This window comes from Leptodactylus fuscus, chromosome 4 (genome assembly GCF_031893055.1).
Source record: "Leptodactylus fuscus isolate aLepFus1 chromosome 4, aLepFus1.hap2, whole genome shotgun sequence".
NCBI lineage: Eukaryota > Metazoa > Chordata > Amphibia > Anura > Leptodactylidae > Leptodactylus > Leptodactylus fuscus.
In genome coordinates, this window is record NC_134268.1 from 93,430,259 (window position 1) to 93,718,616 (window position 288,358).

General features: G+C 42.4%; 1 protein-coding gene across 5 annotated transcripts; it reads left to right on the forward strand.

The window, feature by feature from the left end:
* The first annotated feature begins 16,855 nt into the window (after positions 1-16,855).
* On the forward strand, positions 16,856-153,875 carry HIVEP1 (HIVEP zinc finger 1). 5 transcript variants are annotated; one of them, XM_075270814.1, is made up of 9 exons: positions 16,856-17,272; positions 50,462-50,607; positions 109,197-109,250; positions 122,576-128,283; positions 128,408-128,529; positions 129,762-129,937; positions 134,509-134,610; positions 147,092-147,555; positions 152,132-153,875. In XM_075270814.1, the coding sequence occupies exons 2-9, from the start codon at positions 50,568-50,570 to the stop codon at positions 153,263-153,265; spliced, it is 7,800 nt and encodes a 2,599-aa protein (XP_075126915.1). In that variant the 5' UTR covers positions 16,856-17,272; positions 50,462-50,567; the 3' UTR covers positions 153,266-153,875. The 5 variants fall into 5 exon arrangements, with proteins under 5 accessions (XP_075126915.1, XP_075126916.1, XP_075126917.1 ...); XM_075270815.1 differs by lacking the exon at positions 16,856-17,272 and adding an exon at positions 47,801-48,027; XM_075270816.1 differs by lacking the exon at positions 16,856-17,272 and adding an exon at positions 49,753-49,865.
* Positions 153,876-288,358: the final 134,483 nt, after the last annotated feature.

Sequence of the window (288,358 nt, forward strand, 5' to 3'; positions counted from 1 at the left end):
ACAGCATGGAGTAAAATGCTGCAGGAGATGATGCCCGACTATATAGGGGTAGCAGCCAGCATGAGCAGTACAGTAAATGGAAGATAATAAAGGGATATAATTATTCATTAAAAGAAAGCTTAGTCATTCACATCAGCTGTAAGTGTGTAAAAATCCTCATGGATCCATGTCTGATTTATTTTCAGAAAACTCTTTCCACATTCCTGGTGGACAGTTTGGTCTATATAGGTGTTACAATCCTAACTTCAACTTCAGCACTGAACAACTTCTCAGCCACTATGCTTGAGGCTGGACAAAACAAAAGACCCATGCTAGACTGGGTCAACTCCTGTCGCTGAACTAATCTCTTGGCACAGCATTCCATAGGCTCAATCAACACTTTAGTGACAACTTTCTGGTTCATCATGTTGCAGATACTGGACTGGCTGCTGCTGGTACTGCTGATTTGCTTCCTGCTACATGTAAACGTGGCACTGACAGAGGTGGTGGAGCACTGGAGGAGAAGGACTGGGAGTGAGAAGAAGTCTCCTGGGCATACATGTGGCTGTAAATGGCAGTGATCTCCCTAAAGCTGTGACAGTCTACATTAATAATGTGCTAATTTTGCCTACCATTGGGAGACAGGGGAAAATTTCACTGTTTTGGTTTTATAGTGAGGATGTAAAAGCAGGGAGATTATCCCTTTGCTTCATGCTAACTATACACTTCTCACTTTGAAATGTAAAGATTGACAGTTTTCAGTAGTTGATACCTTTTTTAACGGCTAACAAAAATTATGACAGATTGCAAGCTTTCAATACTACTCAAGTCTCTTCCTCAGGCATGGTATAACATAATTTCTGAAGCATGCACATGTATACAGGAATAGAGTGTGTGATGCACAATTGATGAAAAGCAGTACATACAAATAAATAGATAAGTTCAAAAAAATATCAGTTCACAGGAAGGCTCTCTGAGTTTTATGATTCCTTTGATTAGTGACGTGGTGTCTACTTGTTGTAAAAGGACATAAAACCTTATTCTTCAATTTCTCTGTGGATAACAGAACTGAATGATGGACCTGAAAAATCTGAACACTTTCCTGAAACAAACGCACAATTTTATAATAATATGACTTTTTATTTACAACATATTCTGAAGCACTTTACAAATTGTAGGGTTCAAATACAGACAAAATAAGACATTGCAGACTAATAAATCAATTCACACAATGGTACTGAGGGTCCTGATCACAAGAGTTTACAATCTATTTATAAAACCCCTTACTGGTGGATGAACTTAAAGTCATCTACTATATAATGTTCCCCTCTTTTTTTTTTTTTTATTTCCGTCCTTTGCCTTCTCCCCTTCTTATCGGTTCTACTCGTCTTGACTTATTTTTGTTTCCCCTGATAGTAGAAACAATTGTAACATAAACAAATTTGTTGTATAAACAAGAGTTTTCTGGGAGATTATTTATTTCTCTACTTGTTTCAAAACCGTGTCATTTGCAATGTTTTTCCATTTTTCATGTGTACTTTACAGTTGAACTTGATTTATTTGTTCTAATGTTCAGAGAGCTGTGGGGCCAATGTGCCCGCCTTACAGTTTCTCTTTTTTTTGTTCTGTTAAATAAAATTAAAAAAAAAATGTAATTAGGGCCTGAAAAATGTGTTAATTAAGCAAATAAACCTAACCCACCATTCATTGGTCTTCTGTTCTACAACTAACATCCTGACCAGGGAAAAATTAATTTATATTCTTAATTAAAGGGAGTCTCTCATTGGCTATAGTGATTTTTTATCTAAGCATATATTTGCATAGTCTTTAGAAAGGCTATTTCAGACATACCTTTTATTCATTAATCCTCCCAGCCATTTTTGAATTAACCTGCTTTTATTGATATGCTAATTAGCCACCACGGAGCACCTGGAATTCTCTGTGATGTTCTCTGAGCACTGCTTGTGTGATATGTGTAAAGAAGGGGGAGGTGAGAGCCAGAGAAGGCTGATGACTCATCAACGTGGTGGCTAATTAGCATATCGATAAAAGCAGGCTAATTCAAAAACAGCTGGGAGGATTAATGAATAAAAGGTATGCCTGAAATATAGCCTTTCTAAAGGCTATGCAAATATATGCTTAGTTACAAATCACTATAGCCAATGATAGACTGCCAAATTTCCAAGTAATTTTTTGCAGGAGTTGAACTACCCAAACAAATAGGTATCTAGGTATCTAGCCAATTTCTAGCTGTTTAAGGCAAATGCAGCTGAAGTTATGTCAAAGTGAAATTGGCATGTATGTATGGTTATGGCAAAACTGGTGGTAAGCATTGGGTACAAACTGATACTGTAGTTTAACCATACAGTCAGTGGCATAACTAGGAATGGCTCTAGAAGGAGAAACAGTTGGCGATGATAACAATGACCATGTGCTAGGTGTAGATGTGGCGTGTCTAAGAAATATCATAGGGAGAAGGAGTAGAGCAGACTTGCTCACTTTCACTGCCAGTGCCACTGCCAATTCCATTTTGCCAAATAAGCCAATGATGCCTTTTCATGTGAAAACTGAGCAATGTTTTCACATTTGCTTCTGCAAAGCCATGGCTATTTTTCTGATTGGCAATATGTAAGATTACCATGGATTTGTTATTTAGTAATGTATATAAAAATTCTCACACAGGAGATGACCACGTGTAGTTGCTGCTGCCAATGTCAGCAGCGATGGGATCATATCTGCCACTGCCACCAACAGTACCACCATCCCGAACCCCCAAGCTTCCCCTAGATCTGCCCATGTAGGCTTTTTGGGTGTTGGGGTTGCGCAAAGGCTGGAATGGTTACTCTCACCACTGCTACCACCCTCTTCTTGTGATGTCACTGTTAGGAGTAGAGCCAGAACCTGTGGCAGTGGCTATGCTGTGGTTGCCAGTCTCCAATAAGATGTGCTTGGTGTGCTTGCGTCCCGATGAAGAGTTAGTTGCTTGTTACTGTCCGAGTCTATTTCTTCTCACTTCCGCTCCTGTTCAGTGCTGGCTATTCAGTTTTCTGGGTGTTAGCTCTCTTGACCTGTGTTCCGTTTGTCTCCTGCTTGACTTCTTGGTTCCATTTCCTGACTTTGCTCTTGTCTTCTGATTTTGTACCTCTGCTCTCTCCTGCTACATTCACTACTTGCCTTTAGACTCCTGCCCACTGATTTCAATTGTGTACCGCATTGCTCTCCTGCTACCGACCCAGCTTATTGATGATTCTCCTGCATTACCCCTGTGTACTGCACTGACCTCTCATTGCCGACTGGATTGGGTTACTCTATTTGTTCACTGCTGTCACCACCCGTTCACTGCCATCAGTTGCCCTTGCATCTTCAGACCTTCATCTTACCCCATGAAGTTTTTTGGTGAGTGGTTTTGGTTTCTGGGTCTGCTGTCATCATCAGGAACTCTGGTGAACACTTCTAGGGGTAAGGAGTGGCGCGGCTTGGAGTGTGCCAGACGCTCAGCGCTGTTTTGCCATTTGATCAGTGGTGTCTGGGGGGTGGGATTCACTACATATCCCAATGATGCATTTGATTCGTAACAGTCACCTTGTCACCCTGACCCAGTTGCTAGGTACTAACTGCAAAACAATCATCTTCGGCAATGGCATCATCATCTCCACTTTTTTTGACTCATAATGGCCATGGGATTCTTGCATACGCTCACCTCCCTCACCCCCACCAAGCACAACTTCCAGTACCACGTTCCCTACCACTATTACCTTTACCACCAACAGTCATATCTTTCTCTTCCACCTCTCTCTTCTCTACTTCTAAAAAATGCTGACTGTCCTCACCCAGCTCATCAAAAAAAGAGAAAGACTTGAACTAGGAAAATTATTTTGCCAAGCAGGTACCACATCACCACAAAGGATCTGTTTCAGTGAAGATGAAGAAGACATAGTTGACAGTCCAGAAAGGCCCTATAGTACAGCATGTGTTACAAAATTATAGGAGGAAGAGGAAAACATAGAAACCTGACTCAAGATCACATCACTCTTGGATGTAATGTCCTCCTTTGACTGAGATAAGCTTACAATATCACCAAATTACATTTCTTCCTTCCAGCAAGTGCATTGTGTTTGTGATATCAGCACTCCAAGCTGTTCACCTACCACTCGTGATTGGCTAAGAAGCTGTCAGGTGATGCCAGAAGCCAGCCTACATTACAGAGAGCATGTGATCCTCTTGCTGTCACTATGTTGCAGCAGCCATTTTAGTTTGCCTGAAGTAAATCTAAAACGTTTTGGCTTCATTAAAAGCTGAAACTTTTTTCTTGTGAATCTGTTTGCTCATCTCTATTCATAATAACTTTGAAGCTCTATTGCTAATGTGAAGGTGCGAACCTAGAGTGTGCCAAACAGCAACCCAAAACTCTGTTGAAAAGGACCTTGACCACATTCATCCAGACCAAACCCTACATGGAGAAATGTGCTGTTTGTGTCTTACAGGAAACAGGTAGTTTGTAGACCAGTTGGAAAGAGAAAGTCCTTTCCAAAAGGATTGGTATCCATAAGAGACTTGGTTAAGCTCGGGGTGAGCTGGTTCCAAGGAGAGACCCCAGTAAAGTTAGAAATTAGTTAGGGTTCAAGAAGTAACGTATTGTCTTTTCTGTGGGCTAAGTTTTTTCTTTAATATTACTACAATCATATAAAAAAGCTAAATAAACTGATTTACTTTTATCTACCATTATTATATCTTATATGCTATTTATTTGCTGCTGAGCACCACAAACACTTCTGTAAAGTTCAGAAAGTTGCTACCCTTGAGGCTAACTACCTCCAAGTATACATACATTGCTTCAGCGTAAGGCAAAAAACTAAAAAGGCAAAAACACACGTACCTTTAAAATTTGTGCAATTTAAAACATCACATGAACTCTCCAATACATTTTTAACTAAGCAGCAAAAACCCACCAAAGACTAAGGCCGTAGTGGGCCGCAGCAAAAAAGTGCTGCAGAAAAAAACGCAGCACTGTGGGTATTTTTCTTCAATGTGTGATTGGGATTCACTAGAATCCCAATCACTTTGTAGCAATTGCATAACGCAGCGATTTTGGGCACAGTGATTACACAGTGTTTACGCCACGTGGCCCCCAGCCAAAAAAAAAAAAATGTTTTGTGAACTTTTTCCTGATCAGAACCAAAGAGGAGGCAACCCCTTAGATTCTACAAAAACTTTATGCCTAGGCTATTTATAAACTGAGGCATGCTAGTTCACTGGAGAGTAATACTTCCATTTCACTTCCTCTGTTAAAGTCTGATCCCCTATGAACGGACACGGTTACATAATATTGCAGCTTGGAAATGCATAGAATTCAGATACATGGAATAACTGGGATTTTCCAAGTCCAAGTAAACCAGCTGCCTAGAGTTTTATTACTGTCACTTGAAAACCTACTTTCCGTTACCCCAGAATAGAACACAGAGTGGATTTGAGTATAAGTAATGCAGAAGAGCTGCACAAACACGCCTTGCCGAATGCAATGTTTTATAGAATAAGTAAAGGCATTGTAATTTTACAGTTAGCACACACTACTTCTACGTTCCAATCCATCTTGTTTCTTATGCTCTTTGGTATCTAGAATAGCATAATCTTATTATCTTTCTTTTCTTTCAAAAAGAAAAATAAATGCTAGACCCAGCAGAATCCATTATCCATTACACAACAGATCTATCGTAAATGTGAAGGCCCTAGCAATAATGAAAAGTAATGATTATAGTGTGAAAAAGCCTTAAATGATATTCCCATGTACATAACTATTTTTAAATTTGTAGATAATTAAAAGTTAAACATTTTTACAAATATAAGTAATTAAACATTTTGCAGTTTTAAAGATTTTCTCTAAATATTTTATGGTCACAGTCTGTTGTCTTGATCGGTTGTCAATGGATATGCCCATGAATGCAGGAACTTTCTAAGGTCAGGAAATCCACCATGATTTCTTTATTGTGGCCAGGATATCTTCTCATACATGTAGTGTTGCTGCCTGATACCCCAGCTACAATAAGAAAATCATAGCTGGGTTCCTGACAAATCCCAGACCATAGAAAGTTTCTACATTTGTGCTCATATTCATTGGCAACCGAAAAAGACAACAGACTGTCACCACTAAGATGGTTAGAGGAAATCTTTAAAACTCTGCAGAATTTTTAACTACTGTAAGCCGATGGCTGGTCAGGTAATAGAGGGAGTGTACATCTCACCCAGACTACTAAGGTGGGTGAGATGAGAAAACTCCAGAAAGAACATTTCTCGGCAGATAACTATTGTCTGCTGAGGGTTATTTCAAAGTTCCAGTTATTGGGCTGGATTTTTAGGAATGACAGGTAGGATTGGTAGTGGGACCTGTCATTCCACCCCCCTCCAGTCCACACTTTGGGGATGTTCCGGCAGCGACTCAGCTGCAGAGAGTCTCCTCATCAAGGAGGCTTAAGAAGTTGCTCCAGTAGCAACACTTTGGCAGAGCTTGGCTGGAGAGCCAACAGAGAGGTCATATTTTTGGAGCTGTGTCCTGAGTGATTCTACTGGCTTTTGGATTTCTGTTATTCTAGGTGAGGTAACCTATTCTATGTTTAGTTAGAGCCTAGCCGGGCAGGTATTTATTTTTGTATTGTTTCCTTTTGTTGCTGCACTACCTTTTTGAATGAAAATAAACTCAACCTAGTTTTGGACTAAAGAAACTGGACTTGTGTGTCTATGCCACCCCACCTAGCAACCCCAGACCGTGACACTACTTATAATTGCAAAAATGATTATCTTTTAATTATCTACAAATATAGGTATGATTATGTTCATGGGAATACCCTTTTAAGTCTGCCTTAGGTGCAACTGACCCACAATGCTGCACGTTAGAAATAAAAATGACACAAAACACTTTACTACCATTTATATAAACTTCCCTGGAATATGAAAACAGACTACATTATATGCATAATAGAAATATAAAGCACATCAGTAGCAGCACATTACACTCTCTGGCAGTGGCGTAACTAACGGGGTAGCTTTGCCACAGGGCCCGGGACATTAGGGGCCCGGCGACAGCCGATACTGCTGCAGGTTTTTTGTTTTTTTTCTTAATAGGCCTTTACCGGCTGGAGTTACTATTTACTTACCGATTCTGGCAGGGCCCGGGATCGGTAAATGAAGCCACGTGCCCCACAAACACTATTATTATACTCGGGGGTCTTTTCAGACCCCCGAGTATAATGATCGGAGGCCCGGGAGAGGTAAGAGAATATAAAAAATACTTACCTCTCTGGGCTCCAGACAGGCTTAGGGCCTAGTTGTGTGAAGTGCCTGACGTCACACACCGGGACCTTCGTCCCGGGTCATGTGATGTCTCACGTCATTGAAGATGGCCGACAGCACCGAGGACTGCAGCGTAGTTGGGGATAGGTTAGTGACAGTGTTTTTTATGTTTGTATCCCCCCCTGGGTCTCTGATTATTATACTCTGGGCCTGAAAGACCCTAGTGCGTTGAAGGACCTGTGATGACGTCGGGACCATGTGATCGGACTCTGGTGTGGGCGGAGCTATTCAGTACAGTGCCGAGTTACACAGGAAGAGAAGGCTGCAGTGAGTGGAGACTGGAAGGTAAGATGGAGGGAGGAGACAGCAAGTGTAAGCAAGGGGGGAAGGGGATGCAAGCAGTGTGTGAGTATGATAGGAGGGGATGCAGGCTGTGTGTGAGCATGATAGGAGGTTCAGGCTGTGTGTCAGCAAGATGGGGGACATCAATCTTAGGGCAGAGATGGGGGACATGATTCTGGGGGCAGAGATGGGGGGACATGATTCTGGGGGCAGAGATGGGGGGGACATGAATCTGAGGGCAGAGATGGGGGACATGATTCTGGGGGAAGAGATGGGGGGGACATGAATCTGAGGGCAAAGATGGGGGACATGAATCTGGTGGCAGAGATGGAGGGACATGAATCTGGGGGCAGATGAAGGGTGTATATGTAACTGGGGGAAAGATGGAGGGGGGACATATAGTTTACGGGTGACTGTAGGAGGATTATACAGTGTGGGGGCACATGAAAAATGAATGGGCGGAGTCAACATAAAAGTGGGTGGAGCTAAATTTGCTGCGGTGCGGCCCGCCGACTGGCTGGGAACTTGCTCTGTGGCCCACATGCTGAGTTGAGTTTGAGACCCCTGCCCTAGAGTATAATAATTGTTCATGGATGTACACAGAGGGGCATAATACTATATGCAGCGGCCACTATGGGGCATAATACTGTGCGCAGGGGCCACTAAGGGCATAATACTGTGTTCTGGGGCCAATATAGGGCATAATACTGTGTGCATGGACCAATGTGGGATATAATATTGTGTGTGCATGGGCCATAATACTGTGTGCAGGGGCCACTATGGGGCATAATAGAGAGCGCAGGAATGCGGGGGGGGGGGGGGGGTCGGTCAATCAATCGAGGTCTCCAGCGTCCGTGTCGGTCGAGGGAGGGGGCCTATGTCAAAAGGTCACCACGGGGCCCCGCCCATTCCTAGTTACACCACTGATTTCTGGTTTTTATTTCATACAAAACTTTTGTCAATAACTAAGGACACTTAGCTCAATACATAGATGTCTCTCCGATAATTATACTAGAAAGACAAAAACATTTCAGATTCCCCAGAATTAAAGCTTTCTCTGACTCTACCATTACTCACCAGGTCTACTAAAAATAGCTAAAATAATGGCAGTGCTCTTTACACTGCTAACGTCTTAGGTCTCAGTTGGAGTCAGACTGCTGGGCGCACTTAGTCATCCTTGAATTTAGTTTACACTGTGGCAACCAAAGAAGCATCATGTTTTTCAGCAGTATTAGCAGTTGATATACCTGCAGAAAAAAAATAAAACAAAGAAATAATATATTGCATAATATTGATTTTTATTTTCTTGATACACTAAAGGGGTTGAAAAGTTATAAAATAGCGAAAAAACATTGATTTCTAATGTTAATCTGCTTTCCATTCATCTTAATAGTGGCACAATTTGGTGTATTTCTGCCCTCATGTACTAGGACAGATGACATTTTTACTAATTATATCAATTCTAATTAACTGTATTCATCCACTTTAACCCCTTCCAGCCGATGGCATTTTTTGATTTTCGTTTTTGACTCCCCTCCTTCTAAACCCCATAACTTTTTTATTTCTCCGCTCCCAGAGTCATATGAGGTCTTAATTTTTGCGGGACAAATTTTTCTTTGTGATGCCACCATTAATTATTCTATATAATGTACTGGGAAGCAGGAAAAAAAATTCAGAATGGGGTGGATTTGAAGAAAAAATGCATTTCTGCGACTTTCTTACGGGCTTTGGTTTTACGGCATTCACTGTGCAGCCAAAATGACATGTCCCCTATAGTCTGTGTTTCGGTACGGTTCCAGGGATACCAAATTTATATGGTTTTATTTACATTTTGACCCCTAAAAAAAATTCCAAAACGGTGTTAAATTTTTTTTTTTCTAAAAGTCGCCATATTCCGACGGCCGTAACTTTTTTATACATAGGTGTACGGGGATGCATAGGGCGTCTTTTTTTGCGGGGCCGGGTGTACTTTTTAGTTCTACCATTTTCGGGAAATGTTATTGCTTTGATCACTTTTTATTAAAATTTTTATCAGAATCAAAACAGTGAAAAAACGGCGGTTTGGCACTTTTGACTATTTTTCCTGCTACGGCGTTTACCGAACAGGAAAAATATTTTTATAGCTTTGTAGAGCGGGCGATTTCGGACGCGGGGATACCTAACATGTATATGTTTCACAGTTTTTAACTACTTTTATATTTGTTCTAGGGAAAGGGGGGTGATTTGAACTTTTAATACTTTTTATATTTTTTTATATTTTTTTTTACTTTTTTTTAATTTTTTTTTTTTTGCATTTATTAGACCCCCTAGAGGTGTTGAACCCCAGGGGGTCTGATCATTAATGCAATGCATTACAATGCTAATGCATTGCAAAAAATCATCATCTCTTTTGCAGGCTGCATACACCAGCCTGCAAAAGAGAGAATTTGCAGACCGGCTGGGAGCCTTTAACAAGGCTCCCGGCTGTCATGGCAACGTGACGTCGGCCCTGGAGCATGCTCCAGGAGCCGGCGATCCCTGCCAAAATGGCGGCGCCCATGCGCCGCCGGGAAAATGGCGCCTCCGGCGCCTTTGACAGCAGCGCCGGAGGGGTTAATGCCTCCGATCGGTCCGGGGACCGATCGGAGGCATTAGAGCCGGTTGTCTACTGCTTAAAGCAGTAGACACCCGGCGGCTATGACGGCCGCCCGGCTCCCGGGCGGTCGCCATAATTACAGACCCGACACGCGCCGTACTATTACGGCGCATGTCGGGAAGGGGTTAAGCAGAGACTAAACCATTTTTATAGAGGATAATTCTACCACCAGTGGCACAACGATCATGGTTGCAAGGGGTGCAACCGCAACTGAGCACGGAGGAGTACGGGGCCCATGGTTAGCTGTAGAGATGAGCGAGAAGTGAAATATTCGAATATTCGTTTTGAGTAGAGCCTCAATATTCGACTACTCAATCGAATATCGAATCCCATTATAGTCTAAGGGAAAAAATGCTCATTTCAGGGTAAACCACTACTCGACTAAAGGAGAGTCACCAAGTCCACGAGTAGCAGGAGGAGAATGTTTAGGAGGAGCGCTGTGCAGTTAAAGCGCACAGACCCCATTATAGTCTATGAGGTGTGTGCGCTTTAACTGCACAGTGCTTGCAGTTGCGCTGATATTCCGTTCAGGGGGTCCTCCTGTGGACTCCTTTCGGACGGGAGGCAAGCGCTAATGTGAACCAGCCCTTACTCCTGCAGAACCAGCGTTAATTGGCCGAATGCTATACACTGTATGGCATTCGGCAAATCAACGCTGGTTCTGCAGCAGGCTCGTCCTTGCTAGTCGGGAGAGCTGGCAGCTTGCATTTATGCGGGAGCTGACTTTTTCTCATAGGAATGCATTGACCAGCATTGATTGGCCAGTTTATAGCCTTCGGCCTATAAACGCTGGGTCTGCCGGAGGCTCGTCTGTGAGGAGGCGGAGTCTAAGATGGGACCACAACAGCTGAAGAAGTTAGAATATGGTGATATCAAGCAGGGACAGCAATGCTAAATAAATAATGATGGCTAGGTATTCTCCATCAAGACTGGGCGCTGCTATCAGTTGGCGAAATACAGTGGATTCCAATAAGTAAAATGGCAGCAACTGCCCCACCAATAACTTGGCCAGGTGCGAGTTATAGTTGCAGACCAGCTGGATCAGTGGCTGTATATGGCTGTTTACTGGACACACATTCCTTTATGGATGAGGATTCACAATGTTTTTCAAGATGAGGAAGAGTTGAAGCAGATGGAGATGATAATGACCATGTGCTAGTTGTGGATGTGGCCTGCCTACAAAAACAATCATTGGGAGAAGGAAAAATGCAGTCTTGCTCATTTGGTGGTACTGTCAATTCCATGATACCATTTCGTGTGAATATGGAGAGACTTAGTACCTACACGTGTCTTCACAACTATAGTTAATTATTTTCTTGCAGACATGCACTTTGCCATCAATTTGTCATTTGGTATTGTACAAAAAAATTCTGATATGGGAGATGACCACATGTAGTTGCTGCCACCAAAACCAGCAGCATTGGAAACATCTCTACTAGTGACACCACCACCCAAGCTTGCATTAAATCTACCCCAGGCAGGTCTTTTGAATGTTAGGGCTGAACAATGGGTGGAATTTTTACTACTGCAGCTGCCACCACTATTTTCCTCTGATGTCACCTTTATCAGTAATGTCATCTTCCCACAATTCCACACTGATGTCGTCCTAGTGCCTCTACCAGCGTGACTACCAGTAGCACACCCCCTGCCACTACTACCTCCATCAACATTCTACATCTACCTACTCTACATTCAAAAAACCAGACAGATTATTTAACTAATTTGGATATCTCTCTCTCAGTAGATGCCCTATGACTACTAGAGAATGGGATCTATGACAATGAAGAAGACATGGTTGACTGTAAAGTAAAACAACATGGTAAATTACGTGTTAAAACAGAGGAGGGGGAGGAAGAACAGAAAAAACCCTGACTCAACATTTGCGGTTCACTGCTTTCAAAAACATCTTTATTCTCAGAAAGTACAACAACACTGCAGCTACTGGCAAGCTGTCAAGACCAGAAGTGTTGCTGTTGCCATCCACAGTCTTATTGTTAGTACTTGCACAATTGTGTCCTCCTTCCCTGTAAATTCCTGTAATACAATGCTTACTTTCAACAGTTGCCTGCTGACAAGCTGGCTATATGCCCACAAAAGGGCAGATTATGCTTTTTATGCCAGTTTTCATAAATCTCTACCAATGTTACTCCTGTTTTCCAACAGCATACATTTACTGCAGATAATCACGAAACTCAGGCCAATTACCACTGAGTCCTATGATTAGCAGCAACAGTCGTATGTTGTTATTAACCCCTTAACTTATGTCCTGGCTGCCTGGGCCTTAATGGGGTTTTCTGAGCAAAAAAACTTTTTTCAAAAAATGTCTGTTAGTGCTACCGTTTTCCCCAAAATAAGTCATCCCCCCAAAAGTAAAACATAGCAAAGGTTTTGTTAAATTGCGTAATATAAGGCACCCCCTGAAAGTAAGACATCCCCCAATAATAATCTTTCTGCGTAAAAATTGTATGAAGAAAAACATTACAGCTGGCTGATCACTGTGCGCGATGTTCCGTGTGCACAGGTATGCTGGCTGCTGGCTCAAAAAACGCAACAAAATCAGCTGTGTTTCTGCAATGTGGGGCCTCAGCCTTCGGGAGAAATTGTGTAACAAACTGTGGTGTGTTTTGTCCTTCATTATCCCCTTGTAAAAATTTAAAATATGTTAGTAAATTGACGGTTTATTGGAAAAAAAAGTAATTTTTCATTTTTATGTCTCAATGCTAATAGAATCTGTGAAATAGCTGTGACTAGAGATGAGCGAACACTGTTCGGATCAGCCGATCCGAACAGCACGCTCCCATAGAAATGAATGGAAGCACCTGTGACGCTGACTTTGCCGGAGGCCGGCCGGCGTCACAGGTGCTTCCATTCATTTCTATGGGAGCGTGCTGTTCGGATCGGCTGATCCAAACAGTGTTCGCTCATCTCTAGCTGTGACATCTAATTGCTCACCATACCAATTGATAAATTCTATGAGGGACATAGTTTCCAAAATGAGGTCACTTTTTTGGGGTTTCGATTGTATTGGTACTTCAGGGGCAATCTATTCTCCTGTCGAACATATAAAATGCTCACTGTTGTCCAGTTGTCTTATGTGAACTATATAATGCAATATGTTGATGAGGTGTACCCAGTATCTGTAGAAATACAGACCACGTCTTGTTTCTGTAAATAAGAAAATGTTAAAGGGAGTCTGTTACCAGAATCCATAGTTATGATTACCTAAATCAAATGATGTTTTCCCCTTGTGAATCTGTACCCCTGTTGCTGAGATATTGCTTCTGTCAATATGCAAATGAGTCATTTGGAGCAATGAGGATATGGTCGTTGCTCCAAAGAGTTCATTCGTATATTTACAAAAATGGCAATATGTCCACAACAGCGGCACTGATTCACAAGGAGAAAACACAAAGGGGGAAATTTATTATCCCATCTTCATCAGTTTTCTGGTGTAGATGGGTGATAATGTGATGCACATTTGGCACATTCACTCACCACTCTTTAATAATGTAGGGTGAGAGTGGGGGGAACTAGAGATGCTTCAGCTCAACATATTTAAGGAATCAAATAAAGCCAGGAAAAGCCTGAACAAGGAAACAAAGGGTATTGAGTATTGCAGTGGATGTATTTGCAGACAATTTTTTGGAGCTGGATTACCCCTTTTAATAATATTTTTCATGAAGAGGCACATTTCATTCCTCTTTATCTTTATGCGTGGTTCTGGATGTCCAGAGATTCTTTAGTCCTGAAAGGTTTTGGTAAAGGTTTAATCATTTTAGAAGATCACAATCCCCTTATATGACATAAAATGGCGCCTGGGTAGATGTAAGGTGGAGTTTTCTATGCCTGTGTGAACATACCCAAAGGGCTCATTCAGTCATCAGAAAATGAAGAGACATTTGGGCTGGGCGTCCGCAGCAAAAAAGCACTGTGTGTAAAACCGCGGTGGAAAAGCATCGCGGTTCTTCCCGCAGCACTTTAGATAGAAAGTTCACAAAGTTTCCTCTGTGGACTTTCTGTTTCAATTATACCTATGGGGAAATCGCTGGCGTTTCCGTAGGTATAATTGACATACTGCGATTTCCAAAACCGCGCCGGTTTTGGAAGTCATGGCATGTCTGCAATACACTTTTTAACGCAAAGTGGGCCTGTGATTCGCTAGAATTCCATCCACTTTGTTCTGACTGTAAAATGCTGTGATTTTCCAGCAGTGTTTACTCCACGTGGGGCCTCGGCCTTGGATAGCCTTCTGCCTCGGATAGCCTTCTGCCTCAGATTCCTCTTCATTTTCTGGCTCCAGGGCTTTCATTCATTGATCATCTGCGGTTGAATGGAATTGATCAGCAGGCTGCCTTGAGCTGCCAATTCTGCGACTGATTAGCTGCTAAATGCAGAGCAAGATTAAGCAGGATGCTTATTTTTTCAGCACCCTGCTCCAATCTCTGCCTCCCATTGAAAACAATGGGGTGCAAAACCAGGGTAGAATCTGCTGCTGATTTTATGGAGAAGTCCATGTCAAAATGAGAGCCAAATTCCAACATGTGAACAGGTCCTAACGGTGTTCACACTACCATTGGACATCTGTTATGATAGGATCCTTTAAAAAAATTTAATCTGCCGCCTATCATACCGGACACTAACTGGTGTTTACGTTAACATCAGTTAGTGTCCGATAATGTCTGCATTTATATTCTCTGTTTTTTTGTTTATTTTTTGGCTCAGCTATCTGAGCATTTGCAGAGGAAAACGGACAGAAATAATCGACAGTATAACTGACAACTGTCTGTAACCATCCATAATACATCCATTATCCATAAACATTAATGTTAAAAAAAATAACGGACTCTTTACCATCTCTTTTGTCTGGTATTTTCCATGAACCCAAAAGTCTTGCACCCTGCATTATTATGTCTGCCAAAATAACCGACCTTTGGTGAAAACGAAAACTAATGGACAACAGATCAAATTACACTGAAACCAATGTTATTTTTAACAGATTTTTTACGGATTGGTTAGTGTCCGTTGTTAACATTTCCTGATGGATGCTAACAAAGGACACTAAGGGTACGTTCACAAGTAGGAAGAGCGCCGCACCTCCCATGAGGCGACCTGAAGCGACCGCTTCAGGCAGCGCTATGCCAGGGCCCAGGGGGGTGTGTGTTATTTTTGCTTACCTAAGCCAGTCCAGGGCAAGATGTCCTGGACTGGCTTAGCGTCACCGTCTCAGCAGCCCGGCAAGCGAGCGGTGGATTGGGGAGGCCCTGTGGACGCAGCGCTGCTCCAGCGGCCTCCCCTCACGCAGAGAGCAGGTCCTCTCCCTGCCTGCTAATGCCGCTCCGCCACGCCCCCTTTCGCACCGCCACGGGGGAGGAGGGCGGCTTTCTGTCATCCTCCTCGGGCGGCAAAAAAGGTAGGTTCACCCCTGAGTAGGAATCTGCCGAAGATTCCTCTCCGAATCTGCCTTCCATTGTTTTCAAAGGCAGGCAGAAATCGCAGTAGGATGTGGAAAAAAAATAGCGTCCTGTTTGATCTTACTGCAGATTCTGGGGCTGAGTATTGTAGACTCGAGATTCCCTGCCGATTAGGTCCATTCATCCAGGCCTATTTAGCAGGGGAAAGTTGTGACAGAATGCCAATGCCCTGCAGTGAAATGTTGCACTGTAGTTCACAAGCCTTTGTCACTATCAGGGTATATTCACACCTGCATTGGGCGTCCATCCACTGCAGATCCCTCAGAAATTGCCAAACGTAAAACTGCTGCAATTGGCAATTTCACTTAAAAAAAACCCCCAGACATCTGATAGACCCTTTTACTCTACGTTCACACCTGCATTGGGGTTTCTGTTCTTCAGGACTGCTTGGAAACCCAAAAAAAGGAAACCTAATCCACTTAAAAAAGAGGTTACCTGTGCAAACCATAGACTATAATGGGGTCTGCTTGTAGGACTTTTCTCTCTGAATTTTTAAATGGAATGGGGAACAGAATCTTCAAACGGTTACCCAATGCAGGTGTGACTATAGCCTTATACACATTGTGGTCTCTTGAGAGCTCTTTGTGTCCATCATTTCACTTCTATTTATTCTTCTGGAACGAAAAAACAACTGGGATATTGTAAATGTGAACATAATGTCAGTTTTTCTTTTTGAACATTGACGTAAGGCCTGGTTCACATTTGCGCTCAGTATTCCGTTCAGGGAGTCCGCATGGGGCCCTCCCCGAATGGAATACCAAACGTATTGCCAAGCAGTGAGCTTATGAAAGCACACGAACGCCATAGACTGTAATAGGGTCCATGTGTTTTCCGCACGGAACATGCTGAGAGAAAAGTACTTCATGAATTACTTTTGTCTCCAACACACGGACCCCATTATAGTCTATGGGGTTCATTGCTCACTGCTTGTCAATGCGTTTAGTATTCCGTTCAGGGGATCCCCAAATAAACTTCCCGAACGGAATACCGAATGCAGATGTGAACCAGGCCTATCAATAACATTTACATGAATCAGACCAAGCTTCGCCATGTACACTAGACCATCCATTCATCTGAGATCAGCAGCTGTGGTCACCATTGGCATACAAAGTATATAGCAGTAGTAAATAAGGTAAGTGAGAGCCATGTATGTGTCATCTTCCACAGTCGGCCATGTTTGGGCAGTGCTGTGGACATGTGTGACCTCACTGACTAGATGTGACATTTGGTGTGAGCAGTGAGGGGATTCCTCAGCCGGCCATACACATTGTCACAGTGAGGCCTGCCCCTGGCTCCACCCCATGCTATCCCTCCTCAGTGGAGACGAGTAGGGATCCCTCCTCTCACAATAAATGACAAAGCATAGAAAACTAATGGAGAGCCTAGTGCATGAGTGCTAGCCGGGCCCGGCAGCCGCACGTCGCCTGGATCTGCCTTATCCCGCTCTGATTTCCTGTCCCTCACCCCGGACATACTCAAGTTTCTAGAAAAGGGGAGGGAGCCGGGAGCTCCTTCAAGATCCCCGTATGAGGCTCTGTACGGGAAACCCGTGCAAGTTGTGGTGAGTACGTCGTCATTCTTGCTTTATGTCTAGGGCTCGCGGAGTCCTGAGGGCTCGGTGTAACCCCTTCATTGCCGAAGGAGAAACATGTGCTCCGTACACAGCGTGGACGCTGCGGGGGCCATGTGTTAGAGAGTGTAGGGGCTACCATGTGTGAAAGTTCTATGGCTGCTGAGCGGTGTGAGGGCACAACATGGCATAGGGAGGCACATTACATGGCTGCAGAGGAACCTCCGGGATCTCCGGCTGCCCTAATGAGGCTGTGTAGGGCGGCTGAGAGGGCGGGCACAGGCTGAGCCAACTGAGGGATTTCCAACATACGTCAGCTCAGGGACTTTCTGCAGTGACGGAAGAAGGAAGCACATTGTTCATCGCTGGTGCACAAGTCTACAGGCAGTGCTTGGCTGCAGGCATGTCCTTGGTGGAGTCCATTACCTCACAAAGATATAGAGTATGCTGCAGAAAATGGCCCTGATCCAAAACACACAGCAGCACTGAAGGAACACTACACAAAACACACTACGGTTGAGGCCCCACATTGCGGAAACAGCTTTTTTTATTGCAGATTTTGCAGTTGTATTTTTTGAGCTAAAGTCAGGAGTGGCTTGGAAAAGATTGGAAAATATATAGGAAGCTCTTAGGTATTTCCCTTTGGTGAATTCCACTACTGACTTTGGCTTAAAAACAAAACAAAAACCGCAGCAAAATCTGCAATAAAAACCACTTTGTTGCTGCAGTGTGGGGCCTTATTCACACTTCTGCATTTCACATACTTATCCATTCACTTCAGTGTACTCATTCAGACGTGTTTCTTTTTTAAAAGACCATAAGTCACAGTCAAATTACACCAAGGAAAGCCTGGGGGTCCATGCTTTACAGTTAGAGTTACAATGAAAACCTATAGCAGAATCAAACTGGTGCAGATTTCCATTCTTGCAGCCTCTTCATAAATCTCTGGGTTCCTGTGCCAGTTGGGCCGTTTCTTAAGAGTCACGTGTGACACACCAGTCTTAATAAATTTGCCCCATTGTGCTACCAGTTATGATTCTCTTTGCCTATAACAGTATTTCTCATATAAATGTAGACAAAGAAAAACAAAATTAATGGAGTAAGTCCAAAAAAAAACTAACTGCAAATATAAATGATATTTGCTATTCATATGCATTAGGGTCTGTTCAGACAGTGGAAGATGAAGAGGAATTGGAGCAGACTTCTGCCTCAGTTTCCGCTTTAATGGGAAAAATAGCAGAATCAGAATCTGTGACTTTACCTATCGAATCCGCAGTTGAATAATAGTAGTTTGTCAATTGCTAGAGACAAACAGTTGATAATTTTCGATCGCGTATGTCTCCTTAGCCAGCCAGTTGAACATATTAACTTGGGCAGACAATCCTTGACCTTTACGTCAGCAGTGATGTGCCATTTGTGTACAGGCTGCAGTGGTGATGTGACCAGAAATGGAACGTCACAAGAAGATGTCATGTGACACCCCGTCAGGTATCTGGCACAATAGTACTTACACAATACCTGTCACCTCTGACGTGTTCCTTTTAAGAAATACTTGTATTCTTCATGAGATAACAGTTACAGAGTATCCTCTGTTCTAAGGCTAAGTTCACATCAGTGGCGCTTAGTCTGTTCTAGTCTGACCAGAAAAACGGGCAAAAAAGGCCCGTCCTATTGTCTATATGGGGTCTGCCAAGAGTCTAGTTTTTTTTTTTGTAACTGAAATCACCTAATGCCGAAGTTGGGCCTGCAGTCGTGGCGATTTATGATGACTGTGCCAGATGGGCAGCCGCTGCAAATGTGAACTTCGTTAGGGTTGTGTTTTTGCCCTGACTGAGCAGTGTCAGACTGTGTAATGTGAATGGTAACACCTACTTGTCAATTCAGTCAAAAATTTCTAGAAGAAATAATGGAGGGACAGCACAAAATCGAGTCATGAGAACCGATGCTCCAGAATTATTTCTTGGGGAATCCAAGTACTTAGGCTACATTCACATCTGTGTTTGAGTCTCTGTATATGAGACTCGGCAGCTGATTCTGCGTAAGGGTATGTTCACACGAAGGAAAAGGTTGTGCAAACCTTTTCCGCTGTGTGAACCTTCTGCGAGGCTCTCCGCGACTGAATGCCGATGCAACATTGGCATTCAATCGCGGCATCCCGCTCCTGTGTAGTCCCAAATGAATGGGCCTACATTTGAGTGTGTCTCATGTCGCGGCTGAGTCATCTCGCTTCTTTTTTCTGCTACTAGCTAGCAGTAAAAAGAAGCGAGTGGCTCCCATTGAAGTCAATGGGAGCCGTTTTTGGCAGCGGATTCCGCGTAAAAATCCGCTGCCAAAAAACTGTGTGAACAAACCCTAAGAGCTAGTTCACACGGGGCCAAAGGGGCGGATTTTGACATCGGAACCCACGTCATAATCCGCCCCTTTAAAATGGTGGTCTATGGTGACCATTAGCTTTCTGTTTTCCGCTATCGGCAACTGCCGATAGCAGAAAAAGAGAAGCGAGCTGCCATTTCTTCAGGCAGATGCTGTGGCTCGCTGAGCCACGGCTTCCGCCTGGCAGCCGCACCCTTCCGGTGTTGGCTCATTCATTTGAGCTAACTCCGGGGTGGGGGAAGCCGCAACCGCGACATCGTGGCAGGCGGGTTTTGACCATATTTTGACTTGGCTCCCCGAGTCAAAACATGGTCAAAATCTGCCCCCCGTGTGAATGAGCCTTTAAGAGTGCTTTTCTGTTTGCCTGTTTCTGTATAAAAGTGGTGGAAATATTCTAGCCTATGGGGAGTGCAGGTTTCTGCAGGTAACTGCTTTGTAAGTAGTCAGGGTCTTTGTCTTTTGGGTCCTCTAGTGTTCACCTTGCTGTCAGGAGTGCTGATGGGTCCTCTCCAGCCAGTCATTTTAGCAGTAAGTAAGTGTTGTTATATCCTGCCTCAACCTTCAGCCCAGTTTTGTGCTATAAAGTTTATAGTTGCCGGTAAAAATCTGATGTTTCTGTAATTTGTGTGACACAAATCTGATTTTACATGTCTTTTAGTTTTGCAGTTTCCATTTTTACTGTTGAATGTTTGGGGTTTAGCTTTCAATAAGGTAGAATCCTAGCCTGCATTCTGGTAACCCTCCCTCAGCGGGCTCGGGCTCTAGATACAGAGCGTCAGGATAGGGGAGGGAGTGCTAGGAGTGCACAGAGGGGAGGGGAAGCCCAATGACGTCATAGCTAAGCTTAAGTAATAGACAGTGGGCAGGGCTAGACGGATCCCCCTGACCACCCCTCCACCACAGAATCACATGACTCAAGGCCTGCCAAAAGCTTTCCCAGTGTCAGACTGTAAATGCAGTCCTAGCACAAACACAATGCTGGTGTCCTAGTGTTACAGTGCAGCAAGGTCATACTCAATCCCTTACATGCTGGATTTTTTCCTTTTGTGTCCTTTGTAACCGACTGATACAATTGGGCGCAAATTACACCAATGCAGACTCTAGCAAAACTGACTTTATAAACTCCTCTTATGATAAAACTCCCCCTTGTTTTTTATTATTATATAGATTGTGAACACACCCCAAGAAACTGTCCACTATTCCCTGCGACCAGGATGGCGTTCTTACCTTTCTGATAGAATGATCCGTCATCATTTATCCCGGTGTAAGATGTAATTGTCCATTTTCCGCTATGGCAGGTCACACAGTCTGCACCGTGTTAACACTAATATGAATCTTCCTGTTTTTCACATGGTACAGGCAGCAAATGGTATGGCATGGAAAGGATAGCGCTTCATGAGACTGTAATGATACTATAGCTACCTATGAAAGACACACCAATAATAATGTACCCCTATCTGATGACAGCACCACCAGCACATGCATAAGAACTCTCTCTGAATGACACTGTACAGTTACAAATTACAGTGTATGTGGAAACCTTCCTCTCCATTGTGTTTGTGCAGCCGCTTTAAGGCACACACTGCCTTGACTTGTCAATCCTCTGAAAATGTAGCTAAATATATTCTGAAAATTGGAGGTGCTTTTTCACACATATAGATATTGTTATGCTCTGTGACTATTCTACATGTAAATCTAGCTTGCTCAGTGTTTCAGCTGACACAGTGTACAGGCTGTAAAAACACACTATAGAAATCATGTACTGAATTGGGGAACGAATGGCCCGAACCCAGATGTGACCCGGGCCATAGAAATGAATGTGTGAAAAACACAGCTAGCACACTGACCATACACGCTGGGCCTAATGGGATTAATGGCACAGTCCTAAATTTATCTAAATAGACCACTTCTGTGTTATGATAGCTTTTTTGCTATTTTAGTGCTGGTTCCTGATTTTTCAGACCTGGGAAAGTTTGTCAAGTACTAGGTTATGACTAGTTGAGGCTGAGGCCCCACGTTGCTAAAACGCTGCGTTTTACAGTGCTTACAAAGTAGATAGGATTCTGGCTAATCTCATCCACAGATTGTAGAAAAAAATCTATTGTGGAAAATCTACACTTTCAAAAATGCCAGCGTTTTCCGTATACTCGAGTATAAGCCGACCCAAATATAAGCCGAGGCCCCTAATTTTACCACAAAAATACTGGGAAAACTTATTGACTCGGGTATAAGCCTGGGGGGGGGGGGGGGGGGGAATGCAGCAGCTACTGGAAAATTTCAAAAATTAAAATGGCCAGAGTTTTTGGGTGCAGTAGTTGCTGGGAAAGGGGAGGGGTGTTTTAGTTGTCTATCTGCCCTTCTCTGAGCTTGAGGACTGGGTTTTTCCCCCACTTGGAATTCAGCCTGGCTGAATATAGGGTATCTGCAATGCTACTATTAACCCCTTCCTGACGGAAAGGAGGAATTTAGAGCATTTATTTATTATATTTTTTCTAACGCTTTTAAGACCCCCCCCCCCAAAAAAAAAAATAAAAAAATAAAAAAAATTTTTTCTTTTGCTTGACTCGAGTATAAGCCGAGGGGGGCTTTCTCAGCCGAAAAACTGTGCAGAAATTTGGTCATAAAGAAAAATCTTTCTTGAAATGTCCTGTTTGACAAAGTACACGTGTAAAAAATACACGTGTAAAAATAAGTCTCCCGTTGACTTCAATGACATTTTTTTACACGTGTGAAAAAAAAAAAACACGTCAAAATACACATGTAAAATGTTATTGAAGTCAATGGGAGTCTTATTTTTACACGTGTATTTTGCCAAAATACACGTGCGTTTACTCCGTGTGAACGGACTCTAAGGGTCCATTCACACGGAGGAAAATGGTGTGGAATTTCAGTGCTGAAAGAAAAAGCCTCCCATTGACTTCAATGGGTTCTTTTTTTCTGCTGGAACTCTATTGGGAGGCTTTTTTTGGAGGTTGATTTTGAGGCGGATTCCTGACCAAAAAACTCTGTGTGAACTCGGCCTTAGTCAGTATGGGACCTCTCATAGATGAGGAATGCTACAAAGAGCTGTTCTCACTTATAAAGTCTTGGACTGTATGCTACATGTGTAATCATTGCTTTTACTGAGCCTACTGCAATGCTTTATTCACTACAGGTAGAAGTAAAGGCTTGCTGCCTGCTTTCCTTGGGCATAACAGCTGATAGTGAATGGTCAAAGCTACGTCAAATAACCTAGTTACAAGGTGCACTGCATCGGCATCCCGTCACAGCTAGCCACGCGGAGAGTTTACACAGTGGAAAAGGTTACCGCCAGTGTGAACATATCCTAACACTCTAAGGACATACGGTATGTCCATGCAGGGTTAAGAGTGGACCACTTGGATATTAATTCAAGAGGAACTGGATAAATCAAGTTTTCATTTTGTTTACACTCCTGTATACTTTTTAGGAACGATTCAGTGCGGTTTATAATCCTGTGAACTTTCTGCTTTTTCTGGGCTCTTGTCTTATTGACAGCTCTCTCTGTATGGACACTTATACAGAAAATGTTGTTGGTCACTGACAGTCGCCCATTGGAAAACTAAGGGTCCATTCACACAGAGGAAAATGGTGCTGAATTTGGTGTGTAATTTCAGGGCTGAGAAAAGCCTCCCATTGACTTTCAGAGTTTCAGTTCTGCTAGCAGAAAAAGGAACCCATTGAAGTCAATGGGAGGCTTTTTTTTCAGCGCTGAAATTCAGCACCAAATTCAGCACCATTTTCCTCCATGTGAATGGACCCTTTGACTAGCATGAACAGAAATCTCTCTGCGTAGACTATAAATTCTGCTGAATCTTTCCCACAAAACTATATATCGATGCAGTGTGAAAATGCTGCTATAACAGGCTGCTGGCAGGTCAGGCACCTAGTTTGATCTGACAAGTTCCCTGTAAATAGCTGCAATAATATCTAGAATACTGACTTTTAAATGTATACTTTTTCCCACAGATACCAGTTCGTCTCTAATGGTAGCATAGATAGCCGTAGCTTTTCTGATATTTATATACCCATACATATGGTTTATTATCTTTTGTTCTATGTGCTTTTCAAACATTAGAAACCAAAAGGACGAGATTTAAGTTTTAGTTGAGAAGTTTTTCTTTTAAGGCCATTGGTTAGTCATGGAAATTCAGCAGTGGGTTTGTCTGAAAGCTGGAAGTGCTGCAGAAAGGTTGGTGAAGGTAAAAGTTGAAAGCTGGGGGAAAATCACACAGGTACAATTTTTTTTAATTTTTTTCTGCAATTTTCTTTTTTATAGCATGGGGATGACTGGTACTGTAGATGACAGTGGACAATTTGCCATTGAGGGGGCATTCACACTAGCTCCGCTGTCCGCCCTTCATTTCAATGGGTTTTTAAAGCAAACTGCCGATGTCCGTATGCAGCCTCTCCGCCGTCGATATATAGTTTTGTGTGAAAGCCGTTCCCAAGCAGTTTAGCCTTGCCTTTCGACTGACTCACAAAAGGTGAACAGCAGCGGTAGTGTGAATGCCCCTTGAGTCTGTGGTGGCAAACCATATTCTTTTACACATCCCATAGAAAGGGACAGATGTAGATGCTGCAGGACATAAAATTCTAGTGAATAGGAGTTTTTCAATAATACTCTACACAGATTTTAGGGCGTTATGACCCCAGTTTAAGGCTTGGGCCCCATGTTGCAGAAAATCTGCTTTTTTATCTTAAACCAAAGTCAGAAGTGGCTTCAAAAGGAATGGGGACTAAAGGAAGCACTTTATTTCTCCCCTCTGCTGAATCCATTCCTGGCTTTGAGTTAAAAAAAAAAAAAAAAAAAAAAAATTGCAGTAAAATCTAAAACAAAAACAGCTTTTCTGTCACATGGAGCCTCAACCTAAAGAAGTCCAGAAAACCCCCTTTTCCCATTCCTGCACCTCACCCGTTTGCCACAGTCCATGCTTCTTTCATGCATACTGTTCCCATATCACTGCAATTCAACATCTCCCCAGCACCTGATCAGACACAATTTTGGCTTTTATATTTCTCTTTCTCTTTGGGTTGAGTCTATAATCGAATGGTTAAAGGTATGGCATGGATTCAGTAGATGGCGCTGCCTCTGCTCTGGGAGTGTTAGGTTCTGCTCTCACGGAGTAACGTGCCACTCATTTAGACACGTAAACACGTGTCAGACCGCGGTGCTTCAAAACAGATCCCATTGATTTCAATGGGTGCCGGCTTACGCACGCTACACATTGAAATCAGTGGGTTACAAAGCCTCCCATTGATTTCAATGTGTAGCGCGCGTAAGCTGGCACCCATTGAAATCAATGGGATCTGTTTTGAAGTGCCGCGCTCTGACACGTGTTTGCATGTCTAAATGAGCGGCGTGTTACTCCGTGAGAACGGAGCCTAAAGGGGCATTAACGCGGAGTAAAGTGTCGCTGGTTCTACCACGATAACTCGCAGCAGAATCAGCGCTGATATAGACTCCCATTGATTTCAATGGGTTTTGTCTTCCGCGTGGAACACATTGAAATCAATGGGAGTCTTTTTTATCAGCGCTGATTCTGCCGTGAGTTATCGTGGCAGAATCAGCACCACATTACTCCTTTTGAATGTCACCTTAGGGTCCATTCACACAGAGTTTTTTGGCGAGGAAAAAATCTGCTTTAGGAACTAGGAAATGTTTTTTTTCCTCCAGCATATTTTTACCTCCAGTGTATGGACCTTGAAAAAAACGCTAGCGGTTTTTCCACATGGTTTTTGCCAATTCCACGTAGATTTTCCACCTTCCATTGACTGCGTTGGTTTTTGCAAGCAGAATCCGCCAGAATCTACTAGTGGAACAAAAAGGAATCTTTTTGTTCCACTAGTAGAAAAAATCCGCTAGTGGAAAAAAAAAAAGCTAGCCGAACCCACAGAACTCTATGGGGAGGCTTTTTTTCCATGTAGATGATGATTCAGCACCAAATTCCTCAGTGTGAATGGACCCTTAGTTGTGTGGTCTGGTGGACTTTACTTTGTCAGTCAGTGCATCACTGCTAACACCCCCTCCAGCTTGGTTTTTTCAGTTGCAGCATGGTCCAATTAGAGACTAACTATGTCTCTCCTAAATGCAACCCTAACCCCATACCACTTGGTCAGATAGGGACACAACTTGTGGTACCTCATACTAGTAGTCACAGGACCCTACTGGATGCACAACAGAGCAGACAGCACCTTCTGTTACCCACTCTATTCTAGCTCTATTTCTTTCTCTTTGCTTGGCTATCAATTCCATGATACATCAGCACAGTAGTACATAGACCGCTAAAGGTTGTACTATATCTTTGTGCTGGAGACATTGTATTTACCACTCTCATATATCTTCCTAAATAACCTAATAGACTATAAGTATATAGTCAGGCAGACTGAGCTGTGAGCTTCTTCATTATAGCTGTGTGACAGGAACTATCTGCTCTTCAGTAGTTAGTGACAGACTTTTCTGTCTCCCCCTCTGGAGAGTCTGTGTGGAATTGTCCATTATACAAGAGGTCATTAATGGGGTTATCCATCGAAGTTAGAATGGGATGACCTTTCAGCCTGACCAAATGTGGGCATGACTGGTGGTGGTCAGCTCTCCAATTCACTTCAGTGGGAGTGCTGGAAATGTGCTATATATGGGTTATCTCTGGCTGAGCGCAGTTTGCCACCTATCACACCCACATTCACCCTGGCTGCAGTCACTTGGAGAAAGGACCTCCCATTCTCACTTCATGGGAAAACCACTTTAAGGGAGCCTTCACATGGAGTAAACGCTCGCTCATTTTGGCAAAATACACGTATAAAAATAAGACTCCCATTGACATCAATTACATTTTACACATGTATTTTTTACATGTTTATTTTGCCAAAATGAGCGCATGTTTACTCCGTGTGAAGGCCTCTAAGGCTAAGGCCCCATGTAGAAGACTGCAGCAAAAAAGCACTACAGGAAAAATTGTGGAGGCAACGCATCACGTTTTTTCCCACAGCGCTTTTCATAGAAAACCACTGTGTATTTTCACCTTCCATTATACCTATAGGGAAACCGCTGGCGTTTCCATAGGTACAGTCCTAAAACCAATTTTGTGCTTCAGTAATTCAGTAAAAAGTAGTTAGGAGTATTCAAATCAATGAAATGATAAGGGTACTAAAATTTTTGGTTTAAATGCAAATTTCACATTTTCTGTTAGTACAATAAATCTCATTTCAATCCTTAAATATTACTGTGTCCATCAGTTATTAGATATATCAAACTGAAGTGGCTGCTGCAAACACCAAAATATTTAGAACTAAAAATGATTAAGATTAATAGGGGTGCCCAAACTTTTTCATAGGACTGTATAATTGACCTCCCATCCACTTTGCAGGTACTGTAAAACTCAGCATTTTCGCAACAGGCAGCTTCAACCTAAAGAAGGCATACATATTCAATAGCTGTCAGCTGAATGCTTGTATAGACAGCTAACCCCCACTCCACCCCAATGCACAGACACAGCTGGCCAGGAAATAAGCCGCTGCCAGAAATCTTTGGTAGTATTTTATTTCCTATGGTAATAAGAGATTGGACATGTTGAAATCTTTCTTTTTTCTGATAATTGTTGGGGGAGAGATAGGACATACCCTCAATCATTTGATCTTGCTAAAATCAGTATATTCATCAAATGTGTTTGGGTAGCAGAACATTTAGAGCTTGACACTGCCTCGAATAGCTTGTCCTTTTCCCTGTAGTGCATCCTGAATCCATCTAATCCTCTGTATGACCAGACTAGGCAACCTTATTTTATGGTCTAACTTTCCTGTTCGTGCCCATTGTACTTTAGGTGCTTTTGGCAATTGACAGGAGTCAACAAGGGAACGCCAAAAAATCTTGACACTGAGGGCCCAAATGGAACAAGCTGCAATGTATTACAATTTGACACCTTGCAAACATAGCCAGCTTTGAATTTTACAGCAGTTTGTGATACAGTGGCTCTTCTACAGGATTGGAAGAGGATTGTTCTGTATACGCATTAGTGAGTCCAGGGTGACCGTGACCCTGTAGCAGTTCATCAGGTGACTATGAACACCCAGCAAAACCTATGGCTTTTGAGATGCCCTAATCATATTATTCACAATTTAAGTCTTTGCCAAAGTTACTCTGATTCTTGCACACTCCAAATCTTGAAGAAATGTCAGAGGAGAGACGGGAAGGGGATGGACCAGGGGTGTGGATAGAGTGTATTCTGTTGAACCATAGAGAATACAGGTAATTGTCTTCATAGGACGGGGGCTCTTGAGGCATTCACCGTAGAGCTGTTGTAAGTGGATAGGGAAAGGTCTCTGAAGTTTAGTAGGAACAGATCAGGAGACTTCCGCAAAGTCTAGCTGTGTGCCCAGTTTATCACCACATCTCCAAGATAATGGAGACATTGATGACAAGATTGTGTCTGAGAGATATCCTGTACTAACATAATACGATTCTTCAAACCGTGCATAGTGTTTTGTCAACATGACATTTTTGAGCTGCAATACAGTTTATACGCACAGTAAGAAAAATAAAAAAAACACTTAAATTATTTGTATATTTTTACCGATTAGCAGCACTCCATCATACTGTGTAAATATGCAAAAAAACTCAACCATCCTTCAATAATAACCATGTCGATGCTTTTAGAAACTGGAGTTGGGAGATTGTACTTGATGGCCCACTGTGTGACAGGGCTCTATGTCCACCAACTTTTGTTAGGAAATACGCTTAGACATCTTTAAGGTCACTGTAAGGAGGCAGAACCAGTTATACCTGCAGTAAGGGACTGCACAAACCATGAAAACTGCCCTAGATCGTTTGAAAATGGCATTTACAGTGGGGCAAAAAAGTATTTAGTCAGTCACCAATAGTGCAAGTTCCACCACTTAAAAAGATGAGGCGTCTGTAATTTACATCATAGGTAGACCTCAACTATGAGAGACAAAATGAGAAAACAAATCCAGAAAATCACATTGTCTGATTTTGTAAGAATTTATTTGCAAATTATGGTGGAAAATAAGTATTTGGTTAGTAACAAAATTTCATCTCAATACTTTGTTATATATCCTTTGTTGGTAATGACAGAGGTCAAACATTTTCTGTAAGTCTTCACAAGGTTGGCACACACTGTTGTTGGTATGTTGGCCCATTCCTCTATGCAGATCTCCTCTAGAGCAGTGATGTTTTGGGGCTGTCGCTTGGCAACACGGACTTTCAACTCCCTCCAAAGGTTTTCTATAGGGTTGAGATCTGGAGACTGGCTAGGCCACTCCAGGACCTTGAAATGCTTCTTACAAAGCCACTCCTTCATTGCCCTGGCGGTGTGCTTTGGATCATTGTCATGTTGAAAGACCCAGCCACGTTTCATCTTCAATGCCCTTGCTGATGGAAGGAGGTTTGCACTCAAAATCTCACGATACATGGCCCCATTCATTCTTTCATGTACCCGGATCAGTCGTCCTGGCCCCTTTGCAGAGAAACAGCCCCAAAGCATGATGTTTCCACCCCCATGTTTTACAGTAGGTATGGTGTTTGATGGATGCAACTCAGTATTCTTTTTCCTCCAAACACAAAAAGTTGTGTTTCTACCAAACAGTTCCAGTTTGGTTTCATCAGACCATAGGACATTCTCCCAATACTCTTCTGGATCATCCAAATGCTCTCTAGCAAACTTCAGACGGGCCCGGACATGTACTGGCTTAAGCAGTGGGACACGTCTGGCACTGCAGGATCTGAGTCCCTGGCGGCGTAGTGTGTTACTGATGGTAGGCTTTGTAACATTGGTCCCAGCTCTCTGCAGTTCATTCACTAGGTCCCCCTGCGTGGTTCTGGAATTTTTGCTCACCGTTCTTGTGATCATTTTGACCCCACGGGGTGAGATTTTGCGTGGAGCCCCAGATCAAGGGAAATTATCAGTGGTCTTGTATGTCTTCCATTTTCTAATTATTGCTCCCACAGGTGATTTCTTCAATCCAAGCTGGTTGCCTATTGCAGATTCATTCTTCCCAGCCTGGTGCAGGGCTACAATTTTGTTTCTGGTGTCCTTTGACAGCTCTTTGGTCTTCACCATAGTGGAGTTTGGAGTCTGTTTGAGGGTGTGCACAGGTGTCTTTTTATACTGATAACAAGTTTAAACAGGTGCCATTACTACAGGTAATGAGTGGGGGAAAGAGGAGACTCTTAAAGAAGAAGTTACAGGTCTGTGAGAGCCAGAAATCTTGATTGTTTGTAGGTGACCAAATACTTATTTTCCACCATAATTTGCAAATAAATTCTTACAAAATCAGACAATGTGATTTTCTGGATTTGTTTTCTCATATTGTCTCTCATAGTTGAGGTCTACCTATGATGTAAATTACAGATGCCTCTCATCTTTTTAAGTGGTGGAACTTGTACTATTGGTGACTGACTAAATACTTTTTTGCCCCACTGTACGCTAGAAGCTAAACCCAGATTATGCTGGCGAGTTGTGGGAAAAAAAAAAGTGCAACGTTTTTATGCTGGTTTTTTTCGAAATACCTTTGTTGCTTTTTTTTCTGTGCTTTTTCTTCTTATTAAATCTATAAGGAAAACGCTCGCTTTTCTGCAGCTATAAGTGACATGCTGTGTTTCTCAAAAAGTTTTTTTTCCCCCAGAAATGTGTAGATAAGGTTAACTAGAATCTCATTATTTTGCTGGTACTGTAAAACCTAGTGTTTCAATATCCTGCAGGCAAAAATGCTGTGCTCACACAATATGGGGTCTTTGTCAAAGGCTAGGTTCACATCTGTGCTTAGGGATTTCGTTCCCCATTCCGCTTTAAAAATTAGTTTTTAAAGGAGCTCTATCATTGGGAAAAGTCTTTTTTAGATAAGAACATCCTTACATAGCCTTTAGAAAGGCTATTTCACACCTACCTTTTGTATGTAAGTTGCCTGAGTAGATTATGAATAAGTCCATTTTTATCCATATGTTAATGAGCTTCGACCATGCAGCGGAAGTGTCTCTGTGCTCTGTCTGCTCTGTGTGTATGTATAGCAGAGGCTGCTGTGCTGATGACTCGTCTCTGCTGTGCATACACTTAGAGCAGACAGTGCACACAGACACTTCTGGGTGCCCGGTGGAGGCTAATTAGCATATGAATAAAAACTGACTTATTCAAAATCTACTGAGGTAATTTACATACTAAAGGTAGGTGTGAAATAGCCTTCCTAAAGGCTATGCAAGGATGTGCTTAGCTAAAAATGACTTTTCCCAATGATGGAGCCCCTTTTAAAGAGGACATTTCATCAGATCGGGCAAAGGCAGTTCCACATACTGCTGGAAAGCCGACTGTGCTGAATTCTATCGGCTTTCCCGATCTGTGCCCTGAGTAAAGCGCTATCGGTCCCGGTACCGTAGCGCTTTACAGTCAGAAGGGCGTTTCTGACACTCTGTCAGGAACGTCCTTCTCCACAGCAGCGCCTATCGCGCTTTACAGTGTCAGCGGGGACGAAATTGTAGCATGTCAATTATACCTTCGGAAATGCTGGCGATTTCCCTATAGGTATAAATGGAAGCAGAAAGTCGAGAGAGGAAACCGCGATAGAATTCATGTGAAAAGCACTGTGGGAAAAACTGCGTTGCCACTGTGTTTTTTCCCGCAGCACTTTTTCGCTGCGGCCCAATACGTGGGGCCTTTAGGCCGGGGCCCCACTTGCCGGAAATTTTACAGTACTTGTGGCAGTTTTACAGTACTTGCAAAGTGGATGGGATTCGTGTGAATCCCTTGCCCACTGGAAAAATCGCAGCGCGGACACGCTGCGATTTCCAAAACCGTTGCTATTTTGAAAATCGCAGCATGTCAGTTATATCTATGGAAACGCCAGCAGCTTTCCTATAGATATAAATGAAACAGAAAGTCAACGGAGGAAAACTCTGTGAACTTTCTTTTGAAATCGCTGTGGGAAGAACCGCAATGCGTTCACGTCGTGGTTCTTCCAGCAGCACCTTAGCGCTGCCTTTCCGTCCAGTGGGGCCTTAGCCTATGGCGGGTCTTTACACGACCGTAATTTAAGTCTGCAAATGCTCCGCAATTGCGGGTTTTCAATTGTGGACCATTTGCAGACACATTATATTCAGCGTGGCCTCTTACACCACCGGATATTTTATCCATGATGTGCCGGGCTGTGACCGAAGTCTGCACTGAATACCGCAGGTCCGCAAAGGCCATGAATTCACGGCACTGCACAGACTTGCCCTTAGAACTCTATGGGCACGGGCGTCTGTGATGTCTATGTGTAGTCGTGTTGTTGATCAGTAACTAGTAGAGATGAGCGAACACTAAAATGTTCGAGGTTCGAAATTCGATTCGAACAGCCGCTCAATGTTCGTGTGTTCGAACGGGTTTCGAACCCCATTATAGTCTATGGGGAACAGATACTCGTTAAGGGGGAAACCCAAATCCGTGTCTGGAGGGTCACCAAGTCCACTATGACACCCCAGGAAATGATGCCAACACCTCTGGAATGACACTGGGACAGCAGGGGAAGCATGTCTGGGGGCATCTAACACACCAAAGACCCTCTATTACCCCAACATCACAGCCTAACAACTACACACTTTACACACTCAATACCACCTCTCTGACAGTAGGAAAACACCTTGAAACATGTGTATTTGGCACTTGCAGTGAGGAGAGCTTGTCACCAGCAGTGAATTTGGCCCTTGTAGTAAGTTGAGGTTGGCACCAACATTTGTTTTGAAAATCAGGGTGGATTGAGCCTCTAACCAGCAGAGTTTGGGCAAATTCATGGTGGAGGGAGCCTCTAAACACCCCAGTTTGGGCAAATTCATGGTGGAGGGAGCCTCTAAAAACCCCAGTTTGGACCAATTCATGGTGGAGGGAGCCTCTAACCAGCCCAGTTTGGGCAAATTCATGGTGGAGGGAGCCTCTAAAAAACCCAGTTTGGACCAATTCATGGTGGAGGGAGCCTCTAACCAGCCCAGTTTGGGCAAATTCATGGTGGAGGGAGCCTCTAACCAGCCCAGTTTGGACCAATTAATGGTGGAGGGAGCCTCTAACCAGCCCAGTTTGGACCAATTAATGGTGGAGGGAGCCTCTAACCAGCCCAGTTTGGACCAATTAATGGTGGAGGGAGCCTCTAACCACCCCAGTTTGGACCAATTCATGGTGGAGGGAGCCTCTAAACAGCCAAGTTTGGACCAATTCATGGTGGAGGGAGCCTCTAAAAACCCCAGTTTGGACCAATTCATGGTGGAGGGAGCCTCTAACCAGCCCAGTTTGGGCAAATTCATGGTGGAGGGAGCCTCTAACCAGCCCAGTTTGGACCAATTAATGGTGGAGGGAGCCTCTAAACAGCCAAGTTTTGGGAAATTCATGGTGGAGGGAGCCTCTAACCAGCCCAGTTTGGACCAATTCATGGTGGAGGGAGCCTCTAAACAGCCCAGTTTGGGCAAATTCATGGTGGAGGGAGCCTCTAAAAAACCCAGTTTGGACCAATTCATGGTGGAGGGAGCCTCTAACCAGCCCAGTTTGGACCAATTAATGGTGGAGGGAGCCTCTAAACAGCCAAGTTTTGGGAAATTCATGGTGGAGGGAGCCTCTAACCAGCCCAGTTTGGACCAATTCATGGTGGAGGGAGCCTCTAAACAGCCCAGTTTGGGCAAATTCATGGTGGAGGGAGCCTCTAAAAAACCCAGTTTGGACCAATTCATGGTGGAGGGAGCCTCTAACCAGCCCAGTTTGGACCAATTAATGGTGGAGGGAGCCTCTAAACAGCCAAGTTTTGGGAAATTCATGGTGGAGGGAGCCTCTAACCAGCCCAGTTTGGACCAATTCATGGTGGAGGGAGCCTCTAAACAGCCCAGTTTGGGCAAATTCATGGTGGAGGGAGCCTCTAAAAAACCCAGTTTGGACCAATTCATGGTGGAGGGAGCCTCTAACCAGCCCAGTTTGGACCAATTAATGGTGGAGGGAGCCTCTAAACAGCCAAGTTTGGACCAATTCATGGTGGAGGGAGCCTCTAAAAACCCCAGTTTGGACCAATTCATGGTGGAGGGAGCCTCTAACCAGCCCAGTTTGGGCAAATTCATGGTGGAGGGAGCCTCTAACCAGCCCAGTTTGGACCAATTAATGGTGGAGGGAGCCTCTAACCAGCCCAGTTTGGACCAATTAATGGTGGAGGGAGCCTCTAACCAGCCCAGTTTGGACCAATTAATGGTGGAGGGAGCCTCTAAACAGCCAAGTTTTGGGAAATTCATGGTGGAGGGAGCCTCTAACCAGCCCAGTTTGGACCAATTCATGGTGGAGGGAGCCTCTAAACAGCCCAGTTTGGGCAAATTCATGGTGGAGGGAGCCTCTAACCAGCCCAGTTTGGACCAATTAATGGTGGAGGGAGCCTCTAAACAGCCAAGTTTTGGGAAATTCATGGTGGAGGGAGCCTCTAACCAGCCCAGTTTGGACCAATTAATGGTGGAGGGAGCCGCTAAACAGCCCAGTTTGGGCAAATTCATGGTGGAGGGAGCCTCTAAAAAACCCAGTTTGGACCAATTCATGGTGGAGGGAGCCTCTAAACAGCCCAGTTTGGGCAAATTCATGGTGGAGGGAGCCTCTAACCAGCAGAGTTGTGGGAAAGCAGGGTGGAGGGAGCCTCTAACCAGCAGAGTTGGTGGAAATCAGGGTGGAGGGAGCCTCTAACCAGCAGAGTTGGGGGAAATCATGTTGGAGGGAGCCTAGTATTAGCAGAATTGTGCAACGCTTATGGTGGATGAGTATGAGGATGCGGAGGAATTGGAGAGGTTGAGTACAGACATGGAGTTTCATGTTGGGGTGCTTTACACAGGTGGGCACAAAAATGAAGGCTCTATCCAGTGGTGGTTCATTTTTATCAAAGTGAGCCGGTCGGCACTCTCAGCTGACAGACGGGTGCGCTTGTCAGTGATGATGCCACCGGCTGCACTGAACACCCTCTCAGATAGGACGCTGGCGGCAGGACAGGACAGCACCTCCAAGGCATATAGGGCAAGTTCAAGCCACAGGTCCAACTTCGACACCCAATACGTGTAGGGCGCAGAGGGGTCGGAGAGGACAGGGCTGTGGTCGGAAAGGTATTCCCGCAACATGCGCCTATACTTCTCACGCCTGGTGACACTAGGACCCTCCGTGGCGGCACTTTGGCGAGGGGGTGCCATCAAGGTGTCCCAGACCTTAGACAGTGTGCCCCTCGTTTGTGTGGACCGGTGAGAACTTGGTTGCCTACTGGAGGAACTGCCCTCCCTGCCGCCACTGTCACATGCTGGAAACATCTCCATCATATTCTGCACCAATTGCCTGTGGCAAGCATTGATGCGATTGGCCCTCCCCTCTACCGGAATAAAAGACGAGATGTTGTTTTTATACCGGGGGTCAAGGATAGCAAAGATCCAGTACTGGTTGTCCTCCATGATTTTGACAATACGCTTGTCGGTTGTAAAGCACCCCAACATGAACTCAGCCATGTCTGCCACAGTGTTAGTTGGCATGACTCCTCTGGCCCCACCGGAAAGTTCAATCTCCATTTCCTCCTCATCCTCCATGTCTACCCATCCGCGCTGCAACAATGGGACGATTCGAAGTTGCCCGGAAGCCTCCTGTATCACCATCACATCTTCGGACAACTCTTCTTCCTCCTCCTCCTCCATTAAACGCAGTGAAGCGGACAGATGTGTGGACCTACTCTCCAGCTGTGACGGATCGGATGCTATCCCTAACTCCTCTGTGTGATCTGAGTTATCCCTGATGTCAATCAGGGATTCTCTCAGAACACACAAGAGCGGGATTGTAAGGCTCACCATCGCATCCTCAGAGCTCACCCTCCTTGTGGACTCCTCAAAGACCCGTAGGATGTCACAAAGGTCTCTCATCCATGGCCACTCATGGATGTGAAACTGAGGCAGCTGACTTTGTGGCACCCTAGGGTTTTGTAGCTGGTATTCCATCAAAGGTCTCTGCTGCTCAACCACTCTATTCAACATCTGAAACGTTGAGTTCCAGCGTGTGGGGACGTCGCACAAAAGCCGGTGTTGTGGCACATGCAGGCGTTGCTGGAGAGATTTTAAGCTAGCAGCGGCTACTGTTGACTTGCGAAAGTGGGCGCACATGCGCCGCACTTTCACCAGTAGCTCTGCAACATTGGGGTAGCTCTTTAGGAAACGTTGCACCACTAGGTTGAAGACGTGGGCCAGGCATGGAACATGTTGGAGTCCGGCAAGCTCCAGAGCTGCTACCAGGTTCCGGCCGTTATCACAAACGACCATGCCTGGGCCCAGGTGCAGCGGCTCAAACCATATTGCCGTCTCATCGAGGAGGGCATCCCTCACCTCGGAGGCAGTGTGCTGTCTGTCCCCCAAGCTGATCAGCTTCAGCACAGCCTGCTGACGTCTACCAACGCCAGTGCTGCAACGTTTCCAACTCGTAGCTGGGGTCAATCTAACAGCGGAGGAGGAGGCGGTGGCGGAGAAGGAGGCGGTGGCGGAGGAGGAGGCGGTAGAGGAGGAGGAGGAGGGGGGTGTTCTTCTCGTGTCCCTGCCAGGAATGTTAGGCGGGGAGACGAGGTACACCGGGCCAGTTTGGGAAGCAGTCCCAGCCTCAACTACATTCACCCAGTGTGCCGTCAGTGAAATGTAGCGTCCCTGTCCGCATGCACTTGTCCACGCGTCGGTGGTCAAGTGGACCTTTGTGCAAAGCGCGGAACTAAGGGCCCGCCTGATGTTGAGTGACACGTGCTGGTGCAAGGCGGGGACGGCACACCGGGAGAAGTAGTGACGGCTAGGGACGGCATAGCGAGGTGCCGCAGTTGCCATCAGGTCCAGGAAGGCGGGAGTTTCAACAAGCCGGAACGCCAACATCTCCTGGGCCAGCAGTTTAGCGATGTTGGCGTTCAAGGCTTGCGCGTGTGGGTGGTTAGCAGTGTATTTCTGCCGCCGCTCCAATGTCTGAGAGATGGTGGGTTGTTGTAAAGAAACGCCTGATGGTGCCTTTGATGGTGCAGGAGAAGGAGATAAGACAGGACCAGGGGAGGATGAGGTAGAAGTCAACAAAGTGGCGGAGGCAGATGAAGTGGTGTCCTGGCTCATCCTCTGGAGTGCATCGCCAGCACAGTCAGCAGTGGCAGTGGCAGAGGCAGAGGCAGTGGCAGAGGCAGTGGCAGTGGCGTGAACGGCAGGCGGCCTTTGTCCTGCCGTTGCTGCCTGCCACTGATTCCAGTGCTTGGATTCCAAATGACGGCGCATTGAAGTGGTGGACAGGTTGCTCTTCTCAGAGCCCCTAATCAATTTCGAGAGGCAAATTGTGCAGACAACACTATATCTGTCCTCGGCGCATTCCTTGAAAAAACTCCACACCTTCGAGAAACGTGCCCTCGAGGTGGGAGTTTTTCGGGGCTGGGTACGAACTGGAACATCTTGGGAGATTCCGGGTGTGGCCTGGCTTCGCCTAAGCTGCTGACCTCTGCCTCTGCCTCTAGCTACCCTTTTTGGTGCTGCACCTGCCTCAACATCCACACTACTTTCCCCGCTTGACATCCCCCCTGTCCAGGTCGGGTCAGTGTCCTCATCATCCACCACTTCCTCTTCCAACTCCTGTCTCATCTCCTCCTCCCGCACAATGCGCCGGTCAACTGGATGCCCTGACGGCAACTGCGTCACATCATCGTCGATGAGGGTGGGTTGCTGGTCATCCACCACCAAATCGAACGGAGATGGAGGAGACTCTAGTGTTTGAGCATCTGGACACAGATGCTCCTCTGTTAGGTTCGTGGAATCGTGACGTGGAGAGGCAGGTTGAGGGACAATGAAAGGAGCGGAGAACAGCTCTGGGGAGCAGGGACAGTTTGGGTTATTGTTCTGTAAAGCTTCGGAATTTTGGGAGGAAGGAAGACAAGACTGTTGGGTAATAGGAGGAGAGGAGGCAGAGTCTGACTGGCTGCTGGACAATGTGCTGCAAGCGTTCTCTGACAGCCATTGCAAGACCTGTTCCTGGTTCTCGGGCCTACTAAGGTTTGTACCCTGCAGTTTAGTTAATGTGGCAAGCAACCCTGGCACTGTGGAGTGGCGCAATGCTTGCTGCCCCACAGGAGTAGGCACGGGATGCCCTGTGGCTTCACTGCTACCTTGCTCCCCAGAACCATTCCCCCGACCTCGCCCACGGCCTCGTCCACGTCCCTTTCCGGGAGCCTTGCGCATTTTGAATTCCTAGTTAGAAATTGGCACTGTATACCAGTAGTAAAAATTGTGGGTGCACGTAACCCCAATATATTCTTTGAATTCCCAGTCAGAAACTGGCACTATATGGCAGTAGCAAGAAATGAGGGTATTTATAACCCCAATATATTCTTTGAATTCCCAGTCAGACAATGGCACTGTATACCAGTAGTAAAAATTGTGGGTGCACGTAACCCCAATATATTCTTTGAATTCCCAGTCAGACACTGGCACTATATGGCAGTAGCAAGAAATGAGGGTATTTGTATTCCCAATATACTCTTTGAATTCCCAGTCAGACAATGGCACTGTATACCAGTAGTAAAAATTGTGGGTGCACGTAACCCCAATATATTCTTTGAATTCCCAGTCAGAAACTGGCACTATATGGCAGTAGCAAGAAATGAGGGTATTTGTATTCCCAATATACTCTTTGAATTCCCAGTCAGACAATGGCACTGTATACCAGTAGTAAAAATTGTGGGTGCACGTAACCCCAATATATTCTTTGAATTACCAGTCAGAAACTGGCACTATATGGCATTAGCAAGAAATGAGGGTATTTATAACCCCAATATATTCTTTGAATTCCCAGTCAGACAATGGCACTGTATACCAGTAGTAAAAATTGTGGGTGCACGTAACCCCAATATATTCTTTGAATTTCCAGTCAGACACTGGCATTATATGGCAGTAGCAAGAAATGAGGGTATTTGTATTCCCAATATACTCTTTGAATTCCCAGTCAGACAATGGCACTGTATACCAGTAGTAAAAATTGTGGGTGCACGTAACCCCAATATATTCTTTGAATTCCCAGTCAGAAACTGGCACTATATGGCAGTAGCAAGAAATGAGGGTATTTGTATTCCCAATATACTCTTTGAATTCCCAGTCAGACAATGGCACTGTATACCAGTAGTAAAAATTGTGGGTGCACGTAAACCCAATATATTCTTTGAATTCCCAGTCAGAAACTGGCACTATATGGCAGTAGCAAGAAATGAGGGTATTTGTATTCCCAATATACTCTTTGAATTCCCAGTCAGACAATGGCACTGTATACCAGTAGTAAAAATTGTGGGTGCACGTAACCCCAATATATTCTTTGAATTACCAGTCAGAAACTGGCACTATATGGCAGTAGCAAGAAATGAGGGTATTTATAACCCCAATATATTCTTTGAATTCCCAGTCAGACAATGGCACTGTATACCAGTAGTAAAAATTGTGGGTGCACGTAACCCCAATATATTCTTTGAATTCCCAGTCAGACACTGGCACTATATGGCAGTAGCAAGAAATGAGGGTATTTGTATTCCCAATATACTCTTTGAATTCCCAGTCAGACAATGGCACTGTATACCAGTAGTAAAAATTGTGGGTGCACGTAACCCCAATATATTCTTTGAATTCCCAGTCAGAAACTGGCACTATATGGCAGTAGCAAGAAATGAGGGTATTTGTATTCCCAATATACTCTTTGAATTCCCAGTCAGACAATGGTACTGTATACCAGTAGTAAAAATTGTGGGTGCACGTAACCCCAATATATTCTTTGAATTCCCAGTCAGAAACTGGCACTATATGGCAGTAGCAAGAAATGAGGGTATTTGTATTCCCAATATACTCTTTGAATTCCCAGTCAGACAATGGCACTGTATACTAGTAGTAAAAATTGTGGGTGCACGTAACCCCAATATATTCTTTGAATTCCCAGTCAGAAACTGGCACTATATGGCAGTAGCAAGAAATGAGGGTATTTATAACCCCAATATACTCTTTGAATTCCCAGTCAGACAATGGCACTGTATACCAGTAGTAAAAATTGTGGGTGCACGTAACCCCAATATATTCTTTGAATTACCAGTCAGAAACTGGCACTATATGGCAGTAGCAAGAAATGAGGGTATTTATAACCCCAATATATTCTTTGAATTCCCAGTCAGACAATGGCACTGTATACCAGTAGTAAAAATTGTGGGTGCACGTAACCCCAATATATTCTTTGAATTCCCAGTCAGAAACTGGCACTATATGGCAGTAGCAAGAAATGAGGGTATTTGTATTCCCAATATACTCTTTGAATTCCCAGTCAGACAATGGCACTGTATACCAGTAGTAAAAATTGTGGGTGCACGTAACCCCAATATATTCTTTGAATTACCAGTCAGAAACTGGCACTATATGGCAGTAGCAAGAAATGAGGGTATTTATAACCCCATATTCTTTGAATTCCCAGTCAGAAACTGGCACTATATGGCAGTAGCAAGAAATGAGGGTATTTGTATTCCCAATATACTCTTTGAATTCCCAGTCAGACAATGGCACTGTATACCAGTAGTAAAAATTGTGGGTGCACGTAACCCCAATATATTCTTTGAATTCCCAGTCAGAAACTGGCACTATATGGCATTAGCAAGAAATGAGGGTATTTGTATTCCCAATATACTCTTTGAATTCCCAGTCAGACAATGGCACTGTATACCAGTAGTAAAAATTGTGGGTGCACGTAACCCCAATATATTCTTTGAATTACCAGTCAGAAACTGGCACTATATGGCAGTAGCAAGAAATGAGGGTATTTGTATTCCCAATATACTCTTTGAATTCCCAGTCAGACAATGGCACTGTATACCAGTAGTAAAAATTGTGGGTGCACATAACCCCAATATATTCTTTGAATTCCCAGTCAGAAACTGGCACTATATGGCAGTAGCAAGAAATGAGGGTATTTGTATTCCCAATATACTCTTTGAATTCCCAGTCAGACAATGGCACTGTATACCAGTAGTAAAAATTGTGGGTGCACGTAACCCCAATATATTCTTTGAATTACCAGTCAGAAACTGGCACTATATGGCAGTAGCAAGAAATGAGGGTATTTATAACCCCAATATATTCTTTGAATTCCCAGTCAGACAATGGCACTGTATACCAGTAGTAAAAATTGTGGGTGCACGTAACCCCAATATATTCTTTGAATTCCCAGTCAGACACTGGCACTATATGGCAGTAGCAAGAAATGAGGGTATTTGTATTCCCAATATATTCTTTGAATTCCCAGTCAGACAATGGCACTGTATACCAGTAGTAAAAATTGTGGGTGCACGTAACCCCAATATATTCTTTGAATTCCCAGTCAGAAACTGGCACTATATGGCAGTAGCAAGAAATGAGGGTATTTGTATTCCCAATATACTCTTTGAATTCCCAGTCAGACAATGGCACTGTATACCAGTAGTAAAAATTGTGGGTGCACGTAACCCCAATATATTCTTTGAATTACCAGTCAGAAACTGGCACTATATGGCAGTAGCAAGAAATGAGGGTATTTATAACCCCAATATATTCTTTGAATTCCCAGTCAGACAATGGCACTGTATACCAGTAGTAAAAATTGTGGGTGCACGTAACCCCAATATATTCTTTGAATTCCCAGTCAGACACTGGCACTATATGGCAGTAGCAAGAAATGAGGGTATTTGTATTCCCAATATACTCTTTGAATTCCCAGTCAGACAATGGCACTGTATACCAGTAGTAAAAATTGTGGGTGCACGTAACCCCAATATATTCTTTGAATTCCCAGTCAGAAACTGGCACTATATGGCAGTAGCAAGAAATGAGGGTATTTGTATTCCCAATATACTCTTTGAATTCCCAGTCAGACAATGGTACTGTATACCAGTAGTAAAAATTGTGGGTGCACGTAACCCCAATATATTCTTTGAATTCCCAGTCAGAAACTGGCACTATATGGCAGTAGCAAGAAATGAGGGTATTTGTATTCCCAATATACTCTTTGAATTCCCAGTCAGACAATGGCACTGTATACTAGTAGTAAAAATTGTGGGTGCACGTAACCCCAATATATTCTTTGAATTCCCAGTCAGAAACTGGCACTATATGGCAGTAGCAAGAAATGAGGGTATTTATAACCCCAATATACTCTTTGAATTCCCAGTCAGACAATGGCACTGTATACCAGTAGTAAAAATTGTGGGTGCACGTAACCCCAATATATTCTTTGAATTACCAGTCAGAAACTGGCACTATATGGCAGTAGCAAGAAATGAGGGTATTTATAACCCCAATATATTCTTTGAATTCCCAGTCAGACAATGGCACTGTATACCAGTAGTAAAAATTGTGGGTGCACGTAACCCCAATATATTCTTTGAATTCCCAGTCAGAAACTGGCACTATATGGCAGTAGCAAGAAATGAGGGTATTTGTATTCCCAATATACTCTTTGAATTCCCAGTCAGACAATGGCACTGTATACCAGTAGTAAAAATTGTGGGTGCACGTAACCCCAATATATTCTTTGAATTACCAGTCAGAAACTGGCACTATATGGCAGTAGCAAGAAATGAGGGTATTTATAACCCCATATTCTTTGAATTCCCAGTCAGAAACTGGCACTATATGGCAGTAGCAAGAAATGAGGGTATTTGTATTCCCAATATACTCTTTGAATTCCCAGTCAGACAATGGCACTGTATACCAGTAGTAAAAATTGTGGGTGCACGTAACCCCAATATATTCTTTGAATTACCAGTCAGAAACTGGCACTATATGGCAGTAGCAAGAAATGAGGGTATTTATAACCCCAATATATTCTTTGAATTCCCAGTCAGACAATGGCACTGTATACCAGTAGTACAAATTGTGGGTGCACGTAACCCCAATATATTCTTTGAATTCCCAGTCAGACACTGGCACTATATGGCAGTAGCAAGAAATGAGGGTATTTGTATTCCCAATATACTCTTTGAATTCCCAGTCAGACAATGGCACTGTATACCAGTAGTAAAAATTGTGGGTGCACGTAACCCCAATATATTCTTTGAATTCCCAGTCAGACACTGGCACTATATGGCAGTAGCAAGAAATGAGGGTATTTGTATTCCCAATATACTCTTTGAATTCCCAGTCAGACAATGGCACTGTATACCAGTAGTAAAAATTGTGGGTGCACGTAACCCCAATATATTCTTTGAATTCCCAGTCAGAAACTGGCACTATATGGCAGTAGCAAGAAATGAGGGTATTTGTATTCCCAATATACTCTTTGAATTCCCAGTCAGACAATGGCACTGTATACCAGTAGTAAAAATTGTGGGTGCACGTAACCCCAATATATTCTTTGAATTACCAGTCAGAAACTGGCACTATATGGCAGTAGCAAGAAATGAGGGTATTTGTATTCCCAATATACTCTTTGAATTCCCAGTCAGACAATGGCACTGTATACCAGTAGTAAAAATTGTGGGTGCACATAACCCCAATATATTCTTTGAATTCCCAGTCAGAAACTGGCACTATATGGCAGTAGCAAGAAATGAGGGTATTTGTATTCCCAATATACTCTTTGAATTCCCAGTCAGACAATGGCACTGTATACCAGTAGTAAAAATTGTGGGTGCACGTAACCCCAATATATTCTTTGAATTACCAGTCAGAAACTGGCACTATATGGCAGTAGCAAGAAATGAGGGTATTTATAACCCCAATATATTCTTTGAATTCCCAGTCAGACAATGGCACTGTATACCAGTAGTAAAAATTGTGGGTGCACGTAACCCCAATATATTCTTTGAATTCCCAGTCAGACACTGGCACTATATGGCAGTAGCAAGAAATGAGGGTATTTGTATTCCCAATATATTCTTTGAATTCCCAGTCAGACAATGGCACTGTATACCAGTAGTAAAAATTGTGGGTGCACGTAACCCCAATATATTCTTTGAATTCCCAGTCAGACACTGGCACTATATGGCAGTAGCAAGAAATAAGGGTATTTGTATTCCCAATATATTCTTTGAATTCCCAGTCAGACAATGGCACTGTATACCAGTAGTAAAAATTGTGGGTGTATATAGCCCCAATTCTATTGCTAGGGGACTTGCAGGGTATTTCTGGGGTGAAGGTGGGGGGGCACACCGTTGGAACGGGTATCGGGGTATATATCGGGTATACGGGAATACACTGACAGTGTATTCCATTCAGGATCCTGGGAAAGCTGGGTTGCGGCGATTGAGCCCGTCAGTGCCACGTTACACTGACAAGCTTCTCCCTGGAATTTAGCTCTTATAAGAGCTGTTGGTTGTCTTCTCCTTCCTATCCTAGCCTGTCCCTGCCTACCCAGAATCTAAGCCCTAGCTAGCTGGACGGAAACCTCCGTCCTCGGTGAATTGCAAGCTCAGAATGACGCGAAGCTGGGCGTCGCTGTTCTTTTAAATTAGAGGTCACATGTTTTCGGCAGCCAATGGGTTTTGCCTACTTTTTTCAACGTCACCGGTGTCGTAGTTCCTGTCCCACCTACCCTGCGCTGTTATTGGAGCAAAAAAGGCGCCAGGGAAGGTGGGAGGGGAATCGAGTAATGGCGCACTTTACCACGCGGTGTTCGATTCGAACATGCCGAACAGCCTAATATCCGATCGAACATGAGTTCGATAGAACACTGTTCGCTCATCTCTAGTAACTAGTGTTGCTGATCAGCAACTTGCGGACCGTAAAAACCAATACGGTCGTGTAAGACCAGCCTAAAGCTTCTCTTGCACAGTTAGTACAGTATGCTTGTGGCAAAAATGTTTGACATATTTTGCGATTCCTAATTTAATGATCTATGTTGTATTCTTGTGGTGAATGTGGAAGCCATTATATACACTTCATCAGTTAAACGTTTTTGGAAACCATCTCTGGAAGCTTGTTGAGACTCTATTCCGCTTTTGAAGATGACATACGTTTTTACCCCGGAATAGAAAAACATGAATATTGTTCACTGCAGCGCAGACATTATACTGATCCTGATGATGGGTTCTTCTCACTTATAACAATGCCCTCTATAGAGTTGACGCTTCTTACCAGCCTTGACTTGTTGACTTATTCTGTTATTGTTTTACCGCAGTACGTGTGGATAATTTAGTTGTGTCAGACTTTACAATTTTTTTTCCGTAAAGTCATCAGTCATATAGGTTACAGTCTTGTGTGGCTTTTGTAGCACAGTGTCAGCAGTATTCTCTCTGGCTATGTGAGTATTTTTTTCAGCACATTTTCAAAACTCGTATATCAGTGTCACCAGTGTGAAAGCAGCCCAGAATGATAAATTCACAAACAGCAATAACTTGCAGGCACATTAATGGAACATTCGATTTCCAGCGTTTCATCGGGAGAAATGTTCAGATGTTTTGAAGTTTTCCCAGTAGTTCAGTAGAGAAAGCTCATGTGTTCAGGCTAAAATTTAAAGGCTACGTGTACTTTTGTGTAATAATTTTTTTTTATTGCATTGGAAAATCTAAATGTATCTCCATCTTTATTTCATATGACTCCTTTATAAAACCCCAAAATGAACTCAGGCTGGGGCCCCACGTTGCGGAAATGCAGCTTTTTTTTGTGGCAGATTTTGTTGCTTTTTTTGAGCCAAAACCAGGAATATATTGAGCAGAAGTTATAAGATAAGAGCTTTATATATATTTTCGATTTCATTTGTAGCCACTCTTGGCTTTGGGTCTAAAAAACGCAACAAAAAAAGCTGCGTTTCCGCAACGTGGAGCCCTAACCTTAAACAGCAAAGTGTATTCAGACTCAAAATACAACATACATTTAGGCCCGATCAGATAATTATTATGGATCCAAGACCCTATAGAAGACACAATCCCCAAGTAAGAACTCCCCCTCAATAAATTTAGGCTAAATTCATAGTTGTTGTGGGCTCTCTGTCATTCAGGTCTGCTAAAACAGCGTTTACCTATGGACATCCACGGACAGGTTAACGCTGTTCTTGTACTGAAACTGGCGGAGGAAAAAGTCCTCCGTCTGTGACGAAGTCTCCTGTGGAAACTCCAATGCAAATGTCAAACTAGCTTTAGTTTATCAAACCACTAAATAAATTTAGTGCCCATACTAAATACTGATACCAGAACCCAAAATAAGCAGATATCATGTTCCAAAATAAATTTTGGTGTCAGGCTGCATTCAGAGTTCAGGCACTAAAGTGTTTTCAGACCTCAGATCACGACTTGCATTTACTTATTTCTCCTTCCTCAGCTTTTATGAATGAATAATATGAATGAAAGAATGTAGTTTGGGCGATTTCCTGCTCTCTTGAGAGTTTGGGAAGACTTTTTGGAGTATCTCAGACATTTTGTGATAGTAGGCATATATGCTGTAGTCTTATCCAAGTTAGCAGTTTGCAAAAGCTTTCTTTCTTGTCCTGAGTTTTTGTCAATATATACACTAAGGGTATGTTCACACACTATACTTGGCACTGATTTTGAGGCAAATTTTGCACTGAATCTACCGCCCACTGTTTTAAATAGAAGGCAGAGATCAAAGTAGGGTGCTGAAAAAAATGTTTGATCTTACTGCAGATTCTGTGGCTGATATAGCTGCAAAACCTGTGTTGCAAGTCGCTTTTCTGATTAACCCTTTCATGTGAGGCTAATCGGGAGACCAGAGGGCCGGAAAATGATCATAAGTAAAAAAAAACAAAACAAAAAAAAAACATGGTGTAGATGCAGCCTTAAGTGTGCATTCACACTGAGTAAACGCGCGTGTATTTTTGCAAAATACACGTGTAAAAATAAGACTCCCATTGACTTCAATGACATTTTACAGGCGTATTTTTACATGTGTAAAAAATATCATTGAAGTCAACGGGATAGCAAAATTTACAAGTGTAATATTACTCTACATAATTTTACTCTAAGTTCACACGGGGTTTTTTGTTCAGGGTTTTGAGGCCGTAATTGCTTCAAAATCCTGACCAAAAAGACGGCTCCCATTGAAATCAATGGGAGCCGGAAAAAAGAAGCGAGGTGTTCATTCTTCAAGCCGCGTCGCCTCGCGATTCGGCCTGAAGAAACTCCACCCTCCGGACTAAGGCTCATTGAATTGGGCCTAATCCGGAGCGGAGCGGGTGGCTGGATGCCGGTACAGTGCACCGCCTTTCAGTTGCAGCGACCCGGCTTTTGGATCAAAACTCCGTGTGCACTTACCCTTAGGATCTCTACTGTCAGATGGAAGGTGGATGATTGACAGCTGTAGCAAACAGGATGGGACCACCAGCCTGACAGTAGAGTTTTTATCTTATTGGACGCTGAAATTAATATAAGTAATTGCTCAGGAACGGTGAAGGTTAAAGATAAAAACCTCCCAACTGCACCAGAATTATGAGAACGGCACCTATTGAAAATTGCAAAGAGTTGGAGATGGTAAAAAGTCCTGTAACTTTTATCTGTCACCAGCTATGCAGGGAACAAGAGATTACATTAAGTTCCACTGGGAAATTGGATGAGATGTTTCTACTTAAATGCACTTGGCGTTGGTACTTTGCAAATATTAGGTTGCATTGACTACAGGACCCATCATAAGCCTATAGTATACAGTAAAGAACAAGAGTACCCCTCTCAGCCAAACTGACCATGAACAATGGCTGTCCTATGCTCAAAAGAACAGCAATGAATGAGGGTGTTATTTAATTTGTTAGGATAATGTGCGTTTTTTTTTTTTTTTTTAATGTGTCAGTTAAACATACAGTCCTTATGTGCATCTTCAATTCAGCATCTGCAGTGCATTATATTGGTAGATTTTCTGGTTAGTTCACTTCATAACCAGCTTTTTCAGTTCTTGCCTATGTGAGGTCCACAGGGCACGAACACACATACGACATATATATACATACACAAGCTAGGCCTTCTATCCTTTCCTCTCTTAGAATGCAGAAGATATCCTCTCCATAGGGTATGAAGAATAAAGGGATGTGTGCAGCTAGCTCCAGTGATCTGCCAAATTCTTGAGGAGAAAGCTAGCATACCAGAAGATAGTGTGTTAATGCCTGGTGCTTCACACTGTCCCTCCCATTCGCAACACTCGGTGCAGAGAGGTGGGAATGAGGCAGTCTCCTCTCATTGTCCTTGAAAATCATCTTCACGCCTGAAATGAAAGACTCTTAGATCTCTGGTTCATGTTTTCTCACATGGCATACAGCAATATACCATCGCCTTGATAGACAAAGAGGAGTGTGATGTATATGCAAATCCAGTATGTATAGTTATTGTACTGTAGGCACACAGACTCCTACTGGAACAAAGGAAACAGTGGTGACGCGCTTGTCCAAGAGGTGATGTCATTTTTTTTTTCCTAATGGAATCTTTTGGAGAAAGTCAGCAGTTTGCAAAGGAACCATCTGTTTCACCACATTATTAGTTGTCTTGATTTAGAAGAAAGCAATCTAATACCAGTTACTGCATACTCCACTGTCTTACCGTCATAGAATACATTAGTCATTGCAGTTTATACTATGTTATGCACAGCCCGCATATTCTTATAGCTGCTGGTAGTCAATGTTCCCCAATAGTCACTATGTAGACTGAATGTATGGCCCACTTTTATTTGATTTTGAAATTGTCACCACATACCAGCAGTCCCAGGGACTCCTCTATAAGTCTTTGAGGTCCAGCACTGTCTTGGTTATCATGTAGATGTGGACAGAGCCTTAGGCTAAGGCCCCACGTAGCCAAAAGAAGCTAAAAAATGCTGCGAAAAAACACTTTTTTTTTTTTACTTCCCTTATCAAGGCTGAGGCCCCACGGAGCGGAAGCGCAGCTTCTTTTGTTGCGGTTTTTTGAGCCAAAGCCAAAAATGGCTGCAGAGGGAATAGAGAATATATAAGAAGTTCTGATTCTTCTCCCTTCTGCTCAATCCACTTCTGGGTTTGACTCAAAAAACCGCAACAAAATCTGCAACAAAAGAAGCTGCGTTTCCGCATCGTGGGCCCTTAGCCTAAATCTACAGAGAAATCGCCTGCGTTTCTGCAGGTAAATTTTTTTTTTTTTTTTGCACATTTAATTTTGCAGCCTTGCAGTTACTAATATATAACACAGTAAATTGTCACTGTTGAATATGGTATTGCAAAGGAAAACCTGTCTGCCGTGTAGTTCAATATGCCAAAATTCCACAGTGGATTGAAGTCTGTGACAATAAGATGTTATTCTGAAGGAACAATACATTTCATATTATGGTAGGTGGTTACTTGCGCTGAATGAATTCCTAGCAGGTAAATATATTACAGCCCTCACACTGGCCGGTGAGAAATAACCAGATCTTCATTTACGTCCCATTTATTGCTACAAATGATGAGGATGGACTCACCAGACTGGTTTGTTTCCTCCACTTTATGTGGCATTTTATTGCACAATTCTGCAAAGCCTTATTAGAAATGAAGGCAGTTTGTGCAGTAAAGGCTTTGTCTGGCTCTGGGTACATTGTGTGTATGTGTATGGCTAGCAGCATGTAGTGCAGAGTCTCCCCGCAGCTCTAATCCTCTTGGGTTCCTGTAAGGCGCTCTATGTTGCAGAGGGGTTTCCCCAGGCTCCTCCTCCCACATTCATTCATATTTTTTCTCTCTCTTAGCTCCTTCCCCCTTTTGCTGCACATTATTCAGCCATCCTGTATCGCCTCTTGTCTTTTCCAAACTGTCAAGTGCATGAATCCTGTTTGATCTGTGGCTTGCTAGATCCAGCCCCCTCATCCCATTCCTGTCCCCAGCACTGGTAAAAGCCCACCCTCCTTCATGCTTCCAGACTGTGCTCATGGCACCCTGCCTTTTCTCAGCACTAACCCTTGAATCCATCCTCTGGTAGAATTAACCCTTGCTGTCCCTTTCCGCTTCTGACATGCCAGCCTGAAAATAGCCAAGACTATCACAATGGCTAGCACATCCCCTCTGTCTAGTGGCCGCTACCTTTGCAGGATGTCAGTGTCATGGTATTTGTTCATGACCATAGGACACCCCACAGCATTTCTCTGCATTGATTGTATGTATAATGTGAGAATATAATGCATTGTATAGCTAAGCAGTGTGAAGATCACATTTCAGTGTGGCGATGATCTAATTGGCTCCCTCCCTCCTCAGCACTGCTGCTGCTGAGCCTGGTAAGGTCCCTTGTCTGGAAGGAGGTACACGTAATGCTTTCTCAATCTGTGCATGGGAGCTTTCATTCACAGGCTAGCAAATGTTATCCTTTTCTCTCTCTCTCTCTCTCTCCTCTGTCACCCCTTGTCTCCCTACCTCCCCTTCCCTCCTCCTCTCCCGCTTTCTCTCTCCCTCCCTTCTCTCTTTCCCTCCCCGGTATTCTTGCTTGCAGTGTTGCAATAGGACGACAAGGCATCCCGATTTGTAAAGCAGGCACATTAGTGGGCTGTGCACATCGCATGTGATTCATAAAAGCATGAATGATCCAGAGGCGAGCAGCCAGCGAGATCTTCATGTGCAGGATGATGCTGTTTTGTTTTGCATTGCCCTGAAGGTGTGTGTACTGTATATATGTGTGGAAGGCTGCTGTAGTTTTCATTGGAGCCCTCTTCTCTTTTTATTTTGCCTAAACCGCACTATTAGTTTCCATTCTGTCTTTGCTCTTTCTGATTTTTGCTGATCACATGCAGTGTTGTACATTTCATGGGGTGTGGGAGGGGAGAGAAGTCCCAAACCAGTGCATCCTGGCTCCCCTTAGTCTTGTCTTCCCTCATGTTGTTTTTCTCCTTCCCTTGTTCAGCTGCTGGATTAACTGATACACTTGGCGGGTATATGGAGGCTTCTCTCCGCCAGCACTGCTCTCCATTTTTGAGAAGGAAAAACCAGGCTTCAGGAGGAGGAGGATCATGCCTCGGACAAAACAGATCCACCCCAGAAACCTAAAAGGTTAGCAAATGGTTTCTCTGTTCTGATTGTTTGCTTGTTTTGGAGGGATGCATCCAGCTGTTTACCTAGTAAAGGTGGCCTTGCTAGAGAGGGAGGGAGATGCTCTGCAGCATGTCATTGTTTGGTAGCTGCAATCCTGTCCTGGATAGAGTCATGAGAAGAGCCTGATCTGCGGCGATTTTCTGCTGCTTCCTAGCTAAAGCAGAAGATTGTAAAGTGTACAATGACCCCCAAATATATAGCGTGGGATATCCTTTGTCTATCTCCGGTCGGCTGACCTGTCAGTGTTGCTCCTATGCGCTAACTTGCAATGAATTCTAAGTTTTATGGGCAACCTGATTATGTCACATCATCCAAAAGACTTCTGCAAGACAGATGTGATATAAAAGCACCTTTACTGTTGGCAGGGCCCACAATATAACCTGTGTTGTAGGCCTCAGTCTTGGGACTAGAACTGAGGTCAGTACGGGGGCAAGGGTCACTCCACCGATGTCAGGCTTGTAGTGTAATAACTTCATTCTAGCAATGTATAAAAAGACTGCACCGGTAATGTTATGTCATTGCATTGTGAAATGAAACCACTGGAATGACATCATGTCAAGTGGGTTTCCTGCCAACAGTATGATGTTTTATTAGTATTCACCATATACAGGTTACAATAATATATTTCAGTGCTTAGAAATTGGCCTTCCCATCCACATTTTCTGTTTGCAAACACCAGCAGGGACATTGTATATTTTTTCTGTAATTATATAGATAAATCTGCCAACTTTTAATTTGCCGTGTAATTATTGTTTAATGTACAATAATGATGGTTTAATAAACAAAACAGTGTAAGTCTCTGCACATGCAACTGTAATAGATGAGCTGTAATGTTTCGTGTATGCTTCTTTCACCTTGCAATGTATCTTTTTATGTCAGCTATACACCTTGCATCCAACAAGTGGTGCTTGGCAGTACATGCAACCTTTACCTCCTATGTCTTCCTGTAGATACCAAAGACCTGGATCTTGGACACACATTGAGATATATAAAATGGATTAACACCAGTCATTGATCTAATATATTGAGTAAAGGTATTTATTTAGGTTTGACCTTGAACATGTGCTTGAAAGTGACTCACAAGAGTCAAGGAAACCCTCCTCCTGAGTAAATCACAGTAAACTAAAAGACCTAATACATGACATTGAAAAAGAATTTTATCTTTGCATTTTTTCTACCTCAAAACATACACCATTGAACTTTTATCTGGTGGACCCTGTGCTTTCTGTTTCTTTTGAGATGGCCTAAATCCTCTTATACATTTCAGAATGCTGTGTGCTTCCTAAATGACAACACTCAAAATGGATTTTAAAGTGTATATACTGTATATGGGAAGCATATTACAGCTACAGGCAAGTACACTTAGGGCTCATTCATATGGGGCAAGAGGGGGCGGATTCTGACGTCGAATCCACCTCAGAATCCGCCCCCTCATAATAGAGGTCTATGTAGACGGCTAGCTTCCTTTTTTCTATGAGCAGTATGTTCCGGCTCACGGAAAAAAGAAGCGAGCTGCCCTTTCTTCAGTCAGATTCCGCGGCTGAGTCAGCCCTGGCGTTTGCCTCGCGACACCACCCTCCGGACTCGGCCCATTCACTTGGGCCTACTCCGGAGCGGGAAGCCACGGCAGGCGCATTTTGGACCTATTGTGACACGGCTTCCCGCATCAAAATCAGGACCAAAATAAGCGGTCCCGTGCCCCGTGTGAACTAGCCCTTAGTAGCCAAACAGGAGAAAAATTGATCTATTTAGCTGCAAGAAAAAATAAAACACCTGTCTCATAGCTTGAGTCTGGTGTTTTCATGTGGAGAGCGCTCATCTGCATCTCTGAGCCCCTCAGACAGGTGAATGACAGGCTACTATGCATACAGATATGCTCCGCATGTACATCATCTGTCCTGGGGAGCGCACTTCTCACTAATACACTAGATTTCTAAACTATATGTCACTGTATTATTATTATATTTTTTTTTTGTCAGTAAAGTGTTTGGATCAGAGCAAAAACATCAGAGATAGGGAAATAAATACAAGCAGGTTTTGTATAAAGAAAAACTGGGAGAAACATGATGGTGACATACTGCCATGTAAGGGGGTGGGGGGAACTTGCTTTTTCGCAATGAAGTGTACATACTAGTAGTTGCCCCCTATGTAGACCAGCATATTAATGCGTAACTGTAATATACTGCTCCTATATTGGACAGTACATTAAAGTGTAGATAAACATTAGAACAGCCTTTGCTTTTTCTGGCAGCATTTATTGCATTAATAACTTTAGTAAAATAGTTAAACTTTTTCACCTGGTAATATTTCTGTAAATAATACATTTAGAACTGTGATCTCATGTGAAAGTTGAGAATCTCATCTGACATATGGCACAAAGCACTGTAGATTTTATAGTGCCAAGATGGGACTGTTTGCATTGATCCCCTGGTACACCTAATGAGAGCAGTGGCCGGCTTTCAGTTCTCAGTAAAGAAACAAGAGAAGGAATAAAGAAGAGCAGTCAGTCAAAGAAAAGAGCAAATTTCATTAGTAAATAATATTTCAATACAAATGCTGCCAGAGCAAAGTTTTGTGACAGATCTGCTTTACAATTTCTTCATGGAGTTGTCCTTTTCGTCCAGGGCTAGACAAATCCTGGAAAGACAATTCCTAGATATTTGCTGTCAGTAACTTACAGTTTAGTGTGCTTTATTTTCGCAGTGAATCGTGATTTATTGTCTGCTGCTGAAAAACAAACTGGCTCCTGAAAAACGAAGTTCAGAGGCAGCTGATATTTTTTTTTCTCACTGAATCTGTTATTTCCAGGTTTGCCATAGTTTTCACACTTTAGAAAACTTTAAAGCAAAATAAACCTCCATAGAACATGCTGCTGATTTTCACTAAAGCAGTATGCCTATTAAAGGGATCCTGTCGCCAGAACCCAGAATATTAACCCGACCCACAAATAGATTAGATTCTCCTGAATCAAAGTTTTTGTCTCTTATTGAATTGGTGCCTCCACTGCCGAGATATCACTGTTTTTCTCAATATGCAAATGAGCAATAAGGGCGTTACTACTTTGGAGCAAAGGGCTCAATTGCATATTGACAAAAAAGGTGATATTTTCCAGGGCTGTGAAGTGTGGAGTCCTACAAGAACTCCTTCATAAATTGTTGACAGCCATGGTCAGAGAAAAGCAGTAAAACGCCTCTAATTCCTAAAAATGCTAGTGATTGAATTCCTAAAAAAAAAAAGTATAAATGCAACAAATTATGCATCTAATTCATTATGCAATATCAAAAAAAAAAAAAAATCACATATAATTAAAAATAATTTTTTTTAAGCCAAAGTTGGAGTCAGTAACTTCTTTTCTGACTTCAGCCAAAATTGGTTCAGACTCCACAGACCTGAGTTCTCAGCAATTGAAGCACCAATTCACAAGGTGAAAATATCTATCTATGACGTTGGGTTCTGGTGGTCCCTTTATTAGGTATGCTGCGCTAATGAAAATTAGCAACATAGACCATCAGTATCTCAAAAAGATACCGGTGAAACTGCAATCTTCATGTCATTTGAAAGCCTCAAAATCTGATGTTTAATATGACAACAGGTGCCAAAATTCATTAGTAAAGAATACTAGTAAGAAAAAGTAATAATAGTCACATCAGCCCCACCTTCCATTAGTGATCACATCAGAACATTCTCTTTTGATAGAAGAGCTCCCCCCTTACACTTCTGCTCATAGCTGTCACAGCCAGACCTCCACTTCACCATTTGTATGCCTCTTGTACACTCCAGTAATATGCCTGTTTATGAAAGGAAGAAACACATAGGCTGCCCATTGCCATATGGTATGTGTAGCTTCATGTATTTGTATGTGACATTGTGTTCAGCCCACTGTGTCCACATCTACCGGGAGTGATTGAGCTTGATGATCTAATAGTATCTACAATTCACTTGCATCCAGCGGAAGCTTTGTATAAAAGTACAATATATCAATTGCACCATAACTACTACACATTGCCTTAGAACAAGAGCCACTTATGGAATGTATGGATTATTTGTTCCACACAATAATAAACATGTACATTTGGACATAAATTAGTAAATTGGAGGCTAGATCAGTAACTAAAGTTTGATATTTTTTCCAGTAGAGTTATTGGACTGAAAGAAGTGTTGACATATTGACATATATGATTACTTTTATAGAAACTGATAGTAAAACTGTCACTTTGTCATGGATTGAAAATGCTGACAAAATAGGTTATCATCAAGGCTTGTTAGACTCATTTCATATTTCTAGAAATGGATCCAACAAAAACAGAGACGCTGATTAAAGCTTTTAATTATACCTATTTTTTTTCTTCTTGTAGGCCGCAGAACATACATGCGTGACAAATCAGAGCTTTCAGCTTTCTACTGTGGCATTTACTTGTTGATAAGCCTTAAATGAATAGGGATATTCACCAGAATGTCTTACGCCATGGGTTCTGTAGTTGATCAGCTGCGGAATCTTCAGTAACGCTAGGTTCACACGTGCGTTTGGGTCTCCGTTCTGTGCTTTCCGTCTTCTGCATGCAAGAAGACGGAAAGCACAGACTGGGTCCGGCCATGATTGGCGGTGAGCGTTTTATGCTCTCCGCCGCGAAACCGTTTTTTTAAATCCGGACACAGAGTACTGCATGTCCGACTCTGTGTCCGGATTAAAAAAAACGATTTAGCGGTGGAGAGCATAAAACGCTCACGGCTGGACAGCTTTCTCACCCATTCAAATGAATGGGTGACAAAGAGAGTCCTGCAGGTTTCCGTATCCTGCCTCTGTTTTGTGCAGGAAACGGAAACCTGCAGAACGGAGTGCCGGGCGCAGATGTCAACGAGCCCTTAAGATTGACAGGATGCTTATTTTCTCTCAATGTCTTGCTTCAGTTTTTGCCTTTCAGTCTTTGCTTGGATACAATTGGATACAATGAATGGGCCTAGTCCGGAGGAGGCAGTGTCTTCAGGCCGAATCGCGAGGTGACTCGGCCTGAAGAAAAAGCATCTCGCTTCTTTTTTTCTGGGAGCCGGAAGAAACGCTCCCGGAAAAAAGACCCGAGCGGCTCACATTGATTTCAATGGGAGATGTCTTTTTGGTCCGGATTTTGAGGCGGATACGGCCTCAAAATCTTGACCAAAAAACTTTGTGTGAATTTAGCCTTAGAATCTGCTGTAATCCTGTCCTCTGCTGGTATTTTGACTGCTCCCATTTCCATCGTGTATATAGATTTATAGATTGTATATAGAGTTCAAGATTTTAATAAATGTGGTGCAAAACATGTACACTAGTTTTTGCAGCAAGTTTAGCTTACGAAGTCTCCCCCCATTCAGTTGTATGTCGCTTTGCAGCTGTAATTTTAATAAGTTAAAAGGATAAATCTTGCTATAAAAAGTCAATATATAGCCTTGCCCTAAAAGTGTTAAAAGGAAATGATGAGAAATGTGGTTCCACATGCAGAGGCTTACGTAATGGTGAATGCGTGCCGCTTTTCCAAGTGCCAGTCTAACTGTTTACTTTGGCAAGTCTTTACAGCCATGGTGCTTCTTGTCTAAATAAGCAATACTTTTCGGAAATGAACTTTAGGTGTGGCCTGTGAGCAGAATATTCCAGCATTAGTACTGAGAATAAGCGTCACTTTCAGTATCCCCTACAGTAAATGACAAATCAATGTCAGAGTTAGTCCAGAAGGTCAGATAACATACTGAGAGATATATTGATGGCACAGGACAAACCTCGATGAAATGGTCTTGTTAAAACTTAATGGGTTTCAGGCAGTAGCTTATAACTGAGTCATTAAACAGTCAAACAATTCATTTTTGTTCAGCCAAACAGTGTACCTAGATAGCAATTTCACTTTTTATCAAGAAGAAAATAGATATTTTTGCTATATATACTGTATTAGCAATGATGGTCAGTCTTCCACTTTTGGCATCTCTTCTGATTTCCTCTGAGTTTCACTGAGCTCCTTTGTCATTGACATACGACCAGGGATGACTGTCGCCCCTACATCTTACCTTCCTGTTCCTTTTCATGACTTCTGTAAATGTGATTCTGAGTTGGACCTTCTTGTTGTGTGCAGATTTAGAGCCTAGAGGTTCATTAGGGGGAATTTATTAAAAAATTCACAACAGATAACTGGTATAGAAATGAGACATCTTTGATCAATGACCTAAATTTGAAGATGCACCGCTTTGACATTTTTTTGCCCTTCTTGTTACTTTTATGAAAGTTCATGGAGTGGATGGAGATCAAAGCAGGCTGGGCAGGGACAACTTGGTCCACCAGCTGGCATAGATTTCAGTTTTGGCACACACGGCCTCTTGAGAAGTGCCAGGGGTTTTCTGGTCCTATCAGCGGTTTTTCTATTGATGACTTGTCCACAGGATGGGTCAACAGTATCTGACACCCAGATCCTGTACTGATCAGTGTTGGAAGCTTTTACAGTGGATGGGGCCAGAATCCGCTCTGCTCCTAGTCAAGCAAGATTGTGCCTTGAATAGAAGCAGAGCTGCCTCTGGCCCCATCCACAGCAGAAGCTTCCAACCCCACAAAGACAGCTGGCACAGCTCATTGATGCGGGTCCGGATGTCAGACTCCCGTTGACCTATTGTGTGGGCACCAGTCTTAATAAATTCCACCTTTGGTATAGCTGTGAGATGAAAGGTAATTCTACGGTTCCATAACCATGTGTTTTCACATAGTTATCAATCTGTCCTTCTCTGCCTGTCCCACTCTTCACTTCTCATCAATGTCTAATCCATGAGGATGGCTTTGGTTGGCCAGTTTCTAGTAAATGCCCTCAGCCGTCATACAGTAAAACAGTTTTACCATTTAAGTTATGACCTATAAATAGTTTCAGCTTTAGTAATGTGATATATTATATGATAACTACATCCATAGCTTCTTGTTCACACATATAGAGACGAGTTTAGCAACCTGCATTTCTACTTCTGCGCAAGAATCTATGACTGATCACATGATACACCACAAGCTACATTTGCCCACTTTCCGCAGCATTGCGTTAGTAAATGATAGTAACTCTTTACTGACAACTGAGAGTTATTTATTAGAAACTTGTCTGCCTGTTAAAGGGGTTGAAAGGTTTTCGGTAAAACATGGCTACTTGCATTCAAAAATCATGCCACCCCTGCTAACAGGCTGTAGATAGTATTGCAGACCATCTCCATTCACGTCAGTGAACTAAAATGCCAGACAAAACCTATGTATTAAAGTCTGGACAAATAATGTATATTTGTGAAAGTTGTCCTATCATATGATGTTGGGGAGGTTTTCTAATCCAATACAACCCCTTTTAATGGTAGTTCAGATGTGGCAAATTTAATGCAAAACTTTCTGCTATTCTATAAATCCAATCCATATATTGGCATAGGGCTTGTTCTCCAGTGGTGATGAATGGGACAGTTACGTAAATCTATTCCCCCTCAGAAGATATATTACATTGTTAGTGTTTAATATCTTTCATATGTAATCCTTTTATCTTGGTAGACCCTGGTACCCAACTGTTATCAGCGGGGGTAGAAATTGGAAAATGTGTAATATGGTTTCCTAGAGGGGGTGCTGCTTCTTCAGCCTTTTAGGGGGCCCATTCTCTATTATGTTAATATGTCCTATTTTGGCATGTTAATAGTATCATTATAGATTCTTTTTACACCTGAGTCATAGACCTGTCACTATTCGAATTTCATTTTTCTACTTCTATGATGGAACAGAAAAATGTAATTCACATCACAGATGTGAACTTGGTCTTTACCTGTTGTTTTTTTTTTTTCCTTTCCATTTCTACAGAGCCCTCTTTACTTGGAAGATGTCTAGATTAGGCAACTTTCCTTAAAGAATCATGGCCCTCAATTTCTGTGTGATGCATAAGTCTGTGGGTCATTTTTCTTTGCTGTCTCTTTTAGTTATTTATTTTAATGAAATATGGCAAAATCTCTACATGCAGTGCTATACTTCTTGGCAAAATGACAAAACCCTGACTGACCTCATTATAAGTCAGTGGGGTCCATTGAGCTTCGTTTGATTCACTGAAGGACAGATGCAGCATAACACTGTGCCAATGTGAACTGAACCTGACTCTTAATTTGTGTTCAGCGCTGGATCCCTACAGAATAAACAAGTGTATCTGCTCTGACTTCTTAGAGCTGTTACATCTTCAGTATAACAGCATGGAAATGTGGCAGAAGTAAGGAAACTTAAGTAGAAGAATATTAGTTGTGCCCCTTGGAGGGAGGAAGGTTAAACCTTTTCCAGAGAATAATGTTTATGAAGTACTTATAAACCAAACATGGATGTGTGTGAACGCTTAAGAGGGCATTCACATGGAGGAAGTTGGCGCTGATTCTGCCATGATAACTCCCGGCAAAATCAGCGCTGAAAAAAGACTCCTACTGACTTCAATGGGTTCCGTCTTCCGCGTGGAACACATTGAAATCAATGGGAGGCTTTTTAAACCATTGATTTCAATGTGTTCCACGCGGAAGACGGAACCCATTGAGGTCAATGAGTCTTTTTTTTTTTCTTCTTTTTTAAGCACTGATTCTGCCGCAGGTTATTGTGGCAGAATCAGCGCCAACTTCCTCCATGTGAATGCCCTCTTACATGTGGAAACCACTTAACAATAACTAGGAAAGAAGTGTAGAATAGGATCGGGTAATTTTTTAAGCTCTTTTTGTTTTGATGTGTAGTCTCGTTCATGACAAACCCATGCACATAGTTTGGAGTGTGATAGTTTATCTAAACATGGGAATGCTATTTATGTATGTGTTTGGAAAGGCCCTGACTTCTTTCTAAACTTTGCTTTCAGTCAGTGACTTTAGCCAGTACAGTTGATTCAAAGGAGGAACTAGCTTGCTCTTTCACTATGACTAGCCCACAACCACTAGGTACTTTCCAAACAACTAGGTTATTGACTTGACACCAGTCTCAACAGCTGCTGCACATTGTCTCCTTGTCACAGACTTGAGAAATATTTCAGAAATGTGGACAGACGGTGGAACTGTGAAGTTCTATCTCTTAGTTCTTGGCTCATAAGAGAACAAGTTCATTCTGGACTCCTCTGTAGCCGAAAATGTGTGATTTGTTGCCTGCAGTGATGTCATTATGATATCACTGGCTCGTTCATTTGCAAGTCTAGGGATCCTGCAGTAATCTGTGAACAATGGCAAGACACAAGTGTAAAGAAGAGGTTACAGGTGACACAATAGTCCTGCCCGTTCAGGATTTCAGAACTCTATGGTGCACATTTATTAAGCTACATTCACTTTTTTTTAGTGTAAATTGCACCATTTTGAAGTCTTTTTCTGCGCTACACTTCATTTATGAAGCATATGTGCCTTTTTTTTCACACTGTAATGCTGCTCTCGCCACTTTTGCTTTTTAGGTAGAAAAGGGGGCGTTTTGTAAAGGGCTTGCCTGTATTTATGACTTGCGCCCTTTTTTTTTTTTTTTTTTTTTTTTTTTTAGGGCCAAAAAATGCTCTCCAGTGTATGAGCAGTGTAAAAGAACCCGTCAAGTTACAATGCATTAGAAAGGGGCAGTTGCACCTTTTTGACCAAAAAGGGGCAAACAAAGTAGAGAAGGCTAAAAAAGGCGCATCTAAACTAACTAACATGTGCACAACATTTACAGGAGGTGTGCCTACATCATAAATAAGCACCACACAAAACTAGCCTAAAAAAGGCGCAGCTGTTAAAAGTATGGCCAAAAAAGGGGCAGATGATAAATAACCCCCTATTTCTTGGGAAATGTCAGACTGAATTTGATAAAGTTTGAGCTGAATCCTGAGCCTGAAATAGAAATTCACTGAGGGACAGCTTCTACTAAGTAGTTACAGCCAAATGTGGGGCAATTTTGATCAATAAAGAAAATAAAAAGTAACTTATTCAATCTACCTTAAAACCCAATAGCTAAAAACATCAGCTTGTTTTCAGTGAGACAATAGAAGGGAGGTTGGATATGGTATGATGTAGAGAAGGGGAGATTGCTATAGCTAACCCCACTTCACCAGTGCTAAGGCTTATTTAGTTCCACTGTTGTAGCCTGTGCTTGAGGTTCCTCTAGTTTTTGAACAACTTTCCATTGATGACATAGACTTTAAGACGTTTTGTAGGCGTAGTTACTTTCTGATGTTGTGTGTGTGTGTGTGTGTGTGTGTGTGTGGGGGGGGGGGTTATTTATTTTTTATCTAAAGGGGTAATCCACTTTCTAATATTGGTGGTCAATCCTACAGGGAACACTCGGGCTCCCACAGATCAGCTCCTGGTAATGTTTACAATTCCGGAAGCCATGCTGTTTACTCACCATACAAAGTGTAGCAATGGATTTAGGTACTGCAGCTATGCCCTTTAAAGGGGCTCTATCAGCAAAATCATGCTGATAGAGCCCCACATATGCGTGAATAGCCTTTAAAAAGGCTATTCAGGCACAGTAAAAGTTATATTAAACTACCCCCCGTTTTAAAATAAAACCCTAAAACAGAATGTGATAAACTTACCAAACGTGCACGGTGGGCGGGCATTCAGGGTCCGCCGTCTTCTTCATCCACACCTCCTCCGATGTCCTCGGGTCCCGTCCTCCGGTGCTCGCGAACTGACATTGCTTAAAAAAAATGGCCCGGGCGCATGCGCAGTAGCATGCTGCTTCTACTACGGCTACTGCGCATGTCATTTCTTTTGCAGGCTGCATAGATCAGCCTACAAAAGAGAAGCACTGCCAGCCGGGGAGCCTTTACAGGAGCTCTGAGGGGAATCCCCAGCCGGCCGGACCTGAAGGAGAACTGCAGCCGGCCGCCGGCAGGAGCGCTGAGGGGAATTCCCGGCAGAAGCGCTTCTGCCGGCGTCCGGCCACAGTTCCTATCTAAAGGATTGCACTTGAGAGAGCGGTCGCACCCGCTCCCTCCTCCCTCCTGCAGCATGGCGGCACCTGCCCGGATCCCTCGTACCGGGACATCGTAGAGCATCTTCACTGTAACACACTTGCAGGCATTATTTTAGGGAGCTCCGACATGTAAAAGTTACAGCGGAGGTGCCGGTTGGTATGGTGACCGCTCTGAAGCAGAGGGGCACCATTATAGTTACAGACTCGGCATCCAGACCCGGTATACAGACACCGGTGCGGGTGCCGGGCCGCAGCATCACCACGCTCATAAGCAGGAGTGCAGCGATGCTGTCAATTTCAAACTGCAGAAGTACTTACGGTACTTCTGCTAGCAGGCCCGGAACGCAGATACACGCCGGGTGCGGGCCTGAGCTTACGTGGCCACGTCACCCGGCGTGTGATGGGGTGGAGGGGGGGATGTTGATTCTGTATTCCGGGCCTGCTAGCAGAAGTACTGTAAGTACTTCTGCAGTTTGAAATGAGCAGCATCGCTACGTTCCTGCTATGAGCGTGGCGATGCTGCGGCCCAGCACCCGTCCCGGTGTCTGTATGCCAGGTCCGGATGCCGGGTCTGTAACTATGATATTGCTGAATTACCGTAATGAGCAGAGTATAAGCCGAGGCAGACTTTTTCAGCACAAAAACTGTGCTGAAAAACTCGGCTTATATTCGAGTATATACGGTACTTATTGTCCCAAGTAGGGCTCACAGTCTAAACTCCCTGTCAGTATGGGATGAAACCTACGCAAACACAAGGAGAACATACACCCCCTAGATATGAACCCAGAACCCAGCAGCTTGTAAGGGTCCATTCATACAGAGTAAACGCACGCTCATTTTGGGAAAATACACGTGTAAAAAATATACGTGTAAAAATAAGACTCCCATTGACTTCAATGACATTTTTTTACACGTGTAAAAAAAACAAACGAAAAAAAAACACGTCAAAATACATATAAAAAAGATGGCAACATACACGTGTAAAATGTCATTGAAGTGAATTGGAGTCTTATTTTTACACGTGTATTCTTTACACGTGTATTTTGCCAAAATGAGCGTGCATTTACTCCGTGTGAATGCACCCTAAGGGTGCATGCACACTGAGTAACGCCGGGCGTGTATGAGAGCCGTACACGCCGGCGTTACAGCAGGGCTGCCGAACACTTCCCATTCACTTCAATGGGAGCGCTCGTAAACGCCGCTGTTACGAGCGCTCCCATTGAAGTGAATGGGAAGTGTTCGGCAGTCTGCTGTAATGCCGGCGTGTACGGCTCTCATACACGCCCGGCGTTACGTAGTGTGCATGCACCCTTACAGTGCAAGCCAATGGGGTAGGAAACTGGTAAGCTTGATGGCACTGCACACTCCTGCATACAGTGCTATTGACAGGGCTGGGCTAACATACTAACAACTGAATCTGCAATGGGACAGGGAAATTTGCACAAAAACTCCTGATCGTATAGGGTGTACTGAGAATTATGCTCTGGATGGCGAAGTACAATGGTACTAAAGGGTTGTCGCCATTAAATCACTGTCATCTATGACCTGTATTTGAGGAAGCTAAACCTGTATTCTTATAGTAAAAATAATAATGAATTACGGTAAATTCTGTAAAATCTAAAAGTGTCAAGTCCATTAATATGTTTGCGTTAGGCAGAATGTACATAAAATAACTACGCCAGCTCACCAACTTTAATCTGGTTTACCCTATCTACTTTGTATATGTATGTATATAAAATTCTATATCCAAACGATTTTTATCCATGCACAGAGGCTGTTAAAGCCAAAGGCAGAGGGATACAATTAAACTTAACCCAGGGTTTATGCTCTTGGTGTCATAGTATATGTTAGATGTACACATTCCTAACATTGCTGCACATGGAAGAATTAAAGGATTCATTTTTTTATGTAAATATTCACTGAGCAAACTGCCTTAAAACCTAATATGGGAAAAGGAGGGAAAATATTTTAAACCATTTTACACTTAAAAAGGCCTGTAAAATGAATTGATATCCTCTTCAGTTTTAAATAGAGTCCCAATGTGTCAAATTAGAAAAAAAAAATAAAGAAAGAACATTATTGGATAGACTAAAAAGTTATACATGGTCCTAAACTTTACACATGATCTTAAATTATAAAAGCTCTTGGTTTTAGGTCCTCCCCCTGCATATATATAGACTAGAAAGTCTGGAGAAGTAGCTGAAATTGGAATACAGTAAAACCCCATAGATGCAGGGATCCAACTGGCGACCAAACTGGTTGTCAATGCAATTAAGAATTTGCAAATTACACCAAAACTTAAGGCTAAGCCCCGCGTGGCGTCTTGCAGCGCCTTTCCCATCAGTGCTTTGGACAGAAATTATACTTCAATTATACTTACAGAGACCTATATTTTAATGACTAAGGCACCATAGGATGATATGCAGCGCCAAAGCGGGGCGGGACCGCATCGCGGTTCTTCCCACAGTGCTTTGAACAGAAAGTTCAGAGTTTTCCTCCCCGGACTTTACCATTATATCTACGGGAAAGCTGCCGGCATTTCGGTAGATATAATTGACATGCTGTGATTTCCAAAACCGTGCTGGTTTGGGAAATCACAGCGTGTCTGTGCTGTGGTTTTTACTGCAAAGTGGGCATGGGATGTGCATGAATCCCATCCACTTTGCAAGTCCTGTAAAATGCTGCAATTTTTCATGTGACGTTTCCGCCGTGGGCAAATCGCGGCGATTCCGGCCTGTGGAGCCCCAGCCTTAGGCTGTGTTCACACAACTAAATTTCACCCATGAAACTCGGTCCATGGGTTAGCTGGATTTACCAGCCTGAACTTCATTCTGGGAGATGGACTCCTAGCATCAAGGTTATTCATGGTGTTAGAACTCCCTGCCTCCTATGATGCTAGGAGTCCTGTTCCTAGGATACTGTTCAGGCTGGTAAATCCAGTGAACACACAGACTGAGTTTTATGGGTGAAACTCCGTTGTGTGAATCAAGGTTAAGGCTAGCTTCATACTACTGTATCAAGGGACATTATCTGTAGCATGGTAAGCGTTCGTTCACATCAGCTATTGTATTCCGTCTGGGGAGAGTCCGCATGGAGACCCCCCGAACGGAATACAAACGCAACTGAAAGCGCTGTGCTGTAAAAGCACACGGACCCCATAGACTCTAATGGGATCTGTGTGCTTGCCATACACTGCCCGTACGAATGATGCAAACAGGAAAGTAGATGGTGAACTACTTTCCTGTCCGCATGATCCCTGCGGTGATCTGGCGGAAAGCAAACGGACCCCATTATAGTCTATGGGGTCCGTGCACTTTTACAGCACAGCGCTTTGCACTTGTCTTTGGTATGCGGACTCCCCTGGACTGAATCCAAACGCTGATGTGAACAGGGCATAACAGAAACAGACCGAGCCCCCTTCGTCTTTGTCAGTTTCCATTTACTCTGACGTAAACATGAAGGATGCTGCATGCAGCACTTTTCTCTCTGCATGTTTCATGTGGAAACCACACGGGTTCCTTATAGTCTATGGGGTCCGTGTGTTTTCCCATGTATAGGGTTCCATTTGGGGGGTCCCCAAGCGAACTTCCTGAACAGAATCCCGAACACAGATGTAAGCTGGGACATAGCTACACTATATAACCACTGAGCAGACCAAACCAATTGATTTAGAGTGAGCCTTGATGGGATGGGTCTAAATGGTCACAGTTTTCATGAGAAAAACAGCTGCAGAGAATCTGTAACAGAGACTCTGTCAGACGCCTTTGATACATACATCAACATAAAAAAGAAAATGGAACTAAATTTAAGAAATGAAGCTTTTTTTTTTTATTGTTAGTCTTTCAGTGTTATGATTTCCTTGCTGTAGCTACTAACATTTTGTGCAGATTGACAGATTATGCCCACGATTTATCAGGCAAATGACTTCCTGAATACAATGGCAATGCTAATTTATTTGGCTCAGTTGCAGGAAGAGAAGTTCACTGTACCCAGACTGAGTTAACAAATCAGATGTGTCAAGAAGAATGCGGGGTGCTGATTGTTAAGAATAGAGACAAACAAAGATTGCAATAGCGGCTTTCCAAGTAAGATTCTCTGAGTGTATTAACTAAATCGCAGGTTTTTCTATGGCCGATTAAAATAAATAAAGCACTTGACATGTCATGCCCTGCTGACCCCTACATAAATGTCATGTAATGCTTACTATAAAGACAATTGATTGAGCTTACATGACAGTGACCCTTGTCCCTGGTGGGTTATCAAAGATGACCCTTCTTTTGTCTTAACACAGGAGTCCGCATGGCCTGCAGTAAGCCTGCTTTATGGTGGGCAGAGAATCCCCTTACACAGCCTGGTAATAAATGTGCTTTGGGTTTGGTAATAAATGTGTGTTTAGCTGCCATATTATCCTTGTGCGCTGGATTCAGGGTACAAAAACAAATTGCAGAGGCAATGGAGCAGTCACAGGTTGACAGCAGGTGCATTGCAGAGGGTATCAAACAGAGACCTAGTGCAGATATTGTAGTCAAAAAAAGCATTATAATATTCAATTTAGACATAAGCACTGGATGGCTACAGAGAATGCCAAACAAAAAACGGACCCGGCTGCAGGTTGCTGGAGAGTAATGCTGGATTCTGATTCTAACTAACAAATACATAGTAAAACCTATGTAAGATGAGGGGAATTACACAATGGATAATTGTTGTGATCTTTGCAAATAAGCTTTGGGAATAGTTCTCCCAATCCCATCCTTTGCAGTAGATATACGGCTCCAGCATGCGACCGTGTGCATTATGCCTGTCACATAGCATACTGGTTGGTAAAGGTTGAAATAACGCTTCAGAGCACAGGATTTGCATTGCATATGCTGTAGGAGGAGGGAGGTCCAAGAAGAATCCACAAACAGCTGTTGTTGATCTGTTGTTGTTCCACTAGAAGCCTCAGTGCTGTCATAATTTGTTCAGTCACATGCGAATGGTTTTAGGAAATAATTGCACTAAAATAGGGTTTATTTATAAGCAGAGAGAAATTTGTTGCTGTCTTTAATTCTGCCAGAAACCTCACATATTAGGCAGGTTTCATTATGGCATCACTTGCTGGCATAACACCACATCTATAGGGAAATCATTTATTCCAGCACTATGTACTATGAAACCTAATATCTACTCTTGTAGACTGGTCCAGGAGACAGTCCTACTCAGTAATTCCTATCACTGTATCCAAACCACATGCTGAATAGTAATAGGAAGAATCCAGAACTGAAAAAAAGCCTATAAATATGTGTGTGTATGTATGGATGTGTCCTATCTATCTATCTATCTATCTATCTATCTATCTATCGCATATTAGTTAAAAATACGTTGTAGCTATTGCTGGCATCTGACAGACTTGCATCCAAGAATCCTAACAAAGTCCATGTGAACATAACCTGAAGGCTAAGGCCTCACGTAGCGAGCCACAGGCAAAAAGTGATACGGAAAAGATCACGGCGGCAATTCGTTGCATTTTTTCACAGAAAGTTGGGAGAGGTTTCCTTCTTGGACCTTCTGATTCCATTATACCTAGGGAAACCGCTGGCATTTCCGTAGGTGTAATTAACATGGTTTTGGGAGTCGCAGTGTATCTGCTGCATGCATTTGCTAGAATCCCATCCACCTTGCAGTGACTATAAAACTCCACGTTTTTTTCTTTAACACCACATGGCCTCGGCCTTTTGCATCAGTGCTGTCGAGTTGGAAAGGCCAAACCAACAATTCCGACTTTTTTTTTTTTTTTCCCACAGCCCGACTCCAGCTCCTACATAAATCGCTGACAGCCATGGTCAATCAGAAGCAGTAAAGATACTTTAAATCATTAAAAAGTCGGTGATGGAATTCCTAATTAACTGAATATGCAAAAAACAACTCAACTAATTAATTAAACAATACCAGTAATTGTATAATAATATAATTTTAAAATATATTTAGTCATTTTATTTTAAAGCTGGAGTCTGAGTTTGTATCTTGATTCGCTGCTCTGCGCATTGAACCATCATGTATACTTGACTAAGAATTAGGCGTAATTGTTGGCAGTAGACAAAGGCCCCATGTTGTGGAAATGCAGCTGATTTTGTTGTGTATTTTTGTGCCAAAGCCAGGAATGGTTTGAGCAGAAGGTAGAAGTATAAGAACTTACTATATATTTGCCATTCCTTTTGTAGCCATTCTCGGCTCTGACTCAAAAAAACGCAGAAAAATCTTCATAAAAAAAGCTGCTTTTCCGCAAAGTGGCGCCTCAGCCGAAAGGTATGTTCTTAATTTTCTGCTGCCGTATATATTTGCCTGCTGTCTAGTTGGACAGGGATGCTGATGCAGGGCATTGGCCTTCTGTTGCGGCTTTTTGCAGATGGTTAGCAAAACGTTGTGTTTTACAGTACATGCAAAGTCAATGGTATTTTGACTATTCCCATCCACACAGCTGCATTTTCAAAACCCATTTTCAATTCATAGCAGGTCAATTATAGCTGGAGAAACTCTAGCATTTTCTGTAAGCACAGAAAGTTTGCTACGTGGGGCCTTTAGCCTGAAGGAGTATGTCCTCTCTTGTGCAATCTTGCATCTTATTGAGCATCCTATGTTGTAGAAATCTCTTCTACAAGATGGACTCTGGTGTCTGACAACCAAGCAAATTGCCTTGCATGAGATTTCCAGCAATATTGCATGATAGGGAATACTTCCGATTATGTACACACTTGCTTCTGCCCGCGACTTCGTCTGCAGGTTATTGGCGTCGATGTTCTGCCTATATTTAGCCAATTGCTGCCGTCAATGGTTTGCCTGCTCTGGCGTTTCGGCAGTTCTCAAACTGTCCTGCTGCTGAACTTGTTCCTCACACCATGCCTGTGATTGTTCCGGCATCTCAGCAGCTCGCTGGAGCACCATATAATGAGTGTGTTGTTGGTGTTGATGATCCGCCTGCTCCAGCATTTCGGCAGCTCTCAAGCTGGCCTGCCGCTGAACTTGTTCCTCGTGCTGTGCCTGTGATTGTTCTGGCATCTCAGCAGCTCTCTGGGATGCCATATAATGAGTGTGTTGTTGGCATTGATGATCCCTCTTCGCTCCTCTTGAAGAGAACTCTGTTGATTTCTGGCTACCATCATAGATATTGTTTGTGACAAATTTCTGCCATGTTAGTTTGTCAGCACTGCCTGGAGTAGATCAGTTAATATGCAAATGTGTGTACACAATCCACAGAGGGTTAGCATGTGTTTACATAGAGACAACAGACCTGGCCAAAAACTGTTTAATATAGTATGTGAACATAAATTCATTACCGTCGTGAAGCCATGTCATTTAGCAGGAAAAAAGTAGCCTGTGTTTTAATCGAGGTTACAGACTATATATGTGCCAAATTTCATTCAAATCCGTTCAGGCGTTTTTGTGTGATTGAGGAACAAACAGACAAACATACAAGCTTTCACATTTATATTATTAGTAGGACTAGTAGGATTCATATCTATAATATTAGTAGGATAGGATTGTGTGGCCCCACTAGCGGTTGTAGATAAAGGTTTTTTTTTTTGTGTAATTTCAAAAAGTGGGTCATGTGCCACGAGATGGGTTTTTTTTGTTTTACACTGGGGTAGCTGCAAACCTTAGGCCTGGTTCACATCTGCATTCTGTATTCCGTTTGGGGAGTCCACTTGGGGACTCCCCCGAATGGAACTCTATGCACATTAAAAAGCAATTTAGCTAAGAAACCACATGGACCTCATAGACTGTAATGGGGTCAGTGTGGTTTCTGCACAAAACATGCGGAGAGAAAAGTGCAGCTTTCATGCAGAGAGGAGAACGGAATGACCTGAACGCATATGTGAAGCCGGTCTAAGGCTCTATTCAAACAACCGATGGGCAAAACAGCAATGATAAAGGGACGTTTTTCACATGGGACATTTTTGCAACCAAGGGGCACCCATTTTCATAGATCTGTTATAGATTTGAGTCTTGTGACATAAGATTACAATGTTGTACTGCTACATCATTATTATTATTATTTTTTTTTAAATGTAGATTGTGAGCCCCACATAGAGCTCACAATGTACATTTTTTCCCTATCAGTATGTCTTTGGAATATGGGATGGAAATCCATGCAAACACGGGGAGAACATACAAACTCCTTGCAGATGGTTTTCTGCCCTTGGCGGGATTTGAACACCAGGACTCCAGCGCTGCAAGGCTGCAGTGCTAACCACTGAGCCACCGTGTGGCCCCTCTGCTACATCATTATTAAGCCAAGGCTATTTTGGCTGCAACTCCCATTGTGCACCCAAAGTTCACCAATTTGCTCTGCTGCTCATTTACTAAGGTAAGTGAATGGCGTTGCGACCCCAGAGGTAATAGGCAATTCCTGTCATTTGCATTAGTGAAGGAGTTACAGGACAGCACTGCAATCTTTCGCATGGGCCGCTGATAGTGAAGTGACCACATCTGCGACACAACAGTCAGAGATGAAAACCTGCAAGATATCGGTGGACACACAATCGCCATTTGTGACTTAGCAAAGTGAAATTGGATGGGGGCTGGCAAGTTGTGGTAAAGTGGCCGACACTGGAGCAGTCCTGAGGTCCTGTCTGCTGCCCTACAGATGACCCCCAGTCACAATGCAAGGCTTGGCTCAGCCATCCCTTACACAGGGCTTGTGTGTGCTCGGCCCTGGAAGGGTTAACGTTGAGAGAGGAAGTGGTGGAGGGGACTTGTTGTGACTGCTGCTGACATTCGTGGCCTCCTGGCTGCCTGCCAGCTTCTGGCTGCTTGCGTCAGGCAGGGGGTGGCCCCGCTGTAGCTACTGTTGCTATGGAGAGATAGCGGGGGAGGATTCCTAGGTTCCCTAAGCCTGGCAGAGAGATTACGTCTGACTGAGACTTAGCGCGATGCTGCGGAGAACTCCCGGGGTGTCTGGGCGCATTTAGCGCGGGATGACCCGTCCTCAGCTGTGCGGTAACACAACTTGTGCTCGTTAGTGTGACGTCACTGGGTGTCGCTTGTGTGCTGTGTGTGGGCCCGGTGCTGTGTGACGGCTGCGGGCAATGTGTGTGTGTGTGTAGTGCCCGGGCATGTCGTGTAAGACCCTGTAGTGGGCGTCATGTAGGGGTCGTGGTGGCCACGCTCGTCCCTCCCCCCTTTCTTGGTCCGGGACTGTACGCGGAAGTGACTGCTCTCTGGAGATTGTGAAACACTTTGGAAATCCCTCTGCAGTTATATGAGGAAATACTGGCGCGGAGTCCCGGGCTGAGCGCCGGCTCTTAACTCCTTCCGCACCACTGTTGTCTACATCACACAGTGTAGTGAGAGGACCCGCGGCTCCTGGGGACCGGCCATGTCCCGTGAACCTGTCTCCAAGGCACCAAATGTCCACAGTATCTAAAGCTAGCACCTCAGTATTAGGACTACAATTGGGTAGAGCTATCAATATGGTGGGAAAAGGTCCTGAAAACCGTGGCCGGGGTAATATGCCATATTGCATGGTCGCATATAAGCTGCTATTATGGGTTATATAGCCACTATATAGTTGAAGGACAAGCCTGGCCTATGGGCTTTATTAGTGTAGTTAGATGAAGATTTTAGTTGCATCTTTTAGCTACAGTTTTTGCAACAACCTCAACATGACTGAGTCTTAGACATGTAGCCAGAGAGATGTGGGGCTTATCACATCAGCCATTACTAGGACTGCGGCCGCTTCACACTAGTTGTTACTTTTACTGTGAAAAAGCTGATAACGTCATCTCCATGGGTTATGAATAATATTACATACGGCATGTCTTTTAACATTTCCTAGCTACTTTCTTTGAATTTTTTTTTGTAATTAAAATATCACAACATGCTTTGGGTACAGCATTTTTTCAGGGTTTTTTTTTCCTATGGATTGCACTATAGGAGTAAAAACCTCCAGAAAACTGCTGTGTGAAAGTGATATCTTTTCAAGAAATAAAATGCCATAAGAAAAAACTATGTAACTATGTCCTGAAACTCTTCCCATTTAATATTAGGCCTTCAGAAAAGCATGCACAAGCTGTAGGAAGAACCCTGCTAGGTATACAGAATCTCTGCTATTTGTATGTCACTCTCCTAATGGCTTTATGAATGGTTCGTCCCCATACATTGTAGGATACGACAGCCTCTTCTTCATCTGATATGCTAATCATAAATCAAAACCTTGCTAATCCCTATCATAATAGAGTTGTCTGTCATTTAGACACTGTTTATATATATATTACATTCATTGTGTTTGGTAGAAAGATTTTTATGCATAACAGATTCATTTTCTGGCAGATGACAGATGTCTGTCAGATCATTTGGTCATTTGCACGCGCCAAGTGTCCTGGGATTGGTCTTGATTGAACAATAAATTAGGCTAGATTCACCTGTAAAACTCGGTCTGTGTGTTTGCCGGATTTACCGACCTGACCTTCATGCTGGTAGCAGGATTTCTAGCATCATAGTTAATCTGTGATCCTAGGAATCATAGCAATATACTGTCCAATACCAATTACACTATGGGACAATATGTTGCTGGGAGGCGAAGATTCCTAGTGTCATGGATAACTATGATTAATGGAGACCTGATCCTGGCATGAAGATCAGGCCTTGAAATCTGGTGAAACTTGGTCATGTGAATCTAGCCCTAGACTTCCAGATATTCACGGCTATTATTGGCAGCAAGTTTTCCTAGGAATACTCATTGACGATAATAGCCTGTTTAAGACATCGTGCACACAACCAAGTGTGCAGCCGGAGGGTGTTCCGATGCTTTGTTCCATTTCAATATTTCATAGGACCTGTTCTATAAATATTAGAACGGAACATCAGAATGGAGCATTGGAACATATTCGGGCAGCATAGGAACACCCTTAGGGCTGCAGACTTGGTTGTGTGCATGAAGCCTTATACTGCTGCCAGTAAACTGATTCTCAAATGTTTGTTGTAGGTTGGCGGCATCTTTCATGCAGTAGAAACATTCCGATTATCGGCGGCACGTTACCTTAGAGTAGTCCAGATCATTTGTTCCCTATTCCATTTGTATTGGCCTGACTAGACTGATGCAGACAGGTTCTGATCAAAGTGGTTCTCATTAATTGTGAGTAATGAATGTTACCTACAGGCAGTATGATGCCCCATTAGTGCCCCCATAAATATATTGCCCTTTTAGTGCTTCTTGTTGTGCTCTCCTATAGTACTGGCGCAATATAATGCCCCCTTATTTCCACCACACAGTATGATGCCCCATTAAGAAAGCACGAGGCAGGTGGAATACAAGGTGGCATGGGGCAAAAAGTGCCAGCAGTCTGTTCAGTGATTTTGTTAGAGAAGGGAGACTGAAGCAGGTGTCAGGGCACTGTGATATTGACGTCTACCAGACAATAACAATATGATTGACAGTGAGCTATGTGTTAATGTTGCAGTTGCCGCATGTGGACCAAAGCTCAATTCCATGTGTTGGCTAACAATCGCATAATTCTGCAAGTTAGGGGGCATGCTCAAGTAGCAGCAGCCGCATGGGGCCGAAATCCCTGAAAAATCTAGCAATCATTGGCGCCTGCTTGTGAAAGATTTGGTCGTGAGCTCGTACTGTAATATTTCTGTTTTACCTATGTGTCCGATAATAACCACCACATGTGGCACTTTATAAGACAACCTTAGAGTGGTATAGACAAGACGCTTGATGCAAGGCCAAAAAGTACAAGCAAAAGTATGCTTTTTCTTGCACTTTTTAGCCATATCTAAGCTGTGTACATGACAGCGTGTATGTGAGACCACCCTGACCACTTTATAGCCAGATAAAGAGACACAGAACTTCACACTATGGCTGATACTAACTGACTTTTGGTGATGGTGAGAGAATTCAATAAAATGGGCAGCCTTATCTGATCCCAGTATTCCAAAGCATTAAAGTATCTTTCTGATCCTCATTTACCTCACCAATTCCACTTTTCCATCCATGGTTCTTACTCAGCAGTCTGTGCAGGACAGGTCACTGTTATATTGTTCAGCAGGATTGAAATACACACATAGATGCTAAGATATGTTTGTATATGACCTGCATCTGAAAGGGTTAAGGGGATATTGTCACTCCTTAGGGAGAGACCACCATGTAGGTGTGTGGAGTCTTATTAAGCCATATGCGCTCCACTGAGGGATCATGGGAAGAATATGCAAATCTGTCTTCCATGATGTGAATAGGAAGACATTGCCTCAGTCATGCAGCACACTAGGGAGGGCTCCCTTTAACATCATGCCTGACCTTCCCAGAGGCCTTTGCTGCAATGATGTGGGGTTTTACCAAGTACAGTCTCTCAGCCGAGGACAGCTGTTTCGATCTATTTGGATCTCTTCAGCCTGGCGTAGAGAAGACTGACTTGGCAAAGGTGAGAGGCTTCTAGACAGGGTTAAGGGGATATCGTCACTCCTTAGGGAGAGACCACCATGTAGGTGTGTGGAGTCTTATTAAGACATATGCGCTCCACTGAGGGAGCGCCCCCTAGTGGGCTGCATGACTGAGGCACTGTCTTCCTCAGGGGTGAACCTGCCCCTCTCGCCGCCCGAGGCGAAGTACAGAAAGCCGCCACCACCCCCCTGCCGGGGGAGGGGGCGGAGCGGGGGCATGGCTTAGCAGAGGGGGCGGGGCTTAGCGGAGGGGGCGTTCGCCGGCAGAGAGCAGGCCCGGAGACTGCCTGTGCTCTGCCTGAGCGTGAGGGGAGGCTGCTGGAGCAACGCTGCTTCAGTGGCCTCCCCAAACCACCGCTCCGTGCTAAGCCAGTCCAGGACAGCTTGTCCTCGACTGGCTTAGGTTAGCAAAAATGCCGCCCTCCCTGAGGCCCTGGCATAGTGCCGCCTGAAGCGCTCGCTTCAGGTCGCCTCATGGGAGGTGCGGCGCTGTTCTTCCTATTTAAATAATGAAAGACAGATTTGTATATTCTTCCCATGCATCTGAAAGGAAGTGGTGGCCTAATTCAGACCATTCATAATATGCCTTGTCCTCCTATAGGATTCCTTTTTCACTGGCTATACCTCATAGTCTTGGATCATGGTGGCTTTTTTTCTGTGTTTCTTGCTCTGTTTTAAGAAAGAGAAGTTTTACTTGACATGTATATTTGTGTCTTATTCTATAATTTTCTGGAAACAGGCAGCTGCCTTATAACAGATGGACCAATATTTTGGTTCCTAGTAAATGACAGACTCCTGAACACCGGATGCTGGAGACGCCGTCGTTTTTCCTTACAAGCACATTGTGTTTATGTTAAATCCTTTGGCATGCACACTTGTGGTCTTATGTTTGCATTTATGCACTTGTGTAATTCTTCATTTTATACTCTAAACCAACCATGTAATGCCACTTATATTGGCAAACCACTAAACCACATAAATAAGTGAGCTTTCATATTGGCTTGGCATTTGTATTTCCTGTGGAAACAAGTGCCCAAGATTTAATAGAAAAATTGCATGGTTATCCAACAGTGTTATTTACATCTCAAATATTTACAACCACAACCTTTTATTGAATCTAAATTCTTACAAGAATATACAGTAGTTTCATGCTCTGTGAAGCTTTGTTTTCTTATGATTTTGGAAAATAAAATAACTAAGCCTTTATGGTACGCACAGTTTGTAGTATTGCAGACTCCAACTACATAAGTAGGTTAAAGTCTATGAAGCGTCTGTCTGTAGATCCCCAATGAAAATGTAGAATGGTATGGCCATTAGTGGGGAGGTCCTAGCTTAGGGCCAGTTCACACGGAGTTAACACGCTCGCATTCTGGCACGTATGCGCGTGTCAGAATGTGAGCGCTCAAAACAGATCCCATTCATTTCGATAGACTATATGCAAGCAGATAGTGGCTTCCTTGTTCTGCAAGGATGTACCAGTACGTCCAGGCAGTTTTCAGCAGCTGTTCAAGATCGTGCAGCTGCTGAAACAAGGAATCGGCTGTAAACTTCAGCCGGAGGTCCAAGAGAGAAGGCAGGGCCTTCACGATCACTGTGTACACAGTGCTCAATGAGCACAGTATACACAGCTATGGATTCCTCCATGATGCAGCTGCCCTCTGACCCAGTGGTCACGTGATCCGCCGGGATCAGCATCTGTAAGAGCTGCTGGGTTCTGCACGACCCAGATCAGCTCTTTTAGTCCTATAGTAACAGGCAGGAGGCTCTATTCCTCCTGCAACTGGGGCTAAATGTACCAGCCCCAGTTACTGGGTAGATCAGCCTCCCCACAAAAGAATCAGTGATTAGATGTCCCCAAAGATCTATTATGACCTTATGGGGACAAAATGTGAAAGAAAAAAAAAACCCGTTAAAAAAAAAATTAAATTAAATAATTAAAAAAAAAAGAGTAAAATAATGCATCAGAAACATGCTTATTACAGGTTCTAGCCCCACCCCTGACAACACCATACAAAATAAGTTACTGTAACGTGTAGGAAAAACTATTTTAATAAGTTTTTTAGTAGCACCATATACTATTAAATAAAAAAAAATGTTATAGCACATACAAAAAACCCGAAAAATATGTCTGGTCCTGGACCAGAAATAGGTCCAGTACTGAAGTGGTTAAAGGGGTTCTCCAACTCATAATTTTATTATATAATAATACAGCTGCTGAGAGGTACATAAACATAACAAACCAGCGTTTGCCTCTCCCCTGACTTCTGCTGCCTGCACTGGTACCTCCGTTCTTCTGTACAAAGCTCTCCAGGCTGTTTGTGTCAGGTAAATCCTGCACCCAATCACAGGCCTCAGCACTCACCTCCTTCACAAATGGCATGTCACAGCAGTCATGTGCCTTTTGTGAAGAGGTCACTGGCGAGGCCTGTAGTTAGCAAAATCGTACTGGTGATGTTAGCTAGTGGGACATGTATACAGACAAATTGAGTTGCAACAACTGGAAGCCTGGGCCCAGGGAGCGGTGAGTTCTAGTTTGTAATATTTAATGGCCCCTCAGCAGCTCTATTATATAAGAAAAAATGAGTTGGACAACCCCTTTAAAATGATTTCATAGTAAAAAAAAAAAAAAAAAGTACATCATGAAAATACACATGTGGGTACGAATATGGAATAACAGTAATTGTAACCACCCATAAAATAAAGTTATTATACCCTAGAATACACAGCATAAAAATGTAGAATGGCAGACATGCTATTTTGTTTCTGCCTGCACCCTCCAAAAATGAATAAAAAATAGTAAATATATCTCAAAATGGTGGCATTGAAAAAAAAGCTTGTCCTACAAAAACAAGCCCACATACAACATTGACCGAGAGAAGTTATGGCTGTTGTAACGCTACAATGAAAAATGAAGACAACGGCCAGTCTTCTTCCTGTGGCAAGGTCTAGCTGTTGGCCAGGGTTTTAAGTCCCTGTGTTCTCAAGTTATTCATTTGGAAAATATAGCAATGACAAAATCCCAAATGAAGCTCTTACTATTTATAAAGATAAAAGCTTTTATTTATATTCATCCATATTCATCATTCATCCCCGCTCACACAGTACAGCGCGATAGGCGCTGCTGGGCAGAAGGGCGTCCCTGGCTAACTATCAGAAACGCCCTTCTGACACTAAAGCACTACAGTCCCGGGACCGATAGCGCTTTACACCGGGCACAGATCGGGAAAGCTGATAGTGCGCTGAATTCAGCGCACTGTCAGCTTTCCAGCAGTATATAAAACTGCATGTGCCCGATCTGATGAAAGGTCCTCTTCCACCTATTATATATCACAATATAGGTATAATGTGGCAAGTTATATAAGGTTCATGCTACATACAGTTAGATACATCACCCACATATAACAATAACAAGTCTCCTTTAGCATAAATGCAAACCACAAACTGCTCATTATGTAAAAATGACTAAAATAGCCATAGTCCCTAGTTGGTTTGAGAGTGATCTGAAGAAGAAGGAATAACTGCTGCTGCCTTTAGATTTGCCTGAAGAAGGAGTCTGCGTCTTTGAAAGCTTGCAAATGTTATTTTTCTGGTTCACCAATACAACATGTTTGTCTGTTGACACTAAAGTATCAATTATTGCAAAATCTGAGATTTGAAAGCAAGACCACTTGGTACATCTAGTCTTCCCTTATAGTGTTATAATTCTATCTTAAGATAGACATGGGTTAAATTCACTGTAGATTTCCCAATCACGTCTGCTGAAACTAGTTGGAGTCTCAACTACTCTTTCAGTCAAATAAAATATCTATATTATATCTTTAGCCGCTTCCAGTTAAAAACCCCATAACTTTGTTGTTCTTCCGTTCACAGAGCCATATGAAGGCTTAATGTTTGGAGGGCAAATTGCACTTTGTAATGGTACCATTTAATATTCTGTATCATGTACTGGGAAGCTGGGAAAAAATTCAGAATGGTGTGGAATTGGAGAAAAACTGCGTTTGTGCAAGTTTCTCCTCTGTTTTTATGGCATTCACTGTGCAGTCAAAATGACATGTCAGGGCTTGTTCACATCTGCGCCCGGTCTCCGTTCTGCAGGTTTCCGTTTCCTCCACAAAACAGAGGCAGGAGACGGAAGCCTGCAGGAGTCTTTCTTACCTATTCATTTGAATGGGTTTGAAAGATGTGCGGCGGTGAGCGTTTTATGCTCTCCGCCACGAAACCGTTTTTTTTTAAATCGGACACAGAGTCGGACATGCAGTACTCTGTGTCCGATTTAAAAAAAAACTGTTTCGCGGCGGGGAGCATAAAACACTTGCGGCCGGACCCGTTCTGAAACCACAGAACGGAGTGCCGAACGCTAGTGTGAACCTAGCGTCACCTGTAATTCTATGGGTTGGTCTGATTCCAGGGATGTAAAGTTTTCATAATTTATTATTATTATTATTATTATTATTATTATATTTTTATTTTATTTTTTTTTAACATTTCAACCCCTTAAACAAATTAAAAACAAAGAATCTTGGAGTTGCCATATTCTTATACGCATAACTTTTTAATATTTCCATGTACAGGCATGCATAAGGCGTTTTTTTGGTGGGGAAATGTCTGAAGTTTTGATCACTTTCTATTCAAATTTTTAAGGCGAAACTGAAAATATGGCGGTTTGGCTTTTTTAACATTTTGATTTTATGGTTGTTTTGAGACCGGCCTCAATAGCTATATTACTATGACCGGTAGAAGGCCACCGTCTGTCATAGGAACAGGACAGCTGCCGAACCCATAAAGGCACAGGGCTGGTGGGGACCAGCCCCAGCTTGTTTGTTTTATATTTGGGGTGGACTGTATCTAGAAGCAATGCCTATGAACAGAGTGAACTCTGATCGCGGGCATTAGCTTTGGATCTCCACGGTACAATTCAGCGGAGGCCTGATAGTTATGGCGGTTGCTCTGCAAAGACCTAACATGTGCTTCATGGTATGGCAGATATGGGGAGGGGTTAATATAGTTAAAGATCCAAAATGCCCCCCAAATTGAAAATAGTGCACATACATTTGGGCCACTAACTGATGAAGCAATGCAAACATAATTTTCTTTTTAAGAATATGCAACTTAGCCTGCAAGTGCACCAGATGCGGCTTGAGTTTGCTTTATCTTCTTACAGACAGCAGTTTCTGGCTGAAAATGTCATCATGACTAAAGGGACAACATTGGGCAGCAGTTCCAGAAGAGAACTGAAGCCCTTGTGCATGTCTGTAGGCAAATCTGGCAAATTGGGCCTGCCCCTCTCATGCACTTGCAGGTTGATTTCCATATCCATAAAAAAGAAGATTGTCTATGCATTGTTTCATCAACTTCTGGCCACAAAGGTGTGTATCTGCTCGTGTTAAAGCCTACTTCACAACTCTGTTTTTGGTTTGGGAGACGTTTAGACTTGGCCGACTCCCTTTATAGGTGTGCTGATCAGCCAATTATCTGGTGGGCTTCATATGAAAATGGGTTATATAAATGAGAAATGCAATATTAGAGTGATTAAAGAGGACCTCCCATGATACTCCCAAATAATGATTGGGGTAAGCCTGTGAAGAGAAACTCCTCCTCATTGCTGGGCATCTTAGTTGTGCCAAGTGTGTGTGGTTGTTTTGGAACATGTCTTCATCCTCTCTTTGCCTGGGTGCTGCCACTGTTTCAAGTATGGGACAGATGTGTGGGGACCCATATTCTCGACACTGGTGCCGGTTCCAGAAGTAGCATCTGCACCTTAGACTTTCTTGCATGTCCCGGAGATGTATTAAAAACAACCCTTTAGGTGTGTGCGTGTGTGAGAGAGAGATATACACATAAATTCATATATATATATATAGAGAGAGAGAGAGACTCTGATAAATGTGTGTGTGTGTGTGTGTATCTAAGACATTTGCTTTCTTTCAATAACTTTTTGCCACGCTGCTTTTACTGTAAATGTATGTCCGTGCAATACACTTTTCAATAAAAATACATATATAACTTTCCTTGAGTAGCCCTGAGAAAGTCTGGATTTTTCAGTGTTTGTGCGCACGTATAAAGGGCATGGGGAAATTCTGCAGCAGATGTGTGATCTATATATCTTCCTGTAGTGGTTGGTGACACATAGTGGTGAAATGTGTACTGCATATGTATGTTTATTAAATTAGGCTTACATCAGCAGTGAGTCAAACAGCATTCTGATCGTAAGGAAACTCTATAACTATTTACATTAGGAATCTAGAGAAATGTTATAGAAATAAAGATGCAAAAGGGCAACGGTGACTGCTCTATTTTATGTTCAAAAGAAACTTAAATCTTACAGTAGAAAATCTTTTAGAAAGCGGGTGTCTTATGGTTGGTCATAATTGTATGGTTTCCACCTCAATATCTGCTTCAGATTCCCACTGAAAACGATGGCATCTGTGGCTAAACAGTGAGCAAACCAAGCCTGCTCCAGCTTTCTGCATTGGGATCTACAGGGCTGGAATTTAGAGAGGATTCTGAGGCGGGAAGACCACCTCAAATTCCTCTGCAAATTTTACACCATGTGAGCCTAACCTTACACAGTCCAAGGTGTTCTCACTCTGATGCAGTCAAAAGTAAAATCACAAAAGTTCACCAAATTTTCCACAAAATTAAAAAATTTGATAAAATGAAGCATGTGCTTCAAAATTTCCCTCCATCAACGATGTCTTTTACTGAAACAAGTAAAAATATACCTAGCAAAGAACCAAAAAACTATATAAAACATAACTTATACTTCATGCATTAAAACACCCTATATAGGGTTAAATAAGTAACTGGCAACAGGTGTCTTATATCAACATGTGCGTCTTACTGGATCCAATGGAGAAAGGAACGGGGACTGGAGTCACTCTGTCATCGATCCATATTTGAGTGGAGGGGAAAAGGGGATCTCACCCTTAGGCCTGGTTCACATCTGCGTTCGGTATTCCATTCAAGGGGGTGCCTAAGCGGACTCCCCGAACGGAATATTGAACACATTGACTAGTGGTGAGCTTATGAAAGCACACGGACCCCTTAGAATATAATGGGGTCTGTGTGTTTTTCGTGCAGTTTCCGCACGGAACATGCAGAGAGAAAAGTATTTCATGAACTACTTTCCTCTCTGCATGACTCTTGCAAACACTCTGTGGAAAACATGCGGACCCTATTGTAGTCTATGGGGTCTGTATGCTTTCATAAGCTCACCTCTTGTCAGTGCATTGGTATTCCGTTCGGGGGGTCCCCTAGCAGGCTCCCCGAACGAAATGTCGAATACAGATGTGAACCAGGCCTTATTAATGGGATCCTATCATTAAAACTCAATTTTTTTCTGCCTACCACATAGGAAAAGCCTTAAGAAAGGCTATTCTTTTCCTACCTTTAGATGTCTTCTTCGCGCCACCGTTCGGTATATAATCTGGTTTTCGTGTGTATGCAAATGAGTTCTCTCGTAGCACTGGGGGCGGGCCCCAGCCCAACAGCACTGGGGGTGTCCCCAATGCTGTGAGAGAAATCTCCAGCGCCGCCTCCATCTTCTTCAGGAACAGGTCTTCTTCCGGCGGTGGCTCCAAACTTTTAGGCCTCGGACAGCCGACTGTGCATAACCGCCGGCCACAAGAAAATGGCTGTTTACAATACTGTGTAAGTGGCCATTTTCTTGTGGCCGGTGGGCATGCGCAGTCGGCCTTGCCCTAGGTCCGAGGCCTAGAAGTTTGAAGCCACTGCCGGAAGGAGACGCAAAGAAGACCCGTTCCTTAAGATGGAGGCGGCGCTGGAGAGTTCTCTCGCAGCATTGGGGACGCCCCCAGTGCTGCGAGAGAACTCATTTGCATACCGATGAAAACCAGGATTTCTACGGAATGGCGGTGCGGAGAAGACCTCTAAAGATAGGAGAAGAATAACCTTTCTTAAGGCTATTCCTACGTGGTAGGTAGAATAAATGTTTTATTGATAGGATCCCTTTAAGCCCTATTTCCCATATAAATGACTCCTGTCCTGACAAAGACAGTCTCACAGTTGCCCTAGTTTACCCTAGAAAATTACACTGAGGCCCCACGTTGCGGAAATGCGGGGTTTTTTGTAACACCTTTTTTTGCGCCAAGGCCAATAATGGTTTCAAAAGGAATGGGAAATATATGAAAAGCTCTTATACTTCTAGCGTCTCAACCCACTTCTGGCTTTGGCTCAAAAAAAATGCAACAAAACCTGTAACGATAAAAGCTGTGTTTCCACAACGTGGGGCTTCAGCCAAAAGTGGTTGTTTCTGCACAGGGTTTACTCTTGTGGCTGATCTGGATTTCAACTCTGCCAAATGTTTTAAACCATGCCGAACCCGCAGCAAGAAATGGCTCAAACCCCTCAGTGCAAGATATTATGCCATTGATGTTTTCTCAGCAGTGCATGTTTAACCTGTCTATCTCACTTTGACTGCACCACGTGTGGCCCAGGCCTAATGTAATCTTTGCTCATTCTGTACTTGAGCCCAGTGACTGGTCCTCTTTGTGCATACAGAGATAGCTGTCAGTCACTAACAGGACCGACCGCCTTCTTACAGCATAGTAAGAACAAAGAGCAACCTAAATAAGCAGGTTATATTGACTCTTGCATGACAGATCCTCGAAATGTGGTCCAATTTATTAGCAATTTTGCAAATAAATTTGCCTAGGAATACTGCCGTTATTAAGCAGGTTCTGTAAAATACCGCTGTCTGCAATGAAAAAGAATAAGAGAACTTTGATTTTACTGCTCCATATTCTGAAAAGCCTGGGCTGTACAGGAAGCATTGGAGCAATAGATTGAATAATTCCCTAGCAGATGATCTCCAATGCGATAATGTGATTCAGGAATGCTAGTACCTGGAGACTTGTCTTTGAACTGGAATTTGTTGGTATGCATCGACTGCTTCTCTGCCGGCTAATCCAGAATACAAATGCTGTCAACGGTGTATTCCAGAGCAAGCCATAGAGACGCTCTTATTAATAATACAGCTGTCTACAGCTCACTGCAAATGGACATGACACCAGGCTGACCTGCCGTATTGGAGGGATTAATAAAGTGCGCGCATGTTTTCCTAAAACTGTGTTTTGTTTAGTCTACTGAGATTACAGACTGGTGTGCTGAGCTGATGAAGATCTGCAGCCTGATAACTGATACTCACATTGCCATGCCCTTTATAAAGGTTACCATTCTAATAGGTAGAAGGCATGAAAACCACCAATGTCAGATGTTTCAGATGCAGTGAAAACATCCTAACCATGTCATGTCAGACGGCAAACATGATAAACTTCTGATCTGCTTCACAAACAGAGTGGGAGCCATAGTGATGAATGCTGTACTCCATATTTAGGAAGACCAATCCATGCCTTTCATGGTGACTGCAGGTTTGTTGTGCTGGACAGTTCCCTTTGAAGGTTGGCAACTTTACCAAGAGCATTTCTTTCAGGGTTTCTCATAGAGATGTGCCTCAGGTTTTCCTATTACTAACCTACTATACTTTTGAGTCTGTATTGTCTTACCACATTTATAATAATAATAATAATAATAATAATAATTAATATGGTTTCTTGCAAACTGCGTCTTCAGATGATTTATTGAGTCACAAGTAGCTGTTCTTTTCTCAGCATAAGAGAGCCTTTCATGGTTTACTGATAAGACATGCAAAGGTTCAACCTTGGGATTGGGATAAGTGACTATGGTGACTGAGTGTCCAAATGGCTAGAAATACCTGTAGTTACACTGCAACTCTCCTCTGTCCAGTACTATGTACATGAGAGAAGTACTGTATCTACCAGAATGGCTGCAGTACTGGAGTCTTGGGTCTGAATCTGACAAAGGACAACACCTGCAAGGAGTTTTGTGTTTTCTCCCCATGTTTGCGTGAGGCAGATTTTGCTGCTTGTATTTTTTTGTTTGTTTGTTTGTTTGTTTTTTTCATAGACCATTCCAAGAGTGACTTGAAAAAAGAATGGGGAATATAAAGGAGGCATTTGTACAATCTTCTGCTGATTCCACTACTAGCTAAAAAGTGTGCACCGAAATTTGCAGCAAGAAACTGGGTTTCCCACAATGTTTGGCTTCGTCCTAAGGGCTCGTTCACATGGAGTAAACATGCCACGCAATGTGGCGCGTTTACGTATGCGCACCATAAAAAAACCCCTGGCGTACACGTCCCGTAAACGCGCCACATTGCGTGGCGCGTTTACTCCGTGTGAACCCTGCCTTAGGCTGGTTTCAGGCTCCAGGACACCGTATGCAGTACAGTAAATTGAAAGCCAATCCCCCCCCATACATATATACGTATACAGTATGGCTGCTGGTTTGTTATCTCCGTAGTGAACTATTATTTGATAAGAGGCTATCAATGTCACCATTTTAGAATTAAGTGTTTATTTCATGACTTCTTCTATATACTAGCGCAGCAATAAGAATCATATTTATAGTTCTTTATTCACACACCACGTGCTTTTACTTGAAGTGCACAAATACCTGCTAGTCCTATAACTTTGGCATTTAATTGTTCAATTTCTGCCCCACTGAGCAAAAGCAGATATCAATTTGAGTAAATCTTGGGTCGCCTGCATAAAATTTTAACATTATGTGATTACTGTAAGAAAACCTTACAATTAGCAGTATGCAATCCTCTCTAAGGGCGCTTTTTAACAGTGCTTAATGTGCTTGTTACACAGCTGTCTAGCCATTGAACTTAACAGGCACACCGTGTACAAAAGCCAGGCTCATAATGCTGCACTAATTAGGTAGCGTACCTGTTTGTATGGCTTATACATGTGTGCTGGAGGAGCTTATATATATATGTGTGTGTATGTATGTGTATATATATCTACATATACTGTACCTGTTTGTATGGCTTGTGCATGTGTGCTGGAGGAGCTTTATATGCATTTAGATATATACTATACGGGGACACTAATTGAAATGTATACATAATGTCATCTCTAATAGATGCCTATACCATCCTTCTGGATATTTGAGTAGGGTGCAGAATTCGGCACAATATAGATGCCATTTATAAGATAAACAGAGGGGCCATCATGGTGTCTGTCCCCTCTCCATTGAGAGATAGTTACACTCATTCTTTGTATAGCTTGCATAGGTTTTTGTGTTACTGTTCATATAGTTTGGTCCTAGTAGAAATGGGTACCATGGAGAACATTGTCTGTTGTAAACTAAGTGACTGGGTGTTTGGGGGTGAATATATACATAGAGAGCAGCTCTGCTATGTCTGTACTTAACATACTTCTTGTATGACCCCTTTGGATGAGGTCCAGTTGTTTGGTTTTGGATTGTCGCCTCTGATGTTCCCAGTAAGCCTAATTGTTCTTTTCCAAATGCAGAATAGACTGTGTGAGAGTACGTGGCAGCTTGCTGTGGCTTTCTCCCACGCAGCCCTCGCCGCCCCCTCATCTTCAGGCAGGCAGTGTGCAACTGGGCATGAATTAAAAAAAAAAAAAAAAGGAAGAAGCATATGCTTGGTGTTCCTGTTACATGCTGTAGGTGTATCGATGAGGGTTGTTTATCCTCTATAGTACACAGTCTGGTTTTTTTTTTTCCTTTTTACTGTACAATTGTTCACAAAGCAACTTTTGTAAAGTGATTCTGCCTGTGATACTTGTCAAAACTTGTCATGATGCCTTTGTAATATGTATTTTCTTAGTGTTTGCGGGGTGCATGTCAACAGTTTGTGATTGTTTTGTACGCGCGTCTTACTTCATCGGCACTGATGCACAACACGTATCTGCATCCCATACATACTTTATTTCATCAAGCAAAGTGACAGGAAAATCACTTTACTATGAGACGTTCCCGTCTTGTGAATTGCTTATACCTTAGTAATGGATTTGTAAAGTACAGTAGGCACATTCACAATTTTGTAAACCAAAGATCCTTTTACCTTACAGGAAACAAAACCCATAAACGCTTTTAATTATACCGAGCCTTGTCCTCAGTTTTACACCTAGGAATACTCCTAGCTACTATGGAAGGATTTTGTAATGTAACCCTTTATTGTTTTTTTTTTTTTTTTTTTTTCTGCAAATGATATCATCTAACCACAGGACAGCTTTTGATCACTAGTGACCGCAATGATGAGACCCCCAAGCATCACTAGGACGGAGGTTCTGAGATTTCTGTGGCTTATTACTGCACATCCTTAAAGGAGCTGGAATGGACCTGCAGCAGGGCATGTGTGGTAGCGCTCTATTCAGTCTCTATGGGATTGAGTTTCTGTTTCTGCTCTGTAGACACTGCCGTGACCTGCATGAGCTCAGATCCTCCTGTAGATGTGCAGTGCTGAGAATAGGCTAGCCCACAGAAGCTTTGATAAGTTTTGTATTATGGGATACAGGACAGTTTTAGCATAGATGTGTGGTGACCTATGTTTGATAGTCATGGGTAGATGTTTCATATTTTCAGTGCTCAGATTTTGGCTATGTAAATACTGGTTATGTACAGTTTACATCACAGCATGACAGCTGAAACGAATTTTTGAAAGAGGACCTTTTACCACTTCCTTCACTAGGCGGCGCTCCACTGATTCCGGCACAGCTGGATTTTTTCCTCTAGTCCACTGCTCCTGAGCAATCCTCTCCTCTATATTAGCTTTAGCACCTAATATACTATTTAGGCTCTCTGCTGTTAGGTGCGTGGTCCTGGGCCGTCTTCTGCAACTGAAGACCATGACCTTTTATAAATCTTAAGAACAAACCATAAACTTTAGGCTCCTTACAGAACTCTCCTTCCTTCTCAAGCAACCTTTTCCCAGAACGCACACCTCTTGGTATGATTCCATGCTGGCCTCTGTGCTGCTCACTTGTTGTAGTGGCAGATGTGAGAACTACAGCACTGCCTCATTCAAGCCTACTAAAAGTACATCAAGTGAGCTGTCCACTATGGGTGACTGCTGATCTGCAGTGGGACGCACACTGATCTCAAGTTTATGGCCTATCCATAAGACTTATAAAAGGTTGATGACCCCTTTTAGGCTAAGGCCTCACATAGCGGGTCACAGCAAAAAAGTGCTGGTGGACAAACGCAGCAGCAGTGCTTCTCATAGAAAGTGGACTGTCTGTTTCAATGATACCTATAGGCAAACTGCTGGCATTTCCGTTGGTATAATTGACAAGTTGCAATTTCCAAAACCATATCTTTCTGCAATGTGTGGATGGGATTTACTAGAATCCCATCCACTTTGAAAGGATTGTAAAACTGTGCATTTTTTCTTATGTGTTTTCCCACGTGGGGCCCTGGCCTTAAATGATTTTTGACACCAGGTACGTGTCTTGCCATTATTTGGGTTCCTTTAGATCCCCTGTTTCACCTGTATAAATACTGTATCACAGAAAAGGCCATAAGTGATGATTTCCTATACATTATATCTGAGCCTTTGGAATTGTACACACATCTCTCTCACTGCAGTTGTGAAATCCAGCAAGGGGATCTCTCTTAGGTCTCCATTTCAGGAAGCAGGTGTCCTGTCTTCAAGGACAGGATGTAGGTCTGGTGTGCAAAGCTGGCAGGATAATTCATCAAAATAGACTGGAGGGGGAACCTGTGGTTGGCATGCTGTACTCCTCCGAGGGGCATCCCCTTCACCGCAGAGACTCCAGACTGAGAATAGTGAAGAATATCTGCAACTAGACTATAAATGAGTCTGTCCGAAATAAAACAAAACAGGACTCCATATTCTGTCCTTCAGGCACCTTCTCTCTGGTGGTTGCCATACCTAAGACTTGGAACTGAAGCCTGGATTATTCTTTCCCATGAGAAGACTTTACAAAATAGTCTTGCTGTTGGATGTGTCTTCTCTGCAGACAGCGATGTAAGCATTTCAGTAGCTTTTTATGTATTGTAGCAGAAACTCTGGTAACCTTTGTGTTATTTATCTATAAGTTGGAAAGTTGTGTAGAGGTTTTAATTTTGTGGAAACCTAAGCATGAGCATGTCCCTAAAAGTTATGCAGCTTGCACATTTCCAATTCTGTGTCATACAAACTTGTTTATTTATATAGTATAGTGGGCCATTGAGCCGGGGCAGCCTCTGAAACTGAGAATGTTGTTAACTATGGAAAACTGAGAATCCCATATCATAAATGTGAAAGTTTGTTTGTTTGAATGTCTGTGTGTATGTTACTCAATCATGCAAACACCGCTGAACGGATTTGGATGAAACTTGGCACATAGATAGTTTGTAACCTCAATTAACACATAGGCTCAATATTATCCCAGTGGGTGCATTCACACTACGGATACGCTGACTGATTCTGAACGTTAAAACACGTTCAGAATCAGCGCGTATAAAACAGATCCCATTCATTTCAATGGGAGCCAGCATACGAGCGCTCTCCATTGAAATGAATGGGCTGCTTTTTTCTCTACGAGCGCTCCCATTGAAGTGAATGGGAAGCGCTCGTGTGTACGGCTCGGAATGAGCCGAGCGAGCCGTACATGCGAACGCTTCCCATTCACTTCAATGCCATGAACCCAGCGAAAAGCACAGAACAAGTCCTATACCTGTTCCATGTTGTGGATCATGGACCTGACAATTATATGTTTATGTGAGTGCGTGTGTGTGCTGGTGCATATACATCTCCACACCTATATATTATATGTGTTCTTTTAGGGCTGGGTAATTAATCGCAAAATAGCCAAAACCAAAAGTCAGTTAAGCATGTAAAAAAGGGAATGTCCGAAAATAATTGGTTGTTAATTGTAATTGAATTAAAATGTTTAATCATTACTTTTATTTAGGTCACAATTGTTTAGCACTAAACTATATATTTATGTATGTATGTATATACTGTCAGGATCTGGGGTTGCTAGGTGGGGTGGCATAGACACACAAGTCCAGTTTCTTTAGTTCAAAACAAAGGTAGAGTTTATTTTCACTCAAAAAAGGTAGTGCAGCAACAAAAGGAAACAATACAAAAATACCTGCCCGCCTAGGCTCTAACTAAACATAGAATAGGTTACCTCACCTATAATAACAGAAATCCAAAAGCCAGTAGAATCACTCAGGACACAGCTCCGAAAAATATGACCTCTCTGTCAGCTCTCCAGCCAAACTCTGCCAAAGTGTTGCTGCTGGAGCTGGCTTCTTAAGCCTCCTTGACGAGGAGACTCTCTGCAGCTGAGTCGCTGCTGGAACATCCCCAAAGTGTGGACTGGAGGGGGGTGGAATGACAGGTCCCACTACCAACCTATCTGCCATTCCTAAAAATCCAGCCCAGTACTGAGCATTTACCAAAATGCTCAGCAGACGAAAGTTGTCTGCTGAGAACAAACATTCCTGGAGTTTTCTCATCTCACCCGCCTGAGTAGTCTGGGTGAGATGTACACCCCCTCCATTACCTGACCAGCCATCGGCTTACAATAGATATACTAGTGCATCTCAATAAATTAGAATATCATCAAAAAGTATTTAATTTATTTTTATTAATTAACATTGAAAAAGTGAAACCCATATATTATATGGAGTCATTACAGAGTGAACTTTTTCAAGTGTTTCTTTCTGTTAATGTTGATGATTACTTTCATCCGAAAACACTTTTGACCACTGAGCAAGAGTCCAGAACTTGTTGATGACATTCTCATTTATTGAGATGTACTAGTATATACATGCATGTATATATTAATGTTAGTGTGTGTATGTATATAGATAGATATACATGCATGTATATATTAATGTCAGGTGTGCATGAGTACACATATGGGTGCACATTTATACAGCTCCTCCAAACAACCTTCCATTTGTCATTTCTTCCCAAAGTGTTTGCAGTTCATCAGGTAATCCACTGATTTATCAGGACAGTTGTTCAGTGCTGACCTCTAAGTGGCACCATGTAAAACCAGTGTAGGTCCATGCATGCTCAACTTATGTCAGCTGAACAAATAAAGATGATGAAGAATTACAAGACCCTTTCCTCTATAGATCCTCTTATTTATACTGTATGAGGCGCCAACACAGAGGCAAAATGATGTCCACATATGTCTACATATCAATAAAACAGGATCAATAAAACAGATTTGTATATAGATGCAGTTTTGATTCCATGCATCAGACAAAAGGTACGTGGGCACATCTGTTAAAACAATCCTTCAACTATCATCTGGTCCTATGTCTTGTTTGAGCAGGCCTGACCACAGTGATGCTGTAACCAGAGGTCTATAAATTCGAAGTGAGATTGGCCCATCAGCTTGTTGTTGACATAACTCATCCCAATTGCTGTTAAATGTAGAAAGGAGAGAAATCATGTCCAGTTAGGGAAGTTGTATCTTACTAATGGTTTCTTTATTTTATACGTGGGTATTGATCTAGCACAGCATGGAATGTATGTTTTCCAATAAAATCAATAGGAAGGGAGCAGGATCTGACTGGCCAACCCATGTGAAGAAGATTAGTCGATTTGGCTATGAATCACCGAGATCATGGCACTTTATATTATATGTGCTGGCTTACTCTATATACATGCTTCTGTTCCTGGTTTCTTCTAGGTTCCAGCAATAGAATAAAGCCGTTTATATACAAGCAATTATAACTTGTTCGTCTGTCTAGCTAAGTATCATTTACAATAATTCAATGAAATTTGTTTCCTGTATAGTTTAGTGACTAAAACAGGATGATATATACATATTTTTTTTTTTCTAATCTTGTTTTTTTTATTTTCTGACAGATTTTTATTTTTTTTTTGTACATGATCATCTTCTCGCCTGAGCTACTGTAAAGAACTGGCATGCCCCATAAAACTCTGTAATTTGGAGATGTTCTTTGACTTCTATGGGATAGTGCTCTGAGCATAGTCTTGCATCTGTGTAGTGAAGGAGAGGAGGTGAACTGTCCGCATTACCTTCTTTTAAAGGGTTACTAACTTTTTAGGCAACTTAGTTTCGTAGAGCATAGGATTTTGAAACAAAATATACGGTAATAACTTTATTTTAAAGTGTTACTGTTTTCTGCCTAAAAAACTAATCTAAAGCTCCTGCCAGTTGGTGTCCCCGTTCTAGCTGACTTGCTGTGAGTGGAGAGGGTGGGGCCTGTTCTCTCTTAATAAAGTGAATGAAGAGGGGAGGGGCTATTATTTAGCTCCTCGCGGCATGTCTGCAGATGACATGTAGCTATTGCACGTGCCGGCAGTCAGAAAAAAGGGAGGAACCATCCTCTAGGAAGAAGCCCGGAAGGAAGAGAGGCAAGCATAATGGGGGGTGGGGTTAGTAGTGGCGTTCCATTTCTGTGAAACGGATAGTCACTGGATAACCAGAAAATGTCCCCGTGACTGCTCCAGGGATATGGGTAGATATGCATTTTTTTTTTTAAATTGATTTCTTTTTAATAAATTATGTAATTTAGAAAGTGGGCGGGGGGAGGATGTTTAGGTTAGTGTAGGAATTGGCGTTTATCCCAACAACCCCTTTAATAATAAAGTTGTGAGGTGGCAACTACTGCGTTAATGTGGTGCTGTGCTTATAACATTTTGGGTAGGAGTCATCAAGAAAAAGTGTACTTCTGGGGTCCTGGATAATGAACATTTCTAAACCTGAAAATTGAATTTATTCTGCAATACTTTGCTTTCACCTGTTGTGTTTAGCTATGCATTTGTTATATAAAACGCATGCATCTTTTTTCAGTAATGCACCCTGTGAACGCAGCCTAATGGGGGTTATCCAAATCATTACTTGGAGACTGGTGGGGCTATGACCTCTGACCCGTACACCTATTAGCTGTTCTGGGCACAGTGTATAGAGTTGGAAACAGACAGCACTGTACATAGTTCCGTGGCCCTTCAGCCCCTATTCACTGGTCTCAGAGTAATAACGTGTCTTAAGAATGGGTTATTCCCCTTTTTTTTTTTTTTTTTTTTTTTTTTTTTTAGGATCGCCCTTTTAATGGTGTGTATAAGAGATGCTGATAACTGTTCCTTATTGATGTATAGAGGAAATATTGGAAACCTAAGTACACAGTAGTGGTAATGGTTTTTCTTGAGTTGAATGTTAATATCACTCCACTTATGTTACGTTGCAATGCGTCTGTTTGCTTATAGAAGGTTTCTATAGAGGGCCAGGAATAAGAGAAGTCTATCCTGCAGTACTTTGTCCCCTGGGCACAAGATCAATCTATAACTCCATAATTAGTTTGTTAGAATGACTCATCCAATGATTGATTCACCTGTTCTCATGTGACGCCTGAGGTCGGACCCTCACTACTGCAATATCGCACACAAATAGCGGTGATGTACTGAGCGGGTACTGTGTCTACACATCGAACTGTATAAAGGGAGATCAGCATCCAAAAAGTTAAAAATGCCATAAATCAGCACTGATCTGATTCCCCATTAGCATGTAAAGGTTGGGGACTTGTCAGTAAGACAAAATCAGATTATTTAGCGATTATTTAATGGTGTAGACTGCAAAGAACATATAAGAATAGAAACAACTAGGATCAGGTCACAGGTTAGTCTGTATTTGCAGAAATACTAGCTTGTTGTATAACCCTGAAGTCTTTGGATTTTAGGGTTGGATATCAGAGGAAAAAATGTATAACCTTCACAAGAACAGTAGTAAGGGAAGCCATCAAGTTTTGTGCTGCCGGTATGCAAGTCTCTAAGGCTTAGCTCTGGATATCAGAATCGGGATTGTTCTTTGCTGGTGACATATCTCGAATTCTAGGGCTTAAGGACAATGCTCGGGAGTCACAGCTGTCTCTTTTATTAGATGTTCCTTGACAGCCTGTCATAGGAGCAGCTGATCAGCAGATGCATAGATTTCTCAGCCAAATGATGCGTTTTGTGTATAAAGGTTGCTAGAAACAAAGCAGACCCACAGAATAAATGCATTTTTCTACAGCATCAGTCCCCAACCTTTGTATTAAGGCCCACTTACATGTAGGCCAATTTTCCTATGACCCCGCAGGGGGTGAAGTATGGGGCAAGGTTAGAGCGATTGGGTAACTCGTAAGAAAACACAACAAAATGTATATTTAATGATTACATTTATACAATTCTCCATACTTTATTAAAAGAGATCTCTCTCCATATCATGCATAACTTATTGGTGGTATTGACAGCTCCCTTAATAAAAGTCTGGGTAGGATGGGGCCCTCACTCAATTACAGGTGGCATGGATACAGCTCCCTTAATAAAGTATAGGCAGGGCAGGGGGGAACATCACTCAGAGGACACTATAACTGTAATAGCCCCCCCTGTAATATTACTGGTTTGTGGGAGGAGGGCACTACTTGAGCACTATTACAGTAATAGTTCCCCACTGTTCATAGTGTTACCTATGTGTGGGGAACCCTGGGGGGACAGCACTACGACCCCTGCTTCCCCTCCCATAGGTTGTATTATTAACTGGAGGCAAGGGGCACTATTACTGTAGTAGTGTCCCCCAGTAAAAGTGCCCCCCAAGTTGAAAAAAATTATCTGTGTGGGGATCGGGGGCATAATAGCACCCACTCCCCACATGTAATGTTAACTGTGGTTGGCACAGTTACTGTAATAGTGCCCCCTCCCTACACATACTGTTACAGCTCTCGGGATCTCTTCTTGTACACAGGTTGTGTGCATCTTCTATTCTTCTCCCCGGCCCCATAGGGAAGGTTCTGGGAGCAGAAAAGAAGATGCACATTCTGTATGTCAGAAGAGATCCTGGGAACTGCATTAGTAATATGGAAAGTGATCTGCTGGTGTAGCCACTCTCAAAAACGCATCCTGAGGAAACTTAACAGGTGTTGGCCGATGCTCCTATGTCACAGATTACATGCAGTATAGGTGCATAAACCGACACCTAGTAGCCTACAGAGGTCTCCAGTGATCGGGCTGGCCTGGTACTGGTCTGCAGCCTGGTCACTGGTGACCTCTGATCTATAATATGTTTTGTATGTATATAGTATGTTTTTTATGATTATAAGGTAAAAAACACATTTTAACAAATTTTTTACTTGGTGATAAATGTCAGATTGCTGAGGCCCCCCCATAACCGCTAGAAAAGGGGGGTTGAAACACATGTAATTTTGACTGATGGAGCCCGTTGTGACTAGCTATATACACAATTTAGGTAGAAACCACAAATAATGTTTTTCTTGTGTGAATGTAAAGGCTATAGACTCCATTATATAATTTTTGTTGCTCTAAGTTGGTTTGTATTTTGGTCACAGATTAGTCTAGAAGAGGGCTATAGACCATTCAATCAATTAGTCAGACTGATAGATTTGCTTATTGGATGGTATTCTACTACTTGCTGTGTAATGTGTATAATGTCAGCTGCAAAAGCCAATATTTTTATTAAAAAAAAACAAAACAAAAAAAAAAAACCAACAACTATTTCAAAGGTGACTATTAGCCCCAAATAAATTTAGTTAGAGAAAATCTGTCACCATACAAAAATTCTAATTGCCATACTTCATTTTCTTGCTGCTGTGCCCCTGAGCAATTTGCAGGTTATTTTCTTTACATCTGTCTACCCGTTGAAAAATATGACCCTTGGGAGGTAATATGTAAACTAACTCTGATTTTCCTTCAAAATTTATGAAACCAGAAATAAACTTTGTAATATGTTTCCTTCATTTATTAGTTTACTTTGTACATAGAAGTCTATGGAGAGGGAAGAGGGAGAGTAGTGAGCTGGAAAAGACGCTGCTGCTAGTCTCTTAAATAAGACAATACCACTTCACAGAATGAGGCGACATTCACACAACAGTGAATTCTGATTTTGTGATGTCATTGTCATAAACCGTCAATGTATAGGCCTTGTCCTGTTCTTGGACATTTCACTGTATGGAGGGATCCATGAAAATTTGTGTGCCCCTTGGGTGCAAGACTGCCTCGAAAAATGGACCTATTTCATGTGAATAAATCATTAACATCCTCCCCTCTCCATAGAATTCAGTGTGTGAGGCTGAGCATGTAGTTGACTCTGACAGTTAAACAGACTGATGAGGAGCAGCCTAAGAAGTGGAGAAGGAAACCTATTTTTTTTAATAATATATATTAGAAGGTTGTTTTATATTCTCATGTACTATTCATATATAAACTAGTTTTATATTTGGAGTTACATGTAAAGCAGTTTCCTTACTAGAGAAGACCCTTCTGAAGCTCCTGCAAAAACCAGAAAGAAGTAATTTACTTGGTTCTTTTACATAGTTTGGTTTACAGCTGCAGCGTTTTTTTTTTTTGTTTTTTTTTTGGGGGGGGGGAGGTTAAGATCTATTGTAGAAAGATTTGCCAGTCCATATTGTTTTGTTTCTTGAAATTACTTTTTTTTTTTTTTTTTTTTTTTAGTCTGCTTTCTATTAATTGTTCCTGATACCAATATGATCTTCAGATATTCTATGACTAACATTAAAGGGATTCTACCATTAAAACACTTTTTTTTTTTCTGCTTATCACGTAGGAATAGCCTTAAGAAAAGCTATTCTTCTCCTACCTTTTGATGTCTTCTCCGCGCCGCCGTTTGCTTGAAATCCTGGTTTTCATCGGTATGCAAATGAGTTCTCTCGCAGCACTGGGGTCGTCTCCAGTGCTGCGAGAGAACTCTCCAGCAACACCTCCATCTTCTTCAAGAATGGCCTCTTCACGTGTCTTTCTTCCGGCACAGGGGTCAAACTACTAGGCCTCGGGCAGAGCAGACTGCGCATGGCCGCAGCCACAAGAAGATGGCCGCTTACGCTTACTGTGTAAGCGGCCATATTTCCTGTGACTGCGGGCATGCGCAGTCTGCTCTGCCCGAGGCCTAGAAGTTTGAAACCCAGCTCCAGAAGAAGACATGCAGAGAGTCTGTTCCTGAAGAAGATGGAGGCGTCGCTGGAGGGTTCTCTCACAGCATTGGGGATGCCCTCAGTGCTGTTTGAGCACAGCCCCCAGTGCTGCAAGAGAACTCGTTTGCATACCGAAGAAAACCAGGAGTTCAACTGAACTCCGGTGCCGGTAAGACATCTAAAGGTAGGAGAAGAATAGCTTTTCTTAAGGCTATTCCTACGTGTGATCAACAAAAAAAGCATTTTAATGGTAGAATCCCTTTAACTATATCTGAAAATAAAAACATATTACCAGCGAGCAGAGACTTAAAGGATGTCGCATCAAAACTTGTGGTATCATTGCAGAGCTCTCTTCTGTGGTCTACAATTGGCCATTGATTGAAAGATGAGATGTAGCAACACAACCTAGTGTGAACTGTATCATAAATAATCTACAATTATGGTAGTATACAGTATATAGAATTGTAGGGAATTGGTGTGCTATATATGAAAGCCATATGGGATTTTTTCCCACTCCAGACCCTACTTTTAGCTTAGCCATGGCTGCCTGCTGTTCTAAGTTAGTATTCATTCATCTTAATAGAAAGCAAATAATATATTTCCTGCTCCAAGGTTTTGCTGGTGAGTGGCTCAGCTGTTTTCACAACTCCCTGTAGGCTATAAAAGAGGCACACAACCGATTCTCCTCCATTTTTCTGTCTCTGTAGTTTTTCATGTAGCAATGAAAATCCAATTACTTGCAATGGTTTACTTCCAGTTTTATAACAAGTATTATGAAATATACAGATGAATAAATGGTATATTTTAAAATGCAAACAACATATTTCAGACCTGAGATGCGGACGTCATTGTTTGAAACCAGGCCCAGAATGTTCTCTGCAGTATTGGTGTATTGGCACAACGCAGGCTGACATTCATTGCAGCATGTTAACATTGCCAGTGAATCACATCACTTCTCTAGCCAGTCTGTGGCCATCAATAAAAACCTCTATAGAAAATAACTCAAAAAAACATACCCCTTGGAATTGTGCATCTCTGGCAAAGGCAGTTTAGTAATCTGTGGAGGGAATTTGGTTTAAAACTGCTAAACTGATCAAAGTTAATGAAACCATATATCGCAGCCGCTGTGTGACCAATATGTGATTAAAAAACTACAATCAGTTTTACTACAATATTGGTAATAGAGGTAAACCTGCACAGTTGTACACCAGCCTTAATGTATGACTGAGGGACAGTTGTCCTCCTTGGTTCCCCCAGTATCATGATTAAATTTTCACCATGTATGTTGTTAACTAGAAAGCGGAAAGTGGCTACTATGACCCTCTTGTGCCACATGACACTGCAGAGAAAGATGTAATAGGATAAGGAACAATCCAAGCTGTTGGAATCCGTGGTAAGATATTGGCAGTCTAAAGGTCCTTGTCAGCGGTTCTCAATGAAAATAGTTTAACCAGAAAGCCTGTGACCAACTCCTGAGAGATGTCATAAAAATGGCCCTTGGTTCTGATTTGTTAAAAGAAGTAGGTAAATAAGCGCTACAGCAGGTCAGACTTAAGGCCACTTGCAAACAACCATGGGCTAGGTCAGTGTAGTATCCTGGTTTTTCCTGAGTAGCACACTGACCCATTCATTTTCGTTGGCCCACACACACGACTGTGAATTACAAAGGCTGCAAAAGTCAGCACTGTTCCAATTCCTGTCTTTTTTTGTGATTGTGCTTCAGCGGCTCCTATTTATTGAATGAATGGGGCCATGGCTGGTGGATAGGCAGCACATGGATTACATCCGCATGCCACCCATGCGACGGCCGTGCCTTTCAATCACGGCAATCCCATGGCCGTCTGCAAGGGGCCTTACCTACATTATTCAGATGAAAAAAGTACAGAAGTAAATTATATTAAAGGGGTATTCCCATAACCCTTGTTCACCAACCTGCAGGCTCTGTGCTCTCTTCACTTCCTGGTTTTCTCTGCACATTGGTGGGCGGGGTTTCACTTGCTCTACTATCTGCTATGTTTGCAGTCAGTAATGAGAGATTGGTGGTAATGAATTACCACAGTATGAATCTGATGTGGAAACTGATGTAGCAGAGCTGGATTTGAGTCAGTTTGCATTACATACAGAGGTAACGGACGCCCTATCTCAGCCCTTATCAGCCAAACTCAATTAAACTGGCTGATAAGTGGAAGAGTTGAAGATAGACAGCTCAGAAATGCTGAAGCTCTCACCTCCCACTTCCCCTATCTGAGAAGCTCCGTTACTTGTCAGACATGCACAGCTCAGAGCTGCTTCCAGCACTCAACCCCCCCCCCCCCCCCCCAGAGCAGTCAGCTATGCCACTTGGGAACTGAGCAGATAAGCCCAGTGGCCATAGAAACACAGTGTCAACAATGAAGTGAATAAATTAAGATAGCGGCCAAACAAAGCAGTTTTGATAAAACAATGTATTTAGGAAAAGTCTTATATCCACATAAACTAGCAGTATAGATAGGATGCTTTTCATGGGACGACCCCTTTAAAGAGAGTTTGCTTGTCCAGAATACCTCCCAAACCAATAATGGTGCCATGTAGAGGCCTCTAATAGGAGCAGGGTCTGATTTACCTACAGATAGCTACACGTGCTTTAGCTTGGGGTATGTTCACATGACATAATTTGTTAAGGAATTTTTAGAACCCATGACAGAAAGTTGAAGCTGAGCCTCGGCTTTCTACTGGGGTTCTGCACACCCATATATATTGGGGGATAATGAAACGTGAGAACCCGTGTTACATTTTCCACTTGAATTGAGGTGCATGGGGGTATTATCCAAAGTAAACTAGCGATCTAATTCCTTGGATGATTCCAGTGTCATGACCATCGTCTACCCTCCTCCCTGTTGTTACACTATTACCAGTGAGAGCGTTCTGTTATTAGAACATAATGGTGGGGTTTTTCTATCTTCTTGACTTATTTTGTGCTATTTTAATGAAATATCTATTAAAAGTTAAGTTTTAGGTTTTGCCCTTCTGTTATAATAATTTGCCTCCACTAACTGTAAGCCGTCTGGTCACGATTATTGATATGTGAATAGCCAATACTGAAATTCAGTGGCCTGTAAAGAAGAGTGTCCTAAAATAATCATTCATGAATCATATTTGAGGTAAATTAATCCTGATTTGCGCCTGGCCCTAATGCTGGAATTTCCTGTCCCCGACCTCCCGTCATTCCTTGCACAAGCATTAGCCAATGACAAGCACAGTATTGTTTCTATTAGAAACCCTTTCCTGCCTTCCCGTAGGTCAAAGCTTCATTATTTTGGCTTTATCTACAGCAGGATATGCCATAAATGTCTTAGATGGTTTAAATCCTTTAATTTTTATTTTTTTCCTCTTTACAGTGAAAGATTCTGTGTATGAGTGACTTTCCAGTTCTGCGTAGTCCAAAGGCTCCTATCCGTGTAATTTCAGGAATTTACTGTCTTGTTATCTATGTTGCACGTGCTATTATGTAGACTAATAAACTTGGAAAATGATTTAGAAATATGACTCATTTGGATTTCCTAGAATCCGGCGTCCTCTGACAGCTACAAGAGCTGCACAGAAAAAAAAAAAATAAATAAACGCATTAAGTGGCTGTCTGGGCTTTGCAATGAGATTAGCATCAGCATGACCGCTTGCAATATATTCAGTACTAATCTGTGAGCACACAGGGTGACCTCACACGCTTTGCACATTAGCATTACTGCACCAGCCTTTACCAGGTGTGGAAACATAATACCGCACTGTCAGGCTGTACTTTCTACACTTCTGCTCCTTTGTTTGGTTACAAAAGTCATGGCTGCTCGCCATGCTGTATAGGCCAGACATTTCCAATAATGCCAGTTTACAGATTTGCCGTCCAAGATTTTCCAGCAGTGAAAAGTACATCTGCCTGTGTGATGCTTATTCCTGCTCCGTCATATTTATGATCTTATTTTAATTCTGCAGACCACACTGTGCTGTAAGCTACAATATTCTTTCCTAGGACATTTACAGCTGCTTTTAACCAACAGGACCATTGTAGAAATGAGTAGAATTCTGCACCTAATAAAACTTAGCAGTAGTGTATTGTCAATGACTATGACAAACCTTTGAGCCTCAAAGTGCAGGAAGCATTGTGGAGTAGGGGATTTAAAGGGATTCTACCATTAAAATACGTTTTTTTTTTCTAGTTAACACGTCAGAATAGCCTTAAGAAAGGCTATTCGTCTTCTCCGGCCCGCCGTTCGGTAGAAATACTGTTTTTACCGGTATGCAATCGGCTCTGCCATCGGGACACAGACGAGAGCCGAGTGCACAGGCCAGTTGGCAGCCATTTTTTGAAGGCTGCTTAAGCGCGCATACGCATTACGCTCCTGTTCTCCTTAGAACTACAGGAGCGTACTGTGCATGCGCGCTTAAGAGGCCTTCAAAAAATGGCCGCCGACTGGCCTGTGCACTCGGCTCTTGCCTGCGTCCCGATGGCAGAGCCGGAGTGTGACCCCAGCCGGAAGAAGACAGCAGAAGAGGCGGTTGCAGAAGATGGAGGAGGAGGAGAGAGTTCTCTGGCAGCTTTGGGGACGCACCCAGTGCTATTTCAGCGTTGGGGCCCGCCCCCAGTGCTGCGAGGGAACTCATTTGCATACCAGTAAAAACCGGTATTTCTACCGAACGGTGGGCCGGAGGCGACTAATAAAGGTAGGAGATGAATAGCCTTTCTTAAGGCTATTCCAACTTGTTAACTAGAAAAAAATGCATTTTAATGGTAGAATCCTTTTAAGGCCGGGGCACAATGGACCGGAAACGCCGCGATTTGCCACTGCGGGAAAAATCGCAGCGTTGTACAGTGCAGGCAAAGTGGAAGGGATTCGTGCGAATCCCATGCCCACTTTGCAAATCGCAGCATGTCAATTATATATATTACGCTGGCGGCTTTCCCGTAGATATAATGTTAAGAGAAAGTCTGCAGAGGAAATAGAATCCCTCATTTATTAAAGTTATAACTTGTCTTTTTTCTTGCAGCATTATATGTTGTGTGATTACAGCTAAATGTTTGGGCTATTATATTAATAGGGGTTTATATACATATATTGAGTTATTAATTTATATGTTTGAATATGGGACCCAGACTCCTTCAATTTAGAAAAGAATGTAAATCACTTACCTTGATAAGCTGGGTGAATGGGAGTAGATTAGACCCTTCAAGTAAAGTTTCGTCAGCAATTTTTTCTGGTTATGGGACTGTGACAATCATGTTATGTTTCTATGACTGACATTATACCGTGATTGGTTGATTCCGGTCACGTGGTCGGAAGAAAAATTATGAATGGGGCTGGAGGGACGGTCATTGGAGGATTCTGGGTCACGTGCTCGGAGAAGAATTGTGAATGGAATTTTATGTGATATAAATAGGTCGGATGCGATCTGTGACTTCACAACGAGGGTTTACACAGGTAAATACATTCGTGATGGCAAAACGGCATTCACAATATGTTTATTTAGGAGAACAACAGCATTTCCTATGTGATTATTTAGCAGGAGAATTTATTTGTAGAATTTATTTGTTGGATTTATGTAGGATGCTCAATCTTTCCCCTCCCCCCCCCCCATCCTCACCCCCCTCCCCGTACGTATATGCTCTAATATAAGTTTTGCCTTGCAGAGTAGTGGTAGTTGTTTTAAGATGGCAGTAACAGCATCACGGGTTAAAACTTTAAAATAGTCCATCATATACGGTAGGATTGAAGTGCTTTAGAGTAAGTTGGAGTTAGATGGATGATTAATGACACCTGTTCTATATGCTATATATAGGGAGCAGTCAGTTTTAGTTTGGATATGGCAACCATCAGGCTATGATTAAGAAACCCTTGCGGTTTTGAAACACGTCAGCCAAGCCAGAGATGTGATATTTAGCGTTTTTATTTTCACTTTTTGTATTTTCTCTCTTTTTCACTTTTTTTGTCATGGTGTTCTTTGCCAAATTTTAAAATAATGGAATAAAATATACCTTTTATTACGAGCAAGAGCTGCGGACCTCAACTCTTTCATTTACATTTGGACTCATCTCCTACACCCACAAGGGTCAGCTGTTTTTAACTGGACACAAATTTAGCCATCATTATATTTAGTAGGACTCCGAGGATCCCATGCATACATGGGGAGAACATATAAACTCCATGCATTTGTTGCCCTTGGTGAAATTTGAACCCAGAATATAGGTCATGTCCCTTTTTTTTTCCCCCACTAGCTGAAAAAAAAAAACGCTAGAGGAAAAAAAAACTGTTAGTGATTCCTATTGAAATGAATGGCAGGAGTTTTTTCAGCCGGCTTTTGAGGCGGATTAGGCGTCAAAATCTACCTGCAAAAAACTGTATGAATGGACCATAACCCCGAGCGCTGCAAAGCAATATTGCTAACCACTGAGCCACCGTGCTGTAGCGAGTTACCAGGCAGCAGAATGTGGGCTCACCATACCACAGATACCCAGGGGAAGGGACAACCTGCTGCCAGAATCACGGCACTTTCTGTCAGCAGACTACAAATGAATAAAGCTTCTGTGTGGTTTAGAAAGATGGGCACAATTGTAGTTCACACCGAACACAAAACCTAGAAAACGATGGGATTAGATGTGTTACTCATCTCCCGCTGATGGAGTATGAGCAGATCTACATGGAGAAGGCCTGCCTGTCTTTCAGAAGCCATACCTGCTCCCCCATTAACATTAGTGTTTTCTGTTGGCTCCATTCCATTATTCAGTGTCTTGCAAAATGGAAAAGAAAAAAATATTTGTGGACTGGTATGGGGGGGGGGACGACATAAAATTTTATAGCCATATTGTTTTCAAAGGTTTACTAGCAAATAAAATAGAATACAGATTGTAGAAAAAAAAAATTCCTTTGCATCACTATTTTGTGACAATGAGGTTTGTGAGGGCTCTTTGTTTTTTTTATCTATTTATTTATTTTTTTGCGGTGCACATGACTTTTGGATCGCTTTTTGTCTAGTTTTCTTAGGGAGGGGGTGGTGGATAGATGATCAAAAAGGGTGATTTTCCTTCTTTCCCTGGCCCTTACTATCTGGGCATAAAGACTTTTATATTTTAATAGTTTGGCAGTACCAATTATTATTTATTGTTTGCTTATTTTTTTTAGATATGTGGAAGAGGATGCTTTGAATTTTCTATACTGTGGGGTTTTGTAATAAATAATTTTACAAACTCTTTATTTTTTCATATTTAGTCTCCCTAGGGATTTATATTTAGTCTCCCTTTTAATCTCCAATCGTTCTTTCCCTCATGTAATACCGTATTTTTCGGACTATAAGACGCACCCAGGTTTTAGAGGAGAAAAATAGGGAAAAAAAATTTTCAGGCAAAAAATGGTAAAATATTTAATATATGGGAGTTGTAGTTTTGGAACAGCTGCAAGACCACATCGACAGGTGACCCTGCAGCTGTACGGGGATGTATAGGGCGTTTTTTTTGTGGGGCCAGGTGTACTTTTTAGATATACCATTTTGGGAAATGTTTATTGCTTAGATCACCTTTTATTTAATTCAGAGGCAAAACAGAGAGAAAAACCCGGCAGTTTAGCACTTTTGATTTTGACGTTCACTGTACATAAAAATATTAGTAGACCGGGCATTTTCAGACACAGGGATACCTAATGTGTATGTTTCACAGTAATGTTATACTTTTATATGTATTCTAGGGAAAGGAGGTGAACTTTTATTTATTTTATTTTTTATTATATTTTTTTTAAGTGTTTTTTTTTTTTACTATTTTAATATCCCCCGCCTAGGGGGCTTGAACCTGCAATCATTTGATTGCAAGTCCCATAGACGGCAATACAAGTGTATTGCTGTCTATGGGAGATTCTATACATTACTATCGGGGAGGGTCATAGACCAGCCGCGATAGTAATATATATCTATGACAAGCCTTGGAGCCTTCATTAGGCTCCCGGCTGTCATCGGAACAGGTTGGCTCCTGCGGCCTCGCCGTGCAGGAGCCGGCCTGCATCACTAAAGGTATGGGGCCGGCCCCGGGGCTAACTGACTGCCGGGACCTGTGGAGGAGGAGCGGATTTGCAGCATGGCCGCGCTACTGCCACCGCTGGTTTTCTTCAGCGGCAGTAGCGCGGCAATCTGCAGGCCCCGGCAGCTAAGACAGTCCCCGGCATCTGCTGTAATAGACCGGCGGATGCCGGGGAGTGTCTTAGCTGCCGGGGCCTGCAGTATAGTCATGCTCCTGCCGCTGAAGAAAACCAGCGGTGGCAGTAGCGCGGCAATCTGCAGGCCCCGGCAGCTAAGACACTCCCCGGCATCCGCCGGTCTATTACAGCAGATGCCGGGGACTGTCTTAGCTGCCGGGGCCTGCAGATTGCCGCACTACTGCCGCTGAAGAAAACCAGCGGTGGCAGTAGCATGGCCATGCTGCAAACCCACATTCAGACTATAAGACGCACCCTCATTTTCCTCCGAAATTTGGGGGAAAAAAAGTGCGTCTTATAGTCCGAAAAATACGGTATATTGCATCTCGTGGCCCGTATTATACAAATCCTAAACCCATGCCCGCACACATCCTTGGACAGAGCATATTGCCAATGGGCTGAGCAGAGGAGATTTATCAGTTTATACCAGAATGATAGAAAGAAAAGTGTATGGAGAAGGGCTTATGATCCAAAGCACACCACATCATCTGTCAAGGATGGTGCGAGTAGTATTATGGTGTGGAGATTTCTGACTGGCAGTGGAATTGGTTTCCTTGTATTTATTAATGATGTGGTAACTGTATAGATATATTATCTACTACATAAGGCGGCATTATTATCTGCTCAGCTACAACCTGATGCTTTGAAAATTACTGAACGGTTAGTTACAGTCCAAATAGACAATGGCCAAAAAATTCTATGATAGAAGCAGAGCAATGAAAATGGTGGGAGTGCCACATATGTTACATGGTGGACAACAGTGGTGCTAGATGTCAGTGGTGCCAGAATTCCTGCAGCGTCCTGTTTGTGCCCCTGGCACTTGCAGAATTGTGTCCTGTACATGCGTTAGGCGGTTATACAGCTACTAGCACACGGGTACATAATGGTTCTAGGCAGCCAAAGTAGTTGTACAGTCAGTCCAGAACTGACATAGCATTGATATAAACTTTACATTGTTAGGGTAATGCTCTATGTAGACTGCATGACTTATACATTGGGAAAAGCTCCGTGTATGTCAAACGTATTAATACAGCTCCATTTGTCTAATGGGGTGCTATGCATTGGCCCCTCAGTATTTGTTACAATAAAGTACATCAGTACATTCCAGGAGTTAATCTTTCTTACGTGTGGCTTTGAAACCTGTGTGCATAGATTAAGGCTAAGGCTCCACGCAGCAAATTGCTGGAAAAAAATAAAAAATGTGGAATAAAACGCATGATGTTTTTTCGCAGCGTTTTTTTTCACAAAAAGCCCGAAGAGTTTTCCTTTGCTAACTTTCTGCCTCTATTATGCCTGTACGGAAAACACCAGTGTATAATTGAGATGTTGCGATTTACAAAAACAAAACGGTTCTTGAAATTGCAGCATTTCTGCTGCAGAATATTTTCTGCAATGTCTGGATGGGATTAGCCAGAATCCCATCCATTTTGCAGTAATTTGAAGTGCAGGATTTTTCGCCGCGGCATTTTCTCAACCTTGGGCCCGCTCTTAAAAAACATTTTTGTATACCTTTTGAATTGTCCATAGCGATTAAGCTGATAGCCCTGTATAAGTGACTTATGGATTGCTGCCCATCTTTAAGTAAAATTTGCCTATTACTGCAGATTAAACCAGCCTTAGGGTGCATGCACACTACGTAACGCCGGGCGTGTATGAGAGCCGTACACGCCGGCGTTACAGCAGGGCTGCCGAACACTTCCCATTCACTTCAATGGGAGCGCTCGTAAACGCCGCTGTTACGAGCGCTCCCATTGAAGTGAATGGGAAGTGTTCGGCAGTCTGCCGTAATGCCGGCGTGTACGGCTCTCATACACGCCCGGCGTTACGTAGTGTGCATGCACCCTAAGGGTATGTTCACACGGTGGAAAATGGTTTCCGCCGTGCAAACTTCCACACGGCTAGATGCGACGGGATGCCAATGCAATGACCAGCCGCAATAGTAATGTATAGAATCTCCCATAAAATAGTGAAGAAAAAAGCTTTTTTTTTAAAAAAAAAAAAAAAAGTAAATAAATAAAATAAATACAAGTTCTAAATCCCTCCTTTCCCTAGAAAACATATAAAAGTAGAAAATGACTGTGAAACACATACACATTAGGTATCCCTCTGTCTGAAAGTGCCCGGTCTACTGAATATAGGGTATCTGCAGTGCTCCTGTTCTATCAGGAAGGGGTTAATAGGAGCACTGCAGATACCCTATATTCAGCCAGGCTGAATTCCAAGGGCGGGGCACCCAGTCCTCAAGCTCAGGGAAGGGGCAGACAGACAACCAAAACATCCCCTCCCCTTCCCCAGCACCCAGCAACTACTGCACCCAAAAAACTCCATTTTAATTTTTGAAATGTTCCAGTAGCCGCTGCATTTCCCCCCCCCCCCCCCTAGGCTTATACTCGAGTCAATAAGTTTTCCCAGTTTTTTGTGGTAAAATTAGGGGCCTCGGCTTATATTCGGGTCGACTTAGGGCTAGTTCACACGTGGGCAAAGGGGAGTTTTTTGACAGCGGATTTCGCTTCAAAATCAGCCCCTTTACAATGGAGCCCTATGTGAACAGCTAGCTTTTTTTCCTGCTAGCTTTTTTTAAGCTAGCAGAAAAAAAGAAGCGACATGACCTGTCTTCAGGCGTTTTCCGCCTGAAGAAAGCAATAGAAGTGAATGGGAGGCAAAAACCACTAGCGTTTTTTTCAGCCCATTCACTTTTATGGGAGGGGAAAACAGCCTGGCTTTTTTTTTGGAAGCGGTTTTTACAAAAAAAGCTCCAAAAAAAGCTTGGCAAGGTCAAAAAATAGCTTCCTAATTAGGAAGCGGTTTTTTTCAGGACCAAAATAAGCCAGGAGGTTTTTACGTGTGAACTAGCCCTTATACTCGAGTATATAGGGACTATTAGACACCAACATTTTAACCACTTCCGGACCGCCCATAGACTATATACGTCCGGGAAGTGGTTGTCTAGTTCTGCCAGGACGTACCTGTACGTCCACCAGAACACAGCAGCTGCACGGAGATCGTGTAGCTGCTTTCACTAGGAGCCGGCTGTTAACTTCAGCCGGAGCTCCTAGAGAGAAGACAGGGCAGATTTATTACCTCCCCTGCCTTCTTGATCGCTGTGTATACAGCGCTCAATGAGCGCTGTATACACGGCTATGGACGCAGCCATAAATCAGCTGCCCTCTGACCCGGCAGACACGTGATCGCCGGGAGCAGTGTCCTGCCAGAGCTGCTGGGTCCTACAGGACTCAGATCAGCTCTGCATACTGTGTATACAGTGTGCAGGAGTCTGTATTCCTCCTGTAACTGAGGTTAAATGTACCAGCCCTAGTTATAGGAGAAATCAGCCTCAAGTACAAAAAAAAAGTGATCAGATGTCCCCAAAGGTCTCTTATCACCTTATGGGGACACTATCTGGAAAAAAATAAAAATAAAAATATAATAAAAAAGTTTTTTAAAAATGTAAATAAAATAATAATAAAAAATAAATAAATAATACGCTAATAAAACGCCGTTATTAAAGGTTATAGCCCCGCCCCCGACGACACCATACAAAATAAAAATTACCGTAACAGAGAGGAAAAACTATTTTATAAAGTTTTTTAGTGACACTTTGTGTTATTAAATTTAAAAAAAATTATAAATTGAAAACCAGACACAATTTCCCTCCTATATTGTTTATATTTTCCTGGATATAAAAAAAAATTAAAACACATTTGAAAATAAAAATAACATAAAAATAAAGCCATATGTGTCCCTAAAAAAGACACAAAAATTAGTTGACTAAGACATACAAGAAAAATTTTACAGACCTCAAAACCGCACATACATAATAAACCTAAAATGTGTCTGGTCCTGGACCACAAATTGGCCCGGTACTGAAGTGGTTAAGGGATTTAAAAAAAAAAAAAACTAATGCAAAAAAATATTTTTTTGTCGCTACATAAAAGCTAGGTATTCTTTTTGTTTTTACCGTACATTTTGAGCACCTTTTAAAGGATATACTGAACCAATGCTAAAAACGCAAAGTGACACTAGTGCTGCCTCTCCATTGTTCTGATCCATTGAAGGTCCAGAGCAACAGAGAGGTGGACCACTAAAATGGCGGTTACTCGTGGAGTCTGGTGGACAGTCAGGTGTTCATTGTTTATGAGCTGAAAGTCCTCCGTGCAGGACTTTTTTCCTCCGCTGATTTTCAGTAGCCTTAGATATTCTTATCACAAACTCCTGAGTTTATATTGTGCACTGAAGATGCCTCTTCCTATCACTAAGTATCTAGAACATTAGTCGAGACAACAAGTAAACTTTCCAGCAGTTAAACTTTCCAGCAGTTTTTAGGCTGGCAGTCACCTAAGGACATTTTGCTTTTTGCCAATTCTGAAAGTTTTTGTTTTGCTCAGTGCTGATGCCAGATGGGTTTCTGTGAGGTGTGATTGATTTTCTGCAGCTGAATATTTTTGTATATATGCATGATCTCACTCAATCCTGACATGAACCCAACAATGTTCTGAGCTTTATCTGACAAAGTGAACACAGACAGCCACTTATCTAATACAGAATATTTGGCTAATATATATACAGTATATATATATATATATATATATATATATATATATGTTGTCTTTTGGGAAAAAAAGACAAAAACAAGAGAAGGGTCCACATTAGTCTCAATGACACTTAGTGACGTTACAGTTGCTGCTTTTTGGTTTTGGGCTATCATCATAATATATACAGACATATGATTAAAATTAGTGTATTCACATGACTGCCACCTACTGGCCAGAAAGAAACAGGGCAGGTCTGCTTCTTATTCTAAGTGTTGAGTTAGGGATGAAATACTTCCATGTTCTGGCTGCATCTGCACAAAGAATGTAGGAGACACATTTGACTTCATTTTATTAGCTGTATTAGTAAAACTAAATAGAATAGAGTCTAGATTATTTTGAGGAGCATGACCATGGATAATTTTAAGAAAGCAAAAAGTTCTAGATTAATGTTCGCTAAACCCTGTAGCTGAAGATCAATGTGGCTTTCTTGTAGTGTGTTCTTTGTATTGAATGTTACATATGTATGTATTCTATTGTGTTATAGGATTTATACTTTATATTGATAGTTATTATGGTTTATTTTAATTTTCTATTTAGTATACAGCTAATGATTTTCTTCTTGGCAGATTAAATATTTTTGTCCGGCTCTGTGCTGTACGTTTCGGATCTTCTGTAACACAAAATGTTTTGGATTCATTTCAGATAAGATAGAAGAAGCACAAAAAAAGCTGAACAACCCTGAGGATCCCAAAAAAGGTGATTTATCTTCTTAGTTCTACTTCTATTTTGTTCCATAATTCTCATAACTTTGATCAATGTTTAATTTTTTTTATCTGTTTCTTTGACTTGTACTGTTGCATTTCTTTGAAAGGAAACTTGTTAACATTGTTTTTGCATTTTTATTGCATTTGTACAGTAAATTCACTTGCGCTATCAGACTGAGTTCACACGGAGTATTTTGGTACAGAAGCTGAGGCGGAGGGTGCCTCAGTGTCCGGACCAAAAACCAGGTTGCTGCGACTAGACTGCATTACATCGGCATCCAGCAAACTGCTCCCGGAAAAAAGAACTGATCGACTCGCATTGATGTCAGTGGGAGTGGGTTTTTTGGTCAGGATTTTGAGGCGAATTCGGCCTCAAAATCTTGACCAAAATACCCCGTATGAACTCAGCCTCAGGGAACAAAAAAAGTGGGCATGCTACAAGTAAGGTGAGTTGCCCATAAATGTACACCTTTCCACCTTTAAAAGGTAAACGAACAATTTAGACGTGATAAGATTAAGAATGCGCCATTATTACAACTTTCTAGCACGGTACTATTATTCTTTACATGTGTTTGCCATGATGTGCATGCGCAAAATTGTCACTAAAGGCACTGATTAAAAACTAATGCAAACTTCCAGTAGTAGGAACGCTATTTTATGAAGACCAATAAAGTTGTTAATACATCTAAGTAATTTATTAATCCGGCTATTAATTTCTATAGAGAGATGCTGGCAGGCGGGCGGGTGGCTCCGCATTCCTACTACCAGAAGTTTGCATCAGTAAACTAAATGTTAGTTTTTAATATCTCAAGTAGGAGTTAAGCAATGCTATTTTTGCATGCACATCGCAGTGGACATACGTGAATAGTTATAGTACTGTAAAAGAAAGTTGTAATAATGGCACATTCTTAATCTTAGCGCGAGTAAGTTGTAGATTTACCTTATTAGTGGGCAGTGTGGAGGAACTGGGCATACTCATATACAGTTTTGTAGGTAAAGATTTGGTGTAATTTGCATTTCTTTTATTAAAATTCCTGCTCTTTCTTTGACTAGGAATCCAGTGTATTCCTGTGTACATATACACACATGCATGAGAGACTATCATATACTGAATAAGACTGCCTGCTGGATTCCTAAGCCCAGAATGAACAGATATTCAGATCAATAGATGACAAATAATGTAGAATGTTTTCCCATATATCATTATTCCTGCTCTATAACATGCTACCTGGAGATCAGACAGCATGATACGACCAGAAACCGGATAGGTGCAAGAGCATCAAACATTTGGAAATTTGGTAATCACTTTGATGGTGTCAGTCAGTCATACAACTCTAATCTGATGCAAAGCTTAGCTTTCACAATATATGATGTATGACATTATTCCCTGTATACTAAACTTCACAAAATATGTATAGTCCCGGTTTTGTGTTGTAAATCATTCCAGTGTTGCAGTTAGAGGACTTCATCATCACCAACTCCAACTTTTGCATCCTTCAATAGGTGCCGGACGACTGATTCCAGCAAGATTTTCTATAGCTTTCACTGTTTCTGAGTAATCATTACTGTTAATTTCAGCGCCCAGTATGCTAATGAGGCTCTCTACTGTCAGGTGGGCAGTCCTTGACTGAAGCGCAGCAGCAGACACAATCCACCTGATAAGAGGCCATAATTGTGATTATGATTGTTCTGTGATGGCAGGGGCTAGAGAAAAATATCCAATTGCACCAGAATCAGTGGATCTGTACCGTTTTAACAGAAATTAGGAAAAACCTCCAGGAAAACTGGAAAGAAGAAAATTCTAAGATACATATTTTATGTATAATCCATAATAAATGTTTGCGGCAAGTATGCCAGTGAAGGAGACCCTATTACTAGTAGCCTTTTTTTTTCTGGGTAATGAAACTGGTTTTGATGCATAGCACTCCCATCTATGATGTCCCTATTATGTAACTGTGAGCAGAGATTGTTCACATGTGACAATCCATTGTTATCCTAGCGTGTCTAGTGGTTTATTTATATTCCCCAAGAGGTTTCCTGTCAGACATTTACTGCAGCAAATTAGAATAAATGGCATTCCTATGGGTAAAATGCTCAAACTTAATTTTTTGTTGGGTTAGCTTAGGCATTTTAGGTGGATTTGAAATAAAACTTTCTAGATCGAGAATGATATCCTGGTGTTCCTGGTATTGTGCATTATAGAAAAAGTTTAATGTCTAAAACAACCTGATTATATTGTATATAGATTATCCCAGCGCTCTGCTGTCCTTCCTTTCTGTGAGTGCGGTTTCTCTCCAGTCAGCACCAACTCCGCTGTCTCGCTTGTCAAGTTCATGCTCCGACTCCCTTTACATTAATCATGAAATGTAAATGAGGAGATTTGACATATGCAAATGGCCTATTCTGTTTTTAGAGCAGGGAACACCATTTGCATGATGGCCTTTTTAGTCAGTGTTTTGCTTACAGAGTACACAAAGCATTAAACAGTCAAGTAACAGTAATTTATAAGGTATCTACACTACTTGGTTGCCTACAAACAAGCTATTAAATAACGCCTATCAAACTGCACAATGGTTGTAAGTTTCCCGCCAACAACTACATTCTTTTCTCCATTTTAATACTTCTTTTTATAGACTTGCACCCTGAAAATTGATAAAAGTCTCTGTTTAGATACCTACTGAATAAGATAACAAAAGGGATTTTCTTAGAGTGACCATGCACATTAAATAAGTGGCTAATCTCCTATGGGAAATCCAGCATGCATGATCTAGGTGTCCGCTGTGGTTGGCAGGTCTTCTCTACTATATATAATATACTATACTATATATATAGTGTGTGTGTGTGTGTGTATATATATATATATATATATATATATATATATATATATATATATATATATATACTCACCGGCCACTTTATTAGGTACACCTGTCCAACTGCTCGTTAACACTTAATTTCTAATCAGCCAATCACATGGCGGCAACTCAGTGCATTTAGGCATGTAGACATGGTCAAGACAATCTCCTGCAGTTCAAACCGAGCATCAGTATGGGGAAGAAAGGTGATTTGAGTGCCTTTGAACGTGGCATGGTTGTTGGTGCCAGAAGAGCTGGTCTGAGTATTTCAGAAACTGCTGATCTACTGGGATTTTCACGCACAACCATCTCTAGGGTTTACAGAGAATGGTCCGAAAAAGAAAAAACATCCAGTGAGCGGCAGTTCTGTGGGCGGAAATGCGTTGTTGATGCCAGAGGTCAGAGGAGAATGGCCAGACTGGTTCGAGCTGATAGAAAGGCAACAGTGACTCAAATAGCCACCCGTTACAACCAAGGTAGCCATAAGAGCATCTCTGAACGCACATTACGTCGAACTTTGAGGCAGATGGGCTACAGCAGCAGAAGACCACACCGGGTGCCACTCCTTTCAGTTAAGAACAGGAAACTGAGGCTACAATTTGCACAAGCTCATCGAAATTGGACAATTGAAGATTGGAAAAACGTTGCCTGGTCTGATGAGTCTCGATTTCTGCTGCGACATTCGGATGGTAGGGTCAGAATTTGGCGTCAACAACATGAAAGCATGGATCCATCCTGCCTTGTATCAACGGTTCAGGCTGGTGGTGGTGGTGTCATGGTGTGGGGAATATTTTCTTGGCACTCTTTGGGCCCCTTGGTACCAATTGAGCATCGTTGCAACGCCAAAGCCTACCTGAGTACTGTTGCTGACCATGTCCATCTCTTTATGACCACAATGTACCCAACATCTGATGGCTACTTTCAGCAGGATAATGCGCCATGCCATAAAGCTGGAGTCATCTCAGACTGGTTTCTTGAACATGACAATGAGTTCACTGTACTCCAATGGCCTCCACAGTCACCAGATCTCAATCCAATAGAGCATCTTTGGGATGTGGTGGAACGGGAGATTCGCATCATGGATGTGCAGCCGACAAATCTGCGGCAACTGTGTGATGCCATCATGTCAATATGGACCAAAATCTCTGAGGAATGCTTCCAGCACCTTGTTGAATCTATGCCACGAAGAATTGAGGCAGTTCTGAAAGCAAAAGGGGGTCCAACCCGTTACTAGCATGGTGTACCTAATAAAGTGGCCGGTGAGTGTGTGTGTGTGTATGTGTATATATATATATATATATATATATATATATATATATACACACACACACAGTAGAGATGAGTGAACACTGTTCAGTTGATTACATGTTCGAGGTATTCGATTGGAATCGAACACACAAGGCAGATGCAGTAAAAACACACGGAGAGGCAGCAGAGCTCAACACACACACCAGAGATGCAGCAGAGCTGCGTGTGCAGCATGGTTCAGGGTTCATCTTGTAGCAGTGCTGAGTGTGCATTGAACCCTGCTGCACACTCAGCTCTGCTGCATCACAGATGTAGTAATGCTGAGTGTGCGTTGAACCCAGATGCACACTCAGCTCTGCTGCATCTCAGATGTAGCAGTGCTGAGTGTGCATTGAACCCTGCTGCACATTCAGCTCTGCTGCATCTCGGTTGTAGCAGAGCTCAATGCACACTCAGCACTTCTACATCTCTGATGTAGCAGTGCTCGCCGTGCGCTCAGCTCGGCTGCATCTTCGGAGTAGCCGAGCTGAGCGCACGGCCAGCTCTGCTACATCTCGGCATAGGAATGCAATGACCAGCGTTGATTGGCCGAATGCCATACAGAGTACCGCATTGGGCCAATCAACGCTGGTTCTGCCGGTGGACGTGGAGTGTAAGATCGGTCCACAGCAGTCTCCATTCTGGTCCGATATTAGACTCCGCCTCCTCACAGACGAGCCTCCAGCAGAACTAGCATTGATTGGCCCAATGCTGTACTCTGTATGGCATTCGGCCAATCAACGCTGGTCAATGCATTCCTATGGGAAAAAGTGAGCTCTTGCATATCGCAAGCTGACAGGGATCCCGACATAATACAGTGACTTGGGCTTGTTAGATGCCCCCAGACATGCTTCCCCTGCTGTCCCAGTTGCATTCCAGGGTGTTGGCATCATTTCCTGGGGCGTAATAGTGGACTTGGTGACTCTCCTGAGTCGGATCCCAGTCAAATGGTGGTTTCCCCTGAAACGAAGCATTTTTCCCCATAGACTATAATGAGGTTCGATATTCGTTTGAATAGTCGAATATTGAGCGTTATTTGAAAAGAATATCGAATATTTTACTGTTCGCTCATCTCTAATATATAGCTCTGGAAAAAATAAGAGACCACTGCAAAATTTTCAGTTTCTTTGATTTTTTCTATTCTATGGTATATTTTTGAGTAAAATGTACATTGTTCTTCTATTATATAAACTACTGACATGTCTCTGAAATTCAAAGCAAAAAATTTTGTATTTATTTGTAGCAAATGAGAAATCGTCAAAATAATAAAAAATAAGCAGCACTGTCAGACCTGAAATAATGCAAAGAAAACAAATTAATATTCATTTAGAAAGAACAATGCTAATGTTTTAGTCAGGAAGAGTTCAGAAATCAATATTCGGTGGAATAACCATGATTTTTAATCCTAGCTTTCAAGCCTTGGCATGCTTTCCACCAATCTTTCACACTGCTTTTGGGTGACCTTATGCCACTCCTGGCACAAAAATTTAAGCAGTTCTCAGTTTGATGGCTTGTGACTATCCATCTTCCTCTTGATTACAACTCTGAGGTTTTCAATGGGGTTCAGATCTGGAGATTGGGCTGGCCATAACAGGGTCTTGATGTGCTGCTCCTTCATCCACACATTGATTGACCTAGCTGAGTGGCATGGTGCATTGTCCTGCTGGATAAAAACAGTCCTCAGAGTTGGGGAACATTTGGGAACTTTTTTTTTTGTCTAAACACTCCATCCTGAGTTTTCCAGCTTCCCAGTACATGCTAAGGAATCCTGCAAAAAAAATAAATAAAAAATAAACCCTAACCCAAGAACTATATAAATAAGAGCATTTTGGCTTTTGGAAGATGGGGAGGGTGAAAAAATGAAATGCAGAAATTACATTGCCGTGTAGTTAAGGGAATAAAGCTCCAACACACACCCTACTGGTATGGCAGATTTAAGAAAGTCTTTTAGATTGAGGTGATTTACTGTATTCTTAAAGGGCTTGTTTGGGATAAACTGCCAATCTTCCCCTAAGCTACGCCCCCTTCTCCCACCTAGCTTCTACATTACTTGTATTTAAAAAAACAAAACAAAAAAGTATAATTGCCTATATCCCTGAGGCAGTCATGTGATCGCCCCAGGGACACTTTCTGACAATCTGGTGACATTCTGTTTCACTGCTTTCGAAACGGAATGTCATCAGTACTCTCCCTCCCTCCCCTTTCCCCCCCAACCCCATCAATACTTACATTTCTTTCTGTGTCTGGGATGGCTCCTCCTTTCTTCAACCACCTGGACAGTCTGGAGGTGAGTGCAAGACATGCTCAGTAGACTGCATAGGCCTCACAGGTACTTCCGGTCTGTGCACCGTATCTCCAGCCTGCGCACAGTGAAGAGGAAAGGAGGAGCCGTCTCGCAGATGGGATGCTAGGTAAGTATGATGCCATGGGCAGGTGGGCTTAATTACTTGAGAAGGGCTAGTGGGCAGGATAGCTTAGCTAGGGAGACTGGGAGGGGGTCTAGTAGTGGGCGGGACAGCTTAGCGTAGCTTAGAGAGACGGGGAGAGGGTGTAACGCAGTGAGAGAGGAGGGGGGAGCAGTCATAGGGAGGTAGCGTGGAAGGTACACAGGGAGCTACATAGTAGGAAGCTAACACAAACAAATGCAGAAGATACCAGGAGCTCCCACAGACACCTAGAAATCACTCAAAACACTGGTAAAAGTATATGGGTGCACTTTTAACCCTTTAATAGCACTAACAGACTTTTTGAGGGGGGGGGGGATTTTTTTTGCCCGGAAAACCCCTTTAAACTCTTATGTTTGAACAAGATTTTACAGTTAATAGCACTTTCCAGGAATAAAGTTAAGCCTTATACACACATCCCCATAGACTTTCATTGGTGTAATCAGCATCTATGGGAAAAAAGGGCATACTTCTGATGAATAAGCACATTAAAATGAAAGTGTACGTATGGTGTCCGAAAAATGCAGATGCCATTCGTACGGTAAAGACGTACATGAATAAAGCTGAAGTATGACTGCTTTGTTCCAAAAACAGTTGTATACCTGTGTGTGTTGTATTGCAGCTCAGCTATATTTGCTTCATTGTAGTTGAGCTCCAATACTAGATACAATCTATAGATAGGTTTGGTGTTGTTTCTGTAGGAAGACGCTTATAATCCTGCAAAATCTGATATTCAAGTATCTTTGTGAATGCTTTGCCTTGCTTATCTTGTGCGTTGACTTTGAGCTGCATTTCATTTTCACCGTTCACAGTGAAAGTAAAGGTTCTGCTTATTGCTTCTTGAAATGTGCCTACTTGCAGAATGTAGATATGCTTGGGAGGCCAGCTCATGAACACATGTTCACTGTCTTCACGGGCAAGCAGGCATGTTTTTCTTAGCTCTGGTAAACTCGTTTTAGGCTGAAGCCTCACGTTGCGAAAACGCAGTGTTATTGTCATGGTGATAAAGCTGTGTTTTATAGGACCTGCAATATAGATGGGATTCTGGCTAATCCCATCCACGCATAGCAGAAAAAAATTGCAGCGGAAAAGCTGCGTTTTCAAAAAGCGCTCATTTGTTGGAAAATCGCAAAATGTCAATTATACCTGTAAAAATGCTGGTATCTTCTGCATAAGTATTATAAGGGCAGAAAGTCTGCAGAGCAAAACACAATACAAAAAAAGGCTTGCCGTTTCCGCTGGATATTTCTTTACTGCATTTCGCTGCATGGGACCTTAAAGAGGACCTTTCATCACTGCTGGAAAGCCGATAGTGCGCTGAATTCAGTGCACTATCGGCTTTCCCGATCTGTGCCGTGGGTAAAGCGCTATCGGTCCTGTAGCACTTTACAGTCAGAAGGGCGTTTCCGACAATCAGTCAGGACCGTCCTTCTCCACAGCAGCGCCTATCGCGCTGTACAGTGTGAGCGGGGAGGAAAGCCCCCTTCTGTCTGCTCACAGTGCTCATCCATAGACGAGTATTATCAGGAGGGGAGGGAGGCGTTCCTCCCCGCTCACACTGTGCAGCACGATAGGCACTGCTGTGGAGAAGAACGTTCCTGACTGACTGTCAGGAACGCCCTTCTGACTGTAAAGCACTACGGTACCGGGACCGAAAGCGCTTTACCCGGGGCACAGATCGGGAAAGCCGATAGTGCGCTGAATTCAGCGCACTGTCAGCTTTCCAGCAGTATATGGAACTGCCTGTGCCCAAAAGCTATATATATATATATATATATATATATATATATATATATATATATATATATATATATATATATATATATATATATATATATATATATATATATATATATATATATTAGTTTTGTTTTTTTACCACAAAGATTAAAACTTTGCAAAAAAGAAAAAAATTCTTGCAGTCTTTATTCTTTTTGTGGGCCAAATGTATGTTTTCTTTATACCAATTTAGGGAATGAGCAATATTTAGATTTTTTTTTTTTTTTTTTTCCCAATTAAAATTTTTATGGGAGACAAATTAATAGAGATGAGCGAACACTAAAATGTTCGAGGTTCGAAATTCGATTCGAACAGCCGCTCACTGTTCGAGTGTTCGAATGGGTTTCGAACCCCATTATAGTCTATGGGGAACATAAACTCGTTAAGGGGGAAACCCAAATTCGTGTCTGGAGGGTCACCAAGTCCACTATGACACCCCAGGAAATGATACCAACACCCTGGAATGACACTGGGACAGCAGGGGAAGCATGTCTGGGGGCATAAAAGTCACTTTATTTCATGGAAATCCCTGTCAGTTTGCGATTTTCGCAAGCTAACTTTTCCCCATAGAAATGCATTGGCCAGTGCTGATTGGCCAGAGTACGGAACTCGACCAATCAGCGCTGGCTCTGCTGGAGGAGGCGGAGTCTAAGATCGCTCCACACCAGTCTCCATTCAGGTCCGACCTTAGACTCCGCCTCCTCCGGCAGAGCCAGCGCTGATTGGCCGAAGGCTGGCCAATGCATTCCTATGCGAATGCAGAGACTTAGCAGTGCTGAGTCAGTTTTGCTCAACTACACATCTGATGCACACTCGGCACTGCTACATCAGATGTAGCAATCTGATGTAGCAGAGCCGAGGGTGCACTAGAACCCCTGTGCAAACTCAGTTCACGCTAATAGAATGCATTGGCCAGCGCTGATTGGCCAATGCATTCTATTAGCCCGATGAAGTAGAGCTGAATGTGTGTGCTAAGCACACACATTCAGCACTGCTTCATCACGCCAATACAATGCATTAGCCAGTGCTGATTGGCCAGAGTACGGAATTCGGCCAATCAGCGCTGGCTCTGCTGGAGGAGGCGGAGTCTAAGGTCGGACCTGAATGGAGACTGGTGTGGAGCGATCTTAGACTCCGCCTCCTCCAGCAGAGCCAGCGCTGATTGGTCGAGTTCCGTACTCTGGCCAATCAGCGCTGGCCAATGCATCCCTATGGGAAAAAGTTTATCTCACAAAAATCACAATTACACACCCGATAGAGCCCCAAAAAGTTATTTTTAATAACATTCCCCCCTAAATAAAGGTTATCCCTAGCTATCCCTGCCTGTACAGCTATCCCTGTCTCATAGTCACAAAGTTCACATTCTCATATGACCCGGATTTGAAATCCACTATTCGACTAAAATGGAGGTCACCTGATTTCGGCAGCCAATGACTTTTTCCAATTTTTTTCAATGCCCCCGGTGTCGTAGTTCCTGTCCCACCTCCCCTGCGCTGTTATTGGTGCAAAAAACGCGCCAGGGAAGGTGGGAGGGGAATCGAATTTTGGCGCACTTTACCACGCGGTGTTCGATTCGAACATGGCGAACACCCTGATATCCGATCGAACATGTGTTCGATAGAACACTGTTCGCTCATCTCTACAAATTAACAAAAAATGGCAGTTTGGCTCTTTTTTGACTTTTTTTTTTTTTTTTATTTAAATGGGAGCTTATAGGGCATGAATAGTGGCATCCTTTTATTCAATTAGTTTCATGCACCTACCAGGAGCTTTTCCAGTATGCTAAATATATGTGAAAGAAGCCTAATATGTAAAGGCACATAATTTTTTTTAAATTTTTTGATGGTTTATGAAATTAGGTCCATATCACTGTATTTATCTACTGTGTAGTGCTGGAACATTTATCAATCTATATATTTTACTCAAGCATTTGCCTACTGTACCACAAATATACTGCATTGTATCATTGCATTCAGTGCATAGCTTAATGAAAAAAGTGAGCGAGAGCAGGATAGCAAAGGATGGGAACGCTAGGAAGGAAGAAGGTAGGTGTTATAATAATGCGTGGGCTTGTGTAGGCTAGAACTGGCAGCACTGAGAATTAGTACAACAAAAGCATAGCTTATTTTGCCAAACCAGGACTAGAAGACATCTATACCTGAACAAAACAGGTACTTATATTTATTATGTACATATACAATAAGACTTTGGAATATTGTGTGACCTAGACAAAGTGTTACATGCATGTAGATAGACCCAGATGAAAAGATGGCATTGGGGAAAATACATGTGTCCCTTTATCTACTTTCCTTTAAAAGTATCTGCCTGGAATTTTCCTCTGCAGTATACTACAAAATAAGTATTTTTCCCCTCGTTACTGACACGCTATGGTTTTGCTGTATAGACTTTCTTTTTTGTACTCGATCATACTATGTGCATGTAATGTAGCTTTATGTTCTATGAATATATTTGTTTTAATTTGCACAAAACCGTTTCTAATGCTTTCTATGGCTGTGTATTTGTTTGTGTTGAGATATAAGCCTTTTTCTATGCCTTTTTCTCTCCCTGATCCTTACTGTATTCCTGAGAAAAGCAATATATTTTATTCATAATCTCTTCCATGAACACACACGATATTCAATACAACATGCTGGTGTTCTACTTAATACAGAGTCCTGTATTCTGATTATGATCAATGCCTCAGTTACATCTTTATGTTCTGTTTTTCTCTTATACTGCTATTTATGGAGAGGGTGGGCAAATATTCTTTGTCGTTCTGAAATCCAGAAACCAACAATTTCAAATATTCATGCAGTGAAAGCCATAGGAAGGGAGGTAAATGACTGTATAAGCAAACTGTCCCCTTCACGTAATGAATGCAAAAGCTATTGACTTTGCTATTGATATTTACAAGAATTCTATATGAGATATATTTATAATACTGCTGCCTCACAACCTTTTATTTTCTATTACTAAAAATCTGAGGCAGTAAAACTGTAGAGATGCAAGCCGTGTCAGTCTGTACCGTCTGGTAGCTCATACGATGAGTCTGTCTACTGTATGTTCACAGAAAGCAGAAATGTTTGAAGACTGCAGGTAACTGGACTGTGTGCTACACTATGTCACCAAGATACTTTGATATACTGGTAGAGTTTAAACCTCTGATAATGAAGGGAATATAATATTTGGTTGCTTTCATAACCGGATGTTCAGTTGACTGTATCGGTGATCTTTTTTTCCCTATATTAACTTAAAGGGGCTCTATCACTGGGAAAAGTCATTTTTAGCTAATCACATGCTTGCATAGCCTTTAGAAATGCTATTCCACACCTACCTTTAGTATGTAAATTGCCTCAGTGGTGTCTGAATGGGATGGAAATCCATGCAAATGTGGGATTTGAACACCGCCACCAAGTGACCCCCTTGCTCCTACCACGGGGAGAACATACAAACTCCTTGCAGATGGTTTTTTGCCCTTGGCGGGATTTGAATACCAGGACCCAGCGCTGCAAGGCTGCATTGCCAACCACTGAGCCACCGTGTGGCCCCCTTGCTCCTACCATCTTGTGAAGGATACAACCTACAAATAGAGCCTGTTGATGTAAAAATTGCTAAAAATTTAAGGTTAAAGGGGTTGTCCAGTTTCAGACCAATATTAAGAGACAAATCCTATTGTTTGTATAATGAAAAGTTATACAATTTTTCCATTATACTCTTTGTACCAATTCCTCACAATTTTCTTAGATCTGTACTTGCTGTTATTCATTCTGCTTACTTCATTTATTTCCAGTGTATAAATATCAGTCCATGGTCATGTGATGGACACAGGGGCGCACAGCTCGTTACAGTCACAGCATAATAATCAGACATCTGCCTGGTAACGAGCTGTGCACCCGTGTGCCCATTACATGGCCATGGACTGAATTTTACACTAGAAGTAAGCAATGAATGGCAGCAAGCATAGACCGAGAAAAGGCCTCATGGTATTTGACGTCAGTCAGCAGGCTTGAAGAAGACCAGGAGCAATATCGTAGCTGTGTATGATTAAAGCCACACATTGCAGAAAACATTTTTTCTTTTTTTTTTTTTTTTTTGTTTCAGATTTTACTGCGGGTTTTCGAGTTAAATCCAATAGTGGCTAAAAATTTAATGGGAAATCTAAAGGAAGCATTTATACTTCTCCCTTCTGCTCAACCCTAACTTTTCGGTGAAAAACCACAGCAAAATCTGCAACAAACAAAGCAGATTTACACAAAGTGGGGCTTTTGCCTCACACTATTTTTCTTTTTTGTTTTTCTTTTTATGTTTGCTTGTTTTAAAGGGGCTCTATCATTGGGAAAAGTCATTTTTAGATAAGCACATCCTTGCATAGCCTTTAGAAAGGCTATTCCACAGGTACATTTTGTATGTAAATTGGCTCAGTGGTTTTTGAATGAGCCCGTTTATATTCATATGCTAATTAGCCTTTTGGTGCACCCCGGAACTCTCATCGTGCACCCTCTGCCTATTCTTTCCTATGTATGTGTACAGCACAGGCTGCTGCTGCTGACTTCCTGCTTGTATACACAGATAGGAGAGAATAGTAGAGAGGAGTGCTGCTGGGAACTTCCTGTGCTGGCTGGAAGCTAATTAGCATATGAATAAAAAACTGGCTCATTCAAAGACCACTGAGGCGATTTACATACAAAAGGTAGGTGTGGAATAGCATTTCTAATAGCTATGCAAGGATGTGTTTAGTTAAAAATGACTTTTCCCAATGATAGAGCCCCTTTAGGGAACGGATTAATCATAATAGAGGTAAAATATCCATTTTGAGCGGCATTTTGATGTAGGTCAGAATTGCCCAGCATTACTGGGTATTCCTTGGTGTTAATTTTCTTGCTGCTAAGTGAGTTAACAATTGTTAAAACATTTTCTTCCAACAAATAATTTTTTTTCCCATCATGTTGCAGATATAGTTGCCGTTGGGTCCAGAAGTTGCTTTGATACTGTCAAAGGTGTCAAGAGGAAAAAAATTGTCACAGAAAATCATTTGAAGAAAATCCCGAAGTCTCCACTAAGAAATATTTCAAAGGAGAAGCAGAGGCATGATCTAGAAGTCTACACATCACATAGCTCTACCCAATCAGGATCTAGTCTCTCAAAAGAAAAGGAACCCATTCTTCATAAACAAAATAGCAAAGAAGGCAAAGGAGCAAGTGCTGGGCTTAACAATCCATCTGTAAAATCTGGCATTTCAATGCAGGCTCGAAAACTTTCTGTTCCACCAGACTTATGTAACGGGAGAAGTGAAAGCTACAACTTTGGTAGCAAAATGACATTAATAAAAGATAGCTCTACTTCCAGTTCAATACCAGTAAATATGAAAAGTGCAAATATTGACTCGGCGAATATCAATAAGCAGTACTTGTGTGCAAATTCAGCTTTTGATGTTTTATTAAAGGCTATGGAACCAGAACTCAACACATTAAATCAGTCTCGGGGGCCCTGTGGTACCCAAACTGAAAAACAAGGACATAAGAGCGAAGCACTTTCATCAACATGTTCCTCTTCAAGTCCATTGTCATCTTCTGAAAGGGAGGCAACAAGTGCTAGATATTTTCATCATCATCAAACTTCTCAATGTAGTCAGCCTTGTACATCAAGCAAGGGTTCCCAACACACCCGGGTTCATTCAGGTATTGAGGAAGAACAATTTCAAAAGCAGCAATCTCCAACCTGCAACAATTACTCTAGCATTCTAGATGTTACTAAACAACAAGTTTACCATGTAGCTGTTACTTCTTCAATAGTAAATTCTTCTTCTCCAGTAACTCAGGTTCTTTCATTGCCAGGAAGTTCTTCTATAGCTAATCCTTCAAATCTTTCATTAAATAATACATATAGTGTAACTCAAGTTGCTTCACTTATAACAGGGGAGCAAATGTGCAATATTGTTTTGAAAGATCAAAAACCTAAAAAACAAGGTAAATATATATGTGAGTATTGTAACAGAGCTTGTGCAAAACCCAGTGTCCTCCTTAAACATATTCGTTCACACACTGGGGAACGACCATACCCTTGTGTGACATGTGGATTTTCATTCAAGACAAAAAGCAATCTGTATAAGCACAAAAAGTCTCATGCGCATGCTATTAAACTTGGATTAGGCGTGCGTACGGAAACTGGAGGTATGCTTCTTTCACAAGATTCTGAAAAAGCACTTTTTATTAGTTCTGATATAGATGAAAGTGGAGAAAGTGATGAAGAGTATACATCCGAAGAGAGGCAAGAAGATCAAAATCTTCCAGGTCTAGAGTCCCCTGAAACTACAAAAATGTCTTCTGGGCTTGGCACCGATAGACAGAAAGAAGGACGGTCTTCCTCAAATAGCCCTGTAGCAATGTTACAAGATACTACTTTGCAAGAGAAACCTACTGAGATAAAACCAGCAGAATTACCAAAAGTTGTTGTTTATCCTGTTAGTGTTTCTCCATTAAGAGCCGACAGCCCTAAAGTTTTAGAGTCTACTTCCGAACAGTTCATAGCACAAATGCCAGAACTAAAAATACAAAATAAGACTCCAAATGTTTTGCGAATGTGCTCATTAAGTGAAGTAGCGCAATCATCTCATAAAATGTGTGAACTAATTCAAGCCGAAAGTAAACAGCCAACTAACATAAATGCTCATGCACAGCTGCAAAGGCAGCAAGCTACAGATTGCTCCCAAGAGCAACAGAGCAAATGTCTTTTGAGCCCTAGAAGCTTGGGAAGTACTGATTCTGGTTATTTCTCCCGCTCTGAGAGTGCAGATCAAGCAATGACCTCTCCATCCCCCTTTGTAAAACTTATTCCCTCATCTGACAAAGACTTTTCAAAAAATGTAAGTTCCTTGGCGCACACACATGTCACAGGAGCAGTATTGGTACAACCATGTATTGAGAAGCCTCCTATCGCTACAGGAATAATGAGGCCACCGTTGGGTACAAAAACTCTCGAAGAGCGAATTTCCAAGTTAATATCTGACAACGAGGCGGTAGTCGATGACAAACAGTTAGATAGTGTAAAGCCAAGGCGAACATCATTGTCCAGAAGAGGCAGCATAGATTCACCAAAGTCTTATATATTTAAAGATTCCTTTCAGTTTGATCTAAAACCTGCAGGAAGGCGCACTAGCTCAAGTTCAGATATACCAAAGTCCCCATTTACTCCAACTGAAAAATCTAAGCAGGTTTTTTTCCTTTCTGTTCCATCCCAATATCCTTCTCTTGACTGTTTGCCAATTACAAGAAGCAATTCAATGCCCACAACTGGGTATTCTGCCATTCCTCCAGTGATCCCAGCCCCACATCCCCTTAGAGGTTGTCAGTCATTTGATGACAAAATAGGTTCTCTTTGTGACGATGTGTTTGTTTCAGGACCTTCCACACCACAACATACAGTCCATCCTCGTACACTTGTTAGACAGGCTGCTGTCGAAGACTCAACAACTGAGCACTGTGGCTTGGGACCTGCCCGGTCTGTTGAAGAAAGTTATCCTTCAAGCAAATCTATACAGGATGCTTTGCTACCTAGAAGTAAATCGTTTGTGCAAGGCACAAGTCTAGACAAAATTAAAAAATCCCATCAAGGCCGAGGTACAATGTTTGAATGTGAGACTTGCAGAAATAGATATAGAAAGTTAGAAAATTTTGAAAATCATAAGAAGTTTTACTGTTCTGAACTACATGGACCAAAAAGCAAAACAGCTGCTCGAGAAACTGATCATAGCATAGCACCAAGCAATTCCCAACCTCAAATTTTTCATTATAGAGTTGCTAGCACGACTGGTACTTTAGAGCAGCCACTCCTTATCCGGAAACGGAGAAAGATGAAAAGTGTTGGGGATGATGATGAACCCCAACAAAGTGAATGTCGTTCTGTCCCTGAAAGCATGGAATCTCCTAACTTAAGCAGTGTCAAAGCCTCATCCACAATTACAATATTGGGCTCTCAGTCCTGTTCGGTGTCAAGCCTAAATCAACAAATACAGTTGGTATCACGTTGCACAGAGCCCAGTATTGATGTCAAGATCTCTGCAATGGAAAAAAAATCAAGCCTAGTTCTGAAGGAGAATGTTGATCTGAAGTGTCAGGGAACTGGTATTTCTGTAATTCAACACACAAATTCATTGAGCAGGCCAAGTTCATTTGAGAAATCAGAATCTGTTGAGCATATTTCACCTGTCTCATTGTGTGAACTTCAAAAAATGAATGTAAAAAGTCCCTTAAATGCAGTGTGTATTGCTCAAGAAGAGAGACCCGCTCCTCAGATTGCACCGTGTGGATCACTTGAAGTAACAAAACCTGATACCAATGAAATTCATCACGGTGCGCTTGCAGAAAGAACTGCTGCCTCTCAGTCTCGTCTTGTTCGTCAGCATAACATTCAGGTTCCAGAGATCTTGGTTACAGAAGAACCAGATAAAGATCCAGAGAATCAAACCAATGATCAAGAACTCCAAGAAAAATTTACCTGGCCACAACGGAGTGGGAGTCTTTCCAGTTTACCAACCGAAAAGCTCCCTCCAAAAAAGAAACGGATCCGACTTGCCGATTTGGATAACTCCTCTGCCGAGTCAAGTTTTGAGTCCACACTTTCAAGGAGTTTAAGTCGTGAGAGCAGCTTATCTCGTACTTCAAGCTTTTCAGCATCATTTGAAAAAGATGAATCTTCAAAATCTGAAAATTTCTCTAAGGCGGAAAGCATAAACAAATCCTATGAATTTCTTACAATTCCAACTGGCTTAAATGCATTTGGTGCTCCAAGAGAAATGAGAAGGGCGGCCTCAGAGCAAATAAACTGTACCCAATCATCTATGGAAGTCATGGACTACAGAAGCAAATCATTTGACTGTGGAAGTATGTCTCGATCACGGTCTATGTCTCCAATAAACATCATGACTTCCCGATCCTCTCTTGTATGTAACGCAAGCAGTGGGCACGTTCCTTTGTTAGAACGGAGAAGGGGGCCACTTGTAAAACAGATATCTTTAAATATCTCAGAAACAAGTGTTTCTCCTGGTAAATCCAAAATTCTTTTGTCAGAAAATCCTACGTTAACTCAACAAAATGTACATAATGTAAACCGAACGTTACCTGAAGTAAATGTATGTTCTAAAGAGAACAGTAGACATACACATGTAATTGACCAACAATTAGCTGAGAAGTCAAAGCTTACAAAAGGTCAACCTTCCGACAGCAGAGGCACTGTAAGCACATCCAACACTACCTTATGTAAAACCGATTTTTCAACTGGCATTCAAAGTAGAGGAAAAGGGGACAATAAGGAGAAGAATGTGCTGCTGTATAAAAAATATGATTGTAAGTCAAATTTTGCTCCAAAATATCAGCTAGAATGTCAAAAAGTTCAGGAGAACCAATTCTGTTCTATTAATCCTGTAACCAAAATTTTGCCAAATAGTCCTTCTGGAGACACTAGCATTGCTCCTCAGAACTTAAAGACTACTGTTCTAGATGGTTCGTCAAGTATTTGTCCAACTATTCCAAATAAATTGTATTGTAGTTATCAGTCTCAGCCAGTAGTTGTGCCAGTCCATAACTACAGCAGTTCTTTATATTATGGGTTTACTGCTGTTACATCTCTTCCTGAGATTCTAGTGACTCAAGATCAAGGAAATTCCATTGTTTGCAAAGCGAGTTCTGCCCCCGTAGCAGAGGCTATAGACCCAATACATATGCCAAAGTCTCAAGAAGAACACAGCAGGTCTTTGACAAGCTCTGTTAGAAATTTTGAAAATTGTCTTCCACGATTGGTGCCACAAAAAGTGCAACTATCTGGTCTTGTTCCTCAGCAAGAGACCTCGGCTTCAAGTAAACGAATGCTCTCGCCTGCAAACAGTCTAGATATTGCTATGGAGAAACAGCAAAAACGAGTTAAAGATGAAAGTGGTGCTGCATGCAATATGAATAACCAACCAGTGCATTTGTTGAGTATGAAGGCTGCTGAACCTGTAAAACAAAGAAAGCCAATGCTAGTTAGACAGTTCTGCACTACAGATCCAGGTGAAAGCTTGGATTATGAGGGTTCCCAAGGGAGATATAGTCCAGAGACTCACGGTCCTGGTGTACAGCTGACCAAATTCCATTCATCATCAATATCTGCCTGTGATGGGAAAGATGTAGACGAGCATGAGCAAATTAAATCTTCAGAAACCTGTCCAGCTGTACGAATGTCACCTGAACCTTCTCCTGTCAATACACAAACAACTTCTTTAAAGTCTACATATAGTAGTCAAGAGAGGAGATCACCTGTTACCTCTAAAGCAATTCATATTCAAGGCCAAGTAAAACTCTCTGCTGGAATCTCTGTTGTTAATGCCGGTGATATGCACCGTCTCTCCTTTCCTAGTCTCAAGACGTCAACAAGTTTTACTTGGTGTTACCTTTTGAAGCGAAAGCCAATACCCCTTCCTCAGAATGACCAAAAGACTTCTGCTTATGCTTCCTGGACGATTAGTTCCAACAACCCCAATCCACTTAGTTTACCCACCAAAGTGGCACTTTCACTGCTGAATTCGAAACAAAAATGTGAGAAGTTCATCTTTACTTTGGTGAAAAACTCCCATCAAAAACATGACATCTTAGTATATTCAAGCAAATGGAAAAGCAATTCAAAAAAGGTAATGTTCAGAGTGATTGGTGTATTTCTAATCCCTTGACTGAAAATATCCAACTATCTTTCGATTCTGAAATTGTGTATTGCAACGGTAACCATTATTTTGTATTTCTTTTTTTCTATATTAGTCTTCTCACAAGGCATGTAATCTGCTGGATGGACAGAAAAGTGTTGATACAAATGCTGATCAAGATAAAGAACCTTTCCAAAATCGAAGTGAACCAAGAAGAGTAAAGATTTTTGATGGAGGGCAAGTATTTTGTTAGTGCATTCATTTAGATCTCTAAGAGAAGGAAAAATAAAATTATTGTCAAAGGCCATCTGAGTGTATAACACCACCAGAACTGCTTTCAAACCACATGCTGTTGGCCCATTACATATTGCACATACCATGTTATTTAAAAGTACAACCTTGCTGCCAATAAACAGTGCAAATGAACTGTCCATAAACACCCTGGGTGTGGCTGTCCACTGTGGTCACCAGCCAGTGCTTTCTCTTAGGGTAAGTTCACATGGAGTTTTTTGGTCAGGATTTTGAGACTGCATCCATGTCAAAATCCTGAACAAAAAGGCGACTCGCATTGATTTCAATGGGAGACGGTCAGTTCTTTTTTTCCAGGAGTCGTTTGTTCCGGCACCCGGAGAAAAGAAGCGAGATGCTCATTCTTCAGGCCGTTTTGTCTCACGATTCGGCCTGAAGACACTCCTGACTAGGCCCATTCATTGGGCCTAATCCAGAGCGGAGTGCGCGACCGGATGTCATTCAGTCATGGCTACACGTTTTTTGTTCCGGAACCAAATAACCCCATGCAAACGTACCCTTAAACAAACTGAAAGGTCCCAAAGGGGTATGCCCATGACCAGAACCATATTTACATTTATAGATTAATAGTTAAACATTTTTGCAAATGTAAATGAATTTCAGCGTTTTTTAAAGATTTTCTATAACCACCTTTGTGGTAATAGTCTTTGGTTTTGATATTGTCTTGCCAGTGGATACGACCACGAATGCAGGAACCTTAATTGATCTTTGTCCATTGTCACTGACTCCTGCTCCTTTTACGTTTTGAAAGTATTCTATTTTGTTGGACTGCTGTTCTCTTTCCATACTCCTTTCTAAGTTACTGTATGTTATATTGTTAAAACTTCTTAATAAAAATCGCAGTTTAAAAAAAAAAAAAAAAAATTTAAATTCATATGCAAGTGTGAACAGCTCCATCTGATGCTCTATTTGCCACAGAGTTTGAATAGACTGGCAGTGCGTATGCTTTACTGATGCTTCATTCCAACTTTTCCTTTTCACAGTCACGGTGGAATTGGAGACCAGGGCCCACATTCTAAAAGGCAGTGGAGGTCCAAATTGTCATACCCCTCACCAATTACTGACATTGATAGTTGGCTGGAATACAGCTTGATTTGTGTGCCAGATTTTTTATTTTAATCTTTGTATAGCTTGTTAATGGAGATATCATTTCTTACTAGGTATAAGTCAAATGAAGAATATGTTTACGTGCGTGGCAGGGGAAGAGGAAAGTATATCTGCGAAGAGTGCGGGATAAGATGCAAAAAACCTAGCATGTTGAAGAAGCACATTCGAACACACACAGATGTTCGGCCATACCACTGCAACTACTGTAACTTTTCTTTCAAGACAAAAGGTATGCTAACTACCATTCTAATTGTGTCTCATTTTTTAGTAAAAAAAAAAGTATTGTATTTATGTAAATTAATGTCCTGTGACACCTGGAACAGCTTGGCTAGCTTTACTCTGTGAGATACCATGTTAAAGGGGTTGGCCACTTTCAGACCAATATTGTGAAACAAATGTTATGGTTTGTTCAATAAAAAGATATACAGTTTTCCAATATACTTTCTGTATCAGTTCCTCACAGTTTTCTAGATCTCTGCTTGTTGTCATTCATTCTGTTACTTCTATTGGATAAAACTCTGACCCATAGTCATGTGACTTACAGTCCATGGTCATGTGATGAGCACACAGGGGCACAGCTGATTACCAGGCAGACGTCTCATTCTGTGCTGTGACTGTAACGAGCGGCACCTGTGTGTTCATCACATGACCATGGACCATATATCACATGACCATGGTCAGAGTCTCATCCACTAGAGGTAACAGAATGAATGACAGCAGGCACAGATCTAGAAAACTGTGAGGAATTGATACAGAAAGTATATTGGAAAATTGTACAACTTTTTATTATACAAACTATAACATTTGTCTCTTAATATTGGTCTGAAAGTGGACAACCCCTTTAAACATATTTTTAAAAATGACCTGTTACCAAATCTGGAAAGCCCAATGACCTACATTGTCTGATTTTGGAATGACTTGACAAATTTGGATAAACAAAACACCAAAGATATGAGCCCTTGTAATGTTGCAAATAAGGGTGTATTAGTCAAGTGGGTGGTAACACTATGACATACAGTACACAGACTCCCCACTTCCAGAGAAACTACAGTGTTATCGCTTGTGTGGCTAGTACACCCTAATCTTCATCAACAATAAAAAGGCTTATATCTATAGAATGGCTGAGTGGATTTGGATAAACAAAATGCATAGGGTGACTCCGCCCTGTCTGATGAGTTATGCCAATGAGTTTTTCAGACCTATTGACAGGTCCTCTTTAACCCTTTCCTGACAATCTCCGTACCATTATGGTAGATGTTGGGTATTTAAATATGGTGGCTGCTCAGGAGCAGACATTAACCCCCTAGCGGCAATGCACGGAATAAGAAATTAACTAAAAGTTTAAATCGCATCCCATTTCCCTAGAATACATAAAAATAAATAAAATGAAACACATTAGGTATCCCTGTGTCCAAAAAAGGCAGGTACAAACTCACAAAAATTGGTGATAGCATGACACAAACTAAATGAGCCCATGTTTACATGTTTCAGACACACAGGTCTCTGGAAGGAGATCTACTCCTCTTTACTCATCATGACATCCACAAAGTGAACGCACCACATACAATTTTAAACATATATTGAATGCACAAGCTGCAAAAACACTATGAACACAAAATCATGCATAAAAACAAGATAGTAGCAATCACAATGTAGAAAAAGTTTGAAATTGTAGTTGAGGTCTTGAGGGTGCAGGCAGTAAGCATGAAGATGCCAAATGTGTGTCATCAGTGTTCTCCTTGTACTGGCAGATTGACCTATTCAGTGCCATAGAAAGGAAAACCTCATTTACATGAAGGATGTATTTTGTTACATTATATTAAATGTTTATTTGCAGATTGTCCAGTTAAGTAATGTACTGTTGTATCCTTACTTTCAGCTTCAGGGTATTGCACCTGACATACCAGTTTATACATATAACTAGATGTAGTAAACCAGACTGAAGCAGACCAAGCTCCCTCCAAGTGCATTTGCTCCAGTGTAAAAGACATTACATAAGATTTCTTCCATCATGTTGGTTTACTATTCACAAAGAAGAAAAAAAATCCTGCATGCATCTATAATTCCAGCACTGTAAGGCTGAAGCCCCACTTTGCGGAAACACAGCTTCTTTTGTTGCAGTTTTTTGAGTCAAAGCCAGGAATGGATTGAGCAGATGGGAAAAGTATAAGAACTTCCAATATATATCCCGTTCCTTTTGTAGCCATTCTTGGCTTTGGCTCAAAAAAAACACAACAAAATCTGCAACAAAAAAAGCTGTGTTTCCGCAACGTGGGGCCTTAACCTTAAAGTCTGTTCTTCTCCCTTAATGGGTGAGAGCAGCAAGAACATAAACTTAACTTAGGATAGTTTCACACGGTGGAATTTGTTTTCGATGCTGAAAAAAACAAGTGTCCTGCTCGAGCTTGCCACAGATACTGTGGCTGATTTAGCTGCGGATTCTGCAGTTTTAGACTACCTGATGGTTAGGCTCATTCGTCTGGGCCTAATGAGCCACCCTGCCACATCGGCATTTCGTTGCGACTAGACAACAGTTGGATATACGGTGGCGGAAAATGAAAAGGAATTCTTTTTTATTTTCTACCATGTGAACATACCCTTAGTGTTGTTTTTTTTATGTTTCTTGTCGTTCCTCATTTTTAGTTCAATGTACAAACTTGTAGCTGGTTCATTTTGTGGAGGACTTCCAGGTTTTTGACACAGGCAAACCTGGATAGCTGATAAACCTCCAACACTAGGTGATACACTATGGGTAGAGGTTAAAAATATCAGAAACAAATACCCGTGTTACAACAAGGCAATGGGTTACAGGAAATCTTGAAAGTTGGGTGTACTTTTCCTGCCTATAAATCGCCAACAACCAGTAGGTTATCTAGCAAGATTTATGTCACAGGCATAATACACTGCAGTACATAAAAACTGCAGCCTATTATATTAGCAAACAATTCACTGCTAATAAAATTAATAAAAATTGGTTAAAGCAATTATCACCTTGTATTAAAATCTATGGTTACACTGCATAAACTATTGCTCTATATCAGTGATGGCGAACCTTTTAGAGACCGAGTGCCCAAACTGCAACCCAAAACCCACAAAATTTTCGCGGAGTGCCAACACGACAATATAGACTTAATACTATGCGGATCCACAATTGCGGACAGTTACTGACCAAAAATTACAGTCATGTGGGGCTTTACAGAGCTTTCAATAATACAAACAACGTTGTACTGAAATGTAAAGGTCCCGGCATTTGGTACTTTGAACAATTAATTTTCACTATTTACATCGCACAGGATCTGTTTTATAGTTACCGTGTAATATTCTTACATCCTGTACTAATATCACGTCTGCTATAAAACAGATACTGTGTGATACAAATAGTGAGGGGACCCCAGACAGTATTATATGCTCTGCAGTGGGCCCACCACACAATATTATATTCTCCACAGTACCACAGTAGCCCCCCAGTGTTATATGCTCCGCAGTAGGTGTCCCCCCCCCACAGGATTATATGCTCCACAGTGGCATCCACACACAGTATTGTGTGCTTATAAATAGGCCCCCCCCAGTATTATATGCTCTTTAGTACACCCCCCAGTATTATAAGCCACCCCAGTATTATACACTCCCCCCAGTATTATAAGCCCCCTCAGTATTATACACTCCCCCCAGTATTATACACTCCCCCCAGTATTATACACCCCACCCAGTATTATAAGCCCCCCCAGTATTATACACTCCCCCCCAGTATCATACACCCCACCAAGTATTATAAGCGCTCCCCCCAACATCATATACACAGTGAGCCACTCTCATACTCACCCCTGAAGAGCCGCCGGCATCCACCTTCTTGTCACTGGCGGCGCTGATGACGTCATCGCGCCCGCGTCGGGGCAGAGGTCAAACTCTGCAGCCAGTGTAGGCCGCGGTCGCGCGATCCGCGGCCTACCCTGACAGCTTTCAGCTGTATGTGCATTTGCACATACAACTGAAGGCAGTGATCGCTCATCAACGGGGAATCCTGTACCGGATTCCCTGTTGGTGAGCGATCCGGGCGACCGCACGCGTGCCAGCATGGAGGGCTCTGCGTGCCCTCTCTGGCACGCGTGCCATAGGTTCGCCATCACTGCTCTATATACACCAAGTGAATCTGTCAGTTTATTTTGCTGCATTGGTATATTACAGCTACAGGTCTATATTACTATTAGCCAAAAAGGCACAATAATGTTGTGCTATTTTGTTACTAACAGAGCTAAATACATCAGTTTTAGGCTAAGGCCCACGTTGCGGAAACACAGCTTTTTTTGTTGCAGATTTTGTTGTGATTTTTTGAGCCAAAGCCAAGAATGGCTACACAAGGAATGGGAAATATATAGGAAGCTCTTATATTTCTCCCTTCTGCTCCATCCACTCCTGGCTTTGGCTCAAAAACCGAAACAGATCTGCAACAACAAAAAAAAAGCTGCGTTTCCTCAATGTGCGGCCCCAGCCTTATAGTTGGAGTCCTGCTGTATTCATGAATGAGCAGAGCGCTCCCCCTGCCTCTCAAGACCCTCAAAACCGTATTTGCAGGCTAATGTATATGCAGAAACTGTGTTTAATACAGCTGAATGAATACAGTTGAATGCAAACTATAAGACTAGATGTGCTTTTTCAGTGCTGATAATAGAAATGTGGTTAGTTGGCGACTAGCAGTACAGACCTGAAGCTGTAATACATAGGCAGCCTGTTCTGCTGGCAGATCCACTTTAACAGCATCCTGTGATAATAACAGTTATTTATATACGTGCTGTGTTTCAGGAAATTTGACAAAACACATGAAATCCAAGGCTCACAGTAAGAAGTGCATGGACATGGGAATAGCAGTGGGTCCAGTAGATGACCAGGATACAGATGATTCTGGTAAGAGTTCTCCCAACTATATCACATATATAACTATATTACACTTTTCAATAATTTTATTCAATGACTATTAGGTATAAATATGTAGTGCTCTCAGGAATGAATAGATTATTCATCTATGAGGTAGATGGAATAGCTGCCTGACAAACTAATCTGCTGTTACTAAATTGGGAGCCATTGGAACCACTACAGCATTGGATCATGTAACTGTTTTATTTTAGAGAAAATAAAGCTGGCATATTTATCATGCTCCTATAAAGTACTTACTGCAATGATGGTCAAAGATAAATGTGATGAATTCTCACTGATGCATATTATAAGATCTCGCAACTAAATAGGTTGGATCATACTTTTAATGTTAATTTTTGGGGAATGACAATCCTCTGATTTCAGAAATGAGTATTATTTCTTGTGAGATAAACTGCATTTATAGAAGTAATATTGATGTAAATTTTTATTAACCTGGATAATAAAATGTGGTGGGTTTGAACATTTTTCCATATAACCTATAGCTGACCTATGTATTAATTTAATAAATGGATGCAACAAAATCCGTTAAAAGGAGTCTGTCAGCAGGAAAATTGTTATCAAACTAATGACCGTACCTTGTAGGGTGGCTTCTACACTTTCCAAAGATGTCTGTTGTATTCTGCATTGCAGCTGCATTGTCATGAAATCAGCATTTTATATTTGTGTAAATTAGCTGAGAAGTGCTTTAGAGGCATTTCTTCTTCTTCTTCTTCTGCTGGGGATTCATTCTCCACTCTTAGACTTTCCCTAACTGCAGACAAAGTGGAAGATGTCACTCGAGCAATGGAGGGAGGAGAGAAAGAAGCCCTAACTAAAGAAGAAATGCCTCTAAGGCTGAAGCCTCACGTGAATGCCGCGGTTTGTGGCGGAAACAGTGTTTTTGGAAATCACAGCATGTCAATTATAGCTATGGAAAATGCTGGTGATTTCTGTACAGATATGATTGAATCAGAAAATCTGCAGAGGAAAGCTCTGATGACTTTGTGAAAAGCGCTGTGGAAAAAACGCAATGCATTTCCGCTGCAGTTTTTCCTGTAGCACCCGCTACGTGGGGTTTTAGCCTAAAGCCCTTTTCAGCTACTTTGCATAAGAATAAGGGCTAGTTCACACGTAGGCAAAGGGGCGGATTTTGACAGCAGATTTCGCTTCAAAATCCGCCCCTTTACAATGGTGGTCTATGTAGACCACCGGGCTTTTTTTTTCCGCTAGCGGCGGGCTGCTGCTAGCGGAGAAAAGAAAGGACATGCCCTTTCTTCAGGCGGAAGCCGCGCGGCTTCCGCCCCCGGCAGCTCCCTCCTATGTCGGCTCATTCATTTGAGCCGACAGCGGAGGGGAAAGCCGCGACCGCGATGGTCGCGGCAGGCGGGTTTTGACAAGAGAGAGACGCAGCTCACCGCGTCTCTCTCCGTGTCAAAACCCGCGCGGGCAGTTCACGTGTGAACTGACCCTAAAACTGTGATTTTCATGAAAATGGAGCTGCAACACAGAATAAGACATCTTTGGAAAGTGTAGAAGCCGCCTGACAAGATACTGTCATTCGTTTCATACCGATTTTCCTGCACCATTCAGACATTTTTTGCAATATTCTCGAGCAAACTTCACTGCAAAGCAGAAATACTGGTGGCACGTATTGATATTGTATTGATATTGTGTTACCATCGATTAGCGTCCCCATCCTTCCACATGAATCACCAAGGAAAAGATGTCTGCTGATTTCTGGTGCTTGACTTTAGTCAGTAATAATTTACATGAGGAGGGAAGACTTCAATAGGAATGTTTTTATCAAATATTTCCGATTGGTGTTTATCCAATTAATGTTCTGTCTGTTCCCTGTGTTATATACAATTGGTGTATGTGTATTCTATTTGATTTTTTTTTCCATTATCATAATGTACATGCAGGCACAGTCACTTTTTCCGTAGCTAGAAGTAGCATTGTGTTGTGTCTAGGAAGGAGTAAGGCTTTTGTAGTAACATGGCAGCCTATCAGACAAGACTCCTTCTTGGCTTCTTAGAATTGTAAAATAGGATTGGAAAATAAGAAAGGACTATGTTGTCAGCTGACAGAAGGAAAAGGATTTGGTCCAGATTTCACCCCCAGCAGCACAGCTTACCAGAAACATGGAGGAAAAAATCTAGCAAGTGCCTGGTCCATTGTGAAATCAATCTGAAGTGGTTTGTTCATATGGCATACGCAAACTTATGGCCCAAGCTAAATCCTTGTGATACTTACTGTTACTCCGTAACAGGATTACAAAATACTAACTATACACTCATCTATCTATCTATAGAGATACATATGTGAGTGGTTCTAGAAGGGGCTACTGCTTACTTTTCCATCTGAATATGAGGAACAGGATTGCCGCTATATTGTGCAGTTAGGAAGTGGTGCTCAGGATGTGAACTGCTTATTGCCATGTTCTTTGTGTTTTGGCTTTGTCATGGTTGGGGCATTAGTAAATAGTTGCTTGTTTTTACCTTTTGTGTGTAGAATCATCCCGATGACTATCTGCCACACACCTTCTGCTACTTGTGTCACCACAGTACGGGGTAGCAATGTGAGGAATGTTAATATGTGAATTAAACTGTCAGGCAAGGTGAACCATTTAGCATGACAAAATGCAACTGTGAAGATCCTGTTTCGTGGTCTCTCTCTGGCCTTATCGCCTAAGTGACCCTGACTGATCATTGAGGAAGCAGATGACTAATTTGTTATAGACAAACCGTATTCTGTAGAATTTCTTCCAGATAACTGTAAGGAATGTGATATGTAACAGTGACTTTGTATACTGTACATAAATTAGCAAAAATCTTTATTGACCTATAATGAGCTTTTCAAGGAAATCAGGGAGGGTAGATTACCATGTCACCGTCTATATCCATCTGTATCCATGAAGTCCGCACATATCTCCTCTTGGGTTCATGACCACAGGGAGGAAGCATTTCAATGGAAAGTTGGGGGCAAGCTTTAGACCCCAGTACAAGTGATCAGTGGGGACCGAAGTGTTAATACGACACTAACTAACCTCCAAATGGGACACATTTATTTTGTAGGATAAAGCCTTTAGGCTCTCCAACCAATAGAAAATGTGTAATGTTTGCTTTACAACAGTTTTATAGCATATGCAGTTAAAGGGGTTAGCTATTGATTGAAAGTTATCAGCCTCTGGGCCGGGGTTCTGCAGGTTCAGAACCTCAGGCTTCTTTCAACACTGGGCCATGTGTCTGATAAACTGGCTCCCTTCTTCCCCCATCTTGTCTCTTAGTGCCACCTCTGGTATTCGGGCTGGGAAACTTGCTCATTGTACTAACAGTCATGTCCCTGCCGATGCACAATTACTATTACAATGAGTGAGTCTGCCAGCCACCCACAATAGTCATACCAGGCAATGATGTGGGTGTCAGAATCAGCCCGGAAACCCAAAGATTGGACCCTTGGCTGGATGTTGGTTACTTTCAGTCCCTGGATTTATAATATCCACTCTTATTAGCTTCATGACAGTAAAGCTAAAGTCCCTTTTCTCTGCCGCTAAGGTGCTTGCTAGCATCTATTACCTTACTATCCCAGCAGGTGGCAGCCTTTTCCACAAAGATCAGCCTCTACTGGATCTCTTTTACACTCTGCACTTATTTAGTCCACATTAATGATACAAAGAATAGTTGTCACAAATAAAACAATACATTGTCCTTTACTTTGACTTAAACAGTTTCAATTTTTGCAACTTCAGCTTTACTTAATAGATTGTCTGATTAAAAAATATGTATTTATTGTTTTTCCTTATTGCTAAATTTTCCTAACCTTCCAGAGGATTATAGGAATTGACAAGTCTAATAGCATGATGTAGTTATAAGGGTTGGCATTATGGTATACATGAAAGTTCTTGGATTTAGGGCCTGACAAATGTGTAAAATGCATCTTAACATGTTTATATTTTAGCTACAACCCTGGACAGAAATAGTGAAGCTTGATAAAGCCTGTCATTTCTGCTGTCAGCTTGGATTCTGCTCGTATCCTGAATTTTGATCAAATGTGGTTATATGTGTTTTGAACCATGTAAGATCAAAAACGTGTGTGTGCTTCAAAGGCTTCATTCACTGCTGCAGGGCACCTTTCAAGCAAATATTGGCAGGAATGTGGTTAACATTCAACTCACCTACTAGGCTTCGTTCTACTATGGTAAAATGCATAATGTGTGAAAAAGTTAAAAACAAGTAAATATATGCATGTTATTATATATTGCAGCCTTGACTCAATGTCTTATAGAATAGATTGATTTATCCTAGCGTTCGGTATATGAGTCTATAGGATTGTGAACATTGGAACATTTACGTAGTGCTGTCTTATGTGGACTTGTACTTAAAGAGGCTGTCGGAGTATTTCACAAGTCATCAAAGAGTAGGAAACTGTGTAATATTTAAGATCTAGCCAGTACTACGTGTCCTTCCATTCCAGAGCTGTTGCTGTGGTTCTCATTACCACCGTAGCTAGTCTGTGACCTCACATGCCATACAGGGGCCATGATGTTTTAAAAGTCTCAGACAATTCCTTTAAAGTATTAATTTGCTTAAGTACAAAAGGGTATTGACAACTCAGATAATTATGGCCTATCTATAGGTCTGTTAACTCCCCTGGTAATGGGGCTGCTGAACCCAAGAGCATAATAAATAGAGTGGAGGCCACACATGTGTTAAACCTTCTACATTTCCTTCTTATGGAAATATTCGTTAAGCAACATCTCTGGGAGCCACCTACATAACTCCCATAGAAGTGACTTGGAGAGAGCTGTGCGCATGTGTGACCAATACTGCATTCATTCTCTGTCTGGGCATGGGAGACAGTGGCCTGACTGAATCGGTAGGTTTTTTACTACAGGTTCTAGAGGTTCACTTGTCACCTGATACAACACAAGTGTATAAGAGGAGGGTTAGTATGAATGACTGTTCTGATAATTCTACAGTGAACATAAAAATGAGCACTGATCGACCTGCAATATGGCTTCATCCAAAAACGGCAGATATCAAATTCTGAAAAGTGCCTCGTATATCACCGTTATGATGTTATAGCTCCCGATCTGTTGTGAGACGTTGCATCTTATTTGTCACCATTGATACATTAAGCGAGGCAGCGAGGCCCTTTCCTGGGTCCCCTCATCTTTTGTGTAGGCTGTGCTGACAGAAATGAATTTTCTTAACTACTCCCACGTTGATTTCAGGGGAGGATGAAAAATCACCTCTAAGAATAACTTATGTCTACAGCTAGACTGACAGTCAATCATATCCAACATTTTGCTGCATTTTATGGCTGTCAAGAAATGGTTCTATAAAGATATAAAGTGGTAAGATTTAACATAGATTTACAATATGTAGAAACTAGATTTATGTATCCACATACTATTCTACTGTAAAAGCTGAAAATGCCACCGATTCCCTTGTATTTACTATGACTCAAAGGAAGAGGTGATATGTATAAAGGGTAAGAAATAAATAACGGCACTTATAATTAAGGTCCGCATGTCTGCAGATATTTATTCATAGCCATTACTGCCTACTTTTGGGCTCATGGTGTAGTTTCCTAAGCTTCTAGCTTACAGTAACTGGCATTGACTAACTTGACACATTCTGCCAGGAGCAGTATATTGGTGTGCTATAGCACTGTTATTGGCCGTACGATCATAACATATGTTCTTGTGTTATACGGCTGTACAATCATATTTGTCAGGTAACTAAATATCATCCACAGGTAACCGCTTTTTAAGCAGATTAGGTTTTTGTTTTTTAGGTTCCCAAGTGGACCCGAAGAAGGAAACCCTTGCACAAGTGTGAACCTAGCGTTAGCCTGGTCTTGCACCTACATATTGTTAAATTAATTGTTGGGCACCTTTTCAAGCTAAGACTAGGTTCACTTCTATGCCGGGCTCTCCATCATTCCAATCCAACAGGGAAGGGGGCTGGAACGGTGGAGAGCTGGACCGCTAAAACATCGGTTACACTCGAACACTAGAAGACCCTATTGACTGTAATTGGCTTCACCCAGTGTCTGCCGTTTTCATACTGAAAAGTCTTCCGTGCCATTTTTATGCGGTTTCTACAGCAGATACTCCAGCATAGATGTGAACTTAGCCTAAGTCAGCTATCCTCCTTTTCCCTTCTCTTACATGTCCTGTAACAGACATCTGCAAACAGAATTGTCATTTCAAATAATTAATTGCAAATAATTGCTTTGTTCATGTCTAGAGAGAGCTCTTAGGAAGATCATATGTTCTTGACAATTGGTGTTTTGTTCTTGAGACACAAAATTGTAGGTGCACAGTATAACAGTTTCAAAGTAGCACACAGGTCAGCTCTCCTAGCACACTGTCTCCTAGACATTACATTTATCTCCATCTTTAATGTGATGGAAATCAGCTTAGTGTATACTGTCTTAGAGGTGGACTTGTAAAAAGGCTAAAATAGGTGCAGAACTCCAAGGGGATTCTGAGGTAGCAGTCACACCTTGTCGCCTTGGGGGGCCCTTAAGCCCTTCTGCCACGTATGAAGACAGCAGTAAATGGCACATGGAGAGACAAGAATGTGTTTTTGTTTACCTCAAACATATAATAGACAACCAACTGATTTCTAATCCCTGATGATCATTTCCATGCATTGACAAACAGAGCATACAAGCTCTTTTACAGTATTTGGACATGAGAGATGCTCAAATCCGTTGCCAAATCAAGTGATTTTCCAATTGCCAATACTATTGCCAGTATATCCACTGAGTACACAATGATTTGTATGCCTGCATAAGACAGCGATGTGTTGGGTTTAAATCCAGCCACAGACATCTGCAAGGAGGGGGGGGGGGAGCATACTCCAAAGACATACTGACAGGAAATCTAGATTGTGACCGTTATATGGGACAGTTATAACAATATCTGTAAAGTGTTGTGGAATATGATGGTGCTATTTAGGTGAGCAAGATAAGTAAATAATAAATGTGAGTAATGTCACACAAACAAATAACTGAATATCATTGGACATGATTATATGGGACAATGATCAGGAACGAAAGAACGCATGTGCACACAAGCATCCAGCCAATTACAGAAGGTCCTTAACATCACATGGTTATCCTGAACATTAGCTTTAAAGGAGTTGTTCAGTTTCATCAAATAAATGTCATTGTTTGTACAATGAAAGCAATACAATTTGCTTCTATAAGTCCTGTATCCTCACAATTTTCTATATCTCTGCTTGCTGTCATTCATTATTTACTTTAACTAGATAAAAATCAGTCCATAGTCATGTGACAGACACATAAGTGCATGGCACATTACATTCACAGCACAGTTATCGGTGTTGTATCTTCTAACAAGCTGTGTATCTATCTTATGACCATGGACTGATATTTATCCTCTGGAGGTAACCAATGAATAGCAAGCAGATATCTGGGGAACCTTAAGGGCTCGTTCACACGGGGCAAGAGAGGGCGGATTTTTGTGTTGAATCCACGTCAGAATCTGCCCCATCAAAATAGACAGTGTAGACCGCTAGCTTACTTTTTTCCATGAGCGGTATGTTCCCGCTCACGGAAAAAAGAAGCAAGCTGCCCTTTCTTCAGGTGGATTCCGCAGCTGATTCAGCCCCAGTGTCAGTCTCGCGGCAGCACCCTCCGTACTAGGCCCATTCATTTGGGCCTTCTCCGGAGTTGGAAGCCGTGATAGTCGTAGCAGGCGCATTTTCGTCCTAGGCTTACTGCGTCACAATCAGGACCAAAATCCGCCGTTCCTTGCCCCATGTGAACTAGCCCTAAGGAATTGAGAAGTATATTGGAAAAATTTTAACTTTATCATTGTAAAATCAATAACTTTTATTTGTTGAAAGTGGACAACCCCTTTAATCTAAGGGCAGACATTAATTCCCTCTCACTAACAGCTAACTTGCAATGGCTGACCTGGTGGCTACTTGTGCCCAACACCCTTATTGGCCATCTAATATACTCATTGGATTAGTTGATATTGCAACATTTTTCCAAACCACTTTCCTACTGATGCAGAAACAAAAGCCCAGACTATGACATGTAGTGGAGAACTATGTGCTCTGAGCAGCGCCCAGGGCTGTGGTTTAGCTTGGGTAACTGTCCGTACAACGTGTCTAATATTTTCATTATTGCTGCTTACACAGGGATCCCTCCTGCAAAGTCTACAGGTTATGTAGTTTATACAGACTGTCTAGCTCCTGCATTTCTAAGTGCTAAGTTATGAAGCTGCTTTTTGTGGTTTGAGCCTTTATATCCTAGCATGAAGGAAAACATGGGAGCAGAACAGATGCACAGCAATATTGTCAGTCTTCCATTGTCATTGGCAAGAGGTATTTTACCTCTGAATGTGCTGTGAGTTCAAGGAGATTAAGCCGTAATTAGCACTATTGGGCTTGTAGGGGTCGCAGGTCATGGCACTGTTTGCTGAAGAGGGGTGTTAGGTCACTCAAGCTGAATCAGTTAAAAGCAAAGTAAGGATAGAGGTTTGTTTGCACAGGGACAAAATGGCAGCCCAGACAACACAAAAGATTAACACTTTTCCTTATTAAAGGAAGGGAAAACAAACACAAAATATTTTAGAATGACAAGGCAATTATTCCTTTTGTATAGCCTACTATATGTATCTCTAGTTTATTCTGCAACCTTTTGGGAATTTCATATTTTGCTTACCATGTGAGATGACAAATCTCAGTGTATTAAACATTATAAAACCAAGAGGTTTTATACACATGATTGCTTTAGGTTAAGCAAAATGGAAATCAGAGTATGGTATACAGTATGATGCTGGAAGTCTAATGCGTACACCAATCATTGTCATGGCTGGATGACTGGTCCGAACATCACTAAATGGCAAGTCTTCTGGGGTGTTCCTTGTAGGCAGTACATAGTACCTAGCGAAAGTGGTTCAAGAAAGGACAACATTAACAGGAGTCATGGGCATCCTCTGATCATTAATGTACATGGGGTACAAATGATAGCCCATATTATCTGATCCCTGGATAATAGCTACTGTAATACAACTTGCTGATAAAATAAATTCTGCCTATGATAGAAATGTGGAAGAACTCACAATCAATCTCTGGTTGCTGCATAGTAGGACTGTGACCATGCTGATCCCTTTCTACAAATTAGTAGAAGAAGTGGGTCAAGGAGCTATAAAAGAAGGAGGCTTGAAATGTAAAACCATGTATTTCCATATCGATACTCACGTACCTGGGGAAGAGATGGCACTATGATGCAACGCAGTAGAGGCAGTGTGATTCTCAAGGCAGTGTTCTGAAAGGAAACCTTGAGTACTGTGATTGATGTGAATTTTTCTTTCAGACAAGCAACCTATCTAGACACTGTTGCAGACTAAGTGCACCCCTTGGGATCTGTGATGGGCTCCCCATAATAAAAATTGTAGGTCACGCCTTTCAGCTCTCCTTATTTGGCTCGTATACAGTATAATTCCCCCATTACTACATCCCCCTGTCTATAACCCCTTTACTGACCTTCACACAGTACATTGCCCACTTTACTAGTCCCCACACAGTCTAATCCCCCTTTACTAGTTCCCACACAGTATATTGTCCCCATACAGTATATTGTCCCCTTTACTGGTACCCATACAGTATATTGCCCCATTTACTGACCCTCACACAATATATGGTCCCCTTTACTGGTGTCCACACAGTAGATGGCCACCTTTACTGACTCCCACATAGTATATTAACCCCTTTTAGGCCCCCACACAGTATAATGCCCCCTTTTTGGCCCCTTAATGTGATATCTTAGTTTTAGCCTGGACCTGCGTTTTCCATAACTATTGGGCTCAGGCCAAAGCAGTATCATACTCTGAGGTCTCTGGCCCTAACGTATAATAAGATGAGGCCCAGGGGCTGAGGAAAAATAAACAGTTTTGAACATATGACTTAGATGGAAGGTTGAAAAAGCTCATTCCCAGACTCACAATTACGCCATAACTAAGGATCTGTTGTGAAAAGCAAGTGATGCCTATACTCCATGGATATTACCAGTGGCTTTTATTGGAAGAAATAAAAGTAAAATTTTAGCAGCCATGATTAGCTTACTACGCTGGACAATAATAATAGTAAACATGGATATTAAATGGTTAACTAGATGGTGAAAGATTGATAGACATACATTAAAATGTCTGTATTGTTTGTATGGGAACAAAACTCTTGGCGGGTCATTAAATGATGGATCTGTCTGGATGTAATGTTACAGGCTTGAAGTCATTTGTTGGTCATTAGTTCACCTTGCTGAAAGTGTCCTTTTTATTGTTACCTAGTGCAACATGAGAAGTGATAAGTGATAGAAAGAATTAGAGTGACTTTTTTCTGTTTAACTTTTCATGCTTGAGTCACTGAAGGAAACAAGTCCTTTCCCTGTGAGGCTGATGCCTCGGATGACAAGGAGTATGCACAATTTGAAGACTGACTTGAAAGGGATGTTCACCAAGTTACTGCCTGCTGCCAGTCACCCAGAACCAAAGGCCTGTTTAGTTTTACTCAGTGCTGTGGATCAAAGAGGGAATTATTTTGTAAGATTAGTTTTGTCCACAAACATAGGCAGCTGTGCTGCTTCAGGGGAGCAGAAGCGATTGGGAGGTCAGGATTTGTCACAGATTATTTGTTGGTTGTCATCCCATAGACATAGCTTGACCAGGTAACTCATTTCAATCATGAAGATAAGCACCGAGACGTCTCACATTTTCATAACTAAAACCAATAGAGCAGAATAGAATGATCTTGTTTTGTCTCATATGTTTTAGATCAACTAGATAAACTAATAAATATGCACCAGAATTCTGACATAGTTTGTGGCAAAAAACTGGTGTACATGGTTTAGATTCTTTCTAACTGTTTGTGTGCCGCGTACATGTGGGCGAGCCGTATTGATAAGGTGGTTTAATATGCTAAACAGTGAGCCAGACATTGCGCCACAATCCCAGCCACTACACCACATTTTGGCATCACTTTGCACTGTTTTAAAGGTTAGACCGTTTTAGTTTGTCTGCTCCCGTGCTTGGTTAGACCATAGTTTTGCACTACAAGTTCAGTGTGACTTGCACAATGTACACACAGGTTACAATCCAATAATTATATGATGTTGGCGCTATATAAACATCTAGGTAGTAGGTAAGATTAAATACAAATGAAAATTAGTATTGATCGTAAATTTTGTCACCATACATGGATATCTCGGTCATATCAAGGGCTTTTTGAATAAGTGTGAGGTGAATTCTCGTTGGTCAGAAATTGTTTTAGTACAATAGATGAGCATAGACACAAAATGTTACTGCATCTTTTCTCTTAATTCGAAACAATTATTATTGTTTACATAGCACCATTAAGTCCATGGTGCTGTACAGTGCCACTTTTTATGTATATTTCTGACACAGGGCTCAAATTCACCTGAATAGACTTGCCGTGCTGCCCAATTTGCAGGTAGTGTGCTATAGACCAGAAAAAGTAGATCAATGTATAGGATTGTGGGAATAGGTTCCGTGTAACTTGTCATTAATTCATTTAAAACACTTTATTCTGCATTGGAGTCCAGTCTTACACAATAATGACAATATGCCCTGTGTGACTGTGCACAGAGTGGTAGCTGTTAATACGGTGGTCCCTCAAGTTAGCACATTCAGCGGTTCTGAGATGACCATTGTAAGCTGAAACTGTTGTAACATTTGACTATAACTATGAAGAACTAGCAATTGGTTCCTTGGACTCTAGAAAGCCAACTAAAGTATGAAACGCATGAAGATTAGCATTGCAGTGTATTGTACTGGTTCCGCAGCCCCCAACTTTTTTTTGTAGCAATGACCATTTTCCTATGGTCCAGTGATGGGGGGGCGCTTAACATATCACTGCTTTTAATAGTGGTGTCCTTATAATAATGTTCACTTATCGCCTTTTTATTACAATCGTGAAGGCTGACAAATGGAGACGTATGTTTTACTAAATTGACAATATGGGCAAAGAATGATAAATTGTCAGCGATCTATTCATCTTCATCATACTAGTGGTGTGTGCTTACATAATGGGCCATTTTTGTTTGTGTAATATAATTTAGCTGATGGCAAGGTGCAGTGAAATGGAGCACATTCCAGCGAGCATTGCTTCCGCTACTGTGCAATAGATCTCCTCACGTTGACTGCTGACCTAGGGCTGCAATAAGGGTCCACTTACCACTGTTGATCTGGGTTGTCAGGTATCAGTTTTCTTCACCATGGAATTTTTTAGTTATTGCTCTCCTGTTCAGTTCTACATAAAAAAAATCTAAATTAACAGCAAGAAGTAAAGACTCTGTGTAGTTTGGTGACCTATATATAATCCTTTTGTTTATCACATAGTCCACATAAATGAAGTGTAAGATATATCCACCACTGATGTAATTCTAACTTCTTCATTCTACCATTGTGCAGGTGAGAGACAAAGGTACAGTGGAGAACGGTCAGGATTCGATGGTGATGAATCAGATGGGGCAGAAGACGATGACAATGATAATGAAGATGAGGATGAAGACAGTCAAGCAGAGTCTGTTCTGTCTGCTACTCCTTCTGTTACAGCAAGCCCTCAGCATTACCCTTTCCGAAACAGCCAACAAGAAGCACCTAGTGCTGATGAAGACTGCCGAGTTGTACATTCATTTTCTCAAGCAAATTCAATGGATATTCTTCCTAAAGCTTTGATAACCAAGATGACAGCATTAACTACATCGACTATTTGCAAACCAATGGGGCACGAGGAGAAAGTAGATGAAGGTCTGCAGACTGCTATACCTCCGCAAAGTGAAACATCATCACCCAAAGCTCTTTGTCATCAGATGTCGATTGATTATCCAGACGTCGAAGATGTAGCAGAGTCGAAAAACCTTCCTGCACCACATGTAAGTGGCCTAATAAAGATGACCATAAATGTTACTAACCATAATATAGGATGGTTGTAAAACTGCATGATGTTTTATATGTTGTTTTATACTATTCATCAAGTCAGGTATTAAATCTTACAACTAGACAAGTGTAGGAGCCTAACACAGTATCCGGTAAGCTCAGTGGCTATTCATGCAGTCAGTGATCACTTCCTGGGAGTCGCTGGACCAGAAATTATAGACTGGCAGGCGACCTGGGAAGCAGCAGGACAGGAGCTTTGTGAGATCAATATTGCTATCCGCTAACCCTCATTCACTTCAATGGACATAAGATGCAGTATCACACGACCTATGGAAAGAAAGTAATCCTGGACAACCCCTATATACTAACTTCAGTTACATCTTGCCACCAATTTTGGACCTAAAGGTTCACTAGCATTTGGGATAGATTTTTAGTGCTCATATTTGCTTATATGTTCACAAGGATACATTTCCATATTTTGTTTAAAAAAAAAAAAGCTTATAAAATGTAAGTATGACAAAAATAGATTTTTCCTGTGGTAAGATTTGTGCTCATTCAGTAAGATTACATATTGCATGATTTCAATAATCTCCAATGATGAAAGAAAGCCTTTTCTGTGAAGAGCTTGTTAGAGTGTTTTCATTTCAATGTGGTTTTCATTGAAATGTTAATGTACCCATGGGGAGAAAATAGGCAGACCTTTCCAAGATTATTAATAACTCGCTGTTGAGATATTCTCAGCACATTGCTGCTGAATGAGTATTTGTAATCCATTCTCGCTGGGAATGTTTACTCTTGTGTCAGCGTTTTAACTAAAATATGAGATTAGCTATCCAAAAATGCATGCAGCAGGAGGTGAGTACTGATCATAGCAACCATACTACTTGTAATATTCTTACAACAGATGGAGGATCATATAAAAGCAGAAGGCCACTCTGTTATAGCAAGGAGTATACTATTGCTTGTCACACACTCCAGAACTGCTCTTTTATCTTCCTTATTGTATATACAGAAGGCTGTCAATCATTGTGTAGGCAAAGTTATCAGGACTCTCACTGTATCTCCTCGGAGTCCTGTCAATTGATACCAAGACATCTTGTCCTGCACAGTTAACAGAGCAGACCCTTTGGTTTTTAAGTAGGCACGTCAGTCACATGTTTCACATAAAAAGTTCTGCACGAAGGATGCAGCATAAAACCAGCAGAAACCCGATGAATACCTGTAGGACTTAGTTATAGTCTATGGGGTCCGCTGATGTTCCCATGCAGATCCGAATGACTGAGAGATTAACACTAATGTAAAGCTAGAGTTACATCTAAGCGTGGGTTCACACCTGCGCCCAGTCTCCGCTTTGTGGTTTTCCGTCTTCTGCCTGAGAAACTGGACAGGAGACGGAAATTCAGCAGTCAGTGTCCGCCCGTGAGCGTCTTCTGGTCTCCGCAGTGAAGCTGGTTTTTTTAACCGGACACAAAGTCCTGCATGTCCGACTTTGTGTCTGGTTGAAAAAAACTGTTTCGCCGTGGAGAGGCAGAAGACACTCATGGGCGGACACTTTGCAGACCCATTCAAGTGAATGGGTTTGAAAGCTGACTGCTGGTTTCCGTCTCCTGTCCTTTTTCTCGGGCAGAAGACGGAAACCTGCAAAGCGGAGACAGGGCGCAGGTGTGAACCTGCCTTGACTAATATTCTATATTTATATTTTCTGTAAAAATGATAACATTTCCTAATATTGCAAAAATAACACTGAGGAACTAGGCATGGCAGATATTTTGCAATTTCCTTTTTTTTTTTCTTGTGGTATGAAAGTGATTACTTTCCCAGCCAGAACGAAGAATGACAGTGACACTTTTTTTTTTTTTTTTTTTATTTACATCCCCACCAGTCACAACTGAGTTTTGCTTTTATCCTGGAAAAACTCTTTAATCTTTATAGGACCACGCTACTAATGATGGGATCTTTTGGTATCCCTTGGCCTCATGACCTCCCACTGCCCATAGATGACGAAATACATTTATTCGTTCTGCAAGTATGTGGAATGTAATGTGGCCATGACAAATACACTGTGGATTAACCGCAGTCCATTATCAAGTCTGGATGAAGGTTTAGTATTGAACATACAGCCATTGTGTCACAGTTACATTGGATTACTCACGGGTTTGAACGTGGAGTAATATATTTTGATAGATAAATAAATAGATTTACATAATTACAAATGGTTTTCCAGACTTTACATATTGATAACCTATTCTTGTCCAAATTCTGTAACTCTCACCAATCAGCTGATCAAATCAGATCGACGGGGGTGCCTCACTACTGATCAGCTGTACTTGTAAGGAAGCAGCCACTACCTAATGGACAGCACTGTTTGCTCTACAGCTGCTGAAATCTGCTGACCAGTGATGTCTGGAATTAGACCTCTACGATCGGATTTTACATCTATGATCGGATATTAGAGGTTATATGGTTTGTTGCATTGTTGGTCTATCCTTAGCATAGGTCATCAATATGAGATCTGCCAGGTTCCAAAACAATCACCTGTACTGAGACAACACAACTCTTAGTAAAGTTTGCATATGTCAGCCACAATACTCACTCACCATACAAACTGTAGCATGTGCAGCCCATAGACTTGGTACAGGTGGTCTGCAGGGGTCCCAAGTGTCTCATTCCTGCTTATTTAATATTGATAATATATCCTTTAAGGATAGGTCATCAATATCTAAAGCCAGCAAAACCCATTTAATACCAAAGTACACTATTTGTGTCACAGTCACATTGGGCTGAACTTGGGTAACGTTTATATATCTAGGTATGTAGCTTATTCCACTTTGTAAGTCAGGTGTACAGCATTTGGCCACCTTCATACTTCTTACCAGTTTGAGTCTGGAATATTTTGGCATATGTATATTATGTTAATGATGTACAAGCATTTCTAGTAATATTGCATAATACTGAACTTGTTGTAACTTCGGATATTTTGGATAATGCAACATTCACCAGGGAATCATTAAGTGTACTTATGTGGCTTAGATGTTCTTCTAGCCGCCTACATAGAATTGGTATTGTCGTGATATGCTATCATTAGATTATACAAGTAATACTTACTGAATAGATCTTAGAATACATGAGCTCACGCATTGTGATTTTCTTTGCACGCTTTGTACTTTTTTTTAGTTTAATACAGATGAGGCTTTTTTTTGTGTTCATGAGATGGACTTTTCTGAGGAGTTTGCAGGAACCCCACAGTAAGCAACACAACCCTGAAGAAGATAGTCTAGCCTTTCTGCATGAGTGCGGGGCAGAATTTTTAGTGTACACCCATATGCTAAGGCCTTTTAGTCATTCTGTTTGAGGTATGGATTGATGATGATTTTTATTATGTGCATCAGTGTGTTTAGCTCGCCAAGCAGTCACTTTGGTAGAGGGCATCCTTTGGGAATGTTATCTCTTCATCCCTTCTCCATCCACCCCCATATTTTTCTATGACACCGGCTACAGCAAGTTTGAATCTGATTCTCTGTCTTTTACTGATATGTTCCAAACGCAGTACACCCACACGCCTTCACAAGTAAACACGTACACCACACCTAGCTCTTTTCCAAGCCTTACCCTTACTTTGCCAGTGTACAATATGTTCTCCAAAGAAAAATTCCATAAAGTTGCCTGCTGTTTGTATGCATGCCATTCGTCCATTGCCCTGCTGTTTTCTCTTAGAGAGATTTATACTTATAAAAGAGTAAGGCTCAGCAGCTTGGATACGGATATATCAGGTAGTTATAGTGGACGTTGTACAATTTGTTCTAAGCAATGTATTAGAAGTTCAGCAAAAGTATGATACTTACAACTGGAGTGTGAATCGGAAAGATTATGCTGCAGGTTTCTGACTCTTACTTTGCTGGTACACAGGATTTTGCTGGAGGAGAACTAAGCACAGATATACAAATGTGTGTGTGTGTGTGTGTGTGTTTGGATTTCCAGCTTATGTATTGTGTGACTTGCTATCAATTGTAAATTATAGATCTATACAATGCACCTACTACAGCGGGACAGACTTTCTAGGGATCCTTCTGCTGTCTATATAAACAATGAAAAAATATCAAAACAATATATATATATATATATATATATATATATATATATATATATATATATATATATATATAATATATAAATTACAGCATGGTATCCACACACGTGTCCACTCACTTTAGCTCAAATATAGTTAGACTCGAATCTCTCATGAATCTAGTTCAATACAATATCACAACCTACTAGCAGAGCCTTTAAAGAGTTGAAGTTTGCCAAACAATGTAGGATGTGACTTTGTGATACGATTTCATGATACCGTGTCTTGTTGTGACCTACATATCTGGACAGGCCTAGCCATCATGAATGAAGTACACATCTGTATGTCTATTGCACACAGCAATAAACTGCAGGTCCATGGCCATGCACATTTCAGTTACATGATACATGACTTTTAGCTTGAGACCATTCCAGAAGTAAATGGCAAGAGATTAATTAAGAGATTCATTTTGTAAGTGTGTTTTTCTATTTTTTTTCTTGTTACAGGATTCTCTATCTGTCAACACACCATCTTCTCCAGTAGACCGAAGCACACAGACAATGGACTCATCTGTAACAGACTCGGATATTCACCACTCAATACCAGCTGACTCGACTCAACGACCCACTCAGATATCTACAGCACCAACGCATCTATTCAGCCATTTGCCTTTACATTCGCAGCAACCTGTAAGGTCGCCCTATAGTATGATTCCAGTTGGAGGAATTCAGCTTGTCCCAGCTGGGTTAACCGCATACTCCACATTTGTACCCTTCCCAACTGGACAAGTGCAGCTAACTATACCAGCTGTGGGGGTAATTCACAGAACTGCAGGTGCTCCCAGTGACAAGCCTGCAGAAGTACCTAACACACCAAGTCCCATAGGAGTAGCAGAAGTAAATGGTGTCGTACCTTGTATTCCAATCGGTCAAGTGAATGTCCCTGGTCTGAGTGCGTCAGGCTTACAACCCATTCAGCCACTCAGCATGGAAACTGTAAACATATTAGGCCTTTCAAACCCAAGCATTACTCCACAAATTCATCCCTCAGGACTAACTCTAAATGCGGTTGGCTTGCAGGTTTTGGCAACAAGCCCTGGCTCTCAAAGCAACCCCAGTCCACAAGCTCACATTCCTGGCCTACAAATTCTGAACATAGCATTGCCTACTTTAATTTCATCTATTAGCCCACTACCTGTTGATGGACAAGGAGTTCCCGACAGATCTCCGTCATGTAGCACAGCACCTTGCCAGGGTGTAGCCAACATTCCTGGGGCAGATGCCAAAAAAATTAAGCAGCCCGAGTCTTTACAACTTTCATCAAAGATGCAGGAATCCCCAAAAGTATCAGGTGAGGCTAGTGTCATTGAAGAAAGAGCTACAGCGCGTGGTACAAGTACTGAAAGGGAAAGTCAGCTGAAGCATGGTCCTAACATCAGCACTGGTCACATTAGAACATCTGCCAAACCAGATCTTTGTTTGAAGGTTCATTCTCAAGTTCCAAACAGGCCATCTGTAAGTCACGCTCTTCCACCCCTTCGACATCAGAGGAGAACTGAGCTGATCTCAAAACAGAGCACAGTGCAGCTCAGCGATTCTAGCAGTGATGATGATGAAGGCAGACTGGTTATAGCAACCTAAAGACTAATCATTTTCATCTTAGTTCCAGTATTTTTTTACTTTTTTGTGGGAAGGGAGGGGGTAAAATGAGAGACTTTGAGGTTTATTTACAAACCTCATTTATCTTTAAAGCACATTTTTCTTACACATTACTCGTGCAATCATGAACTCTTGACCAATAATTGTTTTTTTTTGTTTGTTTGTTTTTGTCTGCTCCTGCCATTTTTGTATATGTTGTATAGACAATTGTGCCTTTCGGAATTTTATGTGTAGAAATCTGTACATATCGGTGAATAAAATATAAATATCTATAAATATTATATATGTACATAACCAAGGTAGTTGCTTGTGTTTAGTACGTACGTTCATATCTCATGTTGAGTAAAAATAATTAAATTATATAATTATATATGTATATGTTGCACTGTTAAATGTAATTTTTTATTTTTTTTTATGGACGTGGGGCAACTTTGTGTACAGATCTTGTATGTACGACTCCATATTTATTGTGTCCATATTAGTCTTGGAAAATGGTTTTGTCCATCTTTTTGTGCAAGACGGTAGCTTTACACTTAAAGACAGAAATTCTGTGTTAACAAATGTTCCAGTAAACCTTTTATTACTGACTTTACTTTTGGTTCTACTGTGTGTTGTGTAGTTGAGAAAAATATCTAATGGATGTTTAACGGACGTCTGAAATTGGTTACAACTCTCATATATATATATATATATATATATATATATATATATATATATTATGAGGATCTTATTTAAAAGTAGGTCTGCTTTTAAGCACTACATTCTACATTTCAGCTTACATATATATGTAAAGACAGGCAGCACATAGATATCCAAGAGAAAAAAAAATAAAGTAATGAGTCGCTTTATCAACTGTGTATATATAGATGTATTGCTCCTGTCGCACTAAAAACAAGGCTGGTGAGGCACCACCTGCCTACATGTTTTTACAGGATGTACCTTTAAACTATACACTGGTTTGCAAAAGTATTCGTACCCCTTGAAATTTTTCACATTTTGTCACCTTACAACCACAAACTTTAAGGTATTGTATTGAGACTTTAAGTAATAAACCATCACAAAGTAGCAGATAAAAATATGTATAGCAGTCAAGAAAGCAGGCCTCCCTCGATCACTATCATGGTGGTCCTTGGCCATCGCCAGCTGGCCGGGGGTTCCATAACCACAGTGGTCCCCACACAGTATTATATGCTCCACAATGGCCCCCCACATCACATTATATTATATTCTTCACAGTGGCCCCCACACAGTATGTTACGGTGCTACGGTGAACCCCATGAAATTTGACGAATATTCGTTCACAAATCAAAGGCCCCAGCAGTGACATTTGGTGCAGGTAGCCTAAGGCATTAATTCTTTATTACTGTCAGGCGTCCTGATACAGTTTGCATATTGTCGGCCGCTCATCCTGTAAACAGCCAGGAGATGTGCAGCTAATTTTAGGCTAGTGTTTTGCTCTTTTTTTTTTTTTTTTTTTTTTTACTTTGGTCCTATGGATGAACACAGCACTCACTTTCAGAACAATGAAGGAGGTTTCAGGGCTGCACTCGACTAGCACAACATTGGTGGATATTGCGTGTTCACTTTGAGAATTGAACAAACTCCCAATGACATACTAGGTAAGATTTGTGATGGTAGTGTGGAATAGTACAGTAGTATATAGCAAAAGAGAAACATACAAGCTCATAGCAGATAGAAAAAAGATACTAGGAGTCATAGCAACTAAAAAGAAAGAAAAAACTTCAACACCATTTCATTCTGTGTGAAGTGATGTTGATAATACAGCCCGACCGCGGTTGGAGGACACGAGGATGGGGGGGGGGGCCACAGCATGTAGACATAACAGGCAGAATCTGCAGAAGTGGGGGGCATATGCAGCTATCTCAATAACATGGGATAGTTTCTTTCATAGATAGAAAGATCTCATGCTCACAGCTGATAGTTCGATATCTTGCATCAGCATTATTGTTCCTTAACCACAAAAATGCCTCAAAAGTGCACCATCTTTCATCACAAGTCCTCCTCCTTTCTATTTACTGCTGTCATGTGTTCTATCCGCCCAAAGAAGTCTTAAGCCATCCGGGGAGACAGGGTGCTTCCTTAACTCATGGGGAGGGGTGGGAATGGTAACAAAGCCTCCACATGTCCACAGGAGAAAGAAATTCCAGTCAGCCGACCGCAGGTATCTTCCAAGCATAAACAACAGATGCCAAAAGATTTCCTTGAAAGGAGGAGTCCTCAAATTTCATGTAAGTTTCTTCTGCTTACTTTGCCTCTGTTTGTGCTCCCTTAGCTCGTGGGAGGATGGTAACAAGTCTATAACAAAGCCTCCACATGTACACAGGAAATTACATTCAGTCGAATGCAGGCATCTTCCAAGCATAAGTCGTAGACACAAAGGATATCTTAGAAAAAACAAGCCTGCAGGTTTTTTCCATTGCAAATAGCTATTCTCAGTGCAAAGGTACTTGAGTGGAGGATTCTTGAAAATACAGACAAAAAAAGTGAAAAAGGAAAGATAAGGCCACTCTCAGCTTAGAGCATCTGTATCAGGCTACCACTCACATGGTGCCTTCTTGGGAAAGGAAAAAAAAGGAAACCGTGTACAAGTCCTTTTATCAGGAGTAGGCATAAGACTTGAAGGAGAGAAGTATCAATGGGTGACCAAGTAATTCTCGCCTTCAAGTCTTATGCTTATGCTTGATGAAGGGACTTGTTCCTGAAACCTTGCAGCATTAATGGATAACGAGTCTCATCCACAGATTGCAGAAAAATACACGCAGTACTGTAGACAGGCTGCAATTTCCAAAACCATTGCAGTTTTGGAAATTGCAGCATGTCAATTATACGTATGGAAACGTTTCCCTATAGATATAATTGAAGCAGAGGAAACCTTTCTGAGAAAAGCGCGGCAGGAAAAACACGTTTTTTTTGCTGCAGTCCACTGCTGGGGGCCTTAGCTCTAAACTTTTATATTCTATCTGTATATCATTTTGTATTTGAGGACAGGGCCTTTTTAAGAGTATCACCCTTATTTATGTTGTTGCAACATGAGGTATAGAGGCAATGTGAAGATTAATCTTTGCTCCCAGAACTTGTAATATTTTTGGAAAATAAGTTGCCACTGATGATTTTAATTGGGACAGTGTCCAGCATGAATTGGAACGCACAGTCCATTGATTTTCCAGGATATAAGAGGTGCCTGGCAGCAGCTTATTCCTTTGTCCCCTTTGAAGTAAACATTCTTTAAATGTCTGTGGATTAGATATTTCTCCTCAAAAATGATGGAAATGATTTAATTTGAAGGGGAAAAAAATATGACTATTAATTTGGAAAAAAATACCCGTTCAGCTTTACATACATTATAAGAGCTGAGAAATACTAAACTACACTCCTCCATATTGAAATTGCAACATCAAGAAGGAAAGGTCTTGGAATTATAGAAATCACAGGTATGATAGACATGTTAAAGGGGTTGTCCCATTTCAAGGATCCTCTCTATACTGGTAGCTTATGAAAATTGAACATTTTTCCTAAATATATTGCTTAAGAAATGATGCTTTGTTTGCCTGCTACGTTAACTTATTGTTCCCATTGTTTAAACAGCGTTGCGATAACCACGGACCTGTGAGATAGGACAAGTGACATCATTTACTCAATGCTGCGGGACAATCAGCTCAGCTAATTGGTACTTTTTCTATAAGTTACCATTAGCCCTGCAGAACTTTATTTAAGTTATTAGTTTATTGAATTTTACTAGACTTACAAACCAGAAAATAAAGTCTTAAATGTAAGGCACAAAGTACATTATAGAAAACATTAACAAACTTTGCAATTCAACAAAAAAAGCTGCATTACTGGAAAATATGACGATATAGAAAAGTCAAATTACAGAAGTATAATCTTCAATAAGGCATATTATAAGAGTGCTAATATATAGTGGCCAAGTATGGTCATGTTAACTGTATGGCTCTACTCACCTGCACCCAGACTCCGCTTTTGGGTTTCCGTCTTCTAGCAAGAGAAACTGGACAGGAGAAGGAAACCTGGCGGTCAGTTTTCAAACCCATTCACTTGAATGGGTTTTCAAAGTGACCGCCCGTGAGCGTCTTCTGCCTCTCCGCCGTAAAACTTTTTTTTTTTTACCAGACACAAAGCCCTGCATATCCAGCATGTCAGCAGCAGCAGCCTCCCTGCTCTCACACACACAGCAGACAGTGCTCACTGAGGCTTCTGATGCTTGTTACTGGCTAATTTGCATACAAATAAAAGCGGGCTCATTCAAAAACAACTGAGGGGATTAACATACAAAAGGTATGTGTGGAATAGCCTTTCTAAAAGCTATGCAAATATATACTTAGTTAAAAATGAGTTTTCCCAGCGATAGATTCCCTTTAAGGACTGTCTAGGTTGTAGAATAGCCTTTTTCCTATTTGTCTCAACTAATCCCATTAGGGTACCCCCTATCTCTGAATTTACCAGCCATGATATTCATGGCTTCTTGTACTTCTGAGAAATCACTGACTACCCTTCTGTCCCTCAAAAATGTTTAAGTCTTTCACCATCTCTATTGACAAGCATATCCAAAAATTGTATTGATGAATTGGAATGGACCAGAATTAATTTCCCATCAGGTTCCAGGGTGTTAAGGTAACCCTGAATGTCACCCAACTCCTCAATTAATCCTAGCCACAAGATGTAGATGTCGTCTATGTACCTGCACCACGTCAGAACCTTATAGAAGTGGGGCTACACATAGGCAAGTTCTTCCTCCATAAAAATGTTGGCATATGTAGGCACCTTATTGGCCCCCATAGAGGTGTCTTTTTTCTGAACAAAAAAAGTAGTCCCAAAATTGGAAAAAATTTGGTAAGGACTAGACCTAGTAGATCCAATCAAAAATACATTTTCAGAATAATCAGATTTCAATAGTTTTCTTTTTCCTGCATCGATCTATAGATGTGTAAAGAGAGACAACATCAAATGATTCCAATATAATATCTTTATTTTCCACTAGTTCATTTTCTTCCTAACAACTTAAGACGTCTGACGTATCTCTGATATATGATTTTCTATTTGTTGGCTGGACGTCAGAGATGTTCTGCTGACAGGCTCAGCCACCTGAAAAATGATTGAATGATGAAACCGATTATAAGGATTGCATCAGAGGAGCAGTGAGATCACAGCTCTGGAGGGGAGCATGTAACCTCACAATGACGCTGTCCGTAAGTTATTCTGTTACATTTCACTACACACAGCTTCATTTGCAAATAGGAAGGAGTCAAAAAATTACTGGAGTGCTTCTTTTTACGCAGCTCAACACAATATGCATGTGACACCAGAAGAAAACTGCAATTTTTTTCAGATGTCATGTAACGAATTTTACCAGAAATATTTGATATTATGACCTATTAATGACCTAGTTTAAGAGTAGATTATGACTTATCGAAATCAGATTGGTAGGGGTACAACACCTGATACCAAAAACAATCAGAATACAACTCTGTTCTCTATGTAGTGAGTGAACACAGTCACTGCAGCTTAGCTCAACACATTGCGTTTTTTCTTGCAGCACTTTTCACAGAAAGTCCACAGAGGAAACTTTCTGCTTCAATTAGACCTATAGGAAAACTGCCGGCGTTCCCATAGGTATAATTGAGTTGCTGCATGGGATTCACTAGAATCTCATTCACTTTGCAGTGATTCCATATGATGTTTACAACACATTGTCTCCCGGATCCTTTAGTTTGAGGCAAAACGTTGCAGAAATTAAGCTTTCTTGGTTGCAGGCTTTGCTGTGTTTCTTTAAAACCAAACCCAGGAGTAGCTACAAAATGAATGGGAAATACAAAGGAAGCTCTTACACTTTTCAATCATGCCCCATCCACTCCTGGCTTTGGCTGAAAAAAAACAGAACAGCACAATCTGCAACATAAAAGCGACTCTTAAATGTGGGGCCTTAGCCTTAAAGGGGCTCTATCAGCAAAATCATGCTGCTAGAGCCCCACATATGCGTGAATAGCCTTTAAAAAGGCTATTCAGGCACCGTAAAAGTTATATTAAACAACCCCCCGTTTTAAAATAACCTAAAAAAGAATGTGCTCTACTTACCGAACGTGCACGCTGGGCGGGCATTCAGGGTGTGTCTTCATCTTCTTTCACGCCTCTTCTTCCTCCGATGTCCTCCGGTCCCGTCTTCCTCCAGCGCTCGCGAACGGACAGTGATAGCCTGGGCGCATGCGCAGTAGCTGTAATAGAAGCCGCATGCTACTGCGCATGCGCCCAGGCCGTTTTTTTTATATCAGTGTCCGCGAGCGAGCGCCGGAGGAGGATGGGACCGGAGGACATTGGAGGAAGAAGAATTAATTCTGTATCATTGCTGTTAATATGAACTGCTGATATAGAATAGCATTACATTAACCAGAAGAACTGCTAAGGGGCTGTCAGTGGCATAACTAGGAATGGTGGGGCCCCGTGGCGAACTTTTGACATGCCCCCCCCCCCCCCCGACCGACACTGAAGACCTCGACCGACCCCCTCCTATGCATTTCTGCGTGTTCTATTATGCCTCATAGTGGCCCCTCCACACAGTATTATGCCCCATAGTGGCCCCTGCACACAGTATTATCCACCATAGTGGCCCCTGCACACAGTATTATCCCCCATAGGGGCCCTTGCACACAATATTATGCCCCATAGTGGCCCCTTAACACAGTATTACAGTATTATGCCCCATAGTGGCCCCTTAACACAGTATTATCCCCCATAGTGGCACCTGCACACAGTATTATCCCCCATAGGGACCCCTGCACACAGTATTATGCCCCATAGTGGCCCCTGCACACAGTATTATCCCCCATAGTGGCCCCTGCACACAGTATTATTCCCCATAGTGGCCCCTGCACACAGTATTATCCCCCATAGTGACCCCTGCACACAGTATTATGTCCCACTGTGGACACCCATAAACAATTATTATACTCTGGGGTCTTTTCAGACCCCAGAGTATAATAATCGGAGACCCAGGGAGGAGAAAAACATAAAAAACTACTGTTACTTACCTGTCTCCGGCTCCTACGCTGTCTTCTCCGCTGCCTTCCCTCTGCCGTCCTTGTTTAATGACGTCTGATGTCACATGACCCGGGACGCAGGCCGGGTTCATGTGACGTCAGAGACGTCAGAAAGGACGTCAGGCAGGATCGTGGAGAGGTAAGTAACATGTTTTTTATGTTCCCTTACCTCTCCCGGTCCGCCGATCATTATACTCGGGGGTCTGCAAAGACCCCCAAGTATAATGATAGCAGCGGTAGCGGCTGTCACCGGGCCCCCAATGTCCCGGGCCCTGTGGCAGCCGCCTCCGCTGCTATGGCGGTAGTTACGCCACTGGGGGCTGTCTACTTTGGACAGTCCCTCCCTACAATAATCAACAAGACACCCAATAATCAACACGTCTTTTGTTTACCTATAGCACTACCACAGGGAAAACTAATTCACAGTACATATTGAAATGAATAGACAAGGGTGTGTGACATGTTTGTGGCATGAGAAAATTCATTGCATACATACCCCTCCTACCTTAACAAAATCTTACATGCCACAATCCCCACCCCTAATTATCACACAGAGCCTGTTGTGAAACATTTGATCCCCAGCCCTAAACTATCCTAAATCTTTAGCCAATATGGTGTTGGCCCACCCTTAGCCTTGATGCAGCTTCCACTCTCGCAGGCATACGTTCACTCAGATGCTGGGAGGTTTTTTGGGGAACGGCAGCCCATTCTTCACGGAGTGCTGCACTGAGGAGAGGTATCGATGTAGGTTGGTGAGGCCTGGCACGAAGTCGGCGTTCCAAAACATCCCAAAGGTGTTCTATAGGATTCAAGTCAGGACTGTGTGCAGGCCAGTCCATTACAGAGATGTTATTGTCGTGTAACCACTCCGCCACAGGCCGTGCAGTATGAACAGGTGCTCGATCGTGTTGAAAGATGCAATCGCCATCCCCGAATTGCTCTTCAACAGTGGGAAGCAAGAAGGTGTTTAAAACATCAATGTAGGCCTGTGCTGTGATAGTGCCATGCAAAACAACAAGGGGTGCAAGCCCCCTCCATGTAAAAAACACGACCACACCATAACACCACCGCCTCCGAATTTTACTGTTGGCACTACACACGCTGGCAGATGACGTTCATCGGGCATTCACCATACCCACACCCTGCCATCGGATCACCACATTGTGTACCGTGATTTGTCACTCCACACAACGTTTTTCCACTGTTCAATCGTCCAATGTTTGCGCTCCTTACACCAAGCGAGGCGTCGTTTGGCATTGACCTGCGTGATGTGTGGCACCCAATCACATGACCACGTTCGAAGTCCTTGACTTCCGCGGAGCGCCCCATTCTGCTCTCTCACGATGTCTAATGTCTACTGAGGTCGCTGATATGGAGTACCTGGCAGTAGGTGGCAGCACAATGCACCTAATATGAAAAACGTATGTTTTTGGGGGTCTCTGGATACTTTTGATCACATAGTGTATGTTTTAGTCAGTACTTGTATTCCTGATGAATTAACAATTCTGGCTCATGCTGTCTCATATGTCCAACATGCTACATTTTTTAAAAAAGTGATGTTTTTTTTCTTTCTGTAATATATGGATGAACTGAAACAAAATCTCATTCACTTGGCTGGTACTGTAAACTGCTGAGCCTTATGGTTCACACTCTGGTCTTCGTTCTAATGTCCAGTAGTCCTTATTCCGGATGGTCAGAGTAACAACTGATGTATTATTATGCCCAATGAAATAATTGTAAACTTAATACATTTGTGTTTTGTTCAAGAACATCAGCTTTGCCTATAGCAAAAATAATAACATCCTGTACATATATTATTCATGACATCAGATGTGTAAGTATATCATGAATACACATAAAGAACATCAGAAATTCGAGCTAAGGGTTAAACATAAAGTTTTGTCCATGTGTGGTTCTGGAATCCCTTTTGTGAAATGCCTTTCATTTCGAGGCTTTGGAATAAAGCCTGGCTGTTGGATTTAGCTAACACAACCTTTTGTCACTGCATGGCTTGCCAACCATTAATTCACAAAAGGGGAAGATTGTCTAGAAAAATAGAAATTGTTTTCATAACCTTCTGTTTAAAAAAAAAAACACCTTGTACCCAATGTCAGGAGAATTATCATTAGCCGGAATGATTGCTGTGGAAAATGAAGAAATATTCAGATTCAATACTCATATTTTTCACATTGAGGGTAAACCTGTCTGCCGGTATTTTGAATGTATAAAGCATTATTCTTGTTGCTCTTATGTAGATTTCTGTAATGTTATATTTATATTGACTTTACAATCAGATAATAGACCTGTTATAATAAACAGGAATCAATTATCATATGTAGGAATAAAAAGTAAGAACCTATTTAAGGCTACGGCCCCACGTAGTGAGCCGCAACCAAAAAACGCTGCGGAGAAGACTGCAGCAGAAACGGATCCTTTTTTTTCACAGAAAGTGCGCAGAGTTTTCCTCCATCAATCACAAGAATGGGCGGTTTACTTAGACTGACTGGGTCACTGGTCAAAAAAGCGCTCTCTATGCCAAATGTAGCCAAAAGTTGGACTTCTGCCATCTCCAGCGGTGCCATTGAAATAAATAGAGCAGGGTCATGCCTTTCCAGCCGCTGATTCATTCAGACTGGGTAGTAAAACACCCCCTTGCAGGGATTTGAGAACCTTTGAAGGTATGGTGTGGAATGCAGCTAAAAATCACTCGGGAAATAAAACGACATGGAAATGCAGGAAAATCACTGCTTTTCCACTACACTTTTCAGTTTTGCCTCCCCCCATATAAATCTGTCGGGGAATAAACCTAACGTTTCTGTAGGTAACATTAACATGTTGCATTTTGCAAAAACAAGTGCATTCTTGAAAATAGCGTCTTTCAAAACTTTTTTCCTGCAATATATGGTTGAGATTAAATGAAATTTTGTTGATTTTGTTGGGATTGTAAAATGCTGTATTTTCTTCAATTTACGGCCTCAGCCTACCAAATGGTTTTCGTGTTTTTCTGCAGCTAAATCTGGCACTGATACATGTCTTGCAAAGTCATTTATACCACATAACAGATGTCTTCCCAGTCAAGGTCTACCTAGGCTACAGACCAATACAGAGATCAATCAGTTATTTCGTTTTAATATACTATATTGTCATCCTGCACACCAACCATCCCAGCAAATGCAGCCAGTTCTCCCGATTCTGCCAGTCTAGTTGTTAAAATACACATGGATTGTAGAACTGCAGAGAAGCAGAGACCTGACCCAGTTCTGCTACTAGTAGAGCAGATATTCACCAATCTCCAACTTGTAAGCCTGCACTCCTACAAGCTGCAATGCAGTGTCAGGACTTACCTGTTTGCTCTCCAGACCCTCCCATTCCTTCCTGCTCTGGGTACACATAATGTCACAACAGTGCACCTGGAGCAGAAAGATAGAGCGGGACAAGGGAACAGATGGGTAAGTAATGAGTCAATGCTGCTGAATAGGAAATCAGTGAAGGGATTGCTGTATGGCTTATACAATGACCGTTTCATTGGTCCCCCATACGGTAAGGGAACCAGTGATGGGGCCATTATATAGTAAGGCGGCCAATATTCTGTGGGGTTAATAAAGGGGGCACTTACTGTCTGTGGGACAGTAAAGAGGCATTATAGTGTATGGAGGGGTCAATAAACTGACTGTGATACTATGTGAGGGGTGTTTAAAGGGAGCAGTTACTGGGTTGGGTCAAATAAAGAGGATTGTAACTGTGTGGGTCCAGTAAAGGAGCAATATATATGGGGTTAGTAAAATGGGCACTATACCATGTGAGGGCCAGTAAGTGAAGTGATACAGTGTGTGTGGGCCAATAAAGTAGGTGTTATTTCGTGTGGGGGTCAGGAAAAAGGGCAATCGTAACCTGTCTGCTCCCTGGTCCCGCTCTTTGATAAATGTGTTGGACATTAGGGGGAAATATTAAAGTGGTTCCCCAGGAATTGGAGCAACCCATATGGTGGCTGGGTCAAATATGAAAAAAAAGCATATTTCTCTGTCCCCAACATCCCGTTCTCTGCTGATAGTGTCCTTTAGTCTCATACTGGCATCTTGTTACTGGAAGTCCTGTGCCTCATGTGACTACTGAGACCAATCAGTGGCATCAAGGGTTGCTAGAGAGGGACCAATATGATCTCTTAAATACATCACTGATTCCTTACCACTGAGGCTACTAATTGGTCTCCACAATCACGAGGTGCAACAAGGTGACGGAATGATACTGAACTGACACTGGCAGTGGAAAACAGAGCACCAGAGTCAGGCAGGTATGCTTTTTTTTATTATTTTCATTTTACAGCTCCCCTGACCACCACATGGGTTGTTCCAACTCCTAGGACTATCCACCTTTTTAATATTGATGGCCTATCCTTAGCTTTTCTGGGATAGCGCAGGTACTAATAACATGTTGGGAGCTGAGTTGTTCACTTGCTGAACAATGTGTAGCTGTGAGTATGGGTACTGTAGGTGAGTAGCATGGTGGATAATCCATTTACTACGTAGGGGCATAGAATGCTCTGAATATCATATATTGTGGATATGGAGATCAAATAGGAGGCGTGATTTTATGGTAAAGGTGCGCAGCATGAAAACATTCACAGTACATTGCATGGGTTGCGTGGGTTATCCCTTCTATCTTAGCAAAATTTTATGTGCCACAACCCCCCCCCCCCCATTTACCCTACCTCTAAACCATCCTAAACCTACAGCCCCTAGAACTTAATGAGGCTCTATCATTGGGAAACATCATTTTTAGCTACGCACATCCTTGCATAGCTTTTAGAAAGTCTATTCCACACCTAACTTTTGTATGTAAATTGCCTCAGTAGTTTTTGAATAAGTCCATTTTTTTCATATGCTAATTAGCCTTCTCCGTGCACTCTGGAAGTGTCTGAGAGCATAGAGGCTGTTGTGCTGATGACTCCTCTCTGTCTGCTCTCATACATATAGAGAATAACAGACAGTGCTCACAGACACTTCCGGAGTGCACAGAGAAGCTAATTAGCATATGAAAAAACTGACTTATTCAAAAACTACTGAGGGAATTTACATACAAAAGGTACATATAGAATAGCCTTTCTAAACCCTATGCAAGTATGTGCTTGGCTAAAAATGACTTTTCCCAATGATAGAGCCCCTATAAAGAGCATTTGTCATTCTCCGGTCATGTATGTTTTTGTCAGTACTTGTATTCCTGATGAAATAACAATTTTGTATCATGTTTTCTCTTAACTCCTGACATTCCTGTTATTCCATTAATAACTCATAGATTGTAAGCTGTTGTTCCTATTGTCCGAATTCATTATTACAATGTCTGTATTTGTACCCTATAATTTAAAAACTGCTAATTTGTAAACTAAAATGTTAAACTGCATTGTTACCGTTTTGCTCCTGGTGGTGAAAAAAACATTTTCTTCTTGTATACTACAAATTATAACCTGTTCTCTCATTTCCTAATAGCTCAGTGTGTTATTGGCTGATCACTGGTTCAAACTGAGGATTAGCCATGAAAGATATTTCCCAAGAAAAGAATATCAGCACCATCATTGAAAGAAAGTTGCCAAACTTCATTATGTGAGTGCCATAACAGTTGGAAAAATACAAAATGAATTCTATAGATACATTGGGTGGTTGAAATGATGTTTAGGTGCAAAGACAGTGACAGATTGACCTTGGGTACCCTCACTTCTTCACTTTCTTCTCATTGGTGCGGGGATCCCAATCATTAAAGGGGTTCAGCCACTTTATATTATTGATTGTTAAATTGAGAATCCAAATCCCGCGCATGTGCAGTCAGCTCTGCTGACGAAGTGAAGAGGTGTAGATGAATGATGATGATGCTGTGCTCAGAGTACAATTTGCATAAAGAGAAAAAGAAGAATTGCTTGGAAACGGCGAAGAGAACCAAGAAAGTAAAGGTAGGAGATAAATGGCATTTATAAAGGCTATTCCTACATGCTTTCATTTTAAAAACGAATTAATTATCTTGCATGTCTTGGTGTTGCCTGAGTCCTGCTGCTTTGTGAGGACATAAGAAAGACCTAGTTCAAGGCATAAATTAGTCAGCGAGCTACTGAAAGACTCCCATGACAAAGTCCAAGGTACGAGGAAAGCAACATGCTACTTGTAAAAATAAAAAATTGCATAGTCTTAAAAATGGTGAACCCCCAAGAATGAATATTTTACTGATGGGCTGTTGCTGCACCAATTTATTTGTAATACAGTGTTTGGGCTCAAGAGAAAAATGTTAATTCATTAATTGTCCTACAAAGACGTTTTAGAAAGAGATTGTATAAGAAGATAATTTCTCATTTTATTACTTCAGCTTGTGCTTATGACACGATGCATAAAAGCAAAATGTAATAATGCAATTAGAAAATTGTGACAGAAAGCTAATACAGCCCATAGTGGTCTATCATGGGAGGTCTAAAATACCTCTTGTTTGTAAAAAGCAGAGAAGCGGCGCATTCCTGGGACTCAGTCATGTAAGGCAAAGCCAGGCCAGGATCAGTTAATTAGCCAGGCTTGCTTAGTTTTCCTCGGTAATAGCAGGTTTGTTTTGCCCAGCGAGGTCAAATGTTAAGACCTGTTTAATTCACTAGCAGAGCTGGTGATAAAACAAACTTTACTCTCCTTTTTTAAGCCCTTTAGATGTATAATAGTGGAATTTAGCTTGATTTAATTGAATCTTCAAAGAGAATTCTGTTTATTAGTTCTTTAACAGTAAGAGATATAGGATATTTATTTATATTTTGGCATTTTCATAGTTGCATATAGTTTTACTGTATGTCTATAGCATAGTTCTAATTATTCGAGGAAATATCTGATGAAGAATATTATTGAGAAACTAGAACATGTTTAATTATATTTTGCTTCATATTTCCCTTGAATTATATTTTGCCTCATATTTCCCTTGGCAGGCAGGAACAGTAAGGGCTGGCAAAGCCTCTGACGTGTGGAGCACCATAGAAGGCAACAAAAAGTACTTTGCCAACATATTTAGATACAGGGCTAAGGAGCAGACTAAACTAAAGTCTAACTAGGACTAGGACTAAAGAAATTAATGAGATGTTCTATGTGATGGGCTGAGGTGGCATTTAGACATGGGCCAATATTCGACATTTGTATGCAGCCAATGAAAGTGGTCAGAAAGGCAAGACAGCTTCCGTCATGTTTTTTTTATATTAGGGTGAATGCAGACAGACATGCAATGGAAGGGACTCAGTCTCATCTGTCCATTATCATTGTCCTCATTCTGTGACGGATGAGAGCAATCACAATTAAATAGGATTCCAGTTATTGGTTGGTATAAGGAGCTTTCTGTCAGACAACTTCTACAGGAGGAGATGAGCAGCACCTTATCTCTGTATACTCATCATTTCTTTACCGAAACATTGAGAATTGTGTATTATAAAGTTACATTGGCAACTAGGTGGTCATCTCAATGGAAGTGGAGTGGTGGGATAGGAGTGTTGAAAACACAAAGCGTGGAGTGCGCTCTTACTGGAACATCTACAATCTGTAATTACGGTTAGCTGGTGGCAAACTCCAAAGTACAACTGGGGTATTCCAGGTCCTGGGAAGTGAACTAGTCCAATGATTGTATTATATTTAAGAGGGTCACAGAAAAAACACCTAGTTGACCATCTGGCAACTTGAGGCCCTAGATTGTCGGTGTATGAAATGGGTATGGACACTGATTAACAGCGATGTGAAAAACCCGGGTGGCACACTCCTCAAATGTGAAGACACGGATGTACATAGAAAGTTTTGTTTATTGGTAATGACAACGTGTTTCAAGTTTTAGTGGTAATACACGCACCCCTTCGTCAGGTCAGACAAGGTGATACACCTACATGGCTGTGTATCACCTTGTTTGACCTGACGAAGGGGTGCGTGTCTTCCCGCTAAACCCTGAAATGCGTTGTCATTACCAATAAACAAACCTTCCTACATATGTATATCTGTGTCTTCACATTTGAGGAGTGCGCCACCTGGGTTTTCACATTGCTGTTAATCAGTGTCCTTACCCATCAATGGAAATGGAAATGTTATTGCACTGGGAAACAAAAGCTTCTTTCCCAGAAGTTATGTATGATGTGTAATTCTTCATTAATGATAACTTATCCCTGAATACTGGAGAGCTGCTCAGATCTCAGTTTTAAAAATGCAGGTGTAAAGCAAGGTGTTGAAAAGCACATTTATATCTCATCAGTGGTGGGATGACATCTGAAACCAGAAGTGATGAGACTATGTCACAAAAGAGAGAGAGAGTGCAGACAGATAAGAAAAGTGCTTCAGGGTTTGGCCATGGAAAACAGAGGAAGAAGCTGTATTGTTTGCAGACACTGAAAGTGTTATAAGACAAGCAAAAGGACATCCAGGTTAGAGCTCTCTATATAGCAAATGCCAGGAAGTAACCAAGAACTATTATCAGAATAAGAGGATGTCTAGGTGTTACTCCACACAACATAGATATTTGCTGAATATAAAAGCAAAATACATTATAATGAGCTCATTTTTTCTGCCAGTTCAAGTAGGTATGCAATGGTTCCTATATACCGTAGAAAAGCAAGAACCATAAAAGCAAGAACAATTATTGGATAAAATATTATCAGAGAAAGCAACACCAATAGTTGTAATTTCCTCAGCAATGTATCATGGTTAATCCAGTGAGTTACTAGTCTCTCTAGGCCTTTTGCTGTCAGTATCAGGGAGCGCTCCCACTGCCAAGTCTTTGATGTGAGACTCAGTCTATGTGAGCCCTCAGTCTGTGGTTTTCCAGACCTATATATTATGCCAGGAGATGGACTCCTAGGATTATAGCATGAGGCCAGAACTCCATTACTACTTTAATCACTAAGGAACAGTATGTCACTGGGAAACAGGGACTCTTAGCATTAAGGCCCGGTTCACATCTGCGATCGACATACCTCCCAACTTTTAAAGGACAGAAAAAGGGACAAAATGTGGGCGGGTCATGGTAAATTTAGCCCCACCCACTTCTAAATTGACTCCGCGCATCAATTTCTCTTTAGGTACACCCTGTACCCCACAACTTTCCCCCAACACTACATACAAGCACCCCACAGTATACCCATGCACCCCACATCTCTCCCCCCACCCACAGTCAACCCTGCATCTCACATGCCCCAGCCAGTACCCTAGACCACACGTCTCTCCATCTCTTGCTGGACTGCACGGGATACATAGACACGCCCACCTAGTCAAGTGACGTCTGATGTCACACAGGCCCTTCTGAGTACAGTAGTGAAGCTTTCCCCCAATCACCCCCCGATCTTATTGCAGTTACAGTCTTTTATCTGATATAAGAGCGGGGGGTGATAGGGGGAAGGTTGGTTAATAAGTAAAACACTTCAGGGACAGAGCGGGGCATGCAATAAGCCATGCGGGACCCCGGGACAGGAGTTTAAAATCGGAACTGTCCGCCGAAATACGGGACAGTTGGGAGCTATGGCGTTAGGTATTCTGTTCGGGAGTCCACTTGGATTCCCCAACTGGAAACCTAGACACATAGAAAAGCGGTTACATGGGAAAACATGCAGACCCCATAGACTCTAATGCCTGGCTTCTGTTGCTGATCCCTCTTTATTGCTGTTGTGAAGTTTGAGTTGGGGCCAATAAATGAGGTTCTGTTTGGGGTCCAGATCCAGAGGAATGGTGCCAGCACAGTGCCTTGTTGCGCTCCTGTGTAACTCACCAGTGTGTCTGAGAAGGTTGAACCTAACCTGGCTTACTGCAAATCAGCAAACAGGCACAGTAGGTAAACTGCAAGCGGTCAAGAAATAGGGCCACATACTTCATTAAGTGGACCAGTAGCATTCTCTTGAACACCTTCATAACCTAAGAAATCAGGGCGATGAGATGGTAGTTTTTCATGTCCTTACTTTCCTTTATTTTCGGAACTGAAATTATCCAAGAGTTCTTCCATACCCCTGGCATGCATTGTGTCCGAATACTTATGCTAAACAAGTGTGCAAGTTCCTCACTTAATTCATCAGCTCCTCAAGATTCTAAGGGTAATGTGGTCCAGTCCCACTGCCTTGCTGACTCTCACCTTGCTCAACTAGGCCCTCACTCTGGAAGGCTTTATTGCAAAAAGGACCCCTTCTAAAGTTCATTTTGTGGGACCACATTCCTCCCTCTCCCTACCACATAACTATTCAACCAGTCAACATATTCCTTGTCACCCAAAGTCCTACTTGTCAATCATTGTATAACCTGCCAAATTTGTCTGTGCCAGTCCATAACCCTCTCATATCATTCCTAACTAGTTTGCTCTGATATCTTCTGCTTATATGAGATTACAGCCCTTAGTTTCTTCTGTGCTGTCTTTAGCATTGATTTGTCACTGCTATTCTTCCCATTCAGGAGACTTTTTAGCTGCCAGGTGACCCATGGCTTATTCTTCAGGAAGCACTTGACCTCATTGGTTGGCATGATGTTTTCACAAGTTAATGTCATCAGTCATTACTTTGGTTGCCTAATCAATATCCTCCCCAGTCCCTACTAGGAGTGCATCCTAGGAAGGGGTCTTAAAGCATGCCTGCAGTTCCTCCTCAACTACCCTGGATTGCTGTCTGATCTCCTTCACTGCAACAGGATTGCTACCACTGGTTTTTATTCTGGACATTATATATCATTTATTCTGGACATTATATATAATTTATTCTGGACATTATATATCATAAAATTATATAGTGATCAGATCTACCAAGTGGGACAGAACCACAGACCTGTGTGCCTTATAGACATCCACAAATGTCAAGTCAATTGTCTTGTTCTCCATGTTTTCCTCCTCCTTGCAATAGCAAAACTTGAGAACTGTAACCAAGTCATTCACATTGGGTATCTATTCTGCAAAACCTCACCTGCTCTTTCACAGAACCTGACTGGGAAACATACACCACCACCAAGATAACTACTGAGAATTCCCTTAAGAGGTAGAACAGTTGGATGGCCACAGCCAGCAACTCAATATCTTTGCAGCAATTGTATACCCTTAGTGTTACATGTTCCCCTAAACATCACCTCTCATTGATTAAGACTACCAGACTTCCACCCCTCTTCTTACCCATATTAGCCAAGCCTCATGACCTCCATGGAGATCCAAGGTCTAGTACAAGACCCCTTTAACATCTCCTTCTTAATGGCTAGTAACTGCAACATAGAGTAAATTATGTCACAGTTGCCCTCCGTACATCTCATGACCTGAACCCTGGTCCCACTCTTCCCCATACATTCCTTTTCCTGTGATGGTAATGGACCCATGGGTGATAACGTGATAGTCGACCCTCTGGGGCACAGTGAATCTAAATCTTGTGCAAGGTAGGCAGCAGCTCCTCCACAACATGTGCCTAGTAGTAGGAGGCCCACACACTCCTATGGTTAGAATGAGGGCCATGTAGCTACCCGCTTTTATATCTTCCATCAGTCAAGCTTGGGAATGTGGAAGTGAGGACAAGTGCTTTCCTGTGGGCAGATACCCTAAACTTCAGGATTTTAATTGAGGCTAGGCCCAGAATAGTGGACAGATCTCCCATTGTACCCAATGGGAGAATAGGGCATGTGGCCTAATCCTCTACTTGGCTAAGTGGTTCCAGACTCGTCTGCTCAGCCGTTGCTTAATCCCATAGTGGGCTGGGTAGTACAAATTCCCTGTGGCCGAAGCATGATCCATATCATTGAGATATATCATTGAGATCTCAATGGTTATGTTCCCTGGATTAGGAGTGATACTTAGTCCCAAATAGTGAGGGTGATCGCATAGCAGCCCTCACCCCATCCTAGCATGTACTAGGCCGCCAAGTCTCCATCATCCATCTTCCACCATAACACACTCAGTATCTGAGCTCCATCATTGAAGCAGGTCCAAGCTCTGAGCTGCACACTGTAGTTCATTTCTCCAGTCAGGCCCTTTTTCACCGTCATGCACCATTCTGGTCTCAGGCTCCTTTCAGGTGGCAGAGAGGAGTATCTCAGTCCATGCAGACCTATTGGGCTTGGGCTCACCTCTGCACCTTGCGGCCCTATCTAGGTGGTGGAAGACAATATACTTCAAAAGTCCTATATATTAAAGGTGAAATGTAGCTGATGTTCAGTGTACAGGTGTGTGTGCAGTATACAGGTGTCCTTAAAGGGATTCTACCATTAAAAATCTTTTTTCTGTGGCTAACACGTCGGAATAGCGCCCCAGCGCTGAAAATGCGATGAGGGCGTCCCCACCGCTGCCCGAGAACAGGATCCTCTATCTTCTGCTGGATCCTCCCCTTCTTTCTTCGTCTTTCTTCGGTGGCTTCACCTTTGTCGGCTCTGATACTAGTAGAGCCGAATAGTTCAGAGGCCGCAATTGCGCGAATGCGCAATCGGCTCTACTAGTGTCAGAGCCGACAGAGGTGAAGCCGCCGAAGAAAGACGAAGAAAGAAGGGGAGGGTCCAGCAGAAGATAGAGGCGGCGCCGATCCTGTTCTCGGGCAGCGGTGGGGACGCCTTCATCGCATTTTCAGCGCTGAGCCCCGCCCCCATCGCTGCCAGAGAACTAATTTACATACCGGTAAAAACCGGTATTACTAAGGAATGGCGCGGCGGAGATCCCATCTAAAAGTAAGAGACGAATAGCCTTTCTAAAGGCTATTCCGATGTGTTAGCCACAGAAAAAAATATTTTTAATGGTAGAATCCCTTTAATATAGCTGTTACTGCCTGCCCACTGGTCTTGGAAGTCCATCTTCCTCCTCTTTCAGAAGCAGAGTGATGTCTTGTGTAGTGTTGTAGTGAGGATGCAGGTCTTCTGGAATAAGTCCACTATGAGATAGTTACTCTTGTAGATCAGAACACTTTATTCCATGCTCCATCATGGCTCCCTGTCTAACAACTCCTCCCCCTAAGCTCAGCTCCTCCTCCATTACTACCTCACTGTTGCTAGGCAGACAAAGCAGAATAAGTAAGCAGAACAGAACATACAGAACATACTTATAACAACATCACATCTCTCCCCTTCTTATAAAAAAAAATAAAATAAAATGCAAACATTATAAATGAACAATAAATAAAAGGTCCGAACTGAAAAGAAAATTTTACTGCAGAACATAGTCCCTGAGGTGCGTTGGTGGCCTTCGACTTATCCTTGTCGGGTAGCGTTGAGACATCTCGTTATCAGAAACAGTCTGTGAATTTTCGGTATCTCTTGTTGGTGTTGCTGAACCAGTTGTACCTGGTGAAATTTCCTCATCATCTGTCTCAAGGTCTTGTAGCTCTTTCTCCACTAGCTTGCGGACATGGAATGGGATGCGCCTGTGAGGTTGAACTGACGGCTGGACTGACTGGTCAATGTGTAATTTCACTTGAAAGTCTTTCAGCTTTCCTATGCCTTGAAAGAGTTGAGGATATTTCTGCATAACATTTTGGACAGAAGAGTGTGTTACGCTGTTTGCCAGTTTCACTAGGCCCAGAGATACCGCACTATTGCAGCTGAGAAGAGTGTCTGCAGAACACTCCACTACATAGAAAGTGTCCGTGATGGATTTCCCTTCAGCCGTTAGTAATGCCTGAAATTTGCCACATAGGGGTAATGCAGTAGCTGAACCATAAGGATATATCTTCAGGTTAGTACATTGCAAAGCAGGTTTGTTCTTTAGCTGGCTGTAAGTGGCATGACTAATAACATTGACAGACGCCCCTGTATCTACCAGTGTCTCCACCAGATTGCCATGTATTAAGATGACTTGTTTGGGATTAGACATTGCATGCACATTGCGAGACCCCTCAGTCACTGAGAATAAGCAGGTGCTGCTGGGCTGATCAGCTGGGGTCACTGACTGCACTGCCTGAACTTTCTGTGGCAAGGCTTGTTTAGCAGAGAGAGAAGATTGTGATTTTGATCTGTAGACTTTTGCAAAGTGATTTGGTTTCCCACATTTATGACAAGTTACTCCCTTTGCTGGGCATGGTTTCTGATGAGGATAAGGACCTCCACAGTTGTAGCAGGCTGCAGCCTGTGTGTGAGGCACATGTGGCTTCTGAGTGAGCTTTGCTACAGAAGATGGCTGCTCTGGTACACAGTCTGTGTTCTCTATAAGTTTAGCTTGATTCTCTGCTGCATCATGAATACGTGCAACATCCAGTAGCTTTGCTAAAGTCATGGTGGGATCTCTGAGTGCTTGTCTCCTTAACTTAGAGGACACACATCCTTGCATGATTTGCATCAGAATTTCCTTGTCTATATCAGCAAATTCACAGTAAGCTGCAAGTTGTCTTAAGCGGACATGATATTCATCAATGGTTTCTGTTGCTGACTGTTTTGACTGTCTAAACTTGAAAATTTCAAAAGCTGCATTTATGTGTGGAGAGAAATGCTTAGTTAGCGCTGCTTTGCTTAGCTCATAGTCACTGTCCTCCCCTGTATTGGGCAGAGTTGTGAAGATATCATAGACTTGCTCCCCTGCATAGTGCAATAACATGGCTTTCTTTCTTGCATTGTCAGTAATGTTCATTGCTTGCAGGAATATCTCAAAGCGTTTCAACCATTTATTCCAGCATGCTGCTAAGTTTGCTTGGGGCTGGTGCACATCAAATACAGCAAAGGAGGGTAAGCAGGCCATGGCTGGTGCTAGTAGTGCAGTCTTGTAAACAGTTTTCTGTAGCAGTGAAATACCTTTAGCTGATTATTCTTAATCCCATCCTCGTCGCCAATTGTAGTGTTGTAGTGAGGATGCAGGTCTTCTGGAATAAGTCCACTAGGAGATGGTTACTCTTGTAGATCAGAACACTTTATTCCATGCTCCATCATGGCTCCCTGTATAACAACTCCTCCCCCTAAGCTCAGCTCCTCCTCCATTACTACCGCACTGTTGCTAGGCAGACAAAGCAGAATAAGTAAGCAGAACAGAACATACAGAACATACTTATAACAACATCACATCTTGTTAATGGAGATGGGCTTGTGGGTGACTTGTAAGTTGATATTGGTATTGTTTTATTTATTACATGTACATTAAATTGGATGTTTGGCATCATGTGGGGACTGACGTAAGTCAATTAGGTTATCCTGTTATACTTAATGTTTTTATACCCGGTGAAGGCCCCAGTACAGAGAAGAAACGTGTTGTGTGGATTTTGACTTCTGCAACTTCTAATATAAAGAAGTCTCTCCTGCTTTTAAGCTTGGATGAGTACAGACCTTTCCTGGTGTTTGCTAGGTTAGGAGCAACACTAGAGGACTACTTTTTTTCTGCAATGTTCCCTTGGGCTGGCAGACAAGTTTCCAATAGCTTCCTTGCTTTCCAATAGCTTCCTTGCTTTTAAATATCACCATTGCATTCACGGATTGTTACTGTTATGTTGGTATATTTATTCTGAGAAGGTGAGAGCATTTACTTGTTTGTGTCTTCTTTATCCTAGATTGGGCAGACAAATGTTTAAGAAAGTTTACATTTTTGTAACATCTTTTTCCCCAATACTTGAACAATCACAAACTGGTATACTCTGTTAGGACCTGGTCTTCACTATCTCAGCCTGTCAGGTTTGGGTGTGGTGTGTTGGAACGGCATTCTGCACGTGAACTGTCTGATGCGCAGTAGGGGAATGTTCACACTGACATGCGGTATCAGCGGTTGCACTCTGGCATGGATTGTGCAATGAGCTGCACTGCTGACCATTGCTATAGTGTGTCTTGGCCTCAGAAGAGGTTAAGTCTCTCTGCTGTGCTAGGGCTCTATTCAGGTGGTTCTGATATCCAATTGGCCTTCTGAATACTCCTGCATTTGGCTATTTATACTCCGCCTTGCATTTTGTCAGTTGCCGGTCTTAATCTCCAGTTCCAGTGTCCCAGACATGTCTGTCTGTCTGAAGCCTGCAATTTCATCTGCATCTGAGTCCTGGCCCATTCAGCTTCCTTAGCTGCCTGTTCACACTATCTATATCTTTTGTTAAGTATTGAGCTCCCTTATCCAAACATAGTTGTTCCGGGTGCAGTGAGCCCTAGCTTTATTTTCTGTTTGGAGGTTTGGATTTTTGTAGGTTTTTTTGTGTGTGATACTGAGTTCTGTTTATCCTATCCCTTTGCATAGTCTCAGTATTTCTGTGTTTCACATTTATTTTCTCCTCTATACTTTGTGTTCCTCATATTCACCGTTAGTCCAGTCGGACACCTGTGGGAGGCTTTTCCGTATCTTCCCTCTCCTCATAAATGTGAATCTAGTTAGGGTTTTCTGTTTCACTTGTAGGGGAGTTATTTCTCAGGCTGTGTTCGTGCCCACTCAGGCAAGTTAGTTGGGCCCGCGGCTACTTCTAGTGTGCAAGGCAGGGTATAGGAGTATCAAACACTAGATATTCCAAACTGCTCATTACTCTTGTTTTTTTATGTTTCTTTTATTTTCTGACTGAGAAGTTATCAGTCAGGGGCCAGTCCATGGTCAGAGATCCCCAGACCATAACATACTCCCTGTCTATTGCCCAACCCAGTGCTCTCTGTTCACTCAATGACCTAACACTTACATCCTCTATTATCAGAACCTCCCACGCTCGTATACAAGACTTCTCCCGAGTTGCACCACTTCTCTGGAATGCTCTATCCCAGACATTCAGATTAACTCCCAATTTCTACAGCTTCAAGCACAAACTAAAGACACATCTTTTCAGACAGGCCTATCACAATTTCTAATGTAAACCCTTCCGTTCCGTAATTAGAATCCCTAAAGCAAACCCTCCTCTGTTCCAGCTCCCACATTACCCCACATGATATGATGCTGTTTCAGGATAACTTTATTTGTCCAGGCACCATCTGCACATTAAAGGACACGACTGGTGATGGCTCATAAAGTTTTATGATTATGTAATGACAGTAACCTCTATTACAAAATTGTCTGACCACTGTATAAGCAATGCTACCTCCGATGCCGGCCCAGCTACCTCTTATGTCACTTTCTACCTCATAGATTGTAAACTCCTGTGATCAGGGCCCTCAGTCCCATTGTGTGAAGTGACTATTTCTTTGTAATGTATCTTTTTGTCTGTACTTGAACCCTACAAATTGTACAGTGCTGCGGAATATGTTGGCGCTATATAATTCAAATGTATTATTATTATATACATATATATTATTATATAATTACTTAATTGTGGCAGTAAATCTAAAATAGTTGACCTTTGGTATATAACAGAATATTATATGGAGTGAAACTCTTCTCACCCTTCAGTGTGGTCCTCAGATCATGTGCTTGACAAATGCAGCCCTTAATATCATTACCAGACAATCTTGAATTCGTGTTTAGTACAATAAAATTCCATGACATATTACACTAGGAGCATAAAGGCCGTAGAGGTAACAACACAGATTGCAACTCTCTTTCTTACCTCAAACAATAGTAATAGACACCATCTGCCATAAAACAATAAAATGAGCAAAAAGAAAAGTATTTCTGAAATTTGCATTTCTCGGTGTAAAAATAAATATCTAAAGAATTATTTGTTGAGTCAACATTACATGATGAAGGCCAGCTTCTCATATACGTCAGCAATTTCTAAAGCACAATAGATAAAATGGCATGAATTCTATTTCTGACATTATGCAAATATTTGCTTAATATTGTTAGTTGTAGACTCACGACAAGCATATTTGACTGAAATTTCACTTAAAGTAAGAATTTAATATGGCTTCTCAGGGTTTAACCTTGACCAAACTGATTTTCAAGCTAGTTGAGCCGCCATCTACCAGAAGCACCTGCAACTTACTGTTTCTTATCTACAAACATTGCAGAAAGGAAATTTCAAGCACATTGCAGGGATATTGAGTACTGTCCAATGCCTAACAACATGACTTTTGCATCAGTGTAGTAGCAAATAGAGATGAGCGAGTAGTATTCGATCGAGTAGGTATTCGATCGAATACTATGGTAGTCGAAATACTCGTACTCGAAGACTTCTCGGAGAATCCAGCTCGACCTTCACTCATGGACTTGGTAAGTTCTATTTGATCGAATGTTGTCTACCACTGAAACGAGCATTTTTCCCCCATAGAGTATAATAGGATTCGATATTCGAGTAGTCGAATAATGCGGGGTTACTCGAAACGAATTTTACTGTTCGCTCATCTCTAGTAGCAAAATATTATTTCCTTATTCTCCCAAGCCTCTATATAAATGGATCCCTTGTCAATGGATTTTGCAATAAATACACTTTGGATGAAGTCATCAACCATGCCCATCCTTTGCTTGTACAGAAGATAAGCTGCAGGGAGAATGACCTGCAATGGCTTACTTCCTTCTCACAATCAAAATAGATTTGTTCGTTCGGCCAAGCCAAGTGTGCATGTGTATACCGGAGTCGGCAGAAACTGTTAGCCATATAGACACTCAGCCTTCAGCTATCTTGTGTGCATGACTGTATAAAATAAAAGTTTTGTGTTCATTTGATTCCCTAAGCAAAGATGTAAGTTAAGGCTCCTGCGTCCCATGTTATAAATGCAAAATCTGTTAAAGGTACCTACCACGTGTCATTGATAATGCTGGTGTCTTCTTTTGTGGCAGAGAGCCAGGAGTGACTGCGGTCCCTTCACACATTATTGCTCCATACCTGTCCTATATGTACTTTATATTTGTAGCTATTCTTTTTTCTTCATGTATTAATTTCCTGTTTTAGAGCGCCTTCCAGTTTCTCCTTCTTCTGTAATCTTCTCTCAGAGATGGGAGCTTACCAAGAATGTTAAGAGACAGATTTACTGGACATGCTATTTCCTATTGCAATGGTGGTGCGTTTAACTCTTTCATAGCTTGTATACTGCTACAATTTACACATCAAAGATCAGTAACCATACCTTCTTCCTTCCTAACTTGCACATGACTGCTGGTCCATTATGAGCGAATAAGAATTTTCTACCATTTATCTCATGTACTCTTTCTCTATCCGATACATTTCCTAAAAGTTAGGACTTCACCTTCATGGTAATATTTGCTTCCATACTGGGACTGCATAACTGTGTGCATCTTAGGATTAGTAGACTGACTGGATGTTTGCAAATATGTTTAAATAAAAAAGTACTAAATACTGTAGTCTTCAGTATACAAAGTACTATAGCTGGCTGCGGCCTTTAGTGGTGGTGCTTATTCCAAATCTACTGTGGTTTGGAACATAAAAGGCATAAAGACGAATCCAACGATATCAAATAGACATTGGTTCAGACATGATAATGGCAAAATCTGTGGAGCACAAAAACCAATGTAACCAGTCTAATGTGCTGAGGAACTGTCCAAAGTGACACATCCAACAGGTCAGCATTTTGTTCGAAAATATGGTAGGTTTTGGCAACTGTTTCTGTCAGTTGACCTAGAAGTCCATAGGGTTCTGTCCTTGAATGTCTTTTGAAGTCATTGTTGTGCCTTTTACAGTTTTCACTCAGAGTGAGGCTCAGTTCACACCTGCATTCGGTATTCAATTCGGGGAGTTCGCATGAAGACCCCTTCCCCCTGAACGAAAACCTATAAGCATTAAAAAGCGGTTAGCTAAGAAACCATACAGACCCCATAGACTGTAATGGGGTCCTTGTGTCTTCCGCGTGGTGTCTGTATGAATCAGGCGGAGAGAAAAGTGTTGGTTGCACTACTTTCCTCTCCGCATGATTCGTGCGGACACCACGTGGAAAACACACAGACCTCATTATAGGTTATGGGGTGTGTGTGGTTTCTTAGCTAAGGTATATGGAAACACCGAACGCAGATGTGAACCAGGTCTAAGTTGTGGTACTGCTTTTACTGTTTCTGTTTCCAGCAGGGACCAAGGGATGACATAGTAACAGATGAGGCCGTACTGAATACATTTCTGCATGCACCTACGAGGTTTCCTATTCCAACTGTAAGTATTTGAAAGTAGTGCTATGTATCCTTAAAATACACTGATACTAGTGCTGAACAGTACCAGTGCTCTGGGATGACCGTAACTGACTCACATTGCTGGTGACATTTGCGTGGATCATTAGCTTGGCTGCACATTGCTACAATGCGTAAATTGTAGATGATTTCAGGACACATCTCAGAACACTGCAGTGTTTTATTCCCACATGTTTCAGCTGAACTGCAGACATATAAAAATTACTGGCAGCAAAGCCGTCATTTTCCTAGAACTGGGGCTAGACCAGAGCTCCTGACACAGGGACACAGCCAGCAATGCTTTGACACTTTTACAAGGACTTTTGCTTCTATAACTCTAATAATGTATTAAATCCACTTTTATTCAGACATTTAACTTTTTATATTCTGCCTCTTTCACTGAGTACTCGAGATTAAGTTTTATGTTTCAATTCTAGAGTAATGCGTATTACTGTATAATGTGGGTCCAGCACAGCACTAGCTCTAAATCCACATATTGGCAGGGAAAGTACAATAAAAAAATATTATGAGAAGTGAAATATTGGAATGTACAAACCAACAGGAAAATGTGATCCTTGCTGTACAAAACAAGCACGTGGCATGTGTCTCAAGAACTTGATGTTGGGAACACAGGCTGCATTGGTTATCTATAAAATGCACTATAAACACTACAGTACTGAATACGTCCAGTGCTCTGTAATCCATTGTGCTGCAGTCATTACTACTACATTGTAAAGTACAATCCATAACCAGCATTTCAAGCAATGCCATGTGCGGCAACGTTTCACAGTAGATCTGAAGTGGGGCTCTAGAGCTGTGGACCTGTGAATCTATCAGTCCCACTTCTTATTCATGGGAATCAGGCTGTTAGGATAGCAGATGCAGTTCAGAGCCAAAGAAAGAACCAGTACTAGATATACCAATTAAAATGGTTAACACAGTGCCGTGTGTTCAACACCCATCTTCATGCACTGCACCCCACAATCTGTGTGGGGTCCGAATGTTGAACATAGTCGGCTTCTCTCAAACTTCTTGTGATCTTCTCATGTTCAGAGGTTAATTCTGAAAACGGATCAAGGAGGATATTAATAATAAGAGAAGCCATATTGACTTATCAGATCTTGCAGTTCTCGCCTGTTATTCCAAGTCCAGTCTCTGCACTCTCTGCTGCAGCAAAGACATCTGAACGCAGGAATTGGGTTATTGTATCAATAAATAGCTATTTTGAAAAAGGTTTTTGTTCATTAGTAGAGATGAGCGAACAGTAAAATGTTCGATATTCGTTTCAAGTAGCCGCTCAATATTCGAATATTGAATCCTATTATAGTCTATGGGGGGAAAATGCTTGTTTTAGGGGTAGGCAACATTCGATCAAATTACACTTACCAAGTCCATGAGTGAGGGTCGGGCTGAATCCCCCGAGAAGGCTTCTCCGTGCAGCGTCCCCGTGGCATCTTCCGGCTCTGAATTCACTCTGCCAGGCATCGGGCCTGGGCAGAGCTGACTGCGCATACCCGCACTACAAGAAAATGGCTGCTTGCAGTCAAAGCGGCCATTTTCTTGTAGCGCGGGCATGTGCAGTCGGCTCTGCCCAGGCCCGATGCCTGGCAGAGTGAATTCAGAGCCGGAAGACGCCGCAGGGAAGCTGCATGGAGAAGACTTCTAAAAGTAGGAAAAGAACCAGCGTTGATTGGCCGACTGTATAGCATTGGGCCAATCAATGCTGGTTCTGCATCGAACTTTTCCTTTTGAATAGCGAGTGGTACTCGATCGAGTACGAGTATTTCGAATACCGTAGTATTCGATCGAATACCTACTCCATCGAATACTACTCGCTCATCTCTATTCATTAGTTATCCATTATTTTCATGATGATCCGCCTTCGCATTAAAATTAAGTGAAATGAATAAGTGATTATTTTACAAGGTGTGAGACAAGTAAACATTAGGGCTGGATCATGGGTAGGTGCAAAAAAAAAAAGACCCAACAATTCTTAAAGCTCCTTAAGCTACTAAAAGTTATTATTAATAATCACATGATCACATTTTATAATTGGGGATTGCACTCTCAGAACTTTCCTTGTATCATTTGCAACTGTGTAAGGAGAAAATATAAATAAAACATGCAATAAAACACACAAAAAAAACTATTGTATTTATTTCTTAGGATTTTATTGGCTCCAATGCTGCCTTTAGGAGTTCTGATTAATTTGGTTTTACTACAGAGGGTACACTCTTCTATTGGAATAATGAGCAATGTCTGCTAATGTATTCGGATCTGTTACATTTTTCTCATTATTGGCTTCACAGGAACGCACGATATACTGTTACATTAAATCTGAGCTATGTCAAAAGAAAACATTATATTTTATGTTTGTGATTCCTAAGATTGTCAAATAGTTATAAAGCAACAGTCAAAATGGTTTTAAGTTTGCCCACGTCACAGTGACTGTACTGCTATCATTCCACTTTTCCGTGTTGGTTCTAGGGCAAGCTCTGTCAATGCCAAATGCAAATGACCCATTACTACATATCTATACTGAACAGTGGTTTAGTCACCAGTCCCAAGTTTCCAGTATTTCATTGTCTAGTATTTAAAGGGATTCTATCATAAAAATCACATTTTTTCTCGATCACACATAAGAATAGTCTTAAGAAAGGTTATTCTTCGCTTACCTTTAGATGTCTTCTCCTCGCTGCCATGCCGTAGAAATCCCGGTTTTTGTCTGTATGCAAATGAGTTCTCTCGCAGCACTGTGGGGCAGTCCCCTGCACTCAAACAGCACTGGGTGCTGTTTTTAGTGCCATTTTTTACACATGTAAAAATGGCTCCCAAAAAACACGACACATTTTTTGACGCGCTCTTTCAAGCGTTTTTTATACGTGTAAAAAAATGTCATTGAAGTCAATGGGAGTCTTATTTTTACACGTGTATCCTTTACACGTGTATTTTGCCAAAATGAGCGCGCGTTTACTCTGTGTGAATGGACCCTTATAGGGTGAGAGAGGAAGACCCATGGCGAGACACAGCAGTCTCCCTGTTAATATATGTTGTGGCCAAATCACATGCGTTTCTACATCTATAGCTACACCAGTGTTTGCATAAGGTTCAGGTTTGAGCCTTGGACTCCACATTCATGGATTTCTGCAATATTGAGAAGTGGACCTATAGATGGAAAACCCAAAGGGTGCAGGAAACCTTTCTTTCATGCGAGACCTTCTGCCCTAGCATGACCACAAGGCATCAGGCCATAGGATGTGAAGGTTCTACTGTGAGTATTCCAAACAGACACTGCCTGCTGTACAGTACAACCAATGACAACAATGAGGTTCCACTGGTTTGTAAGTAATATTGTGTCAACCTCTCTCCAGAAAATGCCTGTTATGAAGAAAGCACGATGACTCAGCAACAAAAACTTACAACGGCAGAAAATGTGAGAATAATGTTCTTTGACTTCTCCAATACGTTCAACACCATTCAGCCAGGACTACTGAGGGAGAAGCTGAACCTTGGTAGTGTGGACCATCACCGGTCTAACTGGATCCTAGACTACCTGACAAACCGACCTCAGTATGTGAGAGCCCAGGACTGTGTGTCTGACACTGTGATCTGTAGTACGGGGGCACCACAAGGTACAATTCTTGCCCCATTCCTCTTCACACTGTACACTGCTGACTTTAGGCACAACTCATCCAGCTGTTACTTACAGAAGTACTCCGATGACTCTGCTATAGTAGGCCTTATCACTGATGGCGACGATAGGGAATACAGAGACTTAAACCAGGATTTTGTTGAATGGTGCCAGCAGAACCAGCTCAGGATTAATGCTGGGAAGACCAAGGAGATGGTGGTGGACTTCAGTAAACGGAGAGGTGCTCCGACCCTGGTGGAGATCCAAGGAACATGTATTGAGATAGTCAGGACCTATAAGTACCTGGGCGTGATCCTCAACAATAAACTAGACTGGGCTGATCACCTGGAGGCGCTGCACAGAAAGGGCCGAAGCCAGTGGCGTAACTAGGAATGGCTGGGCCCCGTGGCGAACTTTTGACATGGGCCCCCCCCCGACCGACGCCGAAGACCTCGACCGACCCCCCTCCTACGCATTTCTGCGAGTTCTATTATGCCCCATAGTGGCCCCTTAACACAGTATTATCCCCCATAGTGGCCTCTGCACACAGTATTATCCCCCATAGGGCCCCTGCACACAGTATTATCCCCCATAGTGGCCTCTGCACACAGTATTATCCCCCATAGGGGCCCCTGCACACAGTATTATGCCCTATAGTGGCCCCTTAACACAGTATTATCCCCCATAGTGGCCCCTGCACACAGTATTATCCCCCATAGGGGCCCCTGCACACAGTATTATCCCCCATAGGGGCCCCTGCACACAGTATTATGCCCCATAGTGGCCCCTGCACAGAGTATTATCCCCCATAGTGGCCCCTGCACACAGTATTATCCCTCATAGGGGCCCCTGCACACAGTATTATCCCCCATAGGGGCCCCTGCACACAGTATTATCCCCCATAGTGGCCCCTGCACACAGTATTATGCCCCATAGTGGCCCCTTAACACAGTATTATCCCCCATAGGGGCCCCTGCACACAGTATTATGCCCCATAGTGGCCCCTGCACACAGTATTATCCCCCATAGTGGCCCCTGCACACAGTATTATCCCCCATAGGGGCCCCTGCACACAGCATTATACCCCATAGTGGACACCCATAAACAATTATTATACTCTGGGGTCTTTTCAGACCCCAGAGTATAATAATCGGAGACCCGGGGGGGAGAAAAACATAAAAAACTACTGTTACTTACCTGTCTCCGGCTCCTACGCGGTCTTCTCCGCTGCCTTCTCCTCTGCCGTCCTTGTTTAATGACATGACCCGGGATGCAGGCCGGGTTCATGTGACGTCAGAGACGTCAGAAAGGACGTCAGGCAGGATCGTGGAGAGGTAAGTAACATGTTTTTTATGTTTCTTACCTCTCCCGGTCCGCCGATCATTATACTCGGGGGTCCGAAAAGACTGCGGTAGCAGCTGTCACCGGGCCCCTAATGTCCCAGGCCCTGTGGCAGCTGCCTCCACTGCTATGGCGGTAGTTAAGCCATTGGCCACAGCAGACTCTACCTGCTCAGGAGGCTGAGGGCCTTCGGAGTCCAGGGGACACTTCTCAGGGCCTTCTTCAACTCTGTGGTTGCTTCAGCCATCTTTTTCGGTGTGGCCTGCTGGGGGAGCAGTATATCAACCAGGGACAGAAATAGACTTGACAGGCTGATCAGGAGGGCCAGCTCTGTCCTGGGGAGCCCCTTGGACCCAGTACAGGTGGTGGGTGACAGAAGGATACTGTCTGTGGTGACCTCCATGCAGGAGAACAAATCCCACCCCATGTATGGCACCTTGATGGAACTTGGCAGCACTGTAAGTGACCGTCTGCTTCACCCCAAGTGTGAGAAGGAGCACTATTGCAGGTCCTTCCTTCCAACCGCGACCAAGCTGAATAATCTACATCAGACCAAGCGAATATCACTCCGCACAGAGAACTAATGATTATGATGATGACCATGAGGTCTTCCTCTTTCTCTTCCGTTTTTCCTTAGCTGCTATGGACTCCTAGTATATCTTCTCTTCTCAGCATATGTGTGCCTACGTCTGTATTATATTGCTGTGTATTATCCTGTACCTGTATGACTATGCTGCTGTAATATACTGAAATTTCCCCAATGTGGGACTATTAAAGGATTATCTTATCTTATCTTAAATACCTAGTGCAGCAGAGTCATCACAGTCTAAAGCAAAGTAAAGGAATATACAGTATTCACAGTACAATACCTCGCAAACAGAACACTTACATATAAACAGCCCGTTGTGAGCAATAACCCAGTCACAGTCTCCCAACTAAGATCATACTTGTTGAATTTGGTGACTTTCACCACCTAGCATCTTCATACAGCATTCTCCATCAGAGATCTGTGTTAGCCTGAGTTCACATGGAGTTTTTTTGGTCGGGATTTTGAGACGGATTCCGCCTCAAAATCTTTCTCCAAAAAACGCCTCACCATACAGTCCTATGTAATCCGCTTGTAATTTTTTTCCGCTAGTGAAAAAAAGAAGCAACATGTCCATTCTTCAAATCCATTCTTCGGATTCCGCCTGAAAAAAATCAACGCAAGTCAATGGGAGGCAGAATTAACAAAAACCGCCTCAAAAACCGCGAGGCGTTTTTCAAAACTAATACATGGCCACATTCAAAAAACGCCTCAAAAAAAGCCACACAAATTTTACTGAGCAGATTTTTCCTGACCAAAAACTCCTTGTGAACTCAGCCTTAGAGAGATGAACCGAGAATCTGTAATATACAGTAACTTGAAATCCCTGTGAGTTATGTAGGAGCCCCTATAATCTAACAGCTCCATATGTGACTGGCGGTAGACAGCATACTCTGTGTGGCAAAGCCCTGAAGTAAAGAGCATGTATGGCGTGGGGGCAAGAAGAGATATTCAACTACAGATTTAGAAGTCTTCCCTTTTTTGGGATTCTCCAAGACATTCTGGATGAGTAGGAAAGGTTGACCAAAGAAGACTCATGTAGACAAGCCCTGTCCATTAGTTATTCTTATTCTTATTCTTATGGTAGAGTTGGAAGGGACCTCAAGGGCCATCGGGTCCAACCCCCTGCGAGTGCAGGTTTTCCTAAATTATCCCAGCTATATGTTTATCCAGATTCCGCTTGAAGATTTCCATTGATGGAGCGCCCACCACCTCCCGTGGCAGCCTATTCCACTCTCTCACTACCCTCACTGTCAGAAAGTTTTTCCTAATGTCTAATCTGTATCTCTTTCCCTTTAGTTTCATCCCATTGCTTCTTGTACTTCCTTGTGCTAATGAGAATAGGGTAGATCCCTCTGCACTGTGACTACCTTTCAGATATTTGTAGACTGCTATTAAATCTCCCCTCAGCCTTCTCTTCTGCAAACTAAACAATCCCAGTTCTTTTAGCCGCTCCTCATAGGACATGGTTTGCAGACCTTCCACCATTTTGGTTGCTCTTCTCTGGACTTGCTCCAATATATCGATGTCTTTCTTGAATTGAGGCGCCCAGAACTGTACACAGTATTCCAGGTGTGGTCTGACCAGGGAAGAGTACAGCGGAATAATGACCTCTCTTGATCTAGATTCAATGCTTGTCTTAATACATCCCAGAATTTTATTAGCCTTTTTTGCAGCAGCACCGCACTGTTGGCTCATGTTGAATTTGTGATCTACTATTATGCCCAAGTCCTTTTCCCCTATGCTATCACTTAGTTCTATTCCTCCCATACTATATATGTTTTTTACATTTCTGTTACCCAGATGTAGAACTTTGCATTTGTCCCTGTTAAATACCATTTTGTTCGCCTCAGCCCATTGTTCCAGTGTGTCTAAGTCCTTTTGAATACACTCTCTCTCCTCTCTAGTGTTGGCTATTCCTCCTATCTTCGTATCATCTGCAAATTTTATGAGTTCCCCAATAATTCCATCGTCCAGATCATTTATAAAGATATTAAAAAGTACTGGGCCCAGAACAGAGCCCTGCGGCACCCCGCTTTTGACTTTCTTCCAATTCGATGTGTAGCCATTTAGTATTACTCGTTGTGACCGATCATTAAGCCAGTTGTGAATCCACCTAACGGATTTTTTGTCAAAGCCATACTTAATCATTTTTTCAATAAGAAGGTTATGTGATACTTTATCAAATGCCTTACTGAAGTCAAGATATACTATGTCCACGGCATTCCCTTGGTCCAACCATTCAGTGATTTTGTTGTAGAAGGAAATCAGGTTAGTCTGACAAGATTTATTGGTCATAAAGCCGTGCTGGCTCTGGTTAATTAATGCCTTCCCATCCAGGTACCGAAGTAAATGTTCCTTGACAATTTGCTCAAAGATTTTTCCTGCTATCGAGGTCAGACTTACCGGCCTGTAATTTCCTGGATCGTCCCTTTTCCCCTTTTTGTAGATGGGGACAACATTTGCCCTTTTCCAATCTAAAGGGACCACTCCTGTTTCCCATGATTTACCGAAGATTATAGCAAGGGGTTCTGTTATTTCCTCTGCTATCTCTTTCAGAACTCTAGGGTGTAAATCATCTGGTCCTGGGGACTTGGTTTCCTGTAACTTGGCTAAGTGCTCTCTTACCAGACCTTCGCTTATAGTCAGCTTGGAGTCCTCCTTCCCCTGATCTCCATCACCATTAATGTCGATATTTCCATTAGTTTCTTGGGAGAAGACAGATACAAAATATGAATTTAGTAGCTCCACCTGCTGTTCCACCATGTTAACTGTTTCTCCTTTGTCATTCTTCAGGACTCCAATGGTCTCCTTCACTTTTCTTTTGCTTTTAACATATCCCCAAAATCCTTTTACCTTACTCTTTGCCTCTTTTGCAAGCTTCAATTCGTGTTCAGCCTTAGCTCCTTTGATGCTTGTCTTGCAGAGTCTGCAGACTGCTGTGTACTCTTCCTTAGGTATAGTTCCCATCTTCCACTTTTTGTATGTTTCCTTTTTCCTTTTTAGCAGGTTATGTAATTTTTTGGTCATCCATCCTGATATTTTTAGGTGCTTCCCATTTTTCTTCCTTCTAGGTATTGTTAGTTCCTGTGCTTTAATGATTTCCCTACGGAAGATTTCCCACCCTTCATGTGCATTTTTGTGCTTAAGAATTTTGCACCATGGAATTCTGCTAACCCTTGCCTTCAGGCTCTTGAAGTCTGCCCTGCTAAAGTCGAGCCTTGAAGTCTGTGTCTTCTCAGGTCTTCTTCTTCTTGCAACCCCAAACTCAAGTATAGCATGATCACTGAATCCCAGTGTCCCTGCTACCCGTAGTCCCTCAACCATGTGCTCTTTGTTGGTTAGGACTAGGTCCAAAATGGATGTTCCTCTCGTGTTTTCTTCTACTAGCTGGGCAATGAAGTTGTCTGCTAGAGAGGATAAAAATTTGATGGAGCCTTTACTCTTGGCTGTGTGGGTTTCCCAATGAATGTCAGGGTAATTGAAGTCTCCCATGATCACTATTTCATGTTTCTTTGAGAGCGTGGTCATTTGCTGTGAAAAAATCTCATCCATGTCTTCTGTCTGTCCTGGTGGTCTGTAATAAACGCCTAGTAGGATGTCCTTATCATTGTTTTTCCCTTGAATTACTACCCAAATAATTTCCAGTAGATTATCATTCTGTAAAACTGTAATTTTTGTGGAGATGTGTTCTTTTTTAACCGGTTAAGGACCGCTGGCCGTAAATTTACGGCCAGCAGTCCTGGTCTCTAAGACCAGCCGATAGTAAATTTACGGCCGGTCTTCAGAGACTCACTAGGCAGGGGGTGGGGCGGGGGGAGGGCAGGTATTAGGTGTTACTAACACCTAACCACCCCCTCAACAACATTCAGTTGGACTCAGTTCCGACTGAACGTTTTAACCCTTTCGATCGTGCCGTGAAACATCACGGCGCGATCGAAAGGGATCCGCCGAAGATTGAAGCTGATCGGCACCCCCCGCGGCGAGATCGGGGGGTGCCGATGTCAGTAGAAGGTAGTCTGGGGTCTGGCCAGTGACCCCAGACTACCGGAGCCCCACATACCTGGTTGATCCTGCCGACCGATGGAGGAAGTGAGCGATGCAGCTCACTTCCTCTGCAGCTTGCAGGACACGAGCAGGCTTGTGTCCTGCTCGTGTCCTGTCTGCTATTGTGCAGATTCAGTTGATGCTTTCATCAAAGCATCAACTGATTGAAGTGTCCTAAATGGACACATGAAAAAGTTAAAAAAAAAAAGTTAAAAAAAAATAAAGTGTATGAAAAAAGTAATAAAGTTATAAAGCCCAAAAATCCCTTTTTCTCTATACAAAATGAATTATATAAAAAAAGTACTAAAAATTAATAAAAACAATGCAAATTTGGTATCGCCGCGTCCGTAACAACCTGTACAATAAAACTGAAATTATATTTAATGTATATGGTGTACAGCTGAAAAAAAAAACGGAAAAAACCCGCCAGAAGTAATGATTTTTCACCATATCACCTTACAAAATATGCTATAAAAAGTGATCAAAAAATCATATGCACCCCACAACAGTACCAATAAAAAGCGCAGGTTGTCCCGCAAAAAATAAGCCCTCAACCAACACTGTCAACCGAAAAATAAAAATGTTACGCCTCTCAGAAGATGGCGATGCAAAAATCACTGATTTATGTCCCCAAATGTGTTTTTGTTCTGCAGAATTAGTATCGCATAAAAAAATACTATAAATGAGGTATCGCCGTAACCGTACCGACCCGCAGAATAAAGGCTACATGTTACTTATACTGTACGCTGCATGGCGCAAAATTTAAAGGGTACAACTCAATGCCAGGATTGATTTTTTATTTTTTTTTTAAATCCAGCAAGAAAGAGTTAATAAAATGTATTCAGTATGTTGTAGGCACCCCAAAATGGTGTCATTACAAAATACATCACATCCCGCAAACAACAAGCCCTTATATGGCCACGTCACCAAAAGAATAAAGAAAATATAGCATCTAGTAATGTGAAGACAAAAAAAACCAAAATCGCCAAATTATTAGAATACAACTGGCGGCGTCAGGAAGGGAATGTATAAGCAGTGTGAGCGAATATCAGTGGACACCCCAGATTTACAGCTTATGAGGGAACAGACACCAGAAGTGACCCCCAGAGTGACTCCCCCAATCATAGGAGCTACTGGGACATAGTAGGGAATTTGGTGTTCCCAATGTCCTCCGCACCGCTTATATATTCCCTCTTCGCCATCCGCCGTGCAGTCACGTCCGGATACTAATACTCACTACACCCCCTGATAAATTCTTTGAGGGGTGCAGTTTTCAAAATGGGGTCACTCCTTTGGGGAATCCACTTTTCTGGTACCTTACAGGCTCTACAAACATGACATGACGTCCAGATACCAAACATCTGAATCTGTACTCCAAAAGCCTCATCGCGCTCCTTCCCTTCTGCGCCCTGCTGTGCGCCCAAACTGCAGTTTATGCCACATGTATGACATATGTATGACACTGGTGTACCCGGGATAACGGACGTAATGTCATATGTGGGTATAAACTGATATTGGGGCACAGCCAGACACAGAAGGGAAGAAGGGTTATTGGGTTTTTGGAGCCAGACGGTTTGGTTTTTGGATGCCATGACACTTTTGCACAGCTGAAACGCCAGTAAAGTGGAATCCCCTGATATGAGACCCTATTTTGGAAACTACACCCCTGAAGGATTTATCCAGGGGTACAGAGAGCATTTTTAGCCCCCAAGTTTTGCTATAACTTATTATCCATAAATGAATACGAAGCTGATTGTGAGAGGTGAAAATGACCATTTTTCCAGGAATACATCATTTCTGTGCGTAATATATTGTGCCTGACTTGTATCAGAGATGAACGCTCTGAAAGCTGTTGTGCCCGGGATACCCGCTTACCAGTTTTTGGAGTGTCTCTGATGACATAAGTTGGGCACAACATATCGGGCACTGAAATGGCGAATCTCTGGAAATTTTTCATTTTTAACTTCTCATTATCAGTTGCGATTTCATTTCTGGAAACTAAATAAATGCAACACTCAAGGGTTAAAAATTCTCGCTACGCCACTTGATAAATCCCATCAGTGGGCTAGTGTCCAAAATAGGGTGACATGTCTGTGGATTCCACTTTATTGACAATTCAGGGGCTTTGCAAAAGTGACGTCCAAAAACCAAACTGTGCTCCAGAAACCAAAATAGCGCTCCTTCCCTTCTGCGCCCTGCTGTGTGCCCAAACTACAGTTTATGCCACATGTATGACACTGGTGTACCCGGGATAACGGACGTAATGTCATATGTGGGTATAAACTGATATTAGGGCACATGTATGACACTGGTGTACCCGGGATAACGTACGTAATGTCATAAGTGGTTATAAACTGATATTAGGGCACAGACGGACACAGAAGGGTTATTGGGTTTATGGAGCACAGATGGTTTGGTTTTTGGATGCCATGACACTTTTGCAGAGACCCTAAACTTGCCCCTACAAAATGGGGTTTACAGTTACCTCCAGGTCTCTCCAAAAGGAACATGGCCCCCAGAAAGTCCCTCTAAATCTGTACCCCAAAAGCTAAAAAGCGCAGTGCTCCTTCCCTTCTGAGCCCTGCTGTGTGCCCAAGCAGCAGTTTACACCCACATATATCATTTTTTGCCCCTCGGGATGGCCCCTTAATAGTTTTAGGAGTGCAGGTCTCTGACAACACAAAGTGGGTGCAACGTATTGGGCACCGAAATGGCATATTTCTTTCAAAATTTCAATTTTCATTTTGGACATTCATTTTTTGGAAGCATTTTAGGCACAAAATGATAATACCCCTTGATTCATTCCATGACAGGTGTAGTTTATAAAATGGGGTCACTTTTGAGGGGTTTCCATTGTATTGGTACTTTAGGGGCTCAGCAAATGTGACATGGCACCTCAAAACTATTCCAGCCACATCTGCCCTCCAAAATCCAAATACCTCTCTTTCCATTCTGAGCCTCACCATGTACCCATACAGCAGATTATGGCCACATATGGGGTATTGCTGTGTTCAGGAGAAATTTTGTAACAAACTGTGGGGGGCTTTTAATTTTTTAACTACTTGCAAAATTAAAAATATGGCGCTAAATGGACGATACATTGTGAAAAAAAAGTAATTTTTCATTTTTACGCCCCAATGTTAATAAAATCTGTGAAACAGCTGTGAGGCCAAAATGCTCACTCTACCCCTAGATAAATTCTATGAGTGGTGTAGTTTCCAAAATGGGGTCACTTATAGGGGGTTTCCACTGTATTGATACTTTAGGGGCTCTGCAAATGCGACATGGGACTTGAAAAATATTCCAGCAAAATCTGTCCTTCAAAATTAAAATAGCGCTTTCCATTCTGAGCCCCACCATGTTCCCATACAGCAGATTATGGCCACATATGGGGCATTTCTGTGTTCAGGAGAAATTGTTTAACGAACTTTATGGAGCTTTTTCCCCTTTATCCTCTTGTGAAAATGAAAAATTTGGGGCTAAATTGACAGTTTATTGGAAAAAAAGTAATTTTTCATTTTCATGCCCCAATGTTAATAAAATCTGTGAAACAGCTGTAGGGTCAAAATGCTCACTATACCCTTTCATATGTTCTTTGGGGGGTGTAGTTTCCAAAATGGGGTCACTTTTAGGGGGTTTCCACTGTATTGGTTCTCTAGGGGCTCTGCTAATGCGACATGGCACCTAAAATTATTCCAGCAAAATCTGCCATCCAAAAGCCAAATAGCGCTCCTTCCATTCTGAGCCCCGCCATGTACCCATACAGCAGAATATGGCCACACATGGGGTATTGCCGTGTTCAGGAGAAATTTTTTAACAAACTGTGGGAGGCTTTTACTCCTTTATCCCCTTGTGAAAATTAAAACTTTGAGGATAAAGTGACATTTTAGTAATTTTTCATTTACACATCCCAATGTTAGTAAAATCTGTGGAATAACTGTAGGGTCAAAATGCTGACTATACCCCTTGATGAATTCTGTGAGGGGTGTAGATTCTAAAATGGGGTCACTTTTGGAGGGTTTCCATTGTTTTGGTACTCTAGGGTCTCTGCAAATGAGGCATGGTGCCTGAAAATTATTCCAGCAAAATCTGCTGTTCACACACCCAGTGTCGCTCCTTCCCTTCCATGCACTGCTGTGTACCCAAAAATCAGTTTACGCCCACATGTGGGGTATTTCTGTGTACGGGAGAAATTGCATAACAAAATGTGAGATGCATTTTCTCCTTTAACCCTTTGTGAATGTGTTAATTTTAGGTCTAAATGAATGTATTAATGAAAAAAAATGAAATGTCTAAATTTCACTTCCATATTATGTTTATTCTTATGAAAAACTTAAAGGGTTAACAAACATCCCAAATGCTGTTTTGAATAATTTGAGGGGTGTAGTTTTGAAAATGGGGTGATTTATGGGGGTTTCTATTATATAGGCCTTTATAATTCCTTACAGAACTGAAGCGGTCCCTAAAAAATTGGTTTGGAGAATTTTCTTGCAAATCTAGAAAATCGCTGTTACACTTGTAAGCCTTGTAACGTCCAAAATAAATTAAAAGACAATCAAAAGATGATGCCGATATAAAGCAGAGATATGGGAGATAATATTTATTCATGTATTTGGGTGGTATGACTATCTGCCTGAAAAGCAGAGAATTTCACATTTTGAAAATTGCAATTTTTTCAAAATTTCCATCAAATTTCCTAGTTTTTTTATAAATAAATACAAAAATATTGATTGATATTTACCACTAACATGAAGTATAATGTGTTACGAAAAAAACAATCTCAAAATCATTTGTGTAAGTTAAACCGTCTCAAAGTTATTGCCATTTAAAGTGACACATGTCAGTTTTGAAAAAAAAGGCCTGGTCTTTAACATACTTTTGGGCCTGGTCCTTAACCGGTTAACATACAATGCAACTCCACCCCCTCGTTTATTAGTTCTATTCTTTTTGAATAAGTTGTATCCTTCCATCTGTATGTTCCAATCATGCATGTCATTCCACCAGGTTTCTGTAATGCCGATGACGTCATAGTTTTCCTTGTGTATCATCAGCTCTAGTTCTCCTTGTTTGTTTCCCATACTTTGTGCGTTTGTGTAAAAACATTTCAGATTGTGCTCTGTTGTATCCTTTTTCGTAATTTCCTTCTGAGTATCCTGTCTCGGATAGAGCAAATGAATTTCATAGAGTGGGTTCTCTTGGTCAGGACTTGCTATCTGCCAGTATTGAACACCACTAACCATGTGTCTTATTCTGGTGGACAGATCCAATTGTCTTGTTTCATGCAGATTATTTATTGCTTACTGATACTTCTTTAAGGGATTCTACCATTAAAATGCGTTTTTTTCTCGATAACACATAGGAATAGCCTTATGAAACATGTCTTCTCTGCACCGCCGTTCGGTTGAAATCCCGGTTTTCTTCGGTATGCAAATGAGTTCTCTTGCAGTCACTGGGGGCGGTCCTCAGCGCTCAAACAGCACTGGGATGTCCCCAATGCTGCGAGAGAACTCTCCAGCGATGCCTCCATCTTCTTCAGGAACGGCCTCTCTGTAAGCGGCCATTTTTCTTGTGGCCACAGGCATGCGCAGTCTGCTTTGCCCGAGGTCCAAGGTCTAGAAGATTGAAACCCAGCTCAAGAAGACGCGCAGATAGGCCATTCATGAAGAAGATGAAGGCGTCGCTGGAGATTTCTCTCGCAGCATTGGGGACGCCCTCAGTGCTGTTTGAGCACTGGGGCCCGCCCCCAGTGCTGCGAGAGAACTATTTTGCATACTGAAGAAAACTGGGATTTCAACCGAACGGCGGCGCGGAGAAGACATCTAAAGGTGGGAGAATAATAGCCTTTCTTAAGGCTATTCCTACGTGTTATAGAGAAAAAAAAAAAAACATTTTAATGATAGAATCCCTTTAAGTGTTGTACAATGTGCTACTTTATACTATATTGATAACACTGATAGCTAAAAAATTAAAGACACATTTATTACAAGAAATATCTATAAAGCTTTTGCTTTAAATTTATTGTATTCAAGTCAGGGCACAGTCTGAAATATGTTTTCAACAATTCTCTGGAAGACCCTAGGGAAAATAGTTGAGCAGTTTGCCATAGGAAGAAGCTGTGGTTTTCACTGCTGGAAGCAAATGTGACTTACTGGGGTCAGAACTGAGTTTCTTCTTCCAGGAATCAGAAATGATCAGAGCTGGTAATATCATTTGTAATATGAGTGTAGACTCTACCTTTTTTTTTTTTTATCTTAAAAGGAGTTCACACAGTGCAGTGTTGGGGCATTTGCCTAAAGCAATAGTGGGTCGTCAATGGAGACAACACATAAAGGAAAACTTTTACTCTTTCAGGATGTTATTTCATTTTTAGCACTAAAAAGATCAACCAGAACTGCACTGTAAGGAAACATCTATTTTTTTCTTATTTTAATGTTGTTTTGACTGTAAGGAATGAGAAGTGGCACAGCTTATATGGCTGATACAAGATATAAGGCAATTTTGTACCTTTTACTCACAAAAATGAAGCTAAATAGCAGAAACAACCTATTCAATTTGTACGTCAGTATTGGAATTGAAGCAGCACATTTTGGTAAAGTGCTGCCTTCTCTGATGAACATGGACATTGGCGTGTCAGGAGAGAAACACCAAAGAACAATCACCATGTAACTATTGATGAAGAACACAAGCTGGTGGTACCAACAATATGGTCTATGGAATTTTTTTATGGCATTCATGTCCCACTCATCCATGTGGAAGGCACTCGGAACGGATTTGGGTATGAATTCATCCTTGCAGATGGAATCTTCCAGCAACACAATGCAACATGTCACATGTAGAGATGGGTAAACTGATTCGCCACAAGCTGAGTTGAGCCAAATATTCAAAATTGTTCAGTTTCTAATGGAACTGAATAAATGGTGATTCAAACTAAAATGGCCACGGCTACATGTATTTTGCAGGAAAAATACAGAAGAGACACAGGTCTTCTGAGTCACTGTGGCGTTCTGGCATGACCTGACATTAACTTACGGCCTTTCAACCAATAGTCAGTGGTAAGTGGACACCTTACAGTGCTGATGTCATGCACACTATATAGTGCTGTGGGCTTAAACATGAGGCATTTCAGTGATGGTAGATTTATGGACGGATATGTTATTGATTTCACTGCATGATACAGAGAAATGAATGCTGCAAACAGTGGCATAACTACCAGGATAGCAGATGCCACAGGGCCCAGGAGATTAGGGAGTTTGATGGGCCCCTGGTTTTTTAATAGGTTGTTACCTGCTGGAGTAACCTCAGCAGGTAATGGGCCCTATTTACTTACTGATCCCTATTTCTGCTCATGACTGCCTGTGCTTATCCTTCTGCGAAAGTCGAGGTGGCTGTGATCAAGAGTGGGGATCGGTAAGTGAGGCCATGGGCCTGCGAACCCCACAAACAACTCTATCATTATACTCTGGGGTCTTTTCAAACCCTGGAGTATAACGATCAGAAGGCCAGAGGAGGTGATGGAGCATAAAAAAATAAAATACACTGTTACTTACCTCTCCTGCGCTCCAGAAGACATCAGGCCTGTTTGGTAACATCCCAGACATCACATGGACCAAGCCTGCATCATTATGCGTCACGATGCAGGCCTGGCTTACCTGATGTCCGGTCCAACATTGAAGATCGTCGAAATCAGCAGGGAGTGCGCCACAGCCCAGGAGACGTAAGTATTTTTTATATTTGTATCCTCCCCTGGTTCTATGATCATTATACTCAGGGGTCACTATGGCACATAATAGTGTGTGCAGGACTGGGATTGTGCTGGAGGGGGGGGGGGGGCCATGTCAAATGTTCGTCCTGCCCCCAGCCATTCCTAGTTACACCACTGGCTGCAAAGCTTGCAAATTGCAATAGAGCTAGAGAATATTGAACCAAACATGTGCCATAACCCCCATTCTCACCACGTTGTGCAGATATATGAGGAGAGAGGCAAGCAGAGGAGAGAATTTCTTGATCCAACACATTCATTATAACTTGCACCAGTTTTCTGGTCTGAATTATAATGGAAATCTCTGTCAGTTCCTAACTGGCATAGATCTCCATTCTGGCACGTGTGTGTCATGGAGCCTGTTCATAAATCACCTGTGCCCTGATCCTCTAGGGGCCCTTTATTAAGAATGGTGTACGAAATACAAGTATTAATAAATCTGCCCCACTGACTCATAAAACAGGCCAATCAGTAGCTACCCTTGCAGGAACAAGCTAAGGCAAAATATGGTTAGTGAAGCAGACTATTATACACAGGCTTACAAGGATTAGCTGGAAAAGGGTAACAGGAATGCACAATAGCCCTGCAAGGTGCAAGGAGGAAGGAGGCACCCATCCTATGGGCAGGCCCAGCTTTCTCAGTAGCAGAAGGATCTATGAAGATCAAGCCTAAAGGAAATCCCTATTAGATTTGCAATGTCTTTCAAATACCTTCTACAGAGACTGGGGTCTTGGAGTAAAGGACTCTGTTCTTAGGGTCTATTCACACAGAGCAAAATGGCGCTGTTTATGGCGCCAAAATTTTCTGCACAGAAAAAAAAGCACCCCATTGACTTCAATGGGTGCCGCTCACTTTTTTTTCTATAAGCGGAATTTACGCTAGCGGTAAATTCCACACGTAGAGAAAAAAGCTCGCGGCACCCATTGAAGCCAAAGGGACGGGTTTTTTTCCGCGCGGAAAATTCGGCGTCATAAATAGCACCACTTTCGGCCGTGTAAACGGACCCTAAGAGAAATGTCTTCCAGTGCACACCTCTTTGTTGGATAAACCTAAAACACTAAGTGACCATTACTGATCAGCATTCACTAGTGACCGTCAGTAAACTGTACAGCCTGGCATATTCACATGGTTTCCTATCATCATGCTAGAGTATGCTGAAATCACGTGTACAGTAATACTGGTGTACTGGTGATTGAATAGTAATTGCTTAATTTGTATTATTAAATCTAGTTACATTACAGTCAGTTATTCCATTTATTCTCTTTCTGCTTCTTCAGCAAAATAACAGTGATTTTCTCATTTTTGGCATGTCTGAGACACAATATAGAATTAGCAGCTCAGCACTCTACTGGTTTTATTCTCATGTGTTTGACTATTATTGACAGGCTGAACAGCTGACACAGTTAATATGTGATGCCATGTTATGCCGGGAGTATGCCGTACGTGTATATCCTCATCTGTGCTATGACAAACAGACTTCAGGATGAAGAATTTACCCTTATTTATAGAGACACTTATCTTCATGGACAGGTTGAGAAAATAAATCACTTAGCAGTGTCAGCAAACTGCATCTTTCTAACCTGGAAGGTGGTTGTGCTATTTTTTTGCTACACGCAGTCATAATACATGAATATTTCTGACAAATGTTCCAGTATTGCCATTTTCTATCTTTACTGGTAGCTCTTTGCTATGTTTCTTAAAAAAAAAATACAACCCAATTCCAAAAGAGTTGTGATTCTGTAAAATGTACAGGGAACAAGAAAGCAATAATTTGGAAATTTCCTATCCATATTTTATTCACAATAGAACATAGAACATGTATCAGAAATTGAAACTTAGGCATTTTTCCTGTTCATTTGAAAAATTAATTTTTGGACCTTAGTGGTGCAAGTGAAAAACAGGTGGAGGGTCTATGTTCAACGTGACTGTATATAAAAAGAGCATGTCAGGGAGGCAGAGTGTAACATCTCTGCCTGTTCGGGTCACTGCGCCACCCTCTGCTCGCATGCTGTGGTGCAAGAGGCATGTGCAGTTTCATTCCTTGCTTAGAGTTTTTGGTTGCACTGTGTGAACACGGCTCTAGTTCTGTAATTGAATTTCCACCACACCCATCTTCTGCTCTTGTTTGCCTCTGTTCATGAAGTGGTTAAGTTTAGTCTTGCCCTGTGAATGACATCAACTCCAGGGTGGGTACTTCCTCCCTATTTATTCTTGGCTCACATTCACATTGGTGCTTGCTATTGCCTTGTGCGTTCTGGCTTTTCTCTTGCTGTTTATTCTTGTGTTCTGATTCTTGACCTCTGGATTTCCCTATTGTCTACTCTTTTGATATCAATTTTGACACTGCATTGCTCAACTGTTACCGCAACCTTGGCTTACTGACCTCCCTTTGTTGTTGTTTGTGTTGTCTGCGTTTCATTTTTCACATCTATAGGAAGGGTCCGTCTCCAAGTTGCCACCTATTACATAGGATAGGACTAGTCAAGCAGGAAGGGACAGTGGGGGGCTTCAGCTTAGGGCTCACTGTCTCTTATGCCCCTTCTTCCAGGGTTCGTCCACAGCACTGGGGAACTGCTGTCCTAGCAATTCCTAACACAGAGTATGAAAATATGAGGAATGGTAAAAATGGTCCAAACACACATAAAGGTTATATTCATTCATATAATAGCTTTTCCTGTACTAAGGATAAGGCCCAACATAGTAGGCCGCAACAAAAAATTCTGCTGAAAAGAATTGCATCACGTTTTTTTCTGCATCGTTTTTCACTGTAAGAAAGCAAAGTTTTTCTCTCAGGACTTTCTGCTTTCATTATATCTATACTTCCAGGTTTAACTTACATGCTGCAATTTACAAAAACGTGATGGTTTTTGAAATCGCAGCATGTCCACACCAAACCATAGCATTTACGCTTATTCACATTTTCTTAGGTTAAGGTCCCATATAGCAAGATTGTGGTGGAAATACATTTTTTCCTCAGCATTTTTCACAGAGTCTGCATAGTTTTCCGTCGGTATAATTGACAGCATTTCCAAAGGTATAATTGACATGATGCAATTTTCAAAATAAGCATTTTTTAAAACTCAGGTTTTCCACTGCAGATTTTTTTCAGAATCCCATTCACTTTGCAGGTAAAACACTGCGTTTTTTGCTGCAGCGTTTCCACCAGAGTTTTCCCAACATGGGGCCTGGCCTTAGTCCTGGAAAACCCCTTTAACTACTTGTGTACTCCTTGCCTTACAAATCCCGTAACTTTTTATTCTTCTGCTCACAGAGTCATATGTTTGCAGGACAAATAGTACTTTGTAATATTCCATATGATGTACTTGGAAGCTGGAAAAAAATTCAGAATGGGGTGGATTTGGAGAAAAACTGTGTTCGTGCAATGTTCTGTAGCGCAGGAAAATACCTCAAAAAGGCCCAATTTATACCAACAAATGTGCAAGTAGCTTCATAAATGTGCCGCACTGAATCCTGATATCGCATAAGATTGGAAAGGTCAAGTTTAAGTGTTCTGTAACTGTTTATCTAACTCAATAACTGTAATGTTAAATTTTGCTACATCTGTAATGTTAGCTATCTGTGCTTCTTCTGTAATATGTGCAGTAATATTATTTGCAAATATTTGACATTTAGTGCACATTAAAAATGCTGCCATGCAATTGTTTGACATTACAGGACCAAAGGCTTAGGCTGTCCTCAAGCCAGATTCCAAAAACATATCCCTTCTGATCTCTTTCAGGTGCAACGTTACTGTAGAGACCTTGTGTGGATTCATATGTAAGATGACGCCAGAACATTGTCATGCTGAAACAGGAAAGGGTGTTGTCCTAAGTGTTGCCCTTTGGAAGAATACAACATGTCATTGTAAGCTCTATGACATTCGAATTTCTGTTCACTAGAACTAAGTGAACCTGCTCATACCATAAAGACATGAGACCTCCAATCCATATACCTTTTACACCCAACTTTAGAATTGGCATGATATATGATTCATGGCATCTCACTTTAATGAGGGGGAATCACTGGTACCATTGTGACAGTGGCAATATGGCACTCTTACCACAGTGAATACTCCGCTTAACTTTCTTACTGCCCTCACGAAGCTGCCACCCCAACACCAGCCCTGGAGTTTTGGACACATATCCTTATTCATGGCAAATAATATTTGCTAGGATTAAAGAGACAGGTGATTTGTCTCAAACTCATAGGATTGCTACACCCACCCCTGTTTGCCCCAACATGTCTGTATTTTAGCCTGAATTTGGCTGAAGGGTCTTCCCTTTTTACAGTGCTGGATTGTATTCTTTGCAGCCAGGATAACAACTGATGTCAGTGGGTCGCACTGCAGAGTAACAAATAACTTCTCCTGCCGTGCAACTCTTGTGCGTGACTAGCTGTAACCTCTAAGGAAACATTGAGGAATACAGTTGTCCACAAAATGCCAGAACACTGACTGTGTGATAATCTGCAACTATTGAAGTGCCATAAGAATGTACATGCAACAAATGATATAACATGCAGGAGTTTGCCGGGGCCAGCCTTGGTAACTGTACATGCCATCCCTATGGTGAGGGTGATACTCCATTCATTAGCTGTGCCTATAGGTGCCCCCTGGTTCATCAGAAACCTCTAATGGCCTTTACCCTTCCACAAAGCCCAATGGTGGAATGCTTACCTTTACTCCAGCTGACTCTCAGCATTATATATAATGATCATAGCCTCAAGCACAACGTCCCAGTCATCAAAACCCAATTCCCACTTTCTAGCAATACCAGTATACCACTGGCAAATGATTCTCTATTCTAAGTGAGAGCTTCTATATATTGCGTACTTAACATTCTTGTATAACTACATCATAGGGGCTGCTATTCTTTACACTGCAGAGAAAAGAATTTGCTTTAATTAAAGGAAATGAATTTTTGGAGCATGAAAATAATTTTTATATATTTTTAAAGTGCTGGAAAATATGCAAACCCATATAAACTCCCATATAAAATGTGACTTGTCATCTGGCTGATACTTCTGTGCCAGTACAAATTGTACATTAGTATAGGATTCTTGTCCCATTTATAATATGGCACACAAACAAACAAACATACAAAACTGATCTATTCATCTGCCTACAAACAAACAACATGAGGTAAGGCAACATTCACAAGACCAGTGATTAAGTGGCACATGGATGATATTCCTATGCTGCCTGTGCCTTATTCACTGATGTCAGTGAGCACAGATCACAGAATGGACAGAAATGGAACCTGTCCTGAGTTTTGTCCCTGGGCTCATGGGTTTGTGTATATGAGTTATTAGAATGGTTCCATGTGCTAGGTGAGAAAAACACATCCATCACAATGACAATGAACATGGTAACCGGGGCAGGAGAGGTATATGGCTCGCAGCCAGGTGGAGATGGCCGCGTCCCCAGGCCACCATGATAGCAGGCAGGTAAAGCCTGGTTTCTCAACCGCTATACATATTGTTAATGGAAAAGGGCCCGGCATCGGCATGTCTTCTGACAGTGCTTAGCCTCACATGAGGCGTGCTGGTATAAGGACGTCCCAATAACGTGAAGTCTGGGGCAGGTCACCCTCCTTCTCAGAAGAGGACTGAAGAAGATGCTGAAGAGAGCCAGATGGAGTGAAGATGCCCAGGAGAGTATATTTTAAATTTAGTTTTTATTGAGAATTATTTCTTTTTCAATTACAGGAAAGGAAAAAGAATGCAGGGAAAATAATAACACACTCCTACAACTGACCATAAATATAGCATGGAAGGAGTGACATCAGATTATGGGGATAATGTTATTCCTTAAGGAGAGACCACCTATTAGGTGTGTGGAGACTTATACAGCAATTGTCGCTCCACTGTAAGGGATCATGGGAGGAATATGCAAATCTGTCTCCCAAGATGTAAATAGGGAGACAGTGCCTCTGTTATGCTGCCCTCTATAGGAAGCAGGGTGCTTTCTATAGAGGGCAGCATAACAGAGGCACTGTCTCCCTATTTACATCTTGGGAGACAGATTTGCATATTCCTCCAGAGTGACATCATACATATTAAACAGATATACAATACCAGTGTACAGTTGAAGAATAAGAACAACTGCACACCACATGAGTAAGTACAACTCTTTCCGTCGACAAATCAAGGTCGCTTCAACTGGATCTGAGTAAATTTGTGAGGGAAGAGGCAAGGATCCGCGCTCAAATGGTCATGTAGAAAGGACGGGACCCAATTGGCAGGTGGAGTTAGGTCGATATTTATTGATGTAGGTACATATAAGACACAACGCGTTTCGGGTAAAAAACAACCCTTTTTCAAGTGCGTAAAATACCAGGTAGCAAGTCGGGCGGGATGCGTGTCAACTGGATCTGAGAGCCGTGCAAAAAGAAAGGGAGGGAGGGGAAGGAAGGAAGGGGGAGGGAGGATGTGAGAAAACAGTAAAATAATAACCACAACAACATAATAGAAATAACACTTATCTACGTCCAACTCAGCTTCATAGCATATAAAATTTAAATATCGGTCAAGAGACTAAGGAGTTGCCCAGCGGTACAGTCACCACTAACTCAATTAAGAAAAGTTGCTATCAGGGATCTCCAGAGGAAGGAGGCAAAATCCGGGGTTGGGAATCCCTTTTGTTCCTTACATAAGAAGACCAAAGGGTCCATTTGGTCTGAAATTTAGAAAAAGTGTGCCCTTTATTGGCCAGCATACGCTTCAGTATAAAAGCTAGGTTGACATGATGGAACAACTCGCTTACAGTCAAACATAATGCTGATTTCCATTCTCGGGCAATCATGGACCTAGCCGCTAGGATTATTTGGCCAAAGACAACCTGCGTACCCGTTGGAAAAGAGCCGGGATCCAAGAAACATAGCGCTAACCCTGGGGAGGGAGGAATAGGGAGACCAACAATGGAAGACATGACCTGAAATACTGCTACCCAAAACGACTGAATTGGGGAGCACTCCCACCACATATGAATAAATGAGCCTACATGACCGCAGCCCCGCCAGCATAGCCTTGAGGTAGAGTCCTATACCAGCGCAGCATAATTTTTTGCGCCGTCTCCCAATGAAAAGCACCCCTGGACACCTACTTAACAAATCCAAAGGCCTCATGCCACTCTGTCAGGGGAATGGCTCTGGCTAGGTCAGCTTCCCAACGCAATAGGCAAAGGGATTTGAACTGCATAGGTGGAGTCGAGAGAAAACTATAGAATGCAGAGGTGCCACCTCAGGCAGGAGGAAACTGTCTCCATAACCGAAAGGCTAGTCTTGGAAAAACAAGTCTCGAAGCTCCAAGAGTTTGTAGAAGGTGCCGAATTTGGAGGTACTTAAAAAAATCATTGCGAGGGAGATCAAACATAGCAAAAGATTTAAGGCAGTCATTATCATATAATTGTGAAATCCTATAGAGACCTCTATCAATCCAACCACAGACTTTCAGCTGGGGAAGGAATGCGGTCATGTAAAGCAGAGGCATTTTTATCAAGGGGACCAGGTCTTCAATGGCAGTGTGTGACAGGAGATATCTCCATGCCTTAATGCTCAACAGAGGGGCCTGGATACAGGAAGGACTTCCCTGGAGTGAAGAAGACTCATGAGCAGAGCTTCCAACAATGTTTCCTCTATCTCTGCCCATCTCCAATCAGATGACTTAGCCCAGCTAACTTTGAGCTGTTCCAGGACCATTTCTGCATAATATTTTTTAAGATCCAGGACTCCCGCTCCCCCATAAGACCAGGGCCTGTACATGACATGGAGGCGGATTCTGGACCTTTTACCATCCCAAATAAAGTGAGATAAAATACACTGGAGTTTTGTTAAGTAGGAGTCAGGAAGGGGGATTGCCACCGTTCAAAACGTACAATATCAGGGGCAATGCCATCATTTTGACAATGGCTATTTGGCTTGCCCAAGTCAACATGGGTTTGGAGAATGATGTCAGAAGGGAAGACAACTTATTCAAAAGTGGGACATAATTCATAGAGTACAAATGAGAAGTCGGGACAGTCAGAGCAATACCCAAATATGTAACACTGTCTCCTTTCCAGTGATAGGGAAAGTCGCAGCGGAAGTCCTTCCGTAGGGAGGGGGGCACTACAGTAGGCAGGATCTGAGATTTAGTGGAGTTCACCTTGTAATAGGATATTCTCCCAAAAAGTTCCAGGGCATTTGTAGCAGCATGCAATGAGGCACCAGGAGAAGACAACGCTATAATGACGTCCTCCGCCTACAAACCAATTTTGTGTTGTCTGCGGTCAACAGAGACACCCTCAATGCGATTATCAGATCTAATATACTCAGCCAGCGATTCCATCAACAAAGAGAATATGATAGGAGATAGGAGGCAGCCCTGGCAAGTGCCATTAGAGATGAGGAAAGGGTCGGACAGGAACCCTGAGGAGAGGACGCGAGCCAAGGGACAGGAATATAAGGCCAGAATAGTGGCTTTGAAGACAGGATCCATACCAAACCTGTCCAAAAGGCTGTCAAGGTAGCTCCAGTGGACTCTGTCAAAGGCTTTTTCAGCATCCAAAGCTAACAGTAATGAAGGTGCTCTATTCCGCTCAGCCTTTTAGACAAGGTTTATAAACTTGCAAGTTCCATCCGGGGCCTGCCTATCCAAAACAAACCCCACTTGATCAGGTTTAATTAACTGAGGAAGGATTTGCAACAGTCGCTTGGCTACAATTTTGGCATATATTTTAACATCTACATTTAAAAGTGAGATGGGCCTAAAATTGGCCAGAATTGTGGGGGGCTTGCCAGGTTTAAAAAGGGTAACAATAGTAGCGGCGAACATCTCCTCAGGCAACCTCTGGTCCTTCGTAGCTTTCCTGAACACAGCCAAAAGATGTGGGGACAAAATCTCCATGAATTTCCTATAGTATGCACCGGAGAAGCCATCCGGGCCGGGAGATTTAAATGGCTTCTTGAACCTCCAGTAGAGTAAAAGGGGTGGCTAAAGACCGGGATTGGGTGGGGGTGAGGTGGGGGAGAGACACCGAATCCAGGAATTGATTAATCTCATCCCTAGTGTGCTGGTACGTTCCCGGATTATCCTTAAGGTTGTATAAAGAGCTATAGTAAGAACGGAACTGATCGGCTATATGACGCTATGACTAAGGGGACCCTCCACCCCGAAACGCGTCAGCGGTTATTTTAACTCACTTTTCATGTGTATTTCCTTACTATCACCTTGTGTCATATGGACTCTGTATTTTTAAAAGAAGATGCATTAAAGATTTAAAGTTTTAGAAGAACCAAGAGTGTTGCAGACCGCTTTTCCTTTTTGCATCATCCTAAGTTGGTTGCCCTCTAAAGGTCCAGAGGCACGGTTTAGCACCTCGAAGACTAAGAACATGATATGTGGTAAGCTACAGTCATCAGACTTTCTTTATTATTCTTGCAACATCATAGTGTCAAAAAACACCGAATAATCTATATGCATGGAGGGAGGGAGATGAAATCGGGTATCTCAGCACTCAGTGAGAGTGAACATTTGCAAGGCAATTATATCGCCCTAAATCATAAACCAAACAGTTATCCACCGTAAGCCAGTCCTTAGGCACATGGGAAGGACAGGCGGGATCCTTGGCTATGGAGGGGGGGGGGAATCAGCAGGGGACAATTTCCATTTGCGCAAAAGGGACAGCCCAGGCTCCAGGGAAGGAACAGAGTGGACCACTCCGTTGCGAGGTATCAGGAGCTTGGTGGAAAATCCCGAACAATATCTGAGGCCAAGTTCTCTAAGGATCCTAGTGATGGGCGCAAAGTTGCGCCAAGTTTGCATAGTGGCTGCTGACAGATCGATATACAAAGAAATCATTGAAAAAGGCGTGGGGAGGGTACCACATTTTCGAGCCTCTGTGAGGATGGAATCCTTAATGTGATAGAAATGGACTCTCATTAAAACATATCTTGGAGCTTCAGCAGGGGCAAAACCCGCCTTGGGGATGCGGTGAGTCCTGTCCAGGGTACAGTCCAATCTTCAGCATTTTCTTAAATAATCGTTGGAGATAGGCCGGCAGCTCCTCAGAAGCAGTATCCTCAGGAATGCCACATATTTTAATGTTGTTGCGCCTAGAGCGTTCCTGAGAGTCTGCAGCTTTAATTTTTAGCCAGCGGACTTCTGCTTCAAGGGTGTTGTGGGCATCGACCAGCTCATTATGCGCCGTGGAGAACTCTTCCATCTTTGTTTCTATGAGGTTAGTCTGCTCCCCAACAGTGTCTATATCCTGTTGTAATTTCCCCAGAGAGGAGGACACACTTTTACTGATCCCCGATTGTAAAAGCAATAACATCCCTTTTAGGGTATCACAAATGACTGGGTCTGAAGATGATGGAAAGTCAGAAAGCTCAGAATGATTAAAGAGAGAGGACTCGGTAGAGGCAGGAATCATAGCCTGGTTGTTTTTTTTTACGGGCCGGGCCTTTGCTATTCGGTGACCCTTGAGGGGACATGCTTGGACCCTGCTTTCCCCTGTCTGCTGATGGATGAAGAGCAGTTGAAGGTCGATTGTCAGTCATATCTGGGTGAAACAACTCTCGGGATGGTGGCAAAGCCTCTGCAGGAGAACAGGAGGCACTCTTATGAGAAGTCAGCTATTCCGCTTGAGATTGTGAAAAAAAAATCAGAGAGCTTTCTGGGAGCTCTGGAGGATGAGGGCTTTGTCCTGGGCATGTCAGAAGCAGAATAATCAGTAAAATCAGTGTTGTAGAGTGAGAGTCCGGTTGGTAGAGGAGGCAAACAAGATGTAGTAATTGATAACCCCGGAGGGTCCGAGGAGAACGGGGCTCACCAAGTAGCACTGCAGGAGTGAAGGTATGGTGCCAGAGCGAACTATAGATCAGCTGTGAGCCGCAGAGGGCGAGGTCATTGCCAGATTACTTAATCATAACAACAGAGAAAAAGCCCTTGTTCTGGGTCATGGAAGCAAATCTATTGAGCAGTTCTAGGTCCTCGCCAAGGCCTCAGTGCCAGTAAATGTGAGGAGCCCCCCCTGGTGACGGAGTAGGGGCTCAGCACTCACACAGAGGTCTCTGGGACAATAATATAGACGTATGGAGCTGTTATAATAAGGGGGCAAGGTGAGCAGCCCCCCCATGAAGGTAGAGTAGGGGCTCAGCACTCCTTTACCCCCTCATAGCGAATTTCCAGGAGGAGTTATCTGAGATAGAAGAGTTGTTTACCTTGCAGCTTTCTTGTGAGTGCAGGAGGATGGATGGATGGATGGATCTGTGATGCTGCAGGTCTGGAGTTGCAGGGTCTATAATCCTGGTTGATGTAGCAGGCCGCAGGCTTACACAGGTGCTTGCAGATCTCTTATGGGTGCAGGAGGATGGATGGATTTGAGCTGGAGCAGAGCTTGGATGAGAGGGTCTGTGGATCTGTTTGGTACAGCAGGCCGCAAGCTTACTGCAAGGTGAGTATGAGTATTCTCTGAGGAGACCCCAGAGAATAATAATAGCACCAACGTGGAGGGCCGAACCTCACAAATATTCATCGAATTCCTTCGGGTTCACTGTTCTAGGGGGCTCTTGGGAGCATTTTATACTGTGTGGGGCCACAGTGGGGAGCATATTATAGTGTGTGTGGACCACTGTGAAGCATAATATACTGTGCAAGGGCCACTATGGAGCATATTATACTGTATTATACTGTGTGGGGGCCACTGTAGAGCATATTATACTGTGTGGGGGCCACTGTGGAGCATATAATACTATGTGGGGGCCACTGTGGAGCATATTATACTTTGTGGGGGGCCACTGTGGAGCATATTAAACTGTGTGGGACCCCTTCACTATTCACTTCACACATCATCTGTTTTGTAGCAGCCATGCACTATTATTACAGGCTATAATAACATTGTATGGTGATTATAAAATAGATACTGTGCAAAGTAAATAGTAAAGGAGTCACTGGCAAAAGCACCATAGTACTTTCAAACAGTTTATCAGTAGGGGCCCGATGTGTTGGAATGCTGGATACCTACTGATCTCTTACATCTTCTGTCATCATTATTAGTTAGCCATTAAAAAAAAGTATCAACTACTGAAGAATCTTAAGTTTTTAGTTTTTTGGATATCTTTAGGTGAGAATCAATGGTTTCTGTTGTCAGGGTCAATGTTAAGGGACAGATATAGAGAAAGTTTCAGGGAGATTTAGTTAGGGTCATTTGTCCTTGACTATTTGCTTATTATCATCTATCTGCTCTATTGCCTGACTGTGGCCAACAACATCCATATTTGAGCTATCATCTATTATCTTCTCCAACTGAGATCTCATATTCTCGCATTACCAGGCTGCTGAGTCAATAAATGCCTCGTATTATTGCTCTTGTGCTGGGCACACTGTTAATAACGGGGAAAGACGATTGCTATTGGTTAAACCTAGACCATTACAACTAGTCATCTTATCAGGAAAATAAAATATTTACATGGTTATTTTGTGACTGTGTGTCATAGTAACATAGAAGTTTTGACAAGTGGAGATTTGGTTGCTGTATTTCTCAAAATTTTGATGAGGTTAATAGCCAGTACACCTTAAGATTAAGGCTGCACGTTGCGTAACACAGCAAAAAAACACTGCAGAAAGAAAAGCAATGGAAACACATCGCATTTATATACGCAGTGTTTTTCATCACATTTTTGCTTCATTTTTCACTGTGGTTTTTACTCCCCTATTAAATCTATAGGGAAAATTCAAGTATTTCCACAGATAAAATTGACAACCTGCGTTTTTCCAAAACTCATGCCTTTTTGAAAACGCAGCTTCACAGTGGTGATTTTTTTCCACAGTGTGTAGATGAGATTAGCTAAAACCTAATTCACTTTGCTGATACTGTAAAATGTGTTTCCGCTATGTGGGGCCTTTTTCGGACCCAAATTGAAATTTTCATCCTCCAATGGACCAGAAGAGTGCAAAAAATGAAGGTGTGAACCTAGCGCAACTTTGTTTTTCAAAGAAAGGCAGAAACATTTGATTAGAGCTGAAGGGACACTGTAGTAAGTAGGGGGTTTATGTTCCTTCATTTCATCAATAGGACAGTATGATCAATCCAGAATTTTCACATATCTCTATGTGATCAATTAAAAAAAACGAAAAAACTAACAATGTAACAAATATTATAAGTGAACCCTCATGTATACTCATCTATTTATTAGGGAAAAGATACAGTCAAATCTATGAATTGTATGATCTTACAATATTTAGAAATTGCTTTAATGTTTTTAAGGCACTGTAGTACCTGTTACAGTATTCACAGTAAAATTCTACGTATGTACAACTAAAAGGAATGCGGTGTATATTACACAGTATAGGTTTATCATAAACTGACCTGCGACCTTTCTAATGCAGATTTATGTTTTGTGCTTGTAACAATAAGTTGAGAAATTTTGTCCTAGAACACCTGCTAGTGTAGAAAATTCCTCTAATAACTGATAACGTTTTGAAATAGTTGTATTAAAGCAAAGCACCCCCTGGTGGCGGAAACAGGTTATATAGCAGAACGGAAACATTCATGAATGATATATACAGTATATATATATATATATATATATATATATATATATATATATCTGTACAGAGAGAGAGATACACATATATATATACAGTATATGTATATATATATATATATATATATATATATATATATTTATATATATATATTATACACAAACATTTATTTCAAGTATTACAGTGATAAAATATTTTTTATAAAATAGTAATTGAAAATTCATTATGTTTAGTGGAAACCTGTTATATTATCAGGGGCGTAACTATCGTAGAGGCAGCGAGCGGAGGCTGCTGCCACAGGGCCCGGGCCAATAGGGGGCCCGGTGACAGCCGCTACCTCTGCGTTTTTTTTTTTTTTTTTTAATAGGCCGTTACGGGCCCTATTCACTTGCCGATCCTGGATGGGCCGGGATCGGTAAGTGACACCGCGGGCCCCACAAATACTATCATTATACTCGGGGGTCTTTGCAGACTCCCGAGTATAATGATCAGAGGCCTGGGAGAGGTAATAAACATAAAGAACACTGTTACTTACCTCTCCACGATACTTCCAGGCCTCCTTCCTGACGTCCTTTCTGACGTCTCTGACGTCACATGAACCCGGCCTGCGTCCGGGTCATGTGACGTCTGACGTCATTTCAGAAGGACAGCAGCGGAGAAGACAGCGTAGGAGCCGCTGGACAAGTAAGAAACAGTAATTTTTTATGTTTTTATTCCCCCGGGTCTCCAATTATTATACTCTGGGGTCTGAAAAGACCCCAGAGTATAATAATTGTTTATGGTTGTCCACTATGGGGTATAATACTGTGTGCAGGGGACACTATTGGGGATGATACTGTGTGCAGGGGACAGTAAGGGACAAAATACTGTGTGCATGGGCCACTATGGGGGATAATACTGTGTGCAGGGGCCACTAAGGGACAAAATACTGTGTGCAAGGGCCAGTAAGGGACATAATACTGTGTGCATGGGCCACTATGGGGGATAATACTGTGTGCAGGGGCCACTAAGGGACATAATACTGTGTGCAGGGGCCACTATGGGGTATAATACTGTGTGCAGGGGACACTATTGGGGATGATACTGTGTGCAGGGGCCAGTAAGGGACAAAATACTGTGTGCAAGGGCCAGTAAGGGACATAATACTGTGTGCATGGGCCACTATGGGGGATAATACTGTGTGCAGGGGCCACTAAGGGACATAATACTGTGTGCAGGGGCCACTATGGGGGATAATACTGTGTGCAGGGGCCACTATGGGGGATAATACTGTGTGCAGGGGCCACTAAGGGACATAATACTGTGTGCAGGGGCAACTATGGGGGATAATACTGTGTGCAGGGGCCACTAAGGGACATAATACTGTGTGCAGGGGGCAGTAATGGACATAATACTGTGTGCAGGGGCCACTATGTGGGATAATACTGTGTGTAGGGACCAGTAAGGGACATAATACTGTGTGCAAGGGCCACTATGGGGGATAATACTGTGTACAGGGGCCACTAAGGGACATAATACTGTGTGCAGGGGACACTAAGGGACATAATAGAGTGCGGAGGAGGGGGCCGGTCAAGGTCTTCGATGTCGGTGTCGGTTGGGGGGTGGGGCCATGTCAAAAGTTCGCCACGGGGCCCTGCCATTCCTAGTAACGCCACTGTATATGATAACCTAATAATGAGATCAAACATCTAAATAAAGCAATATTCCCTTAAGGGGGTCTGTCTACCTCTATGTTGTCTACTTAGCAGGGGTTGCAGCTTTGTTCCATTCAAGTACATCTGAAGCTGCAGTGCCCTGTATACTGTAGAGAGCATACAGGTAGATTAACCTGTTCAATAATGAAGAAGCCACAGCACTCCTCAAAGCATCATGGCTGATCAGCAGAGATGTCAAAGTTGGACTCCTCCTATTTGTCATTGATAAACCGGCACTATTGATAGGCTATCATGCAAGTGTTTTTGTAAATAGTAGGATGTCAATTATACCTATGGAAACGCTGCTGTTTTCCATATGGATATAATAGAAGCACAAAGTCTGCGTTGGAAAACTCTGTGGACTTTCTGTGTAAAGTGCTGTGGGGATAAACTGTGATGTGTTTCCACTGTGTTTTTTTCTGCAGCGTTTTTTGGGCCTTAGCCTTAATTATACATTCACAGTATCTGATAAATGAAAGATTATCTGCTCTTCTCGAAAATCAGAACAGTATATAAAGTTTTAGTAAGAAAACCCCTTGTTCTGTCTCTCGGCAACAAGTGCTGATTATCAGATTATATGGATTATGGGATGCCAAATTAAAGGTATTTCAATGTATATCTGTGATATTGCACATGCACATGAGTTCTTGGTAACATAAATGATAATGACTTATTAATGGTCTATTAATTTATTTTGCTTACTTATATGGTACTATCATATTCTGCAGCGCTTTACATACATTGCAGTATAACTTGACTCTAACCTAAAAAAATTTATTTCTATGTGACTTGTATACGTGTAGTATTTTATATATCACGTGTACCATATTATTTTATTACAATGTGTATTCCATAAGTGAAGTTCACTTTATTCCATGCAGACAGGCAGCATTATGTAGTCACTCCTTTGTATCTGTACAGTAGTGATTAGTTTAAGCACGTCGCTTCATACCTTCAGGAGGAGTGGTCTACAAGCTATGCTAGCTGTGGCCAGGTGTGTGAAATGGAAGATGACAAAGCTAGTTCAAGGCAGGATGCCCAAGAATTCTTCAGGTTTCATATCAGATTGCACAAGTCTCAGGAAACAGATCGTTATGACTGTGAACATGACTAAATATGGAATAAATAAATAGGCTAGAATAATAAATCACAATCCATTCCAATATATGACATACCTGATAAAACGGGAAAGGAATGATACCTGACTAATGGACTTTTCTGACTACTGGAAGTTTTTGTAAATCAGGGTGAAATAGTTTTAAAATAAGTTACATCTATGTAGACTGGATAGCAGTCACAAAAAGAGCAGGTGGGGAAATGGGAAATGACATATCAGATATCTACTGTTCTGTTAGCCCTGCTAGTTCTATATCATGCACAGTCCTCATTCCCATACACTGTCCTGGAATGGGGCCATGAGGACGAACACAAGCCACCATGTCACAAACCACTTAAAATGCGTTTGATTGTGAAATCAGACTACATATTGTATATTTGTAGTCTGTCAGCATGGAGACACATATCTCCATAGGAGTTGTAGACACAGAATATATTTGTAGATTACAGGACTAAATTTTGAGTTTCAGCCTTACACCATAAACTTGGTAAAGGGGAACTAGATTACATGGCAAGTATAGATATGCACTTTGGCTTAAAAAAATAACGTATTTCTGAACTTTGAAGACAATTTGTTGTGTTTTTTTTTTTTTTTTTTTTTATTATTATTATGTTTACTAGAGATGAGCGAACACTATTCAAAACAGCCGTTTCGAATAGCACGCTCTCATAGAAATGAATGGACGTAGCTGGCATGCGGGGGGTTAAGCGACCGGCTGCCGGCAAAGTCTGCGTGCCGGTCGCTTCCATTCATTTCTATGGTAGCGTGCTATTCGAAACGTCTGTTTCGAATAGTGTTCGCTCATCTCTAATATTTACTATTATTGTGTTTAAAGGGGTTGTACCAACTTTTGAAGTTATCCCCTATTGTAGGGAATATATTAATGATCCATGGGGATCAGATTGCAGGGATTATCTCAAGCACAAAGCTTAGTTATCTCCAACATAAAGAATTACAAGAGTGACAAGGCGAATGCTTGGCCTGTTGCTCCATCACAATCGAGAAACAGATCCCTATTCAGGATCCTTGGACTCCCACTGCTCATGAAGTTACCCCCTATGCAATCAATAGGGGATAACTTCAAACCATGGTATAGCCCCTTTAATGTGATGATAATAATAATAATAATAATAATAATAATAATAATAATAATAATAATAATAATAATTAATAATAATAATAACAAATGTGATATGGGTCAGTGTCTGGTGCAGTTTTTCTAGATAAATTCAGGAATGGATACAAAAGGATGAGTCTCAAACTTCCTTTATATGTTTCCTTCCTTTTGAATCCTCTCAATAAGAGCCATAGAGCTCAATAAAGTATAATTATTAGAGATGAGCGAACAGTGTTCTATCGAACACATGTTCGATCGGATATCAGGGTGTTCGCCATGTTCGAATCGAATCGAACACCGCGTGGTAAAGTGCGCCAAAATTCGATTCCCCTCCCACCTTCCCTGGCGCCTTTTTTGCACCAATAACAGCGCAGGGGAGGTGGGACAGGAACTACGACACCGGGGGCATTGAAAAAAATTGGAAAAAGTCATTGGCTGCCGAAATCAGGTGACCTCCATTTTAGACGAATAGTGGATTTCAAATCCGGGTCATATGAGAATGTGAACTTTGTGACTATGAGACAGGGATAGCTGTACAGGCAGGGATAGCTAGGGATAACCTTTATTTAGGGGGGAATGTTATTAAAAATAACTTTTTGGGGCTCTATCGGGTGTGTAATTATGATTTTTGTGAGATAAACTTTTTCCCATAGGGATGCATTGGCCAGCGCTGATTGGCCGAATTCCGTACTCTGGCCAATCAGTGCTGGCCAATGCATTCTATTAGCTTGATGAAGCAGAGTGTGCACAAGGGTTCAAGCGCACCCTCGGGTCTGATGTAGCAGAGCCGAGGCTGCACAAGGGTTCAAGCGCACCCTCGGCTCTGATGTAGGAGAGCCGAGGGTGCACTTGAACCCTTGTGCACCCTCGGCTCTGCTACATCAGAGCCGAGGGTGCGCTTGAACCCTTGTGCACACTCTGCTTCATCAAGCTAATAGAATGCATTGGCCAGCGCTGATTGGCCAATGCATTCTATTAGCCCGATGAAGTAGAGCTGAATGTGTGTGCTAAGCACACACATTCAGCTCTACTTCATCGGGCTAATAGAATGCATTGGCCAGCGCTGATTGGCCAGAGTACGGAATTCGGCCAATCAGCGCTGGCTCTGCTGGAGGAGGCGGAGTCTAAGATCGCTCCACACCAGTCTCCATTCAGGTCCGACCTTAGACTCCGCCTCCTCCAGCAGAGCCAGCGCTGATTGGCCGAATTCCGTACTCTGGCCAATCAGCACTGGCTAATGCATTGTATTGGCGTGATGAAGCAGTGCTGAATGTGTGTGCTTAGCACACACATTCAGCTCTACTTCATCGGGCTAATAGAATGCATTGGCCAATCAGCGCTGGCCAATGCATTCTATTAGCGTGAACTGAGTTTGCACAGGGGTTCTAGTGCACCCTCGGCTCTGCTACATCAGATTGCTACATCTGATGTAGCAGTGCCGAGTGTGCATCAGATGTGTAGTTGAGCAAAACTGACTCAGCACTGCTAAGTCTCTGCATTCGCATAGGAATGCATTGGCCAGCCTTTGGCCAATCAGCGCTGGCTCTGCCGGAGGAGGCGGAGTCTAAGGTCGGACCTGAATGGAGACTGGTGTGGAGCGATCTTAGACTCCGCCTCCTCCAGCAGAGCCAGCGCTGATTGGTCGAGTTCCGTACTCTGGCCAATCAGCACTGGCCAATGCATTTCTATGGGGAAAAGTTAGCTTGCGAAAATCGCAAACTGACAGGGATTTCCATGAAATAAAGTGACTTTTATGCCCCCAGACATGCTTCCCCTGCTGTCCCAGTGTCATTCCAGGGTGTTGGTATCATTTCCTGGGGTGTCATAGTGGACTTGGTGACCCTCCAGACACGAATTTGGGTTTCCCCCTTAACGAGTTTATGTTCCCCATAGACTATAATGGGGTTCGAAACCCATTCGAACACTCGAACAGTGAGCGGCTGTTCGAATCGAATTTCGAACCTCGAACATTTTAGTGTTCGCTCATCTCTAATAATTATGGCTGTTTCCTTCATTCAGACATTTTCAATGTAAAATAGAATAAGGGAAGGTTAATGAGGAGCAAGATCTGCAACTTGGCATAGTCTACACTAAACTTTCAGCTATGGAAAAAATGTACACACAGGACATGTTTGACTTCAGGAAAGATTAGTTTATTTTGCACATGGCTTATTAAAAGCAAAGCATTCCATAAGTTTCCATTAATTTTTGCTGAATTGAGATAGAATTCCTTAGAAATTGTCCATGACACACATGCATGCCATCAGTTCATTATGATTTAGGTTATCATAGCGAATACCTGAGGAATTAAAACAGATTATCCCATTGTAAAATGTTTACAAAGTGGGAACATCTGTCGTGTATGGACTTCGATACAGACAACAAACCCTCACGGGAAAAATGTATCTGCTGATGTTATTCCTGCAAATAAACAAATGCATCGGGCCTTCACTATATCATGATCTCTCACAATCTTACCCATCTGTTTCCATTGGCAGATGAGAGTCAAAGGAACCAAAGCCACTGAATTCATGGGCTCCAAAATCAGGATTAAGCAGCCAACAATTTAGCATGAGACAGTTCATTTACAAATATGTATTAGAAATATGCTCACAGAATATTAAGATGGTATTTCAGATATTTAGCTTAAGATTGTCATTTCATTGCTTTATATAGGGGATTCTTATGGGTTAAATAGCTGTTTTATTAAAATGTAATAATTAGAGATGAGCGAACAGTGTTCTATCGAACACATGTTCGATCGGATATCAGGGTGTTCGCCATGTTCGAATCGAATCGAACACCGCGTGGTAAAGTGCGCCAAAATTCGATTCCCCTCCCACCTTCCCTGGCGCCTTTTTTGCACCAATAACAGCGCAGGGGAGGTGAGACAGGAACTACGACACCGGGGGCATTGAAAAAAATTGGAAAAAGTCATTGGCTGCCGAAATCAGGTGACCTCCATTTTAGACGAATAGTGGATTTCAAATCCGGGTCATATGAGAATGTGAACTTTGTGACTATGAGACAGGGATAGCTGTACAGGCAGGGATAGCTAGGGATAACCTTTATTTAGGGGGGAATGTTATTAAAAATAACTTTTTGGGGCTCTATCGGGTGTGTAATTGTGATTTTTGTGAGATAAACTTTTTCCCATAGGGATGCATTGGCCAGCGCTGATTGGCCGAATTCCGTACTTTGGCCAATCAGCGCTGGCTCTGCTGGAGGAGGCGGAGTCTAAGGTCGGACCTGAATGGAGACTGGTGTGGAGCGATCTTAGACTCCGCCTCCTCCAGCAGAGCCAGCGCTGATTGGCCGAATTCCGTACTCTGGCCAATCAGCGCTGGCCAGTGCATTCTATTGGCGTGATGAAGTAGTGCTGAATGTGTGTGTTTAGCTCAACTACTCCACCGGCGTAGTTGAGCTAAACACACACATTCAGCACTGCTTCATCACGCCAATACAATGCATTAGCCAGTGCTGATTGGCCAGAGTACGGAATTCGGCCAATCAGCGCTGGCTCTGCTGGAGGAGGCGGAGTCTAAGATCGCTCCACACCAGTCTCCATTCTGGTCCGATGTGAAGATAAAGGAATCCAGCTCCACTCCAATTCCATAAAATGTAACTTTTATTGCATCAACTTAAAAAGATCCATGAAGGAAGCAAACAGTGATTGATGTCACAGTAGGTCCATAACGATAAAAGGAAAGAGCTGACGCGTTTCGAGGTAGAAAAATGGACCTCTTAGTCGTAGCCTGATTCCCTTGCTTATGACAACCATATATATAAAGGGTCTAATTGCAAACACCTGATGCACTCGCCAATTGTGACCATGTGTGAATGCAGCCAAACCCACAACAAAAATCAACAACAACTGACACATGACAACTATACAATGATAAAAGAAAAAAAAAAGGAAATAAAAACATGCAAATTTGATGGACATATATACGAAACATATAGTTATAAGTAAACATTTGAAAGTTGTTCACATAAAACATTATGCTGTAAAGTTCAACACATATAAACACATGCAGGACTAGAGACCCAAGAAATAATGTGTATCCAAATCCTCCTAAATACACTTTTGTACAATTAAACCAAATACCCATGTAAATACAAATATGAATAACGTATAAACATAGATGTCACACATTGCTCTAAAGAATACATTGCAACTTAAAAGTACAAAGGAACCAAAACATGGGTAATAACCCGTTAATATCTAATGAAAAAACAAAATAAACCATGTATATACAAAAAAGAGGGTAAGATCGCATAAAAAGTTTTTACCGGACACAATCTGAATATAAAGAATACGTGCGATTGTTGCACCCACCTAAAAGACACCAACCCGAAAGATAACACTCACGACAGCACGGATCACCCGACTCGGCCGCACCGCGATGATGAACCACCTACGGAGTAACGATAACCATGACTACTCCGCGCATGCGCCGAAGACCGTATCCGAGATACAACGAGAGGAGACGAAACAAAGGTCCCGTGACCAACAATATAACTCCAATAATTGATACGAGGTAAGTATGTATATGAAATAAGAATATTATTGTATAATACAAACGATGTTGATCCCTCAAATAAAAAAATGCAATATGGTTTAACCTTCGGTACATTATCCTGACATACCAAACACAAACTAGACGCGCGAAAAAGATGGAATGCTGAATAATCAGAAAACTAGTGTAAAAAGTTACTGGATCGATACAAGCTTTTATAAAGAGTATACCGAATACGATGACTTAATAAATGTATGAGATATCATTCCTACGATTGAGTCCTGTAGGGTAACGAGCTTTCAACTTCAGGATCCAAAATGCTTCCCGCAACCTAAGTTTATGATCCCAGTTGCCACCCCTCGGTGGTCTATTAACCCTTTCGATGACCTTAAATTCAAATGAAGACAAGTCACTATGGTGTATCTCAATAAAATGTTTCGAATCTCCTGTCTGTTTGACAGAATTGGGATTCCGGACACCTTGAAGATGTTCCGAGATCCTGATTTTGACAGATCTCACTGTGCTTCCCACATAATTGAGATTGCAACTCTTACATGTAATCATGTACACCACATGTTCTGTGGTGCAATTGCTGAACTCCCTGATTTTGTACGTACATGATTTATTGGCATCAGTGAAATTGGAACTCTTTTTTGCAAATCTACATACTTGGCAACGACTAAGTCCGCATCTAAAAAAGCCGGTTAAGTGTAGCCAAGTGTCTGTTCCTTTATTACCTTTATTGATGTAAAGGCTTGGTGACAAATAATTGCCTACTGTCTTCCCCCGTTTGGTGACAAAATTACAGCCCTGAGACATGATGGCATGTAATTTGTCGTCTTGGCTCAAAAGGGGAAGATTTCTGCGAACAATATTGACTATTTCACCATAATTATCACTAAAACTGGTGGTAAAAAATACCCCAGCCTTTTTCTCCCGCTGTTTTTCCTCATGGAGAAGAGTCTGTCTATTTTTCCTAGATACAATGTTCCTTCCCCCGTACTCTGGCCAATCAGTGCTGGCCAATGCATTCTATTGGTGTGATGAAGCAGTGCTGAATGTGTGTGTTTAGCTCAACTACACCGGTGGAGTAGTTGAGCTAAGCACACAGATTCAGCTCTGCTTCAATCAGCGCTGGCCAATGCATTCTATTAGCTTGATGAAGCAGAGTGTGCACAAGGGTTCAAGCGCACCATCAACTCTGATGTAGCAGAGCCAAGTGTGCACAAGGGTTCGAGTGCACCCTTGGCTCTGATGTAGCAGAGCCGAGGGTGCACAAGGGTTCAAGTGCACCCTCGGCTCTGCTACATCAGAGCCGAGGGTGCGCTTGAACCCTTGTGCAGCCTCGGCTCTGCTACATCAGAGCCGAGGGTGCGCTTGAACCCTTGTGCACACTCTGCTTCATCAAGCTAATAGAATGCATTGGCCAGCGTTGATTGAAGCAGAGCTGAATCTGTGTGCTTAGCTCAACTACTCCACCGGTGTAGTTGAGCTAAACACACACATTCAGCACTGCTTCATCACGCCAATAGAATGCATTGGCCAGCACTGATTGGCCAGAGTACGGAATTCGGCCAATCAGCGCTGGCTCTGCTGGAGGAGGTGGAGTCTAAGGTCGGACCAGAATGGAGACTGGTGTGGAGCGATCTTAGACTCCGCCTCCTCCAGCAGAGCCAGCGCTGATTGGTCGAGTTCCGTACTCTGGCCAATGCATTCTATTAGCGTGAACTGAGTTTGCACAGGGGTTCTAGTGCACCCTCGGCTCTGCTACATCAGATTGCTACATCTGATGTAGCAGTGCCGAGTGTGCATCAGATGTGTAGTTGAGCAGAACTGGCTCAGCACTGCTAAGTCTCTGCATTCGCATAGGAATGCATTGGCCAGCCTTCGGCCAATCAGCGCTGGCTCTGCCGGAGGAGGCGGAGTCTAAGGTCGGACCTGAATGGAGACTGGTGTGGAGCGATCTTAGACTCCGCCTCCTCCAGCAGAGCCAGCGCTGATTGGTCGAGTTCCTACTCTGGCCAATCAGCACTGGCCAATGCATTTCTATGGGGAAAAGTTAGCTTGCAAAAATCGCAAACTGACAGGGATTTCCATGAAATAAAGTGACTTTTATGCCCCCAGACATGCTTCCCCTGCTGTCCCAGTGTCATTCCAGGGTGTTGGTATCATTTCCTGGGGTGTCATAGTGGACTTGGTGACCCTCCAGACACGGATTTGGGTTTCCCCCTTAACGAGTATATGTTCCCCATAGACTATAATGGGGTTCGAAACCCATTCGAACACTCGAACAGTGAGCGGCTGTTCGAATCGAATTTCGAACCTCGAACATTTTAGTGTTCGCTCATCTCTAGTAATAATCTATAGTGTATATTTGTCTATAGCAGGAAGCACTACTGTACTATGACCACATGTGGTCCGTAATGTCCTTCTGTACTGTCCTCTACTCATTAGAGTGGCTGATGACCTCAACATGCTGGAACTATTGTGAGGAATGACTGTTTAGATAACGTTTTAGGGTAGGGATACCCATTTAGTTTTTTTGATGCAATTTTTAACCAGAAGTGAATTGGTTTGCATCATAAAGGTTGAAAGTGTCCTGAACCTACAGCAAGAAAATACTCCGCTACAGGTTCAAAACCCCTTTGTGCTGCACTTTTTTTTTTTTTAGCAGTTTGTGAATGGGGTTTGTTTAAATCCCATCAGCTATACTGTCAATGTATCTAACAGCTGGTTATTCTCCCCAATTCTCCACTACTCTGGTCCAGAAACTGTGAGTCCAAAACTTAAATCTCTTTTCCAGACTCTTAATTCTCCAGAAGCGCAACACAAACTTTCCAACACTCCACTCTCACTGCCATGACAGCAACATGCCGTGAGATCAAATCCCTTATTGAGCACAAGCAACAGCAACTCTGCAAATTAGGTCAACATTCCTTTTAAAAATGGGGCAATAAAGCAAGCACCCGAAAAATACCCTAACCTCACAACGGCAATACTTTCTACTTCATTATTTCTTCTCTGCCCTGAAAAAAACCCAAAACCTACACCAACTGCTGTCTCCATTTGAGAACTTATGTGTTTCCTCCACCAAACCATCCCATCCTATCACAGTCATCTACAGATTGTTCTCTGATAATAACATTGATCTGCTACCTGCTTTTACTAACGGCTGGGAGAGGGAACTTGGGACTTCCTTTCCATTGGATGTGTGGCTCTTCACCTTCCATCATGTCACAAATTTTCTGTTTCTTGTAAAGCTCAAGAGACTAAATACAAAATTTTATCACACTGGTATAGAGTCCACTCTGTCCTTCATGGGAATCTTTCCCTCAGCATCAGATCATTGCTAGAGATGCCATATAGCGTATGGAGAACTCGGTTGCAGAACTCAGGCCTGATGACAGGGCTCATAAAAAAGTGTGGCTCCTACTCTACCACCTTTCAGACGTCCTTCTTTTCCCCTTCTTCCTACTTTTTCTCATCCATCTCCCCTAGCCTGCATTCTGCTACACTTGCCTTAATTACCCATCTGCCTTCTACTCCCTTACCAGATGCCTATTTGTACCCCTTCTTCTGACAGAATCCACACTCCCTCTGCTCATATTCATGATACTGAAACTTCATAATTTGTGTAATGTTATTTGTTGCTTGCAGCTCTGGTACGCCACAGTGTTATGTACCTGTATTCTCTCCTGCACCGTACTACCTCCCTATGTGATGTACAACTGAACTCCTCCATGTCACCTCCCAGGTGGGATAAAAATGAGAGGTGTCTGCAAAGTACTTGATGGTGGTGGTTGTTTCCGCTGGGTTGTTTCCAGATGGAGAGGGGTCCTCTCTTACCATGAGTCATGTGGTAGTGTTCAGAAGGGTCCGTGGTAAGGGCAGAAATGACTCAGGAGGTAGTATTCAGGGCTGGCTCCTGGTTTTGGTTGGCCCTTGGTTGGCAGAGTCGCAAGGGGCATCTTGTCAGTCATGGTAAAAGTCCTAATCATTTACACCAAGTCAGCGCTCATATAGTGAGGGTTCATAAGGAACATCATATCTGCTCTTTCTGGGTGGACAAAAAAAAGTTTTGGTCTTTGTAACAATGCAGTGAATTTTGGTGAATGCAAACTGAGGGTGCAACGTCTGTCATTCTGTTAGAACTACAAACTGAAAAGTGTGAACATTGCCTTACTCATACAGTAGTGTAATGAATGATTGGTTGCATATATGCATCAATACTATTATCTATGATAATATCATCTAAAACCTTAACAAATTCAACAATCTATGAAAAGACTGCTCACCTGACTACGCAGATATTTGGCCAGCCCCAGTACATATCCATCCATTAGGGGGATGCAGCTATGTGAGAGCTGACAACTCAAGGAGCATGTAGCTAATGGGTAGACAGCTCAGTTATGTTAGATAAGTAGCCACTACAGCTTTATATGCTTCACAGTTTTGCAGATCAATTGCCATTTTCTTCTGACAACCAGTTTATTATCCTTAACGGCATTCCTCGATGAGTCCCTTTGCTCATGACGAAATATGCACATAGGGCATCTAGGGCATGAATTAGGGTATTTTGTGGTACTGCCCTTGTTAGGATGGGCGTTCATTATGACACTACGGTCAGTGACAGTCTAAAGCTACATTCTCGTGACTTATTAGTAGCCGTTTTTTAGCATTGAATTCAATGTCAGTGAATCGGGGCTAGTCACATGACAGTTATTTTATTTTTGACTATTTTCATGGATCTCTCCATAAACTCAAATGTATGAGGCATCCGTGAAAATGTTTGTCTCTTGGGTACAAGTCCTTGGTCACCTGAATGTAGCCTTAGACTCAAGCTGGGCTCACATCTGCGCAAAATCAGTTTTTGAAACAGTTTCAAAATCCTCAAAAACTGATATTAAATGGTTCGTTTTAAAACCTATTGATTTCAATAGGTAGTAAAAACCATCTGCAGGTTTCAGTTTCTACCATTACTGTTTGGTATCCACTCTTTTGGGTGGAGAAAAAGTCAGACTTTCAGAACTTTTTCTCGATCCAAAAAATAAGGATACCAGATGGACAGCAACAAATAAGGGTTTTTTTGAATTGCGGTCTATGGAAGGCGGAAATAAATGGATTGCCAACGGATAGTAATCTGTTTGTGTCCATTATGCAATCCATTTTTCCCTCTGCGCATGCTCAGAATGAAGAAGGAAAAAAAAAGGATTTGTCAAAAAGGGACCTTAATGGATACACACTGGGGCAACCTTGCAGCGCTAGAGTCCTGGGTTCGAATCCCGCCAGGAACAACATCTGCACGGAGTTTGTATGTTCTCCCCGTGTTTGCATGGATTTCCTCTCATTCTACAAAGACATACTGATAGGAAACAAAAAAGTACATCGTGATCCCTATATGGGGGTTCACAATCTACATAAATAAATAAAAAAAGAGACTCTCAATGGGTCCCATTTCATGCTCGTAAAATGGAACCCATTGAAGTCAACGGGAGTCTTTTTTTCAGTGCTGATTGTTTACTCGAGTTATTGTGGCAAAATCAGCGCCACAAAACTCTGTGTGAATGCACCTTAATCTGTATGTGGGATGAAAAATTTTCAACTGGGAACCTCTACAGTAAGCTGCACTTTTGTTGGCAGACTCTGGAACTAAAATCATTACAAAAAGCCAGAAAACCTCTTATAGGCATCTATTATGCAGAAATGACATAGAAACTAGTCAGCAATATATATTTATAGATTTGGATTCTTCCTTTACAAATTTAGCATCTTGTGGTTTTATGTTTTTAAGCTGGTATTAAAGTGGAATTCCCAACACGGACGTTTATGGCATATCCGCATTGTGAAACCCACATATATTTCCAGAACAAGGGTCTGAAAACTGTAGACCCAGCCTAGTGAGCTGACTGCCAGCTGATGAATTAAGGCAGAGATGTGGCCACCCATGTGCAGCTCCCTCCATTCACTTCTATGGTAACAGATGACATTACTTCACATACAATCGTACCTCATATAAAAATTTCGGGCTTTACTATGTATTTCACCAGGATTTCACTCACAGTGGGGGAGATTTGAAAAACTAAAAATAGGAATACAGTAGTTGGGAGACATTCCAAGTCGCATTTATTACATACTTGAAAATGAATAATATCTTTGTACCGTGTTATCCAGTGGATATGAAATATAAAAAGAATTTTTTGAAGAGTCTTCAGTAAATGATACCTTTTTTAATGGCTAACTAAAAATTATGACATATTGCGAGCTTTTGGAACTACTAAAAAGGTCCCTTGATATGCCAGCCTGATGAAGGAACCTTTTTAGTAGTCCCGAAAGCTCGCAATATGTTATCATTTTTAGTTAGCCATTAAAAAAGGTATCAACTACTGAAGACTCCTCGAAAATGAATAAAATGATCCTGGACAGTACCTTTAAGAAGCTAGCTGTAATTTCTCCACCACAAAAAATCTACATATTATACTCTAAATAAAAGAAGCAGATTTCTGATCTATTATTTAGACAGTGCAAACCTAGACTAGGTAGTCTAAAGATGAGCCAATGTTATCAAATTGTCTCATGTTCACTAACAAATTTGGCGCAACATAGGCTATATTCAGGCTTGTCCCGTAAATCAGAAGCTCCGGACTTTATCTTCCTTTAAACAATAACAAGCAAGATGGAAGGGTGAGGGCCCACGCAGCGAATCGCTACCAAAAAATGCTGCGGAAAAGACTACCGTGGAAATGCATTGCATTTTTTCCCACATTCTTTTTCACAGAAAGTCTGCAGAGTTTTCCCATACTGCTTGGTCATGACTGCCCCAGGCACATTTTCTGATTTTCTGGTGATGTTCCAGTTCCCCTCAGCTACGAGCTGGAAACGCTGTAACACTGGCGTGGGGAGATGTAGCAGGCCACGCTGAAGCTCATCAGCTTGGGGGACAGACAGCACACTGCCTCCGAAATGACGGATGCCATCCTGGATGATATGGCAATTCACGTTTTCACTGCTGCACCTGAGCCCAGGCATGCTTGTGTATGTGATAATGGCCGGAATCTGCTAGCAGATCTAGATTGTCCAAAAATTTGATTGAGCTTATATAGCGTGACTGAATTGCTGTGTATCAAACTTAGCTTTTGGGGGTAGACCCTGAAAAACTGGATTGACCTGATATAGCCTTATTGAATTGCTGTGTCTCCCACTTAGCTTCATGGGTAAAGCATTAAAAACAGGTTTGACCATACATGTCCTGAGTGAATGAACGGCTGTGTCTCCCACTTAGCTTTGGGGGTTAGAGCCTTAAAAATTGGATTGACCTGATATAGCCTGATTGAATTGCTGTGTATCCCACTTAGCTTCTGGGGATACAGCATTAAAAACAGGTTTGAGACTACTTGGCCTGACTGAATGAACGGCTGTCTCCCACTTAGAATTGGGGGATTCAGTGGAGGAAAGCTGGATGTCGCGGATATGGAATGACTTAGCTTGGGGGGGTACAGCATTAAAAACATGTTTGACCATACACGGCCTGACTGAATGAACGGCTGTCTCCCACTTAGCTTCGGGGGGTACACCCTTAAAAATTGGATTGAGCTGATATAGACTGATTGAATTGCTGTGTCTCCCGTTTAGCTTTGGGGGGTACAGCATTAAAAATTGGATTCAGCGTACATAGCCTGACTGAATTTCTGTGTCTCGCAGGTAGGTTTTGGGGTTACACACCGTGAAAAACTGGATTGAGCGTACATAGTCTGACAGAATTTCTGTGTATACCACCTAGGTTTTGGGGGTACACACCATGGATATCTGGATTGAGCGTACATAGCTTGACTGAATTTTGGTGTCTCCCACCTAGGTTTTGGGGGTACACACCCTGGATATCTGGATTGTGCGTACATAGCCTGACTGAATTTTGGTGTCTGCCACCTAGGTTTTGGGGGTACATACCCTGGATATCTGGATTGAGCATACATAGCTGGACCTAATTGCTCTGTATCCCTATTTTGGGGTTACAGACTGCCTGAAAAGCTGGTTTGCACGTATATAGCCGGTTCTAACTGCTCTGTATTCCTGCTATTTTGTGGGGGACACCCCTAATAAAAGCTGGTTTGCACATATATAGCAAGAACTAACTGCTGTGTATTCCTGCTATTTTGTGGGGGGACACCCCTGTAAAAGCTGGTTTGCACCTATATAGCAAGAAGTAACTGCTATTTTGTGGGGGTACACCCCTGTAAAAGTTTATTTGCACCTATATAGCAAGAAGTAACTGCTATTTTGTGGGGGGACACCCCTGTAAAAGCTGGTTTGCACCTATATAGCCGGAACTAATAGCTCTGTATCCCTGTTTTCCACTGTCCGTGGAAACCTCGACTCCTCTCCCTGCAGTGTATAGCTCTGAAAAGAGCTGTTGTTTTTTCTTTGGTTTTTCCCTGCCTATCTGAAGCTAATGTTTAGATAGCCCTCAGCAGATTTGTTTCTCTCCCTATCTCTCAACGCAAATCTGACGAATATGGCGGTGGCCGTTCTTATGAATAGGAGGTCACATGTTTTCAGCAGCCAATGGGTTTTTTCAATTTTTTTTCAATTTTTTTCAATTTTTGTTGTAGTTCCTGTCCCACCTCCCGTGCACAAATATTGGTGCAAAAAATGCACCAGGGAAGGTGGGAGGGGCTACAAATTTTTGCTGCGTAGGTGGCGTGGTATTCGATTGGGATGACCTTGAATGGCCTGATATTCGATCGAATATCTATTCGATTGAACAGTGTTCGCTCATCTCTATTAGTTAGTAAGGTTGGGCTAGCTAGGGAACAGGGCAGGAGTGTGAGGGAGTGAAAGAGGGATGGGGAGAGAATGAAGGGGGGGAGGGGGTCCGTGGAAAAATGGCACTGACAACATATGGATGAAATCTTCATTTTGTCCCACGCTCATGCTCCTCTTCATGGACTCAACCCGTGATAATACACAGATGTGTATTGGAGTCATAAAAAATAATGGGTGCGTGTGCTAGCTGTTAAAAACAATTTCTTATCATATACATTGCATTATATTTCAGGTATGGGGACTACAGACCACCCTCACTGGGGCAGATTTATAAAAACAATTTAAGGAAAACTGTCTTTGTTGCCCATAGCTACCAATTGCAATACAGCTTTCATTGCACAATTATTGCTATGGGTAACAAAGACAGTTTTCCTTTTGCACAGCGATCATAAATGTCCCCCATATATTTAAAGGATTGTCCACAACACTGTGCATCATGCACTTTTAGGTGAACAAATGTTTGCATTTCGCCTTGATATAATCTAGTGATAATCTGCCATAAATGTTTCAAAAATTGGATTATGACTTTTTTCGGATTTGGTTGTTGGAATTTCCAAAAAAACAAGCTGAGCCTCTACTTCTGGGAGATTTAGTCCCAGTGTAAGATTGAGTGGTGCTTTTAAATTGATTCCTGATGCCCTTATTCATGTTTCAGGTTCACCTGTTTATTGGGGCTGTGTTTTAGCTGCAGGGATGACTGTATATGGAGGGTCCTAGGAGCCAGAGGAGTAGTACTGTGCCTGGGGATGCAAAGGCATCAAGTGTCTCTTCACCCTGGAGATGGAGTGATGGATCCTGCTCGTACATGGAGAAGTGGAGTTATTAGGCAAGGTGTCAGAGATTGAGGGTTGTTGTCAGGATAGAGATAAAGTTCTTTCATAGTTCCCAACCGTCCTGAATTATGGCAAACCCAGCAAACTCATGCATGTCTCAGCTTGAATAGAGCCGTGGCTAGATTATAAAATATCTCCAAATAAAATAATTTCCTATTCAGAGACGCTTGTGTAAGAGGCCACAGGAAAATGGCAAATGGACATGCGCAGTTGGCTCTTTCGGTTGATCTAAGAGAGATCGAAGAGGCAGTTGGGAGAAAAAAGATGGCGGCATCGCTGGAGAGTCTTTTTGAGCAAAGGGGAACGCCCCTGTGCTTTCTGAAGACTCATTTGCATACAACAGAAAAAAACGAAAAAACGCTAGAATGGCGGTGCGAATCAGAATAAGAAACATAGGGGAAGAATAGCCTTTCTTAAGGTCATTCTGATGTGGGCTTAGTTCAAAAAGGGATTCTTAGGATAGAATCCCTTTAAAGTTCTTTACATTTTTGTCCAAAATCACATGCTGTATACGTGAGACTAAGTTGTCTGAAAAGTTAGTGACCATTTAAGTGTAGGGTTCAGAAACAATGGGTGAGTTCAAGACTGGTATTTCCTACATCAGTCTTAATCCATTTCTCCAGTAGTGTCAGATGTGCCAGAATTCTTACAAGGCGCATATTTGGGTGTAAACTGACCATGTGCCACTTTTGCGCCAGAAAACTGACATGAACATTTTAATAAGTTTTCCCAAACGTGTGCCAAGAAATACTTAAGAACTAAGGATATTCTCATTGTCTTCACATGTGGTGCCACCCTTATGACGTTTCTTTATTCTTTCGTTGTTGTCACTAATGGTACATGCAGTAATACTATACAGTGCTTTCTTGTCAAATATTGTCATTGTACGAATACAATTGTCACTGGAGGCTGAAAACATACAATTAGAGAAAGTGTGCAATTAATTATAATGGAGAATTATTCAAGCGGTGAAAAGCTAACGCATTTCCAACAGGCCAGATTCTGAACAAAGTATGAGAAATAATGGGATTGGAAATGGCTAGGTATATTTTATTGCATGGTGCCAAATAACGATAGGTTTATCTAGGAGGAATTTCCCTTCTTGCACAAATCTCTGGAAGCTTCTCTAGGTCAGGAATAGGTGAGGAGGGCAAGAGTCAAGAATTCTGTATCTACTGCAGTAAATTAGAACCATATTGTTAGTACGGTAATAGATGCGATCAATATAGGAAGCACATGAAATTTTTAATAGCTTAAAAGTTGCCAACTTTTGCAATATGTTTTAAATGCGGTCCACAAACTTCATATGTTGGTTTGCACTTTCTTGTCGGTTTTCCAGCTCCTTGGAATGTCTACTATCAGACAGTTAATTGTATTTCTATAGACTCAAGGTATGTGGATTTATCATAGAAAAGCCCCAAAATCATATCTGGTTAGACAGGGTTATCACACAACCTTATCACATTGTTTTACACCTCCGCACACTAAGCTAATATTTCTTATCCTAAGCTATACTTCCTCCTGTGTTCCTCAGAACCTGACCCCTCCATCTAGACATTACCCAGTACTCCATGCACTTACAGTAGCATCTGTATATTCACAGATATCGGCTGGTGATAGCTCATACAGCTTCCGTTATATGACCTTATTTATTAAAAGATGGCAGAACCATTGTACTAAACAAGCCCTCTTATGTTTTACTTTATGTCCCCGTATTTCTTCATAGAGTGTAAGCTCTCGCGAGCAAGGTCCTCACTCCTATTGTTTAACATGTTAATTCTTTGTCATACTGTAATGTCAAATACTATCTATCTATCTGATTTGTAAAGTGCTACAGAATATGTTGGTGCTATATAAATAAAGTTATTCTATTTATCATTTCAAGAGGTTGCAGAGTATTGACCCCATTGGATGTCGGGTATTTAAATATGGCCATAGCTGCCGAGTCTCTGCTGTATTATAAAGTCAATATATATATAGAGTGAATATGTAAATAAGATTGAACTCTGATCATGGGCATTAGTACTGGGACCCGCTGTAGAATACAGCGGAGACCCGGTTGTTATGGCAGCCGTGGTGCAGGACAGCGGCCGCCATCTTTAAAGACCTAAGTACTATTAGGGTAGATGTTGTGAAAAAGTGTTAAAGAAAAACTAAAACATCTGTAAGAACCAGAAATCTTGCTGGTTGGTAGATGATCAAATACTTATTTCATGCAATAAAATGCTAATTAATTATTTAAAAATCATATAATGTGATTTTCTAGATTTTTTCTCAGATTGAAACTAGAAATTAGAAATCTTAGATTTCTTAAATTTTCTCACAATTGAAATTACAGACCTCTCCATTCTTTGTAGGTGGAAAAACTTGGAAAATCACCAATATATCAAATACTTATTTTACCCACTGTGCATATCATGTAGGTCAGACTTGTGCCTGTTTTCAAGGCAACCGGCTGCATTTTTGCCTTTTTTTTTTTTTTTATAAGCGTTTTGGATGCTGCAACAATTTTAGATTGGCAAATAGATTTTGATTAACTTTTCCTTCAGTTTTAGCCCATAGTCTATATGTAAATGAAAGGGGTTTTGTGGGGAGATAAAAGTCTTCGTAGTGCATTCAATGCACTGGATAAACATCAATACTCATATACGTGATGGTCCCCCTTAGGGTGCGTTCACACGATGTAAAATGGAGCGCAAGCTGGCACGTATACACGTGTCAGCAGATTGTGCGCTCAAAAAGATCCCATTCATTTCAATGGGAGTTACGAGCGTATATGCCGCATTATTTTGCGCCCGTGATTTTGCGGTCTGCACTGTACAACACTGCGATTTTTCCCGCAGCGTCTCCGCTGCAGGCAAATCGCGGCGTTTATGTCCTGTGGGGCCCTGGCCTTATAGTTGCTTTCCTCAGATGTCACATAGGCGGCTACATTGACTAAAAAAGACTCATGTCAGAAGCAAAAGGGAGAAGATCAGTACTGAGAAGACAGAGGAACTGTGTGTAGTATGTGCCGCAGTGCATGCTCTTGTGATAAGTCACTAATCACACAGCAGTAGGGAAGTGTCTGCGGCACACATGACCAAACTACGTATCTGTTGCAAATTTTTCATTCTTCATGTGCAGTAAATGTGAGGAAGAACTTTTCTCTCTGCCGATTTTAGGTGGAATCTGCGGCGGAGACTTCAACGTAAATGTGAACCTAACCTGAGAGACTATTACTGTCCTGAGCTTATCACTTGATGTCTAGGAGCACAGGTGGGTCAGTCTTTTCCTGGGATTCATACTTGAAACAGATCTACACTACTGTGCAAATGTTTTAGGCAGGTGTGATATAAATGCTACAAAGTAAGTATGCTTTCAAGAATAGAAGCGTTAATAGTTTACTTTTGTAACTTAACACGATTAAGTGGATGAGAAATCTAAATCAAATCAATATTTGATATGGCTGTCCTTTACATTCAAAATAGCATCACTTCTTCCAGGTACAATTGTATATGGTTTTTGAAGGAACTCGGAAGGGAGGTTATTCCAAAATCTTGGAGAACTAAGCACAGATATTCTGTGGATATAGGTTCAAATCCTTCTATCTCTTCATGTAAATCCAGGCAGACTCAATGTTGTAGTCAGGCTTCTGTGTTAAAGCACATTGGTTGGACAAGGCCGCCTACACAATATAATGATTGTTATTAATCTTATGACTGATTGTATACAGAATATCAATTTCATTTTAACATCTTTTTATTAAATATGTATTTTGCTTTTTTCCAACATTCACAGAGACTGGATGAAGTTTCTCGTCGAGAACTGAATTTACAAGTAGGATGCGGTAGTCAAATTAATGCACCAAAGAGGATGTATGAGAAGAATTTGCACATGAAGACACTCAAGAATTTTAGCTATGTTGCAGAGGAGGAAATGGCCAGATTTAGCTGGTTTAAGGTGTTTTCAACATGAACAACATTGAAAATGATGAAGTGTTTGATGTCTGCCTCCAAATGCCACTTGTAAGGATGATATAAATTGTTCATACTGGTTAGAACCAAAATTATTTCCAAAATGAATGTGTGAAAACACTCAGGGTGTTCAAAACCTGCAAAACTGTTTTCATAATTTACCTTCAGGATCCAAGCCCTGTGGTCCTTGTAACAAATCTGCCTGATAGGATCTGACAACGAGAAGGAGCCAAAACAGAGCAGCTTTTGACAAGTGACCTTGGTTTTCTAAACAGGATATCTCAGAGGTACAAGTGATTACAACATTTAAGTTTTAGATAGATTTTTGTAAAGTTTATGTTTTAGGTATAATCTAGCAAAATGAAATGTTTTCCAGCATTCACCCCCCAACCCCCCTTTCCCCCAAATACTCTATACTATCAGTTTGTTGGAATCTAGTTGGTCAAAAACAAAATTGACACCATCAGAGAGAGACTCAATATACTCCTCTACACCTACACCCTCCACCAACCACTCTACCCAACTGTTCGGTGCTCTTCATCCTTAACCTGCTTCTCCTTGGTCACCAATGAAAAGCTCTTCACCCTAATTTCAGAATCTCACTTCACCACCTGTACTCTTGACCAGATCTAATCTCTTCCCCAACCTCACTAAAGTCTTTACTCCTGCTCTAACCCATCTCTTCAACTTATCTCTAACCAGAGGTACCTTCTCTTTCGCCTTTAAACAAGCTACTGTTACGCCCATCCTTAAGAAACCATCCCTCGACCTGTCCTTTCCAGCCAATTTTTACACTATCTCACTGCTCCTGTATGCCTCAAAACTCCTTGAACAAAAAGTAAGGCCGGACTATAGGGCAAAGCCTTAAGAGGTAGGCCACATGACAGGGCTGCCTGGAGGAAGAAAAGGCAGGGAAAGGTTTAATGAGGCAGCCGTTAGGTAATGTGATATGAGGAGAGGAGGGGGGGAGGGGTATATAAAGAAAGGGCGGGAGAATTCAATTCAGTCAGGGAAAGCCAGTGAAGAGACAACAGCCCCCACCCATCCTCCCCTTTTGTGATTAAGGGGTATTATGATTGTCACAGTAGCAAGGCGGGGGGGGGGGGGTCCTCGAGGTCAGTAGAAGGCTGGAAAATTGGTTGGGATGGGGGGAGGCCCCGTGGGAGGGGCTGGACTCCTCATACCTATTTGGGAATGTGGTCAAGGTTGGATTTTTGGATAGAGGTGGAGCACCAAGGAGCTTTAATAGCTCGGTGCCCCTGAGCTAGAGGAACGGCTGGGGGTAATAATGAAGGGTGCAAAGGGATGTGGCGATGGTCATTTGGGACCGGATGGTTTAGGCTTCGAGGACCTCCTTTGTTAGTTAAGGGATTCAGGATGCATATAGAGTTTTGGGGATGGATGTTCTTAGAATGTCCATGGAAATGGGAGATTGTTGGCTTATTGGTTTGGTTATGTTATAAAAGGTTTAACAATGTTTGTTATGTTAATATAGTACGGCTGCTGTGGCCGATTTAATCCAATTCCTGTCTAATGTCATTATTTAGTTAGAAATGAACGACTAGGCAATGCCCTGGTCATGTCCACTTATGAATTATCCTCTTATCTCTCATGCGACTTACTCTTTGACAGATTACAATTAGGCCTCCAACCCCATCACTCCACAGAAACCACCCTAACCAAATTCACAAACAGCCTACTAATAGGGGCAACATGGTGGCTCAGTGGTTAGCACTTCAGCCTTGCAGCACTGGAGTCCTGGGTTCGAACCCTGCCAGGAACAACATCTGCTAGGAGTTTGTATGTTCTCCCCATGTTGTGTGAATTTCCTCCTATTCTACAAAGACATACTGATAAGGAAAAAAAATGTACATTGTGATCCCTATATGGGGCTCAAAATCTACATAAAAAAGCCAAAACAAACAACCTACTAACTGCCGAATGACACTACTGTCTTCTCCACCTTGACCTTTCCTCCGCCTTTAACACTCCCAGCCACTCTCTCTAGTTACAAACTTTCTATTCTTTGGCATCACAGACTTGGCCCTCTCTTGGATCTCGTCACACCTCATCAACCACACATTCAGTGTCTCCCACTCACACACCATCTCCTCACTGCACCCTCTTTCTGTAGGTGTCCACCCATGCTTTGTCCTGGGACCCCTACTGTTCACCATCTACACGCTCGGCTTTGGCCAACTCATGAAATCTCATGGTTTTCTATACCATTACTACGCCAACAACACTCAAATATATCTCTTTGTACCAGACATTATCGTTCTGTTTTCCATAGTTCCAGTATATCTAGCAGCCTCTTTCCTCTCCTCCTGCTTTCTCAAACTGGAGTTCATCATCTTTTCCTACTCGCACAACGCCCTACCTGACCCATCTAGCAAAGTTAATGGTACAACACTTACCCCAGGCCAACAGGTCTTTTGCCTTAGGATAACCCTTGACTGACTTATACTTCAAACCATACATCCAAGCTTTCAACACCTCCTTCCACCTTCAACTCAAGTACATTCATCAAACCCATCACCCCTGAAACTACACATATGGTAGTCCACGCCCTTAAAACCTCCTACTTAAACTACTGTAACACCCTATTCCATAGCCTCCTAGCAAATGCTTCCCCCTCCAGTCCACCCTAAACTCTGCAGCTCACTTAATTTACCTCTTCCCCCATTTTTCATCACTATCCTTCCCACTTTCCTCCATGCACATCATCAATAGAAAAGTTGGAAAAGAGAAAAATCATCATCTTAGCATATTAGATTATGTTGTCTGAAAAAAATCATGATTCTGGGGAAAAAAAACTTCAAAATTGCTATTTCTTCATTGGTTTTTCTTGCTCTCCACCTCCATTTCTTCTTTCAGCAGGAAGAAGGCTATGTAAACTATTTGTGTGCATTTGAGTCATTTTCTATAATTAGTTGTCAGGGCACCAATTCAGGAAATGTGATGTGGATCAATAAATAGATGTATTTTCTTTAAGAAAGTGAACTGTCCTGGTTCAGTTACATTTAAAGAAAACCTGTCATCGCTCCTGACATGTCTGTGTTAGTACTCCGCATGAAATAACAATGCTGGAGCATCTTTTTTTAGTCTGCACTATATTATTGGTCCTGAAAATATATTAATGAATTGACAGCTAGACAGCCATTCCCCTTGTTGATAAAATGACAAAAATTTTGAATTTATCATTGTCTGTTATGGTTTTGTGCACTATAATTTTTTACCATTATTCTGTTATTTTCAATGAGATTTAACCAATAACATAAAAAATAACTTGCCTCTTCCTGTTTCCATATTCTGTTTATCCCAGGTAACCACTGCAGCTAACCTCAGGTCTTAGCAATGATCTCTTCCCAAATGGCATATGCCTGCTTGTGAAGACCACTGAGGCCTGTGAATAACTGAGCATTCACATGGCACTAACTAGAAGAGGCAGAGCAGAGTCATTTTTATGCTACTGGCCCCAACAACAGCACTATTAAATATTAAAAATAAATAAATAAATCTGGCAACCCATATGTGTAAACATACTTCTGTGAGCAATGTTAAAGTAAAATTTGCTAAGAAAACTAAATTTAATTACTTATGACACATCTTACAAGCGTACCAAGGGCACAGTAAACCCTGCCCAGCAAGTGCTATTATTTTGAACAGTAAACCCTGCCCAGCACCTTCTTGATAATTTATGGTTCCAGCACAGTGCTTTGTTTCTGTGAGACACTGAGATCTCCCACAGTGTGTACAATATTCCTGCAAGGTAGACTTTTCTCTCCGCTGATTTCAGAATAAATTTGACAGAAACCCAATGGACAACTCATGAATCCCATGTAGGGTCCACTGGTGTCCTCAGGTAACCATTTTTTAAGCAGACAGGCTCTTTGTTTTTCAGGTCCCCCAGCTGAACGTTAGTGTGAACTTAGCGTGAAGGTCCAGCAGAAGGCAACCCAATTTGAAGATAATTTTATTATTATTTATTTATATAGCACCATTAAGTCCATGGTGCTTTACATTTAAGGGTTTACATACGGTACACAAAATACACAGACAAATATATTAACAATGACCGACTGGCACAGTGGGATAGTGGGCCCTGCCTGCAAGGGCTTACAATCTATGAAGGAAGAGGGATAGAGACAGAAGGAGAGGGGGAGACAGTTCAGATGGTGATGTGGTGACAGTAGTATTATTGGGGTTTGTAGGTCTTCCTGAATAGGTCTTTAGGGCCTTCTTGAAGCTTGTGATTGTGGGGGTTAGTCTTATGTGTCTTGGTAAGAAGTTCCAGAGTATGGGAGATGCACGGGAGAAATCTTGGAGGCGGATGTGTGAGGAGCGGATGAGAGCAGAATGGAGTAGGAGGTCTTTGGAGGATCTGAGGTTGCGTGTAGGCAGGTAGTGGGAGGTTAGGTCGGAGATATATGGAGGGGACAGGTTGTGGATGGCTTTGTATGTTAACATTAGTAGCTTGAACTCAATTCGCTGGGCAATGGATAGCCAGTGAAGGGATTGGCAGAGGGGAGCAGCCGATGAAGAACGGGGGGCGATGTGAATCAATCAAATGTGTGAGAACTGCAAACCCCCATAGGAAAGGGCAACAGGGTCTGGGGGTCAGCCATTTTTCTGTGATGCCAAGAAATGTAAATTCATTAGAAATGAAAAGGTCATGGATGTAGTCGAGTTTATTGCGTGTGGACCGAATGTTCCATAGTGCACTGGAGAGGACGGGGAAGGGGCAGAAGCGAGTAAGATAGGTTTAAGATTTCAGGGGTTCCGTGCGCTGATGCCGGGTGTAGGGCAAGAGCTGACAGTAGAGATTTACTGGGGTGGTCCAGGATTAGGAGATATGTCACCAGAAGTAAGGAGTAGCAGGGAGAGGAACAGGAGGTGTAAGTAGGAGTGGGTGCAGGGGGGTTGTGTGCGTCTGGGGTGGAAAGCCTGCAGGTTTGTGTGTAGCTGTGCAGAGAAAGTCAGGTGGGGGTTAGGAGAAATGGAAAGATGAGGATTTTGTTACTAACAAGGCTGGTTTGGGGTGGGAAAGTGGTTTTTATAAGTATAGGAAGAACAACAGTGAATATAGTGAGAAACATTTCTGTTAGACAACCAATTGCTTATCAGTGGTCTATTTCTTAGAGAATGAATCACTGGACCCTCAGTAACATTTCCTGAAGTTGGCCTAAGAAACCTCAGTTGAACATCTATGAGCTTCATGTCTTGAGGTCTTCCAAGGAGTTCACAACAGTTCTATTAGCCTTAAATAAAACAGGCACTTTTATATTTTGTCAACTTACATGCAAATTGTAATTTCATTTAATTTTTGTTGATTAACTGATATAGAACAATACAGATCTACTTGGGCACAATTGTAATTGCCATAGGCCATTGCAAAGCTGGATAACAGGAGATCATGGTGACATGAAAACTCCAGTAAGGTAACTTTTTCTAGGTTTCTAGGTGGGACATGTCCATCACCAGCTTAGTGTGCTGCCACTTTAGTGATCACTAAGGTGATTAGGAGGTGAGGGATAAATACTAGGCTGAGATTTAGATGGCAAGGAATTAGCAAATGGGGAATCTTTACCATATGTGTCTGCACCACCATTGACATGTGTCAATAATAACTACAATCCGCCTTTCAAAGTCTCATTATCTCAGTGTTAAACAAACAAGAATATGTGTCTCTGGTGCCGAGATTAAAGAAGAAAGCAGTTGTTATTTATTTAAGCTTCAGTCTCAATTTTGACAAGAAAGACTCTCCTAAAGTTGTTAGAAATGAATCATATGTGCTATGAATAGTAAGGAATGGTAGTAAGTATCTTTAAAGGTTGTAAATGCATATTACAAAGTTTGTTCTGGAAACGGGCAGCTATAGTCCACCTCATTGTACTCATAGTATGTCCATTTACAAAAAAAAAAAAAAAAATATATATATATATATATATATATATATATATATATATATATATACTGGTTAAGTACAAAAATGTAATCATTAATATGATAATTTCAACTATATCTTGGCAAGCGGGGTGGAAATGTGAAAAAATATCTGTGTACAGTTTTTTGTATCTTTTGTAGTATTAAAAATATGTTGAAAAGTCTATAAAGAATGTGAAACAGAAGAATGAAGTAAATGGGGAACATTTATCCAGTGAAATGCACAAAAAGGTGGTGTCGTACTGAGAAAGGCTCAAGCCATTATAATATTGTTGTTCAACATGTATGACAGATTTAATAAAGTGATTTTCAGGCTGGGGTTATGCGGTGCATCATCGTAGTGAAATTCGCTAGCAGATCCCACTATCGTCTACATTAGCAGGATTGTGGTTGAGAGTTAGATAAATCCGATCCACATGCTATGACTAAACCACAGCGCAAAGTGACTTGAGCTGCCGATGTTAATCCTGAAGCTGCCAGTCACTGTAGAGTTTTATCTGCAGCTTTCAACCTTTGCAGTGTGTAGATTGAAAGCTGCGGGAGTTTACAGGGAAACATTTGGCTAAGGCCCCACGTAGAGACCTGCAGCCAAAAAGCTCTGCGGAAAAGGCCACGATGGCAACTCGGTGTGTTTTTTTCCACAGTGATTTCACAGAAGGCCCACAGATTTTTCCACGGTGGATTTTCTGCCCCTATCATACATATACGGAAAACGCCAGAATTTCCACAGTTATAATTGACATGCTTTTGCACTACAGATTTTTTTTCTGCTATGTATGTATGGGATTAGGCAGAATCCCATCCACTTTTCAGGTAATATAAAATTCAGTGTATTCTGCCACAACATTTCCGCCGTGGCCAAAACATAATCTTGTGCATGGAGCCATTGAAATGAATCAGTGAATGTGTTTTGTTTGGTAATTTCATTTTATGTAAATCAATAAAACATTTTTCCAAAAATGAATGATAATACTACTAATGTTTATATGAGGCCTACCATAAGGGCAGAACATAGAAACCTGCATTCATTCGAAATTGTGCTGAGTGGGCAGGTATGTTTTAGTGTGATGTCAGAGTTTACCTGTCACAATCACACAGGTTACACAATCACACCTGTCACACAGGTTAGGGGAAATAGACTGGCGAGCCAGCCATACACTTTACCTAGCTTTTGGCCAAATGCTCTTTCTGGTGACAGTTATATCACCTGACCTCCATATGCACATGCATACTTTCCTTGCTTGTACTGTATATACAACTGGAAAAGGGGATACATACACATTAGACTGTCTGCCACTCCCCTTAAATCTTTGTCCAGTACAGACCTATTGTGTATGTCTAGCTTTAGGCCGGGGCCTCACGTGGGGTAAATGCTCTGGTTTGGCAGCTATGTCTTACAGTCCCTGCAAATGGATGGAATTCTAGAGAAATCCATCCACACATTGCAGAAAAATAAGCGCAGTGGAAATGCTGCGGTTTCCATAACCATTGCGGTTTTGGAAATAACAGCATGTCAATTACACCTACAGAAACACTGGTGATTTTTCTATGGGTAAAATTGAAGCATTCCGTGATGCATTTCTGCATCTTACAAAGACAGTGAGGGAGACATACTGCTATAGTTCCTGCCGGCGATTGGCACTCAACGTCTAGCCATACAAGCACATGTAGATGTCTTTGAGACCAAACACAGGATAGCACATTAGCTCAGTGGTTAGCACTACAGCACTGGAGTCCTAGGTTCAAATGTCACCAAAACCAATATCTGAAAAGAATTTGTATGTTCTCCCCTTGTTTGCATGGGTTCCATCTTACACTCTGCACATATTGATAGGGAATGTAGATTGAGAGCTCTATATGGGACAATGTCTGCAAAGCGCTGTGGAATAAATAAAAAATAAATAGAAAATGCTGCCCCTCCTCCCTATGGGAAGGGGTTAAAAAGCTGTGAACAGTAAATATGTGTATTCAATGAAGAAATGAGAATTGTCTATATAAAAAATAGATTAGAAAAATCAAGTTGTTCGAGCGTGTATAACAATTACTGTATACGTAGGTTCAGTATTGTGGAGTCAATGTTACTCTGTTGTGTTTTTTATATATTTTCATAAAATACATATCCATTTCAAATACTACTTTCTCCTTTTTGTGGATGTAATGGCTAAATTCCATTATTTTCACTGACATGGATATTTATTTATCCTATAATTCATAGCATATTGTTTGGATCCTTGTTTCCTTCATCTTATTCCCTGTATAGGAGCAATCCTGTCCACCCACTGTGAAGCGAGTTGAAACACAGCTTCATTCGTGTGAAGGGTAGCTGTGTTGTAGTTCCTTGCGCAGTGGGTGGATGAGATTGTTACCGCGCAGAGAAAACCTATGAAGGAGTCACAGTACTTGAGTAGTGTTGTGGCATGTTTATTCTGAGGATCAGTGGAGGTCCCGGCAGTCAGACCCCTGCCAAACAGGCAGTGATGGCACATCCTTGCAATCGGTTACCATAAGAGGATCTGAAATGCTTTCCAATATGATCAGTTATAAGCAGAAACACTATATTGAGTGGCCTAGGTATTGGTGGGTGTAGAGGTAGCAAATACTACTAGGGACTGGAGCCTCAGGGTGTCCAAAGGCCTCTTTACAACATAAGGAAACACCAGTATTGTAGATAGCACATGACAAGTGGCATCTTCATTACTAGAGATGAGTGAGTAGTGTTCGATCGAGTAGGTGTTCGATCGAATACTACGGTACACTACTAGCTGTTCGAAGTTTAAGGTTCGATGCAGAACCAGCGTTGATTGGCAGAATGCTATACATTCTGCCAATCAACGCTGGTTCTTCTCTTACCTTTAGAAGTCTTCTCCGTGCAGTGTCCCCACGGCGTCTTCTGGCTGGAATTCACTCTGCCTAGGCATCCGGCCTAGGCAGAGCCAACTGCACATGCGCGGGCATGCCCACGCATGCGCAGTCGTCTCTGCTCAGGTGCCGGGCTGAGCAGAGCTGACCACGCATGCGCAGTCGGCTCTGCCTAGGCCCCGATGCCTAGGCAGAGTGGATTTCAGCCGGAAGACGCCGCGGGGGCGCTGCACCGGGAGGAGACTTCAAGGGGAATCCAGCCCGACCGTCACTCGTGGACTTGGTAAGTATAATGTTATCGAATTTTGCGTACCCCTGAAACGAGCATTTCCCCCCATAGACTATAATGGAGTTTGAAATCCGTTCGAACAGCCGAACAGTGTGCGGCTGTTCGAATCAGATTTCGAACCTCGGACATTTTAGAGTTCGCTCATCTCTATTCATTACACATTTTGCATTAGGCCTCGATGCTTCAAGTTACTGCACATCTCTTATTATATTTATGTGAACATAGTTCTAAAACATAACATCATGCAACTAGATATCACAATTCTCTAAATATAGTACAAATATAGAAGTCCATTAACTCTACCTAGTTCTTCAGATAAAAAACAATGTGAGGTTAATAAACGGCCACGACCGATTACAATCTTTGGCACACTGAACGCAGAATCTTGTCTTGCAAAATCAATTCATTCTGGCACAATTATACATGACTTTGCAGACTTAGAAGCCAGGAAAACTTTCTTGGAATCATAAATGACTGCTCTCCCAAAAGCACTTATATTGTTTTCATTAGCCTGTTGTCATCGGTGTGTTATTTGCTATTTGAGCGAATGCAGTAAAGTCTTGCTAGGCTTCATTCTTTCTCTTAATCTGCATCTGCACTGTATTACTATTGGGAGTCTTGAAGGTAGCTCTGGACAGACGTACTGATGTGGAGATTTGCATATGCATGATTTATGAGAATTACAATGGTGCAAGCAGAATTCCTTACTTGGGGTCTTCTGTAGGAGTAATATCTGAAAGACAGCTGATTAAGTGAAGAATTTGCTAACATAACCTTTTTAGAAGTGAAAAAATTCCAAAATCTTGTAACATTTTAATAGCTGAAAATGTATGATTTATATGTTGACGTAAAAGGGTCAAGAAGATGTGATAATGCATTCAATAATATTTTAGATTTTTACATAAATATAGCAACATAATAATGCATAATAGCAGTTACAAAAAAAATCTCATCTGTAGCTATTCATCACAAATACAACTTCTTTTGATGACACCATGATATGGACTCAAAAGGAGATATTGCACCTCCTCTAGGCCAGTTTCAGAAACACGGTATGGGTATAAAGTTTCACAAACTATATGTGATTCTTGGGTTCAAAAAGCCTCATACAATAAGGGATTGCCCTTTTCAGTAGCAAAGATGATGGACTGGCAGTGTGGCCCACTCATCTCATCAGCAAGTCCAGCTGACCAACCAGTCAGAGGGCTGGTAAGTGGCCCAATTACAGTCCTGGGCTTCCTATTTAGTCTATTGTATCTACAAACTGGTGTATTTTTGTGATTTTCTTTTAGTATTATCTGGATTACTGACCCTTGGATTTGACATTAATTTGCTCCCTGGATTTTTGACCTTGGATTTATAGTCTATTTTTTGTGCTATTCAGGGACCTGTAGTTCTATAGCTAGTTCTGACTCTGACCCTGTTATTGGATTTCCCTTTGACTGTGACTACTTCTATACTGATTTCCGCTGCTATATTGTTACCCTTACTTTCTTTGCAGATCTAATCTAGGGATTTATAGTAGTGAAGTTGACATACCTGTAGCGGTATTATATGTCTATCTTGCGGACAGCTCATAGTAAAAAGAGGTCCCTCAATCCTGCTCCTATTAGGATCTACCATTGTTTCTTTTGTTTTCATATACAATTAAATATTGCAGTTTCCCATGTAAAGGCAAATAGTTCAATTTCATTATTTAACTTCCCCCCTTTCCAGTCTTGGTTAACCTTTTCAATAAAATAAAAAAGTTCCTGTCGTATTTCTTCCATTTTTCCTTATAGTGTTTGGATAATGGGTGGCCCATAAATTGCTCTGTAATATTGTATGTATGTTCACCCACCCTTTTCCATAATTTCCGCTTAGTGTATCCCACATATAAGTTATTACATAGCATTTGATACAATTTATTACACCCTTGGTATGGCATGTCATATGAATTTTAATATTAAATTTCACTTAATTGTGGTAAACTTGCCACCTCCTTCCTTGTAGTTTTTAATTGGTCAACATCAATATTTTTGTTGGAATTTAAATTCTAGTTTAAAATCTAGACAGTTTACTTGCTCATAGTCTTCATAGTCCTTCATTTCCGTGCAGTTCCTCCAAATTCTCAAGAAATGTCCTCTTTGTATATTTTGCAACCAAATGGGTAATTGACAGCTACTTACCCAATGTAGCTATAACTATGGGGGCAATAAACTACCCTCGCTGCAGTGGCGTAACTACCGGGATAGCAGGGGTAGCGGCTGCCACAGGGCCCGGGACATTAGGAGCCCAGCGATAGCCGTTGCGGGGCCGGGATTGGTAAGTGACGCCACGGGCCCCACAAACATCATTATTATACTTAGGGGTCTTTTCAGACCCCCGAGTATAAAGATCGGAGGTCTGAGAGAGGTAAGGGAACATAAAAAACCATGTTACTTACATTTCCACGCTCCGGGCAGGTTCGGGCCTACTTCTGGATACTCCCTGAAGTCAAATGACCCGGGATGCAGGTCCCAGTCATGTGACATCCCGGATGTCATTAAAGAAGGCCGACACCACTGAGGACTGTAGCGGAGTTGGAGATAGGTAAGTACCATTGCTTTTTTTTAATGTTTGTATCCTCTCTCAGTCTCCGATTATATTGTATAATATATAGACCCCAGAGTATAATAATTGTTCATGGGTGCCCACAATGGGGCATAATAATGTGCATAGGGGCCACTATGGGACATAATACTGTGTGCAGGGGCCACTATGGGAATAATACTGTGTGCAGGGGCCACTATGGGAATAATACTGTGTGCTGGGGCAACTATAGTGCAAAATACTGTGTGCAGGGGCCACTATGGGGCATAATACTGTGTATCGGGACCACTATGGGGCATAAAAGAGCGCGCAGGAATGCGGGGGGGGGGGGTCAATAGGGGTCTTCAGCGGTCGTCGGTCAGGGGGGGCCCCCATGTCAAAAGTTCACCACGGGGCCCCACCAGTCCTAGTTACGTCACTGCCTCGCTGTTTTCACTATAGGTTTGGAGCGCTGCCTAATTTCACTTTTCTGTATACATAGGGACATGTTACCTGCGAAAGGGAACCTAATTATTCTAGTGCTGTCTTTGTATATGGTATTACTGTCCATAGGTTTAATATATTTTTGGGCTAAAATTTTGTTTGCTTGAACATAAACCATGAGGTCCCAAACATGAATGGACTCTCTTCTGTATGTACTGTATGTGGAAATAAAAATAATTTTATTAATCTCATTTAAAATTTTTTTACAATGTGTCTTCTCCTCCCAACCATACAAAAGGATCTATAAAATGTCAGCAGAGGACCACATGCATATGAAGCTTCTCTTAGGGTAGCTATAAGACATACCCCATTGACCCACATATAGACTTGGGTAACTCTGAGCATACTTGGTCCCCATGGCAATACCGCATGTCTGTACATAAATTTACTGTACAAAAAATAATTTATAGTTAAAATAAAATTAATACATTCTCCTATGTAATTAGCCTGTTCTAATTGAAAAACCCCTGATTTGGTTGGAAAAAGTTTTGGCTACTTCATGTCCCTTCTTATTCTTAATGTGTTTCGGAGAAGATCGTTCTCCTTCATCCTGTTTACTACCTGTAAAATGGTGACATTACCCACAAGCTGAGGCTATAGAGCACTTTTCTTTTGTGAGTTCGGCCACCAGCTACAGCTGCTCACTTTTGGACATATAAAAATACAAGCTGTTCCTTGTAAGTGCGGCGGACCTAATATTTCCTCTTGGAAGATTAGATATTTGTTACCCTGGACATCGGTGAACTCAGTTTCAGACTTTATTGATAGAGGAGACATTGATTTAAAAGACACAAGTATGGATGTGTAGTGATTTGGACAAAATACATACATATGGTCCTATACTAACCTGATTTTGAATATTAACTCTTTAAGGTAACCATATAATTGGCCATTTACATCAATTTGAAATGAGTTTAATGGGCACCATATAATATAAGTCTAGTGACATGACTTGATCAAAGTAAAACCTATAATATCTCATCTATAGGAAAGATAAAACCATCCAGGGATTATTGGCTCTCACGTGGGTTATGGAAATGTCTCCTTAGAGGGGTTATACCTTGAAATATTTTTATCCTCTATCAAAGGATAGAATGAGGGGGTGTAAAACAGTGTTCCTGATCTCAGGATTGTGGGGGTCTCAGAAGTCAGATCCCCACCGATCAGCTATTGATATGCTTCATGGTATAGCCCCTTTACAGAGATTATCTAAGAATATTTACATGACTGTCTGTTTGGATCCTGAGGCACATTTATACACTGTAGGAAACTTTCAATAATTATTAGGAAATTATTAGGAAATATATAAGACCTCTACAGGTATCTGAACTTCACTACTGCAAATCCCTGCATCAAGATACTTTTCTGTTAAATATGTCAGTAGACTTCATGAAACTAGGCACTGATCTATAGGAAGCTAATTTCTGAAAGGTGGCACTAGAGTAATAGTTTTCATATTTACAAAGGAAAATGTATTTGTATAAACTTTAGATCGATCGATAACAGACAGACAGACAGATAGATAGCTAGATAGACAGATAGATAGATGAAGTTTATCATTAGAATGCAACCTTATTTATTAATCCAGACTTGTCATTATTACTTCTTTTATGTCTTAGTTCTGTTTTACTCATGAAATATGTGATCGGTATTTTACAGACATCAACCCCTACAAGGAGCAGGTGGAAATTACTCTTGACTTCAGAAAATTGTTGCAATGTAACAGATAAAAGCTAAAGGTATGCATGAAATGTAAGCTTCATTTTCTTTCTCCTATTTTCCTGTCGACTTCACAAGACATAAATCATCAAACAATAGATACAAGGACACATAGCAGATATGTAACAACCATGAAGACCAGTCATTCCTTCTGCCTTAGACATTTAGTGTGAATTTTCAAACAATTCTTAAACAAATAATGACATTTCTATTAATATATTGCTATGCTGGAAACCCTGATGCTGGGATTTGTAAACCAAGATTTTACTGATAGTTCCACCGGGCAAAAATAGTTTTTGTCAGTGGCCTGAAACAGACCATTAACATTAAGATGCTGCATTACTTAATGCCTTACCAAATTGGTATTCTTCTATTTTTGTGTACAAAAACTACTTACATGTCCTTTTAAGAAATACGGAAGCAGACGTTTGTATAAATAGAAACCAACCAATGCCTACTTACAAACACATTCTGAATAAATCTATTTATACACGTCTCGCTATAAAGTGACAAAAAGAACGCTGGCGAATATGAATTGCAAAACAGATTGTAAAGTAGAATACAGTATTTCACAAGTAGGGAAATTCAAGAGATTATAATCTAGATAACACATTATTGTTTCATTGTTGGGAGTTTACTGAAGACATCCAGATGTTGTTAGGATAGCAGATGCAGTTTCAGAGCCAAAATAAGAACCAGTACTAGATATACCAATGTTCACCAAAGCCCCAGATGCTGGGGATGGACTTGGCTACACTACTGGCCAGAGCGGCATGGGTCAGGAAACGCCAAATACATAGCGCACCACAAATCACGGCAAACCAGACACTGAGGCTCTTACCAGCAGACGTTTCGGGTTGTGGTGTTGGTCCAGAGATCCAGAAGACTGAAGCAGGTGGTCAGGAGGTGGGGGCAGAAAGTAAATCGTAGTTGTATAGTCCAGGCCATCAGCAAGAGGGCAACACAGTACAGATAGAATTCCAAATGGAACGTCAGGTAGGCCGAGTTGGTAACAGGAGTGGTAGAAGAGTACAAAGCAGAGTTCAGGGAGCAGAGGGTCTATAGCCCAGCCGAGGTCATTAACAGGAACAAGCAGGGTACGGAATCAGGAGGTGAAGGCAAGGTCAAAGGTCAAGGCAAAAGGGTCAGGAACTTAGGTAATCATATCAAGGACTGCTTACTATCAGGATATGGAGATCAACTGAATAGCCAGCACTGGAGTACTACCAGAACCCAGTTTAAATAGCGCACCAGGGGGTGGGGCAGAATCTCAGGGAAAACCCTCACCCAAAACCAGAGAATCCAGACATACAGAGATTAACCCATGTCAGCCCTGATTAGCCCCCCAACAGATGTACAGTACATGTACAACATATTATATACTAAAGGGGTCTTCTCATCAGTTTTTCATGGTCCGTTTCTCTGACTGCCTTAGGTGGTATGCTGTTTCTGTAAGTGAACAGTAGCTATGGAAAAAGCTGAGGGTTAGCCATGTTCAGATGTTTCTATAACTCTGGCCTATAGGTCAAGACTTAGAGCTAAATATTTTATATATTGTACCCCTTTAAGTATAAGTTCAAGCATTTCCACCTCAACCTTTGCTCTATAGCAGTGGTTCTCAACCTTTCTAATGCCTTGACCCCGTAATACAGTTCCTCATGTTGCGGTGACCCCATTCAGTTTGGAACACGCGTCCATAACGGCGTGCGTTCCAGCTGAATAGCGCTGCTGCAGACAGTAGCGTGGCTTCTCAGCGGCTAAAGCCATCGAAAATATGTATTTTCTGATGGCTTTAGGCATACCTCCCAACTTTTGAAGATCAGAAGGAGGGACAAGATATGCGGTGCGAGCAGCGTGCCATGGTGAATTTAGCTCCTCCCACTTTTATGTTGACTCCGCCCATTCTCATTCATTTTTCATGTGCTCCCACACAGTATAATACTCCTACAGTCACCCGTACATTATATGTCCCCCCGCCATCTCTCCCCCAGTTTCATATAACCCCTTCATCTGCCCCCAGTATCATGTTCCCCCTCCATCTCTGCCCCCAGTTTCATGTCCCCCATCTCTTCCCCAGTTTCATGTCCCCCCATCTCTGCCTCCAGTGTCAAGCCGTAGCCCCCCCTTCATCTGCCCACAGTTTCATGTCCCCCCATCTCTTCCCCCAGTTTCAAGTCCCCATCTGTTCCCCAGTTTCATGTCCCCCCATCTCTGCCCCCAGTTTCATGTCCGCCATCTCTTCCCCAGTTTCATGTCCCTCCATCTCTGCCCCCAGTTTCATGCCTTCCCCCCCTTCATCTGCCCACAGTTTCATGTCCCTCCATCTCTGTCCCCAGTGTCATGCTGTACCCTCCCCATTCATCTGCCCACAGTTTCATGTCCCCCCATCTCTTCCCCCAGTTTCATGTCCCCATCTGTTCCCCGGTTTCATGTTCTCTCATCTCTGCCCAGAGTTTCATGTCTCTCCATCTCTGTCCCCAGTGTCATGCCGTCCCCCCCCTTCATATGCCCACAGTTTCATGTCCCTCCATCTCTGCCCCCAGTGTCATGCCGTCCCCCCTTCATCTGCCCCTTCATTATGTTCCACCTTAATGTTTAAAACAAAACAAAACAAAAAAAACACTTGTACTCACCTTCCAACGCTCCCCCGCCGCCCGCTCAGTCTCGCTCACTCATATAGTTGTAGCCGCGATGTGACGTCATCACATCGCGGCTACACATACAGAAGCCGCATCACAGCGTTAAAGCAGAAGCTGGCTGTGTCAGCTCCTTCTTTAATTGCCTGTGTTTTCAACTCATCGGCGTCCTCCGGGCGCCGATCAGTTGAAATCAGGACATACCTCCTACCGACCGGGACGGTTGGGAGGTATGTGGCGACCCCTGTGTTTTGGTCGTTCGACCCCCCGCTGGGGTCGCGATCCACAGGTTGAGAACCGCTGCTCTATAGTGTCAAGGCATGGTACATATAATTAATGTCTTGCTATTCATGCTATAACTATATATTCTGAAACTATCTATATGTTGAAGTCTTAGTAAATAGTGTATTGCTTCAGTACTTAATAGTGTCTACATGTCAACTTTGTCACGTTTTTCCCAAAAGCGCAGTAATCGCTTTCAAATTGTGAACTTACCAGAAAAAAAAAAATCTAACCACAGATTTCAAAACCTAAAGAAGTTGTGGTGAAAATTTCACTTTTTTGTCACTTCCTGATATGTGTAGCAAAAAGGAAAACTCCAGTTTTGTGACTGAGACTTCCACATGCAAGACATTATTATTCAGCATAATGGAAACCATTACTCACAGAAAAATGTGATTTACATTGAAAAATTTGTTGAAGATTGTATCTGATTTTCATGACATGCAAAACACAGAAATTGCATATGGTCCTAGGTGTGCAGAATATGGGTGTAGTGCTAGCAGTCCATATCCACCATCTTTGCTCACCTGGTTGGCTGCCCTGTGTGCTTCTTAAAGAGTAACTGCGCACCCCAGGTCAGCATGTACCAATCCTCTTACTATCCTGTTTACATAAGCCACCTTTCCCCACATAAAGGTGCCTGTGCAATCTTGGTTCCTAGCTTGTATATGCAATGGTGTTTCCTGTGTATAATGACTACTCATGGGTTTTTTTTTAAATGTAGATTGTGAGCCCTGTACAGGGCTCACAATGTACATTTTTTTCTCTCCTATCAGTATGTTTTTGTAGAATGGGAGGAAATCCATACAAACATGGGGAGAACATACAAACTCCTTGCAGAGACACTCCGTACCGGCTCCCACCATCAGGGACCGGGAAATGCGGTTTTAACCGCAACTACATCTTTATTATTTTTTTGATTTACATCCTCTCCTGATGATAAGTTTAACTTTGAAACGCGTTGAGAGATTTTATTATGCGCATCTTAAACCTGGATACCTGTAGTTTATTTTGAACAGGCAGGGACATAGTGAAAGAGCATAAATGTCAGTAAATTACTAAGACCAGCATTTGGTATGCACACTTAATCTGTAAAAAAGCCGCACCTAGCTTACATAGGGTGGCATGTGTGTAAGTGTGCATGAGTGTCAATAGGCTCCAGGGCTCTATGCAAGATATCAGAGCAGGGTAATGGGGGGATGATTATCCTATACAGCTACGGCAGCAGCTAGAGTAACAACCTCTTATTCTTGAACCTATAAAGTGGTGTTTACTAGCATGTGCCAGAGAGTTAGTTTACTATTCCCTGGATGCTCATTTAAATCAATATAATTGCGCCAGCAGTCTGTGGGGACACATACTGAAAGAGTGTATTGGGAGTTGTCCTAATCACGCCTGCTGGTGTGTTTGTTATTTGTTTGTTTTAATAGCCCTGGCTATATTATTTTTAGCTGATCAAAATAAAAGTTATATTTTATGCTAGTTAGAATTCGCAAACTCCTTGCAGATGTCGTTCCTGGCGGGGTTTGAACCCAGGACTCCAGCACTGCAAGGCTAACCACTGAGCCTCCATGTTGCCCCCTTGACTACTCATGTTTGACCTATGCCCATTTACCAAATATAAGCCCCCTTCCCTATTACCTGGATAAACGGGGTTATATGGCGTTAACACTCTGTCCTCCCCTGCTTTCCAGGATAGAATCACAGGCTGCCAGAAATTAAATACTCCTTTCATGAATTTATGGCATGGGGTATGGGAGTGCCCTAAATTCAGACAGGACTGGCAGGCAGTTGTATTATATAATGCCCGCACTGGTCATGGGCATTAAACTTTCTGATGTCTTGGTCAAATATGACTGAGGCACCGTCATCCCAGCAATGCATGGATGCTGCCATTTTGTAACACTGTCTCAAAACAGTAGACATCCCCCAAATGGTATAAATAAAAAGTACATCTGGTCCCACAAATAAAAAATGCCACATGTGGCCTTGTATATGTAAATGCCAAAAAGTTATGGGTTTCAGAATTTGACGACTCCATGAAATTCTTTTTTTTTTTTTGAAAGTTTTAAACAAAAACTATATAAATTTTGTATTGCTGTACTCAGTGGCGTAACTAGGAATGGCGGGGCCTCATGGAGAACTTTTGACATGGCCCACCCCCAAGACCTCGACTGACCCTCTCCTCCGCACTCTATTATGTCCCTTAGTAAGCCCTGCACACAGTACTGTGTCCATTAGTAGTCCCTGCACACAGTATTATGTCCATTAGTGGCCCCTGCACACAGTGTTATGTCCCTTAGTGACCCCTGCACACAGTATTATCCCCAATAGTGTCCCCTGCACACAGTATTATCCCCCATAGTGGCCCCTACACACAGTATTATCCCCAATAGTGTCCCCTGCACACACAGTATTATCCCCAATAGTGCCCCCTGCACACAGTATTATCCCCCATAGTGGCCCCTGCACACAGTATTATCCCCAATAGTGTCCCCTGCACACACAGTATTATCCCCAATAGTGTCCCCTGCACACACAGTATTATCCCCAATAGTGCCCCCTGCACACAGTATTATCCCCCATAGTGGCCCCTGCACACAGTATTATCCCCAATAGTGTCCCCTGCACACAGTATTATCCCCCATAGTGGCCCCTACACACAGTATTATCCCCAATAGTGTCCCCTGCACACACAGTATTATCCCCAATAGTGCCCCCTGCACACAGTATTATCCCCAACAGTGGCCCCTGCACACAGTATTATCCCCCATAGTGGCCCCTACACACAGTATTATCCCCAATAGTGTCCCCTGCACACACAGTATTATCCCCAATAGTGCCCCCTGCACACAGTATTATCCCCCATAGTGGCCCCTGCACACAGTATTATCCCCAATAGTGTCCCCTGCACACACAGTATTATCCCCCATAGTGGCCCCTGCACACAATATTATGCCCATTAGTGGCCCCTGCACACAGTATTATGTCCCTTAGTGGCCCCTGCACACAGTACTATGCCCCACAGTGGCCCCTACACACAGTATTATCCCCAATAGTGTCCCCTGCACACACAGTATTATCCCCAATAGCGTCCCCTGCACACAGTATTATCCCCAATAGTGTCCCCTGCACACACAGTATTATCCCCAATAGCGTCCCCTGCACACAGTATTATCCCCAATAGCGTCCCCTGCACACACAGTATTATCCCCAATAGCATCCCCTGCACACAGTATTATTCCCCATAGTGTCCCCTGCACACAGTATTATGTCCATTAGTTGCCCCTGCACACAGTATTATCCCCAATAGTGGCCCCTACACACAGTATTATCCCCAATAGTGGCCCCTGCACACAGTATTATCCCCATAGTGGCCCCTGCACACAGTATTATCCCCAATAGTGTCCCCTGCACACACAGTATTATCCCCTATAGTGGCCCCTGCACACAGTATTATGTCCATTAGTGTCCCCTGCACACAGTATTATGTCCCTTAGTGGCCCCTGCACACAGTATTATCCCCAATAGTGGCCCCTGCACACAGTATTATTCCCCATAGTGGCCCCTGTACACACAGTATTATCCCCTATAGTGGCCCCTGCACACAGTATTATGTCCATTAGTGTCCCCTGCACACAGTATTATGTCCATTAGTGGCCCCTGCATACAGTATTATGTTCATTAGTGGCCCCTGCACACAGTATTATCCCTCATAGTGGCCCCTACACACAGTATTATCCCCAATAGTGTCCCCTGCACACAGTATTATCCCCAATAGTGTGCCCTGCACACACAGTATTATCCCCAATAGCATCCTCTGCACACAGTATTATCCCCAATAGTGTCCCCTGCACACACAGTATTATCCCCAATAGCGTCCCCTGCACACAGTATTATCCCCAATAGTGTCCCCTGCACACACAGTATTATCCCCAATAGCGTCCCCTGCACACAGTATTATTCCCCATAGTGGCCCCTGCACACAGTATTATCCCCAATAGTGGCTCCTGCACACAGTATTATCCCCCATAGTGGCCCCTGCACACAGTATTATGCCCCATAGTGGCCACTGCACACAGTATTATACCCCATAGTGTCCCCTGCACACAGAATTATGCCCCACTGTGGACACCCATAAACAATTATTATACTCTGGGGTCTTTTCAGACCCCAGAGTATAATAATCGGAGACCCGGGGGAATAAAAACATTAAAAAAACAGAAACAGTTACTTACCTGCTCCCCGGCTCCTAGGCTGTCGGCCGCCGCTCTTGTCCTGCTTTAATTACGTCGGACGTCACATGACCCGGGAAGTAGACCTGGGTCATGTGACATCAGAGACGTCAGACACGAATGACGGAGGCCTGGCAGGATCGTGGAGAGGTAAGTAACAGTGTTTGTTATGTTCCCTTACCTCTCCCGGTCCGCTGATCATTATATTCGGGGGTCTGCAAAGACCCCCAAGTATAATGATAGTCTTTGTGGGGCCCGCGGTGTCACTTGCCGATCCCGGCCCAGCCAGGATCGGCAAGTGAATAGGGCCCGTAACGGCCTATTTAAAAAAAACCAAAAACGCAGCGGTAGCGGCTGTCACCGGGCCCCCTAATGGCCCGGGCCCTGTGGCAGCCGCCTCTGCTGCCTCTATGGTAGTTATGCCACTGGCTGTACTCGTTCTGACCCACAGAATAACAGTAACATGTCATTTTGGCTTCACATATACTTCGTAAAAACAAAGCCCATAACAATGTCGCACAAATGCAGTTTTTCTCTAATTTCATCCTAACTTCATTATACAAAATATACATTCATTAGACAAATGTTTGTCCCAACCCGTTTCTGACCACGTATTGTGAAATACATGCCCAAGTACAGAAATTGCACACGTGTGTCACCCTAGCCCATACACAAATGAGTACAGTCCACAAATGCCGAAAAAATCCAGCACTTTTGGTTGCGACCAACTTTATTTTATGGTCGTTTGTATGGTATGAAAGTCTGTTAATTTTTGTGTGATTGTTTACCTAACATTCAATATCTGCCATTTCAGCAGTGTAAAAATCTGTGTTTGGGCAGCCTAAGGTTGAATTACAGATTTGATCATGTTTAATGGAAAAACTAGCACAGTATAATGCGTTTACCATGTTAAATGATGGACAGAATGGCAAAACTCAAGAGACCAAATTAAAAATCAGTAAGGTGTGTTAACCCCTCCCCGCACTGCACCATATTACGTCGCGCTGAGCGTATAGTTAATAATAGTACAGCGCTGTAATGCCACAAACATAGGAGCTGTGCCTGCAGCATTACTTCAATACAAGTAGGGATACAGACTGCGTCCTGGTGTTGAAGCTAGGGTCCCACCCCGTATCAATTTAGAAGAAAGAGCTTCACACGAAGATGCGTGCTAATAAATCAGATGTATTTTTATTGGTAGAGCAAACGTTTTCGGTCTTAACTCAGACCTTCATCAGGCTCTACATGAAAAAACATAACATAAGTATAAACAACAAAGAAGGGATATATAAAACACATCCCAGACAAACAAAACAAAAAAATAAAGTAAAGTATAGGACACTAAATAAACACAATTCCCATTATTGGAACATTAATAAACAGACAATATCGTGTATATATAAGGAACAGGTCAGACTTTTACTATCCACGATTACTTCACTTGCAACTCCAATTTCGTTATTTATCTCATTAAATGTCCGTGCGGTCTCGCATACGTTGGGGAGACCACCCAACGTGTGCGAGACCGCATAAAACAACACAAATCCAATATCCGTTGTCAGAATTTGCTTTTACCTATTCCATCCCACTTCATTCAAGCAGGACATAGTGTCGCACAGCTCAGATTCCAAGTCCTTGAGCATGTGGAGAGTCCAAGGAGAGGCGGCAATAGGATTACTCTTCTTAAAAAACGCGAGGCGTTCTGGATCCACAAATTACAAACCATGGAACCTCATGGCTTGAATAGAGAGTACGAAATACAGGCGTATTTGTGATCCGGATGTTCTATCTGTTTAATACTCATCGTATGATTTATCTTATTTTGATAACGTGTCTAATATCTACATAACATTCTCTTACCCGTTTATTTTTCTATTCCACAGACTCGTTGAACCAACCTCTGACTGACCCTTCCGGGCCCGCCTACCACAGTATCCTTACTTACTTGTCCATTTACCAATATTCCTTTTTATAGTTTACATCTATTTTTTTATTTTTTATTTTTTATTTCTTATTTTCATTTTATCACTTTTTTCAATTTTTCATTTTTTATTGCTTTTTCATAATTCACTGACCGTATGCATTTTCTCATTCTCTTAATTTTTATTTTTTTTCCAATTTTTCATTTTTATTTTTTATTATTTCTTATTTTTCGTTTTTTTTTGTTTTCTCTTTTCATTTTTTTCATTTTTTTCATGTGTTCATCTAACCTCTTTGACCCCTTCCTATTTCCATCTTTTCCTTTTTCCATGTTTTCATTTTTTTCTTTTTTTCTTTTCTTTTTTTCATTTTTTTCATTGCTTTCACCTTTCCTTTTTCTTCTTTATATGTTTCCTTTCCATTCTATTTTTTTAGTTTCATGTTACACGATATAGATATCAGGGTCTATAGCCACCTTTATTAACATTTATTTCCATCTATAGGTGCGGTTCTTACCACCAAGGTTATTTCTTTCATCTTAATTCACATTGGTGTCAGTCACCGTCTGCCCAGCTTTATTTATACCTGCCTCTACTGTGTCCCCTATCTCCTTGTATCCATCTGGCAGCGCACGAACAAGCTGTTTACCTTTTAGCCCGTACATCGGGCTTGTATTGCGCACACAATCACGCATGCGCACTTAATCTTTTTCCCGCTGATACGTACAGCTGGTTCGGCTGAGCGCGCACTTGCGCATGCGCACTCAGCCGCTCTCCACATACATGGAGATGCGCAGGCGCCCATCGGACCAATGAGACACGGTCCGGCGCCTTTTTAAGACGGGGAATCATTATTGTGATTCGCGCTTCCCTGTGGCTGACAGTGCCGTTTCTTTTGCGCTATACATCTTTATCCTAAAGCGGGCCCCGGAATAGCGGCGGCAGAGGTAAGTTCCCCTGAGACAACGAGCACATGCTGGCCTTAAATCCATGTTGAGTCCTTTATTTTCACTAGTTTGTACTCTATACATTTTTAGGCTTCATATTGCCTTTCTTACTGGCCAGACTGAGATCTGTGACTTACTACATCATTGCACAGGTATTGAGAATATGTTGTATATATTTCTACATATGTCATGTCTTTTAACCTGGTCTATTTTGTTGCTATTCACCTGCAATATTTGTTTACAGTACAAAAGTAAACCAGGCCATCTTTTATGTTCATTTTGTTGACAGGTTGCTTTTCCTTAACTACGTGTTTATATATTTCCAAGTGCCTACCCTAGATAACACTTAGGCCAGCCTATATATGGTTCCTTATATATACACGATATTGTCTGTTTATTAATGTTCCAATAATGGGAATTGTGTTTATTTAGTGTCCTATACTTTACTTTATTTTTTTGTTTTGTTTGTCTGGGATGTGTTTTATATATCCCTTCTTTGTTGTTTATACTTATGTTATGTTTTTTCATGTAGAGCCTGATGAAGGTCTGAGTTAAGACCGAAAACGTTTGCTCTACCAATAAAAATACATCTGATTTATTAGCACGCATCTTCGTGTGAAGCTCTTTCTTCTAAATGCAGCATTACTTCAGTCACTCGGCAGTCTTACAAAGCCCCAATCCTAGACTACCTGTATTGCAATATGTTGTACTGGGGATTAGAGATCCCAGGTTCAAGTCTCCTTGTGGTACAGGTAAGGGAGCGTTCACACTACCGTCGGTGTCCAACAGGTATTGTCCGCTCAAAATCTGGCACGGACATTAGGAGCAGACACTAGCTGTGTCCGTGACACCTGTCATTTATTTCAATGGGCATCGGGTGCGTTCTTTTGCACTCCGTGCCTGTCCTTCCCTGTCCGCAAGTGAAGATGTCCGACTTCTCAAGCGGACAGAAGAACCCTACATGTCAGGTTTTTCTGTCCGCTTGAGAAGTCGGACATCTTCACTTGCGGACAGGAAAGGACGGGCACGGAGTGCAAAAGAACGCACCCGATGCCCATTGAAATAAATGACAGGTGTCACGGACACAGCTAGTGTCCGCTCCTAATGTCCGTGACAGATTTTGAGCAGACACTAGGAGCGGACACTACCTGTCGGACACCGACGGTAGTGTGAACGCCCCCTAAGAAGTAAAAGAAAATTACATATATGAAGAAGTTTAAAAAACACATGCAATAAAATTAAACAAACATGTTAGGTAATACCGTATAAATCCGCACTATCCTAAGACAGCATTATTTATCCTGTATATAAACGCCATATAAAAAGTATACCGCAATGCACAAATTCCAATTTCGGTCATCTCGCTTCCCCAAAAAAATAGCAACAAAACCTACAACTTGCCTTGTAAATAAAGAACCCTTAATTATCTCAGACAACAAAACAGTAAAAAAGTTATAGGTGTCAGAATACGGTGACCCCAGGAAATTCCTTCATTTACAAAGTGATGTTTTATTTGTAAATGTGGAAAACATGATAAAACCAATCTAAATATAGTATTGCCGTAATCGTGATGATTCACCAAACAAACTAAGCATAAAAAATCAGGCTGGAATTGTTTTTTTCACACGGACCATCAAAAACATTAAGAAAAGCTCATCTGTTCATGCTCGAAATGTTCAATGATTCCAATCCTACGGGATACCTGTTTATTACTAGAGATGAGCGAACAGTGTTCTATCGAACTCATGTTCGATCGGATATTAGGCTGTTCGGCATGTTCGAATCGAATCGAACACCGCGTGGTAAAGTGCGCCATTACTCGATTCCCCTCCCACCTTCCCTGGCGCCTTTTTTGCTCCAATAACAGCGCAGGGTAGGTGGGACAGGAACTACGACACCGGTGACGTTGAAAAAAGTAGGCAAAACCCATTGGCTGCCGAAAACATGTGACCTCTAATTTAAAAGAACAGCGCCGCCCAGCTTCGCGTCATTCTGAGCTTGCAATTCACCGAGGACGGAGGTTTCCGTCCAGCTAGCTAGGGCTTAGATTCTGGGTAGGCAGGGACAGGCTAGGATAGGAAGGAGAAGACAACCAACAGCTCTTGTAAGAGCTAAATTCCAGGGAGAAGCTTGTCAGTGTAACGTGGCACTGACGGGCTCAATCGCCGCAACCCAGCTTTCCCAGGATCCTGAATGGAATACACTGTCAGTGTATTCCCGTATACCCGATATATACCCCGATACCCGTTCCAACGGTGTGCCCCCCCACCTTCACCCCAGAAATACCCTGCAAGTCCCCTAGCAATAGAATTGGGGCTATATACACCCACAATTTTTACTACTGGTATACAGTGCCATTGTCTGACTGGGAATTCAAAGAATATATTGGGAATACAAATACCCTCATTTCTTGCTACTGCCATATAGTGCCAGTTTCTGACTGGTAATTCAAAGAATATATTGGGGTTACGTGCACCCACAATTTTTACTACTAGTATACAGTGCCATTGTCTGACTGGGAATTCAAAGAGTATATTGGGAATACAAATACCCTCATTTCTTGCTACTGCCATATAGTGCCAGTTTCTGACTGGGAATTCAAAGAATATATTGGGGTTACGTGCACCCACAATTTTTACTACTGGTATACAGTGCCATTGTCTGACTGGGAATTCAAAGAATATATTGGGGTTATAAATACCCTCATTTCTTGCTACTGCCATATAGTGCCAGTTTCTGACTGGTAATTCAAAGAATATATTGGGGTTACGTGCACCCACAATTTTTACTACTGGTATACAGTGCCATTGTCTGACTGGGAATTCAAAGAATATATTGGGAATACAAATACCCTCATTTCTTGCTACTGCCATATAGTGCCAGTTTCTGACTGGGAATTCAAAGAATATATTGGGGTTACGTGCACCCACAATTTTTACTACTGGTATACAGTGCCATTGTCTGACTGGGAATTCAAAGAATATATTGGGGTTATAAATACCCTCATTTCTTGCTACTGCCATATAGTGCCAGTTTCTGACTGGTAATTCAAAGAATATATTGGGGTTACGTGCACCCACAATTTTTACTACTGGTATACAGTGCCATTGTCTGACTGGGAATTCAAAGAGTATATTGGGAATACAAATACCCTCATTTCTTGCTACTGCCATATAGTGCCAGTTTCTGACTGGGAATTCAAAGAATATATTGGGGTTACGTGCACCCACAATTTTTACTACTGGTATACAGTGCCATTGTCTGACTGGGAATTCAAAGAATATATTGGGGTTATAAATACCCTCATTTCTTGCTACTGCCATATAGTGCCAGTTTCTGACTGGTAATTCAAAGAATATATTGGGGTTACGTGCACCCACAATTTTTACTACTGGTATACAGTGCCATTGTCTGACTGGGAATTCAAAGAGTATATTGGGAATACAAATACCCTCATTTCTTGCTACTGCCATATAGTGCCAGTTTCTGACTGGTAATTCAAAGAATATATTGGGGTTACGTGCACCCACAATTTTTACTACTGGTATACAGTGCCATTGTCTGACTGGGAATTCAAAGAGTATATTGGGAATACAAATACCCTCATTTCTTGCTACTGCCATATAGTGCCAGTTTCTGACTGGTAATTCAAAGAATATATCGGGGTTACGTGCACCCACAATTTTTACTACTGGTATACAGTGCCATTGTCTGACTGGGAATTCAAAGAATATATTGGGGTTATAAATACCCTCATTTCTTGCTACTGCCATATAGTGCCAGTTTCTGACTGGTAATTCAAAGAATATATTGGGGTTACGTGCACCCACAATTTTTACTACTGGTATACAGTGCCATTGTCTGACTGGGAATTCAAAGAGTATATTGGGAATACAAATACCCTCATTTCTTGCTACTGCCATATAGTGCCAGTGTCTGACTGGGAATTCAAAGAATATATTGGGGTTATGTGCACCCACAATTTTTACTACTGGTATACAGTGCCATTGTCTGACTGGGAATTCAAAGAATATATTGGGGTTATAAATACCCTCATTTCTTGCTACTGCCATATAGTGCCAGTTTCTGACTGGTAATTCAAAGAATATATTGGGGTTACGTGCACCCACAATTTTTACTACTGGTATACAGTGCCATTGTCTGACTGGGAATTCAAAGAATATATTGGGAATACAAATACCCTCATTTCTTGCTACTGCCATATAGTGCCAGTTTCTGACTGGGAATTCAAAGAATATATTGGGGTTACGTGCACCCACAATTTTTACTACTGGTATACAGTGCCATTGTCTGACTGGGAATTCAAAGAATATATTGGGGTTATAAATACCCTCATTTCTTGCTACTGCCATATAGTGCCAGTTTCTGACTGGTAATTCAAAGAATATATTGGGGTTACGTGCACCCACAATTTTTACTACTGGTATACAGTGCCATTGTCTGACTGGGAATTCAAAGAGTATATTGGGAATACAAATACCCTCATTTCTTGCTACTGCCATATAGTGCCAGTTTCTGACTGGGAATTCAAAGAATATATTGGGGTTACGTGCACCCACAATTTTTACTACTGGTATACAGTGCCATTGTCTGACTGGGAATTCAAAGAATATATTGGGGTTATAAATACCCTCATTTCTTGCTACTGCCATATAGTGCCAGTTTCTGACTGGTAATTCAAAGAATATATTGGGGTTACGTGCACCCACAATTTTTACTACTGGTATACAGTGCCATTGTCTGACTGGGAATTCAAAGAGTATATTGGGAATACAAATACCCTCATTTCTTGCTACTGCCATATAGTGCCAGTTTCTGACTGGTAATTCAAAGAATATATTGGGGTTACGTGCACCCACAATTTTTACTACTGGTATACAGTGCCATTGTCTGACTGGGAATTCAAAGAATATATTGGGGTTATAAATACCCTCATTTCTTGCTACTGCCATATAGTGCCAGTTTCTGACTGGTAATTCAAAGAATATATTGGGGTTACGTGCACCCACAATTTTTACTACTGGTATACAGTGCCATTGTCTGACTGGGAATTCAAAGAGTATATTGGGAATACAAATACCCTCATTTCTTGCTACTGCCATATAGTGCCAGTGTCTGACTGGGAATTCAAAGAATATATTGGGGTTACGTGCACCCACAATTTTTACTACTGGTATACAGTGCCATTGTCTGACTGGGAATTCAAAGAATATATTGGGGTTATAAATACCCTCATTTCTTGCTACTGCCATATAGTGCCAGTTTCTGACTGGTAATTCAAAGAATATATTGGGGTTACGTGCACCCACAATTTTTACTACTGGTATACAGTGCCATTGTCTGACTGGGAATTCAAAGAGTATATTGGGAATACAAATACCCTCATTTCTTGCTACTGCCATATAGTGCCAGTTTCTGACTGGTAATTCAAAGAATATATTGGGGTTACGTGCACCCACAATTTTTACTACTGGTATACAGTGCCATTGTCTGACTGGGAATTCAAAGAATATATTGGGGTTATAAATACCCTCATTTCTTGCTACTGCCATATAGTGCCAGTTTCTGACTGGTAATTCAAAGAATATATTGGGGTTACGTGCACCCACAATTTTTACTACTGGTATACAGTGCCATTGTCTGACTGGGAATTCAAAGAGTATATTGGGAATACAAATACCCTCATTTCTTGCTACTGCCATATAGTGCCAGTGTCTGACTGGGAATTCAAAGAATATATTGGGGTTACGTGCACCCACAATTTTTACTACTGGTATACAGTGCCATTGTCTGACTGGGAATTCAAAGAGTATATTGGGAATACAAATACCCTCATTTCTTGCTACTGCCATATAGTGCCAGTGTCTGACTGGGAATTCAAAGAATATATTGGGGTTACGTGCACCCACAATTTTTACTACTGGTATACAGTGCCAATTTCTAACTAGGAATTCAAAATGCGCAAGGCTCCCGGAAAGGGACGTGGACGAGGCCGTGGGCGAGGTCGGGGGAATGGTTCTGGGGAGCAAGGTAGCAGTGAAGCCACAGGGCGTCCCGTGCCTACTCCTGTGGGGCAGCAAGCATTGCGCCACTCCACAGTGCCAGGGTTGCTTGCCACATTAACTAAACTGCAGGGTACAAACCTTAGTAGGCCCGAGAACCAGGAACAGGTCTTGCAATGGCTGTCAGAGAACGCTTACAGCACATTGTCCAGCAGCCAGTCAGACTCTGCCTCCTCTCCTCCTATTACCCAACAGTCTTGTCTTCCTTCCTCCCAAAATTCCGAAGCTTTACAGAACAATAACCCAAACTGTCCCTGCTCCCCAGAGCTGTTCTCCGCTCCTTTCATTGTCCCTCAACCTGCCTCTCCACGTCACGATTCCACGAACCTAACAGAGGAGCATCTGTGTCCAGATGCTCAAACACTAGAGTCTCCTCCATCTCCGTTCGATTTGGTGGTGGATGACCAGCAACCCACCCTCATCGACGATGATGTGACGCAGTTGCCGTCAGGGCATCCAGTTGACTGGCGCATTGTGCGGGAGGAGGAGATGAGACAGGAGTTGGAAGAGGAAGTGGTGGATGATGAGGACACTGACCCGACCTGGACAGGGGGGATGTCAAGCGGGGAAAGTAGTGTGGATGTTGAGGCAGGTGCAGCACCAAAAAGGGTAGCTAGAGGCAGAGGCAGAGGTCAGCAGCTTAGGCGAAGCCAGGCCACACCCGGAATCTCCCAAGATGTTCCAGTTCGTACCCAGCCCCGAAAAACTCCCACCTCGAGGGCACGTTTCTCGAAGGTGTGGAGTTTTTTCAAGGAATGCGCCGAGGACAGATATAGTGTTGTCTGCACAATTTGCCTCTCGAAATTGATTAGGGGCTCTGAGAAGAGCAACCTGTCCACCACTTCAATGCGCCGTCATTTGGAATCCAAGCACTGGAATCAGTGGCAGGCAGCAACGGCAGGACAAAGGCTGCCTGCCGTTCACGCCACTGCCACTGCCTCTGCCTCTGCCTCTGCCACTGCCACTGCTGACTGTGCTGGCGATGCACTCCAGAGGACGAGCCAGGACACCACTTCATCTGCCTCCGCCACTTTGTTGACTTCTACCTCATCCTCCCCTGGTCCTGTCTTATCTCCTTCTCCTGCACCATCAAAGGCACCATCAGGCGTTTCTTTACAACAACCCACCATCTCTCAGACATTGGAGCGGCGGCAGAAATACACTGCTAACCACCCACACGCGCAAGCCTTGAACGCCAACATCGCTAAACTGCTGGCCCAGGAGATGTTGGCGTTCCGGCTTGTTGAAACTCCCGCCTTCCTGGACCTGATGGCAACTGCGGCACCTCGCTATGCCGTCCCTAGCCGTCACTACTTCTCCCGGTGTGCCGTCCCCGCCTTGCACCAGCACGTGTCACTCAACATCAGGCGGGCCCTTAGTTCCGCGCTTTGCACAAAGGTCCACTTGACCACCGACGCGTGGACAAGTGCATGCGGACAGGGACGCTACATTTCACTGACGGCACACTGGGTGAATGTAGTTGAGGCTGGGACTGCTTCCCAAACTGGCCCGGTGTACCTCGTCTCCCCGCCTAACATTCCTGGCAGGGACACGAGAAGAACACCCCCCTCCTCCTCCTCCTCTACCGCCTCCTCCTCCGCCACCGCCTCCTCCTCCGCTGTTAGATTGACCCCAGCTACGAGTTGGAAACGTTGCAGCACTGGCGTTGGTAGACGTCAGCAGGCTGTGCTGAAGCTGATCAGCTTGGGGGACAGACAGCACACTGCCTCCGAGGTGAGGGATGCCCTCCTCGATGAGACGGCAATATGGTTTGAGCCGCTGCACCTGGGCCCAGGCATGGTCGTTTGTGATAACGGCCGGAACCTGGTAGCAGCTCTGGAGCTTGCCGGACTCCAACATGTTCCATGCCTGGCCCACGTCTTCAACCTAGTGGTGCAACGTTTCCTAAAGAGCTACCCCAATGTTCCAGAGCTACTGGTGAAAGTGCGGCGCATGTGCGCCCACTTTCGCAAGTCGACAGTAGCCGCTGCTAGCTTAAAATCTCTCCAGCAACGCCTGCATGTGCCACAACACCGGCTTTTGTGCGACGTCCCCACACGCTGGAACTCAACGTTTCAGATGTTGAATAGAGTGGTTGAGCAGCAGAGACCTTTGATGGAATACCAGCTACAAAACCCTAGGGTGCCACAAAGTCAGCTGCCTCAGTTTCACATCCATGAGTGGCCATGGATGAGAGACCTTTGTGACATCCTACGGGTCTTTGAGGAGTCCACAAGGAGGGTGAGCTCTGAGGATGCGATGGTGAGCCTTACAATCCCGCTCTTGTGTGTTCTGAGAGAATCCCTGATTGACATCAGGGATAACTCAGATCACACAGAGGAGTTAGGGATAGCATCCGATCCGTCACAGCTGGAGAGTAGGTCCACACATCTGTCCGCTTCACTGCGTTTAATGGAGGAGGAGGAGGAGGAGGAGGAGGAGGAAGAAGAGTTGTCCGATGATGTGATGGTGATACAGGAGGCTTCCGGGCAACTTCGAATCGTCCCATTGTTGCAGCGCGGATGGGTAGACATGGAGGATGAGGAGGAAATGGAGATTGAACTTTCCGGTGGGGCCAGAGGAGTCATGCCAACTAACACTGTGGCAGACATGGCTGAGTTCATGTTGGGGTGCTTTACAACCGACAAGCGTATTGTCAAAATCATGGAGGACAACCAGTACTGGATCTTTGCTATCCTTGACCCCCGGTATAAAAACAACATCTCGTCTTTTATTCCGGTAGAGGGGAGGGCCAATCGCATCAATGCTTGCCACAGGCAATTGGTGCAGAATATGATGGAGATGTTTCCAGCATGTGACAGTGGCGGCAGGGAGGGCAGTTCCTCCAGTAGGCAACCAAGTTCTCACCGGTCCACACAAACGAGGGGCACACTGTCTAAGGTCTGGGACACCTTGATGGCACCCCCTCGCCAAAGTGCCGCCACGGAGGGTCCTAGTGTCACCAGGCGTGAGAAGTATAGGCGCATGTTGCGGGAATACCTTTCCGACCACAGCCCTGTCCTCTCCGACCCCTCTGCGCCCTACACGTATTGGGTGTCGAAGTTGGACCTGTGGCTTGAACTTGCCCTATATGCCTTGGAGGTGCTGTCCTGTCCTGCCGCCAGCGTCCTATCTGAGAGGGTGTTCAGTGCAGCCGGTGGCATCATCACTGACAAGCGCACCCGTCTGTCAGCTGAGAGTGCCGACCGGCTCACTTTGATAAAAATGAACCACCACTGGATAGAGCCTTCATTTTTGTGCCCACCTGTGTAAAGCACCCCAACATGAAACTCCATGTCTGTACTCAACCTCTCCAATTCCTCCGCATCCTCATACTCATCCACCATAAGCGTTGCACAATTCTGCTAATACTAGGCTCCCTCCAACATGATTTCCCCCAACTCTGCTGGTTAGAGGCTCCCTCCACCCTGATTTCCACCAACTCTGCTGGTTAGAGGCTCCCTCCACCCTGCTTTCCCACAACTCTGCTGGTTAGAGGCTCCTTCCACCATGAATTTGCCCAAACTGGGCTGTTTAGAGGCTCCCTCCACCATGAATTGGTCCAAACTGGGTTTTTTAGAGGCTCCCTCCACCATGAATTTGCCCAAACTGGGCTGTTTAGAGGCTCCCTCCACCATGAATTGGTCCAAACTGGGCTGGTTAGAGGCTCCCTCCACCATGAATTTCCCAAAACTTGGCTGTTTAGAGGCTCCCTCCACCATTAATTGGTCCAAACTGGGCTGGTTAGAGGCTCCCTCCACCATGAATTGGTCCAAACTGGGCTGGTTAGAGGCTCCCTCCACCATTAATTGGTCCAAACTGGGCTGGTTAGAGGCTCCCTCCACCATGAATTTGCCCAAACTGGGCTGGTTAGAGGCTCCCTCCACCATGAATTGGTCCAAACTGGGTTTTTTAGAGGCTCCCTCCACCATGAATTTGCCCAAACTGGGCTGGTTAGAGGCTCCCTCCACCATGAATTGGTCCAAACTGGGCTGGTTAGAGGCTCCCTCCACCATGAATTTGCCCAAACTGGGCTGTTTAGAGGCTCCCTCCACCATTAATTGGTCCAAACTGGGCTGGTTAGAGGCTCCCTCCACCATGAATTTGCCCAAACTGGGCTGTTTAGAGGCTCCCTCCACCATGAATTGGTCCAAACTGGGGTTTTTAGAGGCTCCCTCCACCATGAATTGGTCCAAACTGGGCTGGTTAGAGGCTCCCTCCACCATGAATTTCCCAAAACTTGGCTGTTTAGAGGCTCCCTCCACCATGAATTGGTCCAAACTGGGCTGGTTAGAGGCTCCCTCCACCATGAATTTCCCAAAACTTGGCTGTTTAGAGGCTCCCTCCACCATGAATTGGTCCAAACTGGGGTGGTTAGAGGCTCCCTCCACCATTAATTGGTCCAAACTGGGCTGGTTAGAGGCTCCCTCCACCATTAATTGGTCCAAACTGGGCTGGTTAGAGGCTCCCTCCACCATGAATTTGCCCAAACTGGGCTGTTTAGAGGCTCCCTCCACCATGAATTTGCCCAAACTGGGCTGGTTAGAGGCTCCCTCCACCATGAATTGGTCCAAACGGGTTTTTAGAGGCTCCCTTCACCATGAATTGGTCCAAACTTGGCTGTTTAGAGGCTCCCTCCACCATGAATTGGTCCAAACTGGGGTGGTTAGAGGCTCCCTCCACCATTAATTGGTCCAAACTGGGCTGGTTAGAGGCTCCCTCCACCATTAATTGGTCCAAACTGGGCTGGTTAGAGGCTCCCTCCACCATGAATTGGTCCAAACTGGGGTTTTTAGAGGCTCCCTCCACCATGAATTGGTACAAACTTGGCTGTTTAGAGGCTCCCTCCACCATTAATTGGTCCAAACTGGGCTGGTTAGAGGCTCCCTCCACCATGAATTGGTCCAAACTGGGTTTTTTAGAGGCTCCCTCCACCATGAATTTGCCCAAACTGGGCTGTTTAGAGGCTCCCTCCACCATGAATTGGTCCAAACTGGGTTTTTTAGAGGCTCCCTCCACCATGAATTGGTCCAAACTGGGCTGGTTAGAGGCTCCCTCCACCATGAATTGGTCCAAACTGGGGTGGTTAGAGGCTCCCTCCACCATTAATTGGTCCAAACTGGGCTGGTTAGAGGCTCCCTCCACCATTAATTGGTCCAAACTGGGCTGGTTAGAGGCTCCCTCCACCATGAATTTGCCCAAACTGGGCTGTTTAGAGGCTCCCTCCACCATTAATTGGTCCAAACTGGGCTGGTTAGAGGCTCCCTCCACAATTAATTGGTCCAAACTGGGCTAATTAGAGGCTCCCTCCACCATGAATTGGTCCAAACTGGGTTTTTTAGAGGCTCCCTCCACCATGAATTTGCCCAAACTGGGCTGTTTAGAGGCTCCCTCCACCATGAATTGGTCCAAACTGGGCTGGTTAGAGGCTCCCTCCACCATGAATTTCCCAAAACTTGGCTGTTTAGAGGCTCCCTCCACCATTAATTGGTCCAAACTGGGCTGGTTAGAGGCTCCCTCCACCATGAATTGGTCCAAACTGGGCTGGTTAGAGGCTCCCTCCACCATTAATTGGTCCAAACTGGGCTGGTTAGAGGCTCCCTCCACCATGAATTTGCCCAAACTGGGCTGGTTAGAGGCTCCCTCCACCATGAATTGGTCCAAACTGGGTTTTTTAGAGGCTCCCTCCACCATGAATTTGCCCAAACTGGGCTGGTTAGAGGCTCCCTCCACCATGAATTGGTCCAAACTGGGCTGGTTAGAGGCTCCCTCCACCATGAATTTGCCCAAACTGGGCTGTTTAGAGGCTCCCTCCACCATTAATTGGTCCAAACTGGGCTGGTTAGAGGCTCCCTCCACCATGAATTTGCCCAAACTGGGCTGTTTAGAGGCTCCCTCCACCATGAATTGGTCCAAACTGGGTTTTTTAGAGGCTCCCTCCACCATGAATTGGTCCAAACTGGGCTGGTTAGAGGCTCCCTCCACCATGAATTTCCCAAAACTTGGCTGTTTAGAGGCTCCCTCCACCATGAATTGGTCCAAACTGGGCTGGTTAGAGGCTCCCTCCACCATGAATTTCCCAAAACTTGGCTGTTTAGAGGCTCCCTCCACCATGAATTGGTCCAAACTGGGCTGGTTAGAGGCTCCCTCCACCATTAATTGGTCCAAACTGGGCTGGTTAGAGGCTCCCTCCACCATGAATTGGTCCAAACTGGGTTTTTTAGAGGCTCCCTCCACCATGAATTTGCCCAAACTGGGCTGTTTAGAGGCTCCCTCCACCATGAATTGGTTCAAACTGGGCTGGTTAGAGGCTCCCTCCACCATTAATTGGTCCAAACTGGGCTGGTTAGAGGCTCCCTCCACCATTAATTGGTCCAAACTGGGCTGGTTAGAGGCTCCCTCCACCATGAATTTGCCCAAACTGGGCTGGTTAGAGGCTCCCTCCACCATGAATTGGTCCAAACTGGGTTTTTTAGAGGCTCCCTCCACCATGAATTTGCCCAAACTGGGCTGGTTAGAGGCTCCCTCCACCATGAATTGGTCCAAACTGGGGTTTTTAGAGGCTCCCTCCACCATGAATTTGCCCAAACTGGGGTGTTTAGAGGCTCCCTCCACCATGAATTTGCCCAAACTCTGCTGGTTAGAGGCTCAATCCACCCTGATTTTCAAAACAAATGTTGGTGCCAACCTCAACTTACTACAAGGGCCAAATTCACTGCTGGTGACAAGCTCTCCTCACTGCAAGTGCCAAATACACATGTTTCAAGGTGTTTTCCTACTGTCAGAGAGGTGGTATTGAGTGTGTAAAGTGTGTAGTTGTTAGGCTGTGATGTTGGGGTAATAGAGGGTCTTTGGTGTGTTAGATGCCCCCAGACATGCTTCCCCTGCTGTCCCAGTGTCATTCCAGAGGTGTTGGCATCATTTCCTGGGGTGTCATAGTGGACTTGGTGACCCTCCAGACACGGATTTGGGTTTCCCCCTTAACGAGTATCTGTTCCCCATAGACTATAATGGGGTTCGAAACCCGTTCGAACACACGAACATTGAGCGGCTGTTCGAATCGAATTTCGAACCTCGAACATTTTAGTGTTCGCTCATCTCTATTTATTACCTTTTTGAAGCTCTATACCAAACTGTTATCCTAATTTTTGTTATTCCATTCACTGTAAAAAAAAAATTCAAACGTTTAAATGAGATTTGAAAAAAGAAAAAAGAAAAGCTCATCAAAACAGTATACATACCCAAAATGGTGAGAAATAAAAGTATAACTTGTCACACAAAGAATAAACCCTCACATAGTTATGTCAAAAGACAAATAAAAAAGTTATGAATTTTGGAAGGTGGTGAAGGAAAATATGAAAAAAGTTTCCGAGTATTAACATCCGAGTCTGAGTCCAAGTATTAAAGGGATTCTACCACTAAACCAACATTTTTTCTATTTATCATGTCAGAATAGCCTTAAGAAAGGCTATTCATGTCTCCTACCTTGCTCAGTCGCCTCCGGCCCGCCATTCCGTTGAAATACCGTTTTTTACCGGTATGCAAATGAGTTCTCTCGTAGCAATGGGGGTGGGGCCCAAGCGCTCAAACGGCAATGGGGGCGTCCCCATTGCTGCCAGAGAACTGTCTCCAGTGACGACTCCATTTCAGCTGCAACCACCTCTTCTGTCTTCCGTCTGGGTCAAACTGCGATGCCTGTGCAGTTGGCTCTCCCAGTGAGACACCAGCAGAGCCGAGTGCCCATGCCAGCCGATGGCCATTTTTGGGAGGTCGCTCCTGTATTGAACTACAAGAGCAAGAGCGGCCTCCCAAAAATGGCCGGCGTGCGCAGTCGGTTCTACTTGTGTCTCACTGGTAGAGCCGACTGCGCAGGCATCGGAGTTGACCCAGACGGAAGATGATGAGAAAAGGGGAGGATGCAGCTGAAGAAGGAGGCGTCGCTGGAGACAGTTCTCTGGCAGCCATGGGGACACCCCCATTGCCGTTTGAGCACTGGGGCCCGCCCCCATAGCTACGAGAGAACTCATTTGCATACTGGTAAAAACCGGTATTTCTACGGAACAGCGGGCCGGAGGAGACTGAACAAGGTAGGAGACTAATAGCCTTTCTTAAGGCTATTCCGACGTAATTAGAAAAAATGTTGGTTTAGTGGTAGAATCCCTTTAACGTCTGAGCCCTTAACAGCCTTAGGGTAAGTTCACATGGGGTTTTTTGGTCTGGAACCTGAAGCGGAGGCCGTCTCAGGTTCCAGACCAAAAAACGGTTAGCCACGATGGAATGCCGATGCACTGCACCGGCATTCAGTCGCACACTCTGCTCCAGATTAGGCCCAATGGATGGTGAATCGGCCTGAAGAATGAGCATCTTGCTTCTTCTTCCGGGAGCCGGAACAAACGGCTCCTGGAAAAAAGACCTGACCGGCTCCCATTGATTTCAATGGGAGCCGTCTTTATGGTCAGGATTTTGAGGCGGATACGGCGGAACTCACCCTGAAAGTTATTGGTGGCCATCGTGATATGGTTCAGTCACAACATTGTGGTTTCTTTTACATTCAGATGTGAACTTGACCCAATCTATGAATGACAATTCTGACCCTGTCAATGTTTACGTCATACAAAACACACATATCCTCTTGTATCACTGCAGACACGGCACATATTAATAATGGTTATCAAGGTATTTGCAGGATTCTCCATAAAAGTGGTAAATCCCAGCAGTAATTTATTAGTTGCACTGTTATCTTTACATCAGATTGTACATTGATGTACCTAGCAGACCCAGATTTCAGTACGTTTGCATTTTGCCTGCAGATACATGCTGGAACAAGGATAGACATGTCAATCTGCACTTCTTTCCATTGACCTATTAACACAGGCTAACGCAAAGTGATTGAGAAAGGAACATTTGCTCCAATCGCTCCTCACCCATTCGGCTGTACATCCCTGCTTACCCAATGCCAATAATCTGTATCTCTTATACTGCATAAAAGATGCGACGTGCTGACCAATCACCATCTTATATGTCACACACAACTGATGGTTAAAAGTGATGTAGCACATATGTAAACTCTTACAATAAATCTAATACTTTTAAGACATTCTGCTTCAGATTATCTCTAGTTTTGATATTTGCCTATTTCAATAGCAGCATATTCAGACCATATTCTGCCTTGGGCAACAGCATGAGTAAAATCAGAGATTGCAGTCAGTTCTTGCTAAATTCAACATCAACTGGAATATACTAACATGATAAAATGACTCTGCTAAAAATGACATTATTATATTATTTTTGTTTTATCTTATGCTTTGCTTGCGGCAAAATGAAGATAAACTATTTGACTACGTCAGTAATAAAGAATATTTTCTTTTAGCTCTCTCTTATGTGCTAAGCGGGAGGTAAGTGAATTCCAATGATAAGTTACTCCACTGACTGCATTGTATGTGGCATGGCTCTAAAACACGTATGTCACATATAAAATAGATTTGGTATATTCTTCAATATATATTTCAGCCACACACAAGAAACTCAAAATTAGGGATATGGAACATTCAATATAATATAATATAATATAATATAATATAATATAATATAATATAATACAGTCCTATGAAAAAGTTTGGGCACCCCTATTAATCTTAATCATTTTTAGTTCTAAATATTTTGGTGTTTGCAGCGGCCATTTCAGTTTGATGTCTCTAATAACTGATGGACACAGTAATATTTCAGGATTGAAATGAGGTTTATTGTACTAACAGAAAATGTGCAATATGCATTAAACCAAAATTTGACCGGTGCAAAAGTATGGGCACCCTTATCATTTTATTGATTTGAATACTCCTAACTACTTTTTGCTGACTTACTGAAGCACAAAATTGGTTTTGTAACCTCACTGAGCTTTGAACTTCATAGCCAGATCTATCCAATCATGAAAAAAGGTATTTAAGGTGGCCAAATGCAAGTTGTTCCCCTATTTGAATCTCCTCTGAAGAGTGGCATCATGGGCTACTCAAAACAACTCTCAAATTATCTGAAAACAGATCATTCAACATAGTTGTTCAGGGGAAGGATACACAAAGTTGTCTCAGAGATTTAACCTGTCAGTTTCCACTGTGAGGAACATAGTAAGGAGATGGAAGATCACAGGGACAGTTCTTGTTAAGCCCAGAAGTGGCAGGCCAAGAAAAATATCAGAAAGGCAGAGAAGAAGAATGGTGAGAACAGTCAAGGACAATCCACAGACCATCTCCAAAGAGCTGCAGCATTATCTTGCTGCAGATGGTGTCACTGTGCATCGGTCAACAATAGAGCGCACTTTGCACAAGGAGAAGCTGTATGGGAGAGTGATGAGAAAGAAGCCGTTTCTGCAAGCACGCCACAAACAGAGTCGCCTGAGGTATGCAAAAGCACATTTGGACAAGCCAGCTTCATTTCGGAAGAAGGTCCTGTGGACTGATGAAACAAAGATTGAGTTGTTTGGTCATACAAAAAGGTGTTATGCATGGCATCCAAAAAAACAGCATTCCAAGAAAAACACATGCTATCCACTGTAAAATTTGGTGGAGGTTCCATCATGCTTTGGGGCTGTGTGGCCAATGCCAGCACCGGGAATCTTGTTAAAGTTGAGGGTCGCATGGATTCCACTCAGTATCAGCAGATTCTTGAGAATAATGTTCAAGAATCAGTGACGAAGTTGAAGTTACGCCGGGGATGGATATTTCAGCAAGACAATGATCCAAAACACCGCTCCAATTGACTAAGGCATTCATGCAGAGGAACAATTACAATGTTCTGGAATGGCCATCCCAGTCCCCAGACCTGAATATCATTGAACATTTGTGGGATGATTTGAAGCGGGCTGTCCATGCTCGGCGACCATCAAACTTAACTGAACTTGAATTGTTTTGCAAAGAGGAATGGTCCAAAATACCTTCATCCAGGATCCAGGAACTGATTAAAAGCTACAGGAAGTGACTAGAGGCTGTTATCTTTGCAAAAGGAGGATCTACTAAATATTAAGGTCACTTATCTGTTGAGGTGCCCATACTTTTGCACCGGTCAAATTTTGGTTTAATGCATATTGCATATTTTCTGTTAGTACAATAAACCTCATTTCAATCCTGAAATATTACTGTGTCCATCAGTTATTAGAGATATCAAACTGACATGGCCGCTGCAAACACCAAAATATTTAGAACTAAAAATGATTAAGATTAATAGGGGTGCCCAAACTTTTTCATAGGACTGTATAATATAATATAATTCCCCATTCTGGTGATTCTGACCTTGGCTTTGTCCTTGACTTTGAAAGACATTCTAACCTTGATTTGTTTTCTCTTTAAGAACTGTTCATTTTAATATTCTAAGTATATCTGGATTGATCTTTAGTATGTGCGTGTAATTTACAACATTTTTCCATTATTCACTAATTAATCCATTTTCCATGTCTTTTTGTTACTACAACTACCTTCGGTACCATGAGGTTAGGAAATAATGATGCAAATAGCAGGTAGGATTAAGACCTTGAAAGACTGACTTAGAATAGAATGCTTTTACTTTTATTATTCTTGGACTTGAAGTTTCATTCTAGAGATTTTCCTCAAGGCTTTTCCAGTACAGCTACTGAACTACTACTCTTCTTATAAAACTCTTCAATTTCAGTTATGGACAGTGCTACATGGGCAGTGGACACTGTTGGGTTTGTGTCATCTGGAATATTGCTTATGCTAGGTTCACACTAGCATTCACCTGTCCGTTCTGAGCTTTCTGTCTTCTGCATGCCAGAAGTCGGAAAGCTCAGACCGGGTCCGGCCGTGAGCGGTGGTGAGCGTTTTATGCTCTCTGCCGCGAAACCGGATTTTTTAATCCGGACACAGAGTACTGCATGTCCGACTCTGTGTCCGGATTATAAAACCCGGTTTCGCGGCGGAGAGCGCAAAACGCTCACCGCTGCTCACGGCCAGACAGCTTTCTCACCCATTCAAATGAATGGGTGAGAAAGACTCCTGCAGGTTTCCGTCTCCTGCCTCTGTTTTAGGCAGGAAACGGAAACCTGAACTACAGAGAGGAGAATGCTGATGTGAACGAGCCCTTACTATGTTTTGCCACTTTATTGTCAGGTATGTGTCATGCCAGGGCATGGGAAGTAACTACTGAACTCAAAGTCAACAAAGGGTCAACAAAGTCAACATAGGGTCTATCTGGTCCAACAGTTGGCATATAATGGGTATTGGAGAGCAGGAACACAGCAGAGGAGTTTCCGCAGAGGCCGGCCATGGTAGGATAGTGTGGAGTACCCTGCAATAGTGGGAGAACAGGAGGAGGTGCGCTCATCTGCAGAGTCTGGAGTGGTCCACCCTGCACTTTGTGTTGTTATTGCATACTTGTCTTTTGTTTCCTACACATCACTTATTGCCAGTAAAGTATAGTTGCAGGGTTCCCCACACTAGCCTACCATGGCCTTCCGTTTCTATGTCCATCAGTCCCTGCACGTTACATCAGTGTGATATGATGGATATTACTTTTGCAAAATTTCATCCTAGCTCATTAGGATAGTATTCACAGAAAATGTATCGTATAAATAATAGCAACCATCCAACCATCAATGTTAACTTATAAGGAAAAAGTTGCAGATTTCTTGGGACAATTAAAGGGGTATATCCAGAACAACAATCATATGTCATATACAAGTACTTTACAAAATATCATTGTCAGCCATTGAAAGTAATTAGTCCAATAGTATATGTCCCTAGAAAAAGCCAAATGAAGTCCTCCTTTCCGTATCAGTGTTTGAGAACTGTTGTCACTGGTTGGACATCTTGTAGTCCATCTTCAGACAGGACAAGAATGATCATTTTCGCTTTTCTTCCCTATAGTTATTTATTAAATCAGTGCTAAATAGTCATCCACGTGCCGCCCTAACAGCGCAAGCATGTGCGGTGCCATGAATAATTTCTGTTAGGAGGAATGGTCAGTGTGACAGCTAGGAATAGCATTGAGCAAGGCACATCTAAAAACTGTAGTGCTTGTACTGCCACGCTTACTGTTGTACTGTAGTGCTTGCAGAAAAGTCACATGCTGAGGTGCAGCTCGAAACTTCTGGACCCCATTGTAAATCTATAATGCGACCCATACTTACCTCCTATTATTTAAAATAGTTGTATATTTTTTGTGGCAAAGCAAACTTTGATGTTTCCTCAAGGACCAGAGTATATTAGGGACTGCTCCTACTGTATCCCCTATAAATATACCCCTAGTCACATGCGACAAAGTAAGGGCTGACCACTGTGGCCATTGTGGGCTGAAAATGTAATGGAGATATGGGGGAGGGGAGCATATAGAAGGTGGGTGTAGTCACAGTTACTGTGCAAATGGTTTCAAATTGTATTTTGGGAAAACCCTTTTAACAGAATTTCAACCATGTCGGGAAACATTAAATAGGACCTTACACATCCTCATCAATGCCTGGTATTATATACCGCTAGAAATCTGACAGCTGAATTCATCACACCATCAGCTTTCCTGGTGTGAGCCCCAGAGCTGGAGATAATGGTGCCAAAGAGTACTGTCAGGAGGTGTTCTTCACAGCCTAGCCATGACCCTGAGCAGTAAGGCCCGCCCTTCTGACAGTGGGGAGATATCAGTGCTGAAATTAACGGCATCAATACCTCCAGCAACGGGGTACATACCAGGAAAGTCAATGGTGTGCTGAGTTCAGCACACTGTCAGCCTTCTAGGTATTTAATACCACACATCAATAAGGACATGAAAGGCCCTCTTTAAGATTGTGTGATAGTCCTGGTTGCAACTACCATTACATGTCTGAAGATTGAATCCTAGCAATATACAAGGTTTGAAGCTGGGGGTAAATGTCTTTGTGCTAAATGTATTGTTCAAAAATGCCACTTGGCATAGTGTGAAAGAAATACAGTATATAGAGCATTAGAGGTGCTCATTCATAGCAATTACATCTAGATTCAATTAGAAATAAAGATTAGGTAACTATTAGGATAATGAATTAATTCACATGCTTAATCTATTGCAAAAAAAAAATCCTTCCAATTGTATGTTTTTCTGTTTCAGTCTTTTTACACTAAGTATTATTAGTCCGGTTATTTTAGATCTCAGCTTATTTATTGAACCGACTAACAATGACCAACTGTGTCAAGTATTTAGACAGCTTAAAGGAATAATATTGTGACCCTTTGGCTTTGTAATTTTCTTCTTGTCAGGAAGAAATTACTTCTGACTGCATTTGAAAATTAACCTATAAATCCAAATTACATGTGTTAACCTATAAATTACCCTTAAATGCCAGTATTTGACTTAGCAAGCTGGATCTGAATTTTCTACATGTTGACTCTCTAATTGCCACATAAAAGGTTTTGCTTTTTTGGATTTTTGGTTGAGTAGCAGGGATATGTAATACAATACATAGTATATCTTTATTATCAGAAGTCTTTTATTATTTTTCCTTATTAAATTTCTAGAGCGATCTTCATATTGCAAAATAGACATAGCAGAGACACTGGCACTTGCAAGGAAAGTGAGGAAGACCATCCTACTACTTCTCCCCATGATCTTTCTTGAAGGTAGTCCACATACACACCTAGCACATGGTCATTATCATCATTACCAACTGTTTCAACTACTCCTCTTTCTCCTCTTCCACGTAAATCAGTCATCCAAAAGGGAATGTGTGCCAAGGAATGGCAACATGCGCCCAGTCATCCAGCAGTTCTGCAACATAACTCGCACCTGGCCGTGCAGCTGAAGGTGCAGACACTTCTATACCAATAAGTGGATTCCACTCCATTCCATTAACTGATGGAATACACTCAACCTCAATGGAGGATACTTTCATCTATGAACATACTGAGCAAAGCGCTGTGGGAAGAACCATGATGCATTTCTGCCATGGTTTTTCTTACAACACTTGTATGCTGCAGGACGCTACATGGGGCCTTAGCTTTTGGGAGCCTGCACACGGAGTTACGCTCCGCTCATTTTGAACGTAAAACACGTTCAGAATGAGCGTGTAAAAACCAGCTCCCATTGACTTGAATGGGTGCCGGCATACGAGTGCTATCCATTGAAATCAATGGGAGGCTCCATTGAAAAAAGCCTCCCATTGATTTCAATGGGTAGCACTCGTATGCCGGCACCCATTCAAGTCAATGGGAGGTGGTTTTTACGCGCTTATTCTGAACAACTTTTATCTTCAGAATAAGTGGAGCGTATACTCCGTGTGAAGGCTACCTTAGAAGGACCTGTTCTTTTACCAGGTGCTGGATGTAGCGATTGGGCAAATGAACTGACATAACTCTATCTGTTCATTACTGGGGAGCGACTCAGTGGTCCGGCAACACCCCTGCCATCAGAGCAAGCCCGCAGGCTCTGGGTCACATTGCCCCATGGGCACAGCACCACAGGAGCAACAGACACCATGCAGCACTGCACCATCTGAACAGATCTCACAAATTCACCTTACCATATTGCCCCAGTCAGAGGACTGAGAGCTAGTAGGTGGGTCCCTTTTTTGCAGTCTCCTGCTAATTAAAAACACCTGGGCCAAACAGATGTTGTTACTAGTGATGAGCGAACACTAAAATGTTCGGGGATCGAAATCCGATTCGAACAGCCGCACACTGTTCGACTGTTCGAACGGGTTTCGAACCCCATTATAGTCTATAGGGGGAAATGCTCGTTTCAGGGGTACGCAACATTCAATCAAATTCTACTTACCAAGTCCATGAGTGAGGGTCGGGCTGGATTCTTCTCCCTGCGCAGCGTCCCCGCGTCCGCTTCCGGCCTTGAATTCACTTTGCCCAGGCCCGATGCGTGGCAGAGTGAATGCAGAGCCGGAAGAGGACGCGGGAGCGCTGCGCAGGGAGAAGACTTCTAAAGGTAAGAGAAGAACCAGCGTTGATTTGCAATGTATAGCATTCTGCCAATCAACGCTGGTTCTGCATCGAATCTTAACTTCGAACAGCTAGTAGTACTCGATCGAGTACGAGTATTTTGAATACCGTAGTATTCGATCGAACACCTACTCGCTCATCTCTAGTTGTTACCATTTTGGGGTACAAATGAATTTTTTATTCGACTTTTATTCATTTTTATGAGATAATGTAATCAAAAATAGACAATGTTGGGATTGTTTTTTGGGTTTCGTTTTCTCTATGCAGTAGTTGTTCACTTCAACTTTATTCAGTGGCTTAGAACAATTACAGAGGCACATTGTATTTTTTTCCATGACAATTTTTTTTGCTACGTTTCGCTATGTGGGGCTTTAGCCTAAATGTTAGTAAGAAGGAGGAGAGAGGCAGAAAGGACTAGGTCTGCAGAATTCAAATAAACTAGGTTTGTTTGTAGTTTGTGCAAGAAAGTATGGTATCGTATAGGTTGATATAGGGGCTGCAGAGGGAAAACAGTTTAATATTTTTAATCAAGATTATTTATTTCCCATTAGTTTATTTGTACTTGGACAATAAAAATGGTTTGAAAGGTATACATATCCATTAAGGAAACAATTGGAGACACTGTGAATATAATGTGGATATCATGAAATACAAGACAAACCTTGTGCTCCAGGTATGACTTCTTTCCTCTACAGTGGACCACATGTGAAATGCTGAAACTGCTCTAATTCAAGATAATGAAAGCAGTGTAGTATTATGTAAGCAGCTCAATATGTCATAGAAAAATATAGTATTTCTCCTCTTAATATTCTATATTCATAGTAACCATGAACCATAATAAATGTCATAAATATGCATGTTGTTCTTTATGATAACATAATGTAATATAACATTATTATTGCACAGTTTTAAAGTACTAAAGTAAAATATTATAAGACAAAATAGACACACAAGTAACCCTGTGTGAGCAACTGGAGAAAAGCAGAACAGTCCAGACCTAACTGCATGAAAAAGCCTGAAGCTACTGATAAAGTTACAAAATCCTTGCCGTATTCCAACAGGTGACGCCAAGTTTTCCTTCCCACTTGTTATAACATCTTTTTGCATGCTTTTCTGGATGATATTGTGATAGTCAAATGACTCCATGACTAGTAGCCAACTATTTATCAGGTGTGCTGTCCAGAGCCCGGTCCTCAGAATGCGCCCTCTCTGTTGGGCCTTAAAGTTTAACATGCGTCAGGTTTCTCAATGTATATCAGTAGACATACATTACCCATAGGGCCCATGGCATTAGATATTTCTCAGGGTGCCTTAGTATAAAATAGCACAGCAGATTGCAGTATTAAAAACATTGTGGACAAAAGATTGAATTCTGCGATACATGCATGCTTTCCTTTTGCTAAGCATATCTATTTTGTGCCTAACATTCAATGCACATTTGTGTTACACAGAATAATTAATTGTTCAGTTGTCCATAGGAACAGTGCCGCACCTCACATGAGGCGACCTGAAGCGACCGCTTTAGGCGGCGCTATGCCAGAGCCCAAGGGAGGGCGGCATTTTTGATTACCTAAGCCAGTCTAGGACAAGCTGTCCTGGACTGGCTTAGCACCGTGTGGTGGATTGGGGAGGCCACTGAAGCAGTGCTTCTCCAGCAGCCTCCCCTCACGCTCAGGCAGAGAGCAGGTCCTCTCCCTGCCTGCTCTCTGTCTGCGAACGCAGCTAAGCCCTGCCTCCTTTGCTTCGTCCCGCCCCCTTTGTGCTCCGCCCCCTTCTCCCGGGGGGGGGGGGGCTTTCTGTAGTTCGCCTCGGGCGGCGAAAGGGGCAGGTTCACCCCTGCATAGGAAGCCCCTGTTAATGCCATCTAAGGTCCTATCTTCTCAGCATACTCTTCGTCCTCTCCGTGTTACACATGGACATTGTGCTTAAAATTAATATTGCTAATAAAAAGTTACAAGGATACTCCCATCACTGATAGCATCAGCATGTTGCTAGGATATGCTGTCACTTTCTGATCAGCCATTAGTCTTGAGATTGAAACCACTGCTGCAAGCCTTTTCCAGCCACCTGCTGTGCAGAGAACCCATCAGATGGGAGTAAGTTTTCCAAAGATTACTTGTACCTTGCATGATTTCCACCTTGCATTGACTATTTCTATGTTACATATGCTTGGTAGATGACTTCATTTAATGATCAGTCAATAATATGGTGATTGATATATTTTGAGGCTAGAAACATTGGCAGGCAGCTATTATGACTGCCAGTGTGGCCACAAGGAAATGTGCATGCTTAATCTGAGTTGTAAATATACAGTGGCTGACTCATTGTTTCTAAACATTCCCATCTGTAACACATTAGTTGAGGTTTTATACCCACCACATAGTTACTACTGAAGATACTGTAGGAAAGCACATTTATTTTCATGGTTTACAACCACACAATTTATATAATTCCCTCTTAAATAATTTCCTCTTTTTAAAATAATCCTTATTTACACAGTGGTCCGTTTTTTTCTTATTTAGTTTAATTCACTTTTTCAAGCAACACTCATGAGTAAAAAAAAAAACAAAAACAAAAAACATACAAAATGGTATCATAGACTATAGACTATAATTGGGTCCACCAAGTTTCTGCCCAAAAAATTTCAAGTGGAAGATGTGAACTCAGCCTTAGCTGATGTGATTCCCCAGACTTCGGAACAGTGAGCAATGATTTCCATAATCCAACCTGGATCAGATAAACAATGGGATTCCGCAGCAGATCAGACGCAGATCCTACAGCACAAGTCATTCTGCAGATTAGACCCAGTCATCTGAGGCTAATCAGCAAGTGAAGGAGGGGATCCGAAGGTCCAGAAAATCTGCCTCAATTCCTTTCCATTTTCCGTCATGTTATTGGACCTCAATAGTTCCCCCACAACTAATAGTCCCATCACAGGTAATAATCCTCCATCTACATAACTAATAGTATTTAGAGATGAGTGAGTAGTATTCGATCCAGTAGGTATTCGATTGAATACTACGGTATTCGAAATATTTGTACTCGATCGAATACTACTCGCTATTCGCAGTAAATATTCGATTCAGAACCAGTGTTGATTGGCCGAATGCTGTATAGCATTCGGCCAATCAGCGCTGGTTCTGCAGCAGTCGGGAGAGCTGGCAGCTTGCTTTTATGAGGGAGCTGACTTTTTCTCATAGGAATGCACTGACCAGTGTTGATTGGCCAGTGTACAGCCTTCAGCCAATCAACGCTTGTTCTGCCGGAGGCTCGTCTGTGAGGAGGAGGAATCTAAGATTGGACCACTATGGAGACTGCTGTGGACTGATCTTAGACTCTGCCTCCTCACAGACGAGCCTCCGGCAGAGCCAGCGTTGATTGGCTGAATGCTGTACACTTGCCAATCAATGCTGGTCAATGCATTCCTATGAGAAAAAGCCAGCTCCCTCATAACCACAAGTTTCCAGCTCTCCCGACTAGCTAGGACGAGCCTGCTGCAGAACCAGCATTGATTTGTGGGGGCACTAATACTGTAATATTGCCTCCCTCACGTAATTAATGCAATTAACCGTGGGTGTGCACAGTTTGCAGTAATATTGCCCTTATAGTGCCCACCCACAGGTAATAGTTTACATGTATATCTTCTGGCTATGTAACTTCCTGTGTACCTTTCACGCTTCCTCCCTGTCACCACTCCCCCCTCCTCTCTCACTGTGTTAAACCCCCTCTCTGTCTCTCTAGTTAAACTACTGTTATGGAATTGCTAGGACAGCAATTCCCCAGTAGCTGCTGGAAACCCTGGGTCGGGGCACAAGAGACAGTGAGCCCTGAGCTGAAGCCCCCCACTGTCCCTTCCTATTGTCAGGCCCTATCCTACGTAACAGGCGGCAACTCGAAGACGATCCCTTCCTATATATGTGATACACAAAATGCAGACATGACAAACAACAACAAAGGGAGGTCAGCTAGCCAAGGGTCAATAAACAGTCGAGCGATGCAGTGCCAAATTGGAGTCCAAAGAATTGTCAGTAGGGAAAGCCAGAGTTCAAGGATTAGAATACAAGTAATAACAGCGACAGAAAAAAGCAAGTATGCACAAGGCAATAGCAAGCACCAGTGTGAATGTGAGCCTAGAATAAATAGGAGGAAAAACCTGCCCCGGAGATGATAGGCGGATAGGCTGTCAATCACAGGGCAAGACTGAAATTAACTATTAGAGGAGCAGAGGGAAATGAAGTTGAAGGAGACAGGTGTGGTGGAAAATCGATTACCAAGGTGAAAGAATAGGACAGTGTTCAGACAACTACGCTAAGCTATCCTGCCCACTACTAGCCTCCCTCCCTCCCTACCTATGCTAAACTAGGCTATCCTGCCCCCCCCCATCCCATAGCATCATACTTACCTAGCTTCCAATGTGGGACCCGACTCCTCCTCACCTCTTCGCTGTGCGCAGGCTGGAGATGGTGCTTACAGACTGGAATGAACTGTGAGGCATACACTGTAGAGATGGATTGCCATCTCTACTACGTATTTCTTGAACTCATCTCAAGACTGTGCAGATGCTGGAAGAGAAGAGGAGAGGAGGACTCATTCCGGACACAGGAAGGCATGTAAGTGTTGATGGGGATGGGGGTGGGGTGGGGGAGTACTAGTGACGTTTTGTAAGCAGTGAAATGGAACATCAGCAGATCAGAAAGTGTCCTTGGGGCGGTCACATGACTGCCACAGGGATATACCCTGTTTCCCCGAAAATAAGACACCCCCCCCCTTCACCTTCTGGATCACATACAACCGGCAGTTATGTCGGCACTCCACTAATTGTTCCCCGCTTTGTTTGCCGATTGTTCCCCGCTCCAGCCTCTGCATAAAACATCCCCCGAAAATAAGAAAGGTCATATATTTTGTTAGATAATTAATTATAAGAACATGTCTTATTTTCGGGGAAACAGGGTAGGTAATTATACATTTTTTTAAATTGATGTAAATATCGAAGTTAGGTTGGGAGAGGGAGTTTAGTTTATAGGAAGTATTTGCGTTTATCCAGGACAACTCCTTTAAAGAAGCCATTAACTCTACTCCCCAAATTACCTATCACCATGGGAGATCTATTTGAGATAGGATAGTACACAGTCACTTTAAACTGCCAAGGTCAGAAGGTACATAGTTAGACCATAAGATAAATGGATGTCATTATATAAACTTTAAATTTAGGGGAGTTGTGTACACATCCAATTGTGAGTGTGGGCTAGAATATGTCGGTAAAACCGGACGAGAGATGCAGCGCCGCATAGGGGAACATTTAGGTGACATTAGACATAGGAGAGATACCCCACTGGCCAACCAATGTTGTCTACTGTCTCATCTTGGCATGCATGATAGTATACCAGTTTTAATGTATATCCATTAAATGTTACATTGTAAGTATTCCTGCTATTTATTCTACAAAGCAGTGATACAGAACTGACAAACAGGTTGTGGGCATCTTCTATTCTCCTCCCAGCACCCCAACTCCCACTTTACTCTATTCCATCAGAGGGAGCCGGAGAAGAATAGAAGATGCCCACAGTCTGTGTGATAGAGCAATTCCATGCCCATCCACCTGTCTGCCATATCATTGCTCTATACATACATTATAATTATACAGTTCAGAGCACAAGGAGGACAGGCACCCTCAGGGACTCTGTGGTCTTCCGCCTGAGGCAGATGCAACCCTGGTGCTTGGCCAGCTAGAAATGTTAGCCCACTCCCTCTGGCTCTGGGAGCCAAACATAATTTTTGAAAGCAAAATTGCTACTAGAAGCTGCAGTTTTGATATTGAGATTTGTGTGAGAGGAGATTTGTAGGGGAGTAACATTATTATGTAGTTAACCTAGGGTAAGAGTATAAAATACAGTTTCACTGTTAGGGAGAGCTCACATGGAGTAACGTGCCATGTGATGTGGCACATAGACGCCGCGTGAGCTTTTGCGGGCCGTTCACGCTCCCATTGATTTCAATGGGAGCGTGGATCTTATACGCAGCGCTATTTTGCGGCCGTGATTTTGCGGCCGCAAAATCATGGCTGCAAAATAGCACCGCGTATACGATCCACGCTCCCATTGAAATCAATGGGAGCATGAACAGCCCGCAAAAGCTCACGCGGCGTCTACGTGCCACATCACGCAGCACGTTCCTCCATGTGAACTCTCCCTTAGGGTTTGTCTTCAAAGGGATTGTCTGGGGATAGGACATCAGTATCAGATCAGTGGGGTTCTGTAAATGGATAATACACAGAGCTGGAAACAAAAGCTGCTGTCCATTGTTTAGTAGAGGTGCCGAAGTACTGTAGTTCTGCAAGTAAAAGAGAGCAGAGCTGTAGTACTCTGTCATCTTTGCTCTACAATGGATGGCAGCTTCTGCTTCCATCTCTGGACACTGTATATCACTTGGCGGGGCAGGTTAGGGGTCTAAATATTGTACCCGCACTCCTGGGACTAGGTCATTACTATCAAAACCATCACAGAGCTCTTTAATTCTTTAGATAAGCATAGAATATGCAAAATACTGGTTAAATATTTAATTTCGCAACATATAGTAACTTGTATTTAACATCTGAAATAGAGCAGGTCCAATAATAAAAAAAATAGAATTAATGAATATAAAAACAGCCTTTAATTACAATGCTATAATATATTCTAAGCAAAGACCTATTTTGTCTACCTTTGTTCTCATTGGCTCCAGTGTCATTCAACACACTTCTGCGCATATCATGAGACGTACAATGTGGATATTCTTATAGCAGTTCCAAAATGGGCACTTGGAGTATTAGATACTGTTTTGTATTGTTACTTAAAGACTCCGAGTCTTGAGTCTGAGCCCAAAATACATTACTTGAACAGATCTTTTAATTTAGAAAACAATCTCTACTGACAGATCCCTGAATCACTGTAAAGTGTGTTCCATAAGTAGTCATGGCAAAAAGGTTTCAGTCTTACTCCATGATGTACATGTGAAAAACAACATACATAAAGACAGAAAAGTTGATCTGAAAATTTTTTTTAAATATATATTTTTTAAAATCATAAAATCAAGACTAAATAATCCTAATTAAAAAAAAGTTTATATATATATATATATATATATATATATATATATATATATATTTATTTTATAATGCATTGATTTAAAAGACAAAAAGTTCCCACACTGCATTAAACTTTAGCAACTTGCACAATTAAAATATTTTGTAATTTAACATTTCTGAGACACTGAGACACCAAGGGATTATCCTGGCTGGGTCAACTCAATTTGCTGAAGATAAATGTAGTCCTATATCTCCTTCAAACCATACCATCACCTTGCCTAAAACCTTTTTCGCATCTTTGGAGTAGACGTTTTCTAAGTTTATCTGGGCCTCAAAACCTCTGCAAACCCACTCTCTTTAGATCCAAACAGAGAAAGGATTTAATGATGTCGGATTGCCATGGTCACTTCTTGGCTGCAACCATTGCATGTATCCTCGACTAGCATCATGCCGCCCACTTAAAACTCTGGATTGCCCTGGAGAGGTCTCTAAGCCTGGAGCCTGCTCCCTTTCACCGTTCTACCATAGATCTAGAAGTTCCACTGGTCAGACAGCGTGACTCAATCTCCTCCTTATGTCACTCATGACGTATTTAGGACCTGTCGACACTATAGTATTGTTAGGCATCTGTTCAAAAATAATTGCCCTCTGACTTCCCTGATTTACACTCTGCCTTCCTCTCCCACACTCGGATCTGTTCCCACTTAGCTCCACAACTATCGTCTCTCATTGGCAGTACACTGAACTGACCCACTTCTATACCTGCATCAAGAAATTTGCATAGAATGCTCTTGCCCTTTGAACGTCTCTGCCTTTCTTCAGTAGCCCCAGCTCATGCCATCTCTTTGGTCTATGGTGTGTTATCAGGGGATTCTGTAGACCATCTGCCTGCCTACATGGAGAAGTAGGGAGTTAGGGGTATCGATTCTATTAGATACATGGTCCTCTGCCTTCTGGGAGTTCCACAAGCTGTCTCTTGTAAAGTGCAAGAAACTAACTACACAGTCCTCTTATGGTTGTACAGAGCTTCCTCTGTCCTTCACAAGATTTATCCCTTCATGTTGGATCAATGCTGGAGATACAATACTGATCGGGGTGCGATGACACACACATCTGGTGGGGATGTTCTCTCCTACACCCTTTTTGGTCAGATGTCCGACGCATTATTAAGACAGTCACTGGCATTGCTCTGGAGGATGACCCTGTACCTCTCCTCCTTTCCATCTTCCCCAGGAAGTTTAGGAGACATACTTCGCAGGTTGCTAGGGTTTATGCTAGTTGTGACTAGAACTGTCATCCACCAGTTGTGGAAATCCCACTCCCCCCCATCCCTGGCATTTTGGTTGCAGGAACTTCTCCACATAAATAGCATGGAAAACCTGCTTGCTGAACTGAAAAAGGACGACAGAGCCCATGAGCAGATGTGACTCCTGTAGGATACCTTCTACTAGTCTGCTGACTTTCAGCCCACCTTTACCCCGATCCCTCCTGATACCCTCTGCATCTTTACTTCACTTCCTTCTCTCTCACTGTGTTTCCTAGTTCAGATGTTTCTACTGTTCTTCCCCGTCTTCCCCACTGCTCTCAAACAGCTGCTCTGGTTTTCTGGAGGGTGGTACCCCTCCCCACCTCCTTCATTTTTCCCTTTCACTCTTTAGGTTGAGTTTTTCCCATTGTTTACCCCTTGTTATGTCCATTTTGTTTTATTTGTTTGACTGTGCTGCATCAGAGTAATTGCTTGTCCAGGAGCAAAGAAGGATCAGGAATCCCCAAGAACAGTGAGCTCACTTTGTAGGGGCTGGGGACAATATACTGTGTGTGGGATAAACTATAGTATTTTATTATATGAGGGCTGTGGGTATTACAAAGTGTGAGGGCTGGAGGCATTATACTGTATGAGGTTTATGTTGGGGGAAGGTATTATACCCTATGGGGACTTTGGGAATTGTGTATGTGTTGAACCCATTTTATAGCATGGGGACATAAAGGGGGCATTATACTGTATGAGAGGTCTAAAGGGGCATTATAATGTGTGGGGGCCACAAATGGCCCATTCAAAACAATTGTATACTGTGGGGGGAGCGCTAAAAGTGACATTATACCTAGTGAAGGGAATTATACTGGGTGCCATCTACTGGTTTACAATTTTGTTGTGGGTATTGAACAACTTACGTTATAAATGGAGTATATTCACAATAGACCTTAA

Excerpts from the sequence above, each read along its gene's own strand:
- HIVEP1 (XM_075270814.1), top strand. The coding sequence starts at position 50,568 with ATGCCTCGGACAAAACAGATCCACCCCAGAAACCTAAAAG. Across the intron at positions 50,608-109,196 it reads CCACCCCAGAAACCTAAAAG|ATAAGATAGAAGAAGCACAA; the intron begins GTTAGCAAATGG and ends GATTCATTTCAG. Across the intron at positions 147,556-152,131 it reads AAAACCTTCCTGCACCACAT|GATTCTCTATCTGTCAACAC; the intron begins GTAAGTGGCCTA and ends TTCTTGTTACAG.